General features: G+C 38.6%; 22 protein-coding genes and 2 long non-coding RNA genes across 29 annotated transcripts; 12 read left to right on the top strand and 12 right to left on the bottom strand.

Annotated features, from left to right (window-relative positions):
- Positions 1-4470: 4470 nt before the first annotated feature.
- On the top strand, positions 4471-112526 carry LOC115759277 (E3 ubiquitin-protein ligase TRIM9). 2 transcript variants are annotated; one of them, XM_030700179.1, is made up of 10 exons: positions 61598-61616; positions 82090-82180; positions 102857-102952; positions 103031-103162; positions 103225-103326; positions 103397-103556; positions 106637-106776; positions 106855-106993; positions 109382-109615; positions 111162-112503. In XM_030700179.1, exons 3-10 carry the CDS (start codon positions 102935-102937, stop codon positions 111449-111451), a joined length of 1215 nt encoding a protein of 404 aa, XP_030556039.1. In that variant the 5' UTR covers positions 61598-61616; positions 82090-82180; positions 102857-102934; the 3' UTR covers positions 111452-112503. The 2 variants fall into 2 exon arrangements, with proteins under 2 accessions (XP_030556038.1, XP_030556039.1); XM_030700178.1 differs by lacking the exons at positions 61598-61616; positions 82090-82180 and adding an exon at positions 4471-5573 and having other exon boundaries at positions 111162-112526.
- Positions 35168-36213, top strand: LOC115759278. The gene has a single exon (XM_030700180.1). It carries the CDS (start codon positions 35331-35333, stop codon positions 36051-36053), a length of 723 nt encoding a protein of 240 aa, XP_030556040.1. The 5' UTR covers positions 35168-35330; the 3' UTR covers positions 36054-36213.
- Positions 53322-53837, top strand: LOC115759280. Its single transcript, XM_030700183.1, has 2 exons — positions 53322-53422; positions 53488-53837. Exons 1-2 carry the CDS (start codon positions 53406-53408, stop codon positions 53654-53656), a joined length of 186 nt encoding a protein of 61 aa, XP_030556043.1. The 5' UTR covers positions 53322-53405; the 3' UTR covers positions 53657-53837.
- On the bottom strand, positions 54883-55596 carry LOC115759279 (acylphosphatase-2). The gene is made up of 4 exons (XM_030700181.1): positions 55367-55596; positions 55293-55309; positions 55122-55231; positions 54883-55065 (listed from the first exon to the last, which is right to left on the bottom strand). Exons 1-4 carry the CDS (start codon positions 55491-55493, stop codon positions 54951-54953), a joined length of 369 nt encoding a protein of 122 aa, XP_030556041.1. The 5' UTR covers positions 55494-55596; the 3' UTR covers positions 54883-54950.
- On the bottom strand, positions 74890-75843 carry LOC115759281. The gene is made up of 3 exons (XR_004017516.1): positions 75661-75843; positions 75103-75575; positions 74890-75020 (listed from the first exon to the last, which is right to left on the bottom strand). It is a non-coding gene; the product is annotated as an uncharacterized LOC115759281 (long non-coding RNA).
- A 2494-nt stretch (positions 112527-115020) lies between the features above and the next one.
- LOC115759239 (lipase 1) lies at positions 115021-116545 on the bottom strand. The gene is made up of 3 exons (XM_030700137.1): positions 116411-116545; positions 115681-116352; positions 115021-115618 (listed from the first exon to the last, which is right to left on the bottom strand). Exons 1-3 carry the CDS (start codon positions 116543-116545, stop codon positions 115094-115096), a joined length of 1332 nt encoding a protein of 443 aa, XP_030555997.1. The 3' UTR covers positions 115021-115093.
- An 11541-nt stretch (positions 116546-128086) lies between these two features.
- Positions 128087-130610, bottom strand: LOC115758992. Its single transcript, XM_030699794.1, has 4 exons — positions 130542-130610; positions 128902-129969; positions 128633-128842; positions 128087-128575 (listed from the first exon to the last, which is right to left on the bottom strand). Exons 2-4 carry the CDS (start codon positions 129928-129930, stop codon positions 128426-128428), a joined length of 1389 nt encoding a protein of 462 aa, XP_030555654.1. The 5' UTR covers positions 129931-129969; positions 130542-130610; the 3' UTR covers positions 128087-128425.
- A 1323-nt stretch (positions 130611-131933) lies between these two features.
- Positions 131934-134799, top strand: LOC115758411. Its single transcript, XM_030699059.1, has 4 exons — positions 131934-133105; positions 133175-133714; positions 133819-133977; positions 134338-134799. Exons 1-4 carry the CDS (start codon positions 131960-131962, stop codon positions 134734-134736), a joined length of 2244 nt encoding a protein of 747 aa, XP_030554919.1. The 5' UTR covers positions 131934-131959; the 3' UTR covers positions 134737-134799.
- A 2703-nt stretch (positions 134800-137502) lies between these two features.
- LOC115758945 lies at positions 137503-140507 on the top strand. Of its 2 annotated transcripts, XM_030699746.1 has the most exons (3): positions 137503-138469; positions 138533-139032; positions 139573-140507. In XM_030699746.1, exons 1-3 carry the CDS (start codon positions 137742-137744, stop codon positions 140313-140315), a joined length of 1971 nt encoding a protein of 656 aa, XP_030555606.1. In that variant the 5' UTR covers positions 137503-137741; the 3' UTR covers positions 140316-140507. The 2 variants fall into 2 exon arrangements, with proteins under 2 accessions (XP_030555606.1, XP_030555605.1); XM_030699745.1 differs by having other exon boundaries at positions 137504-139032.
- Positions 140508-150107: 9600 nt separating this feature from the next.
- Positions 150108-160633, top strand: LOC115758752 (lipase 3). The gene is made up of 5 exons (XM_030699510.1): positions 150108-150386; positions 157491-157668; positions 157736-158097; positions 158186-158344; positions 159682-160633. The coding sequence occupies exons 1-5, from the start codon at positions 150144-150146 to the stop codon at positions 160348-160350; spliced, it is 1611 nt and encodes a 536-aa protein (XP_030555370.1). The 5' UTR covers positions 150108-150143; the 3' UTR covers positions 160351-160633.
- LOC115758753 lies at positions 151761-152664 on the bottom strand. The gene is made up of 3 exons (XR_004017461.1): positions 152427-152664; positions 152006-152344; positions 151761-151953 (listed from the first exon to the last, which is right to left on the bottom strand). It is a non-coding gene; the product is annotated as an uncharacterized LOC115758753 (long non-coding RNA).
- A 1244-nt stretch (positions 160634-161877) lies between the features above and the next one.
- On the top strand, positions 161878-162905 carry LOC115759024 (ryncolin-4-like). The gene is made up of 3 exons (XM_030699837.1): positions 161878-161994; positions 162046-162742; positions 162817-162905. Exons 2-3 carry the CDS (start codon positions 162258-162260, stop codon positions 162875-162877), a joined length of 546 nt encoding a protein of 181 aa, XP_030555697.1. The 5' UTR covers positions 161878-161994; positions 162046-162257; the 3' UTR covers positions 162878-162905.
- Positions 162906-171088: 8183 nt separating this feature from the next.
- On the top strand, positions 171089-173450 carry LOC115759096 (mucin-5AC). Its single transcript, XM_030699929.1, has one exon. It carries the CDS (start codon positions 171379-171381, stop codon positions 173203-173205), a length of 1827 nt encoding a protein of 608 aa, XP_030555789.1. The 5' UTR covers positions 171089-171378; the 3' UTR covers positions 173206-173450.
- Positions 173451-176030: 2580 nt separating this feature from the next.
- LOC115758928 (PE family protein PE10) lies at positions 176031-176503 on the top strand. Its single transcript, XM_030699726.1, has one exon. It carries the CDS (start codon positions 176031-176033, stop codon positions 176265-176267), a length of 237 nt encoding a protein of 78 aa, XP_030555586.1. The 3' UTR covers positions 176268-176503.
- A 3397-nt stretch (positions 176504-179900) lies between these two features.
- LOC115758876 (uncharacterized PE-PGRS family protein PE_PGRS20-like) lies at positions 179901-180537 on the bottom strand. Its single transcript, XM_030699671.1, has one exon. The coding sequence runs from the start codon at positions 180497-180499 to the stop codon at positions 179960-179962; it is 540 nt and encodes a 179-aa protein (XP_030555531.1). The 5' UTR covers positions 180500-180537; the 3' UTR covers positions 179901-179959.
- A 1558-nt stretch (positions 180538-182095) lies between these two features.
- LOC115758789 (glycine-rich protein 5-like) lies at positions 182096-182576 on the bottom strand. The gene has a single exon (XM_030699562.1). It carries the CDS (start codon positions 182564-182566, stop codon positions 182177-182179), a length of 390 nt encoding a protein of 129 aa, XP_030555422.1. The 5' UTR covers positions 182567-182576; the 3' UTR covers positions 182096-182176.
- A 12447-nt stretch (positions 182577-195023) lies between these two features.
- On the bottom strand, positions 195024-196355 carry LOC115758730 (glycine-rich cell wall structural protein-like). Its single transcript, XM_030699482.1, has one exon. It carries the CDS (start codon positions 196326-196328, stop codon positions 195108-195110), a length of 1221 nt encoding a protein of 406 aa, XP_030555342.1. The 5' UTR covers positions 196329-196355; the 3' UTR covers positions 195024-195107.
- A 1823-nt stretch (positions 196356-198178) lies between these two features.
- On the bottom strand, positions 198179-200929 carry LOC115759240 (lipase 1). The gene is made up of 5 exons (XM_030700138.1): positions 200134-200929; positions 199861-200038; positions 199422-199777; positions 198693-198830; positions 198179-198634 (listed from the first exon to the last, which is right to left on the bottom strand). Exons 1-5 carry the CDS (start codon positions 200320-200322, stop codon positions 198179-198181), a joined length of 1317 nt encoding a protein of 438 aa, XP_030555998.1. The 5' UTR covers positions 200323-200929.
- A 1645-nt stretch (positions 200930-202574) lies between these two features.
- LOC115759034 (lipase 1) lies at positions 202575-207203 on the bottom strand. Of its 4 annotated transcripts, none has more exons than XM_030699856.1 (7): positions 206971-207203; positions 206814-206898; positions 206564-206763; positions 206256-206506; positions 206044-206193; positions 203282-203410; positions 202576-203223 (listed from the first exon to the last, which is right to left on the bottom strand). In XM_030699856.1, the coding sequence occupies exons 3-7, from the start codon at positions 206655-206657 to the stop codon at positions 202813-202815; spliced, it is 1035 nt and encodes a 344-aa protein (XP_030555716.1). In that variant the 5' UTR covers positions 206658-206763; positions 206814-206898; positions 206971-207203; the 3' UTR covers positions 202576-202812. The 4 variants fall into 4 exon arrangements, with proteins under 4 accessions (XP_030555714.1, XP_030555716.1, XP_030555715.1 ...); XM_030699855.1 differs by having other exon boundaries at positions 206953-207203; XM_030699852.1 differs by having other exon boundaries at positions 202578-203223; positions 206564-206741; positions 206814-207203.
- LOC115759033 (aminomethyltransferase, mitochondrial) lies at positions 203954-205323 on the top strand. Its single transcript, XM_030699851.1, has 2 exons — positions 203954-204476; positions 204540-205323. Exons 1-2 carry the CDS (start codon positions 203997-203999, stop codon positions 205302-205304), a joined length of 1245 nt encoding a protein of 414 aa, XP_030555711.1. The 5' UTR covers positions 203954-203996; the 3' UTR covers positions 205305-205323.
- A 24272-nt stretch (positions 207204-231475) lies between the features above and the next one.
- LOC115758627 (endoplasmic reticulum resident protein 44-like) lies at positions 231476-233034 on the bottom strand. Its single transcript, XM_030699362.1, has one exon. The coding sequence runs from the start codon at positions 232969-232971 to the stop codon at positions 231706-231708; it is 1266 nt and encodes a 421-aa protein (XP_030555222.1). The 5' UTR covers positions 232972-233034; the 3' UTR covers positions 231476-231705.
- Positions 233035-238500: 5466 nt separating this feature from the next.
- LOC115758871 lies at positions 238501-239487 on the top strand. Its single transcript, XM_030699663.1, has 4 exons — positions 238501-238847; positions 238908-239007; positions 239070-239120; positions 239171-239487. The coding sequence occupies exons 1-4, from the start codon at positions 238573-238575 to the stop codon at positions 239252-239254; spliced, it is 510 nt and encodes a 169-aa protein (XP_030555523.1). The 5' UTR covers positions 238501-238572; the 3' UTR covers positions 239255-239487.
- Positions 239488-239773: 286 nt separating this feature from the next.
- On the bottom strand, positions 239774-241482 carry LOC115758870 (inhibitor of growth protein 1). Its single transcript, XM_030699662.1, has 3 exons — positions 241158-241482; positions 240168-241087; positions 239774-240104 (listed from the first exon to the last, which is right to left on the bottom strand). Exons 1-3 carry the CDS (start codon positions 241288-241290, stop codon positions 239898-239900), a joined length of 1260 nt encoding a protein of 419 aa, XP_030555522.1. The 5' UTR covers positions 241291-241482; the 3' UTR covers positions 239774-239897.
- A 4985-nt stretch (positions 241483-246467) lies between these two features.
- On the top strand, positions 246468-249527 carry LOC115759241 (pancreatic lipase-related protein 2). The gene is made up of 4 exons (XM_030700139.1): positions 246468-246583; positions 248220-248395; positions 248465-249158; positions 249216-249527. The coding sequence occupies exons 1-4, from the start codon at positions 246468-246470 to the stop codon at positions 249274-249276; spliced, it is 1047 nt and encodes a 348-aa protein (XP_030555999.1). The 3' UTR covers positions 249277-249527.
- Positions 249528-252525: the final 2998 nt, after the last annotated feature.

The following is a 252525-nucleotide window of genomic DNA, read 5'->3' on the forward strand; positions in this document are numbered from 1 at the left end:
GTGTGTTGTGCGCTCCTTGTGCCACGCCTCTTGGCGCTTCACATTGTAACGTATATATAAAAACAAGGCAACTCCATTTTACATTTTTTGGTTAAACTTTTTACATATTGTTAGCTACTGATCCCCAGTGCAGCCGCTCCTCAGTGCTACTCTGTTTATTGTACCCTGTAATTGTTGCATTTATTGGGTATATACTGTATTAAAGGAAAGGTACGTGCCGGCTTATGTAACGAATTGAAAGAGTATTATGTTTGCCATTAACCGAACATTTAATCGGTTTGGCGGAATTAAGTTCAGTCTGAGCCTGAAAGTTGTTTTGAAAACGGTTTGGCTTCAAGAGTTTCTAGTCAGTATTTGAGGAAATTGGACAAAGTAAGCGTTGGGTCACAGCCGGGATTAATAGAGGATGGTTTATAAATGAGGAAAAACTTAAAGTATCGTATATTTACGATGAAATGTCGCATACGATTGTCCGACAAAATCTACAAATACTGCTCTAATTTGCCTAACTTTTTACAGGGTGTATTGCTAGTGTGGCATAGCCCATAATAATGCTACATCTAGTTATTATAGTTGAGCCTTTATGCTTTTGTTGTTGGCGGATTTCGCGGACGTCGCGTCTGATGCAGCCGCAGTTGCCACATGGAACACGACAAAACGCATGAAAGTGTTGGACGTGGGGCGTGGCGCGTGGGGCCTGGCTCCATGTCACACACACACACACAAGCTTAAAAAAATGTTGCTACTCTTTTTTTATTGCTCGTGAAAAAGTGAAGGCAATGGCAAAAAAAAATATTTCACACCCGCGGTGACCAAAGTATTTTTGCCTTTTTGGGTGGCTCAACAAGGCGCAGAGGGTGTGGCTGTGTGTGTGTGTGTGCGTGTGTGAGTATGAATTTTGGCTGTTATTATTGCGTTTTTATGCATGCGCGCATATTGTGAATGTCCTTGGCCATGGCAACTGGTTACCCGACATGATATATGGTCTTAAAGCAGGCCAAAAATCCATTGCCTTGGCTTGGTGAGGGGGTTAGTGGGGTATGCTGGCTGCGGGCAGCAGGTAAGTGGGGATGGGCCACGGATTTGGTGGTCTTACCGCCTGTAAATGTGCGAAAAGTTTTTAAATATTTTGCAAACTATATAAAAGTGAATTATGGCCAGCGGCTTATGCTTTAGTTTACAGCAACTATTTAAGGGTAGTCCATTTAAGCAAATGAGAAATGACAGCAACAAGAATATTTGCATTTTTGTATTTTATAAAAAAGTTAACGAAAGCACTTCAATACTACTGGCAATAAAAAACGAAGAGAATAAAATGGCAAATATCTTAAGGTAAATGCATTAAAGATAAGCTCTAGATACAAAAAGTGTGGAATCAAATATGTTGCAAATGTGAAGTATGTAGCTTGGGAAGGGAGAGCTCAGAAGAGGAAGGATCTATGTCTATGTCTAGCTATGAGACCAATTTGTAAGTACTTTTACTATTATTTTTTATCTATTTACCTCTAATATTTTTTGTATTTAATTCTCTATTCCTATTTTTTTCATTGAATAAATATTTATAAAATTTTTAGTTAACTTTTGTTTATTAAAATAATAAATTCTAAATTAATTCGATTTAACAGACGGACAAATGGAATGGAATGATTATGAACTATCTTCTGTTTTTGCTCAATTTTCCTGTAAAATTCTCTAAAATTTCCATTCCTCTTATTTTAATCATATACACAAATATCAACAGAAAGAAAACCCTATTGATTTTTTTTTTTGGTTCTACTCTTCTAAGCCCATAAAAATCCGTTAAAATCAATAGATAGACAAATACAAGCAATTAGGCGCCTCGGCTGATACTACGATTGGGTGATTTATTACACGCATCGAGAAAAGTGACTGGAAAGTGTGGAAAGTGGGGAAAACTGGGAGGAAAAACCAAAGCAAACATTTGTTCACCAATAAATTGAGGCAAATTACGCAAACGAATGCGTTGCATGTCAATATTTGCATAGACAACTAGACAGTTGGCGGGGGGAGGGGAGGGGTGTAAAGAGAGAGAAAAAATATACCTGAAAGTGGAACCAGATGCCGTTGCCCGCGTGAGCTGTCAAAACACGTGGTTAGTCCCCACATCCCCCCATACGATACACCTAGCTGTATAGGAAACCCAATTTGAGAACGTGGCTTATTAAGTCAAACGGATTACGCACGTTTCTATACCCTGTACCCATTAAAAGTGCGCATCATAGGGTGTCATGGTTCTGTGATCGTGTATGTAACATTGCCTCCTCGATAACATGACCTAATATTGATCATTTATCGCTGCCCAGTTGATCCATCCGTCTGTCCCAACGCTTCAAACTTGGGAACTCCCAGAGATAGATATTTGAAATATAGAAGGTAACTCTTACTTGGAAGAATAAAACAAAAAACGATAACGGGCTCCTTTTTCATAAAATCGATAAGAATTGATAAGATAATTCTACCTGGACCTAGGTTCTATCTTAACCTAGTAAAGTCTGCATAGGTCCAGATAGCTTCTCCCCATTCTAACTAAGGCAAGTTTGTCCATGGGCTTTGTCATGTACTCACATTTGGTTGCCATAAAAACTTCACAAAGATCGGACTGTAAACATCGAAGTTATAAGAGGTCATTTTTCATAGGATGGGTCTAATGGAAGAAAGAAGCACAGCAGAAAGAAGATAGAAGAGTGCGCAGCTCGCGATATAAGTGTTTGTGTGCTTTTTTTTGTTTAGTACAGGGTATTTGCTAGTCGGCCACTCTTGTTGCTGCTGTTGTTCTTGTTCTTGTTATTTCAGTCGATTCTCATTTGGAGCAGGTCGCCTTGGATTGCGTTTTGTTTGTCAGTAGACTCCGGCTCTGGCTCTGGCTATTCGGCATTCGGTTACCGATACCAAGTTCCAGCGGGCCATTGGCCATTCGCCGGCGTTCAATGCCTGATTTGATGTCTAAATAAACTTGCTGGCGATGATGGCAAACAAATGCAGCGCTTGGTCCAATCGTGTGTGTGTGTTGTTCTTATGTTTGTTGTTGTTGCCACAATCCACGACTTTCCGACACCTCGGCCGGGGATGGGCCAGGCGGCGAGTTGCCATATGGAAAGGGTCTTTGTGAGCGGCCGCTTATCAGTTAACCTGTAGTTTACCTGTGCTGCATACCTGCAGTGTACATATGTTTATTTGTATTTCTATCGATATCGACTGTTGATTGACTTTGGTTTTTTGTGTTGTTGTTTGTTATCAGGCAGCGTTGCTCATTTTGAGTGTGATAAATACGCTGGACGTTATCTATCATTGGTAATTGGGCAGTTTAGCCCACAAAACAAGTGTCGACTGTGGCCTACAAATGCAGCGTTAACATTTCGCTGTTGTGCGATCGCATTTCAAATTTCAACGAAATTTCTTATTTTTCACTGTTTACAACAACAGCAATACCAGCAACAGCAACAAAAATGTAAACACAGTGGCGTGTGCAACAACAATTTGGTTGCAGCACCCAACATGTTCGAACGCGAACATGTTAAGCAGTAAGATCGAACAACTGCGCATGTTAACTTAACAGCATGCTTGTACGCGAGTTTTTATTCTGTTTTCAATAAAGCAATGTATTGTTATTGTTATTGATGATAACTATTTGCACTTTAGCTCTCTAAAAATAGAGCAATACGAATCGTCCAACTTTTTTGTTAAATAATTTATTATATTAAAGGCGTAAGATAAGAATAAGGAATGAAGGAATGTGAATGTAGATAGCTTTCTTTATACGAATACATGGAAATATTTTTGCGTTTTTTTGAATAAACAAATAAATAACCAAAGAAATTATATTCCCCCAAGCTGTGATAAGCTTCAAATGCTATCCCAAATAACTGATTTTATATATCAATTTTTAATTTTGTTTTTATTATTTTTCCAATATAAAATATGCTTTATGTATGGTATAAATACACAAATAACAGCTGTTGTCAACAATATCAAATAAAATAAATTGTGTTTTATCCTTATCAATCCTCTGCGGCATATTTCCCATGCACTGATAAGAGATTTTGAATTAAACCGATTTGCTGCTGTTAAATGCTTACGCTGTTGTTGCGCTGCAGTCGTTTCGTTAAGTTTCGTCAAACGTTGCGGCTGCAAGCAGCGCTCCAAAGCATGCTAACTAACAGCAGCTGTATGGCATGCGACGGAATTGCATGCTTTAACATTTAACAGCAGTCTAACAGTTTAGTCTTTGACGAAGTTTAACGGCAAGCGGACGTGCAGAGCGGTTGAACACACGTGTAGTAGGAAAAAACGCGCGAGTTTTGTGAAATTTACCGTTGCGAATTGTGTGCGAAAATAAAATTGCGAAAAAAGTGCAGAAAAGGCGTAAATTGTTGAAACAGCAGCAACAATAACAGCAAACCAGTGTGAAGTGTAAAGAATAATAACGGTTAATAAAACAAAAGTTAATGAAATGCGGCAAAATGAGTGAACAGCAACAATTCAATTTATAAACGAAATCCCATCAAACAGCAGTTTACCGTTAGCCTAGGCCAATCATAATCGGAGCCAACGCCAAGAGCCAAAACACACGCAAAAGCCCACAGAAAAGAAACATAAATAAACACAGCACCATGGAGGACGAACTGCGTTGTCCCACCTGCAAGCAGCTGTATGCGAATCCCGTGCTGCTGCCCTGCTTCCACGCCCTCTGCCTGGGCTGCGCCCTGGACATACAGACGCCCTACACGCCGGGCGCGCCGCTCACTGCCGCTGCCGCTGCCGCTGCGGCTGCTGCTGCGGCGGCCAATGGTGCAGGCGTTGCCAATGGGGCTGGCGTTGCCACAGCTGGACTACATGCGCCTGGCAATGGGCAAGCGGTTGGCCCGGTTGGCGGCAACGGAGCAGCCGGACCGGGGCCGGGCACACGGCACAGCTCGCACAGCTCGGCGGCAAGCACCGCCAGCTCGGCGACAGGCAGCGAGAGCGTCACCTCGGACCAGGATCAGTCCGACAAGGTGAGCATCTTCAGTGAGGCCGACTCGGGCGTTGTCTGCTGCTCGAACACATCCCGGCCGGTGTCCTATGCCGGCACCGGGCAGCTGCAGGGCCTGCTGCAGGGCAGTGTTGTGGCGCCACCTGGCGCCGCCTACTGCCTCACCTGTCCGCTGTGCAGGAAGCTGGTGTTCTTCGACGAGGGCGGCGTGCGCAATTTGCCCACCTATCGCGCCATGGAGGCCATTGTCGATCGCTTCTGTGCCCGCGAGGCGCTGCGCTGTCAAATGTGCGAAACAGACCCGAAGGTCGCCTCGCTGATCTGCGAACAGTGCGAGATACGCTATTGCGATCAGTGCCGGGAGCTGTGCCATCCGGCACGTGGCCCCCTCGCCAAGCACACGCTGGTGAAGCCACGCGGCGCCGCCCAGCAGCGCGAGTCCGTGTGCGGCGAGCACGAGGAGACCCTCTCCCAGTACTGTCTCAACTGCAAGATGCCCGCCTGCGGCCAGTGCATCGGGGAGCAGCGGCATCAGGCGCACGAGGTGCAGTCCATCAATGTCACATGCAAGGCACAAAAGGTAGGTGACTCGCCTGAAGCCCAGCCACGGCAGGTTTATCTTATCAGAATTGTTCTCTTCAAGTGAAACGATTAATTCATTTATAGGATACAGTGAAAACTCTCTTGGACGGACGGCGATTGTCGGGTAGTTGTTGTCCGCCGCAGAGTAGTGCCCGCCTAAAAGAGGGGCGTTTGGCATGCCTTGATTCATAACAGTTTGAAAAAGTGTCCGCTCAAGAAGGGGTGTCCTTATAATAGGGGTGTCCGTTATTAGATCTTTTCACTGTATCTAGAATCACATTATTGGATCTATAAACATCTTCAGAATCTAAAATTTCTTATATTCTATTATAGATCTATAGAAAAACCCATCTCTAGAACTTCTTATATCCTATCATAGACCTATACACAACCCCTTCTATTGAATTTCTTTGATTCTATCATAGATCTATGGATATGTACATATATAAAACCCGATCCTCAATCGATTCACTTAGCTGTGCAACTCGTTTTATTATCCGCCTCCGTCATTTGAGGTCTCAATAATTTCCATGCCAGTTTGCAGTTATCTGAACTATCTCAGTAAACTGACCTCTTGCATAAATAGACTGTTAAATATTGACTATAAAAAAAAAGGAAAATAATATAATACTGACAATTATAGACAATTATTATAGTCGGTCAGTCGGAAATTTGAAGTTCCTGAAAAGAGAGTTGTCCAATAATGAGAATTGGAATTTGAATGTCATGAGTGGCAATTTTTACTTTGAGATATACTTTTTTTTATTGTTTATTCTATTGAATCGATACTATTTTTATTTGTGTTGAAATTCTTCAAAATTTGAAGTCTGAAATATTCTTAGAAACCTAAGCGTACTCTTTCCGAGGGACTACTGTACTTGAGTATTACTTTTTGAGTGCCTTGCAACTTTTATTCACGTTTAGATATTTTTTTTTAATATTTTCATTTTTAAAACGGTTTTGGTTCTAGAATTTATTAAAAAAAAATAGATTCAAGCTTTGCAAGTAAAAAACCTAATAATAAAGTCTCAAAGTGACGGAATTGAAAAAATATTGGCTAAAATTAACAAATAAAAAATGTACTCTAACGGGAATTTTTATTAAATAATTCCAAAAAAAAGTTGACAAGTAAAATAGTTAAACAACTTTCCAATTACTTAGGAACTCTTTTCGATTGAGGAACTTAATTAATAATTCAACAATTTACTAAATTAATATTTTCCTTATTAATGTTTTACTAGTCAAGAATTTTTATATCTATATAAATATGTTTTGAGTCGAGAAAAATAGTAAGCAAAAATAATTATCACGAAAGAGCTCAAGAAGAATTTTTCAAAAATTTATTCAAGAACTCACGAGTTTTCAGATTTCGCTGTCAAAAAGCAAAAGCGATTTTTTGAAGTTCCCTTTTATTTTTTTTGTATTAAAATGCTTGTCGTGCTCCATTTCGTATTGTCAACATGTTGTTTTTTATAGGCAGCCTGCACTGTGGCCAAGTAGCTGTGAATTATTTAACCATTTTTCGCTTTCATTTCTATAGCTGCATTTTGCTATTCATAGCCCGTGCTACCTGTACTCTTGTCTCTGCCGCTATCCTCTTGACCTGACGCGTCGTTTCTTTTGCTTTTGTGCTCGGCTGCTGCAATTTGTCACTTTTCGCACTTGGCTTGTCCTTTTCATAGTCGACCTGTCGTCCTGTCGTCCTGTTTTGGCTGCTCGTCTGTCGCAATAGAACGCGACACTTGAAACTGGCGACATATTAAAATTGTTTGCCGTTGACATTTCACTGATACGTCTGAGGCACCTGAGGAATTTCAGTAATTGTGCACCTACTGCAGTCGCGAGCACAGAAACAACAGCAAATATAATCAAAATTAAATTCCAGTTGCGCTCGAGCTGAACCTTAAAGCGGGCGTTTTGTTTACAGCCCAACTCAAAAAACCTAACGCTAAATTAGCGTGCCAAAGTTCTTAGATTGCGACACTTGGCAACCCCAGAACAAATAAGTCCAGGAACACACCAAATGTGCTGGTCTGCGGGGGGCGTGGCAGGGGGCAGTCGGAGCTGGTTATGAGGTGTGGGCGCTTTGGTTGGGGAGGGCAAAAACAAATTTTGCATGAAAAATGTGCGAGGCGCATAGACGGACAGACAAAGGACCATAAATTTTCAGTGCCAGACAAAAGAAGGAAAAATTATGAAAATTATGAGAGTCGAATATTTGATACACTTGCGAAAATGGGTTCAGATATGTAAAAAGAAATTTTGAAGAGAGAGATTTATTGAACTCTTATTTAAGATAAAGAAATTATATATTGTAAATAAAGAAGGGATTGATTTTGTTCTAATTAAAGCACATAAAATGCTGCACCTGAAGCCGGCTAAAAAGCCAAACATTTTTATAAAAATGCAAGGGTTATACATTTTACTTATATGTACTACGTTTAATACAAAACCTGCTCATAATATTTGCAACAATTTATATAAAAATGTCAAAATGGAGATAAAGGGACAAAATGCTGTCTCATTTTTTAAAGCAAAAACATTTTTGATTAAAAACTCAAATTTTGACTTATATCTTATATCTTACCTTATATTCTCTGCTATCTAATACATCCTAGTGCTATGCTTCGTTTTTTAAAGCTTAAACATTTTTAATCAAAAAGGCACTTTCATATCTTATCTTATATCCTCTGATATAGAATATGTCCCTTTGCTATCCCGAAGATTGACCATATACAAATTCCTCATGGCCTCTAAAGAACTTTACCCTGTTCATCTTTCATGCCATATTCGTAGCATCCTCTCGATTAGGGTATCACAGGGAAGTAGTAAAGGAAAAAGCTCGGTTAGCTGTTGGCCAGGATGTGCTCGTTTGCGTTTATTTGCTATACCGAATTGCTTTTGCCTTTTGCCCAACACGTGTAAACGAATAATTATTCGAACATGGATTGCTCCCAAAAATATATGTATATATATGTTCATATATTATTTTGTGCGCTTGGCACGCTTTTTGGCTGTTAGTTTTTTGCGCAGCATACTTAACCTTGACTTGGACATGTTTTTGATTTTGAGCTTGAGATTCATTCGCGCCCTGGCCTTGATCTTGCCTGCCGAGGGTCTGGCCATTTTTGACCTGGGTCCTGGCTTCTTTTTGTTTAAGTTTCTTACACTTCTCGCCTTGCGTGGCATGGATTTGCGTTTATTGCAAGAGTCGTGAATTTTTAAAAACGATATATAATCCCATAATGTCTCATAGGAGGCATCACATATTTCCCTCTCGGATGTGCTCTTGTGCAGCTCCTTCCCTGACTCTGAGCTATCCAAGAAGCCCAGATTGGAATATGCCATATTGTTCCAGTTGTAGGGCTCCAGCAGATCATAGTTCTTGGGCAGCGGCAACAGCGTGTACCAGCCCGGCTTGGTCTGCTGTATGTAGCCAAACTTGCACAGTTCCCGGAAATTCTCCCTCAGCTCAGTCTCCTGATCCATCATCGCATCGAACTGCAAGCCCCTGAAATGCGATATCGCACAGACCAGCTCCCGCTCGTTCACTGGACGCCCGAAACCCTGCAGAGTATCCAGAATAATGTCCACCGGTTGCAATTCCATTTCCCTTGTACTGTATGTTTTTGTGAAAATTTTGGAGACCTCGACGCTTTAAAGAATATTGAACATTAATTAGCTTGAACTAATTTTTTAAGCCCAGCTGCGGCAAGAATGAAACATCAAAGCTTACTGCGAGAGAAATGCAACTAATTTTAATATCTCTATGAAACTGTTTCTCCTGAATGACTGAGATTAAATGAATGACTGATTGACTGAGTCTGACTGCCTGATTGACTGGCAAATTTGCATTCACCGTGCGTATTGTAAAATAAGATTTGTACTTTCTCTCCACAAATAGTTGATTATCCCATTCCACTAAAAAAAACGTCATAGAATGCCAGTAAACTGTTATGTTATAAGATTCTGATATTACAGAAAACTTAAACAGTTATTCATTCATTGATGTTACATTGATATGGCTTACATTGATAGCTCATATATCTCGATGAAAAGATGCATAACCAAGGCATTTCCGCTCGTATTTCTGGCTGAGTCAGTTGCATCCCGAGCAGCTGATGTCCGCCAGAGATGTTTATCATCTCTCCTCCCTCAGCTGAAGTCGAATTTCGTGCAAAACAATGGCCAAAATATCAACATCAAATCTGTGGCAAACGCAGCTGAGTCAAAAAGGAGGAAAGAAAAAAGGCAGCTGCACATGGGCCATGCTTTTGTCAAGGTGTTGCTGCTGTTGCCCCAGCACCTACCCCCTATGCTTGCCCCTGCCCCTAGTGCACTGATGACACACAGGCGATCGAACAACGCATGCCTCAATCAACTTTTAGGCCCGGCCCGCACACAATGTGTGCTGATAAGATAAGCGTTGCGCGCGGGTGCGCGGGCACGAGCTGAATCAGAGCCAGGCCAAGACTCATTAGCCAGCACTCTCTCTCTCTCTTTCTCTCTCTCTCTCTCTCTTTGCCGTCTGCCGTCTAACATTTTACCTTTCAACACTTGGTTTTTGCACAGTTTTTTTTCTCTCCGTTGTCGCTGTGCCATTTTTCACACCTAAGCCCGCGAGGCTGGGTTAGACACGCTGATAGCTACCTGCTACAGGTAAGCATTTGATGGTAGTTCTCAGTTGCATATACTCCAAATATTGTTTGGGCTCTTTCGCCCGTCATCGCGTACTTTCCCACTTGTTAACCATTTCTAGCGAACAAATCATTAATTTTGAGTTTATTATGCGCTGTTCGTGTACTTGTTATCCTTGGCATCCTTGTTATCTACCTCCCAGCCCCTGTCACCGACTGTTCCCATTTCTGTGCTGAATTTATGACGCCATCAGGAGTGCAATTTTTAGTTCTCGAACATTTCTCAAACATTTCGCAACATGTTTTGTGTTATTAACCACCACCAGCACCAGCTCCGCGCAGCTGTCCCTTCAGTGTCCCAACCCCCTTGCATGCCTCTTCTGTTCCTCGATTTGTGCCATTTACCATGGTTGCATTTGTTCCAGTTAACATGGTCGCATTTGTTTTAAACCCCACCAGCCCCTAGCATTGCTTTACGTTGGCATTTTCTAACATAAATATTTAGTCATGCTATGTATTTGGGAGCTCTTGTAGATACAACTGGGACTCTTTCGTTTTGATATTTTGTGATTCCGTAAATTTAGTTCTTTATATAAAAAAGATCTCTTTGGACAAAGAGATAAGGAACATATTTCTTTTGGTCTTATCCTGGAATTCTAAACTATTTTTTAGTAAGCCAAACCAGATACCAAAAAAAACAAATCAGAATTTAAAAACTATATGACAAAGTGCGGTTAGAACCAGAACATTCTTCTTGTTGGTGGATGCTCAACCGAACCGAACAGTTACAGTTATTGCTGTTACTGTAACTTTTACTTTTACTGTTACAGCAACTGCTACTGTTACTGTTACAGTTATTGCTATTAATGTTATTGCTGAAATGTTACTTCTATAGTAACTGTTCGCGTGTCTAAGCTTGTTGTGGCTGTTAATTTAAATGCCTTTGTCATTTTTACAGAAACTGCTCACTTTTACTATTACTGTGACTGTTATTGCTAACTTTACGATTACAGTTGCTGTTAAAAGTGTGCTCTCCTAATAGTCGACATTACTGCCCGCTCGCTCGGACCTTATGTTATAGTCTAATCAATTACCATTACCTTATCTGGTCACATCTCCGACAATACGACGAATGCGTGCCAATTAAAATGTTTACGAGTATGCATCACTGTCAGGCCACAGCACACTGTGCCGGCCACTGGACAAACACGAGGCCCTGGGGAATGCTGCACTGGAATGCTCCAAAGGGTCTGCTGACTGGTCAGCTCCTGCTGGGAGTACATTAGAGACTGTCGCTACACACAAACACACATGCACACGTGACGCCAAGTAGATAATGCATATGTCTGGATATATTTTTGGCAGCATAAACTGCCACTTAGCTGCTTTTGTACAAGTTTTGCGTTTGCACTTTGACATAAAATAAGAGAATTATTCGTGGAACTGTTCCAGGGCCCAGTTGACGCCCATGCAAAGCGGGCCAAATGAAAGTTCTGAGTTGAGGAAAAATTGCCTGAAAATTATGCACCTGGGAAAAGCGCTTCAAATGGCAGCAAACAATGCCAAAGGCAGGTAAATTATAGCGCGGCATTTTCGTGAGCACTTTGCCAGGTTGTTTGGGGTTGGGTCCTTAGTTTATTATTTGTGAACAAGCAAATGTTGAAATTTCTCGTGACAAAATAATTTCCACACAGCGAAAGTCGGCAAACAAATGGCAAAAAGCGAGCAATTTTATTTGAATTAAGCACAGCTCAAGCACACACACACACCCTCACACACACACACCCCGAACCTCCAGGCCCTTGAGCATATCCTTGTTGTTTTTGCTCTTTGTGCCGCTATTTGAAAGGGATTTTCATTGTGACGCAATTTTCGTTGGCTGCTTTTTGTTTAATTTTCATTTTATTGCACGGTTTTTTTGAAATATATTTTTTTTGTATCCTATGAAAGGGTGACTAAGACAGAGTGTATTGAACTTTTCTTAAATTATGAACTTAATATGCGAAAAATATCAGATTATTTTCAGCTTAATTTTAAAGAGAGGCATATAACCTCGTAAGACTTCTAAAATATACATATATTAAATAAAGTAATCATCTTTTTTAATATATAATTAATATATAAAAATACATTATTTTTAACCTAATGTTAAAAAGCAGCAGCAAAGCAAGTTCATAAGATTAATAAAATATAAATATATTGAATGATATAATATAATTTATTTAATATATCAAGATGTTTAAGGTAAATATTAATATGAATCTATTTATGTATCTTTGATTGGGCTCATTTAAAAATAAGTAGTTCTTATCTTTTTTTATTTTTTAAACGTCTTTGAAAAACGTCTTTTTTTTGACAATTATTCCCTGCTTGATTTATGGAACATATAGCAAAAGGTTTTGTTTGAAGCTTTATTGGGGAATATTTTACTGTTAGTTTTACTAGTTTCTTTACTTATCATTTTTATGGCTCTGATAAATCTTAACGTAGAATTGAAGCCTTTCCTTTAGGTTGTGCTCTAAGTTATTATTAATTAAAGTACAGGGTATTCGCTAGTAGAGCACTTTCTGATTTAAGTAACGCTTATGCAAAAGGCGGTAAATAAACTACCATAGACACACACACATCCGTACACGCTCATAACTCGAACTCTAATTCTAGCTCTTTCTCTTTCCCTTTATCTTTCGCCCTCTCTTTTCACCATTCCCTTATTTCCCACTCCCCGCAGAGGGAGTCCCGGCCTAATGCTCTGCTGTCAGCAATTAAGTCGATATGCTTTTTGCCTTCTTCCATTTGCCATTTGCTTACATGCGTTATCCTCTCGTGGTGTGTGTGCGTGTGTGTGTTTGTGTGTATTTAAGTGTGGATATACGTGGGTGTGTGCCTGTGTTTGTGGGTGTGTTTTGAAGCGCCTTTCATTTTGGGCATTGACTTTGGGCTTTTGGTACTTTAATTCCCACTCCGGTTCGTCCGGTCCCCCACCTCCCCCTCCGGCTGTATCTAGGCAGTTAATTAGCGCTGCGCTGAATTTGTTTATTAATTATGTAATTCATTTTTCTGCGTAATTATATTGGGACCTGCCGCCACACATAAAAGTGAATACATACTGTAATTGGGCCGTAATTAGCCAAGTGTTGGCCTAAAATGCAGGAAGTCTAACTCCAAAGGCGGAAGTCCTTTAGGCCAGGTGCCGAGCTATCAAGAAATAAATGCGCAAATACATTAGAATTAGACTTGGATGCGGCGAAAAGTTAAATGGGAAGTTATGGTAAGATAAAAAAGAAATATGGATAAAAGAAATTCCATCTGAGCTGTAAATGAGCGGGCGAATCTTTGAAGGCTTTTAGATGGGGCGAGTTTAAGATAAATTAGCTCAGACTTCTTAAAAAATCTGGAAGAAAATGAAGTGGAATCTAAAAATATACATCTCTCGCATTTGCTTCGATTAGTTTAGTTCAACTCAACAAGAAATTCAAATTTATTTTCGACAATTATTTAAGAAATTAGCCAAGTGTTTTATTATTTATTATTATTATTATTATTATTATTTTATATAGCACGAAATGTTCTCAAATAGTTTTGCAAAACTATTTGTTACTTTATACAACACTATATACTATATACTCTATAAAATTTTTAGCTAATATTCTTACCCTTTCATCTTTGCAAAACATGCTCATTTGGGGCTACTTCATAAAATTGCTTGTTTATGGTCTTACACTGTAATATCCTTAGCATAATTTGCATACCTTTAAAACTTGAATAAAGCCGAAAACGCATTAATAAATCAAATATTGAATCTTGTGCGTTTGTATATGTTAATTCTATAAGCAATGAGCGATTATAATTATCGATAAATATCGATTGGCTATAAGCTGTATTGCTATAAATATATATGTATGAAAATACCCAAGTTTGTTGAAAGAACTATGGAGTAGCTCAATATTCTATTTATAAGAGTAAGAGAATTTTTTTTCAACTGAATTTTCAGTATATATTTTAGTTAATTTAAACCTTGTTTGTGCCCAAGTAACCTTTGCTGTTGCCTTGTTTTCAGCAGATACCATTATCTTTCCCCCACAATAAGCACATTCCGCAGCTTTTCACAATCTGAATGAATTTGAACGCTTCTTGTTTTCCTATCTGTAATTTTATTTTGTTTTCACTCGTTTCAGTTGCCGCTCTGTAATTTCCATTATCGTTTCAAACTTCACTTTCACGCCTGTTGGGAACGGCTTCTAATTATTTCCGCCATAAATGTCAAATCAGCTGCGGGTGGGCGCTGTGGGCGTGCCCAAGTGTTGTTTTATGATTTTGTATTTTTTCGCATGCTTATCTAGGAATTAGTTTTTTGTGCGCCTAAGTGCAAAATTATATTTTGTCGGCTAAGAACTGGCAAATGCTTTTTGCGCTTTTCTCGCTTTTCCTTTTCGCAGTTGTTGTTGCTATAATTTATGCGCGTTTTGCATGTTTCAAGGCAATTGTCAAGGTTTTTTGCACCCGTAAGTAGGGAAAATTATAAATGTTTTGTGCCATAATTACTTTTGTTGAAGCGCCCCGCGTGCCCCGCGGCCAGCAGCAGCTCCCCAAAAAAATAGGCAAGAAAAATTGCGCCCAAAATTGTTTCGTTTGCTGTTCATTTGAAAAGTTGGCAAAGTTGCGTTTTTTGTTTGTCAATTGTTTTTCTGGCGTTTTAAATGCACTGCAAGTTTTAATTGTCTGGGCCGGGCAGCCGGACGACCCTGCAGCCCCTATTATTGATTTAATTTAATTAGTTTTCGTTGCCCAACTGCCCGCTGCTGACCATATTCATTGATTGCCCAGTTTTGTTTGCTGTCTGGCATTTTAGTTTATAATTTTTTTTGGTTTTGTTTTGATTTCTGTTGAAAATTTTATGACCATTTCCCTACCAGCTCATGCGATGAGGGCTCTGCATTTGACCCAGCCCAGTGAACCCAACGAAAGTTATTAAAATTTTATTGCCACTTGTAGTTTGTGTTTGTGTATTGTTTGTGTGAAATTTTTAAAACAGTTTTTATTGTTTTTCTTTCTCAATTGCATTGTGCCTGCTGAGAGAGGGAGGGCTTGTCAAATGGAAAATGCAATTCTTGTGTACTTTCTGAAAGCCAGCCACGAGTAAATCTATGTGAAATAATGCTTACAGTTTCTGTCGGTTTATTTAGTTCGTTATTTTATTGTCATCAATTGAAATTTACGGGCTTTCAAATTGTTTAACTTAGCTTGTTCTTGTTCTTAATGGGAATTTATTATATATAATTCTGCTTTCAATAAGTACGCTTCAAGATTTTTATTGAACAGTTATTTAGGACATTGTTTTTATGTTTATATGGTTTAGTTCCCATTTAGAAATATTAAATATTTTAAGTACTGCCCATTATTTACTTAGGTCATGCACTATAAATCGTTTAAATATTACAATTAAATGGTTTTACTAATGCTTACTTTTGTTATGTTTTGAATTAATATATTCACTGATTAGTTTATGCTCATAAATTAATTCATTTGAATTAATTGATTGGACACATTTTAAATAATTATAATTTATTTATTTAGTACTTAAGAATCTGCATGCCATTTAATATACAATTTTTTGCCAATATAATTGTTTAGGCAATTTACATATTTAATTTAATTTAATTTAATACATTTATTTTTTCCGCTCACTTAATATTCGTTTTTTTCATCGTCTGACAAATCACAGAATTAAAATTTAATTCTAACATTTTATGCAAATGCTGGTTGTTTGTTTTCGATTTTGTTTTTTCTAATGAGGGATTTACAACAAAATACCGTAAAATAATAAAATAAAATATATATTTCAAATGCCTAACAAAATAGTATGCATGGCACAAAGAGCGCAATGCCAACACTTTGCGCGATGGCGGCATTATTTATTTATTTGTCATTTAAAAAAGCAATAAATAAATGCAAAACAAAAAAAAAATATATAAAATAAACTCAGGCATGTGTGCTAAACGCTTTGCAATTTGCTTGCATTTATTTATTTACGTATATTTTTCTTTTATTTTATTTGCATGCATTTAAAAGCATTTACTGCAGCTCACGCGGCATTTGCATAAATTAAATGCAGCAGCATTTGGTTTAAGCGTTTGTTGCTTTTTTAAATTTTTTTTTCGACTTTATTTATAGAGCAGGTCGAGCTTGCAATATGTTGCCACTTTGTTGTTTATTGGCGCGATATAGAAAATTATTGTTAGTTTCAAACTGTTTGCACAATTAATGAGAATGTCATAAACACATGCCAGATGATAAATAAAATTGAGTTAAGTACCTAGAAACATGTGCCATGTACCAGAGTGCTCGACTAGGCAGATACCACAGAAGCCGGCTTATTGCCTAAACATGTGTCGAATTTTTGCCAATATAACTTAAAATAAACGCCCATAAAGAACTTAATCTATGCACATGATAGTGTGTGGTTGTTTGAGCAGACCGGAAGTTAGAAATTGGGATGTATAAACTATTTATTATTATATATTTTAAAGCTATACATAAAGTTGGATTATAGATAGTTCAAATTTGATCTTGAATATATATTGGAGATGTCGGAGACATTTCATAACAAAATACGAGAATATAGTAAAGAATTTGTTTTAATATTCTGAATTCGATATTAAAAACCAACTATATATTTGTGTGTAATCATGTTTGGCTTGCCTTCTTGTTGAAAAAGCACACTTATTTTGTAATTACCGTCAAATAGCAATGCACAAGAAGCATTGTAATTGCATTTAAAGACATTTAAGCTAGCAAATGAGCGTTTTGTTCAATCTATAGCGAATCAATCAACAAATGGCAGCCAGCATAAGAAATCAGAAAAGCCGCGAGCTAACAGAAAAAAATGACAATCAACAGAAAGCACAGACAAGGAACAGACACAACCAAACCGAGTGATAAGAAAATGTTGTGTGTGGTTGTGTAATTGCTGCCTGATAACATTTGACTTGCAAAAAAACGCGGCGGTGTATATCAAACGTAAGCGACCTTCTTGACTTGACTAATTTCTATACACTATTCCAATTAAAATAGTTCAAAGAGAGCATATAGATTTTTGAGACACACAGATTACGGGCCATGTGCAGCCTTGAATCACAACACGACCTCAATCGTTGTAAATCTCTGCCCTGTTATAAGCCATTCACACCTGACCAATGACTATCCTGCAACGATAGACATCTCTCGCGTGTCCAGCAAAGAAATTTAAAACGTCAACGAGCCCGTTGACAGTTGCCGCTGTGCAGGACATTAAAAAATCCGCCGCTCCGCTGTGCTGACATGCTACATGAATATACATACAAAACAAACCAAAAAAAAAAAAAGAAACGAGAGCAGATATATTTAAAAATTGTGGGCATGTTGCAGTTGAAAGACACCTTACAACTGCGACAACATTGGCAGCTGTTGCTGTTCTTGCCTCGTGCCACGTTGTTAACGCCACATGTGACATGCTGGCTGCTGGCGCTGGCCTGCACCCGGCTCAATGCAACCGCAGTGTGGGGTGACTTTTTATGTGGTGGCTAATTAAAAAATGAACCAAAAAAAAGAAAACAAAAAAAGCGAAGGGCTTTTATTGTCCGGCACGCACATGAAAGTCATTGAGAGCGCCGCGCGCGTCAAACGTTTAACAGTCATAAAAATCTGCCACCCCCTTGGCCACCCTCATGATTGAGGCGCGCTCGGGCTTGCCCTTAAATTAAATGCTAAAAGTCATTAAACGCATTTAGAGAAGTCGCCGATAAGTGCACGTAAATTTCATTAACAATTTTTCATTGCACAAATTTCCATTGAATTTTCATTAAAGTTTCACTTGATTATTTACCATGTGCGGGTTTTTCATGTGCTCTGTTCCGTTCAGTTCATTTAGTCAAAAAATTTGCATATTCATGTAAATTAAAAACTTCCGATAAATGTTTTTGACGCCCCAGCACGAACAAATTTGTATACATTTATATATATATATAGCTATATAGGTATATATCTGTATATTCTTGGGCAATGTTGATTTTCAGCACTTTATTTATACGCATAATTAAAAACAATTTGATTCCCGTTCGTGTAAATTATTTCGAAAATTATTTCCATTAATTTGCAATACCGGAGCTGTGCAATTTTATTGTTAAATCAGTTGTAAATTTGTTAATGTTTTTTGATTTTTATGCCCGACAGCCAGACTTTATGTCTGAATGCGTTTATAATGCGGCAATCGCGTTCAGTTCTCTAATTGACTTTAAAATACGCAAATGCACTGCCTGCTGATTTATTTCCGAATTTTGAATACAGTTGTTGCAGCAAAAATGTGTCTCTTTTTGCTCTGTTAAGTTTTAAAAGGAATTTAAAAATTGCAATTCAGACCGTTTTTGGTTGTTACAAAATTCAAAATTTGCCAGAATTTGACAGCAAATGTGTTTACATGTTAACCAAATGAATAGTTGATCTATATATACGATTCTAGTAGCCGCATGTCATATCAATATCGATTTTTGTCGATTGCTTGGAAACGACTATTGATCTAATATTGATGCTGATCAAGAATATATATACTTTATGGGTTGGGAGATGTTTCCTTCTTCCAGACAATTTACTCTTTCTAACTGTTTTCAATCCTTGCACAACATTTTCGTTAGTTTTCGTATTAACAATATCAATTTATGGACTTAAATGGGCTAAAATGTGCTTTACTTAGGTTGCCTAGCAAATTGATAAAAAGTACTTGGCAGCTTTTAATATCCAATTTATATTACTATTTCGTAGTAGCTTTCGTACCTTTCATTTGCTTTAAAGATCTCACAATAAGCTGTGTAATTTATGTACACTATTCGTGTTTCTTATCTATGTATATTAAATTGAAATTTCGTATCTTGATTAAATGCCCTATTAAAGCTTCATACTCCAAAGTATACTATTACCGGCAATTAGGTATATTATAACTGAGCCTAAGCTGTTGCACACTGCGAAACAAGCGTCTAATCAGACCATCAAATTGTTGTTTCTGTCTTAAATTATCTCAAAATAAATCAAATTGTTATTGCATTCTGTATTGAAGGCTATTCAATTATTAACGCATTGCTTTCAACCTAAGCTAGAGAGCCCCAAAACCGAACCCAGCTCGGCCAGGTCTGCTGGTCAACCCGATGTCCGGGAACTGTCAACAAAACGCTGACAACTGACAAGCCGCAAAAGCAACGCCCGAGGCTAAAACCGGAGCGCAGCTAACCAAAGCCAAAGCCGTAGCACTTCAAGCGCTGACCACAGCGCATGCCAGGAGCATGAACAGGATGTGAAAGAAGAAGGAGTAGTGGCAATGCCAGGACCTGTTCGCTGTTCACCTGTGCAGGCCGGCATGGGGCAGCAGGCACTTTGAATAGTTCATGAAGTTGTCACTTAGTTGTAGTGGTTCTTGTTGTTGTGGCTGAGCGACAAATAACACTACAAGCTGCTGTTGTTTTAGTCAGCCTTTAGCCTGGCCAATTGTGGGCGTGCCTGTGCGAGTGGGTGTTGTGTCCTATCACCTGTCTCTTGTCGGGGACACATATCGATTGATACCTTGATGGACAGCCCGGAGAGCTGCTTAAAATCTCAGACCTTGATAGAAAAAATGAACCCTTTGGCTGTGACGTGTTTTGAATTAATTATCGTTGTTATTGATTGAAATAATTACGGATATCAATTAATTTGAGAGCGCGCATCATTGAACGTGCCTCAGCAATTGAAGTTAGCTTAAATTTGAGTAGATTTCTACGTGATTCTTATCGAGCTCGCAGTCGTTTGTTATAGCTTCTTATGTTCGGTTGTGCATGTCACATTACATGATTCTCACATATTGACAGGGTCGATCCCTTAACTCACCCAACCGAATTGAACCCAACTGAAACGCGCTGCAAATGTGGCATGTTCGTTGACGCTTTATCAATTTAATAGTGTGATTTCTGTTGAAATGCAATAAAATGCACGTTGCTGATAAACATCTGTCAGTCACCCAGTCAGTCAGTCAGTCAGTCAAACACTCAGTTCGTCAATCAGTGCTAAGGACTGAGAAGAAAACAACACATCGTTGAGCTGCATTCTTATATTTTATGTGCTACGTGCTGCATGTAATTGCGCCCTCTGATATGGCTGCGCATTTTGAAGTAGCTGAAAGGGTCTTCTGATTGCGAGCGTTACGATAATAGCTATTGGGTGAAATCCATGGCAGGGCTTGAAGCGGGATTAGGTGCTATTGGTTACACTCTGAAAGTATGTAGAGGTATGTTTACATTTGCGAGCAAATTCATAAATCTTTTCAGCTTCAGATACTACTTATGTTAAAGTAGCAGAAGGAAGTTCGTTCAAAATGTTTTTTCTTGCATCTAGCAAATTAATGGAATACTTTGGTTTATTTGTTTATGTACAGTAGATTTTTTGTACATACTGTAGGTTGACAATTACTTTATGCACTGCATATTTATATGATTGTTTGATTTAGTTGAATAGATTGCATTTATAAAAATTAAACATTGATGCAATCTGTTAAATTACCAGACGAAGTTGCTTTAAATAGTTTTATAATTCTTATAATAAATATTTACCATATAATGCTGGTCTTGGTTATTACTTATTGATGCAACTGGTTTCCATTACTAATTTAGTCCTTTCACATATAATTTGACAACTAAGTTGTACGTACATCCTCTAACAATAGTATAAACTGTTCAATTAGCAGAGGCATTTGTCAGTATTTATCGGTGCTTATACTAAATATTTTGCTATATTGAAAAAGTTTTCTTAAGCTTTCTTAAGCTTGGATAAAAGGAATTTTCAATATTTTTAATTGAAAAACGTTTTTTCGTCCCTTAGCACATCATTTGAGATCTAATTATTAATAAAGTTAATTAATTTCATCAACTTATTTCCTCTCTTTCTCCCTTCTTGTTTCAGGTATGTAAATCGTTATGCACTTCCTTTACTTTGATTGTTGGCACGTAAGTCCCTTACGCCTGCGGCATTTCGGTTTATTTGTTTGCGAAAATGCAAATCAAAGCGTTGAAAATGTATCATAATCAGATTTTCAGCACGAGCACAAAAACTGCTTAAGCCGCCAAACAATGAAAAAATTTGTAATGTTTATTAATTAAATTCTGAACGCAACGAAAGCAGCTTAAAATCACATTTTCCCATAAAAAGTTTCTCGGCCACAAAATGGCGACCTCTTAACTGAAATTGTAGCCGCCGGACATGATGTTGTCAACAAGTGTATGAGACCAGTTTTCACGCTCTCTCTCACTCCCTCACTCGGCCATCTAGTCTGAAGCTTCCCCAGACGGCGACTTGTGAAAATTTTTTAATCAATAAACGCCCGCAGGGCATTGTTGATAAATATTGTGACGTGCCCTTCGCTCTACAGATATGAATTTATATCATTTCATCTGTGCGGCATCTCGTTTTTTTTCTTCTTTTTATGTGTGGAGGCAGGCCGGAATCCATTTTTGGCCATGTCAGGGTCTGTACTTAATGAAGCCATTGATTCAGGTTGACTTTTGTCCGGGGCTGTTTAGCCTTTTGCGACACCTGTCGAACCCTCGACCCTTGAAAGTCAAACAATTTGCTTCTTTTTTTTTTTTTTTTAATTTGTTGACTTTTTAGCCTGCTGTGGGTCAACATTTATTTTTAATTTGTTTGCTTGGCTAACGAAATAATTTAGATTAATAGTCCACCCTTTTTGAGTTATGCTCCGTACGTGGCAGCTAATTAAGCTGCTGCTGCTGTTGCTGCTTTCCAGCAATTTTTTGGCTTGAAAAATGGTTGGCTTTGAACGTTCTCGGCCAGAATTGATTACCAGCGGCAGTCGAACACTTTCCCACCCTTGCCAAATTGCGCCCTCCCCTCGAAAATAGCCCGAGCATTTTGACAGTTTTTCACAGTTTTTCACTGTTTTTATCAGAGTCTGGTCAGGCGCTTAGTACTAGTCCAGGATATTGGACTATGCTGACAGCCAACTGCCCCTTCTGCCGTTGACTTTGTTTTTGCTTTCCTTTTCGCTTTCGTCGTTTATTTCGTGTAATGTGCCAAAATGTAGTAACATTTTTTATTTATGCTGCCCATTTTCCAACAGCCACACAATGAGAAAAAAAAGGTCACTGGGTCGCTGACTTCTGGGGGACATTTTCTTTATTAAATTATTTCGTATTTTTATTCTTTGTTATCGCCGGGCTACTTATTGCTTATCTTTGGGCCATAAACTGAACCGCGACCAAGTGCGAGAGTTTTGCCATTCCAGCTATGGAAGAACTCAAAGATGTCATCGATTTATGTAAAATTTAAGCTGATCCATTTAAAATGTTGAAACTTGTGTGAAACTTGTTAGTTTTGGCTGTTATTTCAAGAAATGCACTTAGAAATTTTAGTTTTATTCCTATTAGAAATTGACTTTATTCTTAAAACTATTAATATCTAAATTACATTTAAATTTCTTTGGTTAATATTTATTAGCTTAGCCAACTGCCCACTTAACTTGCTTACAAGTGAAATGATTAAAAGTGTGATAAATTTTTTAAAGTATAGACCCAACTGTAGATAAAATATATATATAGTTTGTCGATGAACTGTAAACAAGTTATCTTGTAAATTTCTTTATTAAACATTTTATGCATGTGGAACATATTTGACCTTTGCAAGTACACAAATTCCCAGACGAAAAATGGCAAAATTTATTTGAGCGCATAAGAGTCATAAATTTCAATTGGCTGTTGGCAGTGCTCAGAAATGCATATTAAAATAGTTGCGCAGCGTGGAGGGCCAAAGGATCTTTCATCCTGTGCTGCTGTCATTTACCTGCATTACTTTTCCAGCATTCCCCTAGCTGAGGCTATTTTTCATATAAATTTCGATTGCTGGCCATTGCGAGGGCAAGCCACAAAGCAAGCAACAAAGTGCTTTGCCAAACTTATGAGCGCATTTTTGTGTGTGTGGCAGAAGAATGGAAGCGAAAAACAGACGGACAGACAGGCTGAGGCAAGTCGAATGTTTGCTAGGGGTAGGACATTAGGGGTGCCTGCCAAATAGGCAGTCGGAGACGAAACTAGGTCAAGTAAACAATAAAAATCAGCAAGACAGTGCCGAGAGTTGATGAGCTGGCGACTAGGCTGTGAACAAGGCAAGACAAGTGAGCCAGAGAGAGAGAGAGAGAGAGGGTAGAGAGAGGGATGGTAGAGAGAAGGGTAGGGGTAGAGGTAGGGGTAGCAACCCCTAATGGCATAATCTTCACTAATTTAGCGCTCATTAATTTCTAGCGCCGTCCTTTTTGCCGGCCATGTCTAGCGCCAGCCTGATAGAACAAAGCGTAATTGAATTAAAAGTGCCCAGGACCACAAAGGACGAAAAATGAAATCATAAACATCAACATTGATGCTCAGCGTGTGTTGACAATTCTTTTCTTATCTCCCCCTTTTTTTGTGGCTCTGAGAAATGCCTTTGTTTTTGTGTCTTTAATTAAAATTGCATAATCAAGGCGAGGACTCAGATAGTAACAGGATATTTGCTCGTCCTAATCAGCATGTCATTTGTGTAATTTGTTGTTATGGCCCCTCTCTCTCTCTCGCTCTCGCTTTCTCGCTCCCTCCCTCTCTTCCATTCTCTAGTAGCTCTTGCCTAGTTCTATTGTAATTACGCAGAGCCCACAGATCCTTCATGCCAAGTTTCCACTTCTGCTTCTAATGGCTGCCTCATCAGCAACACTCCAATTCGCTTCCCTCCACACCTCCCACACCCCACAAACACACACTTTGGAGGACTTTATCTCTTGTTATGCGCATCCTGTCGAACGCTGCGTCAGCAGTTTTTAATTGAATTGAATGCCACGCGGCTGGTGTTAGATATACCCCATCCCCTCTATAATCTAAGAGGTACTTAAATCATGATCATGTTAGTTATTCGCATTCATTTGCATTTTCTCTCGAAAGTTTTGGCCACAATTGTTCAACTGCAATTTGTTTGGCCAAGCAAAAGTTGCGCGCACATCGAGTCAGCAAAATGCTGCAAAATAGTCCAGGAAGTTCCTTGGCGAGAGTTTTCAAATAGACCACAGAAATAAATGTTTGCCAAGTGTTCAGCAATTGCTGATTATCTATACTATTTTAGGCGCTAAATAAGTTTTTTTTTTGGCTTATAAAAATACAAAACAAATTTTAGTAAAGGTTTTTAATAGAAGTATTCACCTATAAGACTAGTCTTTGGTTGAAACAGAAATCAAGGAAAATTCGTAAATAAGTTCTCAGCGCACATCATAAAAAATAGATGTAAGGGTATTTCTATGTTAAGCACAAAAAGTGTTTATTTTTCATACTTTTCTTAAGCTTTTATTTTCAATTTGTTTTTTTTTTTGTCTGTACTTAAGTAATCCCCATTCGATCTAAAGTTTTCCGCACGTACATAGCTCTTGCATATTACAAATGCCAGCCACATTCTTATCCTTAGCACTCAGTTTCAATTCTCATTCAGTCAACTTTGCTTGCCACACACTCTCTCAATTTCAAATCGTTGCCAAAAAGTTGGCATCTATTCCCAAAACTCTTTTGCATACACACACACGCACACACACCGAAAGTTCATTGACAATGTTTCCAATGGTTGATCTCTCCAAGGGCCAGGGCCAGGGCCAGGACCAGGCGCTCAATGACAACATTTCCTGGTTGTTGATACAAGCGACAACCCCTTTCAGTCGAACAACAAAATGGGTAGACAGTGTGTCCAAAGAGGGCTGGGGGCTGAGGGATGTACGCTGGCATTGTTTTCAAAGTCACATTTAACATTTAACCTTTCATTTTCGAAACAATTGCGTCTGCTTATAAAAAATAGATGTGCGCCACATGAAAACAAACGTCAGGCTCGTCAGCCAGGCAGTCAGTCAAGCTGCGGTCGTGCTTGGAGGCTGTTGAGCAACCCCTAGTCAAGGAGTCGAGTATTCGCTCTTTCAAATTAAAATGTATAAAACAGAGAGCGAGTGCTGAGTTTGAGGCTTGCAAATGCAAATGGAAATGGGCACGGAGGTGCGGCGCATGCCATCCATATTCCCAAAAGCAATAACGATGACAGGACAACCAGCCAGGCAGCCAGCCATCCAGCCAGGACTTGCATGCATTCGTTAAGGGTTGCTTGTTGTGTCTTCCACATGCCATAGCACTTGGGCTCTAACATTTCAATGCATGTGCAAATTTGATTTGAGCTGAAGGCAGGTCACACACAAATATTACGCATACGTCACGTGAGCCGCAGCTGACATATTTTCGAGCCACAGAGCCAGCCAGAAGGAGAGAGCACATTAAGTAGAGTTGAGCTGCATTGGCATGCCTTTGTAGGAACCTGCATATGCACATACCTTTACCCTTCTGCTCTAAGCGGCCCCTTCTACAAACACAACCTCTTCTGGCAATTCTTGCTGTTTGCTGTATTCATTTGCGCTGCCATAAAACTTTGCATACTTTATGGCACTGCCTCTCCCTTTCTCTCTGCCTGTATCTGCGTGCGTGTGACAAGTGCAATAATATCATAAGCTCAACAACAACACGCTGTTGTTTTCTTTTTTTCTGCCTTTGGGACCACACGGAAGCAGCAGCAATGGCAGCCGTCGCATATCCTTTTGCCTGTTTTGTCTCACTTGAGCGTCTGTGTTATGTGATTAAGGATTTAATTCTTGCGGCTCAAGTAAAACCAGTTCTTATGCAGCTTCTTGTTGGGTGTGGGTGTGGGTGTGTGTGCGGTGTGTGGTGTGTGTGGCCGCACAGTCATTAAAGTACACTGCACTTAAGTGCCAGCAGCTGCAAGTGCCTGGGCGAGTGCAGCTCAAAATTCTAGGCCAAAAAGTAATGTGGTTACGCATACGCCCAGTGGGTAAAGCGCCTGTTTGTGTGTCTCTCTATGTGTGTGTGTGTCTCCGTTATTGTGTGTGTGTGTTTGCATTTCAAGCAGTGCACAGCATTTTAATTGAATTTACTAGTGTCACAGTAAATTTGAATGTCATCATCAACGGGAACACAACGCATGCAAAATGTTGCCCAGTCACCTCGACACGGCAAATTGCTTGAGGCAGGCGAGCAGGCGAGCAGGCGAGCAGCAGGCAGCCATCCAGCCACCCCCCTGTCGCCCATTTGTAGCACTTTTAAATTTATTTACTACACTGCTGCAAGTCGTTGTTGTCCTCGAAGTGCGGCACAAAAACCAGCCGAGACGCAGACGACAACATAAATTGCCGGCATACGTGTGTGATGACAACGCGGCGGACATGGGGCTAGACTCTCAGACAGACAGACAGACAGACAGGCAAGTAACTGTTGTAACTACAAAAATAAATAGTGCTCCACTCGATTGTAAAATACCCTGTTCTTTGATTTCAATTAACGTAACAAAGGCAAAGCGCCGCCAGCAGCAATATTCATTCAACTTGTCAAACTGTTTGTATACATATGTATATATTCATATTTCAGTAATATTTCAAAATCATATTTTTATATTTTGAATTAGGTTATAGCTAACTCCTGCACGTTGCATCTTAACCTATATACCCGTTTTGTCGTATGATTATAGGGTATGCAGTCAAAGAGACGTTGACAAATTGATTGCATTCTTTATTTCAACGCAGTCGCTGCAACACATGGCGTATGCGTTATTTTTGTCATGCCATGCCTCCGCCTCCCTCTCTGTCTCTCTCTCTCTATCTCTCACTCGCTCACTCGCTCACTTTCATCATCTATGCGCCTTTCTCTTCATGGAGCCTCTTTTAATGTTGTTAGACTCAGTTGATTGAGTTTTAAGTGTAGTTTAATGCCAATATTGTTGCTCCTGTTGTTGTTTTCTTCTGCTTCTTGCTATTCTAGTTGCTGCCATTTTTCCAATTAAAACTGAAAGTTAAAGTGAAGCGTTCGTTAGGGCCAGGGTTAGGTGTACCCAAGGTAATTGATGGGGTGGCATACGCATATTTGCCTACTGGGCAAATTCGATTTGTGTTTTAGCATAGAACAAACGATACACAATAATAATTCAGTTAAGATTGCGATCACTTTGCACTGACAAAATGGACAAAATACAATTAGATAATACTAAAATTATTTTACTTAAAAATGCAGATTTCAACATTTGGTTCTCAATGAACTTTAATTAATAATAATAATTAATTAATAGTTTTGAATAGAAGTGGATTTCAAGTGTAAAAAATTAATATCTAAAAAAGCTCTGCAAAAAACTTGCCACGGGCAAGGCCGGGTAATACGCGCTAGTATATTATATATCTTTCACTTTAACACGGTGCAAATCACCTTGCCGTTTGTCTTTAAAATGCCATTGGCTTATAGACTAGTCGCTGTTCCTTGAGGGGCCTCCATCTAATTGCCTTGCCATCAACTGTCAAAACTTATTGATTACAGCTTCAACTGTTTTTGACAAATGAATAGAAAATTCCTTTAAAGAAACAAAAAATGCATACAACTGACAAAAACGACCTTTTAATATATCATTAATAATTTATAGGTGAATGAATTTGTATTATATGAAAAAAAAACGGCACAGCATTTTTCGGTTCAATGCACAATTGAAAATCTCTTGTGAAAAACCCTTGAAAAAAAAAAAAAAAAAATTGCGTAGCTAAACTGATGATTAATTCATTATTTATATATGACAAAGGCAGCAGGCAAGCGAAATGAAATTTTAAATAGGCAGCAGAAATGTTGAAGATGTGCGATGTGCCACGCCCACAAATAGCATAACGCGTAAAAAAAAATATTTAAAAAAATCGAAAACCAATTTTTTGTTGTTCGTCCTCGGCCTTGTAAGCATCATCTGTTGAGAGAGCGAGAATGCGTTTCAGCATTGTGCCACCAACAATCGCCCCCTCCCCCCCTCTACCCTCCTTTGCTATATATGTTAATATTATGCAAGCAACAAACGGCAAACACCCGCCCGCCCCAACTTTACTCCCTATAAATATGCATAGGAAATGCCTAAAAGTTAATTACCGTCAACATTCTGAGTGGCAGGCGGCTTGAAGTGGGGATGGCGAGAAAGAGATAGGCTGGGGGGCCTTTTGTGGGAGGGGCATTCGTCGGTGTGGCATGGTCTGTGGGCGTGTTGCCTGGGCGTTTGGATTTTAATTTATGGCAGACAAACTTTTGCCTCGACCAGAGTAAATACTACACAGAGAGTGCAAAAGACGCCACACTCGCTCTATATCTCTTTTACGTTTGTGTAGATGTGGATGTGTATCTGTGCTTGTGTGTGTGTGTGTGTGTGTGTAATGGTAATTTAATATTCATGACCGTGTTAAAATCAATGCTATAGAGTCGGCGGCAGGCGACAGTTAACGCTACTGTTCCTCTCGTCTAGCAATCTTATTAGCAATATTTTATATTAACGACCAAGTGCTAATTTTTAATTGAAATTCTATGCTCTGTGGCTTCAAGTCTTGGGCCTGCTTTCCCTCCCCTTTGACTTTCCCTCTATGGGACAACACAACCCATATCGTGCATGAATCTGCGACAACCCTTTTACATAGGAGGCTGCCAATAATTGCCCACATTAGATTTCAGTTTTTACTTGAAACATGGAAAATTTTCATTAGCCAACATTTGATTTGCATAAAGTGCGGGTCTTCGTTGCTGTAAAAATTTTGAATGCAGAGTAGAATAATACTGGAATAGAATACTGGAAGTAAATATTTGAGATAGGATTCGAATATAAAGACTAAATATTTATGTTTTGCAATTCACAAGCTTTGGAATTTGCAATAAAATAAAAGAGAACTTAAAAGAATATGTATAGCAGCTTTGTTACTATATTAAAAAAATGTTGGTGAATGCTTTAAAAAATGTTGATATTTGTACCTGACACCTTTTCTCTTATTTTACACATTCTGCAAATTATTTACCCATATCTAAGACAAATTTCTAACTATATGTGAACTCCATTCGACGTAAGGAAAATACTAAAAGTATTTTTCAAGCGTTGAAAGAAAAACCGCCCGATCCAAATAAAACTTAAGTATTATTATAAAATAAAAAGGAAATAAAACAAAATAATTTTAAATATATGTTCTCACAATTTGTTCCATTAGGTTAAAAGAAGCCTTATACATCTGAATATTTATTATGCACTTTGACATTTACATTTCAAATGATTTTCCTGTTGACTTTAATTAACTGAGATTTGTGCCCATTTTTTTTTGTAGCCATGGCTGCTCTATTAGCAACTGGCTCTAAAGCCAACCTCAAGAAAAGGTACGGCTACCTATTTCTGAACTTTGCCACTACTTTTTGCCGCCCCCCTTCTCGCTAGCTATGGCCAATAGTAATTTGCCAATGACTAAGCCCTGGTATTTACTTTGTATTTGCATAGTTACCAGCAAAGAGCTTTCAGTGACTTTTGGCGCAACTACAACAAAAAAGTTGAAAATAAAATGGAAAATGGAAATTTTTGCGCTGGCCGTTGTATCATTACACAGAGCGACAACCACAACGAATCGATTTCCTGCACTGCTGCAACTGGCTAGGGGTGAAGACAGGGCGGCGGTAGGGGTAGCAGCAGCTCATACAGGTGGAAAATGCGCAAAAATTCATTGTGCAGAAAAAGTTGCTGCTGGCGGTTTGGGGAAGGGGGACAGGGAGTTAAAACGAGCAAAAGAAAAGTAAAAGAAAAACTTCACCTGCCCGGCGGCTGTTGCTTTTTGCTCTTGCTTATAACTGGGCGGCACCATAAGGGCGGGGCGTGGCTGGCAAAAAGTGTATTAAAATGTGCGGAAACGTTTGCGCTTCACAGCTGTGCTCAGCTGCTTGGAAACGGCAGCGTACACGAGCAAGAAGAACAGCAACCGCAACATAAAGAGACGAGACATTTTATTACGGGTAGGGGTAGGGGTAGGCCCAACGACGAATGCCCGCAACTCCCGCAACTCCCGACCCCTTGTCAAAATAAACAGCCAGCCTGTGGCGCGCGTGCCCCTTCTACTTTTGATACGCTGCCAGCGAGTGTGTTAGTTTTGTCACAGAATGTGGAACGCAGCGTAGGCTAAATCTCATAAATACAATATTTTGAATAAAAATACAATTTCCAAGAGACACCGATCTTAGAGGCCATGTACTTCAGTCTAAACTAGAGTCTTGATTTTGAGTTACGTCCGATTTTTGCCGCTGTAGAATTGCCTTTTGGCTTTTATTTAGTCAACCAATTTTATTGTTTTGTTAATATGAATATAATGAATAAGTAGCAAAAGCAATTTCTATATTTCAAGCCGATCCCGTACATGTTCGGTTTACATTATTATATCAATTGTATATTGTTTATATAAGGCTGTGATAAGAACTATCTCTCGAAATTTCCGTAATCAAACTTTAAATATAACTAAAAGAATTTTATCTCTCACATTTGCCAGTTGCCGTGAAAGGGTATTTGGTATTCGGCGAGCAGCTGGTAACCCTTCTTGCGGTTACCATCGCTTCATGTTGTTTTATTTGATGGTAAATTTCAACAAAATTAAGCATAAAATATTAAAACTTCAACGAAAATGTTGGTTGTAGTCGACTTTAAGGCGCATTTCAATTCGTTTTTAGCTTTTAAATTTGCATTTTATTGCAATTTGCTTGATATTTGTTGTCAGTTGTTGCTGTTGTTGCTGTTGTTGTGCTGTGCACACATAAATTCTTGTTTTATGTTATTTTATGCATTCGGCTTTTATTACCAATTTGCCTTTTAGACAGAGACTCAGCCAGCAGCAGCCGCGTTGATTCCATTACCATTTCAAGGTATCTCCAATGCGACTCCTTATATACATCTTTTTTTTACGGAGGGGATGTTTGGCCATGTTAAACAAATGATAATTTATGCAAATGTCTCTAGTAGGAGCTGCGTAAAAAAATCGAGAAAAAATAGAAACTGCTGAGGGTTGCACAAGTCGCAGGGCAAACGCAGAGGGTAACCCAAAAATGGTCTTTTAGTTTGTTGTTTTTTGCAGCGAATTCGAGTTTTCTTTTCTTCGCTTTTCTCTTTCATTGTTCCTTAGAAATATACTTCTATTTTTTTTTTTGTGCTGACATGCTTTTGTCATTTATTTTGTTTATCTCTATGTGCGCTTCGCTTTTTATAACAAATTATTATTATGTTTCATTGTGAGCCTGCCGTTTGCTGAGCCCAGCAATTTCTTTTACGCAGTTACTCACTCGCCTCAGGCGCTGTAAATCACAACCAAGGCACACACACAAACACACACAGGCTGGCATCCATTTTTGACCTTACCTTTCCTCTTTTGCCCTTTGCTACCATCTTTCTAGCCTTTATTTTCATAGGCCTGCATTTGAGTAATGAGCTGCTTATCCGGCAAAAGGTATTCTTTATTCATTTCGATAGTTAATGATACGATTTGGCTTTATGCTTCACGCTGTTATCATTAATGAACAGCAAAAGCGTACGTGCTTAGGTTCCTCAAAGTAGGCGTAATATCAGCTGGGCTCAAGAAAAATTGGATATATAACAAAAAAAAAATGTAGATCAAATATAGTTTGTGCAAGGCTTAGAGTGCACTTTACAGATATCAGCAAAAAAGTTAGTTGTATTATAATATATTGGAATTTAATATTACACAACAAGTGAAGAACGAAACGCTGGAAATAACAATTTCTCAGGCTTGATTCATATTTAAAAGTTCTGCTTGAGTGAAAATTGTTTAAAATTCGTTTTGCCTTAAACCCTTATTGGTACTTAATAGTTAATAGTTAATATTAAATTTGAATATTAATTTAAGCCCCTTATTAAAATTACACCAAGCTTAAGTAATCTATAAAGGGCGTTGGATTAGCTCGCCTGCTAATTATTCACGAAGAATATCTAACAGCATAGTTTTTGATAAAATCTCAAAAAATACCCTTAATAAACGTTTCCTCTTTCATGCCGCTTTTCCAGCGCGCATTATCTTTGCACTTACTTTGTTCAACACTTTTGCCAGTGATTATAAAAATATTCCAACTGTTTTGCCTTGACCACAGCATTTAATTGTAATCCCATGCAATCTCTGAGTCATAAAGTTTTTTCATTAAATTTGCTTTTTGGCGCATTGGGCTTAAAGGACAACCAAGGAGTTGCCCAAAAAACGCTACGAAGTCATTACAAACAGCTTAAGTTTATGTTAAACACGCCTACATTACCAGATTTTGCATTTCCAGAATCGAAAAGCAAAACTCAACCAAACTTCAAGTTGAAAGTTTTTCGGTAGAAAGCAGCTGAAGCTGAAGGAAACTCCAGAAGTAGCTGGGGGCAACCGGTGGGGTGGGAGGTTCTGTAGAAGCAGTGGCATGTAATAATTGTAATTTGGATGTGGCAACACTGGAGCGCAGCGAAAACACGAGAAATAACAATCAGAAAGCATTTAGCAGGCAACTTTTGCGTTGTTCAAACTGCGGGGGGAGGAAACAAGTCAAACTAAAGCAACTGGCAAGTAGCAGGTGGCGCCCTCTGTTGTTATGGCTTCATATGTGGCTGAGAGTGTGCGTGGATGTGGGTGTGTGTGTGTTGGTGGAAAGGGGCGTGTGCTCCCCTTTTGCTTGTAATGTCAACGCATTGCCTGGAACTTTAACCAAAAGCAATGGCAACAAAACAGGTCCTTTAACGATTAAACAACGACAGAAAAAACCATGTAAGAGCGAAAACTCCCACCACGCAATACATAAATCTGCACTCAGGGGGTGAGTGTGTGTGGGTGTGTGTGTGTGTGTTAGTGTGTGTTTAGTAGCAATTTTAATGGAATGACCTACTTACAAGCAGTTGTGTTCCTATGAAACACTTAAAGAGCTGAAGTTACTTTTATAAGCACTTCGCAAAGCGTTTAATTGCTTAAAGACGAAGCTCTTTATAGATCGGAAATACAGTAAACACTCAAATAGAACGACTGCGACTTATACAATATTGACATTTTTTCTATCGTTTCTTGTAAAATAATCAACAAATTGTACAAACGAGAAAAATGATTGTAAGAAACGTTTTAAGTTTCTGTCTTCCATCAAGTTAACAGTCCAAATATGTATAATAATCTAAACACATTACCAACAAAACGGCATCCACTGTGCATAGACACAGGGGTGGGACTGAGGGGAGTAGAGTAATGCGACTCAAAGGCAGCTTTTGAGACAGACAAGACAAACATTGGGTATACATGGGCTGGGGCCTGACGGGGCAGCCACTTGAAGCAGAGTCACAAAAGCCTATTAAATAACATGGGTCTTACACATGCGTCCTTAACAGCAGCAGCCAAAGAGCTGGCAAAAGTTTTGCGCACAATTGCCAGGATAAGGCAGAAAATTCGTAAGAGCAGCGGCAGACGAGCCAGTCACATGCAGCCATATGAAATATGAAAATATATGAAAATATTCATGACAGTGTGAGAAAAAAAAAAAAGAAAAAAATAAATAAAGACGCACGCTTGATATAAAAAAACAACATAGACAGGCATGAAAGAAACCAAGAAGAAAACTTGCACACAGCCAAATGGCAAAAAGTAAACAAATAAACAAGCACACGGAGTCAGGACTATGAAAGATCTGGCCATATATGTACATACTGTGAGCAGGCGCTGTATTAGCGATGGGCACGTGTTGCACTCTTATGTAATACGACACGAAGGGACACGAACTCGATACAGAAATCACAACCTTGTTCTAGTCTAAAATAAGAATTCTCCATTTCGATTGAGTGCCACAAATGTGCGTATCATAAGCACTGACTTAAAATAAGTGTGACCAAACGTTTATTTCAAGCAAATAGCGGTATTTTTCAACAGTAAATACATGAGCAGCGCATTTATATTGAAGCATTTACACGTATAATTTTTTATACATTAAATATATATAAAATTTTTGACAAAAAATACTAGTAACAGAAAAATAATGTCAATTCATAGCATTACATTATTATTTTTACCTAATATCGATGAACTTATCGATATATGTATGTTCGTCTACTTGACTCGTTCCCTCGTATTTCGGTTCTTATTTTATTTTAAATTCAAAATACTCATCGTACATAGCATTACCTCCTTATTTTTGTAGAATATCGACAAATTTATCGATATCTGTATATTGACTCGTGCTCTCGTTTTTCTTCTTTTCTGTGTGGATTCGTGCATGCTCTGAAAAGACACGACTGGCAGCTACCTCTAGCTCCATTGGCCTGGTTGCCAGCTTGTTAACTGGGCACAAGGGCTCACCATTGAGGCAACTTTCGTTACACACTCAAACACACACCCCTCCAGACACACTTGAGGCGTAGCTTGGGCTCGCTTCAAGTAAGAAACGACACGCAGTTCGGGCCGAAGGACAATGTTCGTCATGTGTCCATGCGACAGGACATTTGCATTTGTATAAGACATTGAGACCAGGGTTTATTTTTGTGGCATCTTTGACTAAATGTAGAGGAAAATTGTATTATTTTAGAGACTGGTTGAATGTAAACTGCTCCAAGTTAGTTGTCTTCCTCCTATTGATGCTGTTTTTGTTGTTGCTGCTGCTGCTGTTAGTTTTGTTGTGCATTTTGCTCTCCACATAACAAACCACTTGAGACCTGGGCGAGGGCAGGATGCAAGTGCTTTATGTAAAACATTTGCCTTTGAGTTGTGCGTAACAATTTGTACAATTTGTTTTTTAAATTGGTTACTTAATAAGTTTTGCAGAATGGGTTTAAAATATTAACAAACTTAAATGTTGTTATTGCATTTGTATGTGGCAGGATAAGCCAATGGAATAATTACGAATATGAAAATAACAATATGTGCTTACATGTGCCTTAAACTTGGGATTTGTATTCTATAGAAAGTCTTCTTTTCATACAGTTCTTTCAAATTTGAGTACCTATTGAAGCTCATATGTAGTACTCGTTTGCAAACTAATCGCTTTTAAAATCTTTTCTAAATTGTCACATTCTGTTCATATATTCACACAAATTGTGAAAACGGATCCGAAAGTTTTTACATAAATTCGTTCCAATCTTTTCCTTTCCCAGTGTGTCAATTTGTCAAGTTCATAAAATTACAGTTTTTGTAGTAAGCACAATTTTGAAATAATTTTGGCCCGGCGAAATTCATGGAGAAAGATCTGGACTTTTTGATCAACGCATTGTCGCAGCCCAATTCCCCTCTATGGGTGACCTATAGTCCGGCCCAGATAAGAGAAATGCGTGAATCCTTTGTCACGCTGCAGGATCTGCTGCGTCACAATCCCTTGTACGTGGAGCGTGCGCCATGTCATCCAGTCCGCTTCAAGGCCGGCGGGAATACGGACTTTAGGCCCGTGGGCATAGACATGCCGCTCACAGTGCCACATATGGACTTGCCCAGCGATGCGAAGGAATCCTTAACAGTCCTGGTATCGGGGTCGACATCCATGGATAGCTTCAGCGATTCGCCCTCGCCGATTAGCAGCAGTTATCTGGGCGGCAGCCAAGAAACTCAAAGCGCTGACAAACAAGAGCTGGCCACGCTGGGCGATGACGAGAGGAGCACCACGGATAACTTTCTGGCACTGGTGCCCTACCAGCAGGAGGAGCCCAGCCAAGAGCTGGTGCGCTACGAACCGCCGTACGATGAGTATGATTCTGACTCGGATACGCTACGCGGCAGTTCCAGCTGTGACTCTGTGTCTGGCTCCGGCGCCAGATCTACGGGCAGCTCATCAGTCGGTGAGGTGTCCATCAGTATACCCATGCAAATGGAATATGTGTGGCATAACGTGGACTACAAGGCGGATAGCACCGACAGCGACATGACCATCATTGCGGATGGTTATAATTATATTTTGAGCAACTAACAAGTAAACCGCTTGAAAAGATCAGGATCATCATTAAATTAAATTGCATCGCTGGATACACCTTACTTTTATGATATATATGTATATTTATATAATATACCGCAAAGGACTCATTCTCGGCTCGGTAAAAGTGATTAAAAACAGAAATTTTAATTGAAAATTCGCACATTTCCGTAGGCATTTGAGCTTTTGCCCGCCCTTGGGCCCTCTCAACAAACACTCGGAAATACATACAATTATTCACAAACACTCACCAACACTCATTCACGCACTCGGTTGAGTGGAAATGTGTATTTTTCCTGCGGTCATTTGTTCATTTCTCTGTGCTCCTGTCTGCGCCAGACAGCAAAACTCTCCTACTATCCTACTATTATTTGCGAGCAAATACACATATTTTTGACTTCAATGTTTCGGCGTGTAATTTCAATATTCTCATACCCTGTGCTGGCAAAATGTCAGGGTATCAGCTCGTTAAGCCTATCATCTGTCGAATTGGCCAATCTCATCTTGCTCGTGTCTATAATACTTGTATCTGTATCTTGTTACTGCATCTTAAACGATTAGCTTGGGTTTGAATCCCACTTGGTTTGGATATAAATGTGCCCGATAGGGATTGCAATCTGGACTATAGATTCTTAATATCTAAAAAACTTCACAACAACAAAAATAATACAATATCTTTGTATTCTTTTTTAATATCACAAAACTACCTACCCTGAAATTACGTCATATTTTCTTCCTGGGGTTAAAGATCCGCAAAGCAGATTGTATTTTTTTTTGACATATTATATCTCAAGATTTTCTTTGTTTTTGTTGAATTTTATTGCATTTTTATTAAATTGTATCTCCAGAAAGGAGATATGCACTCCATTTCTTCTGATTTTCCATATATCTGGTATTATTGGATTGAAATACTATCAGTGCTAAAAATAAATAGAATAATACAAAAAAGAATTGAATAATATCTAAAAATTTCGTTGCATAAGCCTCTTTACAGGCTATCTACAAGTCGACCACTCGCTTCTCGCATATACATGTTTTTAATTTTTTTGTTGGGAACATTTTATTTGCGTGCGTGCTGCAATTTCCTTTTACCATCTATTCAAATTTAGAGAGAGAGAGAGAGACACACACAGATAAACAGACAGAGAGCAAAATAGACAAACAACTACCGAAAATTCTAATTTAATTTCGTATGAAATGTGCTTTGCTTTTGCCATTGCGGGGGGTTGATTGCTCTTCGTGTGGCCCGCAAAGGTGGTGGTGGGCGCGTTGGTGGTGCTGCTGCTGCGCACAGGTGGTTTGGCAGCGACCCTCCAAGCAATTTGCTTTCGCTTTTTGCCGCTTTTGATTTTCCATATGTTGGGGCCCAGGTCGAATGCCATGCGGAGTGTGGGCGCCGTCAGTCTCAGCTGCTGCGGCTGCTGTTGCTGCTGCTCTTTTGTCAAGTTCATTTGAATGGTCGGAGGGCAATTGTGGAGCTACGATGACCATTTATTCTTATATGCATATTAAACATTGGCATTTTGGCAATGTCTGCTATAAAATTTGAATTGTATGCAATTAGTTTAATGGCCGCTTTTGTGCTCTTCTGCAATTACTTGAGTTGAATTGCAATCGATTTGTTATTTACAGAGCGCTGAATTTATATGTTCATGTCGGAATTGCTTACAGAGTAAACATGCTCATAATATTGAGTTTTTTTATCAACAATTATTCCTAGTTTACTCTAGATTAAATTATATAAATATTTTCTCAATTAATCGTTTGTATAATTGAATAAAAACTAAAAATATCTTCAGGCTTTGCCTAACTGAAAGGAAAATTTCAAATATTTGTCCAAACTAATTGAGAATTCGCCCACATTTAAAAAGTTGGGCTGATATGAAAATGAAAAGCAAATAAGCTGTAATTAGTTGAGCAAATGTAACTATATATATATTTTATTTTATATATAAATTTTATATTATAAATTGATGATGGTAATTGATTAAGATTTCGTAGTTTCATATTTACATGTTCCTTAACTCCTTTCATGCATTGCAAGTGTGGCCGCGTATTTTCTTCGATGAGAACGGCCACACAAGCAAGCAAAATATATATATTGAATTGAAGCTTCTGTTTTAAAAACATTCTCCACCTTTTAAATTTCAATGCATAACATATGAAAATACATATATCATTTGCTTAAACGAATGTTAACTTTAGCTGCTCATAATACTTCTACCTATATCTGCCGATACTTCTATTATATATCTCTGATAAAATTGATAACTGCCACGAATAGTTACACACATTACTGTGTTTACTAACTTTTATCACATTCCAAACTATCAATCAGCGCATTATTGCAGCACTGCTCAGTTCGCCTCATCCCGTCACTCAATTATGGCTCATCAAAAATGTAAACTAAACTCATTAATTACTGCAATTAGGTAAAATACAATTTTTTCCCTGCACTTAAATGGTCTTTATCTGAAAATCGTTGGCTGGTCTCGTATTGTGTTGCTAAATGTTACGCACGCGACCGGCAACAAATAATGAGAATCGGAGAGAAAGGGAGCTAGAGAAAGAAGAAGAAGAAAAAACGACCCACTCCAAACAGCGTCAAATCGCGCTGAGGTAAGAGCAACCCGGTCTAACCGAGGCGCTGATTAATGGTTTCTTCTTGCGGGCACGTCATAAACGGGCAGGTTCCTAGCAGTTCCTTACTCAACTGTCCCCCACTGCGCCCACCCCAACCCTTAGGCCGTCGCTGTATTATCATCGCTTGACTGGGCAAAGCGTTGCGGCTCTGCGATGGGGGTTGGGAGGTTGGGCTTGTCGTCCAGTCAAGTATAATTAACAACTTTGTTGTGCAGGTTTTTCCAACCCGCACTCTTTCGTTCTTGCGTTGTTAAAGTTTTTTTTTAATTTTTGTCAAGAAATTGCAAAAAGTTGTTGCTCGTTTTATGTAAATGATGTGTAAACACCACGTGCAGCGCCCAGGCGGGAACAGTTCATAATCCTCGCCTGGAATGTAGCTCAGTGGCAGCTCGGAGGGTACAATGTTAAAAAATATTCAATGCATATTTCGTGGCGCATGTCCATTAGGTGGAGAGTACAACGACACGTGTCGCTGCGATTTATTAGCATAATTTCTCTTCTTCAAGTTTTTATGTGTGTGTTTTTTTATGCACGGGAAACATTAAAGTGAAATTGATGTTGATGTGGGTTTCGTTTTCGTGGGGTCTTTTCGTTAGTTTCCCGGTAAAACTTGTGACATAAATCCGAGCAAAGTTTTGATGCGCGGCAGGTTTCACTTTTCAATTTCCCTGACAACCTCGAGGCAGCATCATCAGCATTAGGAGCAGCATCAGCCGCATCCTCAAAACTTCTCGAAGCGATTTCAAAGACGTTGTCAACACTCAGAGACAGCACTTTAAATTCAGAAACACACGAAGACACAACAAGCTATAAAAGGCATTGGCGAGGCGAATACAGACGTAGCTGGAGACGCGGGTATCTGAGTATCTGCTTGATACACGTGTCTACTCTTGTGCTATTTATGTCTCAGTTAGTAGCACATTTGCTTCGACTAGTTCGTAAATTAATTGGATTGGCAATTATATACCAGACAACGGAGACAAGAAACGACAGCTGCGTGTGAGAAGCGCATAGAGAGGCGCCACTAAGCTGCTGCCATTAGAATCGCATAGCATTGCAAATTAGTCGTAAAGTCGCCTAATCAATAGTTGAGAAATGCATTTCAAGACTGTTCAGCTAAAGTTTATATTAAAACTGCGAAACTGTGAAAACTTGGGCAACTTCAAAGTATTAAAAGCTTAATAAATATGCCAATATATTTTGTTTATAATATGATATTTGCTTTGCTTGCTTTTATTTATTCTAATGAATGCTTAAAAATATTATTAAAAGATATATTCGATCTAGAATAGTATTCAAAGATAACGAAAGGTAAAGATAATAAATGGCAGTTCATATCAGCAGCCAGCTTTATACAACAGAAAATATAATTTAGGAATTAATAATGTTAATTATTTGTCAGATTCAAACCCCATTCAAATTAAAAAAATCAAGAAAAATGAGACAGTAAATAGGAAAAATTAACAGAAGCCGTATTGTTTATACACAGAAATAAACAGTATTAATTCTTATAAAGAATACTCAGTTAACACAAATCATATCTCACAGAAGGTAACAGTAGACCATGACCAACCTCATGTTTCACATGGAACGGGCATTTTCTGTCGTGGGTCTTGGGGGCGCTCCCCAAAATAAGCTTTGGACATGTGTGTTTAATGTGCGTCGAGGTTGAAAAATGTGCAGTTTGAAAATGTAATTATATGCCCGAGCGAGTCGTAAACATCATTAGGCAAGACAATGCCATCCGACAGATACAAAACCCAAACAAATATTTTTAATAAGCGGATAGATGCAACCCCCACCCTTGGCAGCGCCGGGCACGTGCGTTGTTCCCGGCAACATTGATGGAAATATTTGAAATTGCAATAAAATGTCTGACTGAGCATTGAGTATACGATTAATTTATATATATGCTCCTAACTCGTACTGCCCTGCTCGATGTTTAAATCGGCCTGTCTGTGTGGACTGAAAAATCCCTTTAGCTTGTTTTTTTTTGTTCTCTCCTTTTTGTGCAATCCTAATTTCCCGTACGAACATGAAAGGCCACATTGCTATGTGACCAGAGGCCGCAAAGCGCGTCTGCTGCACCCCCTTCGCTTGCCGCTGGCGCAGACGCACCCCTCTGAGCCAACTGCCTCTCGCATACCCCTGCTGCAGCAAGGTGTCCCTTCTCAAATGCTTCGCGTTTTTAATTCCACTTCCGTTTCGCTACTTTTGCAAAGATTTTCGGTGGTTGCTGCCGCTGCTGCTGCTGCTGCTGTTGTTGCCATGGCGCACATAGCTTTGGTTGGGGTGGGTTTTTCCATCTAACGAAGTTTTCCCGGCAAACGGTTTTGCGCACTCTTTTAGTTAATTTCCACTGCAATGCAAAACTGAGGCAACTGCATTTCAAATTAAATCCTCAGCGAGCTATTTGTCATTTTTGACAGTTAAACTGTTTTTCGGCGTCGCTGAAATTGTGGCTTATGGTCGCAGTATTACGTCCTGCTTTTCCTCCCATTTTCATTTTCATTCTCTTTTTTTTTTTTATGTGCTGCGCAGTTGATATTTCGCTTCCTGATACTCCCAGTGCGGCGTGACTCCTGTTCTATTTGCCGTTGTTGCTGTCAGTCTGAGCTGCTGTTGTTTGTAATTAGAGCTATAAATATTGTGCTTGTTGTTGGTGTGAGAAAAGTTGAAAATTTTTGATTAAGGAGAGCGGGGCAATTTGATATACAACTCCAGAAAGTTAAGTGTGAGATCGCTTTTCAAATGTTTTTGATAAAAGCAAACCAACTTAGATTATTATCAAATTAGTTTCTACTTACACTTGAGCTTGGGCTAGGAACATAAACTGGCAGCTCCTTGATATACAACTCCTTGATATAAGCTTATACAGGTTAACTCCTAGCTAAGGAACATAAGACTTGAAAGAGGGTATTATAGTATAGAATAATTTAATTAATGTAAAATGAGTTCCGAACTGAGCAGATATTATCTAAGTAAAACAATTTAAAGAGTCAAAAATAAAGTATATTGGAAATACTGAATAAAGAATACAGAATACTTTTAATTTTATAATAATGCCCAATATATTCTTTTGTATCAATCAACTAATTATAAAGCAAATTTAAAAATAATAGTATTAATTGGCTTCTTATTTCAGCTATTTAGAATAATCAAATATTTAAGCTAATTATTTCATCTAACTTAAATAATGTTTGGATTAAACCATGAGAGGAAAGTTTTTCAATCATTGCGAATATATTCATCTGGGAATTGTATTCCATACAATTTTTTTGGCAATGCTTCTAGTTCGTCGCCACTCCGTCTACTTGAAAACGAGCAAAGCTTATCGTAACCAAAATATTTCGTCCACAAATCTGCACACATTAACGGACTTGTGCGAAACAATGGGAAAAAGCTGTTGAAATTCCCAAACGGTTCGCAGAAAGAGATTAAAATCAAATCAACGCATAAATTGCCAACTCTTTGGCGAATCCTGCGCTAAGGACATTAACGCCTTAAGCCCAGTTAATGGCGAAGCTGTGCATACGACCATAAATCATCAAACATAATAGACCAAAAGACAACAACACAAAAATGAAAACAAACGAAATTAAATTTAAATTCGAGTGAGGCAACAAACATTTGCATGCAACATCTATAAAAAAAAAAAATAATAATAAAAATAATAATTCCCCCCTTGCGATCTGCCAAAATCCGCTTAAAGCACATAACAATCAAAAATTATGGTCTTATAACGGCACAAAGGGTTTCGACTTGATTGGGAATTGGGTTTTTTTTTTTATTTTGTTGGGCTTAAGCTTTCCGCTCGTCCGGTCGTCCGCTCGTCCACTCTTCCGCTCTCTCTACCCGACCAAAATCGAAAGCCAAGTTGCAACAGTTGCGCAACCAATCGCCACAAATGGCGTCTATTTCGAAGAGGGTATCCACAGAGGGGAGCGAGCTGCCGGCTGGCATTGGCCATTAAAAAGTTTTGTCAAGTTAAATTACCAAAAATTGCAAATTGCTTGGATTATGCGCTGTTCAAGGACATGGACATTGCTGCCTGTTGTCCTGACCACTTTCACTTCCTGTTGCCCTGACTGTGTGTGCGTGTGTGTTTGTGTGTGTGTGTGTGTCTGGGCTGCATTGTGTGGCTAAAGGATTTCGTACACTCAATATAATTAAGGGCTTGAGCCTTGAGCCCAAGTTATGCGCCACACAAAATGCTCTGCCTGCCGCTTACCGGCTCTTTGTGTCCAGGCAACGTTTTGTGTATTTTGTGGTCTGAGGTCTGGTTTTTGCTTAGATACGGCCTCTGTGTGTTGGTTCGTGCGTGTGTCTGAAGAATTTGTCGCACAGCATTTGAATTGTATGTTAAATTAAATTTTACCACAGAGACCAGCCACACTCTCTCTTCTTCTGACCAGTCATGCCGCCCCACAACGTTGCCTTGGGGGGACGTTTTTCCAAAGTCATTGGCTCCACAGTGTGCAGTGCCTGCTGCCTCTGGATGTGGCTCGTTGCCTGGCTGCTATGGCATTAACTTGTCAGTTTACTGAGCTTGACAGATTTTTCATTGGCAGAGCCTCAGTGGTCGGTGGTTTGGTGGGTTGGTGGTTTGCTTGGCCTGTTTGTTTGCTGTGCTCGCCTCTGGCCATAGATAGGCTGTTGGAATTAATAGTATATCATTTGATATAGTCTGAAATGCATACAGAACAGCTTGGTACAGGTGTCACTGTGGCTGCTTTTGCGGATATTGGTTTTAAACTAAATTCCTGAAATTGGCAAGGCTGTGTTTGCATCTAAGATGCAAGGTGACAGTACTTTGTTGCTTTTCTGGTACAACAGCAAGTGCAAATATTGGAAATTTCATTATCAAAATGCATTAAATAAAACGAAATATTTGAGCTCAGATTTAAAGAAGTAGCACAAACTGTTTTCTGTGTGCTTCACCTAGTACATTTTCCATTTAAAGGAAAAGTATTATCAAAAATTCAATTATTTTTCCAAACCCATTAATTACAGGCAAATATTCAGGTAAAAATTCAATTATACAAAAAGCATTCAAATGTGCAAATTGGAATCAATTTAGAATCGTTTTCGTTCCTATTCGATATCATTTGTTAGCTTCTAGGCAAAACGACTTTTAGTAGCCACAATGGCTACATTTCGATAGCAAGTTTTGAAAGACATTTCTAAAAAAAGAAAACTCATTAAATTAAAAAGTAATTACATGCGTCAAATCGGAAATAGCTTCCAAGTATGATAAATATGATCCTTGACTAGAATAATTTGATATTCTATTCTGCCTAACTATATTTTATATATCCAATTAGTTTTAAAATGTCTTGCTTTATAATGAAATATCCATAAAATACATTGAGTTAATATAATAATCAAATTTTCTCTATTCTTTCAGGTAAATATCATTCATGTATTTCCAACACCCACATAATTAAGTAAGTCAGCATTTTCTGTACATGATATTAAGTGTCCCGCTGTGTGACGCCCACCAAATAAGCCCATTTTGCACATACATTGCAATCAGGCCGCGGTCAGTTAAGAAGCCAAGTTTCTGGGCATGGAACTGTGCCTATAAATCAATAAACAATGCAGGCGACAAAAGCTACTCATAGGAGTATATACTCGCAGACCCTTAAGTGGCTGCTCTTTCATTATATGCGCATAAGTATAACCAAGATATATCACTGGGCTATTTGGCTGATTGTCATTGCTTAAATGGCGTCTGGGCATTTATTTAACTGCCTGGTTGTACGGTCTGGCCGTGGCTGGGGTCGGGTCCGTTCGGTTTTTTTTTAGTTCCCAGTATAGTTTGTGCTATCTGCGAATTGATGTCGAGTGCCTAAGGAAGGCGCAACGTTTTAATTTAATAGGCGCACATGAGGCTCCGGCACATAAAAACCAATTTCGCGTAAGTGATAAAAATGCAATGAGCATATACGTGTTCGTCTTGACAATCATCATGATGCTGATGATGACCGTGCTGATGACAATCATCAGCTGCTGACGCAGACGCTTAAGAATTAAATTTACGATGGCACCAAAGTAATTTTGACACATATATCTAGAGCACATAGCTGGGCGGCAAATAAAACTCGCAACAGAGACCAACAACGAATGGGTGGGCTTGCAGGCGACTTGCCTTGATATACCCTGTAGAAGTTGTAGTATAGAGAGTATACCAAAATCTTGCCAGACAATGTGTGTGAGGCGGAAGTGTTTCAAATCGTAGCATTGGACTTTCACTAGATCCAAAATTACTTTACTCTAGTATTTTGCAAATAAATATGATTCTAGTATGACTGACTGCCCAGTTGGTTTACAATTTTCTTGTAAGACAAATGTAAAGATGTAGATTAACAATATCATATCGTATATCAAGGCACAAGGCATATGTGCATTAGGTTATTTATTAACTATCTACAGGGTATTAGTTAGTTGATCAATCTGTATTGCTGCGTTATTTGCTTGTTCTTCATTTAATTGCTTAATTTGTATGCAACAGCAAGAGAACACAACATTACATAATGTAATGGCTGGGAATTGGTAATGTTCCTGGGAGCATAGAGTACGCATATCCCCAAGACCCCCGCCCCATATCAACCCCACTACAAATGCAACTTTCAATCATCATCAATTTCACATCAAAGTGTCGCCCACAGCCGGAACTGCAGACGGCACTTGCACCCCCCCGCCCGCCCGCCCGCCCACCAGCCCACCACAAGCGTCTCTGCCTGGCATTGTGGCAATGACGAGATCATATCGATGACAGGCGGTGCCGAGAGTCTTCGACATGACATTTTTGCTAGACGCCTTTGTTGTTGCTGTGTTGTGTGTGCGTGTGTGTGTCTGTTATCGTGAGAGTGTTGTGTCTGGCATGCACTTTTCAAGTTCAATCTCAAGTTGCCATTTGCCAGTTGCCAGTCGCTCGTTGCAAATCAATCAGTCAGTCATTCCGTCAGTCCGTCAGTCAGTTTGTCTGTCATTCAGTCTGACGATAGGCGATACAAGATATTCGCATTGTTTAATGACCCGCTTGCCATTGGGTTCACTTCAAGCCACAGACCCAGACGTTGTGTTTCCTGTAGTCGAACGCCAGCTTTATGGCCCTGCAATTGGTTTCTTGATAGGCGAATACATGGCCAGGAAATCACGCCTGAATCTACCCCATCAGCTTATTTTAGCTATAACATTTATTGATCTTTTCTAACTTCATAATCGTAAGTGTCGTGTCTGGCCTTTTAATTTTATTGCATTCTCTCTGTCGTAGGACAAAAGTTAAGTAGAAACATGTGCCATGTGTGTTTACATTGGAAACTGATTTCTTACTTAGACCAGGTTCTTAATTGATCTGCATACATAAGCCTGTTGGTTTTTTTTTTTGGAATATAACATATAACGATTTTAAAATATATAATAATCAGATTCCCACAGCTAGTCCATCCTTTTTAAGTTATAAGGGCTGTAAGATAAATGTTAAGTAAGACTCTATTTTTTTAAAACCCAATTTCAGCCTGGTAATATTTAAAATTTTTTTTAAGTACTGAGAATTTGTCATACTTATTATAATATATTTTCATTCATATTGTGTATACTATCATTTGTGCTTAAAAAGTATAGAGAGTTTTTTTTACTTAACTCACAATTCTATCAATAATTTCTTCGATTGCCGATTGCCTCACAATCAAGAAAATCCTTCCTCTCCCCCGGTATTACTCAATTCAACATCTATTTCGAGAATCGTTGCCTCAGGCATCACAACTGTCAACAATTTACATCAGACACGCCCAAAACAACTCTAATTACCCAGCTTGACAGTTTCCGCCCCCTGCTAAAATCCGAAACACTCGCTGCAAGGCCTTAATTCTAGGCGAGAACCGTTAACTGTTATCAGAGCTGTAATCGATGCAGATTCACAATTTTTACATAAAATTGACACATTTGTCGAACTGTCGATTTGTCGCAATAAATTCCTAACTGCCGGATGGAGTGGGGGAGTGGGGGTTGAGGAGAGGGGCGCCCTAAAGTGTTGGGCCCTTTCACAATTTGCGCTCGTGACATTTCAATTGCCTGCGGCGTTGTATGTTTGAGCGGTAGGCGGAGGGCGTGGCCTGTCGCCCTGTCGCTGGGCATAATTGAAATTGACATATTTCATTGTCGGCAAAAGGCAACGAAAATTGCCAAAGTAAATTTTTCAATTTTCATCACATTTAAGTGAGGGCCGCTGCGGGGCGTACGGCGTGGCAGCGAGAAAGTGGACAAAAGCTACGCATTGATTTGCTTTGATTCTCATTCATAGGCCGCTGTCATCGTGTGTTCGCCTTTATTTACCGTTTTGCTTTGTTGTAAAGCGCCCCAGGCTCTGTCAGGAGGGTTGGGCTTAGCGCGGGGAGAGCGGCAGAGGGAGCTTAGCCCTGTAGCTTTGTCTGTCTGTTCGGCCGGCTGGGCTAAGCGCGTTTCACGAGTGCCCAGCAGCCATGCCCTGCGCAGCTTCCCCCCTTTCGTTGTTGCATACTTTTCTCTCCGTTTGTACTCTTGTGAAGGGTATTATATTTGTCTCATGAAACGTGGGAACAATTCCGTGGAAACAATTCCGATTTCAATAAGTCTATAGTATTGATATAGCAAGAACTGGCCCAGAAATGAGTTTTTGTATTGGAAAATATTCTGTTCCTAACTTATTTCAGCAACAAAGATCTTCTTACTTTTCCTTATATGTGCGCAAAATCCTTAGCGTAAGGGTATTTTTGGTGTAACGTTGGTGTAACGAAAATAAGCGCACTTTTTCGGCTTGTATCATATCGACGCGTTGAGCCATGTCGTGGATTTTTGGCAGCTTTAACGGGATTAGATGACTGCCGAACAGCAGTGCTCATAATGAAGATGCGGATGATCAACGGCATGATTTCGTTCAGGTTTACTTTAAAATTGTATCAAGGGCGATAAGTATATAGAAAATCAAACGACAACAAGGGAAATCCCTTTTTGTGCGACACAATTTAAAGGTGAAAACAAAAGTGAGCGAACGGGTTCGTGCTATTTGGAAGGATATAAAAACAAATATTTTTTGTGGCCAATGGGGCGTTGTTATAGCAAAATGGCATAGAAGTTAAGCGCATTAACAGAGGGAGAGAGCGAGAGAGAGAGTTTTCAAGAAGCTTTTGGTGAAGCTTAAACAATCCGAATTAAATTCAGATTTGACAATACCAATTTAATTCGCGAAGTTTTAGTGAAGCTCTCAGAAAGATTAAATCAATTCCAACCGTTTATTTAAACCGACACGAGTTTATGATTGAAATGACAATTTTTTTATTTTGTTTAAAAGGGATTTGTACTCGGGGGCTATTGCAGGTCAATCGAAAAGCTAAATGGATTTGTGACGAAATTTCTACAATTTCTTTCTTTTTTTTGGGATACACGTAGGTTTTATATTGATAGAATTGAATGAGCTTGGCAATACATTGGTGAGTTATGGAAATGTAGAAAACAGTCGTGGAAATGTACATTTAAATAGCTTAGCTCATTTTTTTTTAAACTTAAATTTATATTTCAAAATGGTTTCCTTTTTTTTTTAAAGGAAATTAAATAATTTTTGAGCATTGTTAATTAATTTTGCTGCAGTTACATTGTTGATTGAATTTTTATTCATTTATTATAAATTTTATCTGGCATTGAGCAATCGTAATTTATGCAACTTTTAACTTTAAGCTTTAAGCAGAACAACAAAAGTTGTATTGATAAAGTGGAGCTTTGTGCACTTGACTGCCTTTGCGTTTTGCTCTCGGCCTTCCTCTATTTGGCATTCGCCCATAAATTATAAAGGCGAAAACAATGAAATGTATATATATATATATATATATAATATATATACAGGACACTCGAGCAGGTATTTGGGTCAGATTTGGGCGCGATTCGGTGTTTGTTGTTGTTTTATGCTCCGCAACATGCAAAACAGAAGTGGCACAAATTTAAGTTAAAAATACAAAAATCCAGAAAGAAAAAAAACAACCAACACAATGTTGCATACAATTGGGCGTGTTTCTTTGTGCCTCCATTAAAATTAAAATAAAAGTGGTTTGCACTTGGACGTCGTGCATCCTGTTTTAATATTAATGAGTCTACAACAAGAGCTGCAACAGCAGCAGCAGCGGCCATTGCGGCGAGTTTTGAGACTTGCCACAAAAAAATGCGCATAGCTAATTGAGTTTGTTTTCGCTGACTAATTTGGCTGACCAAGTTTTGTATTGTCTTTTAGCCTTTGACGGGTCTGGTGCTCGTTCCATTGTTTCGTTGGTAGTACCTCAACTTGGCCTGGTTTATTTTAAATTTATCTGGCTGGCGGTTAATGTGGATTTTGGCCTGAAACTATCTATCGAAGAACATTTTATTTAGTTTTGTAAATGCCTTTGATCACCCTATTTATATTTATAGGTCCCATTAGTAGACGAGTTAAAAATAGATGTATTAAAAAATAGATAAAATATTCGGTTATCGAGGTCTTTTGCTCTTGGTCAGTCTTAATAAATCTATCTTTTTTAATTTAAGAAATTTTTTCATTGTAATTTACACATTCATTTAAAATTTCCATTTCACATATTCTATTCTATTCTTGTTTGTGAGAAGGAATTTTCAGTATTGCGTAATGGATAATCGTTGAAAACATTGACATTTTAAGTTTTTCAATATTGTAAATATATCAAATTTTAATTACGAAATATCTGTATAGCATAACGAATACAATTTATGCATTTATTTGAAATATCTTTTCCACTATTCCCTTCCGCACTGCGTTTGTGTACATTAAAAACTCGGCCCTTAGTGCAACTGAGCAGAAAGTATTATTCAGATTTCCATAATTGAACATCCCTTAAAAATGTACAAGAAATACATTCAAGTTTATGCCTGTTGAAAACTTTGCACTATTTAGTTTAAATTTGACCAGCTACCTGATGAAATGTTGTAAAAGCAAAATGTATTTCCACATGACTACACAAAGTACTCTTCTCTTATTTTAATTTTGTGTTTATTGTTGTGAAAATATCTTGTTGGATTTGGTTGGCGGAAGTGTTCTCTGCTTTGATATATCAAAACAAATATATATATTTTTTGATACTTCCTTATTAGAATACTTTCGTGCCCCTAATAACTTATTTTAATACATTTCTACGTCGACTGATCCTAACTTTCATGGTCTATCGATTTTTTATTAGACATATCAAGCCATGTAGCCACGCAATTAACGTGTCGCATATTAAAGCCTATCCTTTGACTAATCAAGAGTTTCTAAACTATCAAAAGCTCGCATCATATATACATAAATATCTTGAGAAAAATTCAGCCGCGTGGCATGCAAGTGGCATTTGACGTATCCTAATTCAAAGACCCCATCGGGGGGAGCGAACTGGAAATCTTCAAAGCCACAAAACTTTTGCCACTTGCCCTTTGGCATTTAGGGTTAACTGCCTACAACCGGCCCGGCTGTGCAACAAATCAAAGCCCACAAATAAAATTCGAAAAGTATTTGCCTGTAACAAGTTTTGGGGCCGCAACAGTACGAAAAGTTTTGTATGGAGCGCATTCCGTTCAAGCGCCTTTAGGTATGCTATAAAATGTTAAACAAAACAAGATTTTCAGCGTTTCAATGTATTCTTATCGCGCGCTCATTTATTATGCAAACTTGGCCAAAGTTTGCATTGTGAAAATTTCTCAATTGCCGCATGCAAAGCCCTCGCCTGGATCGACTTGCCAGGTGGCTGGGTAGTTGGTGGCTAGAAGGGGGAAGGGGGGAGAGTGGAAGGTGGAGCTTAGGCCGCTAATCAAATGCGACATTTATCAAATTGGCACGCAACATTGCGTCCAAACATGCAAGCTGCATACGCTGTGGGCGTGGCATTCAGGCAAACGTGCCGCTTGTTGCATGCGTGCCAAATTAGCGCTGAAAATAGTGAGTGTATAGAAATTTTGTGAAAATATATATGTATATTTTTTGGCAGAGTTCATCATGCAACATTTGCGCAAGCCAATTTTGACAGTTGTGGCAAATGGATTTGCGTCTAGACTCTAGGCAGCATCTCCCTATCTCTCTCTCTCTCTTGCTTTCTTATCTTCCCTATCTTTCTCTCTTCTCAGTGAGCCCAGTCTAGTGGCTGAGCATGTGGACAATGCTGGCAAAGTCGGGGCTTTGCCAGTGCCTTAGACTGAGATTTGGCTGCAGTCTGCACGGCTTTGTCTTGCTCGGCATTGCGCGACGAACATGGTCTGCATTTGTAATAAGCTGCCAGATGCGGTCTGGCTCTGCACTATTTTTCCTTTATTAAGCCTCAAGCATATCATACCACTCTGAATGTTACGAATCTATAAAGTCGATAGTTTTAGATTTAAATCGTTATCAACATATAATCCAAATATGAGGCATTGAATCAAGCCATACTCAAAGCGCGCATAAATTAATTTCTTACAAAGCGTATTTGTACTTACCTAATTTCATAGTCGTTCACTTGTAACATAGATATAATTTGCACTAACTTTTTTTACGCACGATCTACGATTAGCTTCAGTCAGTCTTCTCTTATATTCACTATTTTTTCATTCTGGTAACAGCTGAATATAAATATATATTACTTTAAATACTATCGAAAGTTAAATACAATTATTATGGTAATCGTAATTAGTAACATTTCACAAGCCTAACAATGTAACTCTTTGTGTTAAAAAAAAAAATTAAATTTAACTTTAAAGGAGATCAAAGGGTCTCAGAAAGCCTGAAACAAACCAACAGAAAAAATTAATGGATTTTATTGGCTTCAATTGTTTCTTTTAAATACCATTAAATCCACAAAAAATAAATAAAAATACATTTGGTCACACTGAACGCATTCTGCATAACAATAAACATTTTTTTTTAACCGAGCTTATATTTCATTAAATTATCTGGCTTAAATGGATTTTCTATCCATGTTACACAAAGACTATTTTTATATTTCTATAAAAAAAATATTAAATCATTCAATTTTATTATATTGTAAATGGCGCATTTATGAGCGTTACTAAAAAAACCTGCAAAGTGAGTTTTATATGTATTTTTTATTTTTCATAGATTTATTTTTGTTAACTTGCCAATTGACTAGGGCCCATAGCGAGCATATAAAAATACTATGCTAAATTAGCTATAATCTAAAGCAAAGCAAAGACAGGATGATTCTGTATACTATTTACATTAAGTATATGTACGTCTGAAAATATTCTTCCTTTAGTGTCAGTGTTTTGTCGCAGACTAACTTTTCTTAACACTAATGCTTAACATAATCTCTAACATTTATGGGACCAGCTGCCAGTGTGATCGTTGAATGCAAGCCAGCGTGACCAGAGTGTATATTTCATTGAATACAAGCCATTTATACGTGTATTATAAACATGCTCTAAACAATTGTAATTAGATGTGATATATGGCATATTATTGAAATTATAGCCAAGTTTGGTAAATGTTCAAATAGTTTTCGCACCTAAAACACAAAGTTGCATTCAATTTATTTTGACACCTATCCCCGCCTATGGCATAGACGTCATGATTAGCCAGGTTTCAACGGGTATTTGAGGGCGTCACATTAACCGCTATTCGCTCTTTGCGAGTCGATAATCAATAGGCATCAATGTGCCAATGAACTCGTCAATGAACTCGTTATCAACGCTAATGGAACCTTTTCCATGCCACATGCAAGCGATGCGCACGCGAGTAGCCAACAAAAAACAAAAAAGAGAAGGAAAACAATCGACATTTCAGTTAACAGCACATGCATGCTATGCCACGCCCACCCGCCTATCGTGTGGCAGCTAATCCTCGCCTTTTTAGTTTGTTTGCCTCGCGCCACAATATGATTACAATAATTTTATGTATATTTTGAAAATGTCGATGCATATATTTTGGGTCACGCACGCGAAAACGTTAACAACAACAACACAACAGAAATAAACAGGAAAAATTCAAGCATCAGCCGGAAAACGGAATTGATTATCGACACAATATATTCCCCCTCCCCCCGCTATATCAACCCGTGCCACTCATGCCAAGCCAAAGGTTTGTCGGCTGCGTTTTATCTATTTGCGTGCCGCGTTGCCGTTTGCCTGCTTTGAATTTGAAATACAAATTACGAAATATAATGTCTTCATTTTTGTGTTTTGCTACCCTGCTTCCATTTAAAATTTATAAAAAAACAAACATTAATGGGTTGAAAGGGTTAAAGAAATATATCTATAATATATGTCATAATAATAATGTATAAAATTTAGTCCTTGTCCATAGAAGTATAGTATGTTTTATTTCTGACATTTTTGATCGATACTTGAAGAGATATAATATATTTCTACCGATTCTTATCGATACTTGTCAAGTCGATTAATATTGATTTTAAAAGCAATTGTGTTTTTGTGGTAAGGCCCAAGTCTATTCCGACTCACCCAGTACGTAATGAGGTCAAGGTGCACGGTGCATATTTCCGATAAATTGCGGATCCTTATTTATCCATTACTCAGCAGAGATAATATTATAGTAGCCTGGGAGAAAAATGTAAAAACTTTTTTCAGCCATCGGTACTGATTTGCTTTGGCTAAGCTATTCAGTTAGATCAAAATTTTAGTCAAGTAAATTCTACCCAAGAAAAATTCAGAAAGGAATTTGGAAAAAACATTCGAGGTCCTCAAATGTCAGACAAAAATAAGTGAGTCTTTTAAAGAAAACTAAGTAGATATAAATTACGGAAGTGTGCTTATTACCTGTTTAAAGACCTAGTCCCAATCCGGGTCTGCAGTTCAGCTCGGCCATTGGCAGCCCGGAGACCAGGCGCAAAATGTTGCTGTTCAAGCAGCTGCTTCAAAAGGAGCTGGTTAGGGATAATATGAGGCCTCGAAAAGTTGTTAATGTTCGGCATCGGAGGCGACAACAACAACAATAACAAGAACAAGAACCACAAGCCGAATCAAATTTTTAATTATGTTTGCGTGCAGTTTTGTTTCTGATATTTAAACACATTCTTGGGGGGTTTTTACGCAGCGAAAAACCAAAACATATTTCATTCCGTTTTTCAATTCTCTTTTTCTTGGCCGAAATAAAAATGTCGTTAAATATGTTAGAAATGTATGTACTTCAATTTTGTGCGTTTGTCATAAACAAACAAATTGTCAAAATGCAGTTCAATATATATTCCGAATTTATTTGCTGAATACCAATTCAAATTGCATTCCCTGTTTTAATCAATAATTTTTTAGGTATAAAAATATATTTTAATTCAATTCTTTGCATAGAAATTCAAATAAAAAGGTAACAACATTATAAAAAAATCGTTTTTACTAAATTGAGTTGAATTTGTTTTCTGGAATGCGCAAGCAAAGCCCGTAAAACCGCTGCAGCGGTCTGGCAACGCTTTTGTTGCAATTGTTGCGGTTTTAACAGTTTATAATAAAGTGCCAGTTAGTCAGGCAGTTAGCCGGCAAAAAAGTCGGGGCCAAATGCGCTTTTATAAAAACAAACCCGAATTCCGCCCACTTCAAATGTTGCGCAGCCGTTTTTAATTGCAGTCAAGCGCCAACTGTTACATTTGGAAGTCGGCAACTTTTTTTTATTTATGCAAATATTGTTTTTCCTTTTATTTGCCAAAGGCCGAGCGGTTGGGGCTCGGCAATATTTGCTGCTAAATTGGCAAAAGTGGCGCAAACTTTTGACCAGTTTTTGAGTCGTGGCAAAAATATTTTGATGGCCGCACAGAAATAAAACGATATTGTGACAATTTTCGTTGTGTATTTGTTGCGAATGTTGAAAACGAAAATACGTTCTATTATTTCAAATATTTTCAGCCAGCTAATTGGACGACAAATGGCGCGTTCTACGAGCTGCGACACGTGCCAATATTGTCGAGCGAATTCCCCGAGCGGCTGCTGGTCAAAAACTTTATATACTTTTTTTTTGTTAGACAACTTTGGCCATTTGTGGCTTGGCTTTGGCCGTATTATGGCTATTGTGTACGGCAACAAAAGTTGTTTGCCACGCCCAAAATCCCAGTCCGCGTGCGGCAAACGTGCTGACACGTACGTTGCGCATACGACATGTGTTGCTCGCAAGGCGAGAAAAATATATATGATTTAGTTGTATTTATTTTTATGACATAATTAAGCAGTAGTGGAGTTTTAGAATATATATATATATTTGAAACGAACATAGACATGCACAGTTGTCGGTTTAGAATTTTTGCCCTAGCGCCTTATGGTGAATGCGTTGAAATTGTATGTGGGAATTGGCTCGTTGGGCGTAAAAACGGCTTTTTCGATTATGGAACGTGGACTGCCCTTGTGCTGTAGCCATAAGCGCCTGCAACGATTAATTTAAATAAATGTATATAGATGTTGAGCAGCGGTAGCACTCACATTTCAGATATCATGTCCTGAGGTCCCTCCATGATGCCTTTGACAGTGCCTTCTTTGGTATTCATGCACCAGCCATTGAGGCCCAACTGCTTGGCCTTGATTTGCGTGTGCTTTGAGCCCAAAGATGCTGTTTAGAATCGGCTCCAATGGACATATCTAACGCAAACTTACCTTACGAAAATATACGCCTGTGTTTTGTGTGTGTTAGAAATTGTTGCACTTTAGTGTATTTATTCAACACTTACCTTGCACGCGGCCAAAGATCTCGAACATTGTGCTATAGATCTTCTTCTCGCTGCCCATATTCTTAGCTAATATTTCAGTGGGCAATTTCGATTCGACTTTCTTCGATTGCTTAATTTTGGTATCCATTATTTATAGTCCTTGAACATTGAAAACCAAAAAGAAAAAATTTCTAGATGCTATATATATTTTTCAAAAATTGTTAACTACTATGCTTGTTACTGGTTTTACTGGAATGACTAGGTGTCTGAGGAAAAGCTCGTAGCTAATGTTGATTTTCAAAATTTGACAACGTTTTCTCAACATGCTCTTTGATTTATTGAATATGATTCCACAGGCTCTTTACTAGCTTTTAGTATTTCATGTAGATAATTTTGCAAGTTCAACTTTGCAAGAACTTGGACTTAGGGGTTTAATCGTTCTAAAATGAGAAAAATCGCTCGAAAATAGAGCTTGTTTGTCAGGGTATTATCTCTTCGGTATGCCATTATTTATTCTAGTGAAATGCGTTTGGTTTCTCGCAGTGTATTGCAGCTCTTATAGTTAACCTTTGACAGGCTTTGTTGTGGCATAAAACGAGCAAATGTGATCTCCATTTACGGAATAGCACTTGCATTTAATGTGCGTGGATAAATTGTCTGGTTAAACTTGATGTTTTTCCAGCATAAGTGCAATTGAAAATAATGCCACATTAAAAATACATAATGTTTCATCTGACTGTTTGGTGATTGCAATTTGCTCAAAAGATCATCAGATTTCCGCACTTGTAAGATTTCAGCAAGGAGCTATGCTGATGCCCCCCCCCCCCCCCCCCCCCCTGCCACACGCTCGGTCTCTCTGGGGTTCTGTGCTGACAGCTATTTCTGGCTGCTTCACTTTTAGCGCTTCCGGTTCGTTAAGTTTAACGGTCGAAGCTGCTGCGCACTGCTGGCCACAGGAGAGAATGAAAAAATAAACTGAAAAACAGGATATGCGAGTGGCAAAAGGTAGTCGGTGGGTGCGGGGAGCTACTTGCTACTTGGACGCTTCAGTGGAAACTTCAATAAAACGTTTGACGCTGCAGGCGAACTGACATTTTCCATTAAGTGCAGACAGCTCGCAGTTTTTTCGGGCTGGGAGGCCAACATTTCAGGCCAAGTTTTATGGTAGAAAATGATGTTCGCCTTGGACTGTTGATGATGCTGTGCGTGCACAGCTCTTGGGCGCTGTGTGTGAGGTGCCTTTCTTATGCTCTTCTTTCGATGTGTCTCGTTTGCTTCTGCTGGTAGCTGCTGTTTATAGCCAGCTTTTAGGCGCAAACAGCACGCACATTAATTAAAGCTGAAGCCGAAGTCAAAGTTGCAGCTACTGTTGCTGCTGCTGCGCTGTTTTTGGCCAAAGCATCAAAGTGTCATCAACAGGCAGCACTCGCCGGAACTGCACTTCCGCACTTGACAAGGCACAAGGAGCCGCCAGGACAACGATGGCCAGGACAACGACAAGCACTGACATTGTGGCTGTCCGTCGCCCGGTACCCCTCGTCCTTGCTTGTCTGTCTGGCTCTCAGTGTGTCCTTATCATTTGCGACAAATTCGCCGACAACTTTACTACAATAATATTTATTTTCAAAATATGCTCGAGCGCGTCTCGCTCCCTATCTTTACGTCTATGAAGAGGGGGCTGCGGGACGCACATTTTGAAGTGTTGCCAATGTGCAAAAGTAATCAAAATATTTTGTCAGCTTCAGCTGCAGCTTAGAATTGGTAACTGAAACGCTTCGCGTGTTCGGCTTCCTCTATTTTTTTATGGTCTCTTTTAAAGTGCTTTTCTAGAAATTGGCAAAGGAAATTGAGTTGAAAGTTGCACAGCTCAGCGAACGGCACTTAAATGTGGCAACACTTTAAATACTCAAGCGCCCGCAGGCAACTAAAATATTAGACGACACTTTGCACTTTACAGCGCCGCGCTTCAGTTCTTCCTCTTTTCCTCTCACTCTATCTCTCTCTTTCTCTCTATTGCGTACTATGGATAAACTTAATGATTTTAAGGTCATAAAATAAATTACTCAAAACATGGAAACTGTCATAAGAAGGTTGGACTTGAGTGTTTTCACTGAAGCCAAAATTTAAAATATTTAAAAGTATATATTAAAATGTATACGAAATCTTAAGATTTTGTATCTCAAACTCCCTCACGTTCATATAAATATGAACAAATAATTTTATTTCATTATGTAGAGGAAACTCCAAATTAATATTCAAATGTTGGTATAATTATCTTTTATTGTTATTATTATTTTATATGATAATTTTATTATTTAGTTCGGCAATTCGAAGGGAAATATTTTTAAAATTTGTACGGCATACGTTATTTAGTTCTCTGGAAGTTCACATTTTCCAAATTCGTATGCTAACAGAAATATTTATATTTATATATGTGTAGCACAAGCAGTTAAAAAAGTCCTGAGAAAATTCACATTTTTCCAATTCTTATGCTAACAGAAATTTTTGCAAGAGACTGTCAAAAAAGTTCACATTTTCCTCATTCTTCATTTTAACAGCTTAATTTGTACATAAGCTTAAAATATTAAATACACTGTAGAATTTATGACAAAATACTTTGTTTTAAGCACTGTTAAAAACTATTATATCTACACAGAAATGCAAATTTCTTCCACCGTCCTTTGGCCTAACCGAAATTGACATTTATGCAATTTGATTTTGTGCCGCACAGCAAATTAAATTTGCTCAGTTTGCTGCCCCCAAAAAGTATGCTCTGTTTTTCCGCCCGCAGCCAAACAGTGCGAAAGATGTCTCTTAACTTGTGTGTGTGTGTAAGTGTATGTATGTGAGTGCGTGTGGTACGTTTTCAAACAATTTCACGTGAAAATTTGTTACAAATTGCGGCTACAGTGAAAATTTGCATAAAATTTCCATATGCGTTTTTGTTATCCTGCCTGTTAGCCCGTGTCTCTGGCCCTGCTTCGCGCCGTCCGCTCATTTCGCTTTCGGTTTTGCATAAAAATGCCGCCTGACTGACAAATTTCACGTGTCGCGCGGTTAATTTATGAACTCTTGAAAATATTTGCGCTTTTTCAAGTCTCGCGAGTCGCATAAAATTTGTATTTGAAGTTCCTTTTTATTTTTGCTTATCCAGCCTATTGGAGTGGGATTTGTCCAGTTTGCCTGCGAGGTGTTAACATGGAGGCTTTGCCATTTGCATTTGGGCTGGACCAGCCCCAAAGGCATGAGAAGTAAGGCAAGTTAATTTATTTGCGCCCTGTCTAAAAACGCCAAACGAGCCGCCTCTCAACCAATTTTCATTAAAGCACATAAATTGTTGTTTATGGCACCCCAACCCCCCATGTGTACCTTGGGACCGGCGGCCAAAACCCAGACGCTGCACCGAGGGATCAGACAGGGCAGCCCCACTGCTTTTTGTGTCCAGAAGTCGACTTCATTTCATATTCATGGGCGCGCAATTCGAAACTCCTTTTTTGCTCCTTTCGCCTGCTGCAGCCAGTGTCCAACTGCCGCTTACCCTGCCTCGTTTTCTATCCGTTAATAAAGTTTGGCAATTATCTTTGCTGCCTGTTGCTATAATTTCTGCTCTCTGTGTGTGTGTCTATTTGGGTGTGTGTGTGTGCTTTTGGGTCTGCAATGCCGATAAGTGTGTTTTAGACAAGACATCTTTGTTTGCCGTAATTGCGGTTGAAGACTGCTGCTTATTGCAGAAAATGCAATTTTAAAGTGAATTATTAAAAAACTCTGCTTCAGATAGGGTAGACTTGACATAATTCTAAGACAATGAAAATATAATTAAGAAACTATAAATAAACGGGTTCTTTATTAGACAATCCCTTAGGAGCTTATAATCAAAAACTTAAGTTGAATATTTTATGTAATTAAATGCAATTAAAATTTGTTCTACGCTTTGAACGCTGCCTTGAAATTCATTAGCTTAAAGCTGATGTGAACTTTTACTCAAATTGTAATATATAATTCCCCGAGTCTCAGCTTTTCTATTTGCAATTTGCACATTACGTAAATGGAATTTTCCTCAACTTCCTTGACTATATGTTGCACATAAACGTAACTTTATGCTTAAAGTTGTATAAATATCTAAATATATATATCATCTGCCGATTACCGCTGTATTACACTTTGCAAAAGTTTTTGGGTAATCAATAGTCGAGCTGAAAAGCTGTCTACAACTTTGCAGCTGCAGGCACCACATGGCCATCATATTGAGTCACATCCGCCATCAATTTCATAAAGTGCAAAAAGCGTGTGTTGCGGATTGGGGGGAAGTGAAAAAGTTGCGACATAAAACCTGCCTCAATATAATTGCATTACACGTGGCTGTCACAAGTGAAAAACCGCACGCAGAACAAAAATATAAAAAACAAGGAGCGGCTGTCATATGCGCCAACACCCACCGACCACAACCCATATAAACCACACAACCCACAAACAACCCAGCCAACCACAAGCTTAGCTCTTTAGCTAACCCGACTCAAATGTGAAAATGACTTGGCAGGCGACTTTTCATATTTTCACCAACTTCTGCTCAGCTTCTTGAGAGTCGCCTCGTCTCGACTCGTCTCGTCTCTTCGAGGCGTGAAGCGTCCGCAACTTGAGCCTTGTCGCTGACAGTGGGGCAGAGCGCACTACTAGCTGGCAAATCCTTTTTCTTAACCTTTTGCCAAGCATGCACATACTTCAAGTGTGCTTAAGCCCACCCTATACCTTTCCCTTGCTCCAACTCACACCTAGCATCATCTTTGATGTGGTCTACGAGTATGCAACACACACAAATCACCAGGGCGGCGGCGTCTGGAATTTATGCGTCCTCTTAGCAGCTGCCCCAGCGCCATGCCGTGTTGCTATATGTGTGTGTGTGATCTCTGTGATTCGGTAGCAGGCCAGGAAGACCCTAAGCCGACAATGATGTACGCCATTTTCTGGGCATATATATATATTTCTGGTGTGAAGCATTCAAGCAGACCAGAAAACATGGCTAGCCCATTAGCTGTTGAAATTGTTCCTTTATTTTTTTCGTCACGAACTGTGTAAATATTTTTCGAAATTATTTTACGCTTGAATGGAATGAATCGCATTGACAACCGGTAGTCGGAAATCACTTATGACATTTTCGATCTATTGATTTTTTATGGTTCACCAATTTTTAGGGTTAGATAATGAGTTGACAAAACGCAGACGCAGAGGTTAAAGGCTGTAAAAAATATAAATGCAATTTACTAACTGGCTGAACAAGCACAAATCTGTGTGAGAAAATATTTTTAATCTAAAATAAGTATTTACTCAAATTTTATATTTTATTTTAAGCTTAAGTTATAAGAATTTAAGCTTACATTTAAGGATGTCTTAACAATTTGTTCGTATATTTCTTGCAGTTCTTTTCAATTATTTCTAATGCAGCTCATTTGGTTGACATTTTAAGACTGCGATTTTTTTCTGAGTTTCACCCCAGCTGTTCTTATTTCAAATTTCATTAATATAACAGAAAAATATGCTGAGATATAAAGCTGAAAACTTCTAAACTGTTTTAATCCCACTCTGAGCTAGACTAGATACATTTATGTCAAATTTGATTTTAATGGTGCTTCCGTTACAAGTTTGCAACTACTATCAATGCCTACTTAGTATGACTCTTAGTATTGAAACTTTCAGTTGAGTTGTTTCTGCCCCGTTCCCACCCAATTACATTACTTTGAGTTGTATTTTCGTAGAAACTACAAAGTCTGCATTTGCCTTTGCCATGTTTCAGTTGCACAATACAATGTACAATGCGCATTGTAACATGTGTGCCTGCAACTAGAGGTACAGATAGCACACCTGGCACACACACACACAGCCGCACACACACAAATAAACAGTAAACTGATTGTAACCGAAACAGAGCGGCCACTCTTTCTCTCTCCCTTTGTCGGCACTCTGGCAACTACAAAGGCGACGACTGTTTGCCAGGTTGTAATAAAGTTCTGGTAAACAAGTTTTGGGGGCCCACACACAATAAGCAGCGTGTACAAAATGGAAACGCAATACCAATACCTAGCTTCCAGCTCCAAACCACATTGCTCGATCCCAAACTTATCTTAAATTCTGATGCAATTGCAAGCGAAGGCATGTTTGCTTGTGTGTAACGATTTCTATACTAATGTTCTACTATTTTTCTCGCTTTTCTATTGCAGGTATGTAGCAGCCGCCATTTTGTTTTGATGCTTGTCTCTCTGTGAGTGTGTGTGAATGTGTAAGTAGCAAACAAATGCATTATATACTACATTTACGTTTACCTCTCATGTATGTATAAGATAATAAAGTAGTCGGAATCAGTTGCGAGGAGCTTGGCTTAACAAGGCGAACGAAAATTGTGTAGCATACTTTTTGGCGTGCGGTACGTGCCGCTTATCAAATGCATCAGACTTCATGCACAGCACGGCAAACATAACATAACAACAATAAAATACAACAAAAAAAAGTACACAAATAAAAAACAATCCAGGCAACAACAACAATAAGCCGTACTGCATTCCCTTCGCCTTTGATTCCATTTCTTCCACATACTCTTACTGCAGTTGGGTACTACAATTACAAAGTCCCTTTTGTGTGTACTGCGGGAATTTGGTAGAATATTCGTAAGACCAAAACCCATTGAATTAGTTATTAAATAAATATTTTTTATAAAGTTGTATTTTTTCCTTCCAAAATTGTTTTCATTTTGGATTTAATGAACTAAGCCCCAGATCTCGAGCAAATATTTAAGAAATGGAAATGTCGCTAGAACCACCATAAGAATATGTTTATATATATTGACAATAGAATTCTTACTATTTTTATTTACTACCATTATTATATATAATATTTCTATTTATTATAGATTATTATTATTCTATTATTATAGAGTATTTGAACATTGTTGCATTTCGATTTTATTTTATTTTATTTTTATCATTTTATTGTGTTCATTTCTGCGCACTGCATCAGTTTGTAGCTGTTGTTGCTTGTTCGCCTGTTTGTTTATTTAATGTTATTCACTTATCCTGCAAATGCAGCTACAATCGAGCAGCAGCTGAGGCTGAAACGTGCCACGATAAAATACACAAGCATGCACACACATATTGGCTTTTGTTGGCCAAACCCGAGTGTTGTTAGCCAACATTTGATACTGCTCATTCATTAGCCAGTGTAACGCCTTTAATTGATTGAGCTCAAGGCAAAGATTACACATTTCTAAGGCTCGCTAAGTATGTGATCTCTCGAATACTTGCAGCAGCAGCAGCAGCAATTACGGAAAATTATGTACATAATTACGGGGCCAGGGTCTTTGGCTGCTGCAACATATTTGCAAATGCAATTATTGTGCATAATTATGCGTTTATTACACAAATGAAATCAAATGTTGCTAGCAGGGGGCAGCCAGGTTAGGCGGGCTTGTCATACAATAGATAGACGGATAGCCTGGCTTAACATTCGGTATGGCAAATCAGTTGCTCATCCTTGGAGTCCCCCCGCCTGCAGGCGGATTTTGATTGCCAGCGTTTGGCTGCCCATTACCCCATGGTGCATGCCATGTCTGAATCCCGCACCCCGCTGTGGCATGTGGCGAGTCTGTTTTGGACTCCCAAAAGCCAAAACTGCATTACTGGTCGCATATTTTGGCCAGCTGCGGAATTGCAGCCAGTTGCGTTTCTGTGCATCGTCTGATGCCCGATTGCATTTTAATCGCTTTGCTTTTGACCATTCGCACTGCGAGCACTTAATGAAGTCGCGGCCAAGTGCAGCAGCATTCATTCCGTGGCATGCAACATGCTGCAAATTAACAAAATGAACATGTTTGCAAAGTGGCTTGGGCTTAACGAAGAGTAAAAGTTTGTTAAAGAGTATTTAATATGTTTGAATATGAGAGAAAAAAAGAGTGAGAGAGAGACAGAGAAGAGATAAGTAAAAATATTATTAAATTTAACACAAAAATCAACTTTAAAAATAAAAGAAAATTTACACTTTTATAATAAAAACAATATAAATATTTATGTACATTTATTTTTGATATTACAGATAAATGTGAGGCTGAACGGAATGACACTGTTAGCGCTCTGTTATTTTTCGCAGTGTAGTCGCTTTTTCCTCTGATAAGCAAAATATTTGTATTAATTTTTATGAAAGTTTTCTGAGAAATTTGTTAATTTATTTAGGTATCTTTAGAGCAGAATGTATATATATATATATTATATAGTTATTTAATATATATTTTGCTTATAATTGAATCATTTTAATTTTTTGTTAGGTTTAGTAACTTTTAAGATAATTACACATCATATTTAATTTAATATTAAATCCATCACATATGCATATAATTTGTATCTTCGTTACGCTTATCAAATTCAAGAGTCTCCCGTGGATAATGTATTTAGAAGCTTTGCAAATCTTTGCTAATTGCTTGTCATAATTTCAATTTGGTCTCCTTCCAAATGGCTGGCTTTATTCAGCTGGCGATTTGTCATCAGCTAAGCTTTCCACTTTAGAGTTCAGTGTGGAAAACCAATCCCCCGAATGCAATGTCCAATGTCAAAGAGTATATGGTCGCAGCTGGCGTGGCTGTGTATTGGGTGCCACAAATCTGCCGCAGCTCGCAACGATTTATATTTGCCATTTCCTGCCACAAGTCGTCGCCCGGCACATGTAAGCCATACACAGAGAAGTGTTGTGCAAAGCAACAGCAGCAACAAAAGGAACAACATCAACATCGATGTGCAAACATTAACCCCGAACTAAATGAAGGTCCCGCCCGACACTATTTCCCAGCGCTGTTTTATTTTTGGTCTCTCAGCTCGAGCAGTTCTCAGTGCTCATTTCTCTCGTTCTGTTTGCCTGGTGATTTGTTGCTGATGTGTTCTTTCACTAAATTCACTTAAATTCCTGTTATTTCCGCATGTTTCACGCCAAGCACCTCTGCTGTACATGTGCTGCAGATACAATATGTATCTGTGTATCTGTACTTACTGCCAGACTTGCCACACAAATCTTCGATACGATGCCACGCGACTCACAGCCATTTCTTTTGCAACAGCATTTTCTTTGCTTACGTTTTTGCCAATTTGCACTTCATGAATAACATAGTAACGTGGTGGGGTGGCGAAGTGGGGGGATCGAACTGCTGCCCCATTAGACAATTTGCACACATGCCATTTGGCCAAATCGGAGGCACCTCAACGCCTCGGCATGTGTCCCAACAATGTTTGTTGTTGTTCTTCTTCTTGCCTTGCTCTTATTTTCCAATTTTCTTTACCTTTCTTTTTATCACGCTAATTAGCTCAGTGCACCGATTGATGCACTTTTCCGGCATTTTCCCCGCTCCGACACGGCAGTTTCCTCTAAACATCCGCTTGCACTGACCGTTTTAAGTTTCTTTCAAGTGGGCTTGCAACATCTTTCCAGCAATTTAATACTGGAGGTAGGGCAGCACTTGCTTGCCGAGAGATGCTCACATTTATGCCAAATTTTCGGCTAAAAATTCGCAGCAATAAAACCGTTGAGGTCGGACGGGTAGGAGTCAGATATGCAGCATGTGTGGCTGAGCAACGTGGGATGAGGTGTTGCAAATGTGCTGCGAGTGATGCATTTTTGATGAGCTCCTGGAAAACGTGTACTTCTAAAGTTGGTTAAGCTGTTTTTTTTAGCTTTTATTTTGGCTGTAAAGTTGAGTTACGTGCCCCAAATCATCATGTAGGTTGTTTGCTTAAAGCTCACCTGTTATAGGTAACTTGAAAACTTGAAAAGGCAAACTTGAAAATGTTTAGCAAAACTTAAAAGCTTGCAAGATTTCTGCATGAATTAAGGCTGACAGAGGGGGAACAATATACGAAATTTGAAGCAGTTCGGAACGAAAACAAGAAAATTATTTACAACACTTTTTCGCCCATGTCTGCACATTTGGGTACATTTTATCTGCTTTCTATATCGCATTAACTAATGGTAAAACCACATCAAAATAAATTTGCCTATGTTGATGAATCACGTTTTAAAACGTTTTAATCATTATACGTTATATGCGCTTACAATTCCCAACTGTGTAAGCAAAGCTGAAGTGAATTTGCATGCTGATTGCCTTGCCGATTAAGATGAACTCAGTAGCTTTTATTGTTATTTTCATACTTTGTCTTGAAGGTGCAGTTGATTGCCTTTTCATTAACTCATTTAAGTGCTGAAGCATTTTCAATATCTTTGCTGTTTGCACATTAGGCACAGAGTATTCCAATCTCGAGCAATTTATACTTGAGTTCGGCTCAAGTTTACGTCAGTTCCATTCACATTTGTCTGTTTGGCTGCAGTGCACATAATCTGCAGACTGTTCAGAAATCATAATGCACTCAGTGTTCAGATCCCAATCAAACTTCACTTCAATGGAGCAGCAGGGCGCTGGAGAGCTGTGTGAAGGTGGCACAAAACCTCAAAATCGACGCATACTGAATGCAAACGCAGTAGACGCAATAGTTGCCCATGGCTCGGTTGTTGCTTTTGTTGTTGTTTTTGTTGTTTTTGTAGTTTTAGCTGCTGCTGCTGCTTCGTAGTTCATGGACCATAAAATGAGGTTATGCTCGGGCTGCTGCCTCTGCCTGTGGCTGTGCCTCTTAGGGTAACATGTTTCTTTTCGACTTCCCAGTGATTTATGAAGAGCAATTTTAATGACATTTCCCGACAAGAGTATCGACACAATAGCTTTTGGGTGTGGGTGCACCCATCGATTGCAGCAGTTGCAGCATGCTGCAGCCAGCCAGGCAACTTGCCAGTCATGCGTGCGTCTCCTAAGTGGCAGCCACACAGTCTGCAGCTGGCGTCGTAGCTGACATTACTGAAGAGCTGGACACACCTATCAGGCAGCTAAGCTGAACTGTTGTTGCCCCATGCCCCATGTCCAGTTCGTGCAACACTTTGCCCAAATAATCGTAGCTCATAAATTCGATTTCACGTATTGTGGCAAGTTCCTAGTAGGTTTATTTGTTATACCCTGTAGAATTTCAAGAGGGGTATGATGTTCATTTATATTAAAGTTGTTTAAAAGAATAGCTCTGAGAAAGTTATTTCAAGGTTTTTATAAATATACTTTTATATCTTGTATATTCGATAATTATCTATTTGTAATTAAAGGTTTTCATGTATGGTGGTGTAACAGTGGTTATAGGGTATCCTCAAATCGATTACTGTCTATTGGATCACTCCTACTTGTTTTTATTCTAAAGATAAGCGAATTGCAGTTCCAGTTGGTGATTTTTGTGGGTCAGCATGAATCAGTTACATGATTGCGTAATCTTAGAGAAACTGCACAATCATAACCAACACATTCATAGAGTTATGCGAAACCTTCGGCCATTGTTTCACAGCTTTGGTTTATTTAAAAAGCCAGTAAATAAATAAACGAATATGTAGTTTGGCAACAGTTTTTTTTTATTTGCTTCCCTTCTCCAGCGATTTCCATTCCCATTTCCATTTCAATTGCCTTGTGAGTGGAATAATATGCAAATTTCAACGAGCACAGAGACGAGCATGAGAATTGCATCGATGTGCGGCAGTAAATTGCAGTTTGCCAAAAACATTTTGCCATTTGTTTGCCATGACACCAACCCTGCCACACGCCCCCACACACCTCCCTCTCGCCAACTGTGCGAGATTTATGAGCAAATGCTGCAGCAATTTTAATGTGTGGAAATGAGAACTCTATTGATATATCGATATGCACATATTATTGACAGTAGCAATTGCAATATGTTCATTTATTGTTCAGTTATTCAGCTCCACAAAAAGGACCCAACTAAAAAGTGCGCAGGAATATGAAAATCTAAAGCGAAGTTGAGTTCTTGTGGAAAGGAAAAATACAAAATATTGTAAACTGAATGACGATTCGACATTCGATGTCAATGTTAAGCTAGACAAAAAAAAAATAAAAACATGAAATTATTATCGATAGTAAGTTTCTTCGATTATTTATTATCATAATAATATATTAGAAAAACGAGAAAGTAAGACACGAATAAGTACTGCACGATTTTATGCAAAGTTCTAACTAAATAGAAAACTCAATAGAAAAATGTTCATATAATATTTAAAACAAGCTGACGCATCTGTTTATTATTTCAGAAAAAATGCTCCTACACTTTCAGTTTTCATATAAATAATAAAAAAAACCCTAGTCTTAGATTTAGCTAAAGGTTTATACTCCTGGGTTTTAGTCAATTTTTTGTGTTAGCTACTTAGCTTAGGAGAGAAGGTTATATTGCTTTCATCTTTTAATATTAGCTTCACATGATATACACATGATATATATATCACATGTAAGTAAATAAAAAATGAAAAAAAATTCATAATATATTTGTTTTGCTAGTAAAATACCTTGCTTTACAAATATGCTGTGCATTATACAAGATTTACCGAGTTTCATTTTCACATTTGATAAATTCATTTCTGAAATCCTAAACGAAGTTTTACCTACAAGTTTCTTGAAGTTCTGGCCGGCTTTGTGCACTTTAAATTAATTTCAATCTAAAAATTTCGAAATTAAACCAAGAGCAATAAATAACAATTCGATGTTCTTATCACATAATACAGAGCCGATGGCAAAGACGAGGCCATAAATCAAGTGGAAAGCGCCTTTCACTCCCCCATTCCACATTTGGCCAAAGATCCCCTTTGCAGTTAGTACTTTTTGTTGTTGTTTTTGTTTTTGTTGTTGTTGCTGCTGCTGCTGTTGATATGGGTGTGGAGTGTGTGTTAAATCTAACAACGGCGTCGCGTGAATAATTAAAATGAATTGCGTAAAGTTTTTCTTCTCATACTCCCCGCTCGAAAGCATTTCACATTATTGCTTTTTAAAGTCGTCTAGCCGCGAGAGTGTGTGCGTGTGTGTGTGCGAGTGTGTGTGTTAGCGAAATGGATGAGTTCCGAACATCTCTAGAAGTGTATACGCCCCAATATTTTGATAGCCGCACAGTCAAAGCAATAAATAAATTAACACCCGGCCATTGTAATGATGATGATGATGATGATGACGATGATGCTGATGCTGTGGATAAAGAAGAAGCAAAGATGAATGAAAATTTTTGACAGCTAATCGGTTTTGTGTTTGGCTTTTCCAAATGGCTGCCATAAGGCGGCATTAATAAGCTTTATGATCTACAATTTGTTCCTCTAAATTTTCGTCTGGTACTCAATAAAGGGAACCATTGTAATTTCTTGCTTGATTGATTTTTCTTTTCATTGGTTTTTGTTAGTTGATTTTTTTTGTTCGAATGGGCTTCATTTGACTTGTGGTGTGCTTAACCCCATTAATCAATGGCTGCCCGTTTTGTCTCGCTTTGCATATTGCAATTCGCTGCGCTTCAGACCGGCAACAACAACAACAACAATCACTTTTACACTTGCTGCGATGCGTAACAATTTTCATTTTATTTATTTTTTTGGGGAATCTGCTGTTTGAGATTTATGACCCTTCAAAATGCAATTAAATTTAATTGAAGCGCGAAAAAATGCACGCGACTGTTTGTCTTTTTCACACCCGTTTCCCATCTCTAGTTCTCTCTCTCTCTCTCTCTCTCTCTCACTCTCTCTTGCTATTTGACTCGCACACTCGCACTTTCGTTTTGGGCGTTGTGTGAAGCCCGTTTGCAGTTACTCATACGCCCAGTTGGCCATTTAATTAATGGAGCCAAATGTGTTTGCAGTCGAATGCTGGAAAACCGAAGGCCAGTTATAAAAACAAATCTTGTACAATTGCATTTTCAATTTCAGCCGCTTTTCCACTCATACTTTCTCTCCAACTCCCTCTCGCACAGTCTCTCTGCCTCTCTCTCTCTCTCTCTCTCGGTGGCTATTTGTTGAGAATTTTTTCAAGCACTTTTATCTTTTAGTTTCGGTTGCAGTTTCTGTATGCAAGTTTTTGTTTTTGTTTATTTTATTTTCATTTTTTGATAAAGTTTTTCCTTTGCGTGTTTTTCTCCACCACAGTTTTCTTTGCCGTTATTCATGCTTATCATTTATTCATTATGTGCTCTCTCGCACGCCTGATTTATTGGCCACTGTGTGGCACTGCCATGGTCGGCTTCAGCATGGGGCATATTCAATTGCAATTAAATTTTATTTGCATTAAGGTGCCAGAATTTGCATTTAATTATTGCTTGTGTTGTTGTCGTTGTTGTTGTTGCTATTGCTACACATTTTATAAGTAGCAGTTGTCGTTGTTGTTTGTTGTACTTGTTTTAGGAACTTATTTGTGGCTAGTTTTTGAGTTTATTGCATAGTATAAAATGCTTTTCCAAAATTAAGGCTGTAAGTAAGTAAACATCCTACTTATAAATATTAAAACTTAAATAAATAAAAACGACATTCAAATAAATCATAGAAAAACTGCAGATTTTGAACATACATAAAAGCTTATAGTAGCCGGAAAAAATATTGAATATACGGGAATTAAACAAAACATTTTTAAGAAAAAACTAAAATACATGAAATGCATTTTATTTATTTCTTGAATATGTTTATAAATATTTAAAACATCACGAGTCGTTTAATATAACTTTTCAAACAACTTTTAAAGAAAAGTGACTAATACAAGCATTTTTGTTCAAAAATATCTGTACGACTTAATTGCACAAACAATTAGATTTATTCATAAGTGCTGTTATGCGTATAAAGTCTTTGTATTAGTAGCAAGATATATTGAATTATTTATGATTGTCAATATTTGCCAATAAGCTGCATAAAAAGCAGGCGACACGAACAAAGCAGGAAACCCAGCAGCTTCTTGTTGCTTTTCTTGCCTTTGTTCGTCTCTCTTCTTTTTTTAATAACAAGATATAATAATATTTACAATAAATAAGAGCGCGCAAAACATCAAATCACAACGAGAATAACAACAAATATTTATGACACGACAAAGTGAATAAGAAAAGGGGCGGAAAAGCACAACAAACATAGTTGTTGGGTTAAGCACGTAATAGCCAAAGGAAAAGCGAGAAAAAGTGAGGAAAAACGTAGCGGCAGCAGCCGTTGCCAGCGAAATTGAAAAGGACAAGTTAAGCGTTTAGGACCACAAGTACAAAAAATAACGCAAAAGTAGAAAAAAAGCGTAGGAAAAAGAGAAACACGTAAAAAAAGTCTCTGCAGCAGCCGCATAAAACGTGGCTAATAGAAAAGAAAAAGGCAGCGCAAAAGCCGCATAATAAATCATAGCTAGCCTGTCTGCAGTGGCAGCACATAAAGGACATTCCCATCTTCATAAAAAGCTAGTAAAATATATAAAGAAATAATAGGAAATAGCCAAAGCCAATGCCAAAGCCAATGTCGGAGTGAAAAAGCAAGCGACAAAGTCAATTATGCAACAAGCAAACGTAGACAGAGACGCATGCAGGGAGGGGCTGCCGCCCGCTTTAAATAGACTGCCAGAGCCAGACGGTATTATTGAAATATTAATGATCCGACATTATTATTAAAAACTTCCACCCAGAAAGCAGACAGGCTCCAATAAGGAAGCGACCAGAAGGGACGGGAGAGCGGGCAGCAAAGTTTTCAGTTACGAAAATCGAATTGCAAATTGCAATCAAAACTTAATCAGTTTAGAGGCTTAGACTTTGCTCGAGCCATAAAACATTTACGCCCCCCTTTTCGACTCCAAACCTAGAGCTAACCCCAAGCCAGGACCCCATCTGACTCAGCTGTTTGCGCAGCTTTTCATTAGATGAAAACGCGTGGCGCGCTGTACTAAAAATCTGAATACTTTCCAAAAATTAAAAGGATTTTGTGCGTCAATATTGACACAAGACTCCAGCGGGCAGCGTTTGCATTGACTGGATGACTGACTGATTGACTGAATGAGGGATTGTTGTAGTAGTAGTAGTGGCTGCGGCCAAGCCAAACGAAAGGCAAATACTCGCGTTCAGCATTTTCGAGTGCCTGAATGCAGCAGCTCTTTTTTCATCATTTCATGGTTATGATATGATATATGTTTTATACAGAGCGCCAACAAATGTTTACATTTTTGTTGAGCGGATTGTGCTTCCAACTTTTAATGGGTTATTTGATGAGCTTTGAATGCAGCCAGCCTGAAACATGATTATCTTTGAGCAGCTGCACTTGATTGATGATTGTGTGCGTAAAGTTTAATAGAAGTTAGATGTAGAGTTTATAAGTAAAGAAAATAAATATATGTAGAATATTTGAGAGTACTACTCATTTTTACATGAATTTTGACCAAAATTATTGTTGTCAGATTTGAACGCCTAATTCACTAAGAGGTCAAACCATGAGCAAAGAGCCAAACCTTTTGAAAATCAGTTGAGTTTTGACCCAGTTATGGGGGTATGAAGTTTTGACCCATATCTCCATAAAGGATATATGTATATATATAGGATATTTGAGTGTACCATTTTCACATGAATTTTGGCCAAAATTAATGTTGTCAGATTTGAATGCCAAATTGAGTAGGAGGTCAAACCATAAGCAAAAAGCCAAACCTAATGACAATCGGTTGAGTTTTGACCGATATATGGTAGTATGAAATTTTGACCTATATCTCCATGTAGGAAATATGTATATGTATGATATTTGAGGGTACCATTTTCACATGAATTTTGACCAAAATTAATGTTGTCAGATTTGAATGCCAAATTGATTAAGAGGCCAAACCATGAGCAAAGACCCCCCTTTCGAAAATCGGTTGAGTTTTGACCAAGTTATGGGAGCGGGAAATTTTGACCTATATCTCCATATAGGATATATGTATATGCAGGATATTTGAGGCTACCGTTTTCACATGAATTTCGACCAAAATTAATGTTGTCAGATTTGAATGCCAAATTGATTGAGAGGTCAAACCATGAGCAAACATCAAACCTTTCGAAAATCGGTTGAGTTTTGACCGAGTTATGGGAGTTGGAAATTTTGACCCATATCTCCATATAGGATATATGTATATATAGGATATTTGAGGGTACCATTTTTACATGAATTTTGACCAAAATTAATGTTGTCAGATTTGAATGCCAAATTGATTAAGAGGCCAAACCATGAGCAAAGACCCCCCTTTCGAAAATCGGTTGAGTTTTGACCGAGTTATGGGAGCGGGAAATTTTGACCTATATCTCCATATAGGATATATGTATATGTAGGATATTTGAGGGTACCGTTTTCACATGAATTTTGACCAAAATTAATGTTCTCAGATTTGAATGCCAATTTGATTAAGAGGTCAAACCATAAGCAAAAAGCCAAACCTAATGACAATCGGTTGAGTTTTGACCGATTAATGGTAGTATGAAATTTTGACCTATATCTCCATGTAGGATATATGTATATGTATGATATTTGAGGGTACCATTTTCACATGAATTTTGACCAAAATTTATGTTGTCAGATTTGAATGCCAGATTGATTAGGAGGTCAAACCACGAGCAAAGAGCCAAACCTTTTGAAAATCGGTTGAGTTTTGACGTAGTTATGGGAGTGGGAAATTTTGACCCATATCTTTATATAGGATATATGTACATATATATATATTTGAGGGTACCGTTTTCACATGAATTTTGACCAAAATTAATGTTGTCAGATTTAAATGCCAAATTGATTAGGAGGTTAAAACATGAGCAAAGAGCCAAACCTTTTGAAAATCGGTTGAGTTTTGACCGATATATGGTAGTATGAAATTTTTACCTATATCTCCATATAGGATATATGTATATATAGGATATTTGAGGGTACCACTGTCACATGAATTTTGACCAAAATTAATGCTGTCAGATTTGAATGCCAAATTGATAGAGAGGACAAACCATGAGCAAAAAGCCAAACCTTTTGAAAATCGGTTGACTTTTGACCGAGTTATGGGAGTGGGAAGTTTTGACATATATCTCCATATAGGATATATGTATATGAAGGATATTTGAGAGAATGCTGTCAGATTTGAATGCCAAATTGATAGAGAGGACAAACCATGAGCAAAAAGCCAAACCTTTTGAAAATCGGTTGACTTTTGACCGAGTTATGGGAGTGGGAAGTTTTGACATATATCTCCATATAGGATATATGTATATGAAGGATATTTGAGAGTACCATTTTCACATGAATTTTGGCCAAAATTAATGTTGTCAGATTTGATTGCCAAATTGATTAGGAGGTTAAAACATGAGCAAAGAGCCAAACCTAATGAAAATCGGTTGAGTTTTGACCGATATATGGTAGTATGAAATTTTTACCTATATCTCCATATAGGATATATGTATATGTAGGATATTTAAGGGTACCACTTTCACATGAATTTTGACCAAAATTAATGCTGTCAGATTTGAATGCCAAATTGATAGAGAGGTCAAACCATGAGCAAAGAGCCAAACCTTTTGAAAATCGGTTGAGTTTTGACGTAGTTATGGGAGTGGGAAATTTTGACCCATATCTTTATATAGGATATATGTATATATAGGATATTTGAGGGTACCGTTTTCACATGAATTTTGACCAAAATTAATGTTGTCAGATTTGAATGCCAAATTGATTGAGCGGTCAAACCATGAGCAAAGAGCCAAACCTTTTGAAAATCAATTGAATTTTGACCGAGTTATGGGAGTGGGAAGTTTTGACATATATCTCCATATAGGATATATGTATATGTAGGATATTTGAGGGTACTATTTTCACATGAATTTTGACCAAAATTAATGTAGAAAAGACAAAAAATAAATGTGTGTTATTAGCTATTTAAAATAGTTAACAATTGAAATTCCTTCCCAACCGGATGGGAGACATTATTTAAAAGATTCGTTTCTAATCAAAATTGTGTTGCTGTTAACATGACTGAGCGATTCTGTTAATGTTATTAACATGAGAGCAGCTTAACAGAAATGTTAGCCAATGAACAGAATCAGAATTGTTGTTGCATAGAGATAAAAAGTGTTACGCTTGAACTAGTTGCTACTAGAAAAAAGACTAAAAGATAGTTTGATTTGTGGTATCTTTATTGTGAACCCTTTTTTATATACATTTCTGCCACAGCTTCTGCCATCTAGCGCCACAAAAACCTTTGGCATAGCCACCTGTCTTGCCACCCGTTGCTAATATAACTCATAAAAATCATAACTCAGCCTACAAAATTAAATTAAAAACAAGTACAAAAAAACCGGTATAAAAATTAGCGCAAAACAATTACGTGACTTGTCAACTAATTACAATATTATGTCCATACGCGCTCATCAGCGCGGACATCCCGTCGCTACGCTTTGTCTCCTGTCGCCAGTTGCCCCTGCAACTCACCATCCAGCCCACCATCCTGCTGCCTTCCAGGTAATTAACGCGTGTCATTTATGCGTGACAGCGAGGAAGAGCAGCTCATAAAAATGCCATGCCAGGCGACACGCGAACATAATTTGTAGAAGGCTCCTTTTGCTCCTCTGCTTGTTGTTGTCATTTTTATGAAAATTCTGCAATAAATTAAAAATTATTGCGATACTTTGTTTTTTTATTATTTAATGTTGCCGCCGCTTTTGTACAGTGTAGCTTAATTTTATATATATTCTTCTGCTCATTTCTTGTTGCTGGGTATTTTATGTAAATGTTATGCACAGGTGATAAAGTTGCCCGTTGCCGGGCTCCATTATTCATTGTAGCGCCATCAAGGAAGCTTTTTGGGTTATTAAAATTTATGCAAAAGCATGTGCAGTTAGAAGACAAAGCAATTGGGAACGATATGTAAACATACTTACATTTACTGGCGAATTACAGTTGAGTCTAGATGTGGTTATGGCTACGTATACATACTTTAAAATTATAATATATAGTTGAGTTCCGGGCTGAGATTGAAAATATCATAAAGTAGAAATAGCTTATTTTGATTGCTTCATTTCCTTGTTGCTTTTTTCACTGTTCCATAGTCCATTCTGTCTGCTTTTTTAGTTCTCTAGACCATGATACATTTCCATAATAAAAATCTTCCACTAATTGCATTCGACACCTCGGCTGCAACAGTTTTTCATTCCTTAAAATTTCATGTTCTCAATTATCATTACCCATTTCCACTCTTTCAGAATTCAACCGTCCCACTCAATGTTTATGGGCCACAATTTAAGAGCCGACTTCCACTGTTCCACTGTATTTCATGTCCTGCTATTCAATATTTTTATTACGATACCGTATTTAACTCGTTGCTGTTCCATGTCATATTATTTTAATTAACGCTCTGAAATTTTCAAATGTTCCATTTACCACTATTGCAGCTTAAACTTCGACGATTTAAACAGCTTTTAAGAAACCCAAAGACGCACCAGAAATTGGTTTCTTATCCATTATTTATCCTTTTGCACACTCTTAGGCTTTCCTTTTAGGGCTTCCTTCCATTGGCTTCCTTATTTTCCTATCCTTTTGCCAGAAATTACGACTCATTATGTTCCCACCCGGCGCCCACTTAACAATTTTTTTTCTATGCATTACGTCTCAATTTTTTGCTTCTCGTTTTGTTTTTTTATTTTATTGAAATCCAAAGCCTTTTCGATTTTGCTGCCCATTTATTTGGGGCTAGATCCGAAACAGGAACAATTCACAAGCGTGACAACGCCAAATGTGACTTTGAAAATTTGATAAATGACCCAAAGTTCAGATGCCGACGACGACGTCTACGACGACCGTCGCTGGATGTCTGGAAATGAAATAAAAATCGAGCAATGGCCCAAAAGCCAAAGCGGAACTGAATGCCGCACGGAGAAAATAGAAACTGAATGAATGAATCAATGGAAATGGAAATGAAAACGTGCAAAGCAAACGCAATATACAAAACGAACCCGCGACACTTTTGACAACAAACAGACGGCGGCGGCTGCGGATGGAAAACTGCGGCACGGGAAAAACAAGCGCCACATGTGCGTTGAATCCTCCTCCTTGTTGTTGTTGCTGAAGTTGTTGTTTTTGTTGTTGTTGTTGTGGATACATTTAGGCGCCCTCGACTTTGATTCGGCGGCAACGTCAAAGTCAAAGTCAGCCCGAGTGGAGTCGAGTCGAGCCAAGTCATTCTTCATTTGTAATGCCGGCAGCGTCGTTGTCGCAGCGCCATGCCACGCCCCCTGCGAAGGCCTACTAACAGGCCTTAAACAAATACACACAGACATACACAGACACACATACACACATACACAGCAGGACGAAATTGGCTTTGCGATCTTGAGTTCTTAACTGAAAATTGTTCGACATTTATTTTCTGCTTATTTGATACTTTTGCTACTTTTCGTACTCTGATATGGTGTGAGGGGCGGGCTTCTGTTAGCAGGCGGTCGCCCCTTATCAAATATTGATATTAAAAAATCGCATCACGTCGCTTAAGTTTGTAAATAATGTTGTGGAAAATTTATTAGCCAGCACACAAATGCTGCCTATTGACGAGCAACGCCGAATGCCTTTGTCGTCTTGACGTCTTTGGCAACTGGATAAATGTGATTTTGTTACGAATTTATGGGTGATTGTTTGGGAATGGGTTGGATGTTGTCTGGCAGGTCCTAGGACATGACAGGTGAGAGTGAAATGAAAAGAAAGTAGCAACTGCAATCCTCAGATATTTGAAGGGAATTCAATTGAAAGTTTTCGGTTTCTTATCGATTCTATTAGATAATCTATTTAAATTGCTTAATGCTATTGTCAGGGAATTTTTGCTTTGGAAATATTAAGCAAGTTTATACTCTCATACGAGAGTATATTAGTGTATATTGAATAGAATCCCTTCATCAGTTGGTCGTCTTAATTAAAAGAAAACTTAATTGAAACGAGAAGAAACACTTTGTTTACAAGTTGGGCAAGTTTGAATGTGAGGTTAACTTAATTATTAAAACTCTTAACTATTAATTCTTTTCTAACTTCAATTAGGGTCAATGAAATTGAAAATAATGTTTATAATACGGGCCAGTTGGCCACTCGTCTGTCCCCATTAGGCTACTGTGCGCCATTAAATAAATACAATTAGGTAGAAAAAGAACGAATAGTATTTATTAAGCAGTCGATCATATTAACTTATTCTGTTAACCTACTGTCGCTTGACGATTTAATCATTGCACTTGTACAACTGCAACGAATCTTTTGCTCTTAAGCAAATGCCTTAGCAGTTCTTTAAGAGCATTGCGAAATTGTGAATAGAGGTAAACGAATGCATTCACCAATTCAATTTATTTAAGGCAAAAAGCGTTCTAGCTACGAAAAAGTGTTTGGTCCAGCGAATTTCATGGCATTTAATACACGGTATTTCACAGCCTCAGCATTCTCTTTAGATGATTCCTTAATATGCACCCAATCTATCGCACAGTTAATTCTTATTCCCCTGCTCGGATAAAGGCAATTTTGCTCCATCCACCCCCAATTGGGTCACTTAAAATGCCAGGCACACAATACTGGACGCTATTGCATTCAGTCGCTAAGTCGTTGCTCTGCAAAAAAAAAAAAGAAATAAAAATTAATTTCTCTTTTAGCTAGAGAGTTCTCTCAGTTGTAATCAATATAATTACAATGGCTATTCGAAAATGTCGCACACGTAAAGCTAGCTGGAAGAGCAGCACCAAAAATTGGCCAAGTTGAAGCACGTAGCAGTTACAGAGTAGCCCGGAAATAATACACATACGCACTGTGAGCCGCAACGAAAATTATAGGCAAACATTTTGGCCAAATGCTCGAGCAAAAGGCAGCACAGTCGGGTGAAGGGACAACATTTGTGGCAAGTAATTGACAAACATGCCACATGCTACTAAACACAAATTAGAGAATGCTGCGTGCAGCAGCCCGTGGCAATCAATTAATTTTGGGCCCAATGTTGTTGCTAGCAGTCAAAATGTCAATTAGGACTAGGGCGAAAGGCAGAAAGATAGAGGGATATATAGAGCGGGAGAGAGAGGGGACAAAATGATCATCATTTGCATATTTAGCCTCTTTTTTTATTGGCACTTGCGGATGAATTTTATGCTAATGTTTTTATTGTAACAACCATTTTTATTTAATTATTCACAAAAATGTGCGTAAATATTTTGCGCTTGGCTCGCTTTAATGTTGGGCGTTTGCGGTGTGGTGTGGTGAGGAGGGTAGGGGGAGGAAGGTGGCCATTTTGTGTCTCATTGTTGTCCATTTTGGAGCGGGCCATAAAAACATTACGCCCTATAAAATAATTTCCTTAATGTTGTTGCCATTTTGGGCAGTTGTCCAAATTTGTGTGTGAGTGGCGCCCTCTGCTGGTCATTTGCCAGCCATATAAATTAAGTACACTGCCGGGCACTTGTCGGCAGTTCCAGCCGATTTACACACTATATATGCAGCTATTGCAACAAGGCTGAGCTTCATTTATCAGTCTGCCTTGCCGTCTTATAGTTTGTTTGCTTTCTTTTTCATTTTTTTCGCCGTCTTTTATTATTGGAAAATTCGTTTTGGGGGCCTCGTTTATCAATGCTCCATTAAAGTGCGACGCCATGTGGCGCCCTCTGTCGGACGTGGCGTTGCCAAATTGCAATATGGCGTTGGCGTTGGCATTGCCGTCGAATGACAAACGTTTGTTGTCCTGCCAGTAGCAATAACAACAACAGCAACAACTTCATGCTGCCCGTTGCATATATATCGAAATGTCGCGTTTAGTTGTTGTTGTTGTTGTTGTTGCTGCTGGCTGCAACTAATATCCGTTTCCGTTGTAGACAAAATGTGTTGCCATTTATAATGTCAAGTGCTCGACGCAACACCACAGCACAAGGACCAAGTTGTGCGTGTGTGTGCGCTGTATTTGTGTATTTTGAAGGATGTGGATGCATAACAAGCATAACAATTTGTTTTGTCCGTTGTTGTCATGTAACACTGTACACAATCCGACAGTCGATGCCAATTGAAGCGCTGAGAAATGTGAAATTTTACTTAATGTATTTGAATTTACGTATAAATTGTTGAATTGCTGTGGAAAAAATTTTAAAATTTTAGTTACCTATTTAAATATTCGAATTAATTTCAATATAGATGCAAGCGATAAGCTTAGACAGTTGAAAAATATTATTTTTGTGGATATATCTTTAACAATCAATATTTTACAAGCTTCACAAAACATGGATACGCTTGTTTAATGTATAAATAAAACTTTATAATAATCTAGTAATATACCAAAAAAAAATAATTCATTATTAGAAATGTAGAAATGGATTTAACCAATTTGGAGGAAATTGCAATGAAAGAAGTGAGGCAGAAAAAAAAAAGGTTTCAAGAAGTGCTAAGAGATTTTCCAAATTTTAGTTTAGTTTAATTTATTTGTTATTAGCTACAATAATTTCAAATTGAAAACTTTTTGATATAGAACCATGTGCAGCAAATATTATATCTTTATAATTATGAAAATGCAGAGAAATTGAATAGAGAAATATTTCATCAAATACTTGCGTCCCATTCAATTGATATCAATGCAATTTTTTTGCTTGCATTTACCAGCTGTTGCCATTTGTTTCACTCTACGCAGAACTAGAAAAGTTTTGGTCCGTGCCATGGCTTGCGAAAAGCACGTCAAACATTTTGTGGGGCACAAGCCAAATGTGGCAGCGACAGAGACAAATGAAGTTATTGAAACCTCATTATAATGGCGCAGAGGAAAATGTGAAAAGCAATGTGAAACAGATGGAAATGACGCCAGAGAGACAGAGAGAGAGAGAGAAAGAGAGAAGGAAGCGGAAGTGAAAAGGCGGCTGTGGCAATGCAATTCATCAAATGTCAAAATGCACTCGGAAAATCAAGAGCCAAAAATTTGGGAGGCATTAATCAAACGGCACAACAATTGACCAGGCAGAGACCAGGCGCAGCGCAGACTCCGGTCTGCCCAAAACGCAGAGAAAATCTAAGAAAAGCTGCCAGCAGCACTTGGCCAAGCTCTTCAAATGGCAGAACTTTAAACGTGGCTGCCACTTTGTTGAACAATTTTTCAAAAATTAGCCAACACGATGAGCTTAGACCCAAAGACGAAGATGCGCCGAAGGCAGCCAATCGAGCACGTCCAAAACTAATTTCTCTTGATTACGCGTTGCGCGGTCTGCCCGTCGGAGTGGTTGAGGGGTAAGGCGGAGGGGGGGGGGGCTTCTTTGGCAGCCAGACAACATGCGGGACCAAATTGGCTTTGGCGCTGCTTGACTAGCACTTCAATTTTCAATTGCAGACGCCGCCAGTCAGTCCTCCATCTTCGCACAGCCCCCCCACAGATCACTCGTCAGCATTTGGTGGTTCCGTGTGCTTATAATGTCACTTTGTGGCTGCTGCGGCTGCTATTGCTGCTGCTGTGGTTGCTGCCACATCTGTGGCGTCAGACACGCGCCACGCCTTGTCACACATCCACTTTAAATCTGCTTAGCCTGCGCGCAAAATATGAAAAATCATTCGAGTTTTCCCGCTGCTATCTTCAAGTGTCTGTCAAAATAATTAAACGAAATGGCCTCAAGACAAAATGCAGCGCGGCCGCCGCTTATCAGAGACGCCTCAAACGACTTGACTAATGTTGCATTTACCATTCTACAAGGCGTGAACGGGGCATTGTGGGGAGCTGCAATGCAGCCAAGTGCGGAAATGCCAGTTAATAAAACGACCCAACACCAGAGACTACAATGACTATTTCTTTTTTTTTATGAATCTCGTTGATTAATGGAGGGTTACGTGATTTCTGGCATAGTTTAGCGATTAACATGGTAACTGCGCCGGGATTTGCGCCCTGGGAGTGGCTGCAGTAACCGATGCGGGCCCACTGGAATAAAGAGAATGGGAATGAGACTGGGATTGGGTATGGGAATACTGGCACCCAGTAGCTTCTCTCGGTTTAATGAACTTTTTGGCTGCTGTCATCGGCTGCTAGTCGCCAGCAGCTGCCTGCCATGTGGGTGGGCGGCGCTTTTAATAATATTCTAAAAACTCTCAGATATGCAGATGCCTGTCGCACAGTCGAAGGCGAACTTAATTGAAATGATGGCCCTCTGCTTGGCTTGGCAAATGATGTAATTGGAAGAGCCCCCGCCCCAAAAATTTACACTCTAATGAAAAGCTGAGAGTGTCTCGAAGAGCTGTGCAGAAAATTGCAGGCATTTTGATTAGATTCGTGGAAGCTGTGGGAAGCGTGTCTATAGGGAAGTAGTATGAGATCTTTATATAAACTATCCTGATGAAACGAGACAACTTTAACATATTTACAATTAAGTAAATGGCGGTACAACACGTACAAAAGCTCCCAAAGATTGCGAATAAAATATTTATCTTTAACCACCAAAACCAACCAAAACCCAAATAAGTAAGAGAAACATTGAACATTATTATTCAAAGAGCTAAGGATTTTTTAAAATTGATTTAAATTTTTATGCCTAATAATGAAAGTTATCTCATAATTTTGATAATTACCAATAAAAGCAAGAAGATTTCATAGTAGAAATCATAGAAAAAAAAAAATATAAAAGGATATTATTTCTTCTCTAGCATTTAAATTATAAAATGGAACGTTCAAAGTTCTCTTATAATTAATATTTTACTTAGTTAACTTTAGATTCCTGTTTAGTTTTAACTAACTTCAAGCTGTCTTTCAGAACTGATATCATAATATCTCTTTAATTCAGAGTGTTTTTCTTTCATCAAGTTTGCTGCTAATCTTATATCCCCTTGCCTTAATTATCTCTATTCAACCAAACTTTAAACACAGCATTTATATTCTACATTTCTTTTTTGTTTCTTTCCAGGTATGTTATTCAAATTTGAAAAGGTCTCTTTAACCTTTTTGGCAGGCAGCTCACGGTTGTCGCCCGTCTGGACCCGCAGTCGTTGCGTAACGTAAGTGCCAGACACTTTGACCTGTCCACACGAACCGAATCACCTGCAATGCCAATATTTATATATACACACACACACACATACACACACTAGTAAACAAACAGACGAGCCATATGACAAAACCGTAGCCCTCCTCTGGCAATCCCCCCTAGCCCCGATTGGGTCTACCAAGCTGTTAAGCTGTGCGTTAAATTGCTAAAAGCCCCCGCAGTTGGCTTAAACTAAAAGCTCCCGGACTCCGGTTCATGACCGGCGCTTGATTTTGCCAGCTCGTTTGGGCTTTTGACTATTAATCAACTAAACGTTGCAACTATTTGAAATGGCCAACACAGGCACACACACGCACGCACACACACACACTGTGTATTGGTCAAAGTTGAAAGTAATCAAAATTCTGGTCCGTCGCTTGTTTTAACCCTTTTCACTCGCCACTTTTTTTCAGGGCCATTCCAAAAACTGTCAACTGAAGCGAATTTTCTTCTCTTTTGTTTTTTTGACCCAAGTAAAAATTCATGTGGTTCAAAAAAAGAGGCAAACGAAATTTGCGGCACATGTTCATAAATCAAAGTTGTAGCCGGCACGTTTGTTGCTGCTTTTATTGACAGGTTTTTTTGCCTTTGACTCCGCTTTGCCGCAATGCCTGGCCAAATATGCAAATTTGTAAAATTTGTAAACATTTGCAGCGAGTTCTCTATGCGTTTCCAATAGTTATTTGGCGACACAGAACTAAACCATAGAGACTGTGAGCATAGAGCCTGACAAAGGACTCTTGTTAAACGCTGCCCCACTTCCTGTGCGCCGTTTGGCAGGCTCCTGAATGCGCTACCCTACAATTTGGTCGCGCTTTTGTGTCATTGTCAACGCCGCCTAATTGCACTAACCGCAGTCCACACCCCGCCCCAGCACTGGCAACCCCTCTGAGGTAACTGCGAAATAAAAGTGTTGAAAAGCACTCGATTGTCAGTTGGTGTTTTGTATTCCCTTGCAGAGGGTATTTTAGTTTTGTCGTAAAATGTGTTACGCTGGGGTATATATATCATATATATGTAAAGTCGGTTGCAAAATTAATGTTTATTGGGTTGTGATTTCTAAAGAAACAATAGTTTGCATATAAAACATTCGTATAAGCCGCTTGTCTGGAAGGGTTTTTCGTCTTCGACGTGCCGGCAAAATCGTTTTTTCCGTTTTTTTTTTGTGCGCTCCTTTTCTTGCTCGCGTAATGAGTGCGAAGGGACAACGGCGAACAATGCATTCCTAATTGTATTTGGTTTCCCATCTCTCTGTGTGTGTATAGGTGTGTGTGTGTGTGTGCTTTAGTGTGTTTTCTATTGTTGTGCGTAGTTTTTGAGGTCAGCATATTGTTCTCGGTGAGTGTTAAGTTTATCATCTTTTAAATCATTTTAATGGCTTTTGTTGTGCCAAAGCGAAACGAGTTTAGCAGTTTGTCTTGGGAAAAGTGAGTTTGTTGGGGATCAATTTGTGATAAAGAGTCGATAAACACAATAACACCTCAATTTATAGTTAAAATGTCTGCAAAAGCTTGGATAAAACTTAAGGAATGATACCAAACATATTCTTATATGAATATTAAGAGTCTGGGTGCCGGCTCTAGAAAAAACAGACAACTTACTGAACCCATTAAAAATTGGAAGAAAGGGTATAATGTATTTGTAAAAATGTAAATAAAAGGCAATAGGCAATAATCTCCGACCCTATAAAGTGTATATATTCTTAATCAGCTTCACTGTCCAAATCGATCTAGACATGTCCGGCTTTCCATATGTATGAACAGTTTATAAATATATAAATTACTTGAATTTTTGAACTCTTACCATATTTTTATGTAGCTGCTTTTTTAATGCTTTTAATAAATTGGTGTGCATATTTGTAACGTTTTTATTTGAAAAACAATTAAGAGTTTGGGGCGCATGGCATTGGCTTTATTTAGTTTTATGGTCGAAATGCAGACTGCAAATGATTAAGTTTGCAATTATAAAATGACACTTTTATTTTCTTGTAGTTGAGAACACAAGCTCACACACACTTGTACACACACTCTCGCACATGCCAATGCAATTTTTGTGTTGTGTTATTTTTTGGCAGCTTTTGCATTTGTCACTGGACATTTCATGCATTGCCCGCACCCCTTGCAGACCGGCGACTGCCATTGTCAGTATGGAAAGCATTTAAATAAAATATACTTGCAATAAATTTTCCACAGTTATAGAGATCTTTTCGTCCTGTACACACACACGCACATGTGAGAGGAGCCACTCGTACTTTTGGCAAGCCACAGGCTTCTCTGTCCGATTTAAATATTTAATCAGATTTTCCATTTCAATGCCTCTCACTGCCATAGAAAATTACAATAATTTTGCGCTATGCTAAAATACATTTAGAAGTTTTTGTTTGAGCATATATATAGTTATATTTGTACCATTGAATGTCTGTTTTAAGTGGCTGGGCAGTCACTTCAGCTGCCTCTGGGCAAATAGTCGCATTTAATTGCAATGCTGCTTATAACACATTGCCACAAAATGAAAATTGTTGACTTTTTGCCGAATTATAAATGGCAATAATAATACAAAAGCATATTTATATATTTATTCTATAGCCTCTTATTTGCTCATCTTTTTAATTTGATATTTTCTGTCCATTACCTTAAAAATCAACGTAAATCTACGCAGTCCTTTAAGCATCATAATTTATAATTTTGTCCGAAAGGTGAAGGAATGGAATGCTTGGTCTTCTTGTAAACTGGCCCTGTTCATCCTTTTATAGTTTACCCTTATCACAGATTGGCAACTCTTTGAGTCCCTTTCCTTATTACTTCTCATTCCTTTAATGTAAAAAAGCATTGCTACCTTTTAAACGGCTTTGTTCCCACATAATCCCCAACAATTGTGCTTATCTTTGTGTTTTGGATTTTCGAGCAACTTCGAGTGTTCGGAACAAACACGTATAATGAAAATAATCTCTTTGCCACACTCCAAGCCTCGACAATAGACAAAAATTTAAAAATAATGAAAAACACATAATTCATAATTCGTTTTTAATAACAACAACAACAACAACGACAACAGACTGAATGGAAAATTCAACGCACAGAGTGGAATATCATATCAGAGCTAGAGTGGAAAAGTGAGGGGGAAATGTACTTAAGCACACGTGCGTTTTATCACACAGAGAAAACCCGACAGGAAATGAAAGCCAAGGAAAGAACTCCTCAAACTCATAAGAAGGCTTATGGAAGGGGCATTGTCTCATATGCATTTTGTTTTCGTATAAAAACTTGTGGAAAACATTCCGCTCAAATCTCCATTTCCACAGGGTGCAAGTTTATGCCGTTATCTGAAGGCGCTGCCATATGTTCAGTAGCTGCTTATGTGCGAGTGCGCGTTCTCTGGCGCGTTTCTCTGGCTAGACACATTTGTCATGTTATTTGGCCTGTCGCAGGCGCTGCCACCTGAACGTCGCCAAGTTCTTGTTGAGTGTTGCCCATTTTGCTTATTTTTATGGCAGCAATAGCCGCAATTGCGTTGCCACCCAATCTGGGGCTGAACGTAAAAATTATGCTTAATAACTATAAATTACTTTCCAACTTTGCTAATCGCCTTAATCTTTTCATATATCGTTAACTGCACACTAAGACTGGCAAAAGTGCACTTCCCGGCTGCCACCCCAAATCCCCCCTGGTCATTGGTATAGCCCACTCCAGTTTTCGCTGAATGGGCACTCAATGCCTCGTTCGATTCAATGGAATTGCTCAGCTTCCCGCTCGACGCGCTCCATTCTAATCAATTTGGTAAACATCTGTCGCGGCCAGGATCAGGATAAGCAGCTACTGCAGCTCGCACGCGTCGCTGCCAGCGTCGGCAGCGACGGTAGCCTCGTCAGCGACGGCGGCTGCTGCACATTATCCCGTTTTGTAATGCACACGTCGACGATTCCCAGATGTGTAGCGCTCCCTCCTGGAGTTGTTCTGTCTGAGGGTTGCTGCTGACAAAACGTCTGACGCACATTTTTCAACGCTTGTCGCTCTACCCCCGCCTCCTGTGTGTGTGTGTGTTGCACGTTTCCCTTGTTTGTGGCATAGTTCAAGATTTTAGTTTCCTCATAATTCTCCAGTGAATGCGCTCGCTCTGCGTGTCTCATTAACACTTCGATTACGCCGCACTCTTACCAACCGAGGGTTGTTTCAAAAATAATACTTCATATATTTTACCTCAGTACGTACCTAGACAATATTCTAACTTTCGGTCTAGGTCTATATAATTTTACTGGCTCCTTGTTATGAAATACTTAATGAGGCCTGACATGCTGCCCGGGCATATAATTTTATGCTAGTGAAAATTTTCAATTAGTTGAATTTATGTGCCGCCGCCCAAGAGAAACAGAATGAAAATATTTTTGTTATGCGCAGACATAACGACAATTCTTTCCATTTCCATTTGAATTATTATTTTGCCTTTTTGCTTTGTTTTTTATGTTTTAGGTAATTGTGAAAAATTGCTGTGTGCGATACAAGGTTTTGAGGTATGTCAGATCAATTAGTTAAGTTGTCAAAGTTGTCGAGCTGAGCGGAAGTTTTGGTCTGTAGGTCGAGTATTATAATTATATGGTTTGAAATATGGAAAATATACAAAACAAAAAATATAAAAACAAGTTAAATTAAAAATATTTTACAACGAGCAGTAAATTTAAAAAGAAATCTAAATTTATTCCTTATTTATTTCTCAATATTAATGAGAATTATAAATGTATTAAGCTTCAAACTAATGTTTCAATCTCTCTAGAACTGTTTGTCCTGAATGATTCTTAGTTAACAGCATAAACATAACTAATATTACATTTTGTATGTGTGAGAATTGAATGAAAGTAATATCTAAAAAACTTGACCTGGACTTTGCTTACTATATAAATAGTTTGATAGAAATATGTAGATAAAAACAAACCACAAATATGTTCTTGAAACATCTAAACTAATATACATTATAGGCAAGTTTAAAAGCCAAATCAATCAGATTTAATATGTATTCCCAGCTTATATACTCTAGATTTAGCATAAAGGGCTTCCTGTCGAATGGTCGCTGTAAAACTCTATTCATACCCAAAACTGCATTCGATTAGAGCCATTCCCAAAATTGCCGGCCATAAATCTGCGCATTGACTGCAACACGCGCGCTCTACAGATCCCAATGCAGTCAAATAAGGTTCGAGCGGGTCACCTGGCTGCGGCGCGGCGCTGTCGAACGACGAGTTCACCTTTTGCGCAGCGGGCCAGCAAAAGTGCAACATGCAACGGAACGAGGCATGGAAAATTGCGACAGGCCGAACAAATGTCAGATGAAGGCGCCTATATAAACATAAACATGTTCAGCTGGAAGCCTAACACCAGCCATAGGGGGTCGCGTTTGGCTATAAACATCTTGACAGTTTCATCAGATGCGGTTGCTTCCTTGTTTTAAGCCAAATTTCTTGCTGGTTTTCTGTTTGACAGCTGATTCTTGTTGCTGCCTTACGATGCGTGCAAAAGTTTTAATTAAAATCCAGCAGCAGCAACATCAGCAACAGATACAATAATGAGCGAGTGCAACATTTGGCTGCAGGCAACTCGGCGTCTGCTGTCAGACAGCTGTCAGTCATTGCCATATCAAGTAATAATTATTATATAATTGCCAGGCAACTGTCTGATGCCATTTTGACACATTGCAAATTTCAATTAATTGCGCACACACACACGCGCATGCCACATGGACAGAATACACTTTCTTGGCCCAATTCTGCCACAAAGTCAGTCAAACGGCCAAATGAGTCGAGTCAAGGCTTGCGGGCGGTTGCTTTCTTGTGTTCATTGCAACGCTTGGCTGCTAATTCATGGCTATTAAATTGCATTTGCCTGACAGTCGCTTATGTAAGCGAAAGAGATAGAGAGAGCCCCGAGGCCTTGTTACCATTTACAGCAATGCACATTTGTCATCCAACACTTTTGACCTGCTTTGGCAGCTTGTCTCATCTTCATCTGCCACTCGTACTTGGCCAAGACGCCGCTCAATTAGTTGTCTCAGCTTTCCCACGCTGGCTGCCCAAAACGAATTCAATGTCACGTCGTCGCAACAGACTTTAAAAAATCGAAAGATTTATATTTATGAACAAAAAAAATATCCAAAATAGCGAAGCAAACAAACTTGCCAACATTTCCTGCGGGCGCTAAAAACAGCAGAGCAAAAACCACAGTACCGCGCAAATTGTTGGTTTTTCTTTTTTTTTCTTCTGTATACCCTTGCCAATCAATCGTGGATGGGTTATGCAAAGCGCAAAGTAGGAATGTTGAACAGCTTTGATGTGTTTAGAACTTTATCTCAGTTTGGTTTGAGCAATATACACACCATGCACTTATTAAAGAAAAGGGTATCTGATGTTTCATCATTTTTGGCACATGTTGCCAGCTGACATTGCTTGGCATTGCCCACGCAACCGCAATGAAAACATTAAGTCGTGGCAGTGTTCCAGGCACAGAGCATCAGACCAACAGCTCCATGTGCAGTCCCATGCAGCCATGCAGCAGCTGGTCTCTGTCTGTGATCCGGCCCCCTTGCCCATCGCTCGACTCGTGCTCCCTGGCGATATTTATGCTGCCTGCCGTTGTCGCGGCACAAAGTAATTTGCATGCGCGTTAATTTTACATGCAAATAAATGTCGTATTTAAATGCAATTAAAAATGTTTACTTGGCTGCATTGCTGCCCCAGCATCGACCCAAAATCTTGGCTCGACTTTGGCATGCCTTCACATAGCTTCTTCCCATAGGTATTCTTCGCCCCACCCCGGCACCCCACATGAGGTGGGTGCACGTGTGCAAGTTAAACGAGCCGCAGACGAAACGTTGTCTGAACTGCTTGGGGCGCTGTGGGAGCTTGTTGCTGTGCGACACACGGGAGCGCAGCGGGGTGAGGCCAAAGTTACTTTTAATTTGCGCTACTTTTTAATTTATGATGTGGCACAATGGAAAATCAGCTGTGGCAAACGCAACGCGTCGGCACGTCTTCAGCACAAACTCATCATTATCATTGTCATATGTTCAGAGCTGCGGCTTGTTTTGTTTGTTTATTGTTGGCGTTGTTGTTTTTGTTGTTCTCGTTGCAAGCGGCAGCTGCACGTTGCATTTGCATGCAGCACAAGGCTCAAGTCAGTCCTGGTTCCAGAGTCAAAGACCTTTAGTAGAGCCACTAAGGTTGCATTTCTTTTGTTGCTCCTTTGTGATTTCCTGAGAGCTAAGTAGTTAAGTAAACTAGTTTTACATATGTCACATACATGCGCTGCGGTATGCAAGGCTATATGATAAGACACTGCGTTCACAAACAGAACGGCATTCTTGTCAGTTAAGAATAAACTTTAAAGCATTGTCAGTATTATTCCATGTCTTGCTAATTAGTTTCTTTGGTATTCTTTAACCTCTTCCTAATAGATCTCTGTCTTTATCAAACATTTAAATTATGTTTGCGTTTGCTTCAAGCTGTGCTAATGAAATTTAAAGCGAGTTTATGTCCCTTTAACAAAAGCTGCACTCACAAGCTTGTGTTTAGCTGAAAAAGACCTTAGAGACTTTAACTAGTAATTGTTATAAAATCATTGTCAAGTCCCGTTTTATTCCGTGTTTCGGGTTTCCAGGCAGAAAATACCCTTTTAGTTCAATAGTTTTAGTAGATTTATTCCCAAAAAAATCATTTCAAGTACCGGTTTGGCTTCGACTTACTTTTAAAGTTATATTAATATGAAAAAATATTCCTTTGAATAAAAGTTTCTTATAAGTGTCAATTACTTCTAACTCTCTTCAAAAGTCTAATGTATTAAGTATCATTTAACTTAGAGTAACTGACTTTGTTTTCCCCTCTGTCTCTCCCTCTCTCTTTCTCTCTCTCTCTTTCTTACTCTCTCTCCCTCCGTCCTACAACAAATCATATTTACCTCTATTGCCAGCTTTTATATATTTATTATATTTTTTCTACATACCTATTTAAACCCATGCCAACTCTCTGATATTTTACTCTTTTCTGATATGTATATCCGTTACACTTCACCTTAATCCTGTCCTTGACATTGTCCTTTCGAAACGGGAAAATTGATACATCACCCACACTACCTGCCGCGTTGCACTCACTGTGCTACCCACGCAACACAATTGAGTCCGTGGCAGTTAACGCACACATACTCTCTACACAAACACCCACATGCACACACACAGCCACACACACAGACCAGACACTCAACAAACATTGAAAATTCGAGGCGCAACTAATTTGGCAAAATGTCAAGTGGCCGTTTAGGTTGGCTCCAATTGCAAAGAGCTGCCGCTGGTGTTGGCGTTGCCACCGGCAGCGGCAGCAAGTTTGCAGCTCAGTGTACACTTGACAACAAAATGCCAACAAAATGTTCAAGTGGCAGTGAAAAATTTCATGTATTTCGTGCCAACGTCGACGAATTTGTTCAAGTGCCTCACAGAATCAAACAGCCAACAAATAACAAAGCGTCGAGATAACAAACAAGTTGTTCTCATTGTTGTTGTTGTTGTTGCAACAACACAAATCCTTTTCAAGCATTAATACCATCGTTTGACTGCGACCTGTAAAATAATTTGCTACGCAAATATTTTGTTGCTTCGATTTCACTGGAACTGCCACCAAAGTTGAGAGTTTGTCATCGACTTGCAACTGCCCGTGAGCTGATTCCGTTCTGAGCGATCGGAGACGCTGAATCACATGCAAACAGCTGGCTTTTATGGAGAGAGCATCAGATTGTGTGGCCATGAGTCATGGTGAAAGTTGAGCTAAAATTTGAAATGAAATTCTAGCTAAGCCGGGGAAATGAGATTATACACAAGGGTATACAATTCAACCTGTGCAAGCAAACTAAATTTGCTTTTTTTATGCATCTAATCAATAATTCAAGAAATTGCAAATGATGTTTGATGGGTAAGAAAGAAGATTGAATATAATTTATCAATAAATAATTTCCAATATCAAGGCAAGAAGATGGATTATTCTTTAAAAATTTTAAACTGTCAACGAGGATAAGAGTTCTTCTATACAGCGTGAATACTCTATCATAAGGTGGCTTAATTCATATCCTGTATATATCATAATTGGGTAAAAATTGCTTTTCGAATCATTATTTATTCCGTTTCCATTATAATCGATTTTTCTCTTCTTTGTTTATCATAATTGCAAGAAATATTAAAAAATCTCGGGGAGTATTAGACTTATATTCCTCTGTTAAATTGCTTGCCGTTTTCATACCTCTCTTACCGCCAAATCTCATATCCTGCTTTCCCTGTGTGGTACCAGTGTGTAATTCATGTCATTGGCATGCTTCCTACTTTACTTTACTGCGCTGCAGCTACCTTCCTCTCCAACCCCGTACACCTCCCCTTCAGACCACGCCCCATAAAATCAGAGTTCAATTAACATGTTTACTCAGTTTACGAGTAAAACAAGCAATTCAAGCCCGAGCCTCTGAGTGATGCAGTTAGTCAGCAGGCCTGCAAGGGGAATCGGGTGCAGGTGGCGGTAGGGAAGCGGTTGGCTGGGAGGTGCAGCAGCACTTAAACCGACCACTCGAATTGGGCGCCTACCCATAACACTTAAGGCCCCATACTCAGTGTGACTTGTCCAGCAGCCACTTTGTAGACCATTTAGCGCTAAATGCGAGCAGGCAAATTATGGAGCCATAAAAATGAGCTCGCAAATCGGAATAAATATTAATTTTTGAACGAGCAAGCGAAATGAAACTGGAATGTGGCTGCAACTGGGTGGCAGCATCAAGACGAGAAAGTGCATGGAATGAAGAAATGTTGGCTAATTAGCATTGACCAAAACGGCAAATTGTCTTCAAATTTTGATCGAGCCGCTGACATATTTGGTAAATTTATACAAATTAAATTATTAAAAGGCATCAATTGCTGCTGCAGAATTGTTTCCCACCGCGCCACACCGAACTTGGCTGCCCTGTCCTACGTTTTTTTGGCTTGTCAGGCTGTCAACGTTTTGTTTGTTTGCTTTGGTTGTGTACTGAGCCAAAGCTGTGCCTGGTATGCGGCTTGTCACTGCCAGCCAGTGGCTCGTCTCGTCAAGCAGGCAGCCCGCAAAAGGGGGAATCAGCCAGGGAGAGAAGTGTGTGGCAGAGTGTTGTCGCTCTTGTTGTTGTCTTTGCCAGCTTGTCAGACGGATGAGTTTGCTGCGGGTCGCGTCGAGCCAAACTTATTTATAAACATGCGACTGCAGAGGGATAGATGCGAGTAGTACTACGGGCCTGGGCCTCGGTTTGGGCATAGGCTTGGGCCTGGGGGAACCCCATGAGAGTCCGTGTCAAACATGTTTAACAGGAGGACTACCACAACAACAATCCGCATGACAACAACAGCAACAGCCGCGGCAGCAAAATGGGAACTGGTTGGGCAATGCAGCGGCTACTGTTATTGTTCTTATTGTTGTTGTTGTTATTAATGTTATTGTTGTTGCTGCTGCGGCTGTGACAATCAAAACAAAAATAATTCAAGTAACCCAAAAACCGAACCGAAACAAAAACCCAAATGTTTGCAACTGTCACTGAGACAGAGAGAGGCTGCTAAAAAAGTTTTTATTTTTATTTCGTTTGGTTTACTGTTGATAACAAAAATTTGTTTTTCGGCTCTTGGTTTTTGCATATTTTAAAGATTAGAAAAATTCGAGCCAAAAATGCTGGCCACATGTTGAAGTCGACCGCGGCGGAGTCAGTCAAAGGCATGTCACAAACAGATTTAGATGGATGAGTTGTCATGGCCATTTAGTCAATTTCAATATTAAAGACAACCACAGAGTTTTTAAAACATAATAGAAAACAATTTTAACTCCTAAATATTACACAACATAAATTTACTAACTTATAGAACATTTTTTTTAAAGCCTTAAGCATTAAATAATTGTGTAAACACTTTTAAGAGCATAAGATTAGAGTATAGTTTTAGTGTAGAAAATACGATGGACATTACTTCGATATAATACTTTATTTCAAATAATTTGATTAAGGAAATATGTATTACTAGCAAGAAATAAAGCATAGATTCTATAATATGGAGCAAAGTATATAATAATACAAACATTTTGCGCGAAGGCATATTAGTATTTTATAAGCGTGTGTGTGTGGGTATGTATGTGTGGGTATGTATGTGTGTGTGGGCGTGTGTGTGTTAGTGTATGCATGCATATATTTATGATTTCTTATACCAAGCGCAGACCAAGCTTAGTTGTCGATGTGCTGCAAATTTAAATAAAACGAATTTTTAGCAAGTGCTCTACTCCTCGATTCTCAAGAATTCAAGTAGGCCCAGCAGTTTTTCACGCATAGCTAGTAGTGTGGTGTTTTTTTTGTTGTTTAGTTTTTGTGTTTTTTTGTTGTTGTTTTTGTATGTTTGTACGCATGCATGTATATATGTATGTATGTATGTATGTATGTATGTATGTATGTATGTATGTATGTATGTATGTATGTATGTATGTATGTATGTATGTATGTATGTATGTATGTATGTATGTATGTATGTATGTATGTATGTATGTATGTATGTTGCTTGCATATATACAAAACATATATGAACGTACAAGCAGACATACATTTATATGCAAACTTCGGATGGTAATAAAAAAAGTTTCATACAAATGTTTTTGGCTATTGCGGACATGCGGGTGGAATTTCACGGGACCCCGTCTTAACGTGCACCTTCATCACATAAGGTAACTACAGCTTCCTAGCTCAGTCAGCCAGTCAGGACAAACAGTTTTGTATGTAGATTTTATCTTATTTATACTCAAGACATCGCTTATAATGAACCTTAGCCCTTACATTAACTTCGTTGAATTTTGCGTCTTTTCATTTGCACAAGCCCCCTTATAATGTTGAGATTATTTGATTACCCTATTATCGAACATGTTTCTTCTTTAACATCTGTCGTTTGGAGCGACTCCCTTAAAGCAGTTGTTTGCCAAATTCCCCTAGCTTAGCAAGCTCTGGCGAAACATCTGTCCAACAAATTGCGCACTTTTATGACACTAAATGTCACTAATTTGACAGGAAATGTCAGCGAAACAAATGCGAATATCTCGCAAAATGCATAACTTTTGCGGGCTTGTATCATTTTTGAGGACTTTTACTAGCAATTTGTCGCATTAAATGTCACGAATGTGACACTAATGCATAAACTAGTAGGTTTTAAAAATATATAGGGGGTTGTAAATTGGTAAAAATAAGAGGACATTCTGTTACTAAAATTTGTATATGATACAATGACACTGTCTAAGGTTAACTTACCTTTAAATTTACAAGCGATAAAAGAGCTTGGAAAATTTTCTGAAGCAGCTCTAAATGCTCATTAAAAATAAATTTTTTGAATGTTAAGAGCTCAACTCCAAAATATTGAATTAAAGTTAAATTGAAGCTGAAATGACTGAAGTGTAAAAGTTTAAAATATTTAACTTTCCTCTTTTTCTTCATTTAAGCAAATGTCTTAATAAGTAAAAAGTGTAATATTTATATTTTTAAAAAGCTATTCTAAGCGGGCAAAGTTCAGTCAATTAATACACAAATCAAGCGAACTTTAAGCTTTAATTCAACTAATTTATTGTGTAGTATCAAGGTTATTCACTTCTCGCTGGATTAAATATCTACTTTCAGCTAATGTCATGCAGTTATTTGAAGCAAGTAGATTGAAAAAACCCTCAACATAATGTGTTTTTAGTTAGCAAGTTGCAACATGCCAATTTCTTAACAATTGCAGTGCCGCCTTATATGGCCAGCACATTCCATTCAATCGGCCAAATAAGGTCAAAATTGCGAGAAGGCAACGAAGAAACGAACTGTGGTTATGATTTCTTGGGAAGTGTCTGCGCTTGCGTTTGCGTCTCAACCCCCTCTTTTGTTGCCTTAATCCTAATTTATGCGCAAATAATGATGAAGCAGCTCATGATGCAGAGTGCGTCTGCCCCTGGCACCGTCTTGCCACAGTCGATGTCCCTTGGCTTAATGCATTTCAGAGTTTGCCTTTGGCCTTTCTTCTGGCCCGCCGTGGCTCAACGTTAAGATTAAGTGGCTTACATTTTGCGACGCGTGTTGCAGCCACCAAGTTGCCGTTATGCATTCTGAGCATGCCAGACAATGGCAACATGGGGTTGACAACGTGCAACCGAACCCGAACTCAACTTAAATTGGCTTTGGTCAGCGAAAGTCGTCTTTGAAGGGGTTTATCCAGGCATTTTGATGTATTTATGTTTGGCATCACTCTGAGGCGCTCCTAATGAATTGTAAACGCGGCCACGTGGCTGCAGCCACACACGCAGTTTGGCATCTCTGTGAGTCAAGAATTAGTTAAGTAGATTTGCCCCCACCAGCAATTTCCTAAGCACTTGACTTCACCCCTCTGAGACGTCGGCAACTAACTCGCTCACGTCTTGTGCTTCACACTTTTCAGTTTCAGCGTTTCGGATATTTTTCCCCCACTTTTGTTTCCCATATTCACTGGGATGGCTCAATGCGCTTCATTGCACGCCACAAACACGTTACAAGGTTTTCGCCCCTAACCAATTTCTTGCAACTGTTCTCATTTTTTATACCCTTTCAGAGGATGTTATAAATTTATCACAAAATGCCTAAGATATTGATGAAAATATTGAAGTAAAGTATTGAAGTAAATATTGAAGTGAAATATTAAAATAAATATTCTACACACTAAGTTGTTGGGCCAATTAAGGAATTCCAATTCTGCTCATATTTAATCTATTAGTTTGAATACAAACTTTATTAAACTTTTCCTTGAGGCAGAAAGTGCACTTTAAGAAGTCGGCCTAATCGAACTACTATATCTTGGTAACTGAAATGTCCTAGTAAACGGTTTTCTTTTAAAACTTTTTTAATTTCTTTTTCTCAATATCTTAACCCAATCATTAAGAACTAATCTGACTAATTATGCAGGTTTCTTATATGAATTGTTTTATTGACTGATAATATAAATTTATAATTTGGTAAAATATTCCAAAATCTTTAGCTTATCTTAAGGCAAATTATTCAAAATGCTTGTGTTATCAAGTTCATTTTTCACAGTTCTGCAAGAGTATTAAATGTTCAGTATTGAGTGTAAAGTTTATTTCTTCTTTTCTTTTATTTTCCCCTTATTTTTTTGACCATTTGTTGGACACGACTGCAACGTGTTCCACTTCATGGTTCTGTTATTTTAAATTTGTCATGAAAATATTTGGATTGTTGCGTTGTTTGTTTCCACTTCTACTTCGACTTCTACTTTATTCTCTTCCACTCATATACTATTATTATTTTATAACAGTTGCTCGGTTTGCCTTTGACTTTACAGTTGCCACATGCTCCACATGAGTTTTCTAAATTAGATTCTGCGGTTTTTCCTCTGTCTGCTGACATGTCTATGACACACGGAGGGGAGCATGGGAACCCCAATCAATTGACTGCGTTTGTTTGTTCGTCTGCGGTTACTCACCCTCGACCTGCCCCCCTTGTTTATTTAAGCTGCAGCAGCTAACATGTAAAACCGGTAAAGCTTTGCCAGCGCCTGGTAATAATATTTGCCAAGTCGCTAATTAATTAGACATCCAACTGTCCAGAGTTGCCTTCGGCTTATTTTTAATCGCGTAGACAACAAGAACAGCAACAACACCAACTCTAAGCGACTCTTGGCATGCAAATCAGACCCGAAAGATCGACAGACAGTCGCTGGCATAATCCAATTTAAAAAACCATCGACGTTGCTTCCTTCCATGGCATAAATCAACGCACGCTGTGAAATTCATTTAAAATTCATATCTTGTCAGAATGTAAGTTATATTTTAAGCTTTTTATCGACTTTAAAAAAGAGAAGCGGCTGCAGTTGTCGAGCGACGCGCCTCACATTACTCATGTCCCAAGTGTGAGCCCAAGCGAAAAAGATGTGAATGAAGCCCCAATGAGCCAGACATGGAAGTACCTGACAACTGATGGGAGCGGGACGTGTGCCGCAGGGGACGGGTAGATGTTACCAACGGGCAGCCAAGCACAAGTCCCATCTTGCGGGGAGCAGGGAGCAGCGCAGCAAGTTTTGACTGTGGCTGGCGCTTCTAGTGATGCGTTTTCGGTTGTGTGGATAGTTGATTTTGTGCAATTTGTTGCATTAGGGTGACTCACTGTAAGGGAAAACAGCTGCAAGTGTGCAAAAGGGGAAACAAGCTAAAGATAAGTTAAGTAAGTAAGTAATGCACTATGTTGAAGATAAATGAAGGTAAAATTGAGCTTTTTTTAATTTGTTAAAACCAATATCGGGGGAACATAATGCTTTTATTTCTACTAGTTGATTCCAGCTATCATTATTAAAAACAAATGTAGCCTATTAATGAAAGAATTTCTTTGTTTTACATACAGATATATTTAGTTTATTGGAAATGAGGTTTAGTAGAACGCATTTCAATAAAACGAAGCTGATAACTTTTTTATGTCTATTTTATATCTTGGACTCTCGAGGTTAATCTGTTGAATGCTTTGAATCAAATTTTAACTATTTCTCATTAAAGGTCATATATGCTATTTCAAAACCTATAAAGTTAATAAAAATGTTATACATAAAGGCAAGCATCGTGCAGCAAAAGTTGGCAAACTAACGATATGTATACATAAATTTCACATAAATCTTAAAAATTAAATTATATGGTTTAAATCTCTTCTTCTATAAGCTTTAGATATTGTTAACTCGAATTTAATTTCACAGTGCATACACATAAATTTAACGTAAAAGAGATTTTAGTTTCGCTCGCATATCTTACATATGAGTCAAGTTTTTGACAATCTCCATAATTTGCGTAACTCAAATTCCTTCATAATTTGCTCACAGATCAAATTCATTTACTTCCGCTAATTTTTGTCCAGATGCAAGTTAATGGGATGATAAATAAACGCATTTATTGCTTGCAGCTGTTATTTCACATACTCATATATAGATTTATGACGTTCATATAGTGAGTCACCCTAGCGCATTCAGCTGCACGCCATCATTTTCATTGCCTGCCAAATCTTTAGCCATTTAGACGGCTCCGCACAATGATTGCTAACGACAAAAAGCATCAGTGGAAGTTACAAAAAAATGAAAACAACAACTCAATTGCCAGCCACGTGTTGCATGTGGCACGAAATTGTTGTTAACAATATTTATGTTGTTCGCGACTTGAACGATTCAACACCTCCAGTTACAGCTTGTGAGTTGTGTCCAATAGCGCTTTATGGCCAGAAACTGGCCGCAAATGCGAGCTACTTAAAGTCGGCTCATATATCAGCGGTTTTATGGCTGCAATGCGTTATAATTCAAGCGGAATGTGGGCTATGGGCCACCTGTTCGCCAGGCGTTGAAGTCGTTGTCACGTCTCCTCGACCAATACTTGCCACATACATCACGCGGCATGAGGCAAGTTGCATTTTGATGAAACAACCATAAGCCGTATAAAACATTTTCTGAACTTTGACTGGCGTTTTTTTTTTTTTTTTTTTTTTTTTGTTAATGTCTTTGCAGCCATTTCTGGCTGGCTTGCAAATGGCCAGCATTTAAATCGTTAACTCGTTTATTTTCCTTTTAGCTATTAAAATTGTTGCCCAATAAATTGCCAGCTCTCTGGTCACAACACGCACTTAATGAGCACGACATTTTCGCGTGCCTTATTTATAGACAGAGAACTAAATTATGGGCCATATTATGTTGATAATCGCAGCTTAGAACAGTAGCAACAGCAACAACGACAGCAACACACGACGGCAACTGTTGCTCTGGCGCCGGGCAACTTTCTGCGCCTGTTGCTGTTGCTGTTGCACGACGCCGTTGCCGACGCCGCAAAGTCTGCGATTTTTATCTGTGACCAGGCAACTTATCGCGCGTGTGTGCCTGCTCTTGCCACAAACTGTCCGTTGTTGTTGCCGCTCATCTTGGGCCATGTTGTTGCCTACAAATTGTGGCCTGTCATGTGCGACTGGCTGCATTTGCATTTTAGCTACAACAACATGTGCTGCTTGCAGCTGGCATTTGGTAACTTATCTAATATGATTACAAGATGCATTGCTTTTATTTTTAATTTTCACTCCACTATAAGCTTGACAATTGTGTTTATTAAGGCAATTAATACAATTAGTTGCTTATTCTATTTAGCAAGACTTAAAACTGAAATACTAAAGTTACGATTTGATCACCAATCAGTCAATAATGTCAAACATTACGTATATCGCAGAAAACCATGACATGTGTTAATTACTTACAAGAAATAAATTTTTTGAACGGATCATGCAGTAAGTCGGGCGGTCAATTTTTATAACCCTGTGTGATAGCGATAGGATCCTGAGAATCACCTTTTTGATTTCTCAATGGACTAAAGTTAATCTTCTCTAACACTAATATGCTGCTTATTTAAAATATTTTCACTTATTAATGTCGAGTCATATTCCGGTCGCAAGAAAAGCTCTCTTCAGATTTCAGGGTGTTAAATGGAATTTTTATGTATTCATAATCATCCGTTATGGAACCTTTAACAGAAATCCACATGGAAATATTTGAATTTATAAATTTAAGTTTAGTTTTACTCAAACTACATTTTATTTTTGTGATTCCATAAATATTTATCTCTTGCCCTGGCTATGCAAGACAGCGTTAAGTGAGTTAAGATGACGGCAATTGTTTGTGGGTTTTTGGCCAGGTTAACAAGTTAATAATTTATTTGCCTCTTGCTGGCTTTGTCACGTGTGTCGGGCGCATGTCAGCTGGGAAGAGAACCGCCCGTTCTTGGCGAATTCGGAACTGGAGGCTCTTTTATTATTTGCATACATCATCCACATGATTTGCATGCGTGGCAACTCTGAATGTCTTCGGTGTCGCCGCGTGGCGTCGCGTCTACTTCAGCGTCTGCGGCGCATAAACATGTCATATTATTTTTTACTGTCTGCTAAAAGCCAGGGCCAAGAGCCAGCCATGGCCAGCGCTGGCATTCGGACTGCGCACTTGATACTCGTATTTTTATGATGATGCGTCATGAATGAGCAACAGGAGCAAAGCAAAAAAATACAAATGCAAAGTGAGTGGCACACAAATATTTGAAAAGATTTCAGCAGCAGGGGGGGTTGGGCATGGCGTCAGCTTATCAATGCAAAACAGACGCTGGGCATTAGCCAGCGACCGGCTTTCAGCTTCCACTTCATATTCAAAATCACGCCCCCGGCATCTCTCCTATTTGCGGCACTGCTGCATTGTCCACGGCGCGTTGAAGCAACCCTTGAGGGATTAAATTTCAACAGTTTTGCCGCGCGTTGCGCATTCTTGGCCAGCACTTAGCCAGATTCAATGCTGCACCACCCACCCACACGCCAGCCCCCCCCCCCCTAAAACCCAACCCAACCAAGTACTTTAAAAGCTGCTGCTGCTGCAGCTTTTCCACTGCCGACTTTTCAGCGCTCATTCAACTGGCTGTCCCTTCCGTCTGGGATTGAAAATGGGTCTGGAGGGCTGGCATTCAGTTAATGAATGTAATCGCCATAAGCTGCCTTGTTCCTCAGAGATGTGGGCTGGGGAGAATAGACGAGTATTTTCCGAGCTCTAATGAGAGCTGGCTGTCTACAAAATATTTCCTTGTAATTGGGTTCCTGAAAATTTGTTTTTCTTCTCTCAATATTTTTTTTTTTACTTGAAATTATAAAAGCATGCAATATTCATTTATTATTTAAAACACTTTTATGGTAGAGCTAATGAAATGAAGCTGTTTTGTGAGCATTAAATGTGGGGATTACGCTTAAAGAAATTTAATTGGCAAAGGTCTAAGGTTAAAAGCAGGTAAATTAATAGAGCTTAATGGAAGAAATTTCCGTTAACAGTGACTGAAATTTATTTAGAAGTAAGTAAATGATTTTCGACATTTCGATTTGGTTAAATATTTATCATGTGCCATCTATATTAAAATATAAATAAATATAGCATACAATTGTTTGGGCACTATAGCAATTCTTTGCAATGAATATAATACAAACCAAAAGGTATAAACAAGAAAACAACTTATTTTCACATCTCCTTTGCCTTAAAGTGTCCTGCCATAAGAGATGTACTCTATTCAGATAAGTTGCATCACAAAAGCGGATCATTACACACATTCATCATAAATTTATATGGTTTTGCATATACATATGCATGTAAGACTTTTAGGATTCCAAACAAGAAGGCTCTCTCTTAGGGCAGCTTTCATTAGCCTTATCTTGGTTTTTCTTCAATTTAAAACTCTCGTTAGAATGGCAATCATTGAATTATATACCAGCTAAGCTGACTTTGCATTTACATGTTTTTAAAAAAAAAGAAATTAAAATATTTAATTTTGACTCTGCTTTCTGGGAAATAAAAACGTATATCTAATGAGCTTGAGTAAGAAGCTGAGAAAATGAAAGTAAATTAAAATAAATGTAAGAAAAACAAATATGTTATGAAAATGTAAATCGCCTCAGCTTAAGTTGTGTCTTATTTAAATGAAATTCAACCAAAAAACATTTTAACAACATTTTGCCAACTCTCCTTATTGCCATTTGCAAATGCCGTTCGCAGCAAAAGAGCAGACGCTGGGGCAAAGCAAATAGAAAAGCGACGAATGGCAAATAGACTAAAATAATCAACAAACAACATGCAACAAATAAGGTAATGAGTATACGCCGCGTCTGACACAACAAGATAGAGCTGTCACAAGAAGGGTGAGTAGAAGGGGGGCTTCTGTCATACGACGTCGGAGGAGTGCAAGGAGTGTACTGTTCTCTTCTGTTTTTGTTTGTGTAGAAAAGTGAAAAGCATGTAAATGCTCCAGGCGAGCATTCTGCCAAGCTGAAACGAAGAGGGTCGCCTGGCAAACACTTGAGCAGCTGGACAATGTATTTGGGCTCGTCGTGTTGCAGGAAGCTGAATTAATTGTGTTGAGCTGGCGTCACGCAGGGCAGGGCACACGTTTCAATGCCAAATAGGCCGCGGGGCAACACGAAGCAGCAGCGGACAAGAACAAAACATGCGACATGCCTCATTACCAAGAGCAGGAACAGGAACAGGAAACGGGTGCTGCAGCCAAAGCAATTTTAATGCTAATGAATTGAAATTGTTAAGCAACGGCTGGGCAACGCGGCGTATGAGCAATTTAATTGTTGAAAATGAAAATTGAGACCAAAATGTTGTTGTCGCATGTCAATGTCAAGTGCAACTGTTGCAGCCGCCGCACCGCAACAGCAACAATGTCTCTTTGCCAGGGAATAAAACAGCGAATGAGGTTTTGTACTATTGCGGAATTTTATCATTTGGGACCCCCACGCATGGGAAGAGGAATTGTGTTTGTTGCCCGCTGGGCATGTAATTCATTTTCTGTGTGCTAGTCCTTGACTTTGACACGAGTTGAAAACTATAAAAAATATGTGTACTATATAAGTATATATGTGTGTATACTATATAAAAAAGCGCCGCCGCAGGCGTGACTAAAGTCCGCCGCATGGCACTTCATAAAAAAGCCGTAAAATTTTACGACTCTTACTATACTTCATTGCATTTTCTGCCATTTATTTTTTTGCTCGTCTCTGATGTCATTCCTTTATATTTATTCCACAATTTTCAGACCGAACTCTCGCACAATCTGCAACAATTGTCGGAGAAGGCACGTTCCACAACCGAATTCATTCAGCGGCTCAAAGGCATGAGCGACAAAGTAACGGTAAGTTGAATGAAACTACGGATAACTGGAAATATTTAAAAAAATAAAAATGTTTTTATTTTAATTATTTGCGCGCAGGAATCCTGCATTGAGTTCGAGCGTCTGGTGCACGCCCAGTGCGAGGCGCTCATCCAGGCCATACACGACCGACGCGAATATCTGCTGGAGGCTATACGCATGGACAAGGATACCAAAATCAGAATACTTAAGGTGCGTACCACATTGCGCAATCCTTGCCGTTTTTTCTTACAAGTATCCGTGTTTCTTTGCAGGATCAGCAATCGAATTGCACGGGCAAATTACAACAGACCACGGGACTTATTCAGTTTTGCATCGAGGCATTGAAAGAGACCGACAGCGCAGCCTTTCTCCAGGTGTGTAGCCCTATTGGAATTAATCAGAATATTTTCATGTGCCTATATTATATTTTCCTTTGCCCTGCAGGTTGGCTCTATGTTAATCAATCGCGTGGCCAACACGGATATGACTTGGCACCAGGAGGTCACCAATGCCGCGCCCCGTGTCTCGCCCATTGTCGACTTGACCCTGGACGATGCTGCCCTCGCACGGGCCATAGACAACTTGAATTTCATACAAATGAAAGGTGCGTAAATCAATATGATATAAATCATATTACTTTTAAAAATTTGCCTAAAATGTTGCAAGTAAATAATCCAAGAGTTTATACTAATAAGTTTAGAATTGAGAGACAATCGTGCAAAGTATATTACTAATTATAGAGTACAAGTATTCATGGTAGATTCCTTTAATCTTGGCTAGAAAATAAAGCTTAGCTTAAGTTTTACACTTGTGAGCCGAAATACGTCGAAAATCAAACGAATCAGCATCAGCAACTACATGAAGTCTGACCGTAAACTATTTAATTCGAATTATAATAAGTTTTCAAACTACTTTATCAGTCCCTTTTGAGTGTTTATAGTTAATGAATAAACGCTTAAAAAGTTTTAAATAAAGTAAGGCTTTCACAGATACTAAATATATAAGAAAATAAATAAATCTAATTTCTAACATTCATTGAGAAATGTTATATAGGTAAAAATATGTTTTAAAGCTTGTAATTGTCTTACTGTTATATTCAAACTTTCAGAGCTTTTAAATAACAATCTTCACAGAAAGTTATTGAGTAATCATTTTACGTTTTAAAGTTAAACAATATGCAAGTCCCTTAACTAATGCAAAATGGTTGCTCTGACTGTACTTAAGAAACTCATGCCCGCAGTTTTATTTAAGAGCTCAATGAATTTCAAAAGCAAAATATTTCCAAACCCATTTAGTATAAATTAAAGGCCACAAATAGTATTGCTCAGCCAGACCGTATCATAAATATTGTCACTAATTGTCGCATTGTAAGGTTGGTTTGCTGCGCACAAGCACATGTAAATATCAACACACTCACACCTTTAAACACACACACAATATGCACACATACTCTCACTCGCACTCTCTTGCCATACTCGAAAGTGTTAAAACAATAGAGAGCACTCATTAAGTGCCATTGAGAAGTGCGCACCAGAGACTCGTGTAAAAATAGTTGGGATAGTTAAGGGTATTCCCTCGAGGAAATGCCAACCGCACTCCTTGCGTATTGTGTTTTAAATATAGAAAACAAAGTATAGTTGTGGAAGGGGGGGAGAAAGTGTAAAGTGTGAAGTGAAACGAATCGCAGTTCTGTTTCTTTAGTCTGACAAATTTCTAAGGAAAGGGCCACCCACACACACACACTCACACACACACGCACACCGAAAATAACAAAATGCTATTAAAACGAAAGTGTTGAAACTTGACACTTTTGTTCCTGTTGATTGTCTCTTATTTACGAGCATATAATAAAATCGCTATAATAATACTATAAATATAAAATATGTGATATATGATACAGCTTATATAGTACATATTTATGTATATGGATATGTTTTAAATGTTTTAACTTTTTGTGCTTCTCTTTTATCTCGCGCCTGCTGAACACATTACACAACATTTGTATGTGCCGCTTGCTCTCATAAATATATCTTTACATATATAAATACAAAAAAAAAAAAAAAAACATTAGCAGTCAAAGATGAGGATGAAAGATGTCCTGCAGGTGAGCAACTAATGCAACCAACAACAACAACAACAAACAATCTTAAACCCCAAATTTTTAACTGTTTTTCGTTTCACATGAAATTCATTAAATTTTTCACAAATTTTTTTTTGCGTTCAAAAAAATATTTAATAAAAATAAATATCCAACAACTTCTTCTTTGGTGCTAAGCTATCACCCACACACACACACATTCTCACACACCCACACACACATTGCAATTTTCATTGTCGGCCATTTTGTTTTTCATAGCTTTTGCTTTTGTTTCTCTGTGTACGCGCCTACGCATAAAAATTTTCACATTTTCATTTCAACAACAACCAGAAAATGTCTGGAAAATAGGGAACACAAAAAATATCAAAAATATAAAATTAAATTTAAAAAAAAAATAAGGAAATGCTGTCAAAATATTTTCAGTTCCGTTGCGTTCCACCGCAAACTGTCAACGGACCGAGCTTCAAGTGACATAATTTTCTTTTTACGCACATTTATTTTATATTTTTATTATTTTCGCCTTGTGCCTGCTGCATGCTGTCCCTCTCGCTGCTGCCTCTTGCAGCTTTATTATTTTACGCTTTGGCTTTCATTTTTATGTTGGTTTTTTATTTTTGGTATTTTGTGACATTTTTGCGTCCGAGTGATTCGCTTCGGGCGAGCGCTTAGCGCCTGCCTTATCCTTATCCTTGGCCATATCCTTTTCATTTTTTTCTGATTGCCTTCTGCGCCCTCTAATAAATTTCAAATGCAAAACTTTTTACCTGCCTTTTTGACATTTGACAGCTTGGCGCCTTCTTAATTTGATGTCCGCCTCAGCCGCCATTTTAATACGATTTTTGTGGCATACTTTGGGGCGCCACCGCATGGGGGTTTGCCTCTACGCTCATTTGTGTTATTCGTGCCATAAATTTTTATTGTCAGGCGTTCATTTTATCGTTTTTTCTCTTGGGACGAGGCGTGGCACAATTAGTATATGTGTACATGAATAATGCACGTATAAAGCTTTGGCAATTTAAGTGCTCAAATGGGACCGATATCTGTTATGGGTACTTGGCGGGGTGCTTAAGTGCCTGGTTCTTATTTTAATCATGTCTTTTAACTCAATACATCTATTTTTAAATTTACTTGAAAGAGAATACAATGAAAATTTAGTTGTTCATTTTAAATAATTATGTTTGCAAATGGTTTTGCTAATTTAAACATTAATTTTGACAGCTTTCGTTAATAAATCATTTCATAAATTTGTGGTTGTCCCGTTTTGTTCAAACTGAATTTGATTAATTTATGTTAAAAGCCGTTTAGAGTTCAATAGTTTTCTGGAATACAGACTTTAGTCTTAAGTTTATCTTTATGCTTCGTTCCTGTTTATTCATTCTTATTCCAGTGCGTACTAACTTAATGCCAGATACTAACTATTTGCTTGTTTTCGTTGGAATTTTATTTTCCTAACATTTACTTGTGGCATTAACTTGAAATATAATTTGTGTACTAACCGACACATTTACACACACAAAGCATACATTGGTTGTTTGTCAATATAGTTTATATCTAACTGACCCCTCTGTGACCCCTTACGCACACAGCACCCTCGACACCCACCATATTACCATCGGATTGTTCAGCGGAGAACAATTCCGTTACAGTTGCGTGGCAGCCACCGAATCATTGCTTTGTCGAGGGCTATGTCCTGGAGCTGGACGACGGCAGCGGCGGCGAGTTTCGGGTGAGTGCTTGAGTCATTTTTGAATTGAATTGAATGCAAGTGCAACTTTAATGTGTATTCAACAATCGACATTTGCAGGAAGTCTACTGCGGCAAGGAAACAATTTGCACCGTTGACGGTCTCCACTTCAATTCCATGTACAATGCCCGCGTGAAGGCCTTCAACAGTGCCGGCGAGGGTGAATACTCCGAGCTGATTGGACTTCAAACAGCAGAAGGTGAGTGCCGAGTGCCGAGTGCCCACCCGATTCCCTCCAATCTTCCCACTTATTCGCACTATCCGTACTAGCTTTTTCAATTAAACTCTCAGCTTCGAGCTATCGCCAGCTAGTTCCTCGGATCCTGGTGCCGTTTCTGTTTTCAGCTACTTTGCCAACTCTTTTATAATTTAATCCTTTTCGGTCATGCGCCGAACCCCGTCACGTGCCTTCCACATGCCCGCCCCTTCCACATTCTCGCCCTCCCCCTCTCCTTCTCCCTCTCCCACTCGTGGCACCATCTAGTTTTTTGCTGCCCGTCTGTCGTGCTTTGCATGTCAAACAGCCATTGACCCCTTTTGCGCCTGCCGGCCAGAGGCGGCTCCATTCGCAATCCAATTCTCACTTGATTGATGCATGCGCCACCTGACACACACCCGCTGCCCCGCCCAGGTCCCCTCGCAACCGCACTGCAAATGAAACTCTGACGCTTCAAGTTATTTAATTTATAAAATTGCTAGCGCATTCCTGGCCATGTCCTGGCTTCTGTTCTATCCTGTCGTTTTATTAGTTGCCCAGCGTTAATTTGCGACTTGTAATTGATTATTGCTTGAGGGGGGCTAGCCAACCCATGGTAGGGGGTAACGGGGGGCTCAAACTAAGACGTTGGGCGGGTCATGCAAATTGTTATTTTATAAAGTGTTTACATTGGGCGCTCACGCCTAAGTAATTAACGGTTAACCGTTGACGGTTAATGACGCGTAACACTTTTTGCGGAGCCATATCTAAACTGGTAATGGGTTGGGTCTGGTAATTGAGCCGGGTCAGAGCACTGCCAGCACCTTGAACATAATCTAATTCACGTGAAAGGCTTGGGCAAATACGATGCAAGTATAGATTAGAATTTGTCATTGCTTTATTAATATGATCTCGTTATGGTATATGTTAAATATATTACATTATATTTATGCGACTCTTGACCTCTTGAAAAAAAAAGGATTGGTAAATGGATTTTTTAATTAAAATTGTTGCAGCTATAGGAACTATTTTTAATTTGTAGGCTCATCAAATTTGAAAGGTTAGAACATGTTTTAAATACAAATGTTAAATTTACACACTGAAGTGTCTGTAAAATGTAAATGAAATATAAATAAATATATATATTTATTAGGCAGAAGCTTAACTAACTTGAAATACATAAAACTAATTGAGCTCTGCCAAAGTAAATTTCATTAACCTATCTTCAGTCACAATTTAATACTAATCCTATCTAGACTAGACTTATTTGTTTTCGATAAATGGCTTGTTATTAACACAAAATCATATTCCGGCATAAACAAAGCCAAACAATAAACTTCTAGTCTGTTGTGGCTAGAAGCTTTGTGGCTGCTTTTGGCCACACAATTGCCTTCGGTGGATAATAAAAAGCGCAGCCTGCCAGCTAGTCATTGGCAAAGGCAGGCAGCGCTGCAAGCCGCATAGTCATCATCGTCAACATCACAAACAACAATATTCTCCCCCCTCACTGCGACTCCAGTTGGCTCAGCTGCCTTAGTTGGCTTTAGTGGCATTCCCTAAGCGACTTGGCTTTGGCCACTTAATGCGCCACAACAATAAAAGTAAATTTAATAAAGTACTCGGACTCTGGCGCTGCTCGTGGCATACTTTGCGGCGCATAACAGCATAAACTATCGGGCATCGACCATTGCAATGGAGCCGAGTGCTGCAACTGAAGCCACTCTGTTGGTCAGCACCAGCCCTCAGCCCCCAGTCCCCAGCCCCAGCCCCTTGCCGTCAGCCATCAGCTAGTGGCCACTTGCCACTCGCCGAGGCCACTTGAGCTTTGACAATAGAGAAAATTGCCGGTTCAGGCTGCACAGTGGCGCGAACATGGGTAAACTTGATTCAAATTCAGTTGAGCTTATTACAAGTTTTATTGGTTAATATAACATTTAATTGAATTCAATGATTTATACACTAGCATCTCTTATAAGAAATATCTAACAAAAATGTAAATTCACTTTCATTTTCTATAAACTATTATAAACCTGAATCTGCATATATATTTTTGTCTATAAAGACTTTTCCCCCTTCTTTATTGTGTATCTTAACCTAGCTTTACAATAATGGGATCAACGTACTTAACATTACCTATTAAGTTTTAAAGGTCCATAAAGACTAACTAACATCAAAACAGATATTTTAATTATTTGGCAAACTAACTTAAAGGGTAATCAACATTTTTTGCCAAGCCTTAAACACTGTGCATGTCCTGTCTGTCGCTGCACCAGTGCTGGTCCATTTTCTATTGCAGCTGCCCACCTTGGAGACTGAGTTTTTTTTTGTCTGCTACTTCAATATTCGCTTATTTTCCATTATATTATTGTGGTTGTCGCTTCTCTCTTGCAGTGGCCTGGTTCACGTTTGATCCCGTGCTGAGCGGCGGTGCCGGCTCTGGACTAATCTTTAGCAAAAATAATGCCACTGTCTCTGTGGAGGGCTGGGAGCATCGAGTGGCCCTCGGATCTGTGGGCTTCTCGCGCGGCGTTCACTACTGGGAATTCACCATTGACAACTATACGGCGGACACGGATCCGGCTTTCGGTGTGGCCCGCATCGATGTGGCCAGGAATAAAATGTTGGGTAAGTACCGAAACGGGGTGCGGTGGCCAGACGAGCTCGCTGTGGGTTACTGTGGGCATTTGAAATTCAATTAAAATGGGACTCCCCACTCGAGGCGAAAGAAACCACTTGAAAAGCTTTCAAGAACTTTGCGCGCCCAAAACAAAAGAAACTGTTCAAATGCAACTGAAATCGGTACAACAAATAGATTTGCAGCGCCACCTAGCGTTGACAAAAGGCCAATCGTATGCACAAAACTTTTCAGCTAATAAGTGACTGGGGCGCGGCTTCTGAGCCAGAAGGGGCGGGTGGAAACACTTGCGAGCGCTGCGGCAGCAAAACTTTCCCATCGCTCGACCCGGCCAATATAATGGCAAATGGAAGGCGTCATTTCGATTGGTGGGCGTGACCAAGAAACTTTTGCCATTTCTTGTTGCGTGTGCGTGAAACTTTTTGCCAAGAAGTTTCAGTTGCCAAGGATCTAAAGCCGTCCGTAGGTAGGTGCCAACAAACACAAACAAAAGGCGTGCGGAGCCGCCTGAAAGCAAATTGATTGAAAATGCGTTTTGGTTGAGGGCATGTCTGCTTGCTAAAAGGATCGGGGGCGGTGCCGGTGCCGTGTCGGGAATGGGTTATGGGTTATGGGATTGTTAGACAGACAAAAGTAATTAAAAGTGCGACACTTCAAGTTTGCGCGTGACAAAAGTTTATTTGTGGATTCGCATTTCTGTTTAAATTATTCCAGGGAATGCCAGCAAACTCTCCATTTATATTTAAAGCTTCCCACGCGCCATTAAGCATGTGCAGCGTCCCCCAAACCTGCGTCCCCTTCTCTGTCTCTCAATGGGTACTGCAACGCGCAAGTTTTTAAATTAAATTTTCATGTGCAAAACGCCTCAGCTCCGAAGCTGGAAAATGAAATGCGCAACTTTTGCGCAGGTGGCGCCCCCAAGCGGCTGACATTGACACTAACAATGCAGTTTTGCCAAGTTATTTTACGAGTTGTTGTTGTTGTTGTCGGAGCTGTTGTTGTTGTTGTCGGAGCTGTTGTTTTTGTTGTTGCAGCTGTCATTTAAAATATTAGAAAAGTGAGGGAAAACCTGACAATGAAATGGAAAATGCGATTTGGCAGGGGACTTGCGCATGGGGCCATAAAATATAAATATAGCGAGAAAGAGTTGACGGAAAATGAACTTAAAGTTCTGGTATTGAAGAGTGCATTTAAATTCGCATTTCTAAGTTCGGAATAAATAACAGGAATACAGAGAAGAAAAAGCGACGGAAGCAGAGTTAAAAAATATGATTAAATGCCTAACATAACAAATTCAACTGCAAAAAATTATTGATACTTATCGATTAGTGTGATTTTTAATAAACTCGGCTTGTTCGAGGACTTACTGCTTGTTAAAGAAATTATATTCTTTCTTACCATTTTCCGTGGGATAAGGGTATAAAAACTAAATAATTCAAATATAACTCAGAAACTTGATTCGAACGTGATTTCGTTCTGGGCATAACTTGGCATATTTAATAAATTGACCCCATATTATTTAACAATTAATTTCAGGCAAAGATGAGAAATCCTTTGCCATGTACATCGATCGGCAGCGCTCCTGGTTCCAGCACAATTCCATACATGAGCGCCGCGTCGAGGGCGGCATCACCACGGGCAGCACAATTGGCGTCCTCCTGGATCTGGAGCGGCACACGCTCAGTTTTCTGGTGAACGAGATGCCACAGGGTTCGGTGGCCTTTCGGGATCTTTATGGTGTTTTCTATCCGGCGGTGAGCATCAATCGTGGCGTCACCTTAACCATGCACACGGCATTGGATGCGCCAAAAATGGATTATTTTTGAAGTGTTTGTTGGGGGAGTAGCGAATTGTGTAAATATAGCTTGGCATTTAGCAGTTATCGGTGTCTATATACATATATACTTATATATACTACCCATAGCCAATAGCATAATCTATTAAAACATATAACACTTACTTACATACTTATGCTTATAACTGTAGTCTCGGGCAAAATTTAGCGACATATCTACAAACTACTCGTATCTATTCAAAACTCTAGGCAATGTTTCTAAAACGCTGCAACAAAAAAAAAAAAAATTTTACTAATTAAACGGCGTTGCTTGAATCAAATAATTATTAAAAATAATTGAAAACGAAATTACATGTAAAATAAGATGAAAATAACAAAAATACAAGTTATACATTTTTTTTGCAACACACAAAGCCAAAAATCAAGCACCATGCAAAATACACCAAAACGAACATGAGAGAAAAAATAAATTAAATTTAAATGCTTCAATTTAAAAACCATATAAACCCAAATAAACGCAGTTAAAATCCATTAGCCTTTAGGGTAGCTCAGAAATCGCATATGTGTGTATCTATGTGTGAGTTTTTTCCAAGTTTTTGCGTGTTAAATTGCAAGCCAAAAATTATGATAAAATATCAAAAAACAAAAAATGCAACAAAACAAACAAAAATTAAAATCAAAATAAAATACCACAAATTTTCAGGGGTCTGTCGAAACGAATGAGATTTCCACGCCCATAAGTATTTAGTGTTAAGACTGAATGCAAGTTTTACAAGCTATTTGAATACTGCCTAAAAATCAAAGCAAACAAATACAAATATTTTAAACCTTTCACACAAAGTTCTCAATGTTAAGTGTGCAATTTTTCAAAATACTTAAAAATACACGTAACATTTGCTGGAACCCAATCACAAAAAAAAAAAAAAAACAAAAAGGAATATAATAAAGAAAAACCCACATTTCAAAGCCAATTTTGTTTGCCTAAAAACAAAATAAAATTTGCATTTATTTATAACTATTAATTAATGTACTAACTATTAAGTTTCGTGTAAATATCAGCATACTGTATTTTATATATATATGTATTTTTCATTTAATGTAATTAATTAACAAACATGGGCTATAAATGTTTTTTTTTTTTGTGAGAATCCACAATCTACATATACATTAATATTTGCTAGTTTTACATGTGTAATATTTAAACTTAAAAGCTATGTACGGCATTATTTATACTTTTATATTTAAGTCCACAAACAAAACTAAAAAGCAGCAACAAATAACGTAAAATTAAAATCACTATGCATGTTTAATATTTATAGTTGTAATGATAACAACAACTTACACAATAATAAAAATAATACAAAACATTATAAAACAAACAAACGGAAAAAATACGGAACACTTTAATGGCATTATCAACCACAGGCACGCAGACAAGTAAATGAGTTTATTTAAAAAGCCATATGGAAAACAAATAATAAATATTAAAATTGCATATGCAAATTTATTTAACTATGTTTTTGATTCAGTCAGTTTGTGTATTGATGCCTCATCAATTTTGCGAGGAGCATTTAAAATTTGCTAATTTCGGTGGAGTAAGTAATTACCAAAATAAATAAAAAAAATAAGATTGAGAGTACATGCACAATGAATTGCCTTCGGTAAGATATAATTCCAAATTGAACCGCTCTTTAATTTTGTTATGCTCTGTTTTTAAAAGCCTTTTCTAGGGTTTGAATCTTATTACTAGAGAAGTTAAATACGGAGCTAGATAAATAACGTGAAATCTCAAAACAAAATTTAGATGCTAGTTAGAAATGAATCTGTAGAGATTAATTTGAAGCTCGAAAGTGAGCTGTTAGTTAAAAGTAACCAATTTCAAAGATTTACAAATGCATATCCATATTTAAAATTTATATAGTCAAGAATTTTCGCACAGCCATATACATAAATTTTCCTTTACATCCCATAGGGTCAATCTGTTAAATTGAGCTGCTAGTTTGTAAATAACTCGGTCAAAGATAAACTAAAGCGCTTGTTTGTATTTTGAGATGGATTTCGTACTGTTATTAATATGGATATTTTATGTGGAACTAAAGTAGCAACTCCTACAAACACGTGCCACATCCGCAACAAGCGCAACAACAACAACAATAACAGCGCAACTGAGAATGTTTGGGGAATTTGTGAACGCAGCGAGGCGCGAAAACATTTACTCAACACTTAGCGTCAGTTGGCAGCTTGCGATGTTGCAAGTTTCTTAGTGTCATGGCGCAAGGGGCAGCTGCGGGCTGCTATGTAGGCATCCTTGCGGGCGACGTGCGGCGAAAGTTTTATGATTTATGAAGCGAACGAGCAATGGTAAAAAGCAGCTGCCCCGCACCAGCTGCCTGGCCCTTAGCTGTGGCCCGCGTCTCGGACGCAACATGGCTGACGACGACGCGACGGAAGCGGATGTGGCCGACACCCCAGAGTTGCTCTGGGGCAGTTGCGCGATGGCAGTTCAGCGCCTGCTGCAAGTTGATATGGCTGCCAACCCGGATATAAAATTGCACTTTGATGCGTTTCCCCCAGACCAACAACACACATACACACTTGCACATACACACGCTCACACACATGCATAGATAGCGCACAACAACTAAAATAGCAAACAATGCAAAGCCAAAATAATAAAAGTTGTCTCGCGGTTTTTAGAGCTGCGCTCATTAAAATTTCGCTTAGAGCGAAAGTTTTTGTATGCACAATACAACACGCACACACAAGAACAACAGAAACACACACGCACACACACACTTGCAGGCAAACAAAATGTCGGCCTTTGCATTTGACACATGCAACTTTCGAAGCGTTTTGTATTTCGCAGTTGTTGTTGTTGTTGTTGCAGTTGTCGTTCCTATTCGCGGGCTAGAGTTAAGTGTGTAATTTATAAATGTGTCTCAACCAGTGGGCGCGGCAGCGGGCGTGCTCAGCTCAAATGAAATGCCAAAACAACGGCAAAAATTGCGCATTGTTGGCGACACATTTCTCGCTTGAGCCGACTATTGTCGGCACACACCACCAACAACAACAACATCAACAACTACAACTACAACAACGATAACAACCGGAATTAGAACAATAAACCGTCGACACATTCAGCAATTGGCACAATGAACTTTCACCTGCGTGAAGTTTTAAGCTAATGGGCAAAAATCCTGAAGACGGTGAAAGTTGTATTGCGAATCCACAAATGCTTGCGTGGAAAAGCCAAGGATGAAGACCTGAGGGGTATCAGAAGTGGCTGGAAATAGTGGCGTACATTAGAGTCAAGTAGGTGCTGGTAACTATGAAAATTCCAGTTGTAAAACTAACAAGCAACTGTCAGAGAGCGGCAGCAGCAAAGCATGCGTAATGGGGTCGGACCCTTAACTGTAGAAATATAACCTGAGAAAGAGGAAATATCTGGCTATAAATAAACATATAAATAAATAATGTCATATATCAGGGCAATTCAGATCTGGGCGAGTGCATATCTATATATCCGTGTAGACCTTTTAAATTTGAAACAAATAGCTCCAAGTGCCAAGTAATAAGTAGAGTATTAATAGAACAAGTTGAAAGTGTGTACAATTTGCCAACTAAATATATTTATGTTCCCAATAACGTACAGAGCCCAACACCCAAAACCAATTTATCGTGTCTCGTGTTCCGTAGCATCCTCCATCTCATCTTCCGTATCCTCCATCGCATCTTCCACCTCCTGCACTGTTTCTGCCGTGGTGGAGTTCCCTTCGTTATATTCCGTGGTGGACTGCGTGCCATTTTGTGGACCGCCCGCTTCCCAGAGCCGCATCACTTCCAGCATGCGGGGATGTGCTAGGCGCCTGGCGCTGATGCCCCAGACCATGTCCATGTGATTCCATTTCTTGTTGGGATACATGTGATCCTCCACGACATTGGGCAGGCGCTTGATCAGTCGCTTAACGTCCTCGACAGCCGACAGGTAATCATTCTGGGTATAGTACAAAGCAATCGGTGCTGTAATCCGTTCCAAAGCATAGTCCACAGGCGTGGCACGACCGTAGGTGCGCTGGTTCTCCTTCGCATTATAGTCGTAGGTGCAAAATCGATCTGACAATTGCAGCTGCAGATAGTGAAGAAATTGTTTGGAATTGGCACCGGCGGGCACATGACCAAACATCACAGGTAACATGGTCTGAGGAGGGCAGAAGATTAGCAAATACTTTGGAGATTCGAGGTTCCATTTCCGTTACCCACCTTGTTCAGCTCCGCAGTATTCTTGCCAATTATTTTCCACACGTAGTACATGCAGGTTTGCACTGTGGCTGCTGACAGCATGCAGTTATCCAGCACCAGTTTCGAGTGGGGTGTAACCTCAGCCCGTTCTCCCAAGACTTTCAACAGGTTGCGGCCCAATCCCAACAGTGGTCCCTTAACATGTGTCATAAAAGCCACTGGCGCCAGAGCTTGCATGATATGTACCTTGGCATTGTACTCGGGCCGACTAGAGGTCATCACAAAGAAGGTCGTGGTGCCCTGGGAGTGTCCAAAGTAGCTCAGCTTCTGGTAGCCAGTCTTGGCCAGCACCTTATCGATCATGGCGGGCAGATCGTACATGCCAATCTCGTGCCACGAGAAGGTCCAATAAGATTTGTCCGTGTTGTAATTTAACTTGACATGGCCTCGCGAGTAGCGATTGCCGCGCACATTGCCCATCCAGACATCGTAGCCCTCCTCGTAGAGGAAGTACCCAAGACCGCTGTGCGGTCCCATCATAATCCATGTTGCTGAGCTGTCCTGCAGTCCATGCACCAGCAGCACAGGCTTGGCTCCAGGCCTGGCAATACGATGCATCTGCAGAATATATTTGTCTTCGGTGGTCACTGAATGCGCCTCCCCCGGATACTTGTACTTGGCCAGCAGCTGGAGCTGTAAATTGTTGATTTTGGAATAGTTTCATTCCGAACACTGTCCGAGCTCTACGCACCGTGGTCAGATGCGCATCCTCGATCACGGTGGCCGGATAGTTGTCCTCCAAATAGCCAGCTCCACCTGCTGCCCACAGCTGACTTAGCCAGAGCAGGCCCAGCAAATAGCTCCAGCGGCAGCTCGCGTGCGGCATGGCCTTTAAGATCAATGAGACTGAACTGATTTTCACGAATAAATTCACTGGGTATCACCCGCAAAAAGCTGTAATTAGATGCGCCAGCACTCAGCTGTGCGGCTTACCCAGCTTATCGGACAGGCAATCGCTATGTCCATATTTCCGACAAAATCAAGCTGAACAATGTCAGAAAGGTAGAAGATACGAATGTCGGTCAATATATACTCTTTTCGGGTAAGTGATATAGTGAATAAGTTTCTATCGGTGAGCTGATCTCTGCATAAAATACATTGAATGATTTAATTGTTACTGTGCCGTATAAGGAAGAATATTTAATCGAATAATCTGATCTAAAAATTATTTATTATTCAATCAATTTTCAAATTAAAAAAAAATAGAAGCAGATAAGAAAAAATGTATGGTACGTCAAATTATTATGAACATTTTTATTTAGCATCTTTATTTCGATTTATTTAAAAATACCCAACAGATTTATTTAACCAGACTGAATTTGTATATAGATAGACTGACTATTCACGATATTTTATATCAAATTATTTGTTAGGGTGCGTTTCTATAAGTATATTCTGTGTGGTGCCAAAACGTGACTAAATAGACTTAATTTTTTGTTCGAAATTTTTCGATGAATTCGTCACAAAATTCATGCCAAAATCATAGTACCCTCAAAGGCTTAGAGAAGACATTTTAGCACGAGAGGTGCAAAGTTCGAAATGTGGACGCTTGTGGGCTTTTAATGAGCAAATCGATCAAATCAGATGCTGATGACGGGTCGATTTATAGCCGCGGTCAATCTGCCAATCAGTCAGTCAATCAGAACGGCTGCAACCCGACTGCCTATTGAAATGCAAATGGGAATAGAAATGATAGTGGAAATGGAAATTCAAGCTGAGATTCGGCTAATCAAATTTCACAGCGGCTTTTCAAACTGTTTGCCGGTTTGATTGAAAAATTAAATTTTTAATTCAGTTGCGGCCTGTGCATAGCCTTCAAAGCATCTTGCCAGCCTCGTCGAACTTTGAATAGTCCATCTTTGAATACCCTTTATATATTTAAATGTTCATATTATGAGTCTTAAAGCTGTTTCCTGACTGCCACTGTAGTAAATATATGTAGGGGTGCAAGTCCTTATAAAATTGTCCATGGCTGAGATAAATTTAGAAGCATACTGCCTGCATTAAGTTTGTTAAGGTGTTTTAACAGATCCATGAACTGCGGTTTGGTTCAAAACGTTGTGAAAAATTAAATAATTTACATTTACATATTAATAAGTTTATTAACAATTGCCCGTTGTACTGAAAATAATGCAAGTCGTGCCTATTTTCACACACAAGATGCGGGCTACATTTTATCTTCACGCAAAATGGGTATTTTTTTAAGTCCTTTAATTCTGAAGAAAACTATTTTGTTTTTTTGTGGCAAGTGATTAATTTTGATTAAATTTACCAACTAGAATGCAAATCAATCTCCATCGGAGTTGTGTACAGGGTATTATCGTGGTGTAGCAGTCTCTCGCTTAGGCACATTCTTAGTTGTTTTTGGCTGCTGTCCATTGAGCCAATATTTGAAACGCTTTCGTTTGGCTGGGTGCGGGCGCATAAGGGAGCTCTTGTCATTGCCTATGTCATCGTTTTTTACAATTGATTGGCAAAAATTGATTTCAGCTTTTGCATAAAATATTTGGATCCCTTTATTTGCACCAACTGCTGTCACACAGTCTGACAAAGCGCCGGCCCATTCGAATTCTGGCTGCGATTCTGGAACTGAATCCCTGCTAGGACCGTAGGCGTGCACCGGCCTAAAACTGTAGCTGAGTCGGCTGCCCAACAGTTCGACATTTGACAAATAACTTAATTCGCCGTTGTCACCACATGTCGGCAGTGGCATTCACTGGCAGTCACTGGCAGTCAGCCGACGACACGCTTGACAAGCTCTTGCCCCTTTCCCCAAGGCTGTGGGCGTGTCAGTTTTGGGCTGCAACCAGCTAGTCTGCACATATATATGTGGCTGGAAATCAGTTGAGAATTTGCTAAGCTTTAACATTTTATACAACATCCGATTGTATAAAAACGAACTCTGAGGAATTGTTTCGAATTTTCCAAGAGCTTCTTCATATGTTAATATAATATATGTACTTTCTTAATATAAATGAAAGTTAGCTAGTTAGCTAGGTGGTAAAAGCTTCCAATTAAAAAGATTCCAATCATTTTTATTTTTAATGAGTGTTTCATTTATAAATGCATACCATATTTAGCAGATACATTTGCAGTGTATTTTTATACAAAAGATACTTTAATATCGTAACTAGATTTTGAAGTCCGATTGCGAATTTCTTCATTGCAATTTAAGAATTAAACTTTCCACAGCTTTTGTGCAATTTATTCGTTGCACTTTTGACCTACTTTGGGGACAGGTATACAGATTGCAAGTCGAGGAAAATTAGGTAATTCCCTATGCCCTGGAAGGCAATCAACGTCAAACCGTTGAACACTTTGAAGCGTGGCGCGTGCCGCGACAATTAGCTAGTCTCTATTTTAAGAGCGAGTGCCAATCAGACGACAATCAGCGCCTGACTACACGAATTGCCACACAATGTTGCCACACAGTGTTGCAGCAAGCTGGCCAAAAGCCAGCTGAACTCTTAAGCACAAAAGTGGGCGGCTATTGAAGCGGGAGACCAATCAATTGGCCAGCCCTTTTGCCATTGTTCAATGGGAGCAGCTGTTGCTCTTTAAATGTCTCGCCGCAGCCTCCCAGAGACCCAGTTTCCTCGATTTGGTGCAGAGTTCAGCTCGTTAAAGAGCCTTCGACTGTGGCTGTGAGCATCTGTAGCTGCCAGATTATGATCAGCATTGTTTAGTCGCAGCATTTAGGCTGCCACTTGGCCATTAGTTGCAGCAGCTGCCCACTTCCTTGCTCCACTGTCCCACCATTAGCCACGCACGTGACTTTTAATCACGCGCGCATAAAATTTCATGCGGAATCACAGACAGCCCACAAAAGCAAGAAAAAAACGCTGAAGGAAACACAGCCTGGGCAATTTATAGAGGCGCTGGCCTGGTTTATAGCTTTGGCAACTTTGCCTTTGTCTAGCTCATTATAGGTACAAGTCTCTGTGATGCTCTTAAATTGGGTATAATTATTTGCAAATATATTTCGGAAAGAAAGATGCTTTCAAATTAATTTCATTTCAATTTCCGTCGTTTATTCAATTAATAAACTTATTATATACAAAATAATTATAATTATTAATTCTAATTATATTAACTGACCTCTTTAATCTTTTTTCTAAAGCTTAATAGATTGTGTTACATTTTATTATAGTTCGAAGCAAATTGATCAAATTTAATTACGGTACTTTAAACAGTGTTTGATATCACACTTTTTACTAATTGTTGTTGGTAAGTCAATTCAAAAAAATTGAATTAAATCTTGTTAAAATTTTTCTATTCTTTTTTTATTATCTTGTATAAATGAACAATTTATTCACTTAATTAAGCTGATTACCCTTATATTAATATTTACTTATATATATATATATATACTAATTAATATATACTTCTCATTGTATTAGACTTAGTCTAGAGCCTGATTTCAATTTAATTGCCAATTAAATATCTTTAGCTTATTGTGGAAGGTTGATAGAAAAGACGTACTATATAAAAGCATTTTATGTTCGTCCTTATATTGTCACATTTATTATTAGCAAGTGGAAAACAGAGTTCCGTTTTCTTTGCTATTTTTATGCGTAACGCCAAACTGAATAGTCCAAGTGGAAGTTGAGGCCTTGGATGGGATCCAAAAGTTAGCGCTGCTTAAACTGCTAGGCGTAGTCGAAGTTTACGACTTGGCCGAAGTTTGGAGGCTCCCTTTTCTTGTCCGGCCCAGATGAAGCCGTTTTGTCTGCCCGGCGCGGCATTTGACTTTAACCTTTTCAAGTTTCTACTGTGCTCCTCTTGTCTGTCCAGCAGACTGTTTGGCCTGGACACCAAGTTGGGGGAGTCATATTGCATTTGATTCAGATGGAGAGACGACAGCCAAGGCAAGGACTTGACTCCATGCCAGACACACAACTACAAGGAGTTGGAGTCGTGTTATTATGCTTACGGACGCGCCCAATGCCAATTACAATGCGCTTCGGGCCCATTCAATGGAACCAGCTTCCATTACCCATCTATGCCACTTTGCCGCATTACCACTTTCTACTGCCACGCCCAGTAGCCTTTTGCATTTTGTTGTAATTACTTTTGGCTCGCTTTGTCTGCGCGTGGCACATTTCGTGTGTGGGGGGCACAAGTTCAGGGTCAGGGGTTGCACACTTGCGTAGCTTTGAGAATTGCTTTTCATTTTCCATATCCCAATTGCCAATGGCGACTGGCGTATGGCCAATGTCCAGTTCGGTCGTTTGCAGCAAAACAAACAGCAATTTAAAATAATACTACAATAACAATAATATTTAAGTTAATTAATTTCATATTTAATTCAATCTCACGCACAGCACCAAAGTTGATTCAACTAACAACAAATGAGCAGAAAATGAAAAAATTGTGTTTTTAAATTAAAAATAAAATTACTGGCCATCAATTTCTGGTATTTTTAAATGCTCCGCAGCTACGCGCTGTGCTTCACTGCGTGATGTGCTGACTGCCTGTTAATAATATCGATAAAAGACACAAAATTAAAAAAAATGCAGAAAAATTATCTTTGTTTTGCCGAAGTTCAAATATCCTTAAATAATTATCCACATGAACACCCAAAGATGAAATATTTAATTTTATTCCTTATATTCACTCATCCATAGATCGTTAATTGCTATCTTAGCTATATGTTATGGTAGTGCGATACTGAAAATATAGGCTTATAGTCTATAGATATAGAGACTGATTAAGAGGGTATGGCCTCAACGATAGCTCCCAGTCAGCGTTACACATTGCATGTTAAGTGTATAGTGTCCCATGCAAGGGTATACAAAACGCGAAAATTATTATGTGCTTTCATTAAATACGCCATTATTTGCTTATTGTCGCCAGGCCGCGGGGCCAGAAAGCGCCGACGGGGTAAGAGAACATATCGATGTGAAGCAATGCGTAGCTGGTCAGCCATTATCTGTGATTTTAATGACAGGCGGATGCCTTTTGTGTGCGCTGCAGCGACGAGTTCTTGATCCTGGGCGGCGCATCCTTGCGGCTGCTGATTGCTGCCCATCAATAAAATAAACGAGTGATAAAGGATTACGGACAACGGCAGCGGGAATTGATTAATTTATGGAACATGAGAAGACAACCAACTGCGCGCGGTGGCAAACTCAATCCGACACTAGGCGACACAATTGCGGTAAGGAAAAACAAAAACCAAATGATATATGAACAAATTTGAGATTTGTTTCAATATTATATTTTTTTTATGAATTAAATTAAATTAAAAATAAGAAACAAATGTGTATCTGATTAATTCTTATTGTTAGATGTCCAGTTGCATTGAGTTGTTGGATTGCTTTTATTATTCCGTTTTAGGGAGTACTCTAAAAATTGTATAATATTATATTCACGCTCGCTGTGCTTGGTTTGAAGCAGATTTTATAACCGACATTTATATTTTTATTTAAACTTTGGCTTTGACTTAACTGAACTTTGTTGTTTAGTATTAAGTTTCCGCATTTGGGGCATTTGTGAAAGATGCATCGATATTTAATTTGATATAATTTGCGCGGCCAATAAATGAATTAAATTAAGTCGCAGATTGTTGAGAACTTTGTTCAAGCAGCTAATGAACAAACAGCAAAAAAAAAAAAAAATAATTTTATTAAATTGCAATTAATTAGCTTTAAATTTTTGCTAATTATAAAGTTGTTGTATGGCTTTGTGATTTGTTATGCCATGGTCACATTAAAATAGATGTGATGATTAATTACTGCCAAGGTAAGCATTAGGTGGTACCCAATTATTTACGTGTGTAGTCAACAATTATATTGTGACAGATTTCACTGTAAGCCTGTGCTTTAGGTTTTTAATATATATTAATAAATATTTACTTATTCATCTAATATTTATTAAATATTTATTTAATCTTTAAATATCTTATAATATCCCTACTTGTTATATTACAATACTATATTGTAACCAGTTTTTAGAGTAAGATTCGAGGTTTTTAAAACACAGCTCAAGCACTTTGCGACTTAGCTTTCTTACTTACCCAAGAAAACCGCATAAATTTGCAATTATTAAATGGTTTTTTAGGGTTTCAAATATTGACAGCTTGTCTATTCCTGCGAATGCTTCAAATTAGACTTTCCTTTCTGCAGCTTACTACTCTGTTGCTCACCTCCTTTTGTCCTTAAGCAATCCCTAGTTTTATTGTGTCTCTCATTAACCCCAACTTAATCCCTTTGTCCCAAGCGTAAGTTTTAATTTGCCTGTTACCTCACAGAGATCCATTATGAATTTCAGTGCCCCCCACTTAGGAGCACCATATTAATCCTGCTCATAAGTGTTTGTGCTTGACGCGCACAAAGCTTTCACATGTTCGCATCGCATGACCAAATGGCGAACCCGAATCTACTTTTATTATCAATAAGGGAACTCAAACTCACACACACATGCATGAAATGGGCTTCCAGCTGGCAAAAAATAAATGTATTTAAGTCCTTTTCATTACGATAATGAAATATTTCAAGAGCAGTTTATGTGGATTACTTGCTTAAATGTGAGAGGAGCATGCAAAAGTGGCTGCCACTTACTCTAGCCCCACACAACATGAAGCCATAAACATGGTGTAAAACCCCATGACAGGCACACACACACACAGATACTTACTGACAAACACACACGCACACACACATGAGAACATAAAGGACATGCGTGCAAATATAAGCGCCCCGGCAAAGCCGCAACGCCCAACGCCGCGCAGCACCGATAGCTCCTGCACGCCAAGAAAAGCAAGGCATAATTATAGCATTATCACACACGCACACACATGCACACAAACGCACACTTACACACACTTTGGCACACACTAACGATAATCAATTGAGAAATGTTTATAATGAAGTGGCGCGACCGAAGTCCTGGCACTATGCCCAGCACTAAGCACTTCATTTCCCATTTTCCAGCCATTTATCGTATCGTGTGTTACAGCTGTGGGCGTGGCATGCAAAAACGCCAAACCAGCAATAAGCCCGCCGACCAGCCCCTGCCGCCCGCCACATGCAGTGCCCATTGATACCATGTGCTAAGTATACGTTGACCAGAGATAAACATGGCCAACACGCACAACCAGCCCGACCACAGCGCCCGCACTCTGCCCGCCTCTGTTCGCGCTTTCATGACAACGTCCATCATAATTCATGGAGGGGACTTAGAACAGGCAACTGGAACTGGAACCGCTTACCAGTAACCAGCCCGTTCGGTACATTGTAATCAAATTAGCATACACACCCGGCCAGACAAAGAAGACACACAACTTGGGCATAATTGACTTTAAGGAGGCATCAGCTTTAAAGCTGCAACTGGATCTGCAGTGAAGGAGTTGCCCAGAGTCAACTCAGGAAGCAGATACAGCTTTGTCAGGGGGAGCAAAGCTCATTCAAACTGCCAACTGCGAGCTGCCAACTGAAACAATGCCAATGAGCATTGGCAACAGCTCCTCGGGCTGATCTAGGTGAATCCTGCGAATAGTTAGTGAATACCTGGCTGACTGTTTCCATTGTGTCATTGACTGGGTGCAATGTACCCTTGGCTCGGCCGGGCAACCCATTTTCAACAGAGACTCTTTCATTTAATTTATGCCAAGTGCCAATGGCAATGCCAATGCCAATGTTGACGTTGAGGTTGCCTCAGCGAAACCTTTTAATCCTTATAAATGAGTTGCATGCTGGCGCTGAGAGTTCAAAGTGCAATAAACTTTGCACATTCCCTATGCCAAATTGTGTTTGTTTTGAAAATAATTTATATAAAAATATATTTGCGAAAGAAATTATTTATATAATTATGTATATAAAGTATTTTATTAAATTGTGTTGGGTCAGTTTTACCTATATCTTATTCCATATTTTACAGATGCTTAAATAGATGTATTTTAATTATTACAAATGGTTTCTAAGTTAAACATTTTGAAGTGTCTTTATAATCTTTTAAATACTTTACACTTTAAAAAAAACAATATTCTTAAATTGTTTTAGAACATACAGGCTCTTCATTATTTTTATAAGAGCAGTTAAATTGATAATATTGAAGATTTGGAAGATTTGGTCTGGTGCGCTTTTCTGAGTCTTTTTTAAGCTTTAATCTTCAACTTCAAGATACGAATAAATTCTTTTCAGAACCAATCTATCATATCTCATAGATCGCTGTCAGTTTTCCACTCTCCACTCATTCCCGGAACTTGGATCGCGTTTGACTTCGATTGCAGCACTTAGCCCCTGCGCTGGCCCCGCCTAGCTCCTCAATGTCAACACTTGGTGGCATCAGAAGGCTGCCTGGCTTTGACAAGGCGTTTGTTGGGGCAGCACTTCCATGGGACAGCTATACAAAGCGGGGAGTCAAGTGTATTTTCGTTAGTTGATTTTCTTTTATATTTTTGTGTTTTTTGTTTTTTTTTCTTTTTATATATATATTTTTTTTCTAGCATCGAGACTGCAATTCGAGCAATGCAGCCAAGTTTGCAGCGAGTGTCGAGTCGTTTTTTATATATTCTTCTCGCTTTTCTTTCTCTTTTTTTTGTGTTTTTTTCTTTTTTGTTTCTTTTGCAGTTTTCTTCCATTCGCAGCGCGCTTTCAATTTGTGTGTACATAAATTTCGAAATGGACTTCTCGTGTTTGGAGTCGCGACAGTAAAAAGAGAGAAAATGCTGCTACCCCGGCTAGCTCGGTAAGGAATGGTGTGCGGAAACAAGTGGCCATGACGGCAGTAACCAGCTACAACAACTACAACTGCAACTGCAACTGCAACAGCAACAGCAAGTGAAAGATAGTGTTGCAAAAGGCAACTGAATAAATAACCGGGAAAAACAAAAGCCTCGGCACCGGGTCCAATCGAAAGTCGAGTCGCAATGCCGAAATTTACGACTCCTACGAAAAGTTCCACGCATAAATTTAGCGTGTTAAAAAATGCCAGAATTCCACAAATAACACAACAAAATTGTTGACCAAATTCCTTTGTTTTATCGCATTTGTTGCATTTGTTTTAATTGGAAAACTTAAAACAATACCAAAGGCGACCCAGTTTTGGGTGCGCCCGCTCCGAACTGTAGCTCGAACTGGGAGCTGGACAATTTGATTTCCACACTCAATGGACCGTTAAATTACAGCAGTAACAGCAGAGATGAGGGTTCGGGGGTTGCAGTGAACATGTAAGTGTTGATAACTATAAATGTCTAAGGCAGAAGTTCAAGTTTAAGTTTTTGATTTCGACGCTCCGTTCTGCTTGGTCGGATCGGGGACTGTCCCGCTGGGTGTGGATAGAGTTGTAAGAAACGCTTCAAAGCGTTGCTTTTTTAATGCAGCTCTCACACTATCAAAGTGGACGTCTGAGTGAGGGAGGAACTTGCCCCAAGCATGACGAAAACAAATCTAATAGAGTTTGCTCAGAAGTGTGAGGCGGTATGGCGGCAGGTGTGTAATAAAGTCTATGATAACAATCATTCTGTGTAGATATTTGAAAATATAAAAAAGCATGTTGCTTGGCTTGTTGGCAAATTAACATATGAACAAAAGTTCGAAAAGATATTTTAGCTTGGACATTTAATTGGAACAATCCCTTGACAAGATAAGTGCCTGAAAAGCAGTTATATGCAGATCATAGTTGACTTTTTCATAAGGTAAATTGTAATTAAGAGAAATCTGTAGAGATTTAGGAGAGGCTTGGCTTGCAAATCTTTTAAAAGTCCGCCAATACCACTTATCTTCACGATTTTACTCTTTCGGAATTGTCTTTTCGAAACAAGAAATGAGTCAGCTTTTTGTTAACCCATCATCTGGAATGCTCAATAGGAATATTTTATCAACATTAACATTAAAGAATAAAGCATACGTATTCTTTATAAAACAAACAACCGAAATGTTTGAAATACTATTTGCACTATATGCAGAATAAATATAAAATCATTATTCTATTCATTTCATTCATTAGCCTTAGACAATTTTGTACTGAGTCTCCTGACAAACTTGACAGAGACTTAATACCAACCGATAAATTACTAAAAATTGGAATTGGGTTGAAATTTGCCTTAAAGATATTTTTGTATCAAGCTTAAAAATGTATTATCTGCCAATTTAATGCAGATGTCAATTTTGTATTCAAATCCACTTTAAATATTTTTATATCGAAATTAAACCAAACAGAGCATAAAATGCAATTACTTCGAATTATGCAACAGTTCGAATACATATCGATTTGTCAAATAAATTTAATTTCAGTCCAAAGTCAAGCAAGGATTTAGGCAAGGGATTGTGAAGCCGTGTTTGTGTGTATAAATTGCCTCTTACTGGCCATTTCAGACGCTGTAATGTTAAGCCGAGCATATGCTTATGTGCTGTATGTGATCCGGCTTCATCATTACCATTTTCTGTCATCACACACACGAGCCCATACACATACACAAGTGCACACACATGTCTTTATGACTTTCTCGCAAATGATAAGAAAAGTTTTTCCAACATAAACCGAGCATAACCCCCCAGAGCAGGAGATGTCCATGTCAAAACATATGGCATATTGCCAGGCAAAACATTTAATGGTCTGCAAAATGGCCAGTGGCAGGCAAAGGGACGAGCACGAGAGGACATTAAAAGTTGCTTAACCTTCATTAGGCGCCCAATGCCGACTGCCAGGGAAATGAAATTTAATATGTGTCATGACTTGGGCATGGGCAAGGTCCCTCCGCAGCCTCCGTTTCATCCTGGGCTTCGGGTTGCGCAATAAACGCGGCTGTCAGTGGAGCTTAATATGCCATTTGTGCATGGCTGCCATGTCGGCTGCACTGCATCCTAATGATATGCTTGAAAAAAGTTGCGAATCACCACAGAACTTGGCAAACAAAGAAAGCAGCGAGCTTTAATCAGCAAGGATCCAGGCAAGGAGCCAAACTCAAACTCAATTTCCCAGCTTGTTTCACACCAGGGCAGACCTGCCGCAGCCGGGTCTGGCAGGTCGACTGTCTCCTACTCGAGTCAACTCCTGCTTCCGGCCTCTGCCTCCGCGTTAATGCGGCGACATGGCATTATCCTTTTCTCGCCTTTGTGCTCCCTGTTGCCACTCCGCTACTCACCGTGTATTTTGATAATCGAATTTGCGCAAACAAGCGAGCGACACAAGTTTCCCAACACAGAGCAGCAGCGGAAGCAACAGAGGAGCACGACAAGCTATCAAAGGACAACAGGCCGAGACAGACGACCGCACTTCAATAATTAACGTGAATGGGCTGTAGATATGCTAGCTACAACTTTCGCTCAAAGCTCATTAAAGCTTCACATGCATACGCTTCTAAGTCAAATAAAGTTGCAAAAATATACTCTGAATATCTTCTAGAATGAAAACAATGTACAAATAATAAGTAAAACGATAATACGACAGGATATGCTGCTCTTTATGCATATTTAAACTTATATTAATCGAGTTTAGGCACCTCAACATTTAGCAGCCGTCCAAGTGTTATTTTAAGCTGTTTAAAATTATATTTAACAAAAGCTTAAAAGCTCCAAAGAAAACTGTTGACAATCAAGTAATACACTTCTTGATTATGAACAGTTTTCCAAGAAGCTTTTGTCTGACAATCTCATTTAAGGACCATCGCTTCAGCTTCTGGGAAATCTTGCACCGGAGAGTCCTATAAACTTAGTTGCCGAGTAGATAGGCTTGAAAGTATTCCAGAAAAGCGTTTTTATATTCAGCTATCATTTGGTTTCTTCCTTCTCCCTTTGACTGGCGTTAGGCTAGGCGCCTTGAATATAGCTTTATCCTTTTTCTTCTTCGAAAGCATGCCTCGTCGCTGGGATCTCCCTGACAACGCCGCCTGCCGTTGAGCTTCCTCCATAATCTGTAAGAAAACGAAGACCTTATTGAAATCCAAATTAATTTAACCGATTTATTTTACAGCGGCATCTATTTTGGATTGGTTTTCAGCTGCGATTATTTCCTGGACCTCAGCAACACGTTTACGCATGAAAATAATTTTTTCCTGTGCCTCCCTGTGGTCATCATGGACCTTAGCCAACTGAAGTTTCACCCTAATTATCTGATCTTCCCAGTATTCCATATCGTCAGAAAGCTTTTGCGTAAAATTAAATATGCGGTCATAATAGTTCTGTAATGGTTAATTGTGCGTTAAACGACGAGAATGTTGCGATGAATTAAATTGATTACTTCTACGATAATGCTGTACACGTACAGAACGGAATTCGTGGTGTTATTGTCTTTCTGTATGGACTCCCTGAACTTCTGGATCTGCTCCTCCAGCTGTACCACGGGCATATTGTCCCTCATGGCCTGCATCTTCACCAGGGTGGCATAGTAATCGCGTACATATCGCCATTCGATGGGCAGGCGCACAGTAGCCTCCATGGAGCGTCGTTGGCACCTCTTGACCAAATTATCCTGGAATTGGGCCGTCCAACGAGTGGAGATAATGCGCGACTGCTCTTCTATTTTCTTGAACGTTTTCATTGAGATTTGCAGATCCTTGTCCAGCTGCTCGCCAATATTGAGCAAGTGCTGCTGGTCCCACAATATGGCCATCATCGTGGAATAGCCCCTGTTTTGGTACGTCTCCGTGTAGATGAACTTGTAGTAGCGTAATATCTCGACCAGATCGGTGCTAAACTTGGCCCAATCCAGCACATCTTCACTATAGTTACGCATCAGTACATCCAGATAGACATCATCGGGCAGCTGGCAGCGCTTGAAAACTTCCTCCATGGACCACTTAAACAACTTGTGCGGCAAGTCATTCAGATTCATGTCACCACTGTCCAGGGAGATGCTTTGCATGATCCGTAGACGGTTCATGACGCGCGAAAACATGAAGAACAGCGAGGAGCGCTGCACCGATTCAAGCAGCTCGCCATAACGCAGGTCCGTGCGACCCGTCAGCACGCTCAGCTTGTAGGCGTCGGCAGCGATCTCCCTTGTGCTGACCCGATCCAGCTTTCGGGCGGTCTTTATCATCTTTGGTGCAAATCGCAGAAAGTTGGTTATAGACACGGTTGGCGTGAATTGCGGCATCCCACCATAACTTTTTTCCGATATTGTAATGGAACTAGACTCTTTGCTCAGCTCAGGCTCGGCCTGCTCCAGGTCCAGTTCGGCAAACAGTTGACGCAAGAACGTGTCGCGGCACCAGGCCGGATTGTGTTCCTGAGCCATAGGCATTAACAGCTCGTAGCGTCGTTCCATCTCGTTTATCCGTTGCAGCAACAGTAACTCTTCCCTTTCCTGGGCATTATCAAAGGCCGCGTAAGTAGACGACATATTGTAAGTTTTTTAGGTCAAGTAATTCAAGAACAATTCGCAAATTGAAAAACCCAAAAAAAAAAAAACAAGTTAAGTATATTAAAGAACAAAACATATGTTTAAATCAAAAATCAACGGAAGTAACTAAAATAGATTATCATTCCTAACATAACAACACAAGCATTTCCCCCCATTCAACCCACAGCCTTCTAGTTCTTAAAAAAAATATATGATGAATAAGAAAAGTTAAGTGGCAAGCCGTGTATGTGCATACTCTGTGATACTCTCTAAATTAAATTTTTTTAGCGGAGGTTAATTACTTTACTTTAGTTGTATTACCCTTTGGTATAAGCTATACATTTTTATATTAATAATATAAAACATAATAATATATGAAATTTTAGTTCGAGATATGGATAAAATTAAGATAATATCGATATCGGTTTTAATCTTAGATTAAGTGTTTAGCTTTTTTAGCCTGGCGGATGGATCGGCAGCAGGTGAACAAGGTTCGGAAGTTGATGCTGTTCAAAAATATGTTCATATATACATACCTGATGAATTATAATTAAGTCCACCTTAATCTGTTGCGCATATTTGGACAAAACTATTATACCGCTCCTTATTATTTGTTCTTGGTATAACTCGTTATATAAAGTATTGGAATATTTAAATCTTCGAATTCATTCCGCATGCATTCTGGTTATGCAATGAGACGACGTAATTTTCCACAACTTATGCACCGTTTTTAATCGATTTCATATACAAATTTCCTTAGATGCGCCTAGCTACTGGATTGGTACTATATAAATAGCATGTTATGAGCAGTCCACTTAGTACGGAAAGAACCTAGAGATGAATTCCCTTATAGTTTCTGCTCTATTGGCGCTCTGTGGCATCGGACTATTGGTACATGGTCAGTTTGAATCGATTTGCAGAAGACGTCAGATTGATCTAACTAGGGAGCAATTAAATATCCAACAACTTAAGTTAAACCATGAGAATCAGCTGAAGTGGTTGGAACAATTCTGTGATGATACCGTGCCGCCAATTCCAGTCGTGCAACCAGAAAGTCCAACTTGTGGTGGTCGGAAAGAAGACGAATCATTTCTTCCATGTTTTCGGCTATCAAAGTTCCTGTCATTCTAATTAGCTAAGAAATGGAGTATCAACAGTTTCAACCGGAATAAATCAAAATTTTTATTATAAAATAAGCCAAAAAAAGAACTCGAATGGAAAAAATGCATTTTTAATATCTCAGGTCCACATGCAATAAGTGTGAGAGAAAAATATTATTAGCAATAAAGAATGTTTGACAACTTTACGTACAAATCATATTATTAAGTTTGATATATATTTTCTTGTAATTAAATGATATTGATAATATAAATGCAATACATAAAGCAAGTATTGAACTATGTACAAATGTTATAGGCCTTTGTATTTATGGAACAAAATACGATCTGTTATAAATTGTTAAAAAAAAAATAATCATTTATTTTAACTGAGAAAAACTAAAGGAAACGGTGTCCCGTATAAAACAAAAAGGGTGTGAAAACTCGATTTATGTCAATTCTTATCGATTTCGGAAGTCGTATTTGATTTGGTAAATGGCATGCATGCTTTCTGTTGTATAAATTTTTCTTTTATTAATTTACGAATTAGTTATTAATCCTTTTATAAAGTTATTACGATGCCAAGTCCACGTTTTGCAAAGGAATCGATGTTAAGAAAAATTTGTGATAAATAGTTTTGGATTAACAACTTGAGTCCACTAAATGCATTCTGTATGGAAATTTGGTTATACAATAAAGTGAATTGATTTCCGGTACGTTAAGATCCATTTTCAATCGATTTCATAATTCAATTGTTACAGTTGCGCCTATTCACTATATAAGGCGGATCTAACGACTTTTTCACACAGTGTTGAAAGGACCGGAAGATGAGTCCGTTATTGTGTTTAGGGCTGTTGATGCTCTGTTGCATTGGAATAGTGGTCCATGCATCATCGCTGAAATGCGCATTAAGGAAGAATTATTTAATTAGGCAGCAATTGCAAATTCAAAAGCTAGAAATAAAGCAGCAGATGAAAGAGAAGTTGCTAAACCAGTTTTGTATGCTGGACTTGCTACCGATTCCGGATGCCCCAACGGTTGACCAAAAGCCACCAATGGCAACGCAGAAACCGTCAACAAGTTCAGGTGGAGTTTCATCAAATCTAACAATCATCGTGGCTTATCCACCAGGAAGTCCATGTAACCCAAAACCAAATGATTCGATATCTGCTTCCGGTCAGACAAATCCATCAGATCCCTCGGGTCCGACTTTAAGGCCAGGTGAGACAGAGTATCCGACGAATTCACCCGAGGGAACCGAGTATCCAACATATCCACCTGGCGAGACCGAATATCCGACTTACCCGCCTGGCGATTCTGCTCAGGGTTATCCTGCATATCCAACATATCCGACCATTCGGCCAGTTCCAACAAAAGCGACCGAGTATCCAACATATCCACCTGGCGAGACCGAATATCCGACTTATCCGCCTGGCGATTCTGCTCAGGGTTATCCTGCATATCCAACATATCCGACCATTCGGCCAGTTCCAATAAAAGCGACCGAGTATCCGACATATCCACCCGGTGAGACCGAATATCCTACATACCCGCCTGGCGATTCTGCTCAGGGATGGCCTGCATATCCAACATATCCGACCATTCGGCCAGCTCCAACAAGCCTACCTGGTGAGACCGAGGAACCGACTTATCCGACTGAATCTTCTGTTAAGGAATCTAAAACATATCCGCCCAACGCACATCCAACATATCCGTCCGCGCAGACCCAATGCCCGACAAATCCTACTATCCAACCTACTACGGAATGGCCAATTTATCCGACTCCCGGCACGCCAAGCCCAACCAACCATACATTACCAATCAATCCGCCGAATGGAGCAATAATTGTAATCGTTGATTGTCCTTATTCATACTCAACACGTAAACAAAAAGTAACTGATCCCCTATACCAAATAAGTCAGCAGAGACTTGACCGTCAACCAAGTCAGCTAGTTAGTTTTAGAACTGCAAAGGATGTTCAAGATGATTCTAAGCTGAGGACTGTAAGTGCGAGCTATGCATGGAAATTGGAAGATTTTCTAACTTAACTCAATATTTTTATCTGCCACTAGGTGGAGTTAATCAAAAAATACGGTTACCCAGTGGAGACACATTTCGTAAAGACGTCGGATGGCTATGTGCTTTGCCTACATCGCATACCACGGCCAGGGGCACCGGTGGTATTGCTGGTGCACGGACTCATGTCCAGCTCAGCAGCTTGGGTACAAATGGGTCCGTCTAATGGACTGGCCTATCGACTATACCGGCAGGGCTACGATGTCTGGCTGTTAAACACGCGCGGCAATATCTATTCGCAGAAACACACCAATCCCGATATTAAGCCAGCTGAATACTGGAGCTTCACCTTCCACCAAATCGGCATATACGATCTGCCAGCCTCGATTGATAAGATCCAGGACATTACGAAGCTTACTCAGATTCAATATATCGGACACTCGCAGGGCTCTACCGCCTTCTTTGTGATGTGCAGCGAACTACCTCATTACTGTGAGAAGGTGATCCTCATGCAGGCACTCTCGCCAACTGTCTATATGGAGCACACTCAGAGTCCAGTGCTTCGGTTCTTCGCTCTTTTTAAGAGCAAATTAAGTGTAAGTTTCTTGCTTTTGAGAGAGTAGCTCTCTTTCCCTCTATTTCTCTCTCTCTCTCTCTCTGTCAACCAATATATTAATCTTCTCTTCTTGTGCGCTTTCAGGTTTTGCTCAACTTACTTGGTGGCTATGAAATCTCAAAGGATAACGTTGTAATCGCACAGTTCCGGAATCATATCTGCAGGGGCGGTCTTCAAGAAAGTCCAATTTGCGCCGTCTTTGATTACGTTATGTGTGGATTTGGCTGGAACCAGTTCAATTCCGTGAGTATAAGATCTGTGTGTGATATTATCTGGCTCTGCTCGGGCCAAATGTGTTCTTTTTACGAGCTAATAGTTATAATATTTACAATTATCAGCCAATTAAGCTAGCATTATTCCAATCAGATATAGACGACGACTATGCCATATAGTTCCATGGAACTTTGAATATTAGATTAAAGCGGCCAGCTGTTCTCCATTAAGGGAAACGATTGTTCTCAAGCCGCAAATGATAAGAGCGGATTATAAAACAAGATTTTTATAGAAAGTTTTTCTAGCATTTAGCCTTTCCCTACTGAAACATTCATCAACCTATCATGCAATGTAAATGTGCTATATATATTTTTTATTCTGATATTACAGACTCTCACACCGCTTGTCGTTGGCCACGCATCGCAGGGTGCATCCAGCTACCAGGTTTATCACTATGCCCAGCTAATCAGCAGCGTCAAATTCCAGGCATTCGATCATGGTGAAGTGATTAATCAACAACAATATCAGACACCCGAGCCGCCGGCGTACAACTTGACTCGGGTTAACTGCAAGGTGGCGATTCAACATGCTCCTGACGATTGGCTTTCCTCCAAAAACGATGTCCAAAGCCTCTCAACTAGCCTGCCTAACGTAATCGATGAATGGAATATCAAACAAAAGGGTTTCAGTCACTACGATTACATGCTGTCGAAGCAGGTTAATCAACTGATTAACAATCGTGTTATCAACAACTGTGTCGCACAAACCTATCCTGAACCTATTTGTTAATCTTAACATACACTTAAAGAATTTTGGATAAACATCTGAAAAGAACAAGTATTTAAACTCGAATCGAATCATAAATTAATCGACGACGAACTTTTGACACTAGCTCTCCTAGGCTAAGGTCTTTGATAAAGTTTTAAAGCAAGCACTTTTAGTTTCGGGCTTGCTGTGATCAAAGCTTGCAAGCTGGCTTGTTATGCCCAGATCCCATTGAAAATAGATAAAAAAAGGGTGTCATTAGTTTTATGTAAATTTGTTTAACAGACAGTAGGAGGCATCCCAAGCCCCATTATAAATATCTATTCCCGTAACAGCCAAGTCGATCTAGCATTAAGACAGGCAGGCTTTCGTCAATACTACTACAAGTGCCATGCTGGAAAATTACAGCTTAGCAAAGGGTAAGCAACTTTGGTTTTAGACATTCTAAACAGCTTGCTTCTGTGAAATTCTTATATAGTATATAAAAGATTTCCAAATTAATTGTCTTATTGCTTTAAGCGGCGTTGCTCGTATTTCTAGAAGGCAACTCGACATTTACTGGCTGAGTAAAATCAATGCATATTCGAGTAATTTGCATATTCGGATGTAAAACGATTCATAAATTTCAGATGCTGTACGCATATTTACACGCCGCCGGGCTCAGTCGAAAATTAAGTTTACAGTCTAAATGGGGACCAAGACAAGGACTCAGCGCCAGCCTGCTTTAAATTGCTCACGTGTGTGACACAATTTGGGAACACGGGCAGCGACAATGACGGAAGCGGAAGCGAGAAATGTGAAAAATGCGCACGCTGAACAAAAACAGTTGAATGAGCCGTGTGGCAGGTGGAAGGGTGCGGCAGGCAATGTGCCGCTAAACAGCTGGCACGTACACGCTGACACGCCCACGCCCACGCCCTTGTCAGGGCCGCAGGGCAAACAATTTGGAAAGCACGCACACATATAGAGAAACACCTCGTATAGGCACTGTGCACATGTAGGCTTCAGTTCCGGTCTCCGTGTCCGCTTTCCCAGCCCATCTTGAGGCTATCAACGTCACGGGCCCCGCCATAAGCCTCAAATGCCATGCGTACGTGTGTTATTTAATGCTTATCTTTATCCTTTTCCCATTAGTGTTATTGATGTTGGCAGTCGTCGCCTCACGGGCTCTCCTTTAGCCCGTGTGGCACCTGTGCGCTGCGCCTCGATAAACCTGGCCGCCAGCTAAACGCTGACAATTGATGCCAGAAGCTGCCAGTGGATGAAAACCTGGCACAAAATCACGCGCTAAACATTATTTCAATGCTCCAGGCACTCCCATATGTACTCATTCGCATTCGTTTATGTCTGTGTGCTTTACTCTATAAAGCAGTTTGTCGCAAATATTTAAAGCTCTTCGTCTCTCACTCTCTCTTTCTCTCTGTCTTGCTCTGCTGCCTTCATGTGCTTAGCTCCAAAGAGCCCTCTTGGGACCTCTAGATGCCACAACTGACATTTACAAATGCTAAACTTGGCTCTAGCAACGGGTGGCGGCCTTAAAGGAAGCCATTCGAATTGAGACGAGGCTAAATTATGGCAGCAGATGGTTTGAGTTAAAGCCTTATAAAAACAAACTCAATAAATTTAAGAAATAAATTTGGGTCTCGTCTTGCACTGAAGAGCGTCTACTCTCAGTTCACAGAGGTAAAAATATATATAAAGAGCAATGAATCGCTTATCTGGGGTATGCATATTTTTTCCACAGCTGATAATGAGCATAGTTTAGAGAATGGATATTATCACATATAGTTTCGTATTAGATTACAGAGCGAGGGTGCGTTCCATGACTTTCATTTTATTTCCACATAGGTGTTCATGCATGATCAAGGACTAATCAAATGATAAGATTGTGATACCTAGTTCCTGAATTCAATAAATCTATTTGGCATTTTATATTAAGCAAAGTTTTATTAGAGACCCAGTCATTTAGTCAACTGCACAACGAAGACCCGGAGGATAAAAGAAGCCCGGTACACTTTAGTATTAACTGAGGACTAAAACTGTTAATATAAAGTAGTTAATCCCCAAAGCTTTATTAACACGTTTTTATATTCTTTAGAGGTTATTATAAGTCTGTCATGAACTGTATGATCCATAAAACAAGACTTTTCCGACCCCAACGGGATTAATATATATCCCCAGCCGATTTAATATATTATATATTATATTATATATTATAAATTATATATATATATTATATATATATATATATATATATATATATATATATATATATATATATATATATATATATATATATATATATACATATATTATGGGCTTTTCATATATAATGAAAATTTAAATAAAACAATTTAAATATTCTTGTTGCCCGTTCTACTGAAAATATTGCATGTTGTGCATAGTTTCATATGGAAATTGCGGTCTAAATTGAATCTTTACCCAATATTGGCATCTACCAAATTTGGTTCGATGAGTCCAATGGTTGGACATAATCTTTGCACATAATCTCACCGCTAAGCCCATCGTTTGCTGTCATTTTTCTTCTGGTACAGAAAATAATATCAAATTCTATGGAATCGAATTTCTTTTAGTCGATAACTTTTTTAACATATTTAAAGGGTATAAAAAGCAACTGTCAAGTCTCGACTAAAGAAGCTAACGATAGGCATTTTAGGGTTGTATGGAAGTGTGACAATTGTGGAATGAAAGGTGTGGACGGCAGGGTTGATTCTAGGTTGAAAGAGGGAATCGTAGTTAGCTTTGACAGATCCATCTCAGGACGTGTTTTATTATGTATTTTTCGATTGGTGGAGAAACTTTTCACACATTTTAAACACCAATTCCAACAAATTCAAATGTATTGTTAAATGTTAAGCGGTCGAAAAATTTCGCGCGGCCCAAAGTGTATAGAAACCATTCCGATTCGACGATAAACCGAGTTCTCTATTTTCTATGTAAAGCGTCGAAAAGCCGCCCAACACTCCGCCGGCAATAACAGCAAAAAAATAACCACTACGGAACCAAAAATGTTAGCACGCAAATCACAATTGAGTCCACGGACGCCGCCTGTCCATGAGCGGATCGCCCTGCAGTGTGCGAAGAACATAAGCAAGTTGGCTGCTTCCCTGCCGAAACCGCGCACCCGATCGGGTCATCTGCCAGTGCTGGTAGAGCTGCGCCGTCCCGAGGAGGATGTAGTCTATCGCTACCAGGTGAATCTTCCGCCAAGCTGCCTGGATCGCGACCACCAGCAGATGAATGCGGCCGAGGCCAAGGCCCTCAGCCAGCAGTTGAAGCTGCCCTGCCTCGTGCACGGCCGCGCGCAGGAGGCCAGCTCTGTGCCACAGGCTCTGCTGCCGCTGGACACACTGGGCGGTGAGGCGCCCCAATTAATGATGATGCAGGATGCAGTGCACGTGGTGCACAGTCGTCACAAGCACGAAGCCATTGGCGAACCAGCCACCAAGGAAGCCATCTCCACATTCCACTATCCGGCCTATGCCAGTGGTGCATCGAAGATAACGCGCGACCATTTCATGGCCACGCTGCACGAGGAGCAGTCCAGTCCGTTGCAGTTCGAGCTGCTCTGGGCAGACCAGCACGAGGAGCTTGACGAAGGGGAAAATTTGCAGCCGCAGCTGCTCAATGCTTACGAGCCGCCGTCCATTGATCTACATACCATAGCCCAACACTTCCCGAGCAATGGGGAGGAAGACGGAACTCCGTCGCCGCTGGAGCCAGCTAATAGCTACAGGTTTGTTCCACCACCAAAGGCGCTGCCCAGCCGGCATTACATCAACAGACACCATACCAATAGACCACAGCAAGTAGCGCACCAGCTGCCTTCGAGCTTGAAAGCTGAACAGCTGCCCTTGAGGGTCCTCAATGGATACAGGCAGCAACGCAGGGCCAACAAATTTCCCAACTACTGGGCGACCAATAACAATGACAAAATGATATATCAGCAAAAGAGATTTGGAAATAGCTACCGAGTGGCGCCGCCACAGTTAACAAGTTTTCCACCGATTGGCCCCAATGGCTACAAGCCGCAGCACCACGAGCCGCCATTTTACTGTGACTTCAAGGATTACAATGCTAAAGAGCAGGAGCCGCGAGAACGCGAATGTTTGCCCAATGCCAACCCCCAGCCATACCGGATGGATGGGGTGCATCCACTTTACGCACATCTGCCGCGCGTTGATAATTATGGGCATCACTTTGACCTGCAGCGGGAGCTGCTATTGAGACAGAAATTGGAGCAGGAGCTCGATCATCAGAGGCTGATGGAACAGCAAAAATACCAGCGTATATTTACGGGTGAGTCGCAATTTCTGGCCAAAATAATGGTTAACGACCCCTTTCAAATCGCGTTCAAGCAAAAATTTGTTGCACTATTGTCTAAAAGAAAAACATTTAAAAAGCTTTTACTTATAGGATTTTTTAAGACATTTCTTATTTAATTTTCGGATCCATAAAGAATACTTCGTGAAGCACTTTTAATCATTATGTCCAATTTAACGCACAGTTTATTCAGTTTCTTATAGAGCTCATTTTATACTTTTTATAAGATTTTAGGTCCTGACCAAAGGTTTCTTAATAAACTCTTATATCAACGTAAGCTAAAAAATTTACCTTTTGGTCATTTCTTATTTCTAACAGATATACAACTCTTTTTTATTATTTCTTAAAATAACGCTTGAAACGATTTTGCTCGAAACTAGTTTTATTTTGTTTCTGTTCATACTTTTTGGCGAATCCTTCAATCATTTTTTAATCAAACATCTGTTATATAATTTACACCTTCCGTTTTATCCAATGCCACCTAACCATAAAGCTAAACTCCTCTTTGCTGCATAGAGTCGCTGATGACATCGCAAGTGCCGCAAGAGCTGCAGTCACTATTCCACTGGGACTGCTGCCATCTGTGCCACACTGCGATGAGAACGATGCGCAATGCATTGGATCATTACCTGTCGCGGACGCATCTACGCCGGGTGGACTCCTGGCTGATCCGATACAGTTTTGTTAAGGGTAACTTGTCGGAGGATATGCTGCGTCATCTGCGCAGCTCGGGACCCGCCGTTCTGCACTGTGATCTGTGCGATCTGAAGCTGACCTCGGTTATCCATGCCCGCCAGCACTTCTATGGGCGACGCCATCGCCTCGTGGAGCGGCACATCAGCAAGCCAAATGGCGAGGGCTACTATGACAGGACCGGCCGCTGGGTTCGCACCAACGACAAGTGGCTAATGTGCAAGCTGTGCGATGTGATTGTCACCTCAGAGTCCCAGCTGGCCATACACATGGCCGGCGTGCGCCATCGCAAGCGCGAGCGCTCCACTTGTCCGGCATCCATCTCGGAGCCCTTCGATGGCAGCCACGTGTACCGCATCAATGCGAACGGGTCGCTGGTGCCGCTGAATCCGCTCGGCTACTACATGTACGCCGGCTATAGTAAGCCGGATTTCCGCAAACTTAACGATCTAAACGCCGCCTACTACTGTGAGGTGTGCAACATAACGCTCAATCATCTGAAGTCGGTGAAACAACACGAGGAGGGGCGTGTACATAGAAAGAGGCTGGAGAGGGTCACGCAATAAGGCGGAAGAGGAGGAGTTTATATGAGTGGGTTTCCGTCTCATATTGTATTCAGAGTATTTATGAAGAGAGTAAGCAGAGCCCCCAGCCCCAACCAGACATCGGGCCGTGTGCTGTGCCGTATTATTAACAATTTATTTTTGAACTATCTAACTTTTTCATATGTTTTCTAATAGACTTTAGTATAATAATATATATATAATATACCTATTGTATATCTCTCTATAATAACAAGAAGTTCTTGTCTTTTGCTGCAGATGTTATATGGATTTAATTCATAATATTTGCAAACATGGGAATTGACTTATTTTAAGTACATTTTTACCTTGCCTCTTAAAATTAATAATTTACGAGCATTAAGCCTTAAAAAAATGTATTGCATGCTTTTCGGCTGCGCAAGAAATGTTGCGCAGCCGCATGTTGCTAAGCATCAAATACTTGTTGCTAAGCACACTTTTTTGTTGCTATCAACATGTTTTACGCTGCCAAAGATGCTGCTGCAGCCTAACTGCTCAGCAGACTTTAACTAATGCTATAGGCACTTTAAAATAAATTTATAATATCAATGGAACAAGAGCGTTAAATCAAGCTCGAATTGTATATTGTAATTATTTTAATATGAATTCCATTATGGAGGTAGCAGAATGTGTCAATGCTTTGAAAAAATAGTTGTCAACTTTTTCTCTAATCTGCATTTTGATTTAGACTCGAGGCTGCTTTTTTGTTTCCTTTATTTATTCATTTTTTATTAATAGTAATATGTTTTGCTTAAATAACGAATATTCTCTTTTTAATAATCATAATTCAAAACATGTGTTATGATGTGTTGCATTGCCAATTTATTTGTTTGCCGATTTTTGGTCCATTACAACTTTAATTTAATATATCTAATTAAATTAGTAGTTGTTATAGCCATGTGTACCTGTTGATAAGATAGATTAAAGTGAACTTGAAAGATAAAGAGGTATCCCTTGCCTTTGTGGAACACAAAGGCATCTTAGATACATTTTAAACACGTTACTTATTTAAAAGTAGTTTAACCATATAAAATTCTCTCTAAGATTCCAACAGTATCTTAAAATAACAAATTCATTGTAAGGACGAACATGTCAATGGGATTTTAAAGTATCTGACCGATGCACAACTATCTGTAAGTGTTTCCATATATTACCAATCCTCAATTTAACTTCTTGTGAATCATTTTGTATATTGGAGTTTCATTAATGAAAAAATTACGCTCATTTGTCATGGCAGCTCCTAAAACTTTGGGTTAATTAATGATGCGGCACTCGCCGTAAACGGTGCCGGCCACAAATGTGTGCGTTTGTGTTCTTTGCTTTTAATTGCCCGCCTGCTTATGCAGCGGCACGTTGCCCCAATGCGGAGCAACTGCGTCTGCCATTTGCAATTTGCCATTTTCCAGTTGCCGTTTGCCATTTGCCTGGTTGCCCAGACGAAAATCGCATAAAATCTGCGCAGGACTCGTCGCGAGGGCAGAGACAATGTGAGGACCATAAAATCGGAGTTATCGCTGGGTAAATATCAAAAGAGGCCCCCAGCCCGATGTCAGTCAGGCAGTTGGCGTCTAGACAAAACATGGCATTAAATAAATAAATAAATCGCAAAAACAACAACAACAACAAGAACATTTTCAGCGCTTCGACAAACCGCAAAAACGGAAGCGACTCGAAAAATTTATGACCACGTTTCGGGCGAGTGTGAAGAAAAAATAATGTTGCACATGTCCAATGAAGGTCAATAGCAAGTGGCAAGCGTGTGAAATTGTGGGCGTGGCACATGAAGCCTAGTCAGCTGCAGCCAGCTGCATATATATATACATATAGATGTTTGTTTATCTGGTCGTCTGGCTGTCGCTTCTGGGGGGAGCTCAAAACATGTTTTCGCATAAATTAAACTTCTTATCTGCTGTAAAACATTTGATGCCATTGTTGTAGCTGCCGTTGTTGTTGTGCAGCCAGGAAATGTATAAACAGTCAGCAGCAACACCAACTGCAACGCCATTCCCAACAACCAGAGCGGACAAAAATTGGAAAAATGCATGTGGCAAAAAAAGGAAAAGTGTCGCAAAATAAATAAATGGACGGGAAATGACATTTTATCGATGATATAGTTAATGATATAGCCATTGTCGGGCATTGTGAATAGCACTCGACGAATGCTAATGCGTTTCCATTTGATTCATGCTTATGGATCTGCTAAAGGACTAGGCTAGGGTTAAAATTTACCATCAATAATGTAAGCAATTGAATAAGGGATTGCATTAGCATTTGTCTAATGTAAAGGTAGTTATTCTTGAGTGTTTTCTATAATTTTAAATGTATTTGATTAGTATTTAGATTGGTTACTATTTAGAGTCAAAGCAGTATTTGCCGTCCCTATTATAAAGTTAATTTTGAAATGCAGTGTAATTCGCGCTCTTAAACAAACGCTCAGGTACTTATATGCGTGTATGGAATTTTGCATTTGCATTTAAATGTATTCCTATTAGCAACTCGTCCTTGCGTCGTCCCAAAATACAAACGTTGAGCGCTGAGTTTGTTTACAACTGTGTAAACAAATTAATTATGCAACTCTGTGGTTGTGCTCCCGGGCTACCCTCGGTTTGCGCACATTTCGCTCAATAAAATTGTTTTTAGCATTTTGGCAAAATGGTCGCTTGACGCGCTCAGGCCGAAGAAAATTTATGCGTGGCAAACCAAAACACATCCTTCAGGCGCCGCATGCCACAAAATGCTCATTTGCATGGCCCCCACAGACACACAGATACTCGCGCCTAGATACATATACGCAGATACAAGTGCAGCTTGCATTTGTGTAAATAATTAACATAATTTTGGCACAACATTCACTCGGGCATAATTTTCAGCTAATTTTTATGGCGTTGCTAATGTGGGCTTGCTGCAAATGGGAAACGCTTCTGAGCTTTTTTTATCATGATTTTATTTTATATTTTTTATTATTACTCAGTATATGACGTATTATGTGGAACCGGGCAAGCCGGCGACTGTCCGAACTTGTCTAATAAACATTTCTTTTCAGCTCTCACTGCATACACGCCGTGTTTATAGCACTTGTGACAATTATGAGCGTATAATATATATGCATATACATATATAAATTATATTTATATACAACTCTCAGCCAGCTAGGGTGTGTGCCCGGGCTCCTAAAAAGTTTGAGGCGTGTGAATTGCTTTGCATTTATGCCGCATTATGCGAAATATTATATAAAATGCTTTTAGCGTTTTTAATTGTTACGTCTTGGCAATGTTTATTTTTGTTATTGTTGCTGTTGTTGCTGTTAGTGTTTTCTATGTCACATAAACGTGTTTGGACTGCCCAATTGCGTTAAAGAGTTTAACATTATAGTATTCACAATTTCGGCAGCAGCTCGAGCAGGTCGTTGAAAACGGTTTGTGGGCCATTAGAATTTGACTGGGGCATAAATTTTAAAGTTTTAGGGGCTTGGTATAAGGCACGCTTAAGGTAATCAGGTAAATTATATAATCAGGTAATACTTATATATAATCATTATGCATTGCGGCATATTTTGGCATTCGTAATTCAGGTACAGAGATTGTTGAGAGATGTATCTTGAGCTCGTTAATGTGTGTTCGACTTATGAGCCCAGCGTAACAAGTTTACATCTGCAGAAAGGCCTAAAAGCAGCCACCTGAAATCCTAACATTTCAAATTAAACACAGTGATCCCCCACTGGCTGCTTAAAATCAGTTAAGTTGTCACTTCCAAAAGTTACCAAAGCTATCTGTTTAAGAAAGTACCTAATAATAATACGTTTTTTAATAAAGTTTTATGCAAATCACAAACTTAAACCTAAAACCATTTACCGAATCGAAGTAGGTTAAAGCACAATTTTCGTCTATTCACCTTGTCCAGCGCCAATCGCCATAAACAAAATTACATTCATCATTCCATTTAACCACTGCTGAGTGAAATCTGGGTGCCTCCCACACATTTCTGCAGCCTCATCAAAACAGTGAAGTAAAAAGGAAAAAAATAAAAAGGCAAAATGAAAACAGAGAGAAAAACTTAACTAAGACGCTGATTAGAATCCGCCAGTTGTTGCAGCCGTAAGAGCTAAACATAAAACAAATATCAATACAAATACAAGCATAAATATAAACATAACAAATCCAATGGGAGCAACATACGACAACAACAACAACTATCGCAAATAAACAGCCTTTTGGGATATATGTCAATTGAACGTATCGAAGCAACAACAACAAGAGCAAACATGACTAAAACTGGCTCGAAAAATGTGTTTAATGTTTTGCTTATATTGCAACAAATGTAAACAGGAACAGAGCGCGCCACAAGCAGCAGAAAATACAACAACAACAATAACAAAATGAATCGCCTCCATGACACATTTACCAACATTTTGTTGTTGCTTTTGGCAAGCGCTTTGAATGACAAATCTTGTATAGCATTTTTTGTTGTTGTTGTTTTAGTTGCTGCCTTTTTACTGTTTTTGTTTCTGTGTTGTTGTGGCAAGCCACGTTCGTGATGTTGTTGTCATTGTTGCTGTTGCATGGAAAACCAAATACATAAACAACGCCACCGGCTCAGCTGCCGTTTCTTGTCTCGTGCTTTTTCTTCGCCTGTAGTTTTTTCATTAAGCCCAAAAAAAAGTCGATTCGTAAAAAAAATTATAAAAATAAAAATATGAATACTCTTGCATATCAAACAAATTATATTATAAATAAATAATACGAGTTCAATTAAAAAATTAATCATTAAATTAAGCTTTATTAACTTTAAGAACTTCTCTTGTTAATCTAAAAGTTACGAGCTGGACAAATTCAAATTTTCTGTTCCTGTCTCGGCATGAATAATTCTCCTTTAGCCAGATTTTAACCAGTTCAATTTTCAAATGGAATATTTCAATTTGCTTTTATAAAGCTTTATACGAAAAAAGTGTGAAAAAGTCAATTTGATTAAGGAAAAATAATTGAACCTGGCAAAGCCGAGTAATACCTGATCGTCTTAAAATGTCTTTGGATAGTTATGGCACCTAATTCAGCGCATATAATTCTATATTTAATATTATCTTTATAATAATCAGTCTTTATATGTTACTTAAAAAATGTGTTGATAGACTTTGCACAAATCGGAAGACCAAGCTGTAATACCCCATATAAAATGGTATCGAAAACCGCTTTCGATGTCGCCTACTGCACCATTAGCAGATTTTTTTGGCTTGCGGTTGAATCACGAAAAGAAAAATGCGGCGCCGGCTAGGCTGGATGATTATATAACACTTGCCAGAGAGTATTGCAAATTGTTAGAGACAGACAGAGAGCGGGTGAGCGAAATTTGCAGATGGAAGATGGGAGTTGGGAGATGGAAGAGGCACGCTTATTGGCATTTCTGTGGCTGTAACTGGCACTAGATTGCGCTTGGAATTTCTTACCAAATATTGATGGCAGTTAATGCAACAGCAATAAGTCAAGTATTCGCGAAGTTTCTTAGCGCAGTCTTAGAAACGTTTTCTTTATATAATCATTATTAAGTATACGCAGTGGAGGCTGTCGTTGGCTCACATGTCACAACTCGCGCCGCACAACAATCATCATATCATTTCACTTTTAGTAAACAATAAAGCCACAGAAATTGTAAACACAACAACTACCGCATTACGCAGCCGCAAGCCACACACACACAAGCCCCCAATAATTGTTGTTGCTGTTGTTGTTGTTGTTGTGAGTCTTGCTGCTTGATTATAGTCTTTGGTTGGTTGGCGTAGGCGCAGCATGTGGCAAGTGTGGCAATTAAATGACGTTTAAGAGCCCGCCAAAGCAATAAATGACGCCTCTTATGGAGCAGAGTAAGATGCTGATGATATTCCCACTTCGCCATTTTGGAGGGGTGAAGTGGAAGGGTGTGGAATTTGAGGTGTAGCATTTGGCATGCCGCAAGTAATAATTGGCAGCTTTCTGCTTCAACAATTAAGCGAAAGGGTCTCAATTGCCGAATTTGGGGAGTTTAGTTGGTTTATATAAATCTTATTAGAATACGAGATTTTAATAAATTAAACATGTTAGTTATATTGAATAAGCTATGCTTGAAATATTTACGGAATAATTTATCATTGCTCTAATAGTTTTTATAATCATTTTTTGCTCAAAAAACTATTTTGAGATAAACGGATTTAAAATGCACTTTAATAAATAATAATAAAATGTAATTATTTACTGTCAGATGTCAGAGATGGTTGGTATATTTCTTGAAAGATTTTTTCTAATATTATTTATTTAAGCAAGAGTTTTGAAATTGAAGTTATTTATATTGTCATGCATACATATTTATTTACATTCGCACTTTTTGCCTCTTTTTTTGGCTCGTATAAAAAAGTCAGCGGCATCAAAGGGCTGTCCAGCTTGTCAATTTTGACACTGAAACCACATTGATACTTAAACAAACATTGGATATGGAAATGAGGCACCCAACCAAAAAATATGTCAGCTAAAAAGAGGCAAACAAAAAACCGCAGAGTTAAGCACATCCTGACAAGGCCAAGAGACGAATCGTTGGCAGTATCTGCGTGTCAAGAGTCGCAAGCAAAACAACAACTTCAACAAAAACTTGCACTCTGCGTGCCCCCGCAAGCCAAGCCCTCTCTCTCTCAATCTCTTTCACACACTCACTCTTACAAATAATTTCAGTGTCACGCTGCATTTAAGCCTGAAAACAAAAAATAAACAGACAGTTAACAAAAGCAACACAGTCAAAAGTTGCCACAGCAACAGGCAATAAATCAGTTACAACAACAGCAGCAACAACAACAACAGCAAACACTTACGCCTTCTGACCTTGAGCCGTGGCATTAAATTGCAGCAGTTTTGGTTGTGCCCAAAAAAAAAAAAAAACGTACAACTGCCGGCAGTTTTCTTGTTTTAGATATTGGCAATTTTGACGCCAAAACTTGCTGCGTAAAATGTTGCAAGAATCCCAGCAAAGCTTACCAAATGATCTGCGCGACTTGCACATACCCTGTAAAGAGTTATTTAAGGCCAATAAGCAACTAAGTAAAAACAAGCAATAAGTTAATGTATAATATTGAATATTTATTCAGCGAAGTAAACATTCTGTTACGAATACTAGAGCTCGAAAGTGATCTCTTAATAATAATAAAATTAAAAAGATAAATGAAAACTAAGCTTATTTGAGTGATAAATTGTTTATTCCATATCAAAAAATAACATTTTACGTAGACCAAACTTAAAGCAGCGATGTGTGGCATATGCCAAGTCGCATGCCACTTTGTTTCTTTCTGTAAGCATTTGATTTGGCTAATTGGACTGAAAACGCTTGCAATTGCATTTTAAATAAATTTATTCCATTATAAGCGCAATACAAATTTTGTAATTACAGGGTATCAGAGCGGTTGCGGCAGGTAAACACTCGACTTAATTACAGTAAATGCAATTGTAGCAACAACAATTAAGCCAACTACACATTGGGCAGAGAAGCGTTTCAACATTTGCCGCCACAGTTGCAATTCCGTCTCAGTGGCCGACCCTGCTCCTGGCCCCAAATCGGAGGAGGAGGCACGTGTTCATGACATTCTTAGCGTGAATCGAGTGCAAGAGCAAGAAGACAATGACCATTCTGTGAGTATGGGTAAGTGGATCTGTAAGCAGTCAATATGCAATTTTGCATTGCCTTGGGGCGTATACGCAATTTGCTGCCTGTAGATGTTGTAAGAATTCATGTAAAAATGGTGATTGAATTTTATGATCAATGTTTATGTTACCTGTCATTGAACGGCACTCAGACTCTGACTCAGACTCAGACTCCGACTCAGACTGAGACTCGGCTGAGTGCAGCCCTGACAAATTGGCCCAGGCCAAGGGCAACAACAATAGCAACAACAGATTATAACCGGGAAATCATGATAATAATAATGATGATGATGATGATGATGATTGTTGCCAAATCTGTGGCAATTTTTGCGTGCAATGACAACAATTATATAGGCAGTGCGTCGCCCAGATGCTCCGATAAATCCACATGCATAATAGCTCGTAATCAAAACAATTGGATGCCGCAGCAGAAATACCCAGCCCAATCTTGAGACATGAAACGATGCGACAGACACAAAATATCATAACGAAAGCGTCTGAAATCAACATTTCGCTCGTATTTTCAAAATGTAAACGTAACCAGCTGCCTACCCCAAAAGTAAACTCCAGCGGAATCCCAATGCAGAAATCCAGCGCTGCCAGCTGGTAGTTAATGCTTTTAGATTTGGGGAGCAGTGGGGCGGACCGTGGATGAGGAGCTCGAGGTTTGTGCAAATGCAATTACCTTGGCAGCGGTGGTGGGGCCAGCAGACGTAACACCAAAAGCTGAAACCGAGTCAGTAAGACAACAACAACAAAGACAATGACAGGTACACCAGCAACAACAAATGCAGCAGCAACAAAAACAATAACAACCACATTCAACGTATTAACGACTAACGGCACGAACCGAAAAAGCCCACACGAAGCGAGCTGAGTGCGAAAAACGAAAGACTTAGGCAAAAAACTTGCTTGGCACGCGCTGCACTCAAAAAGAAAAAAGTAACAACAACAAACGTCACGTCGCCAGCAGACAAAACAAACGTACAACTTGATAATATAATAGATCTGTGTTTGGCAGCTGGAAAGATAAACCAACCAGCGGACTGCTCGTGTACGTCCCATGGGGGCGTCGAACATGTTGGAACCAAAATTAATATGATTCAATGGGGCTAATTCCTTGAGCTAGGTCAGCTGCGGGGTATTCGTCAGCTCTAGATCATGAACCTTATAGCTAACCATGAAGTAAATGAAATTTTATTAAAAAAAACCAAAGCAATTAAATGAAAGGAAACTTTTTTAATACACATTAAATATAAATGAGACAAGCAAACCTTTTCGTACTTTAGATTTTTAATTTGTTTCACAATAAAGGTAATAATTTTGAATTATTATTTAATTATTACACTGGCTCTTTAAACATCTTATTTTATATTACAAATCGTGTTAACAATTTTATTTATAATTATTTTGATCCAAAATAACAGGCATAAAACACTCTTTTCATTTAGGAGCCTACATAATTTTATAAAAAAAAAATAAATAAAACGTATATTAGATAGCTTAACAATATTATTTTTTCGCCAGATATAAGTAGCTTTAATTACTTGAGTACTTGAGTACCCACATTTAATTAGCAGTCATCAGTCAGCGTACAAGAGCATTGATCAACATGGTTGATCAGTAGGCTTCAAGCTGCAACAAGTTTGCATCGAACTTGCCGCAGTGCTGGCCCGGCTCATGCTCGGGCTGTCTGTCGAGTCGTGGGCAACGCTTTGAGTCAGTTGAGTAACGAAGCTCCAGCGAATCGGTTGGCAAGTGAAACCTGTCCGTAGCGTCCAAAGCGCGTGCGCTTCTAGCCAACTTATAGAGCGATCGTATTTTAAATACTAGACTATATAATACGAAAACAATTACGAATTAATCCTTGCCTGCGCTAAGGATGCCCCATGCAACAAGTGGCAGCTGGCACAAACGTACCTAAATATAAAATTAAAAAAAAGTGTTGCAAGTGAAATTTCGATTTTCGGTCGCGGTTAAGGGGGTATATAAGCTATAAAGCGACGTAATCGTTACGCTTAGGTGCAAGCAACTGTTGCATTGCCAATTTGTCGAGTGAGTGTAGTGCGTGTGTGTGTGTGTGAGAGTCTCTCCCTCTCTCTCTCTCGCATTCTTTCTCCTTCTTTCTGTCTCTTTTCCTCTCTCCTTGTGACTCTGCCAGATGTGGGCAAAGTGTCGCGTCTGCGGTTTTGGCTCATGGCCAACGGCGCTGCTGTTGCACAGCCTGGTGGCACTGCTGGTCTGCGGCAGCGCCGGCGCCTTCACAATACTCTCGCCCTTTAGCTACACCTCGCTGAGCTTCAAGAATCTGCTAAACAGCGTCCTACTCTCCAGCAATGCCAATTTGGCTGGCGGCGGACGCAATCTCAAGTCCGATGTGCTGGAAGATGCCTCGCTGATAACGGTAAGTAACCCACCGCCAAGCAACCGGGGTGAATGAAGAAAAGACACGGTGTGGCAAACAGGGCGAACTTCAAGCAAACCGAAAATTAAAGTTGTTGGCATTGACATTTGTTATTGTTGTTACAGTTGTTGTTGCTGTTGTTGGTACCTTTGTTACATTTGCTGTTACCGGTTCAGCTTTTCTCAGTGCGCTTTGTGGCCCCAGTTTTTACCCGCCACCAGCTTAATATTTTTATTTATGATTTCGGTTGAACAAATTTTCTATGTTAAATAAATTTACACTTATTTTTTGTCTTCACACTTTCCGTTCGAAAGAAAGTTTCCTCAGTTTCTGCAGTTCGTTGACTTCGGTTGCGCCCAGTTGTTCCCCAACTTTTTAGTGGCAGAACTTTATTATTGGCGGCGCTGCCGGAGGTCGCTCTAATCATTTCGAAGCACGTGAAGAAGTTGCCCTCTATTTGTTCGTCACATGCAATGCCCGTTGCAAGTTCTTCGGGTCTTGCTTAGTTTATTTCGAGTGTGATTTTAGTGTGGACTCTTTTTATGGTCAACTGACGTGTGCGAAAAACATCAGCCGCAGACTTTGCGACTTTTTTTTTATATATTTCGAATAGTGCGATTTATTGTTCGCTTTTTATGGCGTTGCCGCTAATTTTTACTAAGGCTCTAATCAGCACACAAATCAGTGACCGAAGAGCGGTGGCAAACAAATGCATTTCCTTGAATTCGAAAATAAACAGAAGCTGAGGTAAGAGCTATAGTAATAAAAGTGTGTATAATTCAGATAAGACTTTATTATTTAAATACTAGTAATTTGTTATACACTGAAGAATTCATATTTGAAATATATCTATCGGCTTTCTCATTCTATTAAACAATTAAACACAATTAACATATTACACATATCATAACAAAAATCGTTAAATTTTTAACTATTAGTTAAACTTAACTTATTAGGGAAAAAACTGCAAATTATTTAAATGAAACTTAATAAGTAAAGAAAAAATTCTTTACATTACTTGTTAGTTAACTTGTAAGAATACTGTATTAAATGTTCAAGATCAAACACACCTGATTAAATGAATATTATTACAAATCAAATTCAATTTACATAAAATACAATTTTATAAATGTTATCATGTTTGCTATCACATGATTATAAAATGTAAAAAATATGTGCGGCTGACGACCTTGGAGCCCTAGCTGGGCCGTTAGTTGGCCCAGTTCACGTGGCTACAATTAGATCAATTAAATTCGTTTTACGTTCACATCATTATTATTATAAATGCAGTTGACGTTGGTTTTTCTAAGGTCACATCAAAATAAAACCAAAATTTGCATTTCATGAAAATTGAAAAACCCTTGAAAAATAAAAAAGACCTGCCTTAAAATATGCACACAATAATTTTTTTGGCAGCTACCCATCAAGGGTAAAAGACAAAATTTGAAGAGCAAACATTAGAGAGGATTACCACATACGCTTTAAAGGTGGGGTTAGTCTTGCCATTAAAATCAATAATGCACAATAATGACAAGCAAGCGAAAATTGACAAAGCCAATAAACTCGACTACAAAAAATGATTATTAACAAGTCGCCAAACAACAACAATAACAACTTACCAAATAGAAGAAGACGAGTGTACATGGGTGGCTGGTGGATGGGGGTGCGGGTGCTGGTAGTTACGTGATAACGTAACGTGCATTATGCGATTTACGTGCGTCTTAAACCTGACAGAGAGATATACGAGCATTGTCAACCGGGTAACGATATTATAAAGTCTGACAGACTGAAACTGAAACCGAAACTGAATCTTATGCAAAGTCATGGCTGGGCTTACAAATGTGGCCAACAAACTAAGCGAACCAAAAAGCAAAGCCCAACAAACTCTTCAACAATTTCTGCACGTTGCCAATTGCATAATCGTCGACCGGGGAGAAGACTGAACAGGCGGGAGAGTGCTGAGGGAGAGACACCTTTAATAGCAGCAATAACAAATTGTCAATTGTCAACACACACACATACGCATACACATACACATACACTCACTCACACGCACACGTACACAATAATCAACATGCAATTAGGCTAACCCGTCGACTGGCTGACTGACTTTGAAATATGGGTTAGGAGCCTTCGTCTCACGTGCCTAACACTTGGCATGCCCAGCCAACGATTTGAGATCTCTGGAGCTCTGGGACAATGCTAGGCCCATGCATCTGGTTTGTCTTTTGTCGCTTAAAGAAAGCCAGCACTACACATCACAACAATAAGGAAATGCTATTGCAATACTTTTTTTCTCTCAATCGTTTCTATTATATATATAATTTTTTTCCTTGTAAGGTTTGGTTTACTTTGCCTTTGCTGCCTTTGTTTAGCTTGTAGCTTTAGTTTTTGTTTGTTTTTTTTTTCTTCTTGTTTTTAGGTTTTGGCAGTGCCTTAATTTGAATTTGAAGAGTTTCCGCATAGTTTTTGCATGCCAAAGGCAAACAGATTTGTAAATTGTTGTCATCAAGTTGATTACGTTGTTTGACAAATGGACAGGTGAAATGTGTCTGAAATGGCGACCGGAATATAGGAGCACACGAACAGATTAAGGTACCTTTGACCCTAGGTGTAATAAGTTTTCAGCTTAAATGTGCGTTTTGTAGCTCACTATAGAGCTTCATTTAAAAGTTCTGTACAGGGAACTATTTTTTATAATAATGAACATTTTTAAAAATAGAAAATTAGTTTGTAGGGGCTTCTCTGCGATTGGCAAATTCTTAGCATATTTCAACTTTTATTTAAAAGCTATAATTATGCTATTAAGTAAGCGTACAACTTAAATAACTAATATATAAATCTAGCGAAACAAGAAAATAAAGTAATCTACAAAAGTCCTTGACGTCATTTCAGGAAACTAGCCAGATAGATTTGAAAATATAACTTAAAATTTAATCAAAAGATGATGGGAGATATTTAACTGTTGTTTTGCATTTGATAAGCGATGCATTGAATTAACAGTCTGCTCTACATTAATAATATTCAGCCCGATTGATCGGCATAAAACAAAAGTTCAAATGTGATTAACCTTTGTGTTTTGATGTCATTAAATTGATGTCAGGCCAACAAACGCATAATAAATGCAAAACCATGGCAAAGCCAAGACCAGAAATACAAATAGCATATAAAGAAATACACATGCATATAGAAAAACTGGTTGAGATATCGCCGAGACGTTTCGAATAGCTGCCGGTCAAATATAATGGTGATTATTATGATTGTTATGATCGTGCCGAAGTGCGCGACGACACGAAAAGAGATGTCAATATCAAGGTCGGTTACAAAATGGGCGATGTGAAGATCGATATTGATCGAAACCAAAAGTGGTGCGGTTCCCTTGTGGCGCAGCACGAGAAATCAAAAGTGCTTTATGTAAATGAGCGCAGTCCATAAAAACCATCAGCAAATACAAAATATGTACAAAAATTTGCATTGACATTACAAAAAAGCAGATGTCAACAATAAAGATAGCAACAACAACAATACGAATGCGTATATAAACAAAGGCACGCCTTAAAGTCCAGCTCACATACACATTTAGCATAATTAGCATGGACACAAACCAACAAACGCAACGTTTAGTGGGTCATGATGCGATCCAAAAGATGCGAGACGAAAATTATGTTTAAGGTGCTAATGAAGATGGATTTTTGCCTAAAATATATGCTCAGTTAGCGGAACGGTAAATGCCAAACAAACAACCCAAAAAGTAGACAAAATATATTCGGATTGACATAGGTCCCGGTTTATTTATCTACCTGTTTACAACCTACTCTCATTCATTTAATTACAGTTTTGCCACATTTATGGATCTGCTGATTTATTTATTTACTAAGCCTTCTCTTCTTTTTTCCTGTATTTCGTTATAGTTTGTAGCTTTTAAGTTGAGTAAAAACTAAATATTTAAATTTTATTTTTTTTTGTTTTGTGCAATATTTGTACAGCACTCGCTATTGGAAGTTAGTTTGTATTATTTGCTGGTTATTTGTTGATGCGTGATAAAAACTTTTAATTTGCCGGTGCAAGCGGGCAGCTTGGAGGTGGGATGTAGTAATGTCAGTAAGTTGGAGTTAAATGCTAATAAAATATTTTAATTAACATCTGATGTAGTTATGCAAAACAGTTTTTAGTCAAAGTTAAAGCTTTTGTGAAACTGTTGAGGCTTCATAATACTATAGCTTAACTGATAATCAAATAAAAGTATATAAGTGTGAACTGCATGCTAAAAGCTATATTATTTTTCTTAAGTTAAAGAAATTTAAGTCCTTAAAATTGAAAATGAATTAAATATAAAGCATTCAAATTGATTTCCTAAAATAAATTTAATTATGGTACTTATATTTGATGCAAAATACATTTAACACTTAAGTTAAAGTTGCGTACATTGCATATTAGTCTGGATTATCTAGTCTCGTACAGTGAACCCTTAGTATGTACCCTGTAATTGTTAAATGTTTGTAGCAATGTTATATTATAAAGGACTCACACATTAGTATTTTTAAGATACTTTGAAGGCAAATGTGAAAAAGCTTAATGTTAAACCAACTCATTTTTTCTCTGCCCAATTAATTGTGACTTTAACAAACGAAGCTTTAAGTCTTTGCCTTGATAAAAGTGCTTAAGTGCTTTATAATTTCTAACAAAATTGGCCAACCATAGAGCCCAAGTACAGATGCTTATACAATAAAATTTATGCCGTGCAATTTGCGAATGTTTATCTGTAGGCAGAAAATAAAATATATGCACATTTTGCGTAGATTTCAACAGCGTTTCACAACACTAGTATGTGCCACAACTAAAGGGGCGGGGAATACCAACAGCTGCTGCTTGTGAGATGCGACTGCAACTTGGCAGCGTCTCGTCTTTTTTCGAATTTTAACAACTTTACCAGCGCCTTGTGGCTTAAACAAATATTGGCTGTGCCATTTTGGCCGGCATGAAAAGTGTGTCAAGCGGTTATTTGCCAAGAAAAACAAAAGCTGAAAGTGAGGACAGCTGTTGAAACGGCATAGCTCTGGCCTTTTATTCTTTGCATTTCAAAGAGAAGACAAAAGAAATTACATAACAAATGCGCTAGGAAATCGCCAAAAAAAAAAAAAAAAATAAATAAAAATACAAAATAAAACAACACACCTCAAATTTATGCCTAAACATTGGCAAAAGCGTGAAAAAGGAAAGAAATATTTCAGTGGCTCAGTTCGCGGTACCACTTCCTCGTGTTGGCCAACCAGCCGGCAAAGTCAGTTGGCCAATGCAATTGTTAATACTCATTAAATGAACGTTTTGTTGTTGTTGCCGCTCAGCTGCTGCTCAGCTGTGGCCATTCCGATTCGCTGCCAAGGTTAATTAAAATGCCAAACAACATCAACTGTGTTTTTTAAGGCATCTCCCTATCATTCTCTCTCTCTCTCCGTCCCTCTCTCTCTCTCTCTGTATCTGGGTTTTATGTAATCGCGTGCATATACAATTTTCAACTATTGTTTTATAAGCCAACAATTATTTTGGCATCGACACCAACGATTGTATAACTCTTGAAAGACTTATCAAAATTATCACGAAACATTAAAAATCTATAAACATTATGCACAGCCGGAAAAAGAGGGGTATGCTGTCATACGCGGCGTATGCGTAATACGTGACTCCCCTGCGAGCTGCGTCACATCAGCTGAAATTCTATTTCGGAATACCGATATTTATTATGTCTTATAGCTTCAGATTGATCAAATAAATTATGATTAGTCATTCAAGCTCTTCATTTGCATTCGGGTGTTAATAAAGAAATTTTTTATTGGCATGCGCGACGCCGCGGCGGCACCGTTTTGATGCGACACAGCACTTGCCCATCCAAATAGTTAAGAAAAGTAATTAGCTCTTAAAGGAAACATTTCCAGAATGTATTTGAATGAATTTCAAATGTGCTATCCAATAAACATATAAACAGGCATTCGCACAGGACCAATAAACTGCATGGCTAGCTGCTAAATGGACTTAGCTGCTCTTAGACTTCATCATCCAGTCAGTAATTTACTTCTTACTTTTCTTTTATTTATGAGCCACGTCTCCTTCAAGGTGCTTTTAATACTTAGTACATGTCGCTTATATACCAAGTCAAATTTAAAAATGATTTTCCCTTAAAGTTGAGACAATTTTTCAATCTTATTCCATTATCATCACAATTATTGTCCCATTGTGTGCCCATAACCTTCACGTTCTCAATGGTCAAGGCTTATTAACGATTATTGTCAGTATAATTCAGTTTTTTTCTTTAATTATATATGTTTACAAATCCACCTCATGGTCAGTTTACGTTCACTTGTGTGCTTTAAATATGTGCCTACTCTTCAAAGTTCAGTCCTCTAATACTAAATCCTCATTGTTATCCCATAATCTTTGCATTCTCAATAGTTTCTCTTTGGTAATGAAAATAATGCTGTCCTCCATGGTCACCTTAATTGCAGACAGCTCATGATAATTTAAAAATTTTTTTTGCATTCGGAACCCTTCTATTATCATGATTTTCACGTTATCCTTTATGATAGACTTCAATGAAAACAATCTTTAGTCCTCCGGCATTTAATTTCCTTGACTTAAGCGGTACATTTCTTAATATTTGTATTTGGTTTCATTTGCTTGCAAATCTGTGTCCAAAATTCTCTATTTTATCCTTTACTGCTCATAAAATGCCTGAGCATAACAAATTACTCAGCGAGGCTTTCCTGTAGCAGGACCACAGGGGCGGCAGGAGTGTTGCAATAGTCTGCAGCTTGTTTAACTTGTTGATGCTATAAATTAAAATTCATTAGCCGAAATTGCTGTGGTTAGGGCCCAGACGATGTCGCTGCTGGCAACCGAGGCAGCTCCACCTGGGCCGCAGAGTTATGCAAATTGGAAAAGCAGGCAGTTTTAAAGGGGAAAGAGAATCGGACATTTCAGAGCGGGGCGGGGCGGGTCGGGGCGGCAGCAACTCAATTTCACACTGCCATGATTTGCACTTGCGATTCTAATGGAATTTCTCTTGCTTGTTTTTTATTCCCTTTTTTTGCTGGCGGTCTCTTTCAACAGCCGAAATTAATACGCAAATACGGTTATCCATCGGAGACGCATACAGTGGTTACCAAGGATGGATATATACTGGAAATGCATCGTATACCAAAGAAGGGAGCGCAGCCGGTGCTCCTGATGCACGGCATACTGGATACATCAGCGACCTGGGTGCTGATGGGGCCCAAGTCGGGCCTGGGTAAGTACATTAATAGATAGTATATAATGTATATGCTGCTGACTATATAATTGGGCTTATTTTGCAGGCTACATGCTCTCCGATCTGGGCTACGATGTGTGGATGGGCAATTCGCGTGGCAATCGCTACTCGAAGAATCACACCAGCCTGAACAGCGACTATCAGGAATTCTGGGACTTTACGTTCCATGAGATGGGCAAATATGATCTGCCCGCAAATATTGATTATATACTGAGCAAAACGGGCTACGACCAGCTTCATTATATTGGCCACTCTCAGGGCACGGCCATATTTTGGGTGCTCTGCTCCGAGCAGCCCGCCTACTCGCAGAAAATCACCTCAATGCACGCACTGGCGCCCATTGCCTACATACACGATATGAAGAGTCCCCTGTTTCGCACTCTTGTATTGTTTCTGGATTTCCTAACGGTAAATTGCGAATATTGTGCATTCCCTTAATTCGATTTAACCTGTTTTCCGATTTCTGTTTTTTTTTCTTTGCGGTCTTATTTTACAGGCCGCAACGCGAATGCTGCGCATCACCGAATTCATGCCCAACACGAAATTCCTAGTGGACCACAGTCAGGTTGTGTGCCACGACAATGCCATGACGCAGGATGTCTGCTCGAATATCCTGTTTTTGGTCGCTGGCTACAATTCCGAACAGCTCAACAAGGTAATGTGGCTCCCGGCTGGCGCCCCAGCACTCATGCCCTCACATTTTTCCATGTTTTTCCCCAAAATGTTTGCGGGCATTGATTTGAATTTTCCATTTTCACATTCGATACTCTGTTGCTGATGTTGTTGTTCTTTTTGGGACCGATACGATTGTCTTCATTAAGTTCGCACTTCATTTGCCTGCCCATTGCGGTTCTTTGAATGGGTTTTCTATCGATGTGATTAAGTGTGATAGGGAGAGCACGGTAGGATTTATTTGGAGCTCAATTACAGCTGGGCAACTGTAGGGCTTCTAACAATTAAAGCGTGTAGAGTCTGAAGAATGTTGGATAATATTTGGAGTTATTTAAATGAAAATGTTAATTTGAAGCTATTACAGAAGATTTCAAAGGACGAACTACCTCAAACTCTTTCAAAAAACAAGCCTTAATTGAAAGATTCTCATATTGCCGAATCAACTTATGTACTATCAGTCTTTGTTTCTTTTTATATACCAGCTTTGAATGGCTAAATTCCCTACACAGAGCCTATAAAAGATATTATACTCTCTTTATCAGCCGCTTGATTAACTTACCCCAATGCAAAACTGTGCTCCTTGACTAAAACCAACCGCGAATTGAACATCCTCAGATTTGAAGTTATGACCCACAAAATGGAGCGCGCGAGGCTTAAATTACATGCAAAACATGAACAGCAGGTGTATAGTGTGTGGTGTAATTAATAATAATGCCATTGGGAGCCGACACTTCTCCCTGTCATTGCTATTATAGTAGTTGTTGTGCCTGGGGCAAAATGAGCGAAATTAACTGACACAGGCGAGCTGAACACGGTGAACAGCCCAAATAAGCGGCAATGCATGCAAATGAGGGGTCTTTCTGACCCATGACCCTTTCCCCAAGCCAGCTTTGTATGAGCAAGCGTAGCGTTGGGCCATGTACAAGGAGGTGGTAAAATTGTCAAGTGCTCATAGTGCGTATACGCACTCAAATATGACACCTTGGCAATGTTGGTTTAAATTAGGTCAGCGTTAAGGGGTTAACCACAGAGACATATGGAACTGAGGAAATATACACTTCATGGTAAAACAGCTCGTAAAAAACTTAAAGGCATTTTTTTTGTTATTAAAAAAGTTGTAGAATCTTTATGGTCCACATCAACACGTTTTAGTATTGTATTCATATGACTTTAATTTATGGTGTTCTTTTTCTGCATGCAATTCAAATCAATTTGAACTTTACAAAGATTTGTGTCTTGGGCTTGGGTTAAGCAAGTTACACTTAACCATTTTTAAGCTATTCCAAATTAACAAAAATATTATTTTCGATCTACTTGCAGACTATGCTGCCTGTCATGCTGAGTCATACGCCCTCAGGTGCCTCGATCAAGCAGCTGGAGCACTTTGGCCAGCTGATGAAATCGGGGCACTTTCGCAAGTTCGATCGGGGCTATTTGAGGAATCAGTTGGAATACAATCGCATGACGCCGCCAGACTACGATCTGTCACGTGTAAAAGTGCCAGTGGCCCTGTATTACTCAGTAAATGATCTGCTCGTGTCGACGACAGGCGTGGATCGACTGGCCAGAGAGTTGCCAAATGTGATAGACAAGTATTTGGTGCCGATGGAGCGCTTTAACCACTTGGACTTTCTGTGGGCCATCGATGTGAAGCCGCTGGTCTACAATCGTCTGGTGCGAAACATACGACGCGTGGAGAATCACAGGGCTAAGCTGACGGCCAATTTGGCCAGCTTCCTGGCCATGCAGCTGCAGCGTCAGCAGCTCCAGAATCAAATACAAATGCAGACAACGCTTCAATCAGCTTTGCCGCCCAATGTCCACTTGCCCCATAGACTGGAACAAGAGTTAAGGATGCCAGCTGCAAGTGCAACAACAACAACAACAGCTGCAACAGTAACAACGACGACGACAGCAACAGAGGAAGTGGCAACCACCACCGAGGATGTAGTGGAAGCCACAACAACCACACCCGCATTGGACGCGTGATTTGTCTGAGCAGCGGGCAAGGTTCTATCTTGTGTAATTTCATTTGACTGTGATGACATTTTAACAATTACTACTTTAATCCCAGCGTCTGCCTCCGACCTATCCATGCGGAGCTGCAGATGCCACTACATCAACTCAGGCACGCCCAGCATCCAACCAGAACAATATCATATTCACCCGCTCACCACTCATCCGATTATCCAACAGGAACTCTTGAGCCTAATCAAAAAACTCCATTTACCAGATATCAATAAGTACTTTCTGTGTTGCTCTCTCTGCAAATATTCTATTTATGTATGTGTACAAATTTATGTATTTTTAATAATAAAATATATTTTAAGGTAATGCGCTTAGCTTTGTTTTGAATTACCTCAATAAGTAAGCTATGACTAAAGGGAACTAAATGCGATAGTCTTATTAAAAATTAAAATCAAGGCAAATTAATTTTCGCATTATCTGACCAAAAGTTAAAGTGGTAAAATACTCGATGGTGTTCACAAGTTCTCATTGTAGGCATGAACTCTTTCTTGAGCGATTTATAAAATTATTCAAAGAGTATCTAATCCGTTAGACTATTACACTATCCGTGTATACAATTAAATGCATCGCTTTCAAAGTATATTATTAATCTATTCTATAAACAACAGCCAAAAATCATCATGCATGCTTCTTCTTGGACCAAATAGGTTGATACGAAATTTTGTGTTTCACATACATGAGAATTCTATCTCAATAATTTATAAACATACGATACTATACATGGAAATAATATTCTTGACTGTATTATCCGGCTTCCACTTCCAGCTTTCAAGCAGTTCGGAAACAACTTAAATTATTTTAAAACCCTTTTAAAAATTTTCGATCGAATGATAAGCAAAACAGCTCATCCAGCAGGTTTCAAACTGTTTTCCTTGCTTTTTAATTTCCTTAACCCCGTATTAATGTGCACTTACATACATACAAGATGGTAACTGCATTGAAGAACTAAGCCACCCGGTAAAAAACGGCAAACACTTTTCTATATGCAAATTAATATGAATATATGTGTATATTCAACTAACAACTGATAACAGCCAAATCACCAAATTGACTTCGTGAGAAGCAATAAAAGCTGAGCTTTCGCTGAGCACAGCTGATTAAGAAATTGTGAATTTCCAAAATTCAGAGGTTTCATTATTGAGTTGGTGCTTGAACCAAAGTCAGTTGCGAGTTGCGGTGCGAAATGAATATATATAAATACAAAATGAATATATACCTAGAGCTATTTCTTATTACATTAATACTAGCGGCAGCGGTAAAAAGTGAGATTATGGAGAATTCCGTAAGTAATTTTAATATGTTAGCAAGCTGCAAGCTGTCCATCCAGAATGACCCTAGGCTGATCTATCTAATTTCAGCATTGCGCTAACTCAAAGATGATGAACGAGCAATGCAGTAGCTACTGCTACAGCATAGTGAAGCCGCTTTTGAAATACTCTGCCTCTATTCATTCGAAAGAAACACAGTTTGATGAACTTAAGAATAAAATCCAAACCCTTGAAGCGACCATTAAAACATTGGAAAAACAACTCGAAATATGCAATGAATTTAAAAAAAATTACCTTACCAGAGAGGATTTGTTCGCGTCAAGGAAGGTCATACTGGGTAAGCTCCAGGATATAAATTTAACGAAAAATACTAACAGCATTTAATTAGATACGCTGGGAAAAGACTTAAGTTTCTGTCGGAACGAAACTGTCGAATTAAACACCAAGGTTCAAAAGAGAGATGCGGAAATATCAAGTTTAAAAGCGCAGACTGAATCGAATACAATTAAAATCGAAGAACTCGAGAAAACCGTAAATGAAAAAAAGACAATATCAAATGCAGTCAATATCATAGAATCAGAGAAAAACCTATCTAAAAATATGGATAGCTGCATCGGTAAATCGACAGGTGTTCACAGCATAAAAGTCATGAGCTCTTCCTTCTACGTCTATTGTGATTCAACCACGTTTGATTCCGGTTGGATGGTTATTTTTCGTTCTAAAAAGTTATCTTCAGGCTTCGATCACGACTGGAATGACTATCGAAAGGGGTTCGGCGATCTGCACGGCGAATTTTTTATCGGCCTAGATAGACTTCATTTATTAACTAACTCACGGAATCACGAGCTATATGTTAGCACTTTCGAGAATTCTACCTTTGCACGATATAGTCATTTCCTTATTAGCGGTATTGATGACGATTTTCAAATAAAATCATTGGGCAAATATTCCGGAAATAAATTTGATATAATGATCGAATACCTTAATCGAAAATTCATAACTCCCGACAACCAGAACAGTGTAATTAAGACATATTGCACAAGAAGAATCAAGCTCGGTTGGTGGCTTAACAGTTGCTCTGCAAGGTAAATATGTAACACTTTAAGTAAATGTCTTAAAATGCGGTCAAACTGTTGAAAATTTGATTTTTTACTTACAGCACTGAAATTGATTTTCTCTTCTCGGGTGCTCTTATGATGATCAAGCCAACTGTCGATTAGCCGAAAGTTAAAATTAAAGCAAAATTGAACTTTTTAACATGAAAACAAGAATCTAATAAATTGAACAATCTTTTTTTGAACTGTTTATAAAAATATAGGTACATACATATAATATTAAAGATATAATAAGTACAATAGGTGGAAAGTTTGACTTTAGAGTGCATTCCTTTGCCACGGATGTATTTTTATTGAAACTAATATGTATGCAAACAGATCTATTTGCTATTCTTATAAAAATATGTACTGTAGATCAGTAAGTAAGAGTATATACGGTTCCAGTGCATTACTTATGCCTCATGACAGACCGTCTGTCTGTGTCTAAGCTGTTAACTCTCACTATAAATGTTGAGTCGTTGGTTAAGGTACGTTTGATAACATGTAAGCGAATAATAGACCAATATTTGGTTCTTTCGCAGCAATTATGTGCTTTAATATTCCCATAAATAATCTGCAAAGTCGAACCAATTTTTATTTAAAACATACTAAGCTACACAGCGGAAATTTCTTTAAAAAAAATCCAAAATATGTAATGTAATAATTTTAAATAAATTCATTACTGCCAAAGAAATAACTTAATTTCAAATGTAAAATTACCAACGCCAGTAGTTTATGAGAAAATACTCCCACTGCTTATAAAGAATATGAGTATACATTTTACATACCTTTGTTTAACCAAGCTGTGAGATGTAAGATTATAAAGGCAAGAAGAGCATGTACCTAAATATTTTCAAACTAGTGGAACAAAGCTTATTTAGTATGCTTTTTGAAATGCTTCATTTTACTGTATTTTCCTTACGTTACGGCAAATAAAAACAAAAAGAGTAGCAGATTATTAAATAATTAAGAGCAACAGTTTGCGCAGTCACTAATAATAATAACAATTTACTCAAAAGTATGCAGCTGGCGACCGCAATTGCAGCCTTAAAGTAGGCAACAAAACATTATGCGCGACTGTCGCGCGTTTTAAAACGCACGCAACACCGTGTGAGGCTGTGGCGACGCTTGTGAGCGCTGCCGCTGTTAGATGAAAACCGCAGGATACTCATTGGCTCAGCCAGCGCATGGCAATATTGCATTGGGGCAAACAGCTTGACGCTTAATTGCAACTTAAAACGCAACTCATTTCGACAGGCAGCGCGAAAAGTTTATCCGTCGCAGCGGCAGGCGCCACAGGCAGTCGTTGCAGGACCCCATCCTCACCCCTTCCTGCACTTTGGTGTCCTGTCTGCCACAGTTGCGCATTTTAGCGACAAGCTTAAGCTGCATGGCAAATGAATTGGCATCATTTGTCGTCGTCCTCTGGGCGCCATTTGCGAGTCGCCAAAGGAACTCAGCAGCAGGACCTACTGTTTTCAATATTGAAGTCGTTCAACCAGTAAGCAAACTTACCTCGCGCACTGTTGTTAAATAAACACGCAAACAGCCGCCTTGCTTACCGGCGGAAAGAAAAAGAGTCGAAAGTCTGTTCATTTCATCTGCGGGCTGGCAACTCTGCACTCAGTCCGTCGCAGCGAAATAAAAAATATTGACTCTACGGCTCGGTACGGGATCTGTTTGTGTGTCAGGTAACAACAACAGCATCCGGCGTCTGCTCGCCACAAATTGCTTCCGCTTCTCACCAAAATTGAAAAAGTTGAACCGTCAGAAGATATTGCAAATGTTATATTTTTCAACAAACACTGCTGAAAAATGTATTAAGTGCAAAAATATTCTTACAATAAATGATGTAGCATAATTTTAAATTATAAAAAAAAAATAATATTAATTTGTATAGCAAATGCATTTAGTTTCCACTAAAGCAGGCTCTCCCATAAATCGCAAAACTACGTGTTAAATAAGAAATAATAAAAAGGATTCTTTTTTAGGCACAGGGTCCTTTCTCAATCTTTATAAATTTAATTACTCTTGCTCGAAAACTACCGTAGAGATAGAGTCGGGATTTACATGGTTAAAAAGTGAAGCGTTTACAAAATCATAGCCCTTTATCTTAAAGTTTCTGGCTTTAATAACTATATAAAAACTACGTTCATGCCATCAGATATATGATCAGATAGATGGCCAGATGCGTATTTTACAATAAAAAGCCAATATTCTAAGGAAGAGGGTCTCCAATATATTTCGTCTATCATCAGAATCAATTATTATCTAACGCCGCGTAAAGATCTTTAGCCTTGTCACATCCTTAAAAGTCGCAACTCTAGTGTTTGAGCAAAACCTGTAAACGATAGCCTCGTCTAGCCCCCAAAATGTGGCGTAGTCGCCCACTTATCAGTAAGGCGAGTCTTAAGTCTTCTGCCTTTTAATACTATACCTCGAATTTAAAGTTAGTGAAATGTCATGTAGAATTAAAATTTGTTATATTTTAAGAGTTGAAAACTTTAAGGCCGACTTGCATTATATTTGTTATGTTTTGCCTTTTGAGCAGCTCAGTTTTTTTTTGTTTTTTTCCGCTAATGCAAGGATACAAGGATAACAAACGTGCAGCCGCAATGGCAGAATGCACAGCTGACACAAATACAAGTTTAATTAGTGTTTTAGCTGGCAAAGCTGCAGCCCACATGTTTACACATTGCCTTTAACTAACTTTTGCAGTCAACATGTTTTTGTGTTTTCTCTGTCACGCACACATAGCCTCTCCCCTTTTCTCTCTCTCGCTCTCGCTCTCTCTATGCCCTTTGTTTAGCAGATTTTTGCCCACATTTTGTGTGCTGTTTGTGAGCTTTGCACAAGTGGCACAGACAACTTCGATTTGCTGCTCTTTCTAGCTCACTCTATGTTGCTCTCTGCTTCTCTATCTTCCTCTTACTAACTCTGTCTCTGTCTCTTTCTCTGTGTAAACATGGCATTAAGTACAACAAAATAATTAAAGTCAATTAGTGGTCCTTGCCGTGGCATATTGCGAGTCCTTGGGTTGGCTTTCAGCTCTTGTTGACTTAGTTTGACATATAATGATATTGTGCTGCTCCCGCTACTGCGCCAGCCCCTGCTTCTAGACTTTCATTGGTGTCATAGCTACAGCTGCCCCAGTGCATTTACAAGAATATATGAATGTTGCACATATGGCAACAGAGCTGTGTATCAGAATTTACTCACAATTCATAGAATTATTTTTCCTTACTTTGCGCTGATCAACTTTAAGGGTTTATTACAAAGCCCATCAATTTAAGCTCATTTATGGTTAATTCCCCGAACGGCAGCGGTTCCATTTGTATTACAAGGGATTCACATTAACTGCGGCATTTTAATCAGGTATTAATATATTGTGCGCATAAATTCTGGCCTGGGCATCCCTGTCAACCAGTCAACTCTTTTCTTTATGCCTTATTGCCTGGTAATTCAATTACCAGCACAAACAATGCACTTTTAACAATACCCGAGCTCGTTAAAAAAAACGTATTTTTCATACAATTATAATGCTCTTTTATGTTCCATTTTTACTCTTTAACATGGAAACTTTTACAAGTGGCAATTGAATTGCATTTTTAGAAACTGTTGCGAGTTTGAAGTTGTTTGGCAAATTTGTTGCACGAGTATCACAAGTGCCTATCAATGCCAATATAAAAGAGGACAATGTTTTCAGCGGCGGCCAATTGTTCGCCAATAAGTCCAACTGATGCTGGGCATCGCATTTTTTAAGGTTTTTCATGGAAGAAATTAATTCTGGGTACCAAGGATAAATATAAGGATAAATCGAGTAGTAAAGTGCGCCAATATTTGGACCTTTTATAAGATATATTGGCTCCCTTCACTCCTCATTTTTTCCACAACACTTGCGATTAAAATGGTAAAATGGTAATTATTCAAAAAACCTTCCAGTAGTATTTCAATCTTTGGGCTGGTAGTTTATTTCTATGAATCCAGTTCAAAGTAAAAAAGTTTCTCAGTTTCTTAAGAAAACTCTAATTTTGCATAATCTACGCCTACATTTTGAAAGTCAGCTAGACTGATTATATCCCTCTAATAAAAAACAACAATAAATATTCCAAATATTATTTTTATTAAAAATTCCAATAAGCGCTTTATTTTATTACTTACTATATTTATTATTTTGTTTCCGTTATGTCTGAAATTTCTAAAAAAAAAAATGTATATTTAATAAAAATATATTTATTTTTTTTTTTATATAAAATTTAAATTTTCTTTTAATTACACCTTTAAAAATTAATTATAAATACAAATAAATTAATAGAATATTCACTGACTTCGCAATTGGTTATATTACATTCAACTCACGTACAATACACACGCACACCAAAGCTTTGACAGCAACACATTGTTTTGTTTAAAAGCGAATACGGAACGCATCGTTGTCGTGGAACTGTTCAAACATTTATTTTACCTTACCCACGCGTGTGTTTTTAATCCCAAGCTTATAAAGTTGAATTAATTATGCACTTTATTCAAAAAAAGCTGCAGATAAGCCGTAAAAGTTAAATTGCAAAATCTAAGCCAAAATATGTTATCAGCATTCTGAGATTAGGCAACGTTTATAATAGCAAATACGAAAAGCACAAGCCAGACTGACTTTAAGTAAACGTGTTTGAAGAACGAAAATACTTATACATAAATTATCTTGTAGAAAATTGTCATTAGTCTACACAAAAAAAAGACTATTGAGTAAGCGCCATTGAAGGTAATATCTGTAAGCTTGAGCAACTTTATTCGCCGCAAACAACAAAAATATTTGACAAATTCAGTAAAATGTTGTAGAAAGATTAAGATTAAGATTAAACCTTAATTATGATATAAGGGAATACTAAGGCATGGTTTTTCTTTAACTTTACATTTAAAACAACATATCGCATACATATGCGTGTATGTGTATAAAGATGTCAATATGTAAGTCTACATGTATGACCACTTACACTTTTTCTTTTTTTGATAACTGTGTGTTAAATATCGCCCCACTATGCGATTCTCATGAATTCATGTAATAATCGCCTACCTATGCGGTTCTCATGAATTCAAGGAAAACTCGCCCAATGGTATACACCATATGGACATATTATATGAATGCTATTTATCATATTATAGGTGTCGATTGTAAAAATATCAAAGCTTTTCCAAAGATACTTATTTAGTGGAACTTTTCCATAGTTTATACAATTTTACAATTTTACACTGTTTGTAAGCATCTTTTTACTTTTGACATCAAGACAATATATATTTTTTTCTGAGTGCAGTAATTAGCTGATATCTGACCAAAAAACTGACCACAGCAGTTGCCATTAAAACTTGAACAACAACATAAATATTATTGAACAGCAAAGTACACAACATTTTTTGTGTCAACTCGACAGAATATTGTTGACCATTGCCATAGATAATAATACTCAAAAGAGCGACCACAACAAAAGTATGTTGCCATTACAATAATAATAATAATAATAATAATACAAACGAACTATTGAGAGACATTTTTTTTGGAGTTTCTGTTGAGCTCAGCGGAAAATTTTCAGCAAACCAAAAATAAAACAAACCAGGAAACGTTTTTGACCAGTGGGCGTGTGTGTGGGCGTGGCCAATGTACTTTATGGAATGTAATTTATAGAGAAAGAGCATTTGAACTTTCGGGCAGCACTCGTTGATTTTTACGAGTCGCGCGATAAGAACTAACGAGCAAAGTTGCAAGAGAATTGGGCGCGTAATCGCCTCTAATGAAGTGTCCTGTAAGCGCTCCAACAATGGCTAACAAAATTTGTCATCACTCAGGTGGCAGCCAGTGTAAATACAGTCAACACCTTTCAGTCGACGCCAAAAACTTCAAAAGCATCATTAAAATGCGCTGTCAAAGGGGGTCTGTTGTTTTTGGGCGGGGCGGTGGACTAGTGGTGGAGTGGAACGAGCACTCACTTAAATTGAGCAGCCAAAAACTGGCAGGACACTTGCCACTTGGCTGGCAGCCAACATAAATATGACTTATAAAATGTCCAAAAGGACTTTGCCAAGTAAATTAGTTTGTCAAAACTGAAGGAGCTACGCCAAGCAGGAGCCAGGCTGCGCACAGGACGCCGGAAGGATACCTTTCGAATTTTGTAAATTTTGCGCGTTATTTGAGCTATTTATGCAAAAGTTGTCAGCCATTGTTTGGGCCAATGATGAATTGTTGATAGCAAGGACTCTCGATGGACGACATCAAGCAAAAAACAAAATATTAATCATACGCAGTGTGCGCCACGCACAAACTCATTAGAACAGAGCTGTGAGCTAAGTGAAAAGTGGAAGAGCATTTAAGTAGCAGTCGAATCAGTGAAAACATTTTCAATTTACCCAAGCGAAATGTAATTTAAATACAAATTTTGCGACCAAGTGCCCTTAGGCGCCACTTGCGCATCGTCAATTGGCATTTGGAAGAAGTAAGCGATTTCGAGGGACTAAGGCATTTACTCACTTTTGGCTTCAGCTATATGGCTTGGAAATTCAGTAGGCCAATATTGAGCTACATCACTTCGTATGCAAATTTGTTTCAGTCCAAAATGTAATTTTCAATATGCGAGCCCCAGCCACAAGACCCAGTCTAGGCGCAAATCACATGCTTTGAACTTAGACGCCTTGGGCATTATTGCTTAACGATTATCGTCGCTTCATTGGCAATTGCTACAAATTACTTTTAATGGAAATGGAAATGGAATCCGTATTGAAAATGGAAATGCAAGTTTCAATAGGCGTCGTTTGACGAAATGAAATCGAATATAAATAAACAGATATTAGAAAAAAGCAGCATATTTCAAATGTATACCAAGAGGAAACAATTGTTAAATTCTATTGCTAAATTGAAAAGTATGTGCATGCGGCAAAAACAATTAAATAGAGCAATTGTGACTCAGAAAACAAGGAAAAAGCAAAAGAAATGAATTATTAATTTAAATAAAGTACTCAAGGAAAAATGTTAATGCGAAAACATAAAGTTCCGGGAGTTCTGATTGCTAAGCTAAAAATAATCTAATAAAACTATTAAGAGTCTCTAACTAAAATACAAATGACATCAGGCCTATCCGCTTTTTGCTTAATTCATATAAACTTTATTAACTTTTTCATTATTACCTTTATGTATCAACTCCAATTTCAGCTTTGTCACATTTCTTAGCAGAACGCATTCCGATTTACAAAAAATCGTAAAATTATACATGTGAAACTATTTCCCAGAAAAAATATTTTCTATAATTTCACAGCTATATGAAACCTTCGATTGCAATGTAAGGTATTTTTAAGTTTATGTTTAGGAAGAAGCCTAATTATTTTCAAGCCAGGAAATAAGTCGACAGTGCACGTCTTGGAGATACCCTTTTTCTAGATTCACGACAGGCATGGGTGCATATACACAAAAAATCTTTCCATAACTTTTGAAAGGGATTTCAATTTTATTTTTCATAAACGAATTTATTCCTTAGCTTTGTATTATTATTTTGAGAGCCTAGAAATCAAATTTGTAAGCTTGGAGATGTGCAAAATAAAAAGAAATGGAAGAACAAAAACTTAATATAGATATAAAATAAAATAACGAAAGATTGCATGAACTAATTAGTACTAGATATCAATAGCACACAAATATATATACAATTTTTAAAAATTCGAAAGTATTTTAGTGTAATCAAAAAATCTTAAATTATTAAAAAAAAATATATATATATATATACATTTTTCTAGAAATACATATTAAAATAAATGCAAGCCAGTCACTCTTAGGTACTTTGTTAAGTGCTGTCAAGATTGGCGAAATCTGATAAAAAGGTGCTCAAAATGCCGCAAACAAATCGAACGACAATCAATAAGATTGACTTGAAAGAAAACAAAACATTAAATAATGGACCAATAATGAGTAATGAGAGAAATATTGGCATTAAAAGCCGGTTTTCAAGCGGCTTGTGATCAATGGTAGGTGAGTGAGTACGTTGAAAGTGAAATTGACTGACCAGGAAGCGTAATTAAAAGATGATTTTATCCGTCCAAAAACTGGGGCAAGTGTGCAAAAAATGACCAAGCTACAACAACGTATAATAACTATAAACAAAAATAAGATTGTAAATTCTTCAAGTTCATTTGCAGGCCCAGTGCAAAGAAAACAGTTGGCAGTGCAGACACAGCTGAGTTGCCAGAAAACAGAGCCGGGCCCGACCCGAAGCTGGTGGCCGTGCTCGGTACACTAGCTGCTTTAAAGTGTGCGCTGTTTTGGCGATTTATAAGCGCGAGCTGAAGCTGCAAACGGTTTAGTTCCTCGCCGTAAACATAACTAGTCACAACATCGCGGCACAGAGCGGAACCGACCGCCGACAATCAGTTAACCAGTTAATCAGATTCAACCAGTTGAGAGCGAACCGAAGCTGGGAACAGGAGCAAGTTTCTCTAGACGAGCAAAAGGCCAACGGGGGCAAAGTGAACGTGCGACTTGTTTGGCGGTCTTTTATTTTTATTTCTCGCGTTTTTCTTGCTGCCTTTGTTGTTGTTGTTGCTGGCAAGACCAGAAATTCATTGTCAACACTGCCCTCGCATTCCAAGCCAAAATGCCGCGCATGCCAATGAACGCAGTGGCAGCGACGCCGCAGCTGCTGCTGCTGCTGATGCTGCTGGCGATGTCGGCGACGCAATCATTCGCCCGATCGGCCAGGACAACTCTTGCCCCGGATGTGATTTCAGAAGAAGAGACAACATATGCGGGCGCCTTCGAAGCTAACACGGTTACCATTGCCGTAGACTCGGATGTCATACTGACAACTGAGGACGGCATGCAGGCGTTCACACAACTTTCGGACTACGGGCATACCACTACGGAGGAGCCATTGCCGGATTCTGTGCTGCAGCAGCTGGCACGGGAGCGGGCCGAGCGGGAGCAAAACTCTACGACTAATGCAACGACAACAGCCGAAGAGCCCAATTTGGCGGAGAAATTAATATCCAATAACAAGACATTAACTAAATCGGCAATAACAACACAAAAGACAAAGGTAAGCCCAACAGGAATCAAAACAACAACAGAAAATGCAACAGAAGACACAATAGCGACAGCAAACACTGAGCAGCTTGTTGGCCGCAGCGAATTAAGCCACAGTGCCATAGTCCAAAAGATGAACACTGCACAGAACACAGATGATTTGCTTATGGAAGAAGTGAGGCAGCAGGCCTACATAGAAAGGGCCTTATCGCCAGATCTAGCCCTCTTATTAACTACAGAAAAGACTGCCATGCTAGCCGAGGAACCCGCAACAGACGATGTCGAGGAGATCACCAGTCTACCGCTAATGCAAGTGGATCTCAATACCAGTGGACCCCTTCCATTTGAGGCCATGTCAGCGGGTACTGACTCGATGCGTCTGGAGCAAACTACATGGATGGAAAACCCAGCAGAGCTAATGGGATCCACCACAGAGGCAGATACGCTGATTTTTATGACAACGACCCAGCAAGCACCAGACGATGATCCACAGCTGGAGACAGTCACTAAGGAGGTTAAATACCATAGAAACGAGAATCTACTCAGTGGTATGAATTCGGATATTGTTACTCAACATGTTCAAATGCAGCCAGAATTAGAACTAAGCGCCACCGCAGAGCCACAGATAGAGGTCACTACAGCCACTGTAGCGACGGAGAGCAACACCATCGCCACTACTGAATCAGTGCCTGACACTACAATTGCACCGCCCAAAGAGCAGTCCATGCTGACAGTCATTATCAGAAGCACAACGACGGAAGCACCGGAAACCACAACAGATTTACCAACCAGCAGCAGCACCAGCAGCCCCTCCACAACCAGCACCACCACAAGCACAACCACCAGTAGCCCCAGCACCCCCACCAGTTCATCCACCAGCAGCCCCAGCAGCACCACCACAAGCAGCACAACTAGCAGTGCCACCAGCATCCCGACTACCACTATCCCGATCACCAGCAGCACGACCACAAGCAGCACCACTAGCAGCACAACTAGCAGCACCACCAGTATCCCGACCACCAGCACCCCGACCACCACCAGCACGACCATAAGCAGCACCTCAACAAGCAGCACCACCAGTATCCCGACCACCAGCATCCCGAGCACCACCAGCACGACCATAAACAGCACCTCAACACTCAGCACCACCAGCACGACCATAAGCAGCACCTCAACCAGCAGCACCACCAGTATCCCGACCACCAGCACCCCAACCACCAACGGCACCACCCTGAGCACCCTCACCACCAGCAGCACCACCACAGAAGAAATTCCGATTACAACCACCGAGCCGAAAGCTCAGGCAACACGTGCGCCACGCATCGAACGCATCTTCAACTCGGATGGCGTCGAGGTGCTTTATGGTTACTCATCGGTGGTGCGCACGAACCGCTCCTAAAGGCGGACCACACGCAAATTACCAAAAATTACCTTGTGAAGGTCAACTGCCATACTAAATCACAAAAATATTTAAATACATTTTCGAGCACAACAAAAGTATCGCGGTGGATTTTCCAAATTCTAAACGAGCTAAATCATAAATTATATTGTGATAAACGAAAAGAAAGAGGATGAAAACAATACAAAAAATATGTTGTGCAAATTAATGTGTGGCTAAAGAAACGATTTTATAAATTATAAATAAAACATGAATTACAATAATCCATTTCGTTTTGTGTTTGTTTTACAGTTTGCGTAAATAATACAAAAAATGTTTATATGTATATATATGAATTCGTATAGCATTTGTGGTTTATCCACAAATGGGTTCGGTGTTGCATTTGCATTGGTGTTTGTAAATAAATATAAATGGCATAATATTGCCGAGAGAATCGGCCAAAGTGGCTGCTCAAATACGCTGCATGGCCCAACAGCTGAGAGAAGTCAACAGAAAATGTAAATATACGTTCTTAGAGGAGTGGCAACCAGTCTGAACCACTTAAGAGTATTATTCGAACTAGCTCTACAGCTGTGAAGCCAATCGCCGCCAACTAACATGCTTAGCTCTTCGACTTGAGAAATAGCTAACGTTTATCTATAATTCTATATAATTTAATAGAATTTTTTTAAAAGGAGCCCATGAACTAATATAGTTGACATGAATCAAGTATGCGTTCAATTATAATTCATTTCAAGATGATCAGCTAAATTTATGATGCTTGAAAGTGCTCCTCTACAAAGTTTAAAAGAAAGTTCCTGTTGCTGTTAGAATCATGAAATATGCATTAGAGATTTGCAAATGGCACTATGGAGAATGCGTACTTTTTGAGTAATACTCAAGAACTACTTATATGATAAGTTAAACCATATGAGCCCATACTCATTACATTTTTGGAAACGTTTTGGTCCAAAAAATACGCTTTTCGAGAAAAAACATTTATTTGAGCATAACTATATATACTTTATAAGTGCTTATAAATAAATATAGATATATAGACAGAGGGAGACAGATATAAACACAGTTGAACTAAATATTATTTCATTTTGTATTAATATATGTGATAAATGTTTTATTTAGATCGAAACATTTCTATCAAAATATAATGTTTCTCTAATTTGAAATTCTAGTGCGTGCAGGGTATCTAAAAGTAGCGCACTCAACAAATGCAACAGCTGGAAAACTTTGGAAACTGCTCTTAGCCGACCCACCAGCAAAATTGTGCGCTGCCCACCTGTGTTGAAAACCAGCATTAGCCAAAGTAATCGTCATACATTTTTGGGCTTTAATGTTCCGGCATGAGCAGACGCAGACGCAGACGCAGATTCCAATTGAGACTCGGTCGCAGACACGTGGATGGTGACTGGTCCATGAAATCGAAGCTACTGATCTGGTTTGGCAACCACACTGTGCGGTTTATTCATTCATCGATGTTCGCCGATAGCTATATAGGTTTATAAGCATATGCAATGCGTATGTATCTGATTAGGTGACATAGGGTTTTGGGTTTAGCAATGATTATCACGTTCCCATTCGAAAGAGTGGGCAATAAAATAAACACGACGCGTTCATTTCCATTCGAACTTGAGACAGGCGCTAAAATGCATGTTGAGTGCGGGCTATATTGCAGAAGAAGAAGAAGAAGTGATTGAAGGTTGAATCAAAGCGGGTTTTTTTTCTACCCGCTGACTAACTAAACAATTTATTAACTGATACACATTGCTTGGTGATTAATCATGTTAGAATGTACTGAAGTTTACTGTCTAGATATTTATATTAATAGTCTCTGTTGTTGTCTTTCTCTCTCTCTCAATCTCTCTCAATCTCGCTCTCTCTCTTTCTTAATCTCTCTCTATCTCTAGCTCTCTATCATCTTGTTTCATCTAGCATATTTTACTTTCCCTCTCTCTTTGTACTAATATTTTTTCTCTCCTCCTCCCATTATACGCTGAACCCATTAAAAATGGTTAAAAGTGGTGAAATGTATTTGTGCACATTTATGTAACAGGCAAAAGGAAGCATCTCCGACGCCATAAAGAATATAAATTCGTTCAGCATAGAGTCGAGAGCTAGAGTCACCAAACTTGACATGTAGCGAGTAGAATATATATATATATATATATCAAGTATCTTTCATTTTATTGCTATCCCCACCTCCATACGCACGCGTCTTTACTGAATTCTATCAACAGCATTGCAATTGCGATTGTATTGTTTTCAGTGTGTTTTGGTTTTTTTCAAGGATTTTTTTAAAATATTTTTAAATTTATTTTTATTACTGCTAAGCAATTGAGCCGCTTGAGCTGCATTTTGTGTTGGTAGAAGAGGGTTCAGGCAACCCTAGTCTGGAACTTTCAACTAGAACCTCTTACTTGTTTTAATATAATTTTGATATAATTAAATCGTTAAATTATCGTCAAGTTTTAAAAGTCGATCACAATATTTGAAGTGCTTTTTCTAAGCTTTTGCAAACTTTCAACAATTTTAATTGCACCCAAAAGTCTGCTTGAATAATCCTAACTTTTGCGTATGGCAATCCCAAAGCTTGAGCTTTTTCAAGTAAGAGTTTTAGCAGCTCGAAGACCTGTTCATAATTATAGTCGTAGTGCTAAACGTCATGAGCGGTATATGTACTATAATAATTTAATTCTCTTTTTGTTTTGTTTTGTATTTTTTGTATTATTACCCCATAAATATGTCAAGAAACCAGTCATTTGATTTCTCCACTTGTGCTCTGCTATAAAAGGCAAGAAATTATCTTTCAGTAATCATTGATTGGATTAACGATGAAGTTCTTAGTGCTGTTTGCAATTCTGCTGGTTGCTCTGGCGGCCGTTCAGGCAGCTCCACATCGCAATGGCGGCTATGGCGGCCGTGGAGGCAGTGGCGGTGGTGGCCAATCGAGCGCCGTTGCCAATGCCAATGCTGATGCTTCTACCCAGGGTAATGGAAGCGCATCGGCCAATGCCAATGCGAGTGCCAGTGCCAACAACAGCGGTGTCAATCACCGCCACTCAGGATAAATAACACAGCAGCAACACCTGAAACGAACCACGCCTCATAAACAGTACCATCTTGAAAATATTGAATAAAATAAATATACTATTCATACTCACGGGTTATGTTATGGTTGGGCACTTCGTTGTTGAGGGAAGAAATTGAACACAATAACATATGATGGTAAAATTCAAGATTAAAACCAATGTGAGTTTCAACTTTTATTCCAAGATAAATACAGAGAACTTTGATGACAAACTATAAAGAAATAAAATTTGAATTTTAAATATAAAACTAATTGTTAAAAAAGAAAACTGCAAAAATTTGATCACTCTAGTATAGATGAATTAAGTTATCTATACTAAATAAAGTTATCCATACTGGAATAATCAAATTTTCCAGGTATTATTGGTAATTTCGAAATAGTTTCGTTTTGATGTATTCTCCATTAACAAACTCAATTTGAAAATGCCCGGCAATAATTTAAATTCATCAATTGGTCTTCCTTCTCAGTAATCAACTGATAAACAATGTGAAACTAGTTGTTTGGACTTGCTGTCCACCGCTTTCATTTGTCCAACTAGCCAATAAAACGACTGTCGAGATCTTAAGTTTGTTGATAAAAGATAATTTCCACATCACAGATAATTAAGAAATAATATACGCTTGCTGAAATGAACAACAAGAATGTTTTTATATACATATACGTCAGGTCTATCAAAAGAAAAATAAAATCGACAACAAACTTAAACAAATTGTGTTTAGAAAACGTTTGATATCTAGAGACCGCAAAGTCATAAGTGGGCTTGTCGAGGCGCCCGCCTCCTAAATATCAAAATTAACATATAATTTACATATAGATAAAGCTAAATAAAATTCCGTTTTGTTTCGATTGACGTCATCGGACCAAATATATTTTAAGGGACTGGCCTACAAATATATGACTGAGCACATTTTGATATCCTAGAGGCATATGTTGCTCAGCCTATAACCACATTCCGATTTTGGAAGTCTCATCGAATTCGCAAACTTGCATATTGCATACTTTTGGGAGAATATCCATCTCAATTGTTTATTTTATTTATTTTTTTTTTTTGGAAACATTTACCTCTTCCGATATTTGAAGTTATTTGTCAAGCAAATCTTGTCAAACAAGAGCGTTAATTAAATATTTTTGGTTTACCATTCAAGTGTGACCAGTCACTTGATAATTTCTGACATCAACAACTGTTTAAAATATTTTGTACGGTAGCCAAAAGCAAATTTGCATTTCTGCACAGCAGCTGCCTCTTCCAGAACCCGTTCGCCGTAAATTTATTGCTTAGATTTGTTTAAGCAATTTGCATCATTAGAGCGAACATAATATTAATAAACAATAGGCCCGTTCAACATCTAAATAAATATTGCGATTAACTCACATTTTAATAACAAACATGCGCAGCATTCGGGATGGAATAGAATAAAATCGGGAAAACTTGTATCTAAAAGTTATACCAAGAAATTGTTTTTGTTGACGATTTAAAAATTGATTTCTTATTAAAATATAGTTTTTGGTCGGAAAAAAATTGAATGTTATTGTCAAAATGTTAGTCGGATATGCCATACTCGATTGCCAGCTCCAATGGTTTTAAGCTTAACACAAGGATCGATCAGACGAAAACTTTCTTCTACATATATTGTTTGCCGTCTAATGTGATATATAGCTATATGTTAATGACATCTAAGACTAACTCAAATATCATACATAAAATATTTAAGTATGTTATTGTATTCTACAAGCTTGGGACAACCAAATGGATTTAACTTCAAATTTGGCCAAGTGTAGTTCATCTATTTTATAAAGTCATTTACGTTTATGTGTATTAGCGAACTTTATACTTGATATCTGTTTCTATGAAAGCGCAATAAAATAAATATTTTATTATTAGTATTATTTATATACCTAATGTGCGAGCACAGTATAAATCGATTTGCTACCGAGCTTTCTGATTACGGGGATTTATTCTTAATTAAAATTCATTTAAGCACAAGCGATAATTATATTGAAAATTAAAAAGGTTCTTAATTTGTATTTACTTGTTTGAAAGTCGAAGACTTAATAAACATTTTTTTATTGACGCTAAATGTGTTGGCGATATCTCTAAAACGCATACATTTCAAACTTAGATTTCGAATTGTGTGTAAGAAAAATAAAAAAAAAATAAATGAAGAAAACAAAACATCTGCATATACATATAATTTATTCTCCAAAATTTGGAGAAACCTAGCTGCATTCAAATCATCTAGCTCTAAACATGGAAGCCTACTTCTGCCTAATTTTGGCAGAAGTACACTGACATTTGTTATGCATTCATAAATAATAAAGAATACTTGTGAAATACTTGTGAAATGGGCTTTAAGAAGGGTAAGCACAAACAAAATTGTTTTTATATATTGGATATATACATATTAATAAATAAAACCACATTCAAAATTCTTTGCTGATCGATAGGGTTTGTCGCATATCGATTCGCCTATTTTCCAGCAAGGAGCCGTAGGGATAAGCCATCAATACCATAGGAACTTTCGCCGGAAAGGCCGGTTAAACTGGAATCTGCATTAGCGTTGGCGCTACCGCCTTCAATACTGTGGGGTCCATTGAAACAGACTTTAGCATATTGATCACCATCACTACTTTTGCCTCTTAGGCCGATTTCACCTTGAGACTCGGCATCGGCTCCAGCATTGGCATTGGCATCGCCGCCTCCTAGCTGTGGTCCTGCCACGGCCATGGCCAGGATAATACCCAGTGCAACGAGGACCTTCATGTTGCTGCTTGTCCGAAAGATCTCGGATTTTATAGCTCTAAACGGTAAGCTATCAGAGTCTGCAAAAGCCAGACGACAACATCAATTAGCATACGTTTACATAGAGAAAAGTCAGAAAAGTTGACAAAATAATTTAAGAACAAAAAAAATACATTTAGCTGCATATTTTGTCAAGTGTATATCTAATAATCTCATTTACGTCTATATGTTAAAAGCATTTGCGTCCGTGGGCATTAGAGAAAATTATAATAATATTAATATGACTTGTTTTGAAAACAGCATCAACAATGTCTAATTAGACATAAGTTTCTTAAAAGCTCAGTAAAATTAATATTTTACTATTATAATTTGTATTTCCAATGTGCCTGAAAACTATGAATCTATTTATTAGTCTGCTCTCTGATTCCCTCGATTTATTCTTTATGCTTCTAAACGCAACCGATATTAATATTAGATACTCAACATAAATTATAACAGCTGTTTTAATTTGTATATACCTGTTTGACAGAGGTAGACTAGCTAAAATAATTTTTTTTATTGATGCTGTGTTTTCGATATTCCCAACAGAATATTGTAAACCTGCATATATATTATTTTCTACACAATTTGGAAACCGAATGAAATCATCGGACTCTAAACGTGAAGCCCTACTTCTGGCTAATTTTCGCAGACTATACAGCTGAAGTACATTGATAAAAAAAACTCACACCCTGTTGCTAATCAATGTTTGTTCTGCACTCATAAATAACAAAGTATACTTGTGAATCGCTTGAAGATACCCTGTAAATGGGCTTTAAGAAAGGTTAACCCAAGAATCTTTTTTTTTTCATATTTAATTTATAAATAAGAATAAACTAAATCACTTTAACAATTCTTTTCAGTTCGGTATGGTTTGTCGGATATCGATTCTCCTATTTGCCAGCGTTAGCAGATGCACTGGATGTGGCACTGGCGAGACCACCGCCATTGGCTGAGGAACTGGCGCTAGAAGATGCTTTCGCGTTGGCGCCGCCGAAACCACCGCCATTTGCACTGGCACTGGAATCAGCGTTGGCATTAGCACCACCGAAGCCGCCGGGTCCACCGAAACCGCCGCCATTGGCAGTGGCACTGGATTCCGCATTGGCGTTGGCGTTACCGCCTCCGAAACCGCCGGGTCCGCCAAAACCGCCTTGACCACCGAAACCGCCGGGACCACCGGGGCCTCCGGGACCACCGGGGCCGCCGAAACCACCGGGACCACCGAAGCCACCTTCACCGCGGTTACCATGATGACCATGATGACCAGGCTTGCCTCCGAAGCCGCCCGGTCCGCCAAAGCCGCCTTCTCCACCCAATCCACCCTGAGACTGGGCATTGGCTCCAGCATTGGCATTAGCATTACCGCCGCCAAACTGTGGTGCTGCCACGGCCACGGCCAGGATAATGCTCAGTACAACGAAGACCTTCATGTTGCTGCTTGTCCGAACTGTATGAAGTCACCTAACAAACTTGATGTTGAGCGCCAAAGATCTCGGCTTTTATAACACTAAACGGTGAACTACCAGAGTCTGGCCAGACGTCAACATCAATTAGCATACACACATATAGACGAAAAACAGATGAGTTGACAAAACAGTTGAGCCGCTAAATTATGATCACATTAGACGCCCGATTTCGAGCCCAAGCTAATCAAATTGAATTGTGGGACGAAGGAAAGTGTGCAAACCTTCAGAGGCACATTTACGATCTGAATCTATGCTGGATTTCTCTCAAACCAGTTATGGACTAATATATATTAAAATTTTACTGCTTTCTGCTATTTTTCTATTTTTTTTTTTTTTTTTTGCAGTTGAATTGGCTTTGTTTGGTTTCAATTGACGTCTTTCTGTATACTTAGCTACAGGTACTTTTTAGGTTTATATATTAAATGTATTTATAAAAGAGAAAAGAATGTTTTGTCTAGGTGTGATATGACTTTGCTTTAGCAAAACTCATGTTTATACTGTACTCAAATTAATGTGTTATAATGATTGGCAAATTTTGCTTACAGCTAAGCTGTTTCACCGGTTTTTCCTGTAATCTTATGACTACAGGAGCCCCAAAAAAGCCTTCAAAAATGTATAAAACTTTATTTATTTCCCCTAAGCTCTTCCGCAATTTTGCACTTAAATATATTAAAATTGTAAACTTGCTACATTAAAAAGTTATGTTCAAAATTTTTGAGTCTATTTACATTTAAAACGTTGTAATATTGTAACGATAATTTTGCCACTTTGGTCATCGGATTAACTAAACTTGCCCGGGTATATAATTAGTAAGAACAAAGTGGCTGCTGATTATAGGTTTACTAATTAAGATGCTAAGCAGCAAAATAAGTTAACTAGTTACAATGTTACAGTCACAAGTTCATGACTACGCAATGTGCACTGTGCAGAATCGAGGCGACTGTAAAAATTGGTCACAGACCTATTGGTGTGGTTTGTGGTTATAAATGTGTAGCTCTAAGATATATAAAACTGATTTTAGTTTTTAATACTTTAACTGCATTTACAGCAGGAGTATTTATGCTTCGTTTCAAGAACATCTTTAGAGAATTGTTTAAATTCTCTTGATAAATTTCGGTACAATTCGGAATTCAAAGATTTTCCTTATCCTTATCCTTTTCCTTCTATCAACTCAGTAAATACTCGCCCGTTTATTGAAGATCAAATATTAATGTTTTTTAATCTAGGTTCTTCAATTAGTTCTACAGGTGTAAAATATTTCACTTTTAATGGTCTTTGGATACTCTATAGTGTGGGAATTGGTTTGTGTGTTGTATGTATGTGTGTGTAAAGGAGGTTCGAATATAGGCTATATATTGATATTAGTTAATCTATTATCATACTGTTATATAATATATTGGGCTTTATATGTTATCAATCTATGTTCCTTGGGCACAACATAAAAGCTTCCCCTCTTTAACCATTGTTTTCGGATCTTGCAATTTCTCACGTAGAATACAAATCGCTGGGATAGGCACACCATAAATAGATACAATTAATTGCGATGAATACTTTTCTTAAATAAGATTTAGCTTCATCATTTTTTATTCACGTTCATTAACTCTTAATTATTTAAGATACATAAGTCAGATCTTATATGGCTTAGCCGCGGAAACCACCACCACCGCCGGCACTGGCGCTGGCCGAGGCACTCGCAGAGGATGAGCCGCCGCCGCCACCGAAACCGCCTCCGGGTCCACCGCCGAAACCGCCTCCGGGTCCACCGCCGAAGCCGCCGCCTCCGAATCCGGGTCCACCACCAAAACCGCCTCCAGGTCTACCGAAACCACCGCCGGGTCTACCACCGAAGCCGCCGCCTCCGAATCCGGGTCCACCACCGAAACCACCGCCGGGTCTACCGCCGAAGCCACCGCCTCCAAAACCCTGCGCATTGGCATTGGCATTGGCATTGGCGTTGGCGTTGCCGCCGCCAAATTGAGGCAAAGCTGATGCCACGGCTACCAGCACGGAGAGAGCGATAAACAGTTTCATGATGAGGCCTCGAGTTGGCTTCGAAAACTTAACAAAGCGCCCAACAAGCGGTGGCTTTTATACAAATCGGACCCGGGATATCCACATACCCACCTTCCCCATTAATCAGCTGGCCAACGAAAGAGACAGAAAGGGAAAGAGAAAGAGAGAGAGCCAGAATATGAGAGATGATGAGTGCAAAATGATCATGTAGCCAAACACACAAACATTTCTGAGACTTCATTAGTTTTCTACAACGTCAGAGATTTGGTTTCAAATTCGCCAGCAACAATAACAAACCGAACAAAAACAAAAACCACCAAACGATCATCAATGCGAATTAGTATTGTCAATTAGCTGGCCCATAAATGACTATGACAATACCCTACATGCCGCTGGTCAGGTGGAGCAACCGGTTCCTTCTTATCTATTTGTTTTAGAAACTCTTCGATCAGATGTTGATACCAGAACTTAAACGTGCCCCTTGCTCCATGCTATACGTGATTTTCATTGCCCAAGCCGCTGACTTAAAAAATAAAACTTGATATTTGTTTTATTTTTTAAGCCAGTTAATTTGTAGGATATCAAGTTTTAAATTATAGAATATTTAAAATTGAATGAATAAACATTAAAATAAAGATATAAACAAAAAAATAACCTGGCTGCAAATGGCAAATAGTTCTATACTTGAATACTTAAATGAAAAGATAATTAGTATATTATTACGATGTATTGAATATTTCATTCAAACTAGTTTGAAACAAAAAAAGTCTGTTATTCTGTTCGCAACATGGTTCATATGTACTAGTTGAGGTAACTAGTTCACTGAACTGAATATGCGCAGCTCTGCCAAGCATAAAATGTTGTTTTTCTTGCCAAATCGAAAGCTGATAGATAAAACAGGTATTAATTAATATTGATTCGTAATTTTTGTATATTCATTGATTCGAAATTTGATTACTTTTATTTATATTTCCTATGGCATACGTTTATTTCTGCTAATTAATGTTTACATTTGATTTAATTTATTCTAGCAAGCTGCTAAGCTAAGCTAAAATGATTTATTTATATATATATTTTGTTTTGTATTAGAAATGATCGCATCCTGTCACAGTTGTTGATATGAGTCTCGCGTACCTAACAATTTCTTTATCCATCGGGTAAATTGAAAAAGCTTATTATATATCTTAGATTTAGATCCTCATTACTAAAATTTACATATCAGCTGATCACCAAATCAGATATACTAGTATACTTTTGGGATTTTTAAAAAGTTTTAAATTTGTACTGAGCTCCAAAAAGTGTGCAACATTGAATTTTGCGAAAGTGTTTTGAATGTGCAATGCAGAATACCCCTGCCTTTTAGTTGGCAATGCAATAATAACCATTATTCAGTAATGATCTATGTTAGGAGTACGCTTCTAGAGACAAATAGACTATCTATTGGAACTATGGAACAAAATCAAGAGCTCTTGGTTTTCACGTTATCCTCTCTTATCTCTTACAAAAACTATCAGTCAAAATAGTTATTTTTGCAAATATTTAAGCCAAATTAAGAAATGTTGCTCCTCAGGAAATAAATGGCCAAGTCTAACCTAATATACATAGTATATATTATTATTAAAAACGCATTCAAAGTTCGGCGCTTTGAACTTATTCTTTAATTCTTCGTTTATGTCATACCTTATGAGGCTACAGCTATTTCTCGGCATTATATTCTACCTTTATTTTTATATGACTCGACTGTACGTAATTGAGCTGTCGACTATGTGGAGGGCATTTCAGGTTTCCTGATCATTAGTTGAAGCGTAGCCAGAAACCCGTGTGTGCAAAACATTTTTATTGTTGTTCTCACATATATGCCGGAATTAACGGGCATTTTATGCAGCTTTCATAGAAAACGATTGGTAATTCACAGAAAATAAAATAAATAAACCAGAAACATAAACAAACAACAGCAAACGGTTGTTCAGTTTTACATCCCAATAACAACCAACAAATTATATTGTTTTGGGCATATTTAAGAATTATTATAAAATGTTATGGAGTCTACTGGAACTAGAATATATTCTGAAAGATGGGTTGAACTTCATTTTTTTATAAAATCAAATCTCTATGTTGAAAAGTTTATTAGCCCGCGTCTTGATATTCTTTAATCAAGTTTGGTTATAATAAGAGCCCAAAGAGCAGCTCAAGCTGTTCGGTGCGCCGAAAATTGTGCTCCCTTAGCATTTGCTATAACTTTCTTCTTTAATCTTAATATTTAACACAACAATACATTATTACTTTTTTTTAATTCCAAACTTTTTACACATAACTTAAGAATAATTGAACTTTGTAATCTCATGTCGGTGCGCAAGGCTCAGACTCCAGCAATTCAGCCACGGAAGCGACCTCCACCTGAAGCAGAAGCAGACGCGGAGGCCGAAGCTGAGGCAGCTCCATTGCCGGCGGCCGCTGCACTGGACGCGGCTGCAGCAGAGGAAGACCCGCCGCGACCACCCCCGCCGCCACCTTTCCGAAATCCGCCACCACGGAACCGTCGTCCGTAGCCACCTCCGAAACCGAACTGAGGCACTGCGGCGACGGCAGCAATCAATAAAACAAGCACAAAAAGGATTCTCATGTTGCTCGGATCGATAAATGGAACTGTTGTTTACACAAAGCTGGTCACAGGCAAACTGATTGACCTATGTCAATCCCTCCAAGCTATTTATACGGTTAACAACAACGTAAAACGATCAAACTGGTCAATCGGCGATGTGATTAATGAATCCCCGGGTTCTCAGTTCGAACACCTCAAGCTATTCACCTGCTTTCTATGCCTTAATTCAAGTTATTAGCTACGCCTGCAACAACATCATTATTATTATAAACGTCAGCAAGTGGGAATGCTTAAGACAACCGTAAAAGACTGCTCAACCTGACGATACCCTAAGTCAACAAGAGCTTGTACTTACCAGTTTAATTACCAATTTTGAGTTTGCTGATCAAAAAATTGGTGATAGCAATATTTGAAATAGAACAGAATGGAGAAACGCGATATGCAGGTGTCCATGTATACTCGCAATAAAAATATTCCCGGATCACAAATTAATGTCTGTACTATTAATATTATTAGAATCTTAACTTTAACTGCATCTATAATAGCCAAGTATTCCAACTTGAATCCCCGTACTGCAACATCCCTTTTTGTTAGTTTTTTATTTCGCTTTTAAAGAACTCTATCTGAAGATAATAAACTAGGGCATACCAAATTTGTCCAATGCTCACACACCGTCTGTGTGTATATGACCTCAAACCCACTCTTCTAATCTAGAATATACCCATTTTCCCATTTAAATGGATGCAGGGTATTATGTACTGCATTTTGTGCGCCGGCTTGAACGGGTGAGTCCCCACTCAAGAGTTTTACTAGCATGTGCGATCAAATGACATTAATCAATTGAGCTATCATGAATTGTAACTTTGTAACTTTTAGCAGGAATACCAAATTGCAATTTAATGGTATTTAATCTAATATCAACATCAGCGAATTCTATTTTATTGATAAATGATTTTTTACTTCAACAACAACCCCATCCCACAAACTCTCTGAGACGACTCTCCTATCGCATTGGTGCAATGTGACGAGCTAAGTACCGCGATTGCTCTTCAATGGATCAGTGTGACCAGATCGCAAGTAGGCAATATTGCCAAATTCACATAAGTATAGGTCTTCGTTTTTTTGAGACTTTACTACATACATATGTGTGATTATAAAAGTATTAGAAAACATATCGTACCCGACCGAATCTGACTTCTATATTGTATAACTGTCATTGGGAAGTTCTGTAAATTTCAAGGCCTTTCCTGAAAGACTTTTCAGATTATTCTTAAATATCTTAAGTAAACTTCGCATTTACAAGTTCTCTATATCAGCAACATCATAGCAACATCGAAATACTATATCATTTAGCTCTATGCGAAGAATCCATTAAATAAAGTGTAAACATTTTTAATTTTTCACGTTATCTTAATGAAGCTCAACTAAAAACTCAGCTATTCTGTATCCGGTATCCTAGGTTCCTATAAAAGTAAGCGGAAGAATAAAATTTTTAATGGAAGCACTTCAATGCCATATGTCTACAAGGGCATTTAATATTCGTTGTATAATGGCCGCGGACTTTCTTGTTTGCCTTTTATCATTAGCTGCGAATTTTTATTCTACGGCACCAACAAGTTCAACTTGAAGAGGTGATTCGCCTCATTTGGTGGCTTTTCTGACGACATCAATGCAAAAAAAAAAAATGTAAGCAAATAAATTTTATGGATAAACCACTGAGATCAATTAATTGGGTGTTCAGGCAAACATTGTTGCTGAAAACAGTTTTAAGAGGTTTTCGGGAACAGGTGCTACGGGATTTGAGGTGTGCTTGTGTCGAGCTTTTAGCTGGTCACGAAAATAAATTTTGATGAATTCATAACAATGAGCGAGCCCTGTTATTATCTTGTCATATATTGTCAACCCATAAAGTTTAAGTTTAAGTTAAAGTGATTATTTATATTGAGCTGCGTCGTGTACATCTATTTACTTTTTATAGAAACATGACAGTTAAACGACAAGTAGATGGTATTAAATTTTGTTTTAATTTTCAGACTTTTAAACATAGCTTATAACTAACTAAGTTAACATTTTGTAAAATCTCGTATCGGTGCACTGCGCACAGACTTAAACATTTTAGCGACCGAAACCGCCACCTGAGGCGGAGGCTGACGCAGAGGAGGAGGCTGAGGCAGCGCCATTGCCAGCTGCCGATGCACTGGACGAGGCAGAAGCAGAAGATGCGCCGCCGCCGCCGCCACGACCGCCACCGCGACCACCGAAGCCGCCGGGTCCACCGCCGAATCCACCACCTGGGTAATAACCACCGCCGCCAAATCCAGGGCCACCGAATCCAGGGCCGCCGAAACCGCCACCGAAGCCGGGGCGTCCGTAACCACCGCCGAATCCAGGGCCGCCGAAACCTGGACGTCCGTAACCACCACCGAAACCAGGGCCACCGAAGCCAGGGCCCCCGAAGCCAGGGCCTCCGAAACCTCCAAATTGAGGCAGCGCCGACGCGGCAGCTATTAACAGGGCCAGCACAATGAGGGTCTTCATAATGCTCGTATCGTTGGGCAGAATTGTAGTTTCCTCTTAGCAGATGACAGTCCAACTGATGGACCTATGTCGAACCACCCAAATATTTATACGGCATGCGTAAGCGTGAAACGCTCGGACTGGTCTGTAGGCCGCGTGTGATAAATGGCATCCCGAGCGGAGCGGAGTTCGGACTTCTCGGACCATTTACCGGTTTTCTTTGCTTTTATTTCTAATTATCAGCTTTGACTTCATTATGAGCGCATCGTCGTCATCATTATCAGTTTCATTTTGTAAGCCGGCTTTGGTCTGTCACTTGACCGGGTGAATCCCAAAGCAACAACTCTGAAAGCTACAAAATTATAATACATACGATCAAATTATGTGGATAAAGTATGTACTTATAGACCTTAGCATTGATAAATATGTTGTGTTTGCCTACAAGTGGCTTATTGACTCTTTGCAGTCAACAATGACATGAGATGATCTTCCTGCTTTGAGGAATTCCCCCCCACAAACACGCACACACACACATATGTATATATCGCAAATTCTAGTAAATAGACAAGTTCATCTTGAAGAGTTTATTCGCCTTTATTGCCGAAGCGGTTTCTATGGCGTCGTTACAAAGCAAACAACAAATAGAAAACAAATTTTATTTTGAGAAAAATTAATCTCAAACTCGGTTCATTTTATATGCGCGTGCTAAAAATGTCCAAAAAGATCTTAAAACATGTTTGCCACACACTTTAACCATGAGCTATTACTCACTAGCGATGTGCACGTGTCACGATAGTGAAGAGAAATATTAAGAATTGTAAATTTGAATATTCGTATACCCTAATATTTGACAAAAGTTAATCCAGAAAACTTGGTATACTCGTTTACTTTGCCAATTTTATTCAAGTATTATAACCACATTGTGAGTATAGTATTTAACAAACTTTGCAAATTTTAATAGCTATCGATTAGTAATATCAAGAAATATCCATTTGCAGAAAAGTTTTATACAACAAGTTTTTAACTATTATTGGATTGTATAATGAATTTATTGCTCATTTTTATTCGAGTATCAGACTTTTGTGTATGAAAACATCTACATATAAAAATAAATTTACAAACTTCTGCCGATTTATTAAGATAAGATAAACATATCATTAAAATTTATTTTATAATAATAAAAAATGTATACAAATTATATTTTGTGACATACAGATTTATTTTGAAATACTTTAGATTCATGTATAATTATAATCATAATTATTGTTCAACCAAAAATAAAAAATTTCTCTCAGTTTGCAATTTTTTATAAATTGTCATCTGTTGGACACACGCAAATAAAAAAATTAACCCTGCCAATATGGCCTAATTCAAATGACTAATGATATACCGACAAAGCACTGAAGGCCTTAACCCAGGCTAATTTACATACCGCACGCATATTTGTACTCTTTTTCATTTTTCACAGATCGCCTCGTCTACCTTGTCGAAATGAACATACCCGTAAATACCCTATGTTTACAATAATAAATTTTGTGTACCAATCCAAAGAATACACATTTTTTTAACAATTTCTTCTTTTCTTAATAAATATATATACATAAATTTATTGTAAAATTAACATTTTACCCTACAGGTAACTTTTCTTCTCATCTCTCCCGGTGTACATCGCAGAGCTAGCTTACAAATCGCTGTGAGTGAACTATAGAGATCCATTCATAGACAAGTATAATATTCTAATATTACTCAACCCTTTATAGTAGTTTTCGTAGTATGCAAATCGAAATCAAAGTTTTGCTTTCTAAGCTGATGATTTGTCGACAATTAGACAACCAATAAGCGATGCTAATGAATAGCGAGAATATAATAATTTTAGATTGAATTGCAAAATGATAAATCTCTGTTTATACGGTGTATAAGCCGTGCGAGAAAATTGCTGCGGGCTCATTTAGATAGCTGGTAGAAGCTGGTAGAATAAAGTACGTTGTAATAAGAAAACAGGTAACTATAGTATAATTTAGTAACAGCAAGTAAATAGTTGACTATAAAATAGCCTGTAGTCAAATGTTATTTGTATTATTATTTGCAGCTGAGCTCGTAGTTTATCTCTATTGATTTAATATTTAACACAAAATACATATTTCTATGGGATAAAAATAAATCTTCTAACTCTACCTCACAAAGATTATAGCTCTACATTTTAGATAAGTAAAGGGTATACAAATTTTTAAAATTCAATAACACTGTAGAGACATGCAGCGTATCAGACAGTGAGATAGAACAAAAAAAAAAACACAAACGTAAACAAAACATTGTTTAATATGCAATTGTTAATTAACAAATGGCAACCTGAATAGCCCGCACAAATCATTTTAGTATACTTTTAGATGCTAAAACCAGTTACAATGTCGTCATTGCGCATAGAGGGTATTCGAGATTTCACACGTGAATAGTCGGGTCTATGTTCTAAGCATTTGCGAACAACAATGTGCGAGTGTACGACTCATAGGGATTTCCCAACAGATGGAAATCGTGTGAAATTGGTGATTTTATGGTCAAATATTAGATAAAATTAATATAAATAAAATACGTATACGCAATTAGCACGAGAGTGGCGGGGAAGTCCAACGGGGAAAGATCCAATGCCAGCCTTTCAAAATCTCAGCTGTTTGCGCTTATAACTGCTGCCATCAACAAGCTGTATAATAAATGCACTTAATTTAAATGTTTATTCAAACAGCTTAAATCTCAAATGTAATCAAAGCTTCGGCTAATTTCTCTGCTTTCAAATTTGTCGCAAGTCTGTTTTTGTTTATTTATGCAAACTGGCGCCCAAACAAATATTCACATTTTGGGGCTTCGCATAAGTGTCTCATACAACCAACCGGTTTACCAATCATTTTTTCTTTCTCTCTTCCCCTTTTTTTCATCATTTATTTTGCCAAATTAATTTTGCTTTTTTCTTTTTTGTGTAATGTTTATTAATTTTATATAAGCGTGCGGCATTCTTTTTTGTACGTTTTCATGTTGTTGAGTTATTAGTTCCAAACATGATTTATTATTATTATTATTATCAGATAATAAAAAAACTACGCCGCTAAAAAAAATATGTTTAACATTTTTTTACGTACAATTTAACAAATTGCTTGCTTAAAATACAATTTTTTTTTAATTTAATTAACTTATAAGTTTGGTTGGGAGTGTATATATGTGTGTTCCTTAATGGCACTAATAGACATTAAGATTTGTATTTTCTAAAATCGTGGCAATTCGTTGTTGTTGTTTTGTATTTTTAATTTCTGCTCGTTTCGTGTGTCGGCTAAAAAAAATTGTTGACACGCTTTCATCTCCAGCTCTTAGTTCGGAATTCGACTTATAGCCCATAAACACACGTTCGTACACGGCTAAAATGTCGCAGTTAGAATCAGATATAATTAAACAATATATAAATCAATAGGAAATGCGTAAATAAACAACATTTTATTGTATGATATGAGCTATATATATTGCTAATATGTGATTATTATTCATGACACTCAATTCATACAAAATAAAAGAAAAATCTGGTACAAAATTTAAAATTGTAAAATTGTTTTTACGTCAAGAACTGTTAAATACTATAACAGCGAGCTGAGTGTTTGATTTGAAGTTATATTATCAAAGTAAAATATTCAATAACATTTGAAATTTAAGACTTATTCTTAAAGATATTTAATTTACAATTTTGGTTTAGAAGACGTCAGTCGATTGGTATAAATTCCAAGCCTTGTAAAATAAATCGCAGCCGGCATGTTTAAAACGTACCCGAACTTGGGCCTGTGCAAATCGGATGTTTGAATGTACATGACCAGACCCTCATTTAAGAAACCCTCATTGAAACTTATATTTCATATATCAAGTTTCATGTATGTTTCATATTACAAATAAATGGAAAATTAAATTTAAAGCGTGGTCAGAGTTAATATACAGTTTATATATGCAGTCATAATGAACTCCATTTAATTGAAAATATTTGCTTATTAAATGCAATCAAATTCAAATAATTTATAGTAGTAATTTATTCGCATTACCCGTCAAGGCAACCGCGGCACTGCGATACTATAAAATGCTTTCATATACCCAAATTTTCTACTGGCTAACGTCATGTTAATTATTTATACTATACAACAGGGGCCAAAAATCTATGCATTGCCATGGCAAAAATATGAGTTTGATTTGGGCCAAAAGGCAATACATTTTTGCATTTGTCCGTTTATTGTTATTGGCGATTTGCGAGTCTCCCCGGCTACCAAATTGAATTACCCGCCTATTTGGCAGCGGCGCAAACTTTTCAATTATGCGGCGGTCGGTTAATAACCAAAGCGACATCAAGCGACAAACGCGTTATGCAATACAATTTAAATTATTTAATTTTAATGAAAATTCCCATGAATGTATTGCATTCGGGTCTGCTTTTAGGCGTCGTCAGACTTTACTGATTTCGTTCAGCTTCAATTTCGCATTTGCTAAAAAAAAAAAAAACAACATAATTCTTTTAAATTCTACATTATATTATTTACTCAAATAAGTGGAAAGAAAGACCTCACATGTATACCTTGTAATACCCCAATTTTCTTTTTGTATAGGTGCAAAATAGTAGGCTTCTTTTAATTAACATTCATGTTTAATATTAGTTTTTATTTTAGCGAGAACACTTGAAAATATTGCATTCAATAAGTAAGGAAATATTTACTTCCTTCATATTTTTAAAACATTTTTAGCTATTATTACTGCACACGGTTTTTATAAAAATGATAGATATACCATAGCTTATTCCATACATATATACATAAAAAACATGTTGCATACTTTTTATCACTGGTGAGAAATATTATTATTTTTAAGTAAAATTATAATACTTTACGTGTGCTCTAAAAAGACTTCTATATAAACGGTTATGAATTTTATCTGTTGATCTTTAATAATTATCTCTCTGCAATTTCTATTCCCAATCTGGAAACCAATCTTGGATTGCTATCGTAATCTAATACATAAACATGCATCGCAGTTGCTTGTAAAAAAAGAAAATAGTTAAAATACATAAAAATGTTGCAATTCTTTGGGCAGGAAACTATCGGTAAAGTTTAAGTTGTTAAAACTTGTGGTGGTATATAAAAAAGTTAAAGAAAAAATGTTTCGCATATGCATTTACATTTATTTTATTGGCTAACATAAATTGCGGCAAACAAAGGAACGCAATATTGTCAGTTCGACAACGATGCAAAGTCCAACGGTGGCAACAGCAATTGCTGCCATCATACAAATGGCAACAGCAACAGCAACATGCAACACAAAGCGTCAGAGACAGCAGCAGTCAACAGTGTGGCAAACCGCCAGAAACAGCAACAGGAACAGGAAGAGCAGCCGTTGTTGGCCTATCCCAGGGTAAGCTCATGGCCTCCTGGCGAATCGCCCCCCTCCTGCTCAGCTCCCCTGCGCGTACACTTCCTCTTTATGCTGTAAAGTGCACCACAGGGGTTCATTGTCCTTGTGCAAATTGGTCTGAGTTTATTGCCAATGGCTGTTTGCAGCAGACGTTGTCCGACCCAACAGCTGCTCCAAGCAATCCCTCTCACTCTTGCATCCCTGCTCAATGGGATGCGCTCCTGTCTCGGCTGGCGGGCAGTTGCAGCCGCCGTTTGGCTGTGGCAATAAAACTGCACTTTGAGGCTGCACAAAGTTTGCTTAAGATTTCAATTTGTTGCTAGAAGCTGCCGCCGTATTGTGTGCAACAATTTGCAATAGTAAAATTGCCCCCAACGTAGCAACTTTGGCTCCTAATGATAAATGTTTGCTAAATGCCACAGACGGCAATTGAGTCGTGGTTTGCGTGCAGCGCCATTTCAAGGATTTATATGACCAAACTATGTTATCAATGTCTTCAGTTCCTTAAACTACGCGCTCGCAACTCTCTATTATAGGCCCATTTATTAGAGCTAAAGTTTTCCAGCTGCAATTACCAACTTAAGGTATGCACTAGAAAAAATTGTAGAGAAAGTGGCAAAAGAATCGATAGCATACGCAACAGTTGGCACCAGAATATCTTTAGATAAGTTAATATTACCAGAATGTCATTAGATAAGCAAATTCTATCGATAGGCGTCCTTGGCATTTAAAATTCTTGATGTTATCAAAAGTTTTTCCATCTAAGTTGATGGACGTTTATTAACTGGGAACTAGATCGAATATAGTAATTTTTGTTACTGTTATTGTAATTATTATTTATATTATGATCTTTATAGGTAAAGGAAATATTCAAAGCTCCCTTTAGACTAAATAAATCTTAAATTGAGAACACAGTTAGATCCCCAGAAAACCCATGCTATCCTAAAGCTTACAAAACAGTTTTAGTTGTCATCTTAAATCAAGCTAGGACAACGTTTAAAAACAATGGCAGAATATATTTTTCACCTTTCGAAAAATTGATAAAAATTAAGCTGTATAAGTATTTTTTAGTGTACGAATATGTCTGCATCCAGACACTAACATATGCAAAGCCTTCTGCTTAAGTATTCGGTTTTCCTCAAGGACAACACGTGACTTTCCAACTGTAATGAAAACTTTTCACTTCGAGCAAAGTTATGAAATATTAGCGCCAAAATGCGTTTGAGCATACGGATAAGTTCTGCTTACTGCCACCTGGCACAAGTTTACGACAAGTTGCCTAATGAAATTAAAGAGCAAGTGTGCTCCGACAAACTATACGATATGCTATCATGAAACTGTGAAGCACTCTGCCTAGCAAGCTTTTACCAAATTGCATAAAGCCGGTTTAACTGGCTTAACTGCTAGCCCCGCCCTCCCTCTACAAGCCAATTAATTTTTGTTTAGATAAGCAGCAATAGAATGTTCTAGATCTAAGTACTAGACTTTGAGATACTCAGTAAAAAATATGTTTAGTTTTTTATTGATTAGTCATGGATTGTAGGATGTTACTAATATTTTACAGCATGCTAACACGATCTGATTTATTTTATTCATTGTTAAAGTATTGGCACATAAAATATTTGAGCCCAAGCGAATCAGGGTTAAGCATAGAACAATTTTTAATACTTTAGCTAAAGTTTGACTACGCGATTTTATGAAATCAAACTCCCAATTAAAGTTGTCTTTATATCTATACAACCGGGAATAACTTCTGTTCCACACAATTACACATATTTATTATACCATATCCATTTTTATGAATATATGCGGGATTTAATTACCCTTCTTATGACCTTGGCCATCTAATAGACTCAACCTAACTAATTGTGTGGCCTATAGAAATTGCGCATCCAAATCATACAACGGTTATAAAAACTTAGTTTTATTAGAAAAATTTATTTGAGGCGTCTTATTGACTTTGAAATACTCTTTCGTTTTGTAGTTGGGGCAAAGTGAGAAGCTAAGATTATTAAACTAACGGCCATAGCTGCCTGCTGAAGCTGAGGCTGACGCTGATGCTGAGGAACTGGCGCCACCTTTGCCGCCACCACCGTAGCCGCCACCACCGTAGCCACCACCACCATGGCCGCCACCGCCATGACCACCTCCTCCAAAGCCGCCGCCGCCGCCATGTTTGCCACCACCACCGTAGCCGCCTCCTCCGTGTTTGCCGCCTCCAATACCGAGACCGAGGCCGCCGCCCAAGAATGGTCCACCAGCGCCTGCACCTGCACTGGAACCAGCTGAGGCGCCTGCACTGCCACCTCCGATACCACCAAAGCCAGGCCCGCCACCAAATCCGGGTCCACCGCCGCCATGGCCACCGCCAGCTGATCCTCCACCGAAGCCGCCGCCTCCATGACCACCGCCTAGTGATCCTCCACCGAAGCCGCCGCCTCCATGACCACCGCCTGCTGATCCTCCACCAAAACCGCCGCCTCCATGGCCACCGCCAAGAGATCCTCCACCGAAGCCGCCGCCGCCATGACTACCACCTGCAGATCCACCGGCAAAGCCACCACCACCTGCTGATCCTCCACCGAAGCCGCCACCGCCTTGACCGCCGCCTCCATGACCACCGCCAAGAGATCCTCCACCAAAGCCGCCGCCTCCATGGCCACCACCTGCGGATCCACCGGCGAAACCACCACCGCCTGATGATCCTCCACCGAAGCCGCCGCCGCCATGACCACCTCCTGCAGATCCACCGGCGAAACCACCACCGCCTGATGATCCTCCACCGAAGCCGCCGCCACCATGAGCACCACCTGCGGATCCGCCACCGAAGCCGCCTCCACCATGACCTCCTCCCAATCCACCTCCGCCGCCATATCCAGGACCTCCGCCGCCGATACCGCCGCCGCCTGCACTTGAACCAGCTGAGGACGATGCTCCACCACCAGAACTACCGCCACTAAAGAGGCCGCCATGTCCACCTCCTAATCCCAGTCCAAGGCCTCCACCGCCACCACCGTGCTTTCCACCGCCCAGACCCAGGCCTCCGCCTAGACCTAGTCCAAGTCCGCCACCGAGGCCTAAGCCTCCGCCGCCGCCGCCTCCAAATTTACCGCCTCCATCAGCGCTGGAAGTCGCCGACGCAGATGCCGACGCTGAGGAAGCGGCACCACCATCACCGCCTCCATATCCTGCGGAAGCCAACGCAACGCAAATACTTAGCACAATAAACAGTCTCATCGGAACTTTTGATTGCCGCCAACTGACTTCGGCTCCTAGAGAACGCTCAGCTTTTATAAGATGCCGAGGCATTGCGAAAAAATAATTTACAACAAATGCAAAAAACCCAAAACTAAAAAACAAAATCAAACAAAACAAACACAAAAAAAAATATAAAATAAAATAAAATACAATCAAAACAAACTGGGAACCGGGCTGAGTTTAACAAGCAAATACAAAACTCTAGTCACGTTCTGAAAACCGGGATCGATGCCGGGTCAGACGGAGCAAAACTCTGATAATTAATCCACGGAGAGAGACAAAAACAACGACAACAAAAGATCGGGAGCCATAAACAATAATAAGACATTTATCATCATTTATATATTCGATACTGTCTGCGATTCTCTCGAATTATACTCTAACCAAATGATTAGAACACAAATAATCGATCTATCTAAACCCAAAAAAGGTTTTGATTAAGTTAAACACAAATATCTGTAGTAAGAATAATAGTTAGTAAAAGAGAAAAGTGTAAATGGAATTTAATTGTAAATAGAATTTAATTCCAGGTCAAATGTTAATCAATTTTCAAAAAATTAAAAGCACTTCAAGAAAAGATTGTACGTAGTTTAAAAAGCTAATGAAGACTATATACATATATATATATATATATATATATATATATATATATATATATATATAGCTTTGTGTAATGCCAGAGCTCGTAATCTTCCTAATCTGTGACTATCTAGAAATATATAGGTAGTTCTGAACGCAGCTGAGAAGAAAATATATAAAGTGAATTGGAAATTCCCAAAAATAAAAACGCCATAACTTATGTATTCTATCGAATGTCTGTTACGCTCAGAGCATTCATTATTCGTCCATTATCAGTTTTCTTTTGTTTCTTTTTCTCATAGTATAAATTGTTTATATAAATCAGCGTTTCGACGTCATTAAGATCGGAAATAGCTGTGCTGATTCTTGTCTCGGCTTTGCGAGATTGGAATTTCAATTTAGCAGTACTTGGGGATTATGATAGTAAGTGACCCTTAATACCAGTCTATTAGAAAAGATTAAAAATCGATTAAGATTAATACTGCAGCTAGTAAATAAATAGGTATTTCATTTTCTTCGTGTTACTAAATTGAAATCAAAACTGTTTAATATTCAAATACGATGATATATAATGATTAACATAATACTATAAAATGTGGTTAAAAGCTGTCATATTTAAAAAGAAAAAACACTTAAGTTAATTTAATCTGCACTCTACTGGTTTTATACATTTTATATATTTGGAATTTAAAAAATGAGCTTTTTTCCATTGAGAGTTAAATGCTTGGCATATTTCGTCAGAGTATTTGTTTCTCTTTTTAGTGCTCAAGAAAACTCAGTTTTCACGCCTTGAACACAGCTTTTCACTTATTTGGATGGCCGGGTAAACTGAAATGCAAATGTCAAGAGCTGGTGGCCTGAAAGCATAAGCAGCTCTGGGAAGTCAGTCACAAAACAACAACCACAACAAAAAAAAACAACAGCAGCTAGAACAGCAGCAGCAGCTGTTGAGAAAATGGCATGTGCATAAGAAAATAGAAATTTCCCTCAAGGAAATCTGCTTAGAAATGCATGTACTCGTTGTTGCCGATGCTGCTGGTGCTGCTGCTGTTTGGAAAATCTGCTACAGTTTCTGGGCCACGTCATTGTCAGCCAAAAGAAACAACACTTGACTTCCGTTTCCGGTCGAGCCAGTGCTTGCCACCCGCTGCATATTTAAAACCGTACAGTTTTATGCAAATATCTATTCCATATTTAAAGCTACACAAGAAAAGGCAAATAAATAAATAAATATTATATATTACGAAATGCTATCTGGCCGCATTTTGGCCAATTGCTCGACCTCGTATCCTTAGTCCCTTGGCCTCGCCCTCAAAATCCTTGGCCTGTGGCTGCTTGCCCAGCACTTGCAGCATACGGTTGTAGAGCAGCTTTCGAACATCGACTGCCCAGAGGAAGTCCATGTGATTGAACTCCTTCAGCGGCACCAGATACTTGCCCGTCACATTGCCCAAATCCTCGCACATGGCCTCTACATCGTGCGGATGACACAGCAGATCGTTGGTCGAATAATACACAAATGTCGGCACCGTCACCAGGCTCAGATTGTAACGCGGCGGCACATGCTCCCTGTACAAGACCATATTCTTGTTCGAACTGTAGCTATAGGGTGCGAATCGGCCAGTTTTGATAATTTGTATAAAGTGCTTGACTTGCTTGGCAGCCACGCCTGCGGGATAGTGGCCCAATACAACGGGAAACATTTTCTGAAATTTCACAGATAGTTTAGCAGTTCGTAATTCGGGCTTTAACACGGCTGCTTACCCTGTTGAACTCGTTCCAATTACGTCCCACAATGCCAAAAACAGCTTCAATACAAAGTCGCTCCGTTTCTTCGGTCATGCGACAAAGAAATCGAAATTCACCATTGAACATCTCTGTTATGGAGCTGCCCACCAGACTCTGGAATTAGAAGGCGTTCGTTTCACTTTTAGAAATATTGCAAGTCAGTCTGAGATGTGAATATAGCTTTTCACATCTTTAAAATGTTATTTGTTTTCAGAAACAGAATAGAATATTCGACGTATATATATTTTTTAATAATTTAAAAAATAAAAAAATGGTTGGAATGAAAATCGAATGCAAAACTGTCTCGTATCAAAAACTTAGCATGCACTTCAAAACGATTTCGAAAAAATTAAGAAAGGCGTATATATATATTTGTGCAGTGCCCGTCTTACTGTTCGAGAATCTAGTCAGGAAAATGCTCTTGTAATATTGAAACTTGGACTATATACTCTAGTTTACCCACGTAGAGTGTGGAAAGTGGCTAAATGTTATATCTTCTTCAATTTAGTTTGGCTACATTAATAAACTAAAGGGAAAATACAAAGTTGGCTTTACGTATGTACTTAAAATTGAAACACGAAGCTGCATCAATTTTCTATAAAAAATAAAACAAAAGCCTCCGACTTGAAAGAATGTGTTTTCCAGCAAAAAAACCAAAACTTTAAACAAACTTAAAAAAAACTTCTTGAATATTCATAGACTCACATTGAAATACAAACTCATGGCACGTATGTAGGGATGATCTTCGGTTTCTTTGGCATAAACAGCGGGAGCCATGGCTTGCATGGAGATGATCTTCTCGTTGTACGCCGGCCGCATCGAGCACATCACAAAGAAGGCCGTACAGCCCTGGGAATGGCCGGCATATTGCAGCTTCTTATAGCCGGTAACCTTAAGCACATGATCGATCATCGCTGGCAGATCGTACATGCCAATTTCATGCCAACTGAAGTCCCAGAACTTGGATGCATCCGGATCGAGAGTTGTGTGATTTCTGGAGTAGCGATTGCCACGCGCATTGCCCAGCCAAACGTCATAGTTGTGGTCGGCCAGCAAGTAGGCTACAGAATGGCGAGGGCAGAGACGATGGTAATCACTTGGCTAGGCATTAATCACCCAGACATGAAGCAGACAACACACTCACCCAGACTCACATTGGGGCCCATGACAACGAAGCCCGCCGAGCTATCAACGAGTCCATGCTGGAGCAGAAAGGGCTGGGCGCCCAAATTCCGTATACGATGCATTGTTAGAATGTAGCCATCGTCTGTGGTCACATGATGCACTTCCGCCTGGTAGCCGTACTTGGCAATTAATTTATCCTGTTGATGAAATGTTGAAATTGTTGCAGTTGATGCCAGGGTGTTGACCGGTCGCCCGGATTGAACGGATTGCTCCGGGTCATTAATCTTCGTACCACACTTAGGTTTGAGTCTTGCTTGATGTTTTTGCGCTGCAGCTTCTCCTCGGGCGTCTCATCTTCGATGCTCTCCTCCTCCTCCTCCTCTTCTTCCTCCTCCTCATCCTCCTCGCCACCAATGAGCTGCGCCTGCGTCCTACTGATGAGCAGGCACAAGCCCAATGCGAACAATAAGCGACGTTGCATTGTTATCAAATGAAACCTTTACTTGATTTGATCCCGAAAAGCATAAAGTGAAATTCGGCTTTAATTTTGGATACTTTTGGGTTTGTTTGCCTCTTCACTTGTTGGTCAACTTGAGTGCTGCACGTCGCGGCCTCAACTGAAACTGAAACCGAAAACCCGGCGACGCGTTACGAACTTCCGCGCTTACAAAGAATGCCGAAAACTTTCGATCAGCAACAACAACAACAAGGCCAATGACAATAACAACAACAACAACAACAATCATAATAACAATATGCGTAATGACGTGTTTTTGTTTTTATTTTATGAGGTTTACCTTTTGCGCATAAGCTCCAATTATACCCTGTGGCCAACATATGATCGAAAGGGGTTAAGCCCACTAAAGTGGCTAACTTTGATGTATATATTTCTATTCAAATAAATAGGATTTGCTTAAAGTCGATAGTTGTAAAACAAATTAATAATAATTAGGCCTAAGACCCAAAAAAAAGTGCTCAGTGATTATGTTCGGTTAGATAAATCAACGATTGAATGGGAAAAATATATTTTGGCTGTTTTTTAGCAACTGGTTTGGTTTCGTATTCGGTTCATGGTAAAAATAATCTTATTGGTTTGTCTCAAAACCTGTTTGCAACTTCAATTGTGAGCATATTTGTGTATTTTATATGAATTAAATATATCTCTGGAGACTATCATAAAATTTGTATATATATATATTTTAGGAGCTTGCCAATAAATAGGCATAACATATATTAGAACTTCATGCAACACAGTTATTATATGTATTTAAATAACTTTATGTGATAGTTACTTATATTAATTAATTTAATCAAATAGTAAAAGTATAGTAACTTCTGAGCTGCTGGCATCAATTAGAATATTCTTTTAAGTATATCCAAATATATAAAAGTACAAGAAAACATTTAACTAACACACGCGATTTATATATAAGTACTCATAAATATTTAAAATACACTGAATTTTGTTTACTGAATAGAGAGTATCTACTAGTTGATACTATTCGCTTGATCACTTGAAAATGAAATGTTTTGGGACAGTTAATTAAAGTGAGAGAGACAGCGAGAGAAAGGGAAGCGAAAGACGTATTTGGATGCGTAGGGCGTTGCTATCGATAAAGAACCACACACGAAATTCAACTACAGTAAAGCTTCGATGGGTGTGTATCAATTAAGTCTGTGCCAGCATTTATGTAGGTCGCATTGCACTGATTACCTTTCTTATGTGGTAAGAGCGAGCAATTGTGTCAATTTGCTTAGGCAAGAAAAGTTTTCCATTGTAGATCTACGAAAAAAGAAGAAACGAGTCGAATACCTAATAACCAAAATTGAACAAGTTTAACAAAATATTTTGATAATAACAATAAGTTGAAGAAAATAAGTTAGAGATTGGAAACATAAAAGAAAAAAAACAAAATTGGTAAATAAAGAAATAAATAAACTTAATCAAATATTTTTTGCAGAGCATACAAAATGCCTACTTAAATGATTATTTGGAATTTATTCATTTCCAAATGCTATGACTTAAATGTCAAAAACTGTTTTCGTATAAACAACAATTTTCATGTTACGTTTCAAATTGAAGATGTCTTCTTAAGTTATTTGGTTAAATTTGTTTTATAATAAGCAATGTGAAAGCCTTAACATTTTTAAAGAAAATCAGCTAAGCCCTTTAAGCAAATGGAGTCTGAATATTTTTAAATTGATAATGTTTTTACAAAAAATAATAAAAAGAATGAGTGTGTCGGTCGAGTTATATTGATAGTAGGTATATAATACTTCAAGAAACACATTTTAGAATAATTTCAAACAATATTTAGTACTTATTTATTTTCAATGTACCATAATTATTGGTTTTAATTGAAAATTTAACAAATTAAAATAAAATACTCTAACGTTAAAAGTATTTTTTACAGCTTTAAAAAGCATGCATTGATTTTCGCCAATTAGTTAGAGTATCCGACTTGTGATTAAGATATATATTTAAATTTTGCCTGTGCGTTTATTTATGCTTTTGGCCAAGTTTCAAGCGAATTGGCTTAATAACCTTTTTGGCTAAGCCGCCGTTGTTGGCGCTGCGGCATCGTCTATTGTGGGTCAAAAACTTAGGCGGTGGCCAGAAACAAAGACAACAACACGGCGGGGGAAAAAAAAACAAACAACATTTTTGTGCGCTTGCCTTTTGAGTGGGCAATCAAAAGAAAGTAAAAGTGTTGGGCCCAGACGGCAATTTGTCACATTTCGTTGTTGTTGCTTTTAGTATTCAGTTTTTTATTTGATTTTTTTTTATGGTTTGGTCAAAGACGAACCGATTACATAATTGCTACTCGGCCATTTGAACATTTGGACATTTGGCCGGTTGCCAAGGCAAATAAAACACATTTCGCTTGGCTCGCGCTTTTAATGAGCCTCAATGGACGCCTTTGATGACAGCTTGGGGAGCCAATTACTTAGCACCACCGAAGCTGACGCCTCATTCGATTATGTACGGCAATTTGCCTTCGAGAAACTTTTCCATTAGCTCGATCAGTTTGTCGTTAACCAGAGTTTTGACCTCGCCGGCCACCAGGAAATCAAAATGATTGAACTTCGCGGATGCAATGCGCCGCACGCTGCGCACCGAGTTCAACATTCTGGCATAGATGCCATGCACGCCCTCGGGCGTGGCAATTGCATCCGTTTCCCCGAAGTACAGTATGATGGGCACACTGATCTGGCTGATATTATAGTTAAGTGCCTCGACACTATGATAGATCTGCATATTCTCAATGGGGCCATAGTCGTACGAAATGAAATCACCCGATTTCCAAATCTGCTGCAAGTGTCGCAGCTCCCGTGCAGAGCCACCCTGCAGCAGATGCTCATAGCTAAAGATATCAAGTAACTGAAAGATATTGTGGATTGTTGAGCAAACAGATTTTTTAAGTTGAGCAATGATTTACCTGTTTATTGCTCAATGCACTGCCCGCTAAGTTTTTGGTATAGTATTCACAGAGCTCCCGCTTTTTAGAACACAATTTACGCAGCTCACCAGGTGGAAATAGTTCAAATTTGTTGGCCTTTTCGCGTTTCTATAAACAATTAAATAGGACAATAATGTTAATTGACAGCTGCCCAAATTATTTCTGATAATTTTATATACGTATATCAGATTGTATATTCTTAAAATATAGATATAATTTAAAAAGTTTGTATAAAGTCAGCTTGAATGAGAATGAGATTTAGTTGCACGTTAATTTTTTCTTTTACTTCGTGGCTTCAAAGAAAATATTTATTTTTGGCCCAAATTAAAATAGAGGAGCGGAATCTAAAAATGTCTATGGTATATGTCTGTGATAATAAAATGTTGTTAATCTTGAGTAATCAATTGAAATAGTCGCAAATGCAAATCAAAAACTACTCTCGCTTTAATACAAATTCTGCTCTCGCTCTCAATAAAAGCATCAATTGCTCTCGGCTGAGCACAGCTGATTGAGCTCTCGATCGGCGCTCTGTGGGGGGTTATCAGCTAATTTTGAACCCGCCGCGATTAGAGCTAATCTCTTACACATTCGGTTTGTCTTCAAGTCTGCCCACAGCCGCTCTCCATGATGTCAAGAGGCTTATCAGCTGCCCGCATGGTTTGGTCCATATACTCGAATCTTTAGTCTTGCAAAGATGTTAAAGCTAAGCAGCCGACTGCAAGCGCGAAAGGTTCTGCCTTTGGGCTGGCAAAGATTACGCCACGCCTCCTCCAGCATAGGCGGAGATGGTGAGCGCACAGCACTTTATGATTTCCATGTGCGCAAAGGCGGCAAGATTGTGAACTTTGGGGGTTATGCACTGCCCGTGCAGTACTCCGACCAGAGCATCATCGCCTCCCACCTGTACACACGCCGCGTGGGCTCCATATTCGATGTGTCGCACATGCTGCAGACCTATGTGCGGGGCAAGGATGCGGCCGCTTGTCTGGAATCCATTTGCACAGCTGACATTCTGGACATGCCCGCGGGCAGCGGCAGCCTGACAGTCTTCACCAACGAGCAGGGCGGCATTTTGGACGATCTGATCGTGAACAAGGTCAGCGAGAAGGAGCTCTATGTGGTCTCTAATGCGGCAATGAAGCAACAGGATATGCAAATCATGACCGCCGCTGTGGTGAATAAATCCAGGGATGCCCACCTGGTAATGCAATACTGATAATTATCATCTACCTTGCAGTCCAACTTCATGTCCCAAAGCAAAGATGTTTCCATTGAGTTCTTGAGCCCGGCGCATCAATCCCTAATTGCAGTGCAGGGCCCGCAGGCAGCCCAGGAGCTGTCGAAGCTGCTGCCACAGCCAAAAGTTAGAGCCCTGGAACAGCTCTACTTCATGCGCTCGGGCATCTTTGAGCTGGCGGGGATTAGCAATGTGCGCATCACGCGCTGCGGCTACACAGGCGAGGATGGTGTCGAGATCTCAGTGCCCTCTGCTCAGGTGGAAACTCTTACCGAGGCTCTGCTCGCTGCTGGCCAACTGAAGCTGGCTGGCCTGGGCGCACGCGACTCACTGCGCCTGGAGGGCGGTTTGTGCCTCTATGGCAGCGACATTGATGCACAGACCACGCCCGTGGAGGCAGCACTCGCCTGGCTGGTGGCCAAACGGCGACGCAGCACATCCGACTTTCCTGGCGCTCAGACAATTCTTCAGCAGCTGAAGGAGGGTGTCAAGCGGCGTCGCGTTGGACTGCAAATGCTGGGCGCCAAGGCACCGCCCGCACGCGCAGGTGTTGCCGTCTACAGTGACGGCAAGCAGGTGGGCCAGTTGACCAGCGGTTGCCCCAGCCCCAGCACTGGCCGCAACATTGCCATGGGCTATGTGGCAGAGCAGCTTAAGAAGCCCGGCACCCAGGTGGAGCTAAAGGTGCGCGACAAATTCTACGAGGCGGAAATAACTCGAATGCCCTTTGTTAAGGCCAACTACTACAATAAACCCAAGCAATAAAATATGTTTCCAAAGTTAAATGCTCAAGTGTTACTTCTGTTTGCTACTGGCTATGCAATCGGTTCTGAATACTTTTGAGTACATCCTTAAAGACCAGTTGCCCTTGACTACTGACTGCCCTGATCTGCTATTTTGTATAAAATATTTTTAGATTAGTCCATAAGGCTTGCTACAATAGGTTTCTGCTATAAAACATAGTTGAGCAAGTCTTAAAACGTATTGATTGTTAGTAAGATTGGATTACTAAAATGTGTAACTGGCTTAGCATGAATTTTTCTTAATATTTTGAAGACACAGTTGTGCAATTGATAATTTGAAGCTACTTTTGGAATGGGTTATAAATAAGCTTGGTGAATGCATGTAACATATTCACTTGCAAGTGAAGAATCGTTGAAGCACTACTTGATCTGGGAAAGAATTCTACTTTGACTTAAGTTTAAAAAATTATCTACAAGGTGTCAAACCGGCTTTGACGAAACCGATTTAAGTACGTAACGAAGCCTATAACCGAATTGATTACAAAGGGATAGCCCAATCTAAAACAGAGCCAATCTACATTATGAACCATTTATTGGTCAAAAACATGGCACATATCGTGATTAAAGCTGTGAACCGAACTTTTTTTCGGTTTTTGCAGTCTTGATTATCTGAGGTAAATACATTCGTTTCAACTCAAATCGCACCCTAATATTGACTTCCCATACCAAGTAATATGTCAATTTTCTGATATGGTAATTACCTTGACAAACTTCATTATGACTCGCACCTGTGCGGAATCGAAGCGCACCTGGCGATGCAGTCGGGCCAGGGGCGCCATTGCCTGCATGAGCAGGATGTGTTGATTGAAACGCGGATGCAGCGAGCAGAGCACCAAAAATGCATTAAAAGCCTGAAGTAAACATGAATCAACAACGTTTTAGGCTGTCCGATGGCACACGCGGATATGCTCACCTGCGAGTGTCCAATTAGGAGTACTTGATGTACTTGCTGCGCCTGTGTCTCGCTCTGCTCCGCTTCCCGCTTTGTGTGCTCCACAATGTGGTCAATTATGGCAGGCAAATCGTAGGCGCCGTGCTCGTGAAAGCTATAGCGCCAAAACTCTGGCATGACATCGGTCAGCTCGAGGTGATGCCTGCCATAGGGCGAGGCGCCACGCAGATTCGCCAGCCACACATCGTAGTTGCGCTGATGCAGTTGAAAGGCTGCTCCAAACACACCCAATGCTATAAATGAGGCATACAATGAGCTCCGATACTTACCCAAACTCTTGCCGGGTCCCAGGCACAGCCAACCCAGGGAGGAGCCCAGCAGTCCATGTACCAGCAGCACGGGTCGTGCACCAACGCGCGGCATTCGCTGTAGCTGCAGCTGGTAGCCATCGGAGCTGGTCACATTGTGCAGCTCGTGGCTGTAGTTCAGCTGCTGCAGCCAATCCAGCTGCAAGCATTAGCGGACACGTCTTTTAGCCGAGTCTCAATTAATCTCCACACACACAAACGCGCCGCTTACCGTTGTCCATTTCTTACGCTCTCCCGACTGGGCCCAGGTTAGGCTAATGACAATGACCACGGACCCAACGATGCAGCGCGTCAACCTGCCAAATTCACACATTTTACTACCTCAACTGTTCTCTGTTTTTGCACTCGACCTTTGGCGTACGCGCTACCTAATTGCCCACCAGTTGATAATCTTTGCGCTTCACCAACCCGTGACACAGGCCAACAAAAACGACATAGTCTTTAGCACCTGTCACATTTAGGGAATTGATATTGAAGTGCAAGCAATATTCGTACTCATACTTTAAGCTTGTATCGGACATTCAATTATACTTTCCTGATGTATTATATTTCAGCCTTCATTTAAGAAAATATTTCTGTTTAAGAAACTTCACGTTTCTCGTTTTCCCTAATAAAGTGATCAAATGTTGAAAAAGTGTACAGAATCTTTAATTATTTTAAAGACGTTTATTGAAAATGTATGTTAACTAAAAATACATGAATTTTCCTTATACAAACTAGTAATTCAGATAAATATGCGTATTTTAAAAGATATTATGCTTAATATACGAATATATAGTACAGAATAGAATAGAATAATATAAATATCGAAAAACAAATAACATGCCACAAATTTAATGCAAGCTTAATATTATATAAATTTATATATAGTCCTTTGTTGTTTGTTTTTCAAAAGTTGTCTGAGCTTCGATTCAAGTGTTTAGTCGTACGCTTTAGTTCCTTACACTATATTAAATTCCCAATTCTAAATACCGACTCTACAGTGTAATTGTTTCATTTGCTATTCTGATTTTGTCTTACAAAACGGCAGCTTTTAAACTGCTGACAACTCATTTTAATTCCCTCCAATGATCACTTTGCTACTCTGACCAGCACTTCATAAATTCTCGCATTTTTATAAATTTTTCCCATTGATGAAAAAAGAGTATATCAAGTAGCCGCCTCATAAAAGGTATTTCCGTTTTTAGCCATGATAACTGCAGCCTCTGCATATAAAAATAAATCTTGACAGATGAAAATTATAACGAATAACCTTTTGCTTACCGCTGTCACTCTAAAAACAGAGCATTGGTCAGTCGAGACATTTGTTTCCAGAAAATATTTAATTGTTTTTGTATACTAAACTCTCTAAAAACGGCTAAATACGGTATTATGGTTTTGTGCAAATGTATGGAACAGGCAGAAAGTAGAATCTCCAACCAAAGCCAAGTTCGTTTGTGTGAACGCATCGATTCACATTACAAAAGCTATACATATATGATATGTATTCCATAAATACTACGTTCAAGGTTTGACTTTGGTTATTATACAGATTAGGATGGAACATCCATGCCCCAAAAAATTTCATTAAGATCGGACAATAAACACCGAAGTTATTCGAAAACAAATTTCCAAGGGTGTTTGACTAGGGTAAGAAAGAGCACAGCTGCAAGCAACATATGTGCTAAAGTATAAATATAAGCAAGACTATTTAATTGTAAGGATAACCAGGGCTCAGGGTATCTCCAAGTCGGGCAAGAGCATGCTCACTTATTTATTTTACATCTCGTGTGGCTGTAACCACAACGAAATTAATTTCAGATTTCGTTTGGCGCGACAAATGCAACAAGAGTAAATTGTTTAATTGCAGCTTTATTAAATTTGATAAAAATGCATATGCCAGCAGACAGGACACGCCCACCCGCATGCCCAACTACAAACCGTAGTCAGTCACAGATGCAGAGAAAGGACTCGCACTCGGGGCTTCCGTTAATCGACTGCACTTTTGCATCCTGTTGCCTGCACAGGAGGCAGCTGCTCCTGCTCCGGCTTCGGCTCCGGCTGCATCTCCTGCTACCGCTCCTGCTCCTGCTCATACTTTTGTCCAGCATATGCCGCCACAAGGACCCTTTTGTGTGGCGGCCAGTGCGACGGCGGGCATTGCGTGTCCTTTGTTGCCACAGCCAGGTCTGTTGCCCTTCCAACATATTTGCTCCCCCGCTTTCATCATATTTTTATATCCCATTTAATTTGGCGTTTGCTTTTGGCCCTTCAGCAGTTTCTTTACATTTACTTTTTATACCCTTTAAATATATTGAAAAATAAATCAATTCTGATGTTTTTTTTGTGAGCAATTTTTTGGGCAGTTAAGGTGAGTAATTCGAAAGAGTCGACAAAGCTTTGCAGTTGATCTGCGCGAGATTATATCGTTAGAAAACAACTCTTGGCTAAAAAAGTCTGATTTTCGTTTTTAGAGCGGAGGAGATATGTCGTTTGAAAACGACATAGCTCCGCGCGGAGATATGACGTTCCAAAACGACATACCTCCGCGCGGAGATATGATGTTCCAAAACGACATAGCTCCGCGCGGAGATATGAGGTTCCAAAACGACATTACTCCGCGCGGAGATATGACGTTCCAAAACGACATAACTCCGCGCGGAGATATGACGTTCCAAAAAGACATAACTCCGCCGCTGATCATAACGAGATTATGTCGTTTTGACGGTTTTTACCCGAGAGTTGTTTTCTAACGATATAATACGCGCATATCAACGGCGAATCACGGCATTTAAAGATTTCACTATGCTCCCTTCGTTTTTGCAAAATCTTATTCACACCGGACCACTATAGCATATATCTGCCATATGAACGATCGGTCGAAAACTAGATTTTTGATTAAATAACCTTTTTGTTTATCAAGATATCTTGCTCAAGCTCGGCGCTTACTATTTTCCCTGTGCTTCTTAGATACGGGCCAAGCACTATAAGCATTATGCAAAAGGTTGGGTCTGCAAGGGTATTTGATCTTCGGCGTGCCGAAGATAGCCTTTCTTTCTCGTTATCTTTCATTTTTTGGTTTTTCATAATTTTAATAAAGTTCACTGCGATTTTTTTTTCTGTGCAGTCAATTGTTATCTCCCTGGCGATAAGCAAATATGCATTTGCAATTGGCGACTGCCTCTGAGTGCTTCGTGTTTGTGTTGATTTTCATATTTTCCCCCCGTTGCAGCAGACGCCATTTTCCCACCCTTTTTTCATAAATGAATGTACTCGTATAACTCTGTGTACGATAGTCTCAACGACCAGGGCTTTATTGTAAAACGTTTCCGTATACATAATATGGGCTGCAGTATAATTTAATCTATTTTATTTAAGCTTCATATTAAGTTTTATTTAATTCCGAGTACTTCCATCATGTCGATTGAAGACTGAGCGGAAAAGAATTTTTATATGCAAGCTCTTTAATCAATTAATTGAAACATTTTTAAAATCTATCGCCAAGCGTAATAAAACATAGGAATTTAAAAAACTAAAAATGGGTTTTTACAGTTTAAAGGTTGAATTGTATGAATCAGCAAAGAATAGGTAAACTTTTCTCGAAATGTTGTGTAGTTTAATAAAATATATGTAAAACAAAAACAAAAACTAAAATATCTTATTTATTGTATGTTAAGCTGGCTGTAAAGCTTCACCAAGCGCCCGTGTCATCCATTAACAGCTTTTGCTAACATCTCAAGTTTACCATACGTTCGAGGCTTAAGCTTATTGGAAATTGTAAAGCGAAATTGTTGTTTACTTAAAAAATAATATATGTATATATAATTTTGAAATGCAGACAAGAACTGTACTTCAAATATATCACAAAACAGGCAAATCAAATGTGTTAAAGCTGTTCGAAGTTTTTTTTTCTCTGATTGAATATATAGTCAAATAGACGGCATGTTAGATTATTATTAAATTTTTTTTTGCATTTTTTAGTTTCTTGAATTTTTTAATTTACAAAATTAACAAATATATAATTAGAAAGGCAGATGCTTTTTAAACTTAAACCAACTGATTGAAAATCTTTATAATCGCACTTCATGGACAAATAATGCATTAGACAATTATCATTGCATCATGCATGAATTTCTTTTATAAAAATTTAACATTATTTATCTATTTCTGATTACTGCACACGGTAATGACATTTTTATCGCCTCATAAAACATGAGCCAAATACAAATGGCAAAAATGTAACTTTTTTGTTTGGCATTTGATTGACGCCGAAAACGTAATGTCAATAGCTCTACAAAGGTGAAACGAGTGCCAGCAACAGCAAAACAACAATAATTTCGATGTAAAGCGCTTGATAGGAAAAACATTACGTCAAAGTAAATAAAATAGAAGTAAACAAGCTCAGCGAAAGAAGAAAATACACAAAACAGGAGCTTAGACCACATGAAATAAAAAATAATAATAACGAAAATGGTGCACAAGCAAAGTCAATCAGTGCCATTTGTTGTTGCTGTTGTTGCCATTGTTGTAAAAGCGCAGAAAACAGTCAAAAACAATAAAAGGTAGACGAATACCTTCACAAGTATCAAGTGAAAAGAAAAGAAATGAGAAACAGAGACACTTTGTGTTATTAAATAAGAGACAGTGCGACAGAGAGAAATCAAAATGTTCCAAGCTGCCGTCCGTCTCTCGGAGTTGTCACTGCTGACAATGGCGATGACGACGTTTCCGTTTCCGCAGCCGGGTGACAAAAATAACAAGTGTGATTACAATGGACGGCTGTACTTGTACGAAGAATACCCTGTTTAAATAAATATGTATGAAGGAAACACAATCAAAATCAACATTTCAAATAACCACATACTTGACATATTCTGACTTAATCAATGATAATCTCTGAGACGGAAAGTCTTTTCCAGAAATGTGCAAGAAATAAAATTAGCTATTGAACTTAATCGTTTAGATTGTTATCGACAGATCTTGCTAAATTCTAAATTATTTGGTAATTCTAATAAATAACCAAATTTATTTTATGCTGAATGATTTTAAGCAAAATTCAAAGTTTTAATTTATTTAAAATTTTTTCAATTTCCAAAACGACATTTTATTCCAATAAGACATATTTTAATTATTAGGAAAATATAGCCCTTTTGTATTTCAGGAATTCTGAACATTCCCAACACCCACAATCAGACCAATACACGGATAAAGTCAAGGGAATTCGCTTGATCAAGAATATAATCGTATAAGGTCACAGCTCCCACAATCCAGCTACAGGGTGTACAAAGGAAAACTTGACTGACAAAAATGCAAACAAACCGTGCGCCAAATGCACGGAATCAATGTAATTGACGAACTGACTGAGTGAATGAATGAATCGCAGCGTTTATTGTGGCCACACAGCAACCCCACAGCAAAACACAGACAAAGACAACAATCCCCCTTTAGCCCCCACTTACGCTCGATAGGTAGGCATGCAAAGCTCACGCTTTGTTTGTCTTTCAACTCAATTGCACGGCAAGTCGACAACTTGTTGGGGTGCTTGCTTTTTTACGGCATTGGAGATGGTTGCGATGGGATGGAATGGGTGGCAGTTGGTTTTCCGCCTATATGATTTTTTATTATTTCCTATGGTTTGATGTGATTGCTTTTGAAATGTTTGCGTGCCATTTGTTGACAGTAAATGCCGCTTAATGATTTCATTTTGGAGCAAATAGGATTTCTTCTTGGGGTAGCATACATCAGGAAAAAATACTAAATTCAGCTAGAAATTGAGGGTCTGTTATTTTGTTTGGCTGTCTCAAATCAAATGTATAGTCAACAATAAATGTCAACAGTTTTTTTTTTTAAGAGAACATATTAGTACGTCATATTGAAAGATCTCTAAATATCTAATTACAATATGCACACATTATAAAATATACAAAGGAATGCTGGAATATTTAATAGCAACCATTAAAACCCCATTTTAATGAGGCTACAAAAAAATAAACTAACATTGACGGAATTCAGTTACTGTTATTTGCATTTATAATGAGAACCATTTAATAGCCGGTCAAGATGTGTATGTTAGATTATTGTTAAGGAAACTTTCGAACTAAGCTGACATATATGTATGCCAAAACTAGAAGGCTGTTAAAGCGAAGCACTCAACTCTGTTAACATCGATTAGCCACACTTTTGACATTCATCACTCGAGCTAATGGTAAACAGCCGACACAAATATTGACTCTGAGCTTAATGGGCATTAGCGATGGGATCAAGGCTGGTCACGAGGTGTCCTGTCAAATTATGTGCGCATTTGAAATAAACACAAGGGGCAATTTTCATGCAAACTTAAAGACTTAACAACAAAATGCTCAGCATTCGCTGGCCTCAGCAAGGGCAAAGTTTTCACATTTTTGTTTAACAAAATTTTTCAAAATTCCAATTTTTTCTTTCGTTGGGTTCTTCTTGTTTTGCTTTTTGTATGCATAATGGAATTAGTTAAATTTCTCTTTGCAGCTTTTCACAATGCTGCAAAACTTTCGCTGAACTTGCGCCAAAAACTTTGCTACTGCTTTCCACGCTGTTTTCCTTGCGATGCTTTTTGGAATGTTATGCGTTTCTGATGACGTTGTACTCGTGGTTGTACTCGTACTGGTAGACCCGTTTTCGCATCGCTGTTAATGTCAGCGAAGTTGCAACTTTGAAAAAAACTTTTTACTTAGAACAATGTTGTCGACAATCACTCGATTTTAATTAAAATATTTATGAATTTGTCTTTCAGCGGGATGTAAACCAACTCAAGTTAGAATGCGCTGGCTAAAGGAACGCGACTACCACATGCTCTGTACTTGGACTTTAGGAGGTTTTAATTGTGTACTTTTAAAACCTATTTTTACGAAATTTAGTGAATAAATTGATGCTTGTTCGCGTCTGGAAACCAATTTTAAGGTATTTAAGTAATTTATACAAAATAGCATGCTATAATAATTGATTGCCATTTAAATTTTAACCATATCCATTACAAACAGGTATAATAGAAAAATACAACGATATTGTTAGCAATTGAGTGTATTAATAATAGTAAATAAATAAGTAAGAGTATTAAAAAAATATTAAGTCTGTATTGCACCTCTTATCCCATACAAGTTGTCAATAAATATATCTTATTTCATTCACAAAACTTATAGAAATAAATAATAATCAATAATCACATAATATATTAACACTACTGTTGATGTTGATTCATCACATATATACATTGCAATATTTATATATATGCTGTATATTCTGTCCAGCCCACGTTTGTTTATACAGGGTATAAGAAACAGAAGATGCGCAGTCCGCAAAGTCTGCGAATTTATCTTGATCAAAGTCAAGCAATTGGACATCCACAACGATGAGTCATCATTGCTGAAGGCAGAGATTGCGTCAATCAGAAATCACAGCTGGAATTATTCTGTTGTTCAGTTGGCGTTCTAATTAAAAACCCATAATATTCCATTCACACGCAAGGCACAAGAATAATAAGTAACTGAGAGTAATAACACTTTTAATTATATTTGTGGTGAGAATTTTGGCTTTATCAGATGCTATGTGACTTAGGTTTTAAAAAGACATTTGATGGGCGCTTGATGTATGAAACGTGATGACTTTGCAAGCGGATAAGCAATTCATTGGGCTTGTCCCAGTATTCGCCCTTCACTACATCGCGTTGTATATATTCTTGCAGATATAAGATACATAATACTTATTAACAAACTTGGAAGAAAAAAAACCCTGCATCAATTGAGTTAAACAATTGGAGACTCATATTTCGCACAGGTTTACTATTAATTAATGTACTCACATTTCTTGAATCATTAATTTGCATATTTCGCAATCGAGCTGTACAATTAATTCTAGCCTCACTTGATTGCCGTCTATTGTTGCCAATCCGGGTTTCATAACCAGCAACAAAAAATAAACCTATTCAACTGTTTATTTAAATTAACTTTGGAGAAATTGTTATTATAGGCATAAGTTACTGCTAACAACTGCTTGTGACATTGCTTGTGTTAAATAAACAAATTCAGAGATTAAATAAAACACCTGATTCTGTGTACTGGAGTTATGTCGTTTTGGAACGTTTGAAAATCTTGGGTAAATATAATCTCATTTTAAAATGGTATACCTTTTTGAAAGCGTACGGATACCTACTATCATATGGCATTCATTAAAAAAAAGTTGTTGGCCAAAAAACGTTTCGCTTACAAAGTCCACCTTTTTGGAGTATCTCAAGTGAGATTCATTAAATTATGCTAAACGAAGTACTGTCCCAATCGAGCTCTCTCCACTGGATTTATTCAAGCCATATAAATAGGTAGCTTTATCTTAATCAATATACTTACTTTGCATACCCAAGCCATTTGCAAGACATAATATTAAACAAGTAAGAGGTTCTAGTCGGGAGCTCCCTTCTCTTCTTCCAACATCAAATGCATATATATATTCTATTTTAGAAGCTATATGTCAAGTTTGGTGACTCTAGCTCTTATTACTTACCAAAATTGCCCAAAAAACAGGATGTTGATATCGATTTTTATCGATTGCTTGGAAACGGAGTAAGTTATCTATTATCGGAAACAAACTCGATCTGCGCGGGAACTAGGAGCATCTAAAATACAGCTCTTATAGGTTCTGAGATCCTTGCGTTCATACATACGGACGGACGGACGGACGGACGGACGGACGGACGGACGTACGGACAGACAGTCGGACATGGCTAGATCGACTCGGCTATTGATGCTGATCAAGAATATATATACTTTATGGGGTCGGAGAAGCTTCCTTCTGCCTGTTACATACATTTGGATTTTGCACAAATACAATATACCCTTATACCCATTTTTAATGGGTTCAGGGTATAAAAAGTTGCACTCTAGCGGATGAAATTTCCCGTCAATTTAGCTCATTCGAATTGGACTTCGCGTAGATCACCCGTCATATATCTACCCAGAAATCACTTATGACCTAACATTTTGGGTATGCGAACCTATCTACTTTTATGGAACCCTTCAACGACGTTAAACGTATTTTTATTTTCATTTTTTTTGTGCTGGCTCAGTTCAATTTGGTTTCAACTTGCGCTCAGTTGCCTGCTTTATGTCTTTTCATTATTGATGACTTAATTCCAGTTGATTTATTGAGGCCACAAACAACGGGTCAGTCGGAGAGTCAGGCTAGCCAGTCGGCCATGCCCAAAAGGAGCAATCGGCTCCAGGACCAGGCTGCCATTTTGTATGCACACGTAGAGGTTCAGCTTTTATATGGCATGTAACACACAGACAGTGCGAGCCAATGTGTGTATGTGTGCAATTTGCAGAGCTGTATCGAAAAGACGAGACGCACGTGTTTAATAAATAAGCCAAGTTAATGTTGTGTAAAACATGGCAAGCAAAGCTAATCGAAGTGCTGGTCAAAGCATACACAAATATTACGCACAGCAACAGCATAACATTTGCAAATACTAAGTGCAAACAAGAAGATACTTTGTAGGGTTCAATATAATCATGTTGGCAAATACGTATGTATTTTGGACTTTGGCCCATGTCATCAATAACAAGTACAAAATGCATGCTTTAGTAAATTAACTTGACCCTAATTAACTTCGACTTTACCGGCTCAAATACATTAAGTATACAATTTGCATACTTGCAACATGAAAAATATAATAAAAAAAAATATAAGACCGGATTTGTTAAAACTTATCGATAAGTTATAAAACTTACCTAATATGGCTATGACTATATGGCCTAATATGACTGATTATAATTCAGACAAGATATGCCACTGTCTGGATTTTGGAAAACAGGCCTAGTCATGGCCATATCGGGGACGTAATAGGCATTCAGGCTGTGAACTATATCACGCGCCTTGGAAATCGCCCCAATCGACTGGCTAGGCGTCTTTTAAGGAGATTTGTAAATGGGACTTTCCAATCGATCTTTCAGATCGGCTTATATGACCAAACTGTTTTTGTTAATTTAATTATGTTAGACTTAACGGAAAATAATTTGTATTAGTATTTGAATATCGCATTACTCACTATTCATATAAATTGTTCCTTTAAAAACAGTAAAATTTATAAGAAAAAATAAATTTTATTTAAAAAAACACTCGACTTCATTAAACTCTTACAATAATATTGCTATATATTAATTTATTTCTTATTAATATTATTTTTTATTATTGTTATAATTAATATTGTTATTATTAGTCTTATAAAAGCTGCCCGATAGCTTAGTACAACTATGAAATATAGTTATTAAAGTAAGTTGTAAGATTTGTAATAAGCTACTAAGATTTAAGACTTAAGTCAAAGGAAGGATATGTGCAATAGGTGAATAATCAAAAATGAATCTTAAAACTGCTCTTAAAAAAATAAAAAGTTATTACAGCACTTTTGAAACATTCACCGAAGTTATCTCAAAAAATACTGGGCATTGCCTAACCAAGCAGCCTTTACGAACATTGAAATAATGCGAAAACTTTATATAAGGAATAGAAGTTTTCCTTGTAGTGAAAGTAAAAGAAAACTATTTTCAGTTTTTAAAGACAACGAAACTTCTCCAAAAATGTTTAACTACAATGCTTAACGTAGTTGTGCATAATCAAGGTAGCTCCTTAGCTCCTGTGCATGAATTTTCGACTATAACTAAAGCTCCTGAAAGGACTCACAATCTTCATATTTGGCAGATTGTGTGAAATACAAGTGTTTTGTGAGAACTCTTGTTAAATGATATGATATAAATGATATGATATAAATGATATGATATAAATAATATAAAATATGCTATACGAATGTATATTTCTATTTTTGTTTGTATTTATACATGTTTGATCTTTCCTTTACAGCATAGGCTTTGCTATCGGCGTTGATTATGCGCTATTATTTTAGCAGCTCCATGTATTAAAACCCAAATTAATTGCACGTCATTACCACAAATCCGTTGAAAGCGAAACGCAAGAATAAAACCAAAAACGCAACCAACAAATGCGCGTTCAACCAACCGGAATGCCATGCCAAGCCCCAAAACAAATGTCGAACATTTATGTCTACGGGAATGAGCACATTTACATGCCACGCAGGTATCTAAATCGACCCCCAAGTATGCAGCACAAAAGTGCACAAAACGAGCCAAAAACCTGTGAGCTCATTTGGCCCCCCTTTTGATACACCCCCCAACAACAGCTCCTTTACGGGTGGGCCACCATTCATTTGGCTAAGCTGTGCAACGGTATCGATGCCCCATCGGCTCAGCCCACAAAACGCATCACTCATAGCAACCTGAATGGGTATCTGAAAGAGTGTTTTGTCTGCATGTGTGTGTGTGTATGTGTGAGTGTGTGTGAATACTAATGTCCAATGATTAAATTTTAATTACCGTGCGCAAATCGAGTTTGTGTTTGGTGGCATCGTTGCTGCTGTTGCTGCTGTAGCTGCCGTTGCTGCTGCTGTTGTTGCATTTTTCAAGTTGCTGCCACTTTGATGCAAATGTATCTGTATCTGCAGCTGAATGTAGACGTAAGGGTATCTGCTGTCGCTGTATCTGTATCTGTGTCTGAATGGCTAAATGCATGCTGCTGCTCGTTTTTCATGCTGTCTATTGATCAATGCAGCACATTGCTGCCGGTTACAACCATTTCCAATCTTGGCTAACTTCATTAACAGTTTCAATATTATTTTTGCAGCTAGTGAAGGGCGATTTCAATGGACTCTTGCCACCAGCGAGTGTGTGGGTAAATACTCATGCATGTGTGTAAGAGAATGTGTGTGTTAAGAGGCTCTGTCGACCAAAATACATGACGGTAACCAACTATAGACTTCTACTTTAAAGTTATCATATTTTCGACTTGTAAATTTTTAGTTGCGTAACATTTTACAAACATCAAAATATTTTTTACGGAATGCCATTGAGAAGATTTTTTTTTTTGAATTTTAATCAGGAATGTTTTTAAATAAAAGATTATATTTTTTGTGCCTAGGTTTGTCGATATTAAAAGTAAATTGTGTGCAAAGATTTTCAGCTTTCGGAACTTGAAAAAAATGTTGAGTTTAAAAATATATTATGATTAATATGATTTAAATTTTACACAATCAAAGTTTCCATTAAGTTTTTATGATAAAATTCTTAATCAATTCTTATCAATAAGCGTAATGAATAAAGGTCGTATTTTATCTTATATTTGTGTCGAATCTTGCAGAAACAGCTTCAGCTCGTTATGTTCTCAACAAACCTATAAAAAAATTCCATTCAGATATGCTGCCCAGACCAACTTTTAGTACCTAGCAACAAATCTTGAACAGAATAAACATTGCTGACCCTTCGATTCGTGCTGCTTGCATAAATGTGCATACGAGTACGTGTTTACAACTCCGGCCTGCTATTGCCGGGGGGCACAGTAAAACAGATGGCAATTAACTTTATAACATTTACCAGGCCCACATGCACTGCCATTATTGTTGTCCCTGCATGAATTGTCGTTGTTGTTGTTGTTGTTGTTGTTGTTGTTATTGTTGCTGTGGTGGGTAATGCGCGCCAGTTGATTAATTGGAAATTGCGGTTAATGGAGGGCAGATCATCTGAACAGACAATCGACAATGAGTTGTCATATGAGCCACACGCCAATTCACACAGCAACTCACACATGCACATGACAAAAGTTCAACCAGAGTCTAGACTTTTAATTAGTGTAGGCGCTGCGCCTAAGAGTATGCAATGTCGTATGCAAAAGTTTTTCCGCAAACTTTGCCACTTGCTATTGAATTTTTCTGTGTCGTTGACAAAGTTGACAGATTTGCAGCGGAAAATTAACAAGTTCCGTAACCGACAAAAAAAAAAAAACAGTAATATAAAATGCTGAAAAAAATTTGTGAAACTTTATCCTGCGGCAAATCGAGCTAAGAAGTCGTAAACTATGCAATACAAAAATGTGCTAAAAAGGGAGCTGTTTGGCCCCATCTGCGTGCAACACGGCAATTGTGGCAGGGGCGGGTGGCTGTGGGCGTGCCCGGACAAAACTTAAAAACTCCTAAACTTCGGCGACATTTTTATGCCTTTTACGCCGACAGAGCAACAACAAGAAATCCATATTGCAATTCCCCAGCAGAGGCCCATTTACTGGACGAGTTGTCTGAAATTAAGTTTATGCTAGGAACTTCCAGTTATGTGCACTGCAGACGCATATTTTTCTATGTGACCAGACAAAGGACATTGCTCTAAGCATAAATACCCATTTTATTTTTATAAAACCCCAGTTTCAAGTCCGCAATTATATTTACCTAAATGTTCTTGTTAAGCTGAATGCAATTAAAGTTAAGTTCTCAAGCCTGAATTTTATGATGCGTGTAAAACACACACATTTTCTTGCATATAACTATTTTAATGTACACACTTTTATAAAGAATGAATACATGGATTTAATAATAAATGTTAAACATCATTTTACAAATTTCTTTGTAATTATTATGAAATTCAAATATATATATATAACATATTAAACATGCAAGACAAAAAACCATTTTAATTGTTTGTTTATTCAATGCAGTTAATTATCATTCTTACATACAATCAAATACAGTTAATTAATGTAAATATGTAATTGTATGTAATTGTTTGCCGAACTCTTTAATATTTGTTATTAAGTTTAGCTTTATTTTAATTTTTCTGTTATTATCTGGAACAACTTAAATTAAATTTGTATGAATATTTACAATCTACTTATTCTACTGGTAAGTCTTATATACAAATTTACAGTGTCAACTATATAAATCGATCTGGGAGATCTATTGGGTGAGACCTTCGTAGTCTCCTCCGCGTTCGGAGTCCTCCAATTCTGCGCCTATTCAGAAGACGCCTAGCCAGTCGATTAGGATGACTTCTCAGTCGCGCTATATAATTTGCGGCCTGTATATTTATTATGTCCCCGACTTTGGGCACTCCTAAGTCTTTTTCCAAGTCGGAGGTTCTCATATACCAGGGGGCACCAGACAGATATCGGAGCGTTTTTGCTTGGAGCACCCTGATTTTTGAAAGACTGGACTTTGCAGCAATGCCATATACCTGGATACCATAACGCCAGGCGGGAGCTATGCAGGATTTATAAATGGTGACTTTATTTTTCAAAGATAGCGCATTTCTACTGTTCAGAAGCCATCTTAGTTTTCTTATTCTGTTCTTTAGGGTTACTGAAACACTTGTGATGTGCTTGTTAAAGTTCAAGCGTCTGTCTAGGTGCACACCTAAGTATTTGTGGCTGTTGAAGTGCGTCACCAATTGGCCGCGCAAGAAAACTCCCGGACACATGTCCCTCCGTAGCGCATAGGTCACATTGGCGCATTTATTTAAATTAATGCCAATATTCCAGCGCTTGGCCCACATTTCAAATTGGTGGAGATATTGCTGCAGGACGTCGGTAGCTTCGTAGACACAATCGTTTCTTGACAAGATGGCTGTGTCATCTGCAAAAGTGGCGATTGTAAGGTCGTGGGGGTCCGCGACTTCAATTGTAGAGCCAGTGGGCATATCGTAGGTAAAGAGGGTGTAGAGCGTGGGCCCTAGCACACTCCCTTGAACTCTTTAATAGGTTTAATTAAATAATATTTTTTTCATTTATCAGAAATTTATTTAAGCCTTTACTTGAGCTCAAAAAGTTAAATACCTTTTTTAAGTAATACCTTATTTATATTATTTACAGCTATTATTATTGAAATACACATATTCCATCTCTTATTCTGATAGAAGAAACTTCAATGACAATTTTAAAGTTAGAAGAGAACATTCTGCGCCCAAAGCACGTCTTGAATAAATTGTATAATATAATTGCTCAGTACAAGTTATGTGATAATAGCGGACTGCAGCTACTTTTATATGGGCGAACGAATAGTTTCACTTATATTGCAAAATGTGAATCATATTTTCACTAATATTTTCAATTCACACCGCATATAGATATAATTCGGTTGGTTCTTAAACCGCTTCCTATCGTCTAACTAATCATGCATTTAAATTCAATTCATGCCCCGAGCTCAGCTGCCTTTTCGGGCCTAGCCAATTATTAGTTGTGATTTTGTGAGCCGCACATCAGTTGAAATTTTTATAAAGCAGCAGCGGGTATACCCATTGCAAAACCCAGACTTTAACACCTACGAAACCGACGCCAACCCCGCGCCCAAACTGACCCCAATAAATTCAACTGGCCATTGAAAAGCGGCGCAGTCAGTAAATGTGGCCAAATGTTTTGGATGTTTGGTTGTGGTGGAGGGAGCGGGAGCGAGAGCGGGTGTTGAACGTAAACGCCTGTTGATTTATTCAAAAGGATTGCGACCACATAACGCTAGTTATATGTGATCTCCACTGTGCTCTAGCATTTTAAAGCCAGCAACGTCGCATTCTTTGCTGGCTGCATAAAACCAAGACAAACGAGCTAATTTCCAGGCTGAAAGGATAAGGCCCTTGACAGCGTCGTCTTTGTGCGCATAATAAATTGCACAAATGTGGAATTTATATTCCATTTTTATACAGACATAAACGCCAACAAACGAGACTTGGCCATGGCCATGGCTTAACATTGCTTTCAATGCCACTTACCATAAATCTATTGGCGCATTATTACTCATACGCACTGTGCGCCAGTGCCCAATCCCTAAATATGCATATATCAAGACATTAGCTTGCCACCATATTAGTTGTATTCGTTGCTTTTATAAAACTACATTTATCAATATATAGAAGTTTTGCAAGCAAAGTGAGATCAGTTTGTCTTATGTATGTATTCTTAACATCAAGCAGACAATGGAAACATTTTAGCATAATATTTGAAGATATTTACAACATGAACATAATAATCAAATCATTTGAGTATTGTCATTAGCTGTGGTTTATTCATATAGTTTTAATATTGGGATAAATGCGAATTCAAAATAGTATTCTATAAAGCATGGATATATATCTTGATTATATATAGTAGATGAGAATCCGGGAGGGAATCCCTAGCTATATATACAATATATCCATACATTATATTATTGTTTTGATCAAAGCCCAGTTTAGCCGGTATCTGTAATTATTATAACAATTGTAAAAAGCACGATCTTTTGAAACAAGCAGTGGACAGGCCGATTAAAATACATAATCATACGAATAGATATTTTAATTTATTTTTTGTATACCTCTACTTCTGCCAACCTTTTTCACATTCACATAATATTTGAAAAATGTTCAAGACTGTTTAGTAATCTTCATCAACCTCTCTATTGTAAACTATATGAATTCCTGTAGACTTAAATTAAGATTTTAAAATTTAAATAAAGAAGATTGACAAATCATGAACTAAACAAACGTATTAATTAAACTCTACGCAACATAATTCGTAAATAATATTCAGAAATTTGGTAATTTGACTCCAGTGCAATAGTAGGGAAGCTCTTTGCAAGACTGCTAACAACGCGTGACTAATTGGGCTAGTGCTCCATTGAACGTGGCTGCAAAGTGCCAGAGCGTCGCACTGAAAACATCTTCGCTCGTAACTGAAACTGTCGCTGTAGCATCTGTTTACCTGCGGCGTCGCCTGTAAGTAGACTACAATTTGTCATACATATTTGCGAGACACGATGTGCACATTGCGGGGCTAATTTAAAGTTTGTTGGGCTACCCATGAAGTACAACAAGCGTTGAGTGAATGACGTGAAGGGAGGGAAGGAAGAGGAGAGAAGAGGACGCAGCCGCCCGCTCTTAGCCTTTTGTGCCTTGTGTGGCGTGACTTGGGATTTATGAACTCCATTTCGCATGTATGGCATTGTAAAGATTAATTGCCACAGCTTTTTCCTTTGCTCTTCCCCAATCTGCTTCTCTCTTTGCCATGTTTTTCACTGCGGCCTGTGCTGTTATCATTCAACAACAGGCCATGTTGGGCTCGTTAGTACTCGTGGTGCATGGCTCTATGCTAGATGGCTTTTTCGCTAGAGCGTGCATAGAGAGCGGCAGCACCAAAGAAATGACATCGACATGCGGCAGAGTTATGAGTCCACAACACGCTACACGATTAAAGTTTGACGGCTTTTCAGTTTGTGGCATAGATTTAACGTATACATATCAAGGCTGCAAGCACATTAAATACTTCAATATTCAATATTCTAGTCTTGAACCTGGTTTTCCACATCTATAAAGCTTGATTCGCAGACTTGTTCTTACAACGCATAACTATCGATAAACCAATATAATTAAAGTTGTTTTTTTTTAATAACAAAACAAGTTAATTTTAATAAAAACACGATTTCTGCTTATAAAAATTTATTTTCAACTTAAGATAAAAATAATATATATTATCCCATAAATTTGTCTGCTGTCTCTGGCCGCATCCGCAGTCTACCCATTCACTCGAAAATTGCATGATAGATGCTATTTCTGTTCCTGGTGCAATGACCAGATTATGTATAGATTGCAGCCCAATTAAATGAGCCTCAATCGTTGGCTGCGAGCCGCAGCAGTATAGACCAAACCCATTGATTACACAACTTAAGCTTTTAGTTTGCTGATTTTCAGTATTTTAATTGGCATTTTATTGATTTGAATGGCATTTTCCGAGGCACTGTAATTGGCCCATGAGGCATCCAGTCAAGGACTCTACTCGTAATGCTTAAATGCGGTCTGCCGCATTCGAGAACTGTGCCAACTTTGCCAGTTTCACAAAAGTCAATGAACGTTGTTTGGTATAATAACACAATTATTATTCATTTTTTTTTCTTTTGAATGGCCTTTGTTTTGACTCATTTGCATTCGCCTACCTCAATGGGCTGCATTGCCCATTCAAACAAAGCATCCTTATATTCCCGAAGGTTGTATACCCTTGCCGGCGCATTAGCTGGCCTATGGCCCATTTGCTGGCCAAACAGTAGATAAATACTTAAATTGCCCTATTAAGAACTGAAATCAACAAGATTTTTGGCATTCAAACAAATTAGAAATCAAAGGGGTAAAAAAGTAGTTGACCAAAAATCGATTAGTTAGTAAAGTCAGCCTTTTTTGATGTTTTTTTGGAATATCACAGACAAAAAATGTCCGATTTTGGAATTGTATACCATTTTATATTCGTAAGGATCAGTACTATCGATTGGCATCAAAAAAAGAAAAATATAAATTTTGAACCAAATTGCAAAAAAAGCAAGGGGTTACATCACGTTTTTTGCCAAAATTGAGGTTGGCTCGAAAATCAGAACTTTTTTGATGATTTTTTTTAATATCTCGTCCAAAAAATGTCAGATTTTGTAATTTTACATCTTTTTGAATTTTTACGGATCCCTACTATAAATTACCATTCAAACATTTTAAATATCGATGGGCTAAAAAAAAGTTGTTGACCAAAAAACAAATCGTTTGTAAAGTCAACCTGTTTTGAAGATTTTTTTGAATATCTCAGACAAAAAATGTCAGATTTTGGAATTGTATACCATTTTATATTCGTTAGGATCAGTACTAACGATTGTCATAAAAAAATGAATATCTAAATTTTGACCAAAATTGACCAAATGGCAAGGGGTTACATCACGTTTTTTGCGAAAATCGGGGTTGGCTTGAATATCAAAACTTTTTTGAAACAATGCTCGATTTCGGAGTTTTATATTATTTTGGACTCGTAAAAAACAGCACTATCGATTGGCATCAAAAAAGAAAATTCTAAATTTTGACCCAAATTGAAAAAAAAGCAAGCACGTTTTGGCGGAAATAATGAAATTAAATGTCAAGGGATTACAAAACAATATTGTACATGCCTTTGAAAAAGCTACAAATATTTTAGAACCCTCTTTATTTTTACAAGATATCCTAACCACATAAATGTTATTAGTTTCACTCCTTACTTAAAAGACACATATTACATGCATCGGAATTTACCATATAGCCCTTGTAAGCAAAATATTATCAAGGCTCTACAGAGTATCCCCGGCACCGTTTTATTCTTATTCGAATTGTGGGCAGACTGTGGCAGACTGCAAAGCAAACACTGGAACCGAAAGCAGCATAAACAACTTCGTTGCAGGTGATAAATTTTAAAAATAATCCGCTAAAGACCGGTTTTTAATTAACTACGAAAGAGACAGAAATTAATCTTTTGAAGAAGAGCATTCTGAAACGGCCGGCAATGCCATACAAAATGGAAACAAGAATAATGATTAACAAATTCTTTAAATGTTCTATGATTAATAAACAAAAAATATTAACAGATAGCATAGATTAAGATAAGATTAAATGTATTTCATAGTATCTGATGATGAAATGAATGCACTCTCATGACGAAGTATTTTGCGTGTTCGTAAGAGAACGATTCTATCTAGACGGGGCACCATATGCTCGGCTCAAGACTGGACATAAATCTGAATGAAAATGGTATATCTTTAACTCAAGGGCACCCACAACCATTTATTGCTGACCGATACCAGGCCAATAAAGATTGTGATCAATTTGTTAAATTAAAGAAGTTTTGATATCAGGCCGTCCCATACACGAAGTATGTATGTATGTTGTCTGCGAAACTAGGCTGAATATTTATAGCTCCGTAGTTCTCCACAATCGACTTTTGATTGGGCAAACATTTTATAATAATATTCTTATATGTCAATCTGGCTCTACTACACCCAGCTCATTTTTGTCCAAACGAAATTCAAATTACAATAAAAGTCGAAAAAGCTGCGTTCTCATGAGCCAGCTCTTGTATAGCTTATCTTCGACAAGTGTCTTATCATTATGAGACACCGAAAGACACCTGGCCCCAAAAAAAAGGTTCTGTATATATTTCAAATCTGAGTTCAGAGACAGTATAAGTCCAGTTTTAGCTGGCACTTCACCATGCGAGGCTGGGCAAGTCAAGCTCTCTGCGTTTGCAGTCTTCTCAGTGTTTTCTTATATGCAAGGGCAGTCGATTGTCCAAGGAATTTTACACGCGTCAATGTTAAATGCTATTATGTATCCTTGGAAAAGGTATATGATATTATAAAAAAGTGTGTTTCTCAATAAGCAATCATATACATATTTTCTTAATGGTCAGGCAACTTGGCATGATGCCGTTCAGAAATGCCGCGATCTGAATGCTAATCTATTGGTATTCGATAATGATTTGGAAAGAATTGTTGCAACAAAATATCTGCAAGATTTGGGTGTGCAATTTGTGAATAGTTGGTCTGATTCTATCTGGATCGGTGCTAGTGCCCAGGGCACCAATCGAAGATTTGTGCTCTACAAAAATGGGGCTCCCTTAAGCTATGCCAGGTGGTGCTTCAATCAACCGGACTACAATCATCAGGAATGTGTGGCATATGCCGATTTCTTAGGTTGCAATTTCGGATATCACGATTACGAGTGTTTGGGTCTGTTTCCGTTTGTGTGTGAGAACAGCGCAATATGACTATATTTTTTGACTACATGACGACAATTTTCGTAACTCAATACTATATAAATGTGACCTTATGATAAGCTTGGCCATAAATATATACTATACTATAAATAATATATATTAAATGAATGTACTTATAAATACTAATGCATTCCGTAATCTAAACACATGTATTTGGGCTCACTTATAGTTTTCCTAATTTAAAGGTATTTTTATTTAAATATCGCCTTTAACTCTCAATTGGTTGTTTGTCTAGTTAATATTCCAAATTAATCGTTGCTAAAATTATTTCGGAATTGGAATTTAAGCATCGCTTTGGTTACAAACTTGATTACCCAGTATGTTTTTGTTAGGATTTTCTGTTGAGCACGGATAATAATTTTAACTATTGAACACTTCAATGCTCTATATATATTCGATTTCCATGTGTAAGCTATGCTAATGGAGTGTGGTGATAGGCGACGGCTGCTTACCCTTTCCAGGGTGACAACATTCAGTGAAAGTAATTAATGTGTGGGGTCGACAGCTTTGTTTTAGTCAAAAGTACAGAAATAAGTCATTTTGTGCTGGATATACAATATTCGTTCATGCTAATGCCCTAACCTCTACTATTTTTTTTTTATATGCCCCTGTCTACTAATCTCATCTGTTGAGTGCGCTTTGGACTCTGTGTCTGCAGCACGAGTAACGCCTCGAACGTTTCCAGATTGCGGCATAAAAAATGTGTTGACATTGCGATGAGGGGGATAGAGAGCCCATAGATTCCATAAGTCATACTGGGCAATTTATGGCATTTATCGAAGTTTCAAACAGGCAACCAATGTTGCCAAGGGCCACATAAAAATTAAAAACTCGCTGTTCAGCTAGGCAGAACTAGTAGGAATTCACTAGTCGAATATGATAAAAAATTGGTTAGGTGAGAAAAGATTCCTTCCACTCTTAGCATATATTAAAAATCCTGGCAAAGTAAAGAATCTTTAACATTATTTTAATTGATTAAATAAGTATCTACCTACGTCATAAAACAAGCAGAATTTTATTAAAGTTATGTTAATTAATTTAATTGAATTTTCAGATAAATAAAAATGCATAACATATATCTATGATATTAGGAAACTACAGTTTCCTATATATTGCTCGATCATGTCTTTTTTGGTATACCCAAAAAATACTGCATCTAATGAATTTTCCCGTGGAAAAGTTTTCTTGTGAAGGCAACGGAAATGAGAGTGGGGCAACCGCTTCTGTTTTACAAATTGAAAGTCATGACTGCAAACAAATGAAAATGTCTCGATGGCTTTGTCTTAATTTCCTTTGGGGTGCGCAGTTTTTCTTTACTTTTTTTTTTGCTTTGTCAACGTAATGCAAAATTCATTTAGAGAAATTGCCAACGTTGACCAATTAGAATTAAAAGCAAGCAACACCTGTGTCAACAGCCTCACGTGCCCCCCTGTCACAGCCAGAGCTGCCCCAAAGTTCCCCAAGGGAGTTGCTTGGCGTGCAATTGAAGGGAGCCAGGCCGCAGGACGGGAACAGGACAATCAATCATGCAGCGTGGCTCCCGATTCCAATCTAAATGCTAAATGCATGCGAGAAGCCTTAATAAATCTACATGAGTGGAGGGATTTCTAGGCTGCCGAGGGCGTTGACTTCACACGCACACAAAAACACAAGCACACACACACGACACAACAATTAATGAAGTGCGCCTAATTAATGAAAGAGAAAATTTTGCTACGACATTTTAATAAAACAACTAAGATTCCTCTTGTCAAATGTGCTTTACTAAAAGTATTAGCTGCAGCGAGATCCAAAGTATTCCAAAAGATATTACTCAGGATGTAAATATACTTTTGCCAATATCAAAGCAACGCATTTCAAATATTAGGGCGAGAAATTGGCGACTTATCAATCGATAAAGTTAGAGCTGTGGAATAAAAATATTTATAAATATCTTTCACGCGACATTGCAAACGCAAGTCAATTGTTCTCGATATAAAATATCACATTCAGTTCCAAAATATTTACTCAATAATTGTATCTGATCGCGGAAGCCTATGTTGTACTACCAGATATAAAGTAAGTATACGCCACGGCGGGTCTTGGAATAAGAAAACCCAAAGGCATGGAAAATACGTGGAAAACCGTTCATGAAACTATTCATCATCGCATCGACATTACTTTATTTATGTTTTGTGTGATTCACACTAGTTGAACAGTCTGCACTTCTAAGTGAAAAATTAGGGTTAAAGAAAAGCTTCAGCTTTTTCCGATATAACTTTTTATGTATATATGATGTAAGCTGGGAGCGAGAGCAGACCACATAAAACACTCGAATTTGGGTATCTGCTAGTCGCGCACTCTCGACTAGAGTACTCTTGCCCGTTTTAATCTGATATCTTTATAGAGTCAAAGATATCATACCACAGTATTATTGCGTTTTATGTACATCTAATAGGCTCAGGCCTCATTCAAGTTGCCGGCAGTGGAAATAATTTAATGCGTTTAATTAAAAAGCAGCAGACAAGTTGCAGCAACAAATGAGTAGCGCAAAAGTTGAAAATTGTTTTTACATCTCACACACACACACGCAAAGAGTAAATGCAACACACATACAAATTGAGTGCTAATTAAATTAAGAAGCAAGCAAATAGTTTTTCACTTGGCTCAAAAGTCAGACCCGGCAGCTGAGGAGCTGCATCCACCAACTTTTCCCGGGTCGTTTCTTCGGCTTCTGTTTGTTTTCTTTGCGTGTAAATGAGCTCAAATTTGTTGTACAAATAACGCACGCTTTAAGCTTGGCTGCGGGAAGGGAAACGAAGAGCGGCTAACACAGCCTTTAAGTACATGTGGCTGGCATTTTTGCATGTATAGTATAGTACACTGCAAGAAATTTGGAGTGCACTTACATATGCTTATCAATTTAATGTAACAAGCCAATTGATAACATGAGTGCAGCATACTTTAATAAATTATGTTGCCTAAATAAAAAAGTTCAAGCCACCTACCTCGGTTTTTTCTCGCAGTGTACTTAAAGCATGCAAATCTGTAACCACGAAAAACAATTGCAAATTAGATATGCGCATATGTTAGTGCAAATGCCAAACAGCTTAAAAAACAGGCAACACTCAATGCAGCAAAGCCAAAAACAAAAAATTCTGCACGGAAAAACGACTGCATCTTCAACTGCATCCATCTGCTGCTTCTCATCTGCTCAACTGCAGCTTTGGGTCTGAGTCACCGCAAGGACGACCACGGCGCTGGAGTGATTGCAAACAGGGCGCAAATGCAGCGCATAAAACTAAAACTAACAAACGGACGGAACAGCACCGGGGGCTGCAGTTCCAGCCGGAAACGGAAGTGCCAGGCAGAGCAAGGCACAAGACAAGCCTCGAGCTCAGTCAAGTAGGAAGACGGGTTAGCTTGGTTAGCTGGAAAGTGGCTGCGCCCAGAAGCAAAACCGGGCTAATGCTGCTGGCTGCTGGCTGCAGCAGGCAAAGCCTCAAGCATGCTTGAGATGCAAAGTAAATGCAAAACCACAGCAAATTATGTTGAGAGCTGGATGCGGAGGCCACGAATGGAGTTGAAGCAAATGGCTTGGCTCGGCTCGGCTTGGTTTGGCTTGGCTTGGCTTGGCTGAGCCGTGCACGATAAGGCTCTGGCACCCAGACAGCTGAAGTGATTTTCCTTGAGTGTGCCTTGAGCAGGTGTCTGTTTAACCATTATGTTTAGTTGCAGGCAATTTGTTTTTACCATGTACCCAAAAAACGAGGAACTAAAAACGTGCAGCGAGAGACGAGCATTTTTTAGGGCGCTGCAAAATGTACGGCCCGACACACCGGACTCCGGCCTGATTACACTATGCTACCAAATTTTCAACAGGTAATTTCCAAAACTTGAAAAGGGCATAGAGAGCAAAAAAGAGTTAAGGTAAGCAAAGTGAGATATTTAGTAGGACAAAAAGAGACAAAGAGAGAAATATTTGTAGATATAAATATCATAGATATCGAGCATATTATATTTAAATAAATACAACATGTTCATATTATAAGAATTTAAATATTAAATTATTTATTCATAATTGAAATATTTACTATATAATAGAAAATAAATATATATTACACGAACAAGAAGACGACTTCTTATCAGAGGAAAATATTAGTATGAAATGAGGAAAACCTATTTAAATGAATAATTTGAATAGATAATATATAAAGAAGAAACAGGATAAAACAGGGAAAAAATATATAAAATATATATATAGAAATGATCGAAGAAAATGTGCCCCTACGATATTCTAACATAAACGTTTTTCTTGACATTTCCTATAATGAATTTTGTAACTTAACATCTTTAGTATAATAATTTAATATATATATTTTAAAGGGTATTAGAAAAGATTTCAAGCCATAATTTCATACATTTTTAGAAAACAATATAAATTAATTGAGTTCACTTTTAAACCACAAAAACGGCTCGATAAAAGAGCACCTTAACTAACACTTCTATCGATTGCTTGCAACAGTTTTTCAGCACTGCAAAAGGCATTTCCTGTTCTCCAGTGCTGTATTGCGGCACTACAAAAAAAGTGCACAGTGAACCTACTAACTGATTAAGTTGCTAGCAACAAAAAATACTTTATTAACAACAGCAACAATAAGACAAGCAGCAGCAGCAGCCGCAGCAGCAGTAGTAAAAGTTGAAACTATGGCTCACAGCTCATCATGTCCGACCAGAGAGTAGCGATGCTTGGAGGGTCCCAGATCCTTGAAGGTGGATAGCGGCGGCAGATTGGTTTCGTGTTCGATGGCATGCTGCATTTTGAGTTTGTGCTTTAAATGCTGGCTGCTAAAATCCGTAATGAACATTTTTAAATGGCCCGGAATGTACATGTCCTTAAACTTGGGATACGGGTACATAAACTTTAGCGAATCGATGGCGATCAGGGGCAGATCCCGTTGCGTTTTGCCCATGTGCAGCACCGAATGCTGAAACTTAAGGCCGTTGACGGTGACATAGTTGAATTGGCCACAGTCCACACAGCCGGCCAATTGCATTTCCACAATGGACTTGAAATCCTTCACAGAGCCAACATCGTCGGGCATATGGAAGAGAACGAGCAGGGGCAATCGCTGTTCGATTATCTCCTCCACATTGCCAAAGTCTACCTCACGCACGAGCGGCACACACTTCTTAAAGAGCCACTCCTCCATTTCGATTTGTGATTTCGCATCGCCGTTATAGATCTCATCCGCGGCATGGGTGCGCGCAACGTCCGGTCGGTAGACAATTGTGGGCATTTTTTCCGTAAACGCCACATTGTCCAGCTTGGCGCCGATTCTTATATAGAAATCACAATCGTTTTTATAACGCTCCGCCAGCAGAACAAAAAGGGCTGCAGACAGCTCCTTACGGCTCTCAAAGAAGCCAATCACCGAACGCCTTGTGACATCAATCCCATCCAGCTCCTGGATATTGGTTATCGTTTTGATTGACGATTCGAACTGCTTCTTCACATACGCGACAAGCGCCTCAACGGAACGCTGTCCACGATACTCCTGGCGCAGCGGATGCCCGCGATAATACAGACGCAGCGTGGGAAATTTACTGATGTTGCACATTTTGGAGAGCTCCACTTCCAGCATACAGTCGACGCGCGCCAAACGCACTCTCGCCGACTGTGGCAGCTTCTCCGCCAGCCGGACGGCCGCATCCTCAAAGATCGGCGTCAGGCGGGTGCTGAAGTGACACCAATCCGCATAGAAATTGATAAAGACCACCTCATACGCGTGCAAAGTGCTATTGAAGTTCCCCCTGGTGATCTGCAATACATTCGGCTCGACTGGAGCTGCCGTAGACTTCGTTGGCGATGGCGGTATTGGTTTGGCCCGTGCGGCTCTACCTGGCGACCTCTTCTGATGCGTCGGCAGAAACAACGGAGCAATCAGCAACAGAGTTGGCCAAATTGAAAACAACATTTTTTTCTAGACTAATTTAAAAGAGTTAAAATGTATTTGCCTAAAGAGAATCTTGTCAGTTTAAAATATCAAACTTTTAGCTTAATAAATTTATAATATCCCTAACCATCGGGAAGTTGGCATGCCTGGAGACATATACAACTCAATAAGAGCCTTACTAGTTTGACGTAATTAATATCACAAAGTTTAAAACCTGTTGCTAAACAACAGAGTGTCATCAAAAACTGAGGTAAGACCGATCGAACCTGTCAATGATACATGCAATGAAGCATAGTATACATGTTCTGTAGCATAGATTTAGAGTAGTATAGATTTAGATATATGCATGTAAGTTTCATCTAGATAGCTTAAGAAACTGAAGGATTTTAAACAGATAGGCAGAACAAATATATATATGTATAATATATTCATTATGTCCAAGCTTATATCATAAATTCTCGGCAAAATTCTGTTAATCTAATAGTTGTCCCTCCTAGCTTTGATACTAGCGAGGCTTTTCCCGGGCTAAGCACATAAACTTTACTTATTCACACGTTTTCCGAACTGATGCGTGGATTTTCAATAACTGCTGAAAACTTTTCTCACTCTGAAGTAAGTTGCTAGAATAGTAAAAGCCAATCAGATAGAAATAAAGATATAAAAGCAAATTAAAACTAATTCATTCATTTTATATTTTTAAATTTAAACTTTTTTTTTTTAAATTTAAACTTTTGCCAATACAATCTTTGAACCCACATTTTCTATTTTGAAAAGGGGTTGAACCGGAACATTCGCAGAAACTCACAGATTTCTAATAAATGTAGTTTCAGCCCTACATCTGTGTTCAAAAAAGATCTTTGGAATCGAGTTTGAGCCAGAAACTTCCGCTAAATCATTTGTAATCTTCGTTTTCCACAATTACAGCAATTTAATAATTTTTTTTTCCAATTAATGTATGTTTTCTTTCAGACTTAGATCTGTGATCAGCGCCGACATTCAAAGGCTTAATCAGCCCATATCTATAGCCGGACGAAATCCCAATGAAAACAAGCAAACAGTTGCCTTGCCGGGCTGACTCATTGCCGCTTGGCCCACAGCTCGCTGGCAATCGTTGGCCGGGTGCAAAAGGACTAAGCAAATATTTGCAGCTGCAGCTCCACAAATCACAAATGAGACGAGGGCAGATGCCAAGCGTCAATACAAACGTTGCGGATGAGATGCCAAAATCTCAGGATGAGGTTTCATTGGCAGGGCACGTTGTCGGTTGCAGGGGGTTGTTGTTCGAGACGTTGTTGCTGTTGTTGTTGTTGTTGTTGTTGGCTGTTGTCAACATTTCAAAAGGACCTCAACATTGACGGAAACGGAAACAACAACTTGCCCGCACTCCAGAGCAAGGATTGACTGCTTGCTTTGCGCCCGGCAATGTTCCGGCTGCCTGTATAATGACATTTTTGCGCCCATTTAAGCTTCCGTCGTGAGCTCTGTCGATTTTTGCAGTAATTTACTTAAGAAAAGTCTAAATATGTTTGCCAGCTCCAGCTCCAGCTCCAACTCCACCTCACAGCGTTTACCTCGCCATTTCACTCTACAGGCCTCGACTTTATGGCCAGCAATTTCTGCTGCTACCAGACAATTGTTTATGGCGTTTATCTTTGTGTCTGGCGATAAAATGTTGGCAAAATCCATGTGACTTTATGCGACAATATCCAATAAATCTGAAGCTGGCCCAAGGCCCGAGCCTGGCCCCCGCTGCTAATGGGGGGTTGGCTTCGGCTTGACCTTCACAGCCTTTTCAACGCCAACCCTTCGGCATTTGGCTTTGTTTGTATTTGCAGCATTGTCTGCGCCCTTTCAAAGGGTTTAATTGTGCTTTTTCTCTGCGTGTTGACATAGGTAAGGCCATCCGTCCATATGTCGCACTTCCTCTATCTCCAACTTCATTCCATGTTGTTGAACATTCCACTTTTTCTTCTGGCTAACGAACGTGTTAATTAACTTGTATAAATCAAGCGATAATAAACTGATGAGCTGCTAAAACATGAGGGTAAAAAGCTACTGACGCCAGCTTTATACATGCCAATATGTTACTAGTGCTACAAATGCTATGATTTAGACAGTTTGCTGAGATCTTTTATCTCTAGAGTATATATAAGACTAACCTAATTCACTTGACACATACCTCACACTTTTCGGACAATTCACGCTTCTAAGTGGAAAGTTGTTTTATGCGTTTAAGTCCAATTCGCATTAATCTTATAATCGCCGATCCACCCTCTTAGTGCAAATTTTGGAACTAAAGTTCTACGTTAAGTTGGAAATAACGGACTAGAACCAGAGAGTTTTTAGTAATCTCAACGTAACGTACGGAGAAAGAGTTATTCCGTGGAGTAGGTTGCTCATGACTAGATCTTAAAAAAATAAATACATTTTCTTGCATGCTATATAATATAATGGAAAATTTAAGATCGGTTAATTGAACTGACAAAGCAGAACTTTATCGAGTTCCTATAAAAATATAAGGCTTATTCGCATGCCTGGCTTAACAAGCTGACTTCTAGGCTTATTTTTACTTTCCAATGTCAGCCCTCGTACAACCTTTTGAAATCTTATTCATAAGAATTCAATTAATTTTATTCACCATGCCTGCCAGAGCACATTTCTGACTTTTCATTTCCCATTGCGATTAATTTCCATATAACATTTTAAATAGCCAATAAATCCAATAAACGAAACGCCAATACATAATTCAGCTTGAGCCATTTAAAAGTCAATTCACAAAGCCCGTCAAAGCTGCATCAGCAAATATTTTCCGCCGGAAGTGAGGGGAGGGGGTGGGGTGGGGTAAGTGCCGCCATACTCAGCTCATAATTCTCGCGGTTGGCTTTAGATTGAATTTCTGCAATGGATGCGTCTTTTTTGATGATAAATGCGCTTGCCACAAACGATTTGTTGCGCATACTTTGGCGCAAAATTTATGCGAATTTGTAATGCAATTCATAAGCCGCAACGTCCCAGAATGCAGCAGCAGCAATGCATTGCTTACAGGGTTGCAATTTATTGTGGCGCAGAGTTGTCAATGCTAGCAAATAAATGGCCCCCTCCCCACAACAAAGGACTTGCTTGAATGCTGCCTTCTGGCCGCGGAAAACGACTTTATATGTTAATCAGCAAGCATTTGTCAATGGAAATAAAATAGAATCAAATATCCTGGAAGTAGGTTATAATAAATAAAATATTTTTGATGCTAATATTAGTAATATTTTCAGAGTGGTTTGTTATTTTAAACAATCAAATCATATTATTAAAGACTCCGAAAAGATCAGACTTCAAGATAAATTATAAATTTTGCTGTGCTTAATCTTGGAAGGTTGCCATATCGCTCAACTTTCGTCTATAATAACGCCATTTTGTAACAGGCCTATTTTTGCTCAGCTCTATGTTTTATTTTTAACACTTATTTCTTATAGATACTCAAAATCAAGTCAGGTCTTTTCATATTTTATTTTCGGCTAGAAAATGAATTTAAACAATTTATTAGTCTGACTTATCGTATTATTAAGTAACACCCTATCCTTAAACAAACTGTGCCAAAGAAAATTGAGGCACTTGTAAATAAGAGAACATGTTTCAACATGACATAATTGTGATTCAGCTCCTTCTGGCGTGATGAAACTTTTTAATACAATCCAGCCCCCGTGCCCCTATATCAACACATGCATGACTTAACGCCATCTACTGGCGACAAGTTTAATTATTGAGTTGCAATGCCGCCATTTTGATGTTGCCTTCAGCGCCGCACTTCACAGTTTGTTTGCTCAGTCATTTAGTCATTCAGCCAGGCAGTCAGCTTGTCAGTCTGTCAATGTTGACAACGTCGCCTCCACTAAACGCTTCAGTTGGCATTTCTGTTGGCAGTGGCGGCGACGGCGGCGACGGCGGCGCAGACGTTGGCAGCGCATTAAAACAATTTTGTTAATTAAGTAGGAAAAATTGTTAGTTTATTTACTCATCAACTTTGCCAGTTGCCATACCTAACGCACACACTCTCATTGCACACACTCACTTAACTCTCTCTCTATCTCTCGCTCCCTTTCCTTACCTTTATTCCTTCCACCCCCCCTCACTCCAACCATCTATCCTTTGCCAAGTTTTTTGCCTAGCGAGGCAAGTTTGCAGTTTGCTTTGTGCGCTGTTGCTCAAAAATTCTCAAGTGCACAATTAATTAGTAAAGTTGGCAACGCCGACCGAGAATAACAGGCAGCCAGGCGAAGCAATGCGGATCGCAATTTTCAACGCTCTTTCGGAATTTATGGCCCGCTCTGATTAGACGAGCGCAAGTTTCGCTGCGCCTCCACTCGGGGGGAGGGGCAACTACATAAGTAGCTAAACTTATCGGCCATTTTCCGTGGAATTGTGTCGAATTTGACTTTCTTTGGTTGGCATCAAATTGAAAATTGATTGGCAATTGCATAAGTAATGAAAGTGGTTCGTGGACCAATCAATTGCTTTCAATCACTTCGTATATCACTTTGTATTTTACAAAGCGCTATTGTTCAGACTAAAATTAAATTGATTTGGATTGAAGCTTTTCTAGGCGTTTAAGTGCAAGGCGGCTTGTTCTTTTCTCAGAAAGTAAATTATCAATACAGATTGGTCATACATACTAATATACTTGAGTAAATGAAATAAATTGTAAAAGTAAAAAAAAATAAATTGAAAAAAAATATATAATATAATTCTGTCTATTGTCAATAGGAGGATGTTATTTTTACCCATCATTTACAATGATATCGAAAACGTCATATCATAAAAATAATATATAATATACTCTGTTCCAGTGCGTTTAGCAATAACCCTAAACCAACAAAGCAAATACATACAATTATTTTTAATATACATTATGTAATTAACTTCCAAAATATTATTTATTTATTCTCATTTATCTGTAAACATACATTTTTGTTGATAAATTGTTTTAAATTCCGTTAACATAACAGCCGCTTGGCTCTTACTTGCTGTTAAAAGTTTTCGTCAGCTAACATTTTACAAATTGCCGCTGGCGCCATCTGTTGCCTGCTCAATCAACTACACTTCACATTAAAGAAGCTTTGCTCTGCACTGCTTTGTTTCAGCTTATAATATTGTTGGTGAATTAATTTAAATTATTAAACATTGGTATACAGTACAGTAGCAAGTTCAGAAGATCATTTAGGGCATATTTTCTTACAGGTTATCAGGTGCTCAAAAATAAACAACTATTGAGGAGTTACTCATCCCTCTGACAGCCGATAGTTAGCCGGCAATCGATAGGTGCACTGGAAATATTATTCGCACCATAACGAAGTGTAACATTTACTTAACCAACAGTGAAGCCAACAAAATGACATCTTGTGCAAAAACCTAACAATCCCCTTTGTAGAAAATTAAATGCCGCGTTCTTTCATATTAGTTTAACAGCATATTGACCATATTATTACAGATTCTTATTCACACCAATTAATCGATAACATATTTAGCATCTCTAATTTTAGTTTTTGGTCACATTGCCAGGGCGTTGACAAGGCGTTATTATTTCATAAACATTTTGTTGCATCTTGTAAATAACGATTTTATTTATTAAAAATGGTTGTCCTGAGCTCCTGTTGGTCACCCATAATTTGGTCCAACGATGTACGCACGGGCAGCTATGCTGTTGCCGCGTACACGGCATCGTTAAGCGTGGTATTAATTACCCTGATTTGCTACATGCTCGCTGGTGGAGAGTCTGGCCAACTTTACTCACCCTTGTTTGAAACGGACATAAGGACTTCCATGCCGATAGCCGGTGGCTTTTTTATAATTTACTTCCTGCTTATTATATTGTCGTCCTATCTAGTGTACTTTGGAATTAAAATAAGGTGAGTAAGACACGTGTGTACCATGAAATTGTAAATACTCAATGTTCCAATATTTCGCAGTACGCGTGGCTGGCTGTTGCCCTGGCTCTTTTTGGTTGGACTCGCCATTCTATTTCAATTTGGTTGGAGCCTTTGGTTAATCGGCGGCTACTACATATACGTGAGCATATATAGATTATGGATTTAATTTCCTTATATATTAACTAATTAACTTTCAATCAGTTGGAGCAAACATTCTCGGCGCTGCTAAACTTTGTTTGGGTGGCTTATAATGTAAGTTGAATAAGCAGTTGTCGTCACCAATTTAACCATTTCTCGTTTAGGTTTACTGCTGGCTGGTCGTATTCTCCCAGTACCAAATCTTCCTGGAGATACAAAATCCAAATATCGAACTTCTGATGCCTTAAGGACGACATTCTTGTCGAATGCAAATCGAATAATCAACAAGTTTAAAGCATTTTAAAATTAGATTTACTTATAAGTATTTTGTCCATACAAACAATCCGTCCACAGTTTATACTTCAATAACATAATATTCCATATTAAATGTGTCTTATACATAATATTTTACACTTATGTATTTCATACAACACGTAGAGAATATTACACATTTACACAAATAAATTTGTATTTTTAATGTACAAACTAGTTACAAATTTAATTTTTTATCTGACTGTGGAAAATGATATAGCTATGAAAATCATGTGGTCCACAATTTTAAAGTAAGTCAACCAAAAGTAGGCCCTCAACTTATTGCCGTATATCTTAGCGATATTCAGTATAAATATCAATGTTTATTTAGCATTTGTTAAATTTTATTTTACACATCATGTAGCTTGAACGTTTATACAGATATTGACGAACCTTAAAACCACTGAAGCAAAATGTGGATACAAGGGGCGAAAAGCCAAATAAACAAACTAAAGTTCCGTTTGTGAAAGGGTGTTTACATTAACTACATTTTAAGAAGCGAATAATGTACATAGTGCTGAGCCCTGGTCTAATTGTAATGGCTAAGTGTTTAACACAAAACTTTTATAACAAGATAATTTAAGTTTTCTCCTCCTTTTCCTTGTTGTAGCGCTCGAGTTCCTTAAGAAATTGCGCCTTCGGCTTCATGACATTTGGCCGCTCACCGCGACAGTTTGGACAAAACCACTTGCCCTTTGGCTTCAGCACAAGGGAAACGCACGAGAAATGGAACCACTCAATGGGGCACAGGTCGTTGTCGCAGAGTATCATTTCCCCAAAAGAAATCTGAATAGAAAGTACATTAATAACTGTTGTTATATGATTATCATGAACTTTCGCGTTACACACCTGATTACAGACGCAGTACGTTGGCTCGTCTGGATCGATGGGTTCTGGCGGAGGCGTTTCTTCACGAGCATTCGTCGCTGTATTCGAAGCGCCCGCGCCACGCACTTTGCGTTTCTTCTTTTTGCCAGAATTGCTGCCACCGCCATTGCCGGTACCGCCACCTGTGCCACTAGCAACACCTCCACTTGATAACTGCACTTGGCTTTTACGTTGGCCCAAGCCACCGGAACTGCCCATAGAAGCCTTCCGATCACTAGTTCCGTTCCCACTACTACCAGCTTCGTTAGCCGAATTCGATTCATTGCCGCCCATTTCGGTGGAGCTGCCATTGTTGGGTAAACTTTCGTTGCGTCGTCGTGAACGTTTACTTCCTGAACGCTGGAGCTCGCTATTACTGCCACAAAAGGTGCCATTGAAGCCGTTGCCACTGCTGTTCAAGTGGCTCGAACGATCGTACGTCGGCGTTGAACCTCCTCCATTGCCACTTATGCCGCCGCCAGAAGCTGTTACGCCCATGACAGCACCAAAAGGCAGTCCTCCATAATGGTCCTTGGCAACGGAGTTAGTTGAGTTGCCCAGTCCGCTACTATTTAACACGTTGTTTCCCGCACTGTTGCCCTGATCACACATTGGACTCTGTAACCTCTGAATCTTTGATGGCGGGCCATCGTCAAGCTGCGCGTAACGTTCCCGCTCCTCCTTTAAATCGAGATTCTGCTGATCTGTGTCCAATTGTCTGACTTTACCGTCTATTATCTCCTGTAGGAGATTAACAATCTGCATTTTCTCATCACCCAGTTCCTGTGCCTGTATTAAGCTTTGGTGCATACGCGCTATGGAACGACATCGGCGGTTTGTGTCTGGCGAGTTTTGATGCAGCACATAAAGATCATAGTAGTGATCCACATCTCGTATTAGTCCTATTAGGAGTAAATAGTATGCATGGGATAAGTGGGATTTTTGGAGGAAGTATAAATGTTTTGATATTACCTCGGTACTGCACGTCTATATCACGTATGCGAGACAACTGGCGTTGAACATCGTCAGGTAGATTCTCCACGGAATCAAGATAATTATCCACATAAGTGGCCGAGTTTATAGCCTCCGATTCGGATGCAATCATGTTGTGATTTCTTGTAAAATACTTGCTATCTGCGGCCCTACGACATTGAATTCAACACAGCGGTATCGTTCATTACAATGAAACTTTAAATTAGCTATATGCAAATTGGCCAAATAAGTTTTTACGCTGCAAAATATAAGTTTCAATTTTTTAAGATGTTGCGACTGTACGCCTGTATTTGTGTATGTGCATGTGTATCATTTGAGTGTTGGAAAACGTTAAAAATACTCTTTTTAACATTAACATAACCGCAGCAGTAAAAGTTGACAGAGAGGTTCTTTTTTGCGTTTACTGTTACAAGAGCTGCGTTAACAGTTGAGTAAGCCTTACCTATATTACTAGAAATTTTCGAGCGTCGATTAAAAATTCTTATTTATTTTATGTTAAGCCATTTTTGTATAATTTGATTCAAGCAGTCTGTGCATAAGTCTGGGAACTCATAGCCAAATATGAGTAAATTTAGTTAACAGCAGGGCGACGCTATTACGATAACAGTTACGCAGAGTCAAACAGTAGAGTTACAGTTCATAATGAGCACAACGGTGTGCCCGCGATTATTTAAAAGTTCAGTCCTACAGTGGAGACTTGATTTTTCGAATAGTTTGTAACGATCGAGCAATACAACCAATTTTGAAAGTACGGAAGGTCATAATAATTTCGCTGCTATCTATTGTGGCACCTTCGGCTTAGGACAACCAGTACCAATGTTTTAGAATCATCGCGAAATACAAATTTGTATATATTTGATGACTATTTAAAACATTTATTTATGCAAAGACAAACATAGGGAAATAATTTTTTTTATTTTATCATGTTATAGTTTTCCTATTTTGGTATCCTTTTCTCAATTGGCTCTTCATGTTAATTTTGACGTAGCTATATTAGAATATTAAATGTTCTGTCTAATGGCTTGTAATCCTATCAGCAAATCACAACATTTTCTATTTGGCATTAAGCTAACATATTCAAATAGGCAAATCAACTTCCAGTTTTGGAAAAATTGACTTTTTCTTCTAGCTTGTCTCTTAACTCGAGGAGCAATGCCAACTTTGACCTGTCAGTGGACGAAGAAGTTGAAAATTTGAGTTGTTAACGAGCCTGCAGCTGGTCCGTATGCTGTTCTGTGTGTGCAGGTGTGTGTGTGTGTGTTTATTTGGCAATGTGAAACATGTGTCTAAAACAATTTATAAATATGTTTATAATATCTTTGTGTGGCATTGTGTAACCCACAGCAGCCTGGGCAGCCATATGGAAATGGGGTTTCGGTGACACGCAACCAACTCAATGCATGAGCAGCAAACAGAAACAAAACCCAGACTCAGACTAAGACTAAAATAGAAACTAAAGATTGTCTAAGCAATGTCAATCGGGCCGGGGGTGAGCCGTCTGGGGTCTTAGGCTGGGGCCACACCGGGCCACTTTGGTGTGCGCCAAGTTTTGTTTTTGGTAGCTTTGGCAGCGTTTTGGCTTTTATCTGCCTACAACAGCGACAACGAGCTCATTCAATTAACCAGACGCGTTCCATGTGGCTCGGCTCCTATCTTACTTAGTGCACTTCGTGGTAGTACGTGATAAATATGCGAATTCCCAGCACTCTCTACCAAATGTCCAGCGTTTTCATTTTGTTATTGTCGCTCTGGTGTTTACTTTCCCTCATTCGACCGGCAAAAGGTTGTAGCTGAGATCTACTCTCAGATAATGTAATCTGCATGTGACTTGTGTTTTCTATTTTATATCTGTGTGTTCAATAGCCAAATTCAGCCTGGAGGCATTGAGATTCTTGTTGCGTAATGGCAATTTCGATATAAATCCATTTAATTGCCATCTATTGTCGTGGGAAACGTGTCCCAGGGAATATATTGGCTTTCAGCTATTTACCAGGTGAGTTGATTTATTAACTAAAGCCTAAAAATTCTAATAAATTAAATTGAAACATATTTGCGTGATTTTAATAATTATGAGTTCTTAGAATAAGTTTTCTGCCATTAACCTTTTATGAGATTATGCAATAGATGCAAATCAGCTTTATTTGATCGTGTTACATAAATTAATAAAAATGTAAGCTACCTATGAAATCGATAAATAAATAAAATAGCAAAGAGTTTTATTAGAATTGAAAAAAGTGACATAAAATGTAAACTTAATATGACAGCATACCTCTGACTAAATCGAAACGATCAAATCGGTAGTAAGCGCTTTGTTAAACACTTTGCCACAAATATTTTCAAACAATATAAAGACTTTTTTGTATTGTGCATCTTATTTGCAAAAATTGTCAATAGATATTTTCTTAGAAAAATTATTCGATATATGGAAAGAAATCCCAAAAATGCAGTGTGTATTTTTATAACAATCTTTTGAAGTGTGAAATAAAGTTATTTGTGCGAGTTTAAGTCTATGCTGTGCTTTAATTAAAATCGAGACTATTTTATATGACATATAAACATTATAATATTAATAAGATATGATATTGCACAATCATAACTAGACAATGGTCCAGAATGCTTCGAGCTGAGCCTTAAAAAAACTTAATGGAGAATATTTAAATAAGCAATAAAATCGTTTTAAATGATAGTTCGAATTTTTTAATAAATAATATGCATGTTTTTCATATAATAATAAATATATAATTGCCCACCATAACTTTTGCAACATTATTTAAATAAACAAATATGCACAAAATAACATTCAAAAACTTTCGATTTTCCTCAAGTCTGCACTGTTTCTGCCTTAGTCCAGCCTCATTCAAAGACTTACTTTTACCCATAAATCAAGGTCTAACGACATCTAAAAACTTGCTTTAAATACTTTTATGACAATCTTTCACTTTTCTACGCCCTTGCTGCTTCGTGGGGTTTGAATATTTTGTCACAGACGACTTTGCCTCCTTTTTCAGTTAGTTCGCAAACAGCCATAACAATGGGGCCAATGTAAAAGTGCAAGAGCATTTATTTGGTGCACAGCATGAAATCGCTGGAAAGACAAAATTTTGGCCAGAAAATTGGCCAAAATAGTTTTCAAATCATATGAGTTTATCTTAACAGTTAAACTGTATAATTATAGCTGCATAGCCATATAAAAAGTAATTTTTGGTGCATTATCAAAACAAAAGACTTAGGCAACAAACTTGCAATAGTCTGGTTAACAGTTTCGTTTCTATCTTTCATAACAATTAAGCACAAAATCATAGCAAACCACCACGAAGTGAGTGTACGCATTAAAATATATCTATAACCATTTAAATTTACATAATATCGTGCTGAAGAAAAAGGCAAAAACTGCAAAGAAATACCAACAAAACAAAACAAATAACAGACTCGACCGCGGATGATAACACACAGCAGCAATTGGCTGCGACGACTGCGAAAAGCGAAACCAAAACCGAAAACCAAACTAAAAACCAAATCAAAACAAGCAAGGAAAATTGTTTTTTATAACGGTGATTTCTAAATACTCTGCAACTGCAGTGTATTTTTAACAAATTATTAATCGATAAAGTTTTTACAACAAAGTCAAATGTTTGTGCTAAGAACGTGCTTAATATTTGTATTGAGTATAATATTCAAAGATTTGGAAAACTAAAACATTCTGAAAAAGTGGTAAATTTGAAATTTTAGTTGCTTTTAAACAGTTCCTCATATAATAAAAGAGAAGTGAAAAACCACACTATGCTGAATCTGAGCTTAAATAATTAATTAATAAAGTCTGCGCTTCGGTTCACAATATGAACCAAAAAGTTGACTTTAAGTCCGAGGTTCTTCACGTTATCTCAAAATTGTAGTTAATTAGTTTAAATAGTTCACAATTTGCCAAACAGTTATTTTGCTATAAAAACTGGGCTCATCAGATTTTCAGTAACAAGTTCCGTTCTTGGTTCAGTTTCTACTAAACATAATTCCTGGAATCGTTTCGGTTGAACTGTCTTGATATAATTCTTCATACTTGGATCTCATTGAGATAGCATTTAATCGAACCAACTAGTTAAGTAATTACTTTTCATCAAGAAAGTACTAACAATTTCACAATACCAATCAGACGGCTATTGCCATAATATCCGCTCCGCGCAATGGTATACAAAATCAGTGCAGCGTTGCGTGTGAGTTTCCACACAAAGTCAGTCGAAAGCATTCGCCAAGGTAAAGTCAAGGCAATAAGTGGCTGCGGCTGCGGCTGCGGCAGCGGCAGCAGCGCCGACGACAGCGAAATTCTTTGGATAGTTGGCAACAGTTGCCGCGGCTGCATTTCCACTGCACTTGGCGCATTCGAAGCGCATCGCGCGAATTTGCAAGACGTGAAAAGCATCCGCCGTTATGTGAAAAGGATACAAACCCGTATTGAACAGTTTTTTGTGCTAATTATTTGAGCTGAGAAAATGTGCAAAAACAAATACGAGCTGAAATACAATGTTCAAAAGATAAATAAAAGCAGTATTTATAAATTGTTTATAAAAACGAATTTGTTTTAAAGAAATTGTACTCTATTGCATTATTTATAACGTATATGAAGCAACTGTCATACAGGCTTTAAAGCAAAAAGTTGCTTTTAATTATGGTGCAAAAAGTATTAAATTAATAAAGAGCGAGAACAGGTTTTTGTTAAAAAATAAAAAACGTTAAGCAAATGTTTCTTTAAGACTTAAAAAAAAAACATGAGTTTTAGTTAAAGCTTAAAAATAAAAAAGTATCTCAAATACTTAAAAACACATGATTACTACTTTTTTAAAAAGTCACGCGAAACATTATATAAAAGTTCGTAAAAACAAATTAAATAATTAAAATTTGAATGAAAAATGTATGAAAATTCCTGAAATTTGAACTAATTAAAAAGGCATGCACACTTCAGGCACAAACACGAATAAAGGCAAAAAAATTAAGTAATTTGTAAAAATAAGTTTAAGCCAAGCAATTGCTAATCGCATTGCATGTCAAATTTGTAATTCAATGTAAAAGTCCAAAGACAGACAGAAGCAAACACACATGTGTGGCAATTAAAAGTGCTTGGTGCAACTGGTGAAAATACAATTGAGGAGAAATGAATTGTTTAATTGTGATTTGCCTATTTACGCTTATTTTCAAAGGTACAACAACAGCAGAAACGACAATTAGAAAAGTTGACAAATAAGTTTCGCTCACGATCTAACCAATTTTGCAGATGTGCAAACGCTGCTGCTGAACCAAATGGATTGGAAAAATCTGCTCAACAGCGGAGCGTTGGATGTGAACGTGTTGCGCTGTTTTCTGCGCGACAAAAACTTTTGTCCCAGTCCCTACATTGAGCATCGGCTCTATGCACCGTAAGTTTGTGGATTCGGTTTTCCGATTCAATGACAGCCAATTAAGGCCAATGCGATAATCTGCGAAGTGTCTCTAATGTCTCTTAAGATCTTATGCCAAACCAATTTAATTGCGAATTATTTTGGGAGAAAGTGTGAGAAATCGGAATATGCTTCGGTTTGGTAATGGAACTCGCCTCGGTCACTGTGCCAGCTATCAAAAAACTTGTGCAACCACAAGGATATGGGTTGAGTATGTACAATTAATGGGCGAGCAACTTGTTTTTTTTTCGATGCCGCCAATTCGACCCAGTTCAGAAATTGGCACAGAAATTGGCCCGCGGCGCAGACTGGTTGGCGTGGCCAATAAGAGCGCCCGAAGATGACATCAATCGCAATTGCAAATAAAATATTGCTTTGCTGGTCTACAACCTGTCTGCCCGCCTCGACCAGCTCTCGACCAAGTCCAAGTCCAGCTTTAACAAGTGCAGCTGCCTATTTTGGCTAGCCAATGTTGCGGTAATAGATGCCTCACATTACGTGATGTGCACTTCACAGATGCTGCCAACTCGTAGCTGGCAAAAATATGGTTATTTTCACTTGACGAACGTGTTAGGCCCAGTTGCCACCCGTTAAGATCGCTTTACGGTTAAATGCTCCCACGCGTGCCTAACTAGAAGATATCCATGGAACTTATGCAGAAAGCTCGTGCTCATATAACATTACGTTTGAATTACTTTGACTAAATAATAACTCTTACGCTGAATAAAGCTTCGTTTATTCATTAGGTTTTCTTTATAACAAATTTTATCACGGATGATAGACTTTCTTGTTACCCTAGAAATACATCAATGAATGAGCTAACAATGGCCTCAACAAAGAAAATCAAAATACATTTAAGAAGTGTTTCACAGCTTTTGCAAAATTTACCGTTGTTCAATGAAAAACACGGGTCAAAGGTCTATATTTGGGCTTCAAGCTTCTCACGGTGATTACATGTTGGTTCTTAATTCGCAGCACATATAAACTTAAGTTCGGGTAGATTTCGAATTTCCACAGTGGGGAAACAGAGGTAACATTTATGTCTACAATTTAATGCAAATAGAAAGAAAGAAAGATATATATAGATTAATATACTTTTTCGCGGTCTTAAAAATGAAGCTTTCTTCTGCTCAATAGCAGTTGTCGTATTTAGCGTGAGCTGATATTTATGTGGTATCGCGTCCTAGGCATAGGTTATCTATCGAATATTTTGCGAAACAGACCCGAAAGTTCTTCAATTAAATTAAACTTTAACAATTAGAAGTTTTTCATTTCATCAGTTTTTTTTACTCATCTGTAAGCCTTTTTATTAGCTTAACATAAACGTATCGAGCCATAAAATCGGTTGTACATTTCAAGAGTCTCAACTTACATTGTTTAAATTTGTTGCATTTCTTGTGCGAAATGAATGGATGTTTTGATGTGTTTGTTATGCGCCCATATGCATTTGACTGTATTATATAACATTAGTATATCATATCATAGCCAATTGCTACCAGTCCAGTCACTGATGCATAAATTGTTCAATATCATTGTTTTGCTTAGCTGCGTATTTTCCTAGACACATACATACTATGCATATGTATATTTGACTTTGCATGTTTACATAATTTTAATCTGCTTTCGCTTTTTCTTTTCGCAGTAATGGGCCACGCTCTGGGCTGCCACTGAACATACACAATCCGTTGACCCTGTACAAGGGCGGTTTCAGCAAACAGCGCGAGACGGTATTCATAGTGCATGGATTTAATGGGACCGCCATTGACATGCATCTACAGTTTCTGAGGGATGGTTAGTGAGTATGAATTGGACGCGCCAGGCAGGACCTGGTGGGGTTAACCATTGTTTGTTTATCCTTAGCATACTTGTCGCGCGAATTTAATGTGATAACTGTCGATTGGCGACCGCTGACCCGATACCCCTGCTACCTGCACTCGCTGATCAATACGCGTCTGACGGCACAATGCACGGCTCAGGTGTACTCGTTTCTCACACACTATGGCGCCTCGCGTGAGAAGATCACCTGCGTGGGCCATTCGCTGGGCGCCCACATCTGCGGCATGATAAGCAATCACTTGACCAAGAAGCAGTATCGCATCATTGGCCTGGATCCCGCGCGTCCACTAATCGAGCGCAAGAAGAGCAATCGATTTCGCTTGTCCCACGATGATGCGAGTGTCATACAGGTGCTCCATACCAATGCCGGCTATCTGGGCCAAGAAGACAATACGGGGCATCTCAACTATTGTGTAAATGGTGGCCGCGTGCAACCGTTCTGCAAAGGAAATCCGATTAGTAAGAGCACAAGTATTTATATATTAACTAGCTTCATTTGGGTTTATCCAACAGGACGCTATCGCTGCTCGCATTTTCTGAGCATATGTTACCTGGCCACGGCCACCATGAAGCACACCAAGTTCATGGGCGTTCCCTGTCCCAATGGCTGTGTGAATCTGTCGGGTCCCAAGCGTCTGCCAGTTAACGGTAAAGTTAATCCATTTGAGTTCATATCACTGCTGCGAGAGTATTATATAGGAAACGATGCGCCTGATAAGTAAGTATTCTATCACTTCCAAAATATCGACCATTAAATTTACGAACTTGCTTTTAGTGCTCGCGGCTGCATTTGCATTGATGTACCATATGCCAAACACTGTCCATTCACGGATTAGGAACAATGGTCCTCAGTGCACGCTATACCATCTTGTAGATACATGTTTTAAGAAGCTTTAGGCACTAATTTCAAGCCAATTGACGGTACCGTTTTTAAGAAAATTATTTAATTGTAAGCCAAACTCATATAGTTCATCCGTAAGGTCTATCGAGCTGTTAGTTCCGACGCGAACTGAACCACTGTTTGGATTCAGTGTTGAACAATTTCATACAGCATTGGGCGGGCACAAAAGCAATTCGAATTATATGTATTCATGAAAAAACTACACGGATTCATAAATAAAACTTTGCGACAATATTTATAAATTGTTTTCTTTTTTCACAGATAATCGGCGAAAACACATGGTAATAACATTTCGAAATCCGAAATTATTTATCCGAGATATTAAAAAAAATCATCAAAAAAGTTTTGATTTTCGAACCGACCCTCTCTCATTTTGGCTGATTTGGGTCAAAATTTATATTTTCATAATCATGAGATTCAATCTCGTACATGTACTGGGCCTGATTGCTGCTACGGCTGTGGCATTTGCTGCGTCTGACGCGGCTCCTGTGGCTGCGGCAAATGTGGACCGCATCCGTTAGGGCTGAAGCTGCGCCTCCTTTATTTTTATTTGACTGATGAACCCCTTTTTGATTTTGCTGATGGTTTCTAAAATGCACTGTTGCCTTATTTCATTCATATATACAAATAATTTGAAATTAATTTGTTCCCGCTCAATACTATATAAAATTGTTCAACATTGATTCCAAGCGTGGTTCAGTTCCCGTTGGAACTAGTAGTTCGATAGGCTACTTGAATGTTTTAAAAAACTGGCTGATCAATTTGTTTAGAATTAATGCGTAAGACTACCTTAAACATGTATCTGCCTATTGGTATATAAAGCATTTAGGGCCATTATCCCTGAGAAAAGATATTAGGGTTCAAGTGCAAGGCTTATTTTTTCCGGTTGTTTTGTATATTTCATAATTTTTATATTTTTTTCAAGATTAGTTAGCTGAAACTTTAATCGTGTTTAAGAGGGCTATTATCCCTGAATTAAGGTATATAAAGAATAATAATAATTTTTCAATTCCTTAGTTTACTCCTCCTCTATTTCGAAGTCATCGATAACTATTTGTTAACTAAACCGTCCTAGTAAATTCAAATTTAAGCGGGCAAAAGCCCGATAACAAAACAGTTTTTTGCTGAAATGAATTACCTTAGTACAGTTTGCTACCTTTTAGAATTATTATATTTCCTTACCCTTTCTATTACAATGGACTATGCGATCCACATGTAATGTGATGAATAATTATACTAATATCATTTTGAAATAAACAATGTCACAATGTAAAACTCGAGATTTCTAATGCGGGCTTGTTGTTTATCTTGGCTTTTTCATTTTTGCGTTTCACATTTGAATTGTCTAACTGCAACGTGCATTAAGCATTGGCCGTAGTGAGGAAATGAAACAATCCAAGGACATTAGGCGAAGATTATCTAAAATAATCACCCAAAATATTTATGGTTGTTCTGCGAAACACAAACATGCACACACTAACTAAGGTCATGCACCTTGCTGTGCGTACATGAAGATCGGCGACCAAACTGCGACCAGAACTTAAACCGCACAGACATACAGGGTAGCTGTGAGGGGCATACTGATGCGAGACAAATTCCGAAACCAGAACGATACACCCAGTACTCGGCGTACATATGGGCATTCGGTAGGGAGTCGCTGCAACTGCGTCTTCAAGGTCATCATCTAGGGAGGAACCCTGCCATGTTTTTCGAGTCCTTAACGTATTCTCATATGGTTGGCTGTTTGGTTTTGCTGTTTTTCTGTTTTAACCGCACCGTTTACCAAAGGGCAAGACGAATTTTGATTTCTCATTCGCCACGCCGTGTTTGTGGTAAGTTGGGGCGTAATCTTTAGGGGTGCGTATTCCATGAATATACGGCATGGGCGGAGCCTACCTGAAAATAATGCATAAATTAGTGTACTCGCTTTTCAGCTCATTTGCAGCTAATATAACTTACATTTGAGTATTTTTTGTTGTTGAAATAGTTGCGAGCTATATTTCATTCCATTCAAGGAATTCGAGCATTTTTTTGCTTTAAATTTTTCCGTAACTTTCCACCATGATCATAAAATTCTTTTCGGTTGACAATTCAGAAATCAAACCGATCGTTTTTCATGGAAATTTTGGCGTTGCAAGTCAAAAAGTCATAACAAAAGTCGAAAACGTAAAAACCCTTTACTCTAAACAATGTCAGCCCGTGTACACATGCCGAAAGTAGAGCTCGCTCTTTTTTGACACAATTTCGAATACAGAAACTGGTCGTAAACAGTTTATTTAGACATAATCGTACGAGAGAAGTGAAAATACAACTTACCTGATCTGGCTGTAGCACACGCAAATTTTTCTCAGGAAGAGCACAACAAAACGGAACCATGTGCAGGACTCATCACATCCTTGCCTGAGCTCTACCTCCATAAAATGCACGTTTGCGTCGTCCTCGCTGGCGTTTCACCTCTCTTCCTGCTTGTTGTTGTTTTTTATTTGCCTTTTTTTCCGGACTTGGGAAACTTTGCGTGGTTTATGTCTATAGCCTTCAATATATCATTGGCTCAAGAATGCTGCGATTTCACGCTCGCTGATTGCTTGAACAACTATTTATTTATATATTTTTTTTCTTCAACTTTTCGACATTTAGTCCTTCCTTTCATGACTCTTGGCACTGTAGATCACGTCATAATAGTTCGGTGATTGTGGTTTTATAAGCCCATCCATTCAAGCGAATGTCTCTGGCAGGATCGCTTGTGCGTCTTTCTTTTTGATAAGCAGGCCGTGCCAATTGCGATTACGGCATTTGGAAATATTTCCTGGAAAACTGGGACGCTGTTTTCTTTTGATATCCACCAAATGGCAGCCAATATGCTGTCTTCAGCTGCCCCTGCTTCATGGCCACCCTCCCCCCTTCTCCCTCATCCCGGGGCAATGATGCAACGCCTTCTGAGTTTTTCACGCTGTCGCCGCCCATCAAAGCGTTTAACGCTCAACATCAACATGCAAATGAGCCCTTGTGTCTGTCTGCGACTTGATCTCTGCTTCTGGGGGCACGGAGGGTTGGCCAGTTCCAGCCAGCATGCAGCATGCAACATACCACATTTAATGTGGGTCGTCGTCGTCGTCGCTGTTGCAACGTTCTGAGTGATTAAGCGGAAATTAAGTGTGTGTGCGTTGCCTGCAGCCTCCCAATT

The sequence above is a fragment of the Drosophila novamexicana genome, unplaced genomic scaffold (assembly GCF_003285875.2).
Source record: "Drosophila novamexicana strain 15010-1031.04,08,12 unplaced genomic scaffold, DnovRS2.1 tig00000193-arrow-pilon, whole genome shotgun sequence".
NCBI classification, from domain to species: Eukaryota; Metazoa; Arthropoda; class Insecta; order Diptera; family Drosophilidae; genus Drosophila; species Drosophila novamexicana.

What these genes read in the sequence shown, in the direction of transcription:
- LOC115759277 (XM_030700178.1), top strand. Translation starts at nt 4,632, where the DNA reads ATGGAGGACGAACTGCGTTGTCCCACCTGCAAGCAGCTGTATGCGAAT. An exon ending in TCACATGCAAGGCACAAAAG is followed by an intron (nt 5,574 to 102,856) that starts GTAGGTGACTCG and finishes CACAATTTTCAG; the next exon opens with ACCGAACTCTCGCACAATCT. An exon ending in GCAGCGGCGGCGAGTTTCGG is followed by an intron (nt 106,777 to 106,854) that starts GTGAGTGCTTGA and finishes CGACATTTGCAG; the next exon opens with GAAGTCTACTGCGGCAAGGA.
- LOC115759278 (XM_030700180.1), top strand. Translation starts at nt 35,331, where the DNA reads ATGGAGAAAGATCTGGACTTTTTGATCAACGCATTGTCGCAGCCCAAT.
- LOC115759279 (XM_030700181.1), bottom strand. Translation starts at nt 55,493, where the DNA reads ATGGATACCAAAATTAAGCAATCGAAGAAAGTCGAATCGAAATTGCCC. An exon ending in CAGGACATGATATCTGAAAT is followed by an intron (nt 55,066 to 55,121) that starts GTGAGTGCTACC and finishes TAATCGTTGCAG; the next exon opens with GCGCTTATGGCTACAGCACA.
- LOC115759239 (XM_030700137.1), bottom strand. Translation starts at nt 116,545, where the DNA reads ATGCCGCACGCGAGCTGCCGCTGGAGCTATTTGCTGGGCCTGCTCTGG. An exon ending in AGGATGCGCATCTGACCACG is followed by an intron (nt 116,353 to 116,410) that starts GTGCGTAGAGCT and finishes AACAATTTACAG; the next exon opens with CTCCAGCTGCTGGCCAAGTA. An exon ending in ATACTGCGGAGCTGAACAAG is followed by an intron (nt 115,619 to 115,680) that starts GTGGGTAACGGA and finishes TGCCCTCCTCAG; the next exon opens with ACCATGTTACCTGTGATGTT.
- LOC115758992 (XM_030699794.1), bottom strand. Translation starts at nt 129,930, where the DNA reads ATGGAACGACGCTACGAGCTGTTAATGCCTATGGCTCAGGAACACAAT. An exon ending in TGTACAGCATTATCGTAGAA is followed by an intron (nt 128,843 to 128,901) that starts GTAATCAATTTA and finishes TAACCATTACAG; the next exon opens with AACTATTATGACCGCATATT. An exon ending in AATCCAAAATAGATGCCGCT is followed by an intron (nt 128,576 to 128,632) that starts GTAAAATAAATC and finishes GTTTTCTTACAG; the next exon opens with ATTATGGAGGAAGCTCAACG.
- LOC115758411 (XM_030699059.1), top strand. Translation starts at nt 131,960, where the DNA reads ATGCTCTGTTGCATTGGAATAGTGGTCCATGCATCATCGCTGAAATGC. An exon ending in ATGATTCTAAGCTGAGGACT is followed by an intron (nt 133,106 to 133,174) that starts GTAAGTGCGAGC and finishes ATCTGCCACTAG; the next exon opens with GTGGAGTTAATCAAAAAATA. An exon ending in TTTTTAAGAGCAAATTAAGT is followed by an intron (nt 133,715 to 133,818) that starts GTAAGTTTCTTG and finishes GTGCGCTTTCAG; the next exon opens with GTTTTGCTCAACTTACTTGG.
- LOC115758945 (XM_030699745.1), top strand. Translation starts at nt 137,742, where the DNA reads ATGTTAGCACGCAAATCACAATTGAGTCCACGGACGCCGCCTGTCCAT. An exon ending in ATACCAGCGTATATTTACGG is followed by an intron (nt 139,033 to 139,572) that starts GTGAGTCGCAAT and finishes TTTGCTGCATAG; the next exon opens with AGTCGCTGATGACATCGCAA.
- LOC115758752 (XM_030699510.1), top strand. Translation starts at nt 150,144, where the DNA reads ATGTGGGCAAAGTGTCGCGTCTGCGGTTTTGGCTCATGGCCAACGGCG. An exon ending in AAGATGCCTCGCTGATAACG is followed by an intron (nt 150,387 to 157,490) that starts GTAAGTAACCCA and finishes CTCTTTCAACAG; the next exon opens with CCGAAATTAATACGCAAATA. An exon ending in TGTTTCTGGATTTCCTAACG is followed by an intron (nt 158,098 to 158,185) that starts GTAAATTGCGAA and finishes CTTATTTTACAG; the next exon opens with GCCGCAACGCGAATGCTGCG.
- LOC115759024 (XM_030699837.1), top strand. Translation starts at nt 162,258, where the DNA reads ATGGATAGCTGCATCGGTAAATCGACAGGTGTTCACAGCATAAAAGTC. An exon ending in CTTAACAGTTGCTCTGCAAG is followed by an intron (nt 162,743 to 162,816) that starts GTAAATATGTAA and finishes TTTTACTTACAG; the next exon opens with CACTGAAATTGATTTTCTCT.
- LOC115759096 (XM_030699929.1), top strand. Translation starts at nt 171,379, where the DNA reads ATGCCGCGCATGCCAATGAACGCAGTGGCAGCGACGCCGCAGCTGCTG.
- LOC115758928 (XM_030699726.1), top strand. Translation starts at nt 176,031, where the DNA reads ATGAAGTTCTTAGTGCTGTTTGCAATTCTGCTGGTTGCTCTGGCGGCC.
- LOC115758876 (XM_030699671.1), bottom strand. Translation starts at nt 180,499, where the DNA reads ATGAAGGTCTTCGTTGTACTGAGCATTATCCTGGCCGTGGCCGTGGCA.
- LOC115758789 (XM_030699562.1), bottom strand. Translation starts at nt 182,566, where the DNA reads ATGAAACTGTTTATCGCTCTCTCCGTGCTGGTAGCCGTGGCATCAGCT.
- LOC115758730 (XM_030699482.1), bottom strand. Translation starts at nt 196,328, where the DNA reads ATGAGACTGTTTATTGTGCTAAGTATTTGCGTTGCGTTGGCTTCCGCA.
- LOC115759240 (XM_030700138.1), bottom strand. Translation starts at nt 200,322, where the DNA reads ATGCAACGTCGCTTATTGTTCGCATTGGGCTTGTGCCTGCTCATCAGT. An exon ending in GGGCCCCAATGTGAGTCTGG is followed by an intron (nt 199,778 to 199,860) that starts GTGAGTGTGTTG and finishes GCCATTCTGTAG; the next exon opens with CCTACTTGCTGGCCGACCAC. An exon ending in ATTGGAACGAGTTCAACAGG is followed by an intron (nt 198,635 to 198,692) that starts GTAAGCAGCCGT and finishes GTGAAATTTCAG; the next exon opens with AAAATGTTTCCCGTTGTATT.
- LOC115759033 (XM_030699851.1), top strand. Translation starts at nt 203,997, where the DNA reads ATGTTAAAGCTAAGCAGCCGACTGCAAGCGCGAAAGGTTCTGCCTTTG. An exon ending in AAATCATGACCGCCGCTGTG is followed by an intron (nt 204,477 to 204,539) that starts GTGAATAAATCC and finishes TCTACCTTGCAG; the next exon opens with TCCAACTTCATGTCCCAAAG.
- LOC115759034 (XM_030699852.1), bottom strand. Translation starts at nt 206,915, where the DNA reads ATGTGTGAATTTGGCAGGTTGACGCGCTGCATCGTTGGGTCCGTGGTC. An exon ending in GGGACCCGGCAAGAGTTTGG is followed by an intron (nt 206,507 to 206,563) that starts GTAAGTATCGGA and finishes TGTTTGGAGCAG; the next exon opens with CCTTTCAACTGCATCAGCGC. An exon ending in GTGCATTGAGCAATAAACAG is followed by an intron (nt 203,224 to 203,281) that starts GTAAATCATTGC and finishes AATATCTTTCAG; the next exon opens with TTACTTGATATCTTTAGCTA.
- LOC115758627 (XM_030699362.1), bottom strand. Translation starts at nt 232,971, where the DNA reads ATGTTGTTTTCAATTTGGCCAACTCTGTTGCTGATTGCTCCGTTGTTT.
- LOC115758871 (XM_030699663.1), top strand. Translation starts at nt 238,573, where the DNA reads ATGGTTGTCCTGAGCTCCTGTTGGTCACCCATAATTTGGTCCAACGAT. An exon ending in TACTTTGGAATTAAAATAAG is followed by an intron (nt 238,848 to 238,907) that starts GTGAGTAAGACA and finishes AATATTTCGCAG; the next exon opens with TACGCGTGGCTGGCTGTTGC. An exon ending in TTGTTTGGGTGGCTTATAAT is followed by an intron (nt 239,121 to 239,170) that starts GTAAGTTGAATA and finishes TTTCTCGTTTAG; the next exon opens with GTTTACTGCTGGCTGGTCGT.
- LOC115758870 (XM_030699662.1), bottom strand. Translation starts at nt 241,290, where the DNA reads ATGATTGCATCCGAATCGGAGGCTATAAACTCGGCCACTTATGTGGAT. An exon ending in TATAGACGTGCAGTACCGAG is followed by an intron (nt 241,088 to 241,157) that starts GTAATATCAAAA and finishes TACTCCTAATAG; the next exon opens with GACTAATACGAGATGTGGAT. An exon ending in CGTACTGCGTCTGTAATCAG is followed by an intron (nt 240,105 to 240,167) that starts GTGTGTAACGCG and finishes CTTTCTATTCAG; the next exon opens with ATTTCTTTTGGGGAAATGAT.
- LOC115759241 (XM_030700139.1), top strand. Translation starts at nt 246,468, where the DNA reads ATGGATTGGAAAAATCTGCTCAACAGCGGAGCGTTGGATGTGAACGTG. An exon ending in GAGCATCGGCTCTATGCACC is followed by an intron (nt 246,584 to 248,219) that starts GTAAGTTTGTGG and finishes TACATAATTTTA; the next exon opens with ATCTGCTTTCGCTTTTTCTT. An exon ending in TCTACAGTTTCTGAGGGATG is followed by an intron (nt 248,396 to 248,464) that starts GTTAGTGAGTAT and finishes GTTTATCCTTAG; the next exon opens with CATACTTGTCGCGCGAATTT.